This window comes from Fusarium falciforme, chromosome 6 (assembly GCF_026873545.1).
Source record: "Fusarium falciforme chromosome 6, complete sequence".
NCBI classification, from domain to species: domain Eukaryota; kingdom Fungi; phylum Ascomycota; class Sordariomycetes; order Hypocreales; family Nectriaceae; genus Fusarium; species Fusarium falciforme.
The window spans coordinates 59,267-341,176 of NC_070549.1; the positions used below are offsets into that span (position 1 = coordinate 59,267).

A 281,910-nucleotide genomic window follows, 5' to 3' on the forward strand; every position below is an offset into this window, starting at 1 on the left:
TAGAACCATAGGCTTATCACATTAGGTGTATCATGCTCAACCTGAAGGGTGCTACACTCTTTCGCGTGTCTACCGAGACCATCCTGGCAGGGAGAAGCATCTTACAATCGGCTTCAGGATCAAAGCATGGCTATCAATCGATCAGGACGAACTTACAGAGCTAGAATGCCAGAAGTTTCCACTCGAGGATGAAACCCTGAGCAGATCGGGTCGGCGTTCTTAGACACCGATCAGTCGTGGGCATTTCGACATCGACTGTCCGGGGTCAGTGGTTCGGCATAACGGCCTTCCTAGTTTGCCCTTTACGGCAACGAATCTCGGGACTCAGCAACAAAAGTCGGCAATACCGAGAGCTGAGTGGGGCTTTTTGTGCACCCTTGTGAAGAACCTGTCGGTTCTCCCGTCTCGCATCTCCCGGCGAACACGCCGCCCATATTCGGCGTCCCCGCCAACCAAAACAAGCACCACGAGGAAGCTTTGGTTCCTATCTAGACCACGCAAAGTGACTCGACAATGATTTGCGGCCGAGATGAATACGGTGGCCGGTGGAACCCCTCCTCAAAACCCGTTGTACGGTAACGCAGTTCGGCAGACTATGCCGCGGTTCTTGTGCGGTAAGCCCAAGGCGGGCCCGCTTAAGCTGTCTCCTATCATGCCTGTCCACATGGCCTTACGTGTGTGTCCTGCCCTGAAACTTCTTGCTGTTTGCGCAAACTTGACCCTGTCAGTGGCTGAAGCACGAAGTAACTCAACTGGATGGGTGGATGGTTGGATGGTTGGATGGTTGGATGGGGAGCAACGATCAGCTCAGCTATGTGAGGAAATTCCGCTTTGAGTTCTTCCTTCCCTCCACATTGACAACAGCTTGCAAATGGGATAGAGTTTATCTTTATGCCACTCTAGTGTCAACTGGGTGTCAGTTTCAACGCGACGATAGAGTTGCTATCGTGGCGCGTGGGTCCAGTTTCTCGATCCTCGTCCTCGCTCTCCATGAGCGTCACGCAACACTAAGGCCACCAACAAAACGCCGCCACTCCCTCACTGCCTTAGTACATCGCATCTGTGACTACATGTTACTCTATTGCTTGGTTTGGCAAACAAAGCGCGCTACGGTAAGTGCTTTGGCCTTTTTACCACCAAGATTTGAACCAGCATTCATCGTCGCACAATCAGCCCTTCCTCCGTCCCCGGAAACGATACAGCCTCGGCCCGAACTGCCTGACAGAAACAGAAAGGTTATGGTAACCTGAGGGACACTTATATGGCAAAGCACAATCCTAACATGCTCATGATAGTCCCCTACCGAGTCCATCTTCCGTCGCCATGTGCGACTTCGCCAACATCTATTACATCTACTCATCTTGTATGGACCCTGGAACACATTTCTGCAAAGTGTCCACGGATGGGAGGCAACAATATTCATGTCCAGAGAGCCCCCATGAGCGCTATGTCGTGTTGCCTGAAAGCTGCCCGTTGTGTTGCCGCTGAGGATGAACGTATCGAAGCCTAGGTCGCGAAGGAGATGGGTGACAGTCGCCTAAGAAACAAGAGACGAGGTGTAGAAGAGATTTGGAAGAGAGTGGAATGAAAAATATAATTCTATAGACCAATTCATTTCTCGGGCGTGAATGCTGTCGTTAAACTTTCTCATCGACTACTCGAAGACCTGGAGATGCTCACCCCTCTTCAACTTGCATCTCCTCTTGCGTACGCATCTGGCAACAGCACCACTTTGTTGATGGACTTGCCAATTTCGCATGGATCGCTAGAGGAAATAGTTAAACGAATCTGCTTCAGCTCAATCTTGAAAATTTGCACCATCGTTTCTCGAGCGGCCGATGAATTTGGTGGCAAGCTTGGCCAGAAATGCTCGGTCGAATGTGCTTTGTTTCAGCTTCGGTATCGCTCCGACAAGAACCTTGACGGTAGCGACGATCATGGCCGGCCGGGCCGCCGGCTGTTGTCCGCGATGTGAACCGCCCGTGCCAAGACGGCGCTAAGCAAGGGTCGCAAGATGAGGCAGAAAGCCGAGTAATTTACCCATGACGCCAATCATCCCCGCATTTGGCCAGCTGCCTAATAATGAATAACGTTTCTCGTTGGTGGCCAAGGTTAGCTTGGTTAGCGTTAACCGTTCTGTCGGTATTAGTGGAGTATTCAACAAAGAACCAATCACGTTTCCACAAATCAGGCGAACGCATGCACGAGCGGCCGTTTTGGGAATAGCAGGAGACAATATCCCACCCAAGAAGCTCAACGCGATAGCGAACTTCCGAGAACCGGATAACGAGTAATATCCACAAGCAGCAATTACCAGAAACCATTCTTGACAAGGGATTATGGACGTCGCGGAGACGCCGAGTTGCGCCTATGGGGCTCGCCGCTGAGGCTGATTTTCATCCCTGGACATGCCTTGCAGTGGAGAAGATGGGATGCGGCTCCTGTAGCCAGGTTTTGCTCAGCCCCTTCATCTGTCGCAAATTTTCGCATCCATCGTCGGCCGACGCCGCCGCTGCTAGTTGGCTCCATCGGGTCGTCCGGATCGCTTGATTCCTCCTGTGGTGCTTGTGTCGGACCATGACTGGCTTGTGCCGAACTTACATTGTCTATGTCAATGATATTGCCGACCTGTTTGAGATCGGTCAACTAAACCTTGGCATCATCAAATATAACTGGGCAATGAAGCTTGACGCATCATTAAACCTTGATAGAAATACATCCATCCCTCCAACCCGGTGTATCACATCGCCTTTGCCAAGCAGTTCAACACCATGCCTCCTTACGACTCGTACACCTCATCAGCCACAGCTCCTTCCACCTGCCCAAACCGTCATATGCTCCATTGTGGCTGCCCTAGGGCCAACTATCAACAACAGCAACTCCAACAGCTGCCCATCCCTGCTGGCCTATGCAACACTGCACCCACGACCTTCATCGCGGACTCCATTCGCGCTGGCCCTGTCCCATTGCACTATCCACTCACGGAACAGGACCTTCCTTCAGATGACTTCTAAAAGCTGGATACACTCAGCTTCGTGGCTAATCCCGCGCAGCAAAGGCCTCACAGCATCGATATCCCGCCGCATCTACCGAAGGCGTCTCAAGGCCTGATTCGGAAATAAGTAAGAATAGGTCCCTGTTTCATTCGCGCCTGATCTTGCTGCAATATTCTCTGAAGAATCTCGAAAGCGAGGGGCCTCTCCTGACCCTGAAGATAACGAAGAGGAGGAGAATAGAAATCAGAGTGCCAGGAAGATGGACCACAATTTGATCGAGAAGCGGTACCGAGCTAGCCTCAACGATAAGATGGCTGTCTTGAGAGAATGCGTCCCAAGTCTGCGCATTATGTCCAAGTCCGCCAGGGTGGAGGATATACCTGAGGAGCGCAAGCAATTGGGCAGTCTGATCTTGCCTCACAAGTTGAGCAAGGCCACCGTAGGCTCCTCTAGAGGTTGATGGATCTGGGATGATGTGAGGTAACGCCGCGTTTAGGTTCTGAGTAAAGCAACAGAATACATCCAACACCTTGAGAAGCAAAACAATGGGCTGCTCGACGAGATTAGGACTACGGCAGCAAACATTGCCGCCTTGGATCGCATAGTTACGACTGATGCGGTGAATGGCGCCATCGGCCCCATACAACCCCTCTCCGAAGACATTGAATGGGCTCACGACTCACCAGCTGTTTGCCAGTTCTCTCAATCTAGCGATGCAGGACAGCAATGCTTCGTCTATGGCCATCATAAAGGTCCATATGATATGACCCAAGCCAAGGCGACCCAGCCGTACCTCATACCGCAGCAGCCTAATCCGGCTTGCAATTCAACTCGTGTCCAGGAGCAGCAGATTTACTTGTAGTGGCAGGAATAATAGAGTTCCTGGAGCAAATAAAAGGGTTCGTGACTTATCCCAGCTCGGTAGCGACCTTGTCGTATCTCGCATTTCCATGAATAAACCCCGCTCTCTCACCTTCGCCCTCAAGCGCCCAGCGGCCCTCGGTCGGCTACCTACACGATACATTACCGCCGTGTACGAAAATCGGCAGGGTCCTCGAGAGTTTGATCATTGTAGGCTTTTCGAGAGCGGTCGGCTTTCCTTGAATTGTTCCGTGGCGCCAATGGTCACCCCTGCAACCTCTCCGTGCCGTGGCAGCTGATCGGATAACGAGGTCTTGAATGTCGTGCGCGACAACACTCGTTCCGTGCCGAGTAATCAGGGGAGCTAGTTCTGGCCACTCATAGACGCTGTTGACAGTAACGGCTACGACGAGACGATCTGACCATTGTCTCGCGCTTCGTCACCACCATCTACTACAACTTCGATACGACTGAGTATGCAACCAAGGGGCGGGTTGACACTAGTGATGCCGATGGCTTGACCGATCTGCTGGAAAACTGCAAGGCAGAGAAAACTCATTATCTGCCGCGACTGCTGGTAGGTCCTTATGTATTTCATCCGGCCAACGTATGCCAGATCGACATAGAGGTCAATACTATCGGTGAGCAAAGGGGACAGATGCCTTTAATCTTGGCCAGGAGTTGTACCGTCTGACCAGCTGGGACGTCGCGCAGTACTTCCTTGACAGGAAAACAGTTGGCGATTACAAACCCCAGACGGCATACGGCTTCTCTGAAGGCAGCAAGTCGATCGGCAACGTCATCGTCGCCACCGCGTGCCGCTCGTGCGTCGTCCCCGTCCTTGTCGCAATGCCCGGCGGCCCCGCGTCTGCCCCTGGCGACTCGCCGAGTGCTAATGCCCTATGCTCCGATCCTCCGATCGAGTGGGCGATACTGAGTGGCTCGCCTGATACTGTCGGATCCGGTGCAAAGAAAGCCTCGGAAGATTAGCGGGTGATGTATGTACTGGCGAATGTGGATTCGGAACATGGGAATGAGGCCAGAAGTATGGCCTTGTAGCCCTCTTCTCTAGTAGCATGTTTGTTATGATTGCTGGTCTAGCACGGTGCGTCCTCATTGTCAAGATATGCCCTCCCCTCTACCGACTAGCAAACAGGATTTTAAGCGAACTCTCCAGTAGGGAGAGTTAGAGCCAGGTCTTAATGCAATCCCCTTCTTAGCACGAATTTTTATTTATCGACGGTGAAACTCGTTTGTGTGGCAAAGCTCCTGGGAAGCAGTCAGCCATTACTTGACCCGTGTGTTGCGGGAAGGCCGTAATAAGCGTCTGACATGGATATGGCCGAAGTGAAAATACCCCCCCTAAATCCCATCACCCGCTGCAGGTGACAAAGAGGGCCATCAGGGAGTTGCCAGCTGTTTGTCGCATACCAAGGAAGAAAAGCAGGGTTAGTTGTCTACCGGTGGGTAGCCCCAGCATTCCGAGCGTCTCGGAGAATCACAACCAAGATCTGTCTGTTATAAGTCTCGATCGCTGAGAATAAGAATGGGATTCATAATGATCACTAATGATGTGTTGCTGCCTGAGGCATAATAACAATATGCCTTATCGCCTCGGCCCGACAACGTGATCAACCTCGGCCGTAAAGAGTGTGGGGTCCGGTTTAGGATGGCAGGAAGCTATAACTGCTGTCTGGGTCCATAGAGTAGAACCATAAAGGCGCGAACCTTGGACCTCGAAACAGATGGTTGCACGTAAGCGGAATTGGGTGTACTTAACTGTACCAGCGAGTGATGTCTTCGCGATCTCAGAAACCAGCCACGGACACAACTGTTGTGTGTTATCGTAGAGCATCGTGACTGAGCATTGTGGCTTTTTACGAGACAAGATGACGAGGGTGGCAGTTGACACCAGGCACCTCTGCTATTGCACGCACCAGACGATGAAGGGCATCTGGATGCCACCGTTTCAGACTCTGCGAACCTCGGAAAATTGTGAGCATGGGGATACGAGGATGCCAGGGCAACAGCCATCGAACTAACCTCCGAAGGAAACAGGGGAGGGCCTCAAGGCTCTGCGTCGAGTGCAAATGCCGGGTTCCGCGACTCGGCCACGCCCGGGCGTACCGCAGGCCTCGACTTGTTCTCAGGGGCCTCGGTAGTCTGTTCAGAAGAGAGTCTCTACACTTGGCCTAGTATCTAGAGGTAATATCCCGTTTGACTAGCAGTTCCTCACCTGCATGCCACTCTAGATCATTCTCAATGGGTTCAGGGAATCATAAATTGAGAGGTCTGCCCGCTCGCCATGGCCGCCCCTGCGATGGGTCGACACGTCATCCTGCCTTTTCGATCTCTCACTCTCCACTCTAGGGAACCCCACCGCGGTATCTCACTGAGAAGCTTGTCACTGGCGTTCATTAGGAAGATGGCCGTCCATCAATTCTGGGGTTGCGTGAGTTGCCCTGATCCCACGGTTTCTTTCTCTAACGCCATATCCGGTTCGTAGCAGTGCTGCTTATACGGAATTGATCTAATGAATTCGCAATGGCTGACATGCCATGCATGTCATGAACGTCCCCGCGTATGGGTTCAGATAATGGTAACAAGTGGTTGGCTGCTTCGCCAGGAGATGGAAGTGGAAGCATGGGAGCTCTCTGGGTGTGGGCGAGAGGGTTACATATCAGTTCCGAAAAACAACGGCGTCCTCCACTTTCAGACACGCTGGGGTCGGCAGGCGGCAGATCGCCTAAACTTACTGTAAGGGTCCGGCTGCAGTGACATGCTTGACTCAGCTAACAGGGTGAGCATGCGCTTGTGATCCAAGGGGAAAGGGAGCCGGTAAGGTGGAAGATTAGGCTACGCAGGTTATTGTACAGGCTATTGGTGGCAGAAGATCTAGAGCCCATACCGATCGGCATCCAGGACGGAGGCTGCAGTTTTCATAACCCAAGTCCATCTTTGGAAGGCGAGTATTATCTATCGTACGCGGTTATCTCATAAAGGGCCGGGCTTCAACTAACACAAAGAACACAATAATTGGAAGGCAAGTAAATCTATCACTCTTTAAGCCGCCGCAGCTTCCTCTCTAACTTGGCGTGAACCAAGCCGCAGGCATTGCAGAGCGTCCTGGCACCGTCCGGGCCACGCCTCCACTCAGGCGTGTCGGTCCTACCACAGCGGTGGCATCTACCCCAAGCTGCAGCTCGCTAGAAAAATCGTGAGTTTTGCCCTCCTCAGTGTAGCACATCAAACTCACCTTCCTCGACCTCTTAATATAAGCGACCCCGTACTTGTGTTTCACATCGCCTGCGTCCGTTATTGGTGTGTTATGCTCTTCGCTGCATAGGCCTCCTCCTTTAGTCACCCAACCAGATCTGTTGCTCTGGTTCAACGCCAGCGCCAGAACCTTCATGTACTCAATCCAATGCACGATATTGTCGATATTCCCAAGCATGCCGCTAACCTCTTGTTCCGTCGGTAATCTCTGAGAGACGTGGCGTACTCGAGGCTCTTCCCGGGCGACTTTGCGGTAGGTCTCTGCGAAATTGATCGCCGAGCGGGATAAGTCTTGAATCTGGAAACTGTTACCAAAGCTTTTATTCGTAGTTTGAAAGGGGAGGATTTTTACCTGAGCCAGCGAGTCCCTATAGTACTTCCAGTTCCTTTCTGTTTCGTCATGCCGCCTAGTTGGAGCCGAGGAACGTGCCTCTTCGAGAGTTGGCCCTCGCTTTGGACCATGCGATGCACGGGTAGGTGATGGGCCACCATACTGAGGAGATACAGGGTCGATCGGTAGTAATGGCAGATCGTGATGTGATTGACCCGGCTGACAGGCCGCCAGAGAGGGCTGTGACGCTGGAAGGCGCCTATACACCCCATGGAAATGAGGAGGTATGCCCGGCTGAACATATGGCTTCGGGCCGTTTGAGGCTCGTAGCTGAGATGGCCGGCTCTCACAGGCCAGCCTCCCCAAGTTTAAGGGGGACGGGGCCATCGGCGGTGGGAGAAACGGCGGTACAGCGTCGAAAGACGATTGCTTCTGGGCTTCGGGGTACGGAGGAGTATTTGTACAATGCGCAGGCCGACTTGACTGAAGTTGCTGGTTGGCAGACAGCCGGAGACGAATGGGGCCGGGCCTGGCGTCTGGGATGACTTCAGCAATGGGTGGCAGAGACTGGCGAATGGAGGGTTTCACGCCGTCAGCCAGCTTTCGGGGTTCCAGTAAGGGCATCATATTGCGGATCCAAGCACTCGAAACGGGATTCCGGAGGGTCAGTTGGGTAGACAACGAGAGCACATCCATGAGAAGGGTTGCTGCCCCCAAAGCAAGGGCTCCCTAGTATAACTCTCCCAGAGGACTCACGGGGGTGACGAATACTGATATGGCAGATATCGGCGGAGCAAGTGGTGATGGTGATGGTCGATATTCGGGGGCTTCTGCCGTCGGAGAACGTAGGGAGCTCGTAATATGAGAAAAGCAAGAAGGAATTAATTTGCCAGTGACTCTCTGTTGTGGTGACCAACTTGAACCTCAGATATTGCTTTTTTTCTTTCTTTTTCTATCTCTCTCTTCTCTAGCTTACCCCACATGGGCAATTCGTGATGCTGGGGTAGTAGGGGTCCTGGGTCCCGCCGGATCGCATTCGGTGCCTCCGCGTTGGATCCGTGTTTCTCAAGAGACCAAACGTCACCATGCTTTCATCGTCGTTCGGCCTTCTTGTTTGGAGTTAGCGCGCTCATCACGGACCATTATTCACATGAAGACTGCAGTTTGTCGCGTGTAGATCCCAGGACCCGTACTGCTATCCCTACGCGGTCAGCCCTTGCCCGCCTCTGTCACAACACCCTCCTCACAGGAGCTCGGGACAGCCCAAAGCTAAATCCATAAGGTGTTTTCCCCGATATGTGACTGATTTACTTGTATGGAGATGTGGCCTACTGAGCAATAGGCACGAGGTTCCTGGTTGGGAATGGGCGATTGAGCCTTAACAGGGGCGGAGTAACCGACGCGCAAAAGGCAGCCGGGCGACTAGCGTTATCAAGCGCGGGCGCCAGAAGTGCTACTATCTCTCAGCTTGCGGATAGGGCCGCCAAAGATCCGGGAAGAGGAGGCCTCGTCAGGTCAACCTCCGACTTTAGAAGCAAGTCTACAATGCTGTGCCAAGCGGTGGTCGGCTCGGTCAATTATCAGCATTCATGCGGTTGGCGACCGGGAACAGCACGCCAAGCATAACCGGAGCTTTACTCTTTAAGAACACTTGCACCTCTACCAGATGAGTAAAAGTCCGCTCAAAATGGAGAATACTGTGTATTTCGGGTGTCTCGACCCGAAATTCTTGGAGACTAGGGCTGCAGTGGTCGGTCCGATATTACGCCATTACGAAGGGTGGCTGGGTCACAGAGCTCGGCACCTCTTCACACCCCAATAGAAACACGCCTTGTTCTCCGTCCTAGCCACGACGTCGCCGCCTGGCAGTTCAACACCATGCCTCCTTACGACGATGAATACGCCCTCAAACCGCGATTTCAAGCAAAGAAGGCGCCGACGAAACCTAGGCTTCTCCTAGTGGACCACTTTAAGGCTTATGAGAAGCCCGAATTTATCTGGTATTGTAGAACGTTTGATGTCATCCCTTTCCGTCTTCCTAGTTATACAACCCATATGACGTAGCCTCTCGACGTTGACGTCTATCAATACCCAAGAATGTAGCAAAGGGAGGCCCTCAGGGGGAAGAAGAGCGTAAGCAAGAGCCGAAAAGGCTATGCCGTCTCGCAAGCTTCGAAACTACGGCAGGCCGCGCCTTCGGGGAGGGGCAGCTGTGAAGGCTAAAAGAGAAAGGGCAGCTGCAGAAGCGGCCGCGACGGATTTTCAAGAGGCTGACCAGGTCAGGCAGCTAGCTGAGGAGGGAATTGAGGTCTGTGAGCGTCGCCGACGCACTTGAAAGAGGCCAACGAGAAAGAACACGACTTCTACTATCGAATTTAGCCTTACGGCACCCTGGAAGCTATTCCTGAAGTCGCGGCTTTCTTAGCAGCCCGCCGTAAGCCGGCAACTTGCGATGCATATCACGATGATACGCCTGAGGATGTGATCTCAGTATCATCAGGTGGGCTGGCGCCTCTGTTCCCCGGAAACGATGACAATTGAGGCCATCACAAGCACACAGATAAAGTACGTTATGTGATCGAATGGAAAGAAGAGAGATTGAGGGATTTTTGATCCGCTCACTGGTGATGTAGTTACATTAAGATTCCGGCCGGCCACGGGAGCACCTGGACTTAAACTATCACCCCGCCGGCTTCTCATCAGACGTATCAACACCCATTTCGCGTGGCCATCTCCCTAGACTACTAGGCGGGGCAATGGGCCGAGACAGACTTTAAGCGATGCAGCAAGCGCTCCGACGAGGTGAGTGCGTTGATCCTCGAGGTAGGCCTATATCATTGATTAGAGTGAATCGTCATGCGTAGACCATATCCAATGACTAACTTTGACAATCCCCAACGGCCGAGGCGTCTGGCCAGCACGGTCCTCGTCGGCTGATCACATTTTTGTCCCCACCGGCATGCCCGAGGACGACTCCGTTTGGTGCAGTGCTGACCTCGGGCATTGACTTGTTGCGAGCGTAGGGCTCTGTGGGTGGTCGGAAAGAGTTGTAGCACTCAAGGTCGGTGAGTGTGCACTCTCCGGAGCCCCCGCGTGCTGGGTAGTAGAACCGTGTTCGGTGCCAACGGGAGTCAGGGAGCTGCTAGAATCCACAGGATTCACAGTTCCATCATCGTCCTCTAAGTCCTCAGCCGGGGTAGTTTGGACCTTGACCAGCCGGAGGAAGTCGGCAATGGCACCTGCGAGGCGTGATGCCGCAGCATCAAGCAGGGAGAGCGGATATATCCCGGCGCCAGAGGCATAGTTCATGGACGTCGTGATCAGGCTGTTGGTGGCCGATGAGACCTCGCCCCTCAGCTTCGCCCGCTGCCGGGCAGAGTCTTGGCCGTCGCTCCGTTGCACCTTCGCGTCGTGGGTAATACGACGCACACTGACTACGACCAATTTCGCAGCGTCAATCACAGACTCGGAGTCATTGGCGCGTGCCTTACGCAAAAGCTCGTCAATGGCTGTCTGGAACTCGGTGACGTGGATATCTTTAACGAGGCCGTGGCCGTCGACGAAGCTCTTGCCGCGGTCGAGTTTCATCGCATCGCGCTCCGGCCCTAGTTCAATGGAGGATGCGCATGTCCTTCGTCCAGAACGCCGCCGATTTCTTCCTCCCTATTCTTCATGGCATCGTCTATTCTACGAAGCCTGTCGCTGACTTGCCGCAACTGGCCTTTATACTCTTCAACGAGCTTATTGTTGGTCTATGGTCTGTTTGTCATCTAGCGCTCATGGTAAAGGCATCTGGGGCACCTACTTTCGTGGTCACGCCGCTGCCAGCGCTTCGTGTGCCCTCACGGCTGCTCGCAGTTTGCTCAAGGGAAAACGCTTCGCTTTCGCTTCCGCTCTCATCATCCTCTTCTACCATAGAAAGTCTCCTCGGAACGTTGGTGTTATCTCGGTCGGGCTGCTTTGGCGTCGGACTATAATCGCCGTTGGTACCAGGGCTCCTGGGGAAATTGGAGGCACTTGGTGATGCGGAGGGTCCGTGGACGTCTGTCCGTCTAGGATCTATCATAGATGGCGCTTGGGGACATTCCCTCATGCGACCTTGACGCCTTGGGGCAAATCCGTTGAACGGAGTGCTCGATCGAGGGCTGAGTAGGTCACCTTGGGTCGACGTGCGATTTCCCGTATGCTGGAGGTACGGTCTCGCAAAATGAGGGAATCTTCGTTTGATTTCGCAACAAACGTCCGCCACAAGGTCTCGGAATCGGGATTGGTCGACAGCTGACAGCCTCTGCTGAGCCTGGTTTCGCCTACCACTGAAGGCACTGTTGGGGAGTAGAAAGGCGGGAGGGCCATTGGGTCCTGCGGGAGTCTGCCTTCGCATCAACTCGTCGCACAATCGGTGCTAAGTTCATAGATTTGGGCGGGAGTAAGATGTAGCAGCTTATTGTGGAGCTTGTTGAGCTGCTGTTTGTCCTTGGGGTCGCCGGTATCAAGGACGACGCGGAAGGCAAGATAATGCTCATTGAAGGTAATCACATTGAAATCGGCGCGGGCATGTATGTCGGCAGTGATGCTTGAATAGGTGGTTGGGGCCGGAGATGAAGGCCCGCTGTTATTCCTTGGAGTAACGGGAGAGCCGAGGATGCTCATATAGCTGTTTGAGATCGCGGAATTTGGTGAAGAGGCGAGGTTAGAGCCGCCTCTGGGATAGCGGCTATTGTCGACTTGTTGGCCCTTCGAAACTGAGAATTCGGTACCGCATAAAAGAACTGCGGGTACCGGCGTGTTGCGCCTCTCGCTGATGCTGATGCTGATAAAGGGAAGACAAGGGACGACAGGGAGGTGTTGCTTAGCATGTATCTGACTATAGAAGGAGAACAAACAATCCCGGTCGCCTGTTTTATAGTCGAGTGGTGTCATGCGGGACCAAACGAGATGCAGTTGTATTATTCTTCGAATCGGCATCTAAGCTTGCCCCTGAAGTCTGCGGCCTTTCTGGAAGATGCGGGCTGGCGGAAACCCGACACTGCCAAGAGTTCCGGTAACCAAGTGGGGCAAGATAAAAAACGATGGTTGAAGAGAAGGATGATGACGCCGAAGTTGATCTTGAGTGACAGGCACCGTACCGAAGAGAGACGGCCTCTTGGCGTAGGGAGCAGGGCCTTAGCAGCCATGTTGTTATTGGCTTTGGTCAGCTTTGCGCTTTTTGGAGAGGGGATCACAATGCTGCGATAGACAGTCCACTAGGAACCATCCCGTACGGGGACGTCGTCGAGCACGGAGGAGATCGAACAGCATCAAGCACATGACCCGCGACTTCGTCTCGCCTTTTTGGTTCCACATCCCTTTACACCTCTCATTCATCCACCTTCAGCTCACCTCGGCCTACCTCCCAGCTTCAGTTGCACCCCTCTGGCCCGTACCCAATCTCGCTCAGGCCCTCCGCGGTACGTATTATCTAAAACAATCAACCCATCCTCAACCCTGCTGGGACAAAGCGCGCCTTGTTCCTCAAGAAGCCACCGATATAACCCCAATTCCCGTCTGTGTAGTGCTGTTTCTAGCCAAGGCTTTTAACAGCTATCATTTATCTGCTCAACTAGATCAACCTCAACCTTAGAAACGATCAAGCAACCCAGCTTTAACCTCTAAAGTTGATGTGGTTGACATGCAGTGCGTGTTATCGGCAGTAACTTCAGCGGGTATCTCAGGAGATGTTGTCTTGTGCACCCATGTTGCTGGGAGGGTCCAGGTGTGCGCTAAGCATTTTGCTCAACCCCCCTCCAGTATTTGCTATTCATCGTTGCCTTATTCATGGCTTGCTCCCAGTCAAATTTCTCGGGGACATGGCGTGCTAATATTAATATAGCCGTTGCTTCTGCCCTACCTTGCCCGAGTAGGTCGCGCTCCGAATTTCTTCCCTCTATGATATATCAGCCCCCGAACCATCAACTAATGACGCGAATGCACGCACATCTTTCGTGAAGATGGCCCCCGGCACCCTCCCAACCTCGAAGGGTATGCCGGTGCAAAGTATGGCCGTCCTGGCACATACCTACCCCCAGCAGAGTGAAGCGGATGTGATGCCCCCGACTCGATCGACGCCGGCTACAGGTATGCTGTCCACAAGGCGAGGCCAGAATGGCCAGCAGTACGTTAGAGGACAGCCTCTAGCTCCTCGATATCGCGCGGGCACTCCTACTGGATGCCGCGACGACTTAGCCCCCGTCCAGCTATCCGCTTCCGCAGGCACCCTGACGTTGAAACATAGAGAGTCCTGGCAGTCGGAGAGCCTTGTCCGAGCGCATGATCCCGACGCAAGCTATGATGGCCGTCGACCCGGCTCCTTTGTGGGTGGTTTGGCATACAACAATGGCATGGGAACCGTTCAGAAGGATCCGCGCCATGTTACCTCCCCCCGAACTGAGCCCGCTTTTCTCGCTGTCCGAAGTTCATGAAAACTCGAGGATCTACACGCACTTTTTCCGGGAATAGCAAAGAGCACCGCGTGGGAGAAAGGCTGTTACGCAGAGTGTCCCGTTTCCATGATTGACTCTCCCCTTCAGCAGCAATCTATCTCTTGAAATCCTTCCTTTGCTGTGTGCACATGTTTCGCACAATCAAAGAAGTCCATTTACAAGTAATAATTAATTCAACAATTTTGTGTCGACGTTTTGCTTTGTGTTGGTACACGGTGTATGCATTGTCCTTGGCTTTGCCTTTCAGGGCCATTTGAGGTTATCGCCGGATAGACTGTTGTGCTCAGCGTTCAGCTTGGTTGTGTTTTGCCGAGGTTGGCGCTCAGGTGGGGGGCCCCTAATCCCTGCTGGTGGCGGCGAAACGGTGTCTGTCACGTGTGGTGCTTTACCACCGCCCGCCGGGGTGCCGGAGCAACATGTCCGCCAATCCGGCGACCGGCCATTTAATGCGGGGCCGTTTGCACCGGGCATGCCGCAGAGCTTCGGCCACCCTGCTGGAAGGGTCATCAAAATTTAGCTGTTTTAAAGTTATCAATGAACCCCTTCGCCTTGTCTGGTTGTTAAATGAGTGCGTCAGGGAATCTAAAGAAGCCGTACGGCAAGAAAGGTAGTGGCTCATGGTAAGATGGTAAGGAGAATTGACGCCTGTCTCGAGAAAAGTGATGTTCTTGTTATCTGGAGTCCAAGGACATCGGATAGGCATAACCTGCCGTCAAAGGGGCATTCCACCCGTGCGACTTCAATACTAGCCTCAATAAGAAAATATTTCTAATCACAGTTCATCCCGTAATTGTTGATACGGGTGTCATAGACACTGTCGGCCATGAGAGCTCTAAACATGATATCGTCTGAATGCTGCTGGAGTTTGTCGGATGCGAGGCACCCCGGCGTAAATTCCGACCGTGCGATTGGAGTGTTCATGTTACCGCCAGAGATGAGGAAAGAGAGAATGATGCCGACGATAGCGAAGAAGGTGTACACGACGGTCGCAACGAGTCCGTGCGCGTTGGAATCATAGGGGTCATCGTCCACTGTTGGTAAGCTGGTTTGTGGAAAGCTCTCCAAAGTTCCTTGTACACAGCAGGATTGACTGGATCATTACCGAGGCTGCTTCGATGTCCGAGCATGGCGCTGAGTAGGAAAAGAAGATGGGACCGGGGATGAACGGGAACGGCCTTCACGACATTCAAGCAGAATGAACATATCTATACGCCTGAGTAGGTGGTGGTTCATGCTCTACCCCCACGTACTTCAATTTACCGTGGTTCTGGACTGGATTCTCAGGACATAAAAAAGGATATGGCTCGTAGAGCCACGGATATATACATTAGGACAAAGGCAGGTGAACTTTAGCTTGGGAGATTGTACTGAGAAGTCTTTCGCTTGTGCGGCCTAGAATGTGCACCCCAACCGACGAGCCGCAAAACCCGACCTACTGCAAGCCAGGCGTTTCAGCTGTCGAGGACGGACGAGGCGATGGGTACTGGTCTGAGGGAACTCGGATTTGGTCTATACATCTGAAGCACTCGCCACTTACTAAGTCACAAAGCCCATGTTATCTATCGGTGAGACGCTCACTACTACCGAGTCCGCGGTTTCGAGAATTGCTTTTCATGTGTTCATGTGCTTTCGCCAGGTCTCTAAATTGGGCTCACTAAACAACAATCTCATTGCTCAATCTGACCGGTACGGCATAACGCCAATTCGTGGCAAGAATTAGAATGGCTTCGCATAGTCAAGATGCGGTCCTTTTCAATGATTCACTTCTCTGGTTGGCTTTCTCAGTCAGGATTGCCCATTTCCGCTTCCTTATTGCTTGGTGCATGGCCGCTCTGTTTCTCTGCCGATCGTAGAAGAGCGCACAGTCGTTATATAGTTTCGGTCTGATATCCTTGAATGCGTCCAGGATATCACACACCCTACTGCAAATCGCTCTGGTCATGTAAGCGACAAGTCTGCCAACACCTGGAGTTGAGTCTACTATACCTGTTCCAATAACACTCGCAGGTTTCAAAAAGAGGCCCAAACATGATTGGAAGGATAACCTCCGCACTATCGGTGACGAGCTCGCAGAAGCGTGCGCTGTTCCATAAGCACAATGTACGCTCGACAACTTGGTAGTGTTGACTAGTCATGGATTTGGCGAGTTGGCGGAAGAGAGGTACTTGGAATTTGAAGAACTCGGCAGAATCCAGGACTTTGAAGATGTCTTCGACTTCATTCAAGAGGAGGATCTCCTTTGTGCTGCTGACTTTGGGCCAGAAACGTAGCAGTCTGAGGATTACCTGTACTAGTCAGAATGCTGTAGCGAAAAGGTAATCTCCGTTGTCTTACAGACTCAGCAAGTGTTGCATCCTTTTTCAGAAATCCAACGATGCAGAAGGACAGCTGGGGATGGTACCTGCCTAGGATCGTAGGTTTGTGGAGGGGGAGTAAGACACAAGTCAGGAGTGTCTTATGCTCCTCTTTCAGGGGCATGGAGAAGCCAGCAATAATAGAGCCCATGATTTCCAGTAGTTCAGCTATACCGTTGAACCTTTGTGTCTCGTATGTAAATTGGAGGAAAATGTGGTTAATAGACCGCCGAATAAAAGATCGTAGAGTAGAAAATTTGACATAAATGCAGTGAAGGACGTTCTTCACATAGTCTCGCTCGCGGGGATCTTTAGAGTTGAGGAGCTCTAGAAGCTGAAGAATGAAGCCCTGTTGGACAAAATCCTTGGCAACATCTGCCTCGAAATCGTCGCTCCTAATGAAGCACAAGAAGAGCTCGTAGATGATCTGGATGTGGGGCCAGGCAACCTCGAAAAGTGGCGCGTCCAGCTCGAGGTCGAAGACCCCAGGCGGGGTATTCAACATGGGTGGTCGTAAGGGTCGAAAAAGATTTCTCGCCAACATGTCGAATACTTTCGAGTACATGTATGACCTCATAAATTGCGTGTTAGAAGTAATGCTGTCAAGGAGCTCGTGAAGTACAAGTCTCTTAATCTCCTTGGATTCCACATGGCTGCTCGCGTCGTTGAAGTCGAAGATAATATTGCACTGGTCGATCTTCTGCATGACAAGGACGTACCGTTGGCTCGGGGGCACGTCGTAGATGCTCGGAAGACGCTCTAGCTCTTTGCTAGTGGGTATATTAAAGCCGGACGAGTTTCGCCGTTGTTGGGGCATCAGAAACACCGTCGGTATCGCATCCAGGCAGTCTATTGCCTTTTGGGTTGAGGGCAACCCCTGGCTTCTTCCTGGCAGTGTCAGGTGATGAGGTATCGCTTCCGTGGTATCCGGCGGGGAGAAATGCTAAGGTTAGATTTAGTAATATGCCCGTTTATCAAGTTCTCAAGCCGCTTACGACAGGTGCCAGGCTAATACTGACTGTTTCAGGTACTCCCGGATCCGAATTATCGCAGTCAGTATTTTCAGTACCGCCTGTCGAAGCAACTTCATCCCTGATTTCGCTCGGCTGTTCGATGCTTGCCAGGGTCAAAGGCAGAGGGCGAGCAGGACCCGGGGGTGACCGTTTGATGCGGCTATCGTTCAAAACTGGGCTGGGAGATGGAACTTCTAATAGAGATGACTGGCTGGATGAAGCTCCAGTTGGTAGAGACACAGTTTCATCTCTGGATGGCTTGTTCGTCTTGTTGGATCTGGTGAGGGGCTTGCCTCGTGAGATCTGTCGATGCAGACGTCAGTTCTCGAGATCCAGAGCAACCAATGTCAGGCTCGGGGGTTATAACTCTTTTCTGAAATCGCTTCATACTCCTTAGCGACCGCTGTGGGGACACATTCAAGTGAGGGTTTGCCCTTGGTGATGGAGGACTGACGGATGGAACGACACATTCAAGTGGTGCGAGGAGGGGCGAGCGCGACCTTGTGGTAGATAAATGGCTGGAGATAAGGTGTCTATTTGTCTCACCCAAAGTAGACCGAAAACTAGCTACATAAACCTTCCATGCGGGTTTCTAATTCAGCATATAAGGTGATCGGCTGGTAGGTGAGCAACTGCACATTAAAATTTTCTATGTGACACGTAGGTATCAGGCAAAATACGAACTAACAGCAAGATTGCAGACACTGTCGTACGGTGGAATCCGGGTCCTCCCGTGCGGCTCTCCTGGGTTGGAGAAACCGTTCGTTGAGCACTTGGCTCTCCCGGGATGGGATAAAGCTCTTCACCCACACAATTGTAATAAACTCGGCAGGCATCTCGGCGACAGGGACTGTGAGATGGTGCTCTTTGTTTAGTTGGCCGTCCGTTAACCAACCCTATTAGCCAGATCCCGATGTTCAGGTTGTAAACAACAGGCAAGCGTATGCTGCCGGAACAACATTTAGCAATCATCAGACGTTTCGGAAACAACGAACCCTCCCCAAGCGACAGGGGCCACAGCGTTAGGCCATTAGCAGTCACGGCAATTCCGAGTGCCGCAACGCCACATCGGCATCACCGCCGTGGATCCGTGTAGCAAGCCGTGCCAGGCCTCACCATCCTGGGGCTAGTTTGGGATCTAATCCTTGCCATTTTGAGAGTAGACACCCCCTCGCAATCTTCTACGTGGTTTCCCCAGATCAAAATTCTTCTCCCTGCAGTCTGCTTCAGCCATATGGCCGTCCCTCCCAAACGTATCAAGAGTCGGTTGCTGCTTCGCGAGCAGGTCTATCGGATATTCTCGGCTGGTCTGTAAGTCACAATTAAGAATCGAGGCATCTACGAGGAGAGAACCGGACAAACAACTAGCCTCATACATTAAACCAGCAAGGTTTAGCACGGGAGATGACACGGCACAACACCACCAGGCACTAGACCAAGGGTAGAGTATCTAGAAAATACACACAACGCCGCCCGTGGAGGTAGTTCGGCACTCGGGATTTCAGTTGACCGAGGAGAGCCTCATTAAGGGAGTCGACGATGATACAGTTGGGATTGGGATAGGAATAAGGAAGGACGTATCTACCAGGGACACGATCGGCCCGATGGTCAGGGCGAATCAGTTCGAGGGAGGAAAAGAAGAAAAAGAGAGGCCCATGTAAGAGCGACGCTAACCACAATCGGAGGTCAGCTTCAACCTCAGCACCTGTCGACCTACGGGAAAGTAGAATGGCGCGTCTTGTAAATCATCAAGCCAAGGGCTTGGATAATATCGCGCATCGACCTTGCCATGTCGCAGCGAGCAAAGCACTACCCCCCGACCCGCCCAGCAGGCCGTAACTACGTTCAGCCGAAACAAGCCAGGGGACGATGACATTCTTCTGAGCTGAGCTGTGGAAGGATGGAGTCCGGGGGCGGCGATGATAAGGATGGGGAATAAGGATGGGGAAACTTATGATTGCTAAGCTGGCCAGGGTCAAGACCTGCGTGAAGAGGGCCATGGTATTAGGAAGTAGCCAACTCGGGATGGCCGAGGCAAGGTTATCGAAAAGGCCGGACCGCTGTGCGGATCTTTCTCGACCAACTGAAGGGTAGAGGCACCGCCATGCCGTACCAAGAGTGTGTCGACCCCGTTATAATGCAATTTCGGCGCCACGCGGATGGTCGATCTAGGACAAGGGGTGGACTCCGCCGCGATGCAGTACATGCTTCCGGCTCGGCTCCCCGTAACAAAGGCTCAGTCTGGCAGCCGATGCACCCCGCAGTTGAGCGGGGAGACGGAACCATTAGGGTACACGCGGAGAATGAGTTGTCATGGCACTTCTCATTGTAGGATGGGTGTTTGAGATGATCTCACATGTGAATAAGATGGTTATGCTGCTCAATACCGCTCAGCCAGTTGATTTGCTGGCGGGGTTCTAACCTCTCTTTAGTTCCGAGTTTGACATTGACGGAGGCGGTGTAGATATTCCTTGCTGTGTATCATCGGAACGGACCGTTCCCTGTCTCTTTTTCCAGCGGGTTTGCTAGACTACCCGTTGACTAAACCTCAGAAGTTTGAAGCGTGCAACATGAGTGCGGGCAGAAAGGATGATTGAAATGCACCCCTTTCATCTATCGCAGACCAATAGTGTTGGATTTTGAGGTGAATTGTGTGTATTCGTTGCTCTTCTCGCCCTCCTATAGGGTCAAGGCAGGCTATTGATGCCTTTTCGTGGAATCAACTAGAATAGCTGCATCGTCAGCCTGTGACGATGTTCCTGTGGCAAATTCCTTCCTTTCCAGCAGCTTCCAATAGTTTTTTTCTACCACATATTCAACAAGATAATGGATCGGTAGTATTTTCGAAACAGTAGACATAGAACTCTACAAGCCGTTTTATAAGCCAGCAGGGCTAACTGAAAGCCTTAGTCATATGTCGGGGCTAAGCGAGGCACCGAGGGAGGGTTGCCAGATGTCCCCTCCGGCAGTGCTGGCGACAGCAGAGAGGGTATCTTGAGGGGTGCCCGAGATGCCAGGGCCCGAACCTTTGCGGGAGCCGATAAGGGGGACAGATGAGCATTGATCCGGATGCAGTCATCTGAACACAAGGGACCACTGGGCAGGCCTCTCGAATATATTAACCCATCCAGTGAGGCTGGTGTTGGTAGCGGAATATGTCCGCTGGTAGCTCGAGACGGAGCAGTTTGCTCCACGAAACCCGTTGCCTCTGATGATACCCTGAGGGGCTGCATTCTAGGTTCTGTGAGCAAGGCATGCCCTAGCTGTATGCTCAAAGATGTTGTATATTGAGGATTTGTTGCGATGTTGGAGATATTATAACGGGTGCAATCGGCCTTCTTGCCACCTGCTTTCTTCGAGCGAGCATGTCGTCGGATCCTGAGTCGATGTCCCTGGTCTGATATGGTTCTGGTGAGCTCGGTGCTTTCCATCAGACCAGGAAACGACTTGGGCGTATAAACATTGAAGGAAGCGGTCTCGATCCTCATCCGATAATCTGCACCACAGGCAAAATCCCTGTAAGGGGACTCCATGTCTAGATCTCTTTCCTCTTTGCCAATCTCAAACAGGCTGAATCATAGACGATACCAGCCCTTCTCGTCGACAACGAGTGTGGGGAAAATAAAGTAGCCTGCCTTCGTCAGATGATCTAGATACACCATTCCAGAAGTGCGAGCACCAAATAATGGACGAGGGTCGGCGCTGGTGAGAGTCTGAGCACCTTTACAGGCGACGGGAGGCAGAGCATCTTCGATGTTCGCCTGTAGGAAGAAACTCACATTGTAGTCCGATGTGATGTCATTGCCTTGCTCAATAGTAGGGCCGTCAATGACCCGAAGGCTAATAATGGGCGGAGGATCAATGCAACGTTTATGGCCTTTGGCTGGTTGACGTCAGCACCCCAGGGTCTGATGCGGCTCTCACAGGTGAGCCGAGGCTGTTGTTGAGCACTTACCTACCTCTCCAGGAGTACAAGCTCGAGCTTGCACAGGCTCCTGAAGAACCATCAGGTGGTACCACAGACTTCGGTTCTCTCGCGTGGCCCGATGAATGCGGGCGGCGGTGTTCTCTGGGACAACTGCAGGGACTGCAGATGAGTGGGCCATGATAGTGTACTGTGTTTTAATCAACGGCAGGCTGGAGGTCATATAGGAGTGTTTCCAGAGGCCACCAGGGGTGAAGGGCTGGGGGAAGGTGGGGGAATGATTGCGAACAGCAGGCTCACGGGAGCTGCTGTGGATTTTGCAAAGTGAAGGGGCAAGATGAAACCAGTAGGCGCGAAAAGAGCTGGATGAAAAGATTTCATTCTCTAAATGAATTGACGTGCCATGCCAAAGGGTTGGGCCCAGGTCAGTAGTCCCAAGGGATAACCCGATGTACTTAAAACGAGCGCATTGAACTCACGCTTTAAAGGGAATGGAAAGACGATATATATATAACCGACTCAGTGAGTTCGCAGACTGGAGGGCCACAGCTGGTCTACTGATTGCTCCCGGAGCGAAATGGAACGGCAAGGGACAGTCCGCCCCGATATGTCTAGCACTGACGTCCATCCTAAGCGACCGAGAAGAGCATCAGATTCAGTTCCATGCGCATTGGTTTTTCTTTTCTCTTCTTTTTTTTCTTTCTTTTTTTTTTTTTAATCAGATGCAGTCATCGACATATGGGGCGCAATTGCAAAGAAGCAAGAACGAAAAAAGGGGGACGGAGGGGTGAGGGCGATCGAACATCAGGTCACTAATTTCCATATACGCCGTGGATGATCGGAAAGCCCGAAACAATATGGACAAGCTGATCGGAGAGCTCGTCGATTGGTCCCATGGGAACTCGGTACGTCGGAGCTGACAAGACATGTCGTCCGGCCCTGGGGATCCAGAGCCCAAGCACGCGACCTCGCTGATACGAAAAAAGCAAATAACGAAGCCGGGTAGTATGGGAAATACCAGCACAAGCCACCCCCGGATCAACTTAGGTGGCGTTGGCAAGAGCTGAGGGCAAGGGATCGAATATCCCTGTCTCTATGGGGAACAGACACCGAGGGGCCCGGTGGTGTCAACGGGGTCCAGTTGGATACCGTTCCGAGGCTGCCTTCATGCAAGTTCGCGCCGCTCGATTTTCAGCTCCTCGCTGAAGCTTAGAGTAGCTAAAAATGGTACTGTATGTACCTTCGTGCAAGGTTGTATAGCGATATCAACACAGGCCAGCCACAGAGTCATGGGGTTTAATGAAAGGGGAAGCTTGATCCCAGCCGAGGGGCAGAACACACAATCCACGCCAGCCGGCATCGCGAATATGGAATAACAGTTTCACTGATATTTCAGACGGAACCTCCGAAACATAGTTAACCACCAATAAGAAATAAGAGAGTTAGGGTGAGTTAACTTGTTAGGAGTACAGGGAGGAACATGTCAGTTAGAGCTTAAATGCAACATCTCGGCGCATTGCCAAACTTTGGCTAGCACATATCAACTTTAAACACAATGCAGGCGCCAGTATCTCAGTCGCCTTAGTAAGGTCGGCGTGACTTCGGACATACCAAACTGGTAATAGCGGGTGGGAATTGTTAAAGCTTAGTTGGGATAGTGCCTACCCGGCCGGCGGGGGCGAATGGTAATGCTTATCCGGGACCCACATGATTATTCACATTTGAATCGATTCCTCCCGCCACGCAACTCTCGACCGAGGATACTGACATTTCTAGAAGCTGCAATCGATTATCTGCAGTATCAACAGTTCCCATGGATAATCCCAACCCTTGCGAGAAGAGGCCGAGGCAGAGAGTTTCTGTTGCCTGCCTGCCCTGTCGGCAAAAGCGGATACGTGTGAGTCATGACGTAACCAGTCTCTTTGCCGACGGTGTCCAGTCTCACAACTCGATAGTGTGATGGGGCGCTTCCTTTCTGTAGCACTTGCACAGCTAAAGGAATACCATGCGAGTATAACTTCACTGAGAATAAACGCAAGTGAGTCTACTTCTTGAGCTCTTTGGGTAAAGCCCGGGAGACTGACCAAGGCACAGGCCTCCCAGCAAGGCTTATGTTCAAGCTCTAGAAGCACGGATCCGGTCCCTGGAGGGGCAGCTGAGTTCAAGAAATAAAACACCGGTCCCACAATATACAACAGACAGCGAAGACGCCAGCATGGCAATGCGGTTTGACTATACTGACGACTCTGCGGGCCGAAATCTAGTATCTGCGGTGACGGGGTTAATGGGGCGTCTGAACATCGGTGACGATGGACAGCTACACTACTTCGGGTCTCAAAGCAACTATCATCTCATCCATGATAACCTGGGCTATGACTCCATGGAGTCTACCGTCTCTTTGCAACGACAAGGTCTGGATGCTGTGGGGTGCCTGGGAAAGAGTGTGCCACTGTCGATGGAGCTTCAAGAGCACCTGCTTGAGCTCTACTGGACTTGGCAGCACCCTTGGAACTACATCATCCACAGGGACGCCTTTTCCCGTGCCTTTAGGAGCAGGATATATGGCAAATACTGCACACCGTTGCTCCTCTCGGCTATCTTTGCCATTGCTAGCCGCTTTTCGGACCGCACCGAATTGCGCACAGTCGCCGAAGATCCCAACACCGCTGGATGTGCTTTATTTGAACAAGCCAAGATACTATTCCTCTACGAGAGTCAAGCGCCGATTGTTGCGACTGTCCAAGCGGCAGCTTTGATGAGTATGAGAGCCTTATCAGATGGTCAGGAAGCATTGGGTTGGTTATACTGCGGTACGTAGAGGTGACAAGCCCGGCGCTCAAGATTATTGACCTGCTGCAGGAAATGCGGCCCGCATGGCGCTGAACCTGGGTCTCAATATCGATTGCTCCCAATGGGCGGCGTCTGGCCTCATCAGTGCAGATGAGGCTGAAGTGAGAAAGGTGACGTGGTGGGGATGTTTCGTCCTCGACAAGTAAGTTTCGCCCTCGATATGCGGTTTTCACACAACTTACTCTCTAGGCTCTTTTCGATTGCAGTGGGTAGGCCAGGATGTACAAGAAAATCCCAGACTACCTGCCTGAAACCAAGTTTGAGCCATGAAGTTGAATTCGAGCCCTGGACCCCAAACCCTGGTTCCGCTCCAGATGATTCGGCAACAGTAATGTCAAGCCGTGCTGTCTCAACTGGACATCACGCTGCCGAATGCTTGTTACTTGCCTCTGAAGCAATGGATCAAATGTTTGAAATGCCGTCAAGCATTTGTAATTTCGTACCGTGTCACTAACTTATGTTAGATATGCACCAAACAGCGGATTATCAGCCAAAGACATTGAAGATATTGTCGCCAGAACAGATGTTAAGTTACGCGCATTCTATCTGAGCCTGCCGAGCCATCTCCGGCTGCCACCGACCTCGCATCCACCCATACCTGCACACATATATCAACTGCAGTAAGTTCAGACGCCCAGTCACAGGCGTACCAAAACTAACTCCAGCGCTTAGCATGCAATATCATGTTAACCTTATTTTATTACACCGACCTCTCTTAGAAGTATCTCTAGGCATCCATAAAAGCCTCTCGGCCTCATCTTCCTGTGAAAGCCCTCATGTAAAGGCTTGCCGGGATTCAGCGTCGGAGGTGGTAAAGCTTTTGAAGATATATAAGCAGCATTATACGTTGGTAAGTTATTCATATCTATTAAGTCGGCCTTCATGTATATGTCGCTAAGCTGGTCCCACATGCAGCGATTTGCAGCTCTGGCTACTGTCCATATAGCCTTCACAGCCGCTATTGTACATCTGCTGGATATAAAGCTGGAAAATAGCTTGTGTAAACAGCAGGCGATGCGGAGTTTTACAACTTGTGTTGATGCGTTGGAAGAGATGAAACCCACGTGGCCCGCGTGGAGTGCAAAGGCGTTACTGGCAATCCGTCATCTCCAAGAAGAATGGTCCCCGGAGAAGTGTCTGGAGATGTATGGGGAAACCTGACTGTTCTGGGATCGCCCCTATGCTCCTATGCTCCTATGCTGTATAGCACAGCGCTCTTTACTTATCCATATCTTGGGTTCGAGATGTATGAGTGTCAGCCATCGTGGTAAATACTTCATTCGTCGGCTACCTTTTTTTTTTCTTCCTAAAACGAAATTTGTTCCTCAGCTTGAGTGGCTCATCTATGATAATCATCTTTTGCGATACGAATTCTCGCCTCGTGAACGCGGATTAGGCAATAGTTACTAGCAATTGGTTTCTCTTTAATGAGGGACTGTCGCCTTAAGTTCTTCTCCTTCAAACACTTCATCTCCTGATTCGAGATGATGCCGTTATCATAGGTATTTCAGTAGCTTTCATAACTTTCATAGCTATTTTATGAACATGGCCCACTGAGGAAGTGATCAGCACGCCTGATGTGGTAGAAGGATTAGCCCGAAGCCTCAAATTCTCTTTATATTGCTATATAACTCGTAAATTAAAATGTGGTGTGTCAATCGCCTTCCCGTTGATTTTCACGGGAGTTCTGGATATTGTCTGACGCCCTCCTAGTTGCTCATTGTCACCATGTTCTCCGGCATCATTTTCAGACTCATACCAGCCGTGGTGTTTGCTTTCTTGGTGGACTGATGAGTCACCCAGTGTTGCGTAACTAGAGAGCTCTGTTTCAGCGACTTCTTGGTTCAGTGATCATAGTGAATCGACCGTACGATCCAAAAAAACTTAGGATTTGTAGGAATGTATTCCGTATTTCTCCCAGGATGAGATGATCGTTAACTTATTTAACCTTCGATTTTGTGTCTCTTGGAAGTGGAAAAGAAAGTCGGTGTTGATAAAGTCGGTAGCCACCATCACAGATCTCTTGACATAGAATATCTTGTTACCAATGCCTATAGGGCCTTAACACACCCATATCAAGAGGTCGCATAATATGAGCGAGATATAGAGGAAAGGGGAAACGGTCGATGTTATGCTATCGGTAGGGTAGATAAGTCGCGAGTAAAATGACGTTCGCAGCCATCGAGAAGGGTGACTCGTTGTCCGCTTTCAGTTCCGTGACGTCAGCTACTGAAAGTGTCTATTCCATTTCCAAAACAAGGACATCGATAATACAACCCTTCGGGCTGCCACGACCATCGTACTGCTATGGAGGTTGTCGTCAAACCACGTGACGGAAAGTTGAACACCGGCATGAATTAGAACCGCACAATCGTCTCTCCAGTTGCTGATACCGCCTCAATAGCTGTTATGGAGATAAGTTCATGTGCGTCGAGGAGCTCCCTTCGACCGAAAATGTAGTATCTTATATGGTATGTTGAGCTCACGAGCTGCGGCTGTGGCGCCAGAATAAAAGCTGACTAGGAAGAGCTCAAAGCCGGTGACGGTCCGGGCTTCAAAGTTTTTAGTACTGTGCCACAAAGACTTAGGCTTTCTAGTCTCAGGATTAGTCCAAGTTTAACTACATCAACACCCCAGTCAGAACACCCAATTAGGGTATTTATAAGATTCATTAATGCAGAATTGCGGTAATTGTGGTTGAGTTAGATACAATGTAAGAGACGACGTTGTTGAAGTTGGTGATATCACCATATGGCGGTTCTTTACCCGAGATTCAGTAGGCCAGCCTCATCATCCATCATTCGACCAATATCGCCAAGTAAATCCCGTTCCCTAGGGTCCCAACCAAGAAGCGCTTTGGCTCTGTGAGCATACCCTAGGCTCGTAGAGCTAACATTAATTTGACCCCCATACCAGAATTCAGAAACCGCTTCGTTTGACAATTCCTGGGGACTGCAGAATCTAGTAGCCCTCTAGCAAACCAACACGTGCCATTTCGCGAATGGCATCGCCCTAAACAAACTCCCCATTTTTCGCAAAGTAGTACCCTTTGTCATTCCATAGGTTGCCTGGTCGCTGGTCCACTGCTGCTTCCGTTAGGAGAAGATATAGTTGAGAAATGTCTTGCGTGTGAACCATGTTCCATCGATTCTCATTTCCGTTGACAGTAAATGCTCTCCGTCGACGAAGAACAACATTCAACAGGCGAGGGATTTGAATGGACCTTGTGAAACTGGGGAATCGCGAAGAGCCGAAGATAGTGGGAGGACACACAATCGCTGTCTGAACATTGACAGCACTGTCTCGAAACGCCCGAAGGATAGCCTTGTCAACATTGCGGTGAGCCGCCCAATTGGGGAGCACATGCGCGTAACCACTAGGATCAATGTTGTCTGATGAAGGTATAGAGATGAGTTCATCAGCACCATCCCAGTCGTTGTAAGGTTAGGGACGTCTTTTACCCATTTGAGGGGTTGCGCCTCCGTTTCCCAAGCGATGATCTTGGCTCCTGAGGTATGGATCACTGTGCCCATATCTTCTCGTTGGCTCAAACCCTTGACAATTGCCTTAGCAGCCAGCTGATGATCGCAGTCCGCAAAATCTACCTGGTAGGTTAGCGGGAGCGTTTTGCGTGGTACTTAATGTGGCCAGATGTTACGGTTGGTCATATCACGTGAGAAGCTGGATCTGACGTACTGAGGACAACATCTGACCTTCTACTCTCCTGTTCAAGTATTTCAACATCATCCAACGAGCCAGGTATGATCTCTACTCTTGGAAAGACTTTAGCCAGGATTACAGCTTTCTCTGGGTTTCTGACTAGAGCAGTGATGGCCCACGTTGGGTGCTTTTTTTTTTACGAGAATATGAAGATAATCGCCGCCGATCAGCCCAGTGGCACCGGTCCTGGGGGTTTTTAGCTAGGTTTAGTGTAAGGTAGGGCTTACTGACATGAAGATTCTTGGAGCCATTGTGATGATTGGGAAATGCCCATGAGTCCCAGCGAGGAATCACAACGCGACACTCCGCCGTCAATTTGAAATGTTTGTTCGTTCCTTTCACTTTGAAATTTCCATTCATGAAAATGATCCAATTTATTATGCAGTAGCGGCTAAGCCGTGTCAGATCATACCCGTATTCCTTAACAATCTAATCTGCGTGTGAGCCCTCTGATTGGATGTGAATAGAGTAAACTGCACTCTGCATAAAGTCGCCGGCTGGGGCGACCTAATTTAAAATTAGGGTCTAAAAGAATCTAAACGCTGCCCCGCCAACGTATAATCCACTATATTATCCCTCGATACCCTCTCTATCTTTGATTATCTATAATAATAGCAAATAATATCTAATAATAATAGAATTTTCTTAATTATTTATATAAATCGCGCACTAAATTAGGATTTTAATAAGATAGCCTAAGCCCTTATTATTTATAAGGTAAAAATAAAAAGGATTTATTATAATATTGCTGCTAAAGTAAAGTATTTATTAGCTATTATCTTTAATATTTATTAATATTAAAAAACTTAATAAACTTTAAATAAAAAGCTAAAATCTAGGTATTTTAAGAAACTTATAATTTAATAAATTTAATATATATTAGTTTTACTTAAATATAACTATAAGATTATATATAAATTGCCTATTAATTATCTAGGTAATAATATCTCTTAGATAATAATATATTAAGTTATTTATTATTATTATAATTATAAATAAAAAATAATATAAAAGATATTATTATTAAAAGAAATAGCTTATTAGTAATTATTATAATATTAAGCTTAAAAAAAAGATATTAAAGAAATAATTAAGGTATAATAATTTAAAAACTAAGTATTAAATTTACTTAGAAAGGTTTTATTTAATTGATATTATCTTTAGATTATTTTCTTTAATAAATTAATAATTTAATCTTAATTAAATTATAAATATAAATAGATCTTTTAAAAGCCTTATAAGAAGTTTATAAAAGAATTTATTAATATTATAATTTATAAAAAGTCTAAGTTATTAATTATAGTTTAGGGAGTAATTTAAAAAAAAAAAGTTTAATATTATTATTATAATTTATAATTAAATTATAAAAAGGAAAAGATATTTTTTTTTAAGTTATTAAAAAGCTTTATTTAAAGGTTTATTTCTTATATATAATAATATAAGAAGATTCTAATAGGATAATATAAGAATTTATATATCTTAGTTATTAATTAATTAATTACTTTTTTACTTAATTAAATAGATTAACTAGCTAATATATTCCTTAGATCTTAATTTAATTAAGTATATCTAGAAGTAATTAAAGCTTAATATTAAGAAGATATTCCCTTATTTAGATCTCTTAAAAAATAATAAAGTTAATATAATAAAGTTAATTAAATATATTAAGTTAGTATAAGTAGTAATTACTATTAACTAGATTAATATACTAATTGACTTACTCACTCGCTGACTTAATATATATATCTAGGCGTAAGGATAATATACTAAATATTAAAGAGGAAAATTAGGGCTTTATTTTAATATATAAATCATATTTTTAAATATTTATTTAATAGAAATATATATATATAAAGTTAACGCTGTGAAAAAATTCTAATCCTGTAGGGTGGGCTGTTTAGATTCTTTTGGACCCTAATTTTAGCTTCGCCAGCAAAGGGGACTGATTACTGTCATACCCGCCCCTGGGTAAGCACTATCCGGTCGGGAGCACCCGACCCCACGCATACCGCCTCTACAACAACAGATAGCATTGCTTGTGGGCAGCTCCTACGGGGATGGCGATTTTTAGTCCCCCACAAGTACGTTTCTAATGTTCAAGCTATTACCTAGTATTTGTCATCGGTATTTGCAGAGATTGACCGACAAGGCTAAGTTGCCGTCCTGTGCACTGGCAATTCTGTGGACGACTCTGCGGCGGTTGCGGCTTCGAGCCAGATCTCAGGGACTTATCGACTAAGACAGCTAGAATAGAGTACCTTTCGATTTGACGGAGGGTAATAGGCCGAGATGTGTCTCAACTTTGTGTTGGCATAGCTCTTGTACGGATTCGCACAGCCAGATCCATACCGCCGACTTCAAACAGACCCGGCGGCAGACATGATGCACTTCTCTCGAAAAAGTCGATGGACACTTTGCGAATTAAGTACAGCGTCACGGAGAAACGTCCAGGAAGGCCAGGCCATAGCTAGGCAGCTAGCTCGATGGTTCTCTATCTTAAGACGTAGCTAGAGCTACATACGGTGTCTTTGGTATCCCTTCGCGCTAAGGCATTGCCCTTGAGCGAGACGGTCGTTATGTTCTAAAGTCGAAACAAAGTATTTAATCTGGTCATGCACTAAATAAAATGGCGCTAGAAACGAAAGCTTGTTGAATCGAGCACTAGTCCTGGAGCCCAATATAGAGGCTTAGACTACCAAGGTGCAGCGACCTATCTTCTACTCCAGGCTGATGCATACCTTGCCAACGTGCTGGCCACTGGTGAGATACTCAAAGGCAGCCGTGACTTCCTCCTTGGTGAAACCAAAAACCTTTTCCACAGGAATGTCAAGATTTCGGGCCGTAACAAACCTTGTAACATCCTCCAGCTGCTGCTTGGAGCCCACCATGATACCTCGAACGACAGCGCCTTTGGACAGAGCGAGGGCAGCCACATCAGGCATCCTATCTTGCGGGCAGCCAGCAAGGAACCCAATGACAGCAATGGAGCCGCCGTAAGCCACAGCGTTGATACTCTCAGCGATAGTGCCAGCGCCGCCGTTCTCCAGGACATAGTCGGCACCATGATCATCCGTGATCTTCAGGACCTCCTTAGACCACTCGGGGTTCGTCTTATAGTTGATAACGTGGTCCGCTCCGTACTTCTCCTGAACGTACTTCAATTTCGAATCAGATGATGAAGTAATGATGGTTTTGGCGCCCGCAGCCTTGGCTATGATTAATCCGGTGATAGAGACGCCGCCGGTTCCTAGAGTGCAGAGTTTTAGCCCAATGCCGGCCATTTCAAGAACTCAACTACGAGGGCGCTTACCGAGGAATAGCACAGTCTGGCCAGGCTTGAGAGGGTTGTTGCCATAGAGAGAATTCCACACAGTCGTTCCAGTGCATACAATGGCGGATAGCTGGGTGTAGCTGAGTTTTGTGTCGGGAATCTTGACGACAGCGGTGCTAGGCAGAGAGATATACTCTCGAAGAACACCGTCATGACAGCCGCCCAGGCTGCCAAACCAGTTGGGCATCGCTCCGTAGAGAGTCTTGAGGTCGAATGACGCTACCACTTTATCGCCATTGGCGAAGTCATCAACCCGGCTGCCGACACTGACAACGTCTCCAGACATGTCAGAGCAAGGGACAACGTTGTCCTTAACAGGGAAAGGGTATTTCCCAGTAGCCACAGCGTAATCTCGAAAGTTAAGCGCCACGCTTCGAATCCGGATAAGAACTTCCTGCGCAGAAGGTCCAGGAACTGGCTCGGTGCTCACTTGGAGATCCTGAATGGAAGTGCGCTGGGGCAGGCGGAAGACCTGCTGGGTAGCCATGTTGATGGGGCTGGATTGATGCTAAAAATTTTCAAGGTGGAAGGATTGAACAAGGCTAAGTGGTGATGGTCGAAAAATCGGAGGGCCGTGATTATCGTAGGAAAAGTAAATATTTTATAGATGGATGGCTTGAGCCTATCTTCAAGGCCTAGTTGCCTCGCAGCGTCTGGGTTAGCGCGGAGACGCAAAATCTCAGCTTCGCGATATCGCTTAGCTTTGCTATAGAGCTTCCTGATTAGTATCCACGCAGTAATATAGTCTATATTATTAGTGCCTAAAATCGGATAATTATACTCTAAAATCTAGCCTACTTCCTAGGTCTACTTTAAAGTAATAATTTATAGCTTTCTAGAGAGCTTAAGTAATATATATATAATATTATACTATTATTAATAAAATTAAAATAGCTAATATTATTATTAATAATATAAAGAAATTTTAAAAATTAATATATTTATAAATTAATTTTAATTAATTAATTTTAATTTTATTTAATAAATTTTTTTAAGTAAAATATTAAATTTTTATTAATAATATAAAATTATTTAATTATTATTATATTTTAATTATAATTATTTATTTTTTTTTTAATATATAATTAATACTTATGCTAAGTAATGCGCGAAGTTACTAGACTGTTTTTTAACCTACCTATTAAACCTATGCCCTTGCTACTAAACTCTAAAACAATATTAAACCTTTTACTGCGTGATGTAGCTAACATAGCGAACTAAAACTTTAACCGCAAACCGTAGCGGAACTGCATTGCCTCTGTACTATGTAATTACTAACTAATCACTAGAGCTTAAACTACCTTAAACATATAGCGGTTAAGCATTACCTGGCAAACTACTGCAGTCTTAACATATGCCAACCAAGTAGGCCCGATTCCTTAGACAAACCCATCTAGACTGTAAAAATTCAAACCACCTATAAACTCTAACAGATAGGCATTATCTAGCGAATTACCTCAATGTTGAGATTTATTAGCTAAATAGGCCCTGGTTGCTTAGACGTTTCTGTCTAGACTGACAAACAAAGCAGAGCAGAGTTAAAGCAGAATATTAGATTATTAAGCTAGTTATTATAAACTACTAATAGTATAGCTATACCTTAAAAAGTTAAATTAAAAAAAAATTTATTAGCGCTGTTAAAGGTTAATTCTTTTTTAGAAGAGCTTCTTATAATCTCTATCTTTTTAGGCTTTTATTTTACTCTAGGCTTTTACTTAAAGTGCCTAATATCTTAAATTATAGTTTTTATACCTAGTGCTTAGGATTAAGGCAGTTTATATACTTAGCTCTATTATGTTTTAAATAAACAAATAGGAAATCTAATTAGTAATTATTAACTATTCTTTAAATAGGGCTAAACCCTTAAATAAGTTACTTACTAATAATATAAGAAATTTTTAATAATTCCTCTAAGGTTAATTAATTAAAAATAGTAAATTATACTAGCTAGGTATCCCTATAGTAAATTTATAGTTTTTAGTACTATAGCTAGATTATAATAAAAAAGTCTAAAAGGTAAAGTTACTTATATAATATATAGCTATTTTTATTATTAAATATAATTAAATCTTTAAGATATAATTAATAAAAAATTATAATTATAAATATAAATAAAAATAAAATATTAATAATTAAATATAATATATATTTTATTTAAAAAATTATTAATTATATATTATTAATATAAATTATAATAAATTAAAAAATAAAAAATATATAATTTTTAAAAATTATAAAATAAATAATTAAAATAAATAAATAATAAAATTAATTTTAAAAAATAATTAATTAATAAATAAAATATTAAAAAAAATAAAATAAAAAAAAAATATTTTTAATTTATATTTTTATTTTTTAAATAAATTAAAAATTTAAAAAATTATTTTTTAAATAATATTTAAAATTTATATAATAAATAAATTAAAATATATTAATTTAATTTAAATAAAATTTATATTATTAAATAATATTTATTTTAAATTTTAATATTTTATTAATTTTATTATAAATAAATAATTAAAAATTAAATTAAAATATAAAAAAATTAAAATTAAAATATAAAAAAATTAAAAAATATTTAAATTAAAATATATAAAATTTAAAAAAAAAATTTAAAAAAAAAATAATTTTAATAATTTTATTATATTTTTAATAAAATTTTAAATATAAAATTATATAATTTTTTAATTTTTTAATTATTTAAATATATATAATTTAAATAAATATATTATAAAATAATAAAATTTTAAATTTATATTTAATAAATTTATTTTTTTTAAAATTTTATTTATAAAATTTTTTTATATAAATAAAATCTTTATATAAAATACTATAAAAATTATTTTTTTATAATAATTTTTTTAAAAAAAATAAAAATAATTAAAAATAAAATTTATTTTTAAAATTTTATTTTTATATAAATATAATAATTAATAATTTATAATATTTTAAAATATTTTTATTTTAATTTAAAATTTTTTATAAAATTTTAATATTTATTTTTATAATTTTATAAATTTATATTTAAATATATTATATTTTTTTAATATTTTTAATATTTTATTTTAATTTTTTTTAATTATTATAATAAATATATATAAAAAATAAAAATAATTAAAATTTTATTTTATTATATAAATTTTATTATATTATTAAAAATATAAATTATATAATTATTAATTAATAATTATTAATATATATAATAAATAAAATAATTAAATAAATAAAATAATTATTTTTTTTAATTTTTAAATTAAAAATTATAATAAAAATATAATAAGTTAATTAATTAATTAAGTTACTTATTATATTTTTTTTTAAATATTTTAATTATTACTTAATAGGTTTTTATATTATAATTAGGCTTATTATAAATATTATAATATTAAATACTTAATTATATTAACTTTTTTTAATTATTACTTTTTAATAATTTAGCTATTACTTATATATTAATATTTATTTAATTTATTACTTATTTTTTTTTTTTTATTATTATTATTTTTTTTTTTTATAATTAAGTCCTTTTTGCCTTTTAGCGCTAGCTTAATATCTTATTTATTTATTAAAGGTCTTAGTTTTTAAATCTTAATAAGGTATTTTTATATATAATTACTTTTATTCCCTTAGTAAGAGACTTTAAAGCTCTTAAGATTAACTTTAAGGAGCTACTTTTATGCCTTTTAATTTATCTTTTAAGGTATTTAGACTAAGATCTAGCCTTAAGCATAGTCTTTAGGGTCTTTAAGGCCTAAGGGGTTAATAGTTTAGCTACTTCCTTAACTAATATTAGCATATATAGCTATATATTAAGCTTTAAGATTATATTTTCTATATTAAGAAAAATAAGCTTAGCTTTTCTAAAAGCTCTTTTAATATTTTATTTTATTATAATAACTTAAAATATAATATAAAAGGCTATAAAAAACTTAGTTTTTAAAATATAAGTTATAAAGTATTTAATTAGATATTTTATTTCTTAACTATAAGTATTCTTAAGTATATTAAAATACTTAATATTAAGGAGCTAAAATAAATAAAATAAATAAGGTAATATATAAAGCCTAATAATTTTTTTCTTCTTATAATATCTCTTAAATTTAATAAAATAATAACTTTTATAGCTATTAAGGATTAAGAAATAATAAGAATTAATTAATTAATTAATTATATATTAATTAAAGTACTTAAGTTACTTAAAACTAATCTTATTATTAATCTAGCTATTTTAAGTTATTATAATAGCCTAATTGCCTAAGAGGTTACTTTCTTAGTACTAATTAGTAAGGTAATATTAGCCTATACTAATAATAAATAATAAAATTAGCTAGCCTTTTATATTAATTACTTAAATAATTATAATCTATTCTTAGTTTCTAAGTTATATTACTTTTAGCTTTTTATACCTTTCTATACTTATAATAACTATTTTACTTATAATTATACCTATAAGAAAGCTAATCTTATTAATATTATAAATATTATTTAATTAGATATTATATTTTATAATTATATTTACTATAAGCTAAAACTAATTATAAATAATAATTAAATCTCTATACTTAGCTCTTTAATAATTATATTTATAAAAAAAACATATCTTAAGGTCTAAGTATTACTTAATAAAGTTTAAAGCCTAATATATACTAATTAGTAATATATTATAGTTAATAAGTAATTAATTAGTTATTTCTTTTATATTATATAATTAAAAAAAAAATCCTTATAAATCTAAGTTAAGAATAAACTAAATAAGAGTTTATTTTTTTAAATTAAATAATTTATATAAATTAGGTATTATATTATATTAAATAGGAATATTATTATATTAATTAAAGAGATTATTATAATAAACTTTATAGATTTTTATAATATATTAAAGACTTAATTTAAGATTATTTTAATAAGCTTAAAATATAAAAATAATATTTACTTTATTAATTACTTATAATATATTAAGTAATTAAAAAATAATAAATTAAATAAAAAAAAAATTAAAAAAAAATAATTATTTTATATATTTAATTATTTTACTTATTATATATATTATTAAGTTTTTTAATAAATTAATAAATAATATATTTTTTAAAAAAATAAAATATATAAAATAAAATATTAAATTTTTATTAATAATATAAAATTATTTAATTATTATTATATTTTAATTATAATTATTTATTTTTTTTTAATATATAATTAATATTTAAATTTAAAAATAAAATATAAATTATATTTTAATATTTAAAATTTTTAAAAAAAATTAAATTATATATATAATAAAATAAAAAAATATTTATTATTAATTATTTTAAATTTTATATAATTTTAAATTTTTTTATATATAATTTTAATAAAATATTTTTTATAATAAATTAAATATAATAAATTTAAAATAAAAATTATAAATTTTTTAATTATTAAATTTTTTATAAAATAAATAAATAAATTTATTAATATTTTAAATTTTAAATATATTTTTATAATATTTTAATTAAATATTTATTTTATTATTTATTAAATATATTTTTAATATATATAAAAAAAATATTAAAAAATTATAATATAATTTTTTTTTAAAATAATAATATTTTAAAATAATTATTAAAAAATTTATTTTATTAAATTTATATTAAATTTTTTTTAATTTTTATATATTTTTATTAATTTTTTTTTATTAATAAAATTATATAATTTTTTATTTATTTTATTAATTTAAAGTTTTTTAAAAATTTTTTTTTTAAAATTTAATATTTATTATTTATATTATTATTTATATTATTTAATTAATTTTAATTAAAATATATAATTTATTTTTTATTTTATATTTTTTAATATTTTTTATTTTAATTAATATTTTTATAAATAAATATTATTTTTATTATATTTAATATTTAATATTTTATATATAAAAGATTTTATTTAATTATTAATTAAAATATATTTTTAAAAATTATTTAAATTAAATTTTATAAAAAATTACTTAAAAAAATTTATTAAATAAAATTAAAATTAATTAATTAAAATTAATTTATAAATATATTAAAATTTCTTTATATTATTAATAATAATATTAGCTATTTTAATTTTATTAATAATAATATAATATTATATATATATTACTTAAGCTCTCTAAAAAGCTATAAATTATTACTTTAAAGTAGACCTAGGAAGTAAGCTAGATTTTAGAGTATAATTATCCGATTTTAGGCACCAATAATATAGACCACACTGCTGCGTAGATGCTAATTAGGAAGCTCTACAGCAAAGCCAAGCGACATCGCGAAGCTGAGATTTTGCGTCTCCGCGCTAACCCAGACGCTGCGAGGCAACTAGGCCTTGAAGATAGGCTCAAGCCTATACTAGAACGCATCGGTCCGGCGTCGGGGATGGAGACTAGCATGTCAGAGCTGAGGCTGCGGTGGCGAAAGATATTCCGCCTGGGGGACTTTGCTTTCGATTCAAATTATTCAATGAGTATAGTCCCAGATCCAACACAGCCGGTAGCAGTTCAGGCTCCGGCGGGGGATATGCCGCCCCAGCAACCTCACTCGGCGATGGAAAATACGCCCAACCAGACCAACACGAACGACGCGTGGCAAAACATCCACTCTGGCAATCCTGGCATTTCGATATACTACGAAGGAGGGAACATGGATGCTCAAAATCCAGGCGGGCTTTTTCCAGGTGGTGGTAGTTTAGCAAGCATGTTAAGCATCGCGTCGCCTGCTGTTTCGGGCACAGCAACGTCCGTATCAAATCATCCCGAGGGCCAGACATTTGCAGGCGAACACTTATCGCTATGGCCTGGATCAGACGACTTTCACTCTCACAACCCTCATTTGGATGACATAGATGAGTTGTTCCGCAATAATGCATCAAATCCTGGGGGTCAGCCACAAGGGTTGCATGGCCTGGACATGAACATGGATCTTGGCGAGGTAGAGGATATTGATTGGCAGAATTGGGATGCAGCATTGAAGAACCTGAACAAGCCGGCAACGGACGGCGGAATAGGTAGTTCGGGAGGTATGTAGAGTCTTCGGCGTAGTGCTGGGATGAGCCAGCGTGTTGTGTGACTTGAGTTTGTTTGGCGAGGAGTTGTTGGGATAAATGTCACTCGTCAGGACGTTAATGATGTCAAGGGATCTATGCAAATATTGATCTACAGTTAACCATTAAAGTCCTCCGTTTGAATGTAAAGACAGACATTTCTCCCAGTTGACGCCAGTCCGCACCATGCTTCATCACTATCTTCACCAAAATGGTGGGCATTGTAGCTTGTCCCAGGATCAAAACACCGCCGGACTATGCTCCTAGGAGCGTCACAGCATGGCTAATCACATCATCAACACCAGTAAGTGGCGTACTTGGACTTCCCGTTAATAGCCTCGACAAATTTCTCCGCCGCGACCTCAGCTATCAACAAGTCCGTAACCTAAATCCAATAGATCAATAGGCTTTACTCACGAACACGCTCCGAAATATGCAACTCGTCATAAAACGCGAAGCTCGACATGGGTTTATCCGACGGCGTGCAGTCCTCCATCAGAACCTCACACTTGTTATATACGCCCGTAACATTAGCCTGAGTATCCAAATACTTCTCTGGACTAGCAAAGACATCAAGCAGAACATGGTGTGCGTCAAACACTACAAAAGTCGCTCCGGGCCAGCGCTTCTTGACCTTGAGGTTGAAGGGAGCGCCCTGCTTGGTGATGGTGTTGATGCTGGTGATGTATTGGTGCATCTTCTCAGAAAGAGCGGTGGTGTTGTAGGAATTCTTGTCGAGCTAGAGGGCGTTGTCATCGGGGCCGCCGTCTTCGATGGCTCTGTAAAGGGGAAAGATGTAGACTGGCGCTTGGGTGTTGACAACAACGTAGCGACCGCCGGTTTCGTAGATTTGGTCAAGGGCCTCCCAGAAGCGCTCGGTGACATTGGTCAGCGTCGCCCCTGGGGCCCAAGCGTCGTTGAAGAAGCCTCCTGCCCCAAGATCATTGGGTCCGACCCACAGAGTGTAGGCCGTGTTGTCAGGTTGACGATTCGGAAAGACATTCGTAAATTTGAGATCTGCCTTGAAAGCAGGGGGTTCATAGTGCATGATGGAAGGGGAGAGCATGTCCATCAAGTCAAAACGTCTTTGCACAATCTCTGCGTCGCAAGTGGCGCCTTGAACGGCATAGTTGACATAGTTGGCCCCTACGGTATTGGCAGCAATACGGCCCCAGGCGTGACCGCCGCTGGCAGAGGTTTCGACGGGCAAGACAACTCCGGGAGGTGGCAACTGATTATGCTTGAGAAAGTACGGGCCACAGGTGTCGTCTGTGAGACTATCTCCAAAGGTCAACAGGTTTTCAAACTTTCGGAGTCCGCACGATTTGACCGTGGCCAGGGATCCAAACACAGTGAATAAGAGGAACAACATGATGAAGGATTTGCAAGAGAAGTTTTGAGGGTGAAGTGAGTCTGAGGGTAGAGAGCAGTATCTACAGTGTTAGCTACGGTATATATATATATATATATATCTTTTCAATTGTGTTTGTCTTGGTAGTCGTGATACCTGAATCATAACGCCAAGCATAACGAGGTTTCCGAATTGGGCAAAATCTCTACATTGCATCAATTGGTCCATCTAAGGTTATGGAGATGCTTACTGCAGCAGATACTCGTACAAGCTCAGTTGTGCAATCATCCTTGGCGGGTAAACTCGTTGAGCCAGCCATTGGACAAGAAGTTTGAGGGTACTTACTATTTCTCCTTCATTTGGAAAAATTCAATGGCCAAGAGGCCAAACAGAGCTCGCAGAACTACTTCAGCAGGGCTGAACTCCAAACAAGGTTAATTTAAGGACTCAGCCACTGCTTCCACTTGGCAATGGAAAAGATCTACGGAACAATACATGGCCAAGATAATTTCAGCTCTGCACAGAGCGGCAAGAGGAGACACGAGACAAATTGCCAAGATAGATGAGGTCCAATTTACTGACCGTCATCCTTTTTCATTTCTCGAGCAATGAAATTGACGAGGGCGTGTTTTGGTGTTGAGCAGTTCCCCATCGTCTGATTGGACGGAACGTGATCCGACACACGACTCGAGTGTCGGAATACGCTTCCGCGATGACCCCCGCTAGGCAGTTGAAAAGAACGCACATGAAATTATCGCTCTCTTTTGTTTTTTTTTTCTTTTCTAAAAGTTACCTCGTGACAACTGTTGAAAAACATGTGGAGCGCCGGCCCGAGAATAGCCTTTATAGGCTGTGGTAAGTCAGTTCTTGATTCACTTGTGTTCTTGAAGCTAAAGTCCACAGGCAACATGGGAAGTGCCTTGCTACTTGGCCTTCTCGATGTCATACACCCCGGGACAGGCTCCAGCATTGGGATTGAAAAGGTTGAATCAATCACCGCGTGTACCAACAGCGAAGAATCTGCAGAGAGCCTTGAGAAGAAACTGGGACAGCATCGGTCTTTTGTCCGGGTTCTGTATCGGCAAAATCAAGCAGCTATCGAGGAGGCAGACATGATAGTACTGGGGTTTAAGCCAAACATGGCAAAAAAGATTCTCCAAGAGCCAGGAATACGACAGTGCCTTGCTGGCAAGTTAGTCATCAGTCTTCTCGCCGGCCTCTCCATCACAGACATCCAAGATTTGATCTCAGAACCAAACTACCCAGCTCCATACGTCGCCAAAGCGATCCCCAACTTGGCCTCACGATATCAACAATCCATGACTATCATCGAACGACCATCACTTGACTTCCCCCCAGAACATTTGGAATTTCTAAGTTGGATGTTTGGTCTCGTCGGGCGTATCAAGTTCTTGGACGAGTCATTAGTTGACGTCGCCTCAGTTCTCGTCACGACATGTGTAGCAACTCTAACGGTGCCCATTGATGGAATTCTGGATGGCTCAGTCATCGAGGGTTTCAAAAGACAGGATGCCTTGGAGCTGGTTACTCAAGGCGTGGTTGGACTCGGATCACTGCTGTCCAGCGGGAGCCATCCTGCTGTTCTCCGCGAACAAGTTTCGTCTCCCAAGGGGACTACGATTCAGACGTTAGTGACAGTGGAGCGGCAAGGATGTCGAGCTACCTTTACTGATGCTCTGCTTAAAGGGACAGAGCATTTGAAATCCGTCAAAGACAAAAAGCAGTAGAATAGAAGCGTATACTGTTGTCCAATTCTTAGGTCCCAGTTGCATTGGATTATGCACACCATCTCTTGATCATTGCAGGTACAAAGCTTCAGTTCACTGCATCAACGAACGGGTCCAACTCCCTGTCGAAGGCTCAGTCCTCAAGGGGCCATGTTTGGGATCGCCAAGATTCAATTTCGCAGGCTGTCGAGTCCTCTGTCAGGACCATGCAGGACTAGAAACACTTTTCCATACATTGCTGGTTATTGCCTGGCTTAATTGCTTCCAATTCTTCGTCAAATTCGTCGTTAAAATGGGCCTTCTCATTGGTTTTTTGCCCGTGGACTTCATGCCGGCAGCCTCGTCAGGCGCGTCGAGGACATTGGTTGACGGCTTTCCCCCTCGGTAGAACCAGTAGAAGCCGACGGCAGCAACCTGAGCACCACCAGCGAGGTACTTGTTTCTGGAGAATAGAACGTAAGCTTATCAGATGCATCCATCCTCTGCTCGGGCCCAAAACCTACCCGTCGCCGCCCGTTGCCGGATCTTTTGACTTGGGAGCTCCAGGCTCCTTGTCAGACAATTGGCTCCAAAGGGATCATTGACGGCACTAGTCAATTGATGAGAATTATCTAAAGAACAAAAGAAATTGAACAGCCATATGTTCGGGCAGAGCTATTTAAGCTCATGCCGTTAGGATTGGAATCCTTGATGCGACAAGTTGGATGTGAAACCGGATACACAACCCCAAAGTCCGGGCCGCGTTTCATATCCAGTCGCACGAACCTAGTGGTGATATGTAACACCGCCATTTCCCGGCAGCCATCGGCAGCCAGCTCGCTCCAAACTTCCCACTTTTCCTCTTGTGGTTTGCGTCTCCTGTACACAGTGCTTGTTACGACCTTCGCGGTTACCTCACATGAGTCCCACAGAATCCTCCAAACAAGAGGTAAGATATAGAGCCCCCGCTGACGCAGGAGGGCGTACGCCCTGTATGTGCATTGCTGCTAGACTAGTCTCAACCTGGTAATTTAGCCACGTCCTCCACATTGACAATAAGCATCTCCCTAAGACCTTGTTGGGCAAATCAACGCTGCAGTCGTGGGATGGCCTTCCGGGTGCGTAGATTGCATGCGCGGATTGAGATCCCGGAGCAAGGCTCAGGTTAGGCATCAGCTGGGTTTAGGCAGCGGGCACGGATTGGCGTTCCGGACGTGCGACTCAGATGTGATGTCGCGGAGTGCCGTGGAGGGTCAGAATCAGATATCTCTTGACTGACACTGCTCCTTATATGTCATAAGTCAGCCAAGCAATTCCTCTTTTTACTTTGTTGAGGCTTTATATCTACAACTGATTGAAGATACGTGGATAACGATCGCTCCGAATCATCACAATGACCAAGGTCCTCCTCACAGGTAACCGTCATTCCCACCACACACAGGCATGCAGCTGCTAATAGAACACTAGGTGGTGCTGGCTTTGTCGCCAGTAGGTAACTGCGACCCTATTGCTTTTATCTAGAGTTCGCTAAGGCCAGTCACTAACGAACCTTTCCATTCAGCCCACATCATCAGCCAGCTCCTTGAACGAGGCCACAAAGTCGTCACCACGGTTCGGTCAAAGGAAGAAGAGCAGGTTGTTCGCGATGCCCATAAGGACACAGGGAAGGATAACATTGAATTAGTGATTGTGCCCGACATGGTGGTCAAGGGCGCCTTTGACGAGGCGGCCCAGATCGAAGGCCTTGGGGCGGTACTGCACATCGCATCGCCATTCTTTTATGATTTCGGTAAGTTTACTTACTCCCGCATGGAATCTTGAAGAGACTGACGCCCCCTAGTTGATGCCCAGAAGGAACTGGTTGATCCTGCTGTCTATGGTACGACCTGGCTGTTCGAGGCTATCCATCGCTACGCCCCAACTGTCAAGCGCATCATCATGACCTCGTCTTTCGCCTCCGTCTTGGACGAAGATAGGCTTGAGGACCCCTCCACCGTCTTCACTGAAAAGGACTGGAACCCTGTCACAATGGATGAAGTCAACAACAGCAAAGCCACGGCATACCGCGTAAGCAAGAAGTTTGCCGAACGCGCCGCCTGGGACTTTGTCGCTGAGAACAGAACGTCATTTGATCTCGTCACCGTCTGTCCATCACTAGTCCTGGGCCCAATAAATCACCAGCATTCGTCTCTGGACAAAAGTCAATACTTCCAACTCGCGTATGGTTGACCTGGTCCAAGGCAAGTGGAAAGAAGCGATTCCAGATGCCTATCTTGCGGCTGTCTACTGGATCGATGTTCGAGACCTTGCTCTGACACACATTCTCGGCATGGAGAAGCCTGAAGCCGGGGGCAGGAGACTGATGCCTCTTGGCGGGCGGTTTGGTAATAGAATGATTGCGGATATCGTGTGGAAGCATTTTCCTGAGCTGAGGGAGAAGCTCCCTGGTCCGGATGTTCCTGGAGGTAGCCTCGCGCCTGCAGATCAAGTATACAGGGTCGACAATACGGAGACGAAGAGGTTTTTGGGGATTGAGTGGAGGGAGTTTGAGACGGCCATTGTGGATTGTGTGGATAGCCTCAAGCCTTATGGAATCTAAGCCTAGAGCTAGCTAGACTGCCTAGTCACATATCGAGCAATGACGGCCATTATTTGACACCTGGCAGCGATGTCACCTCTTGGACCTGAGCCGTTTCTGACTGCATCTGCTTGCACATTGTCACTATTATATATTTACTGACTCAAACTAGGTGCTAAATCTATAATAAAACTACTCAGCATATAATCCAAGCATATAATAAGGTTTTTAATTTATCTTATATATATATTAATAATCCTAGTAATCTAATTAGGTTATTTATTATATATATATATTATATTTGCTATTATTATACCTAAAGATTTACTTAGATTTAAGATAATATACTTTTTATTAACCCTTTATTTAAGACTTTATCTAATTTATTAAGAAACTTATAAGTTAAGTTTCTTACTTATTAACTTTCTACCTAAACCTACTCTATAAAGTAAAATTGCTTTTATAATTATATTTTTTATTACTATAAAATAACAAAACATATTAATTTTTTATAATATAAAAAATATTTATTTTTAATATACTTAATAAGGTTATTTAAAACCTCCTTTTAATAATTAATAAAGTCTTATTAATTAGGGCTAAGATTAACTTAAAGCCTAAATAAATAATAACTAAAAAAAATTAAATTTATTCTTTAGAGGTTTAATAATAATTATAAGGCTATAAGGAGCTTTTTAGCTTTAATAATTTTAATGCTAATTTACTTTAAGTAACTTAAGGTAACTCTAAGTTTTTACCTTAATAAGATTAATATATTAAGGAAGTAAATAAAGATAATTTTATATTAATATAGTTCTAGCCTTAAGTTATTTAATAAAAGAATATACTTAGTAATATAAATTATTATTTTATATTATATTATTATTATAAATAATAATCAGTTATTATTAAAGTAAAAAAATATATTATTTTTAATATTTTTAATTAATAATAAATTCCTAGTAAAATATAGTTTATTAAGGTAAACTATTAAATATAAAAGTATTTATAAAATATATTTAATATTAAATCTTTTATTAAAAGGCATTAAGTATAAGAGCTTAATTATATATAAAACTATATTTCTCTTATTAGGTTACCTTAATCTGCCTTTAGGTATACTATAAGTTTAAATTACTCTTTAATATATATTAATAAGCTTTTATTCCTTTATATTATTCTATTTATAATAACTATGTGTTTCCCAAGGGATAAGCTAGTCGTGCTGGGTTTATATTAGCAGGAGTGTATTAGCATAGCCTGAGCAATAGGTTGTAGTCACGTCTAGTAATGTGCTCAAAGGTAATATGTATAATAAATAAGTAGATCAAACAAGTGAGTGGATTAGAAATCCTTACCCTCTTAAGTAAAATTTTTATAAAGGCATAAAAAACTATCTTATTACTTAAGATTCATTACTATATTTCTCTTAAAATATTACTATAACTATTTAATATATTTTTATATTATATCTTATCTTTCTATATCTTATATAGCGCCTTTCCCTTAGTTACGCTAACCCTCCTTAATTACTACTTCTTAATAATTTACTCTTTACTTACTAATTTATACTTATCTAATTACTTACTTGTCTTACTTTCCCTACTATTATTATTCCTCCTTTTTATAATTATGTTTTTTTTACCCTCTAGTATTAACCTAAGAAGTTATTTATTTATTAAAAGTTATAATTCTTTATATTTAATAAAGTATTTTTATTTATTTTTACTTTTACTCTCTTAGAAAGATATTTTATAACTTTTTAAATTAATCTTAGAGAGCTATTTTTATATCTTATAATTTATTTATTAAGATAGTATAAGTAAGATTTTACCTTAAGAATAGTTTTTAATATCTTTAAAACTTAAGTAATAAAAGGGCTAGTTTCTTTCTTAACTAATATTAAAATATATAACTATATATTAAGCTTTAAAATTAAGCTTTTTATATAATAAATAGAATAATTTATTAGTATAATTAATAAGTAATTATCTTAGGTAAGTATATAACTTACTTTTACCTTATAGTATAAATCTTATTTAAATATAAAATTACTTTAAAGAATTTTAAAAAGTTTATTTTATATTATTATAAGCTAAGAATTTAAAATAAGGTTTAATAAATATTTAAAATTATAGATTTTATAATAAAAGTTTAAAATTATTAATTTTAAAATAAAAGTTTAAAATTATTTATTTTATATTTTTAATTTTTTTAAAAAAATTATATAATAAGTTATTTAAGAATTTCTTATTTATATTTTTTATTATTATTAATTTCTTAAAAGTTTAAAGAATTTTTTAAAAATTTAAAAAAATATCTTTATTTAAGTTTTTTAATTAAACTTAGAAGAATGCTTTCTTAGACCTTTAGGTATTTTATAAAAGCTATTAGAAATTTAAGATTTATTAGTTTTAAATATATAATTTACTAAGATACTTACTTATTTAAGAGACTTAATATATATAAATATATTAAGTTTAATAAAAATATCTTTATTTATATTCTTTTACTTATTTTTATAATTTTTAATTATTTAATATATCTTAATTAAATACTAAAGATAAATTATTACTTATACTTTAAGCGCTTAAAAATAATTTTATATTATGCATTTAACATATTATAGAGCTATATTATATTATTTAAATATAGCTATAGTATAAATAATAAGGCATTTAGTCTTAATATAATATAATTTATAAATTAAATTACTTATTTAATATAAAGCAGAAAATTATTATTATGTTTTTAATTTAAATCTATAAGGATTTTCTTCTTAGCTTTAAAATATAAAAAAAATAAGTAACTAATAATATATTATATATAATATATAATTAATTAATATATATTAGGCTTTAAACTATATTAGGTAATATATAAAACCTAAGATATTGTATAAATGTAAATATACTTATTAAAAAGCTAAATATATAAACCTAATTTTTATTTATAATTAATTTAATTTTATAATAAATATAATTATAAAATATAATAATTAATTAAATAATTATTATAATTTAAAATAATTAAATTAAAAGAACTTTAATTTTAAATTATTTAAATACTTTAATTAATATATAACTAATTACTTAATTAATTTCTATTACTTATTAAAACCTAATAATTATAAAAGTTATTAATTTATTAAATTTAAGAAATATTATAAAAAAAGGTATATAATTTTATATATTATTTTATTTATTATATTTATTTTATTTATTTTATTTATTTTATTTATTTTATTTATTTTATTTATTTTATTTATTTTATTTATTTTATTTATTTTATTTATTTTATTTATTTTATTTATTTTATTTATTTTATTTATTTTATTTATTTTATTTATTTTATTTATTTTATTTATTTTATTTATTTTATTTATTTTATTTATTTTATTTATTTTATTTATTTTATTTATTTTATTTATTTTATTTATTTTATTTATTTTATTTATTTTATTTATTTTATTTATTTTATTTACTTTATTTATTTTATTTACTTTATTTATTTTATTTACTTTATTTATTTATTATTATAATTAAAAGAAATATTAAAAGGGCTTTTAAAAGAATTAAATTTATTTTTTTTAATTTAAAAATTATAATCTTAAAGCTTAATATATAGCTATAAACTTTAATATTTATTAAAAAATAATTAACTTTTTAATTTCTTAGGTTTTTAAGACCCTAAGGATTATATTTAAAATTAAATCTTAATTTAAATACCTTTAAAAATATATTAAAAGATATTAAAATAATTCCTTAGTATTAGTTCTTAAAACCTTAAGGTCTTTTAAGAAAAAAACAATATAATTATATATTATATTTTTTATTAATTATTAAAAATAAACATCTTATATAAATAAATAAAATCTTTAAGTATTATTAAAAATATAAAATAATTAATTATATAAAAGAAATTATAATAATAAAAAGAAATTATAATATTAAAAAGAAATTATAATAATTATATATATTCCCAAGGGATAAACTAGTTATACTAGGTTTATATTAGTAGAGGGACTAATTGCGCTATACTTAAATAATAGGGATATTATATCTAGTAATATACTTAAAGGTATTAAGTATAACTAAGTTATATTAATAGCTAAGGTAATTACTATATAAGAAAGTATAATAAATATATTTTATATACTTATTATAATTTAATTAAATTAATTATTTTAATATTTAATCTAAGGTAAGACTAATATTTTTATCTTTTAGTCCTAGGACTAATAGGAATAAAGTTTAGTCCCTTTAGTCCCTTGCTTAGTCAGGGTATTCTGCCAGGCTTCCCTGCCTAGCCTATATTATAATTATAATTAAAATAAGAAATTAATTAAAAAAAATATTAATATTTCTTAATAATTAAATTATTAAGAAATAATAAATTAATATAATTAATATAATTAAGATTTAATATTATAGTATTTATAAAAAGATTAAGTATAATATAAAGATTTCTTAATTAATAATTATTATATCTAAAGAAAAATATATTAAATAATATTTATTAATTATATACTTTAAAATAATTTAGTATTATATTAATATAAATAGTAAAGCTTTTTATTATATTTAATTAATTCTTATGCTTATTATATAAATATAATATATATAATAAGCAAGCATCGCAGTTAAGCAAGCATTATACCTAATATATCTATTAAAATCTAAAGATTTTAAGGGTAATAAAAACTATAATAAAATAGCTAATAATATAAAACTATATTTTTATATATTTAACTTATTAATAAACTTTATATAATTTTCTTAGATTTTAAAAAAATTCTATTTATATAGAAATAGCTAATTATATAGTATAGATATACTATTATATTACTTATATAATAAGGAATTTTTTAAAAATATAATAAAATTAATATAGGCTTTTTTTTATAGATAACTAGCTAAATTCTAAAATTAGGACTAATTTAGGCTTTATTTAAATTTCTTAGAGTTTTTTAAACTACTTTTTTATTTTAATAGGATTTATACTATAGGGTAAAAATGCGACGCTTACTTAATTGCAATACTTGCTTATTATATATGTTATTAGTAATTATTATAATTAATAAATAAGTATATTTTATAGAAGATTTTAAATTATAAATATTATTAAAATATATATAATTAAGTATATAAAATTATATATAATTTAAGCTTTTTAAGTTAAGGTATTACTAAAAGAAAAAAAATATCTTATAAGAAATATATTATAACCCCGCAGCTATATTACATAGTCTCTATAAATCTCTAGGCCTTATAAACTAATTAGACATAAGCTAATACTATACTAGAATAATATTAGTCCTAGACTAATATAAGCTAGAAATAATATTATTTTAATTTATAATTAATCTAAATAAAACCATACCTATATATAAGATATGTTTATTATACTCTCTTATATAATAGCTATCTTATATTACGGCCTATATCTAACCAAGGGCGGTATTATAAGGCAGAACCTCAGACGGGTCATAGGGGACCTATATCCCTCTGTCTAACTAGAACTAAGAGTAATATATAAAAGAAGCAAAGCGCTCTTAAAGTAATAATAATCCTAGAGTAAAGTGCTCTAAGGAGCCTTATGCTTTAATAAAATAATATAAAATATATAAAATATATTTATTTATATTTTCTTATATAAAAGCTACTTTAGCTATTAATATAACTTAGTTATATTTAATACCCTTAAATATATTACTAGATATAACTTAAACCTTATTACTTAGACTATACTTAGTATTTTCTATTAATATAAACCTAATATAATTAATTTATTTCTTAGGAAATATATAATTATTATATATTAATAGCTCTTATTTAGTAATATATTATATACTCTAAGTAATACTATTACTATAGCGCCTAATATTAGATCCCCTTTTACCCCTTATAGTAAGCTACTTATTACTCCTTAGTAAAAATAGCCTATAATTAGGCTAGAGGAATTTAATATCTAGATAAATATAAATAATAATAATAAAGAATATATTATCTTAGCCTTATATAAAAATAAAGTTTATAAACTTAGAAATAAATATAATTACTTAATTACTTAGTATAATAACCTCTTAGATAATATATAAAATAATATTAAGATTACTTAAAAATAATTTATAAGTATAAAAATATTTATAAATAATATATAAAAATACTTTTATTAAGCTATAAAATAATAATAATAATAATATTAATAAATAATTAATAAATAATAAAACTAAATTAATTAATTTATTATACTTTAAGCCTAGTAAAATAACTTAATATAATAATAAGTTTATAATCTTAGTAGCCTAATATTTAAATATAATATTATTAATATTACCTATAAAGATATTAATAAGATTATTAAGCCTAAAGACTTAGAGCTATTTAATAAATAAGCTATTTATATTAAGATATTTCTTATATCCCTTAGGGCATATTAATAATATTTTTTTATTAAAATAATTAATATAAAAAGTAAAGTCTTATATACTAATAGATATCTTATAAATAATATATTTACTTAGTTTAAGCCTAAGCTATATAATTTTCTTAGAAATAAACCTACTAAGGAAATATAATTTTTTTTTTATTAAATATAAAAACTTTAAGGATATAATTAAATATAATTTTAAAATTATTAATAAAAAATAATAAGCTATATATAAACTTAAAAACCTATAATAAATAAAGGCTATTTTAACTTATATAACTAAATTTATATAAATTACTTTATTTCTTAATTAAGAAATAAATACCTTTTAGATTATATTTTATAAAAGACTTAAAGATAAAGTTAAAAATAAACTTTATAAGATAAAAAAACCTAATAATCTTTAAGACTATATTAATATAGCTATTAAGATTAATAATTAATAATTTAAATAATATATAAAGAAATCTAATAAAAGATAAATCTAAGGTAATAATAATAATATTAATTAGCCTTAAAAGTAAAAATAAACTAAAAGTAATACTTCTTATAAGACCTACGCGGGACTTATAGAACTTAAAGTAGCCTAAAAAAATAATAAGGATATTAAGTATTATTATTACTATAAGAAGGGCTATAAGGATAATAACTACTAAAAGAAGTAATAAGATATTAAGAAAAGGTATTATTAATTAAAGCTATAATAAAACCTCTTAGAAGGTAAAAAGCACTTAAATATAATTAACTAAAATAGTAACCCCTAGATAACTATTTATATTACTAAGATATTAAGAATAATATAAAAGGAATATAATAAAATAAGACTTTAACCTAGAGAAGTTATTATGCCCTATTAAGCTGCCTACTTAATAAAGAAATAAGCTATTAATAACTATATAATTAATAATATTATAAAAAATAACTCTATAAGCTAATTAAACCCTTAAAGGTTTATTAGTTATATCTTATTAACCTAGATATATAAAACCCTTTATTAAAACTAAATAATAAAAAGAAAAACCTTATTAATAAATAATAAATAATTACTATTATTTAATTAAATAAATATTATAAACCTATTAATTATAGCTAATACTCCGCGGGAGCCTAAGTATAATAAGAATAAAATGCTATATAAATCTACTAATAATAATATGGCTAATATATAATACTCTAAGAAAATAACTATAAAATATTAATCTATAAAGAGATTAATAAATATTATTAGCTTAGCATAGCCGCCTAATATATCTAATTAGCTAGAGAATAATAAAATATAAATAATATAAAGGATATCTATATATAAGTATACTATAAGGAAATAACTATAAACCTAAAATAGCCTAAACCCTATTATAACCTACGGGATAACCTATATATAATATTTATATACCTATAATATAAAAAAATCTCTTAAGTATTATATAAGGATTATTATTATAGTATATATATTATAAATAAATAATAAAATAACTATTTTTTAATCTAATTATCTTAGCCTAATACTAAGCCTTATTTAGCCTATAAAACCTTTTAATATAAAGTAAAGAGATAATATAAAAGACTTAATATTATAATACTATGGTTTTATCTTACTAAGGAGGGAGCTATTAGTTTAAAATAATAGATTATTATCGCGATATAGTAAGCTATAATAAAGTAAGAAGAAATACTTATTAGAAGCTACTTTAATATAAAAGCTATATTATATTATAAAGAAATATACCTATAATATAAATAATAAGTCTTAGCTACTTATAAATAAATAAAATAAATAATAAAAAAAGGATTTAATTTCTTAACTTACTAAGGAAATATTATTAATAAGGAATAATATAAAAGTATTTAGCTATACCTTAGAAGAGATTATAGACCTATAGATAAGGCCTTATAAAAATATACTAATTATATCTAGTATAAGGACCTTAATAAAATCTATCTAGAAACTTAATAGCTAAGATATACTTATAATAATAATAAAACTATAAAATAAGGTTATTAAAAATAGATTAATAGCTAAATAGATAATTATAACTATAAAGCCTATATAAATAGTAAATATAAGTTTAATTATTATAGCTATATAATATTAAAAAACTAGATACCTTATTTAATATAAGGCAATAAATAAATAAATATAGAAATATATTACCCTAGAAGGCCCTATACTCTATAAATAAAGCATATAGGTAATAATACCTAAAACTAAAAATATAAGTTAAGGGAAAATAATTAAATACTTTAGTAGATAATAGAGGTAAGTAAAATTACTTTAATTTAATAATAGCTAATAAGCTTAAGCTATTATAAAGATATAAATAAATACCTTATTTAATTATTAATTTAAAAAGAATCCTTTTTAATTATAATAATAATATTATTAATAGTGAGATTAATTACCTTAAAGTTTTTATTAAAAGAAAAAACTAAGAGATATTATTTAATATTATATTAAATAAGTAATATAATTTTATATTTAAATACTTATAGTTATAATATTATAATTTATATTTTAATTAGAGAATTAGCTAGATATTTTTTTTTAATAATAAAATATTTTTTATAATAAATAATAACTTAAAATATAATATAAGATTTTTAATTTTTATTAAAGATATTAGAGAAGCTAAGAAGAGGTAAATATAAGATACTTCTCTACCTAAAGAAATATAATATAAATACTATAATAAATAAAAATAATAAAATTAGTAAATAATTATATATATTATATAATAATTTTATTAATTAAAAAGAAACCTTAAGTAAATTAAAAAAATATTAAAAAAAAGATAGCTTAAAAATATTTTATTATAATATTATATTTATAAAAAGCTCTTTATAAAAAAACTTAAAATAAGTTTACTTAAATATATATATTATAAGCTTAAAATTAAATTTATTAATAAAAAATAACCTAACTTTAATAAACTTTATTTACTTAATAAAATATAATTATTAATATTAAAAAAATATATTAAAGATATATTATAAAAAAGATATATTAAAGAAAATAAGTTCTTTATTAAATACCTTATTATATTTATCTTAAAGAAAAATAAAAAGTTTTAATTTTATATTAATTTTAAAATACTTAATATTATTATAATTAAGGATTATATATTATTACTTTTTATTAATAAATTAAAGAATTAACTTTTTAAAATATAATATTTTATAATACTTAACCTTAAAAGAGCTTATAACTTTATTTAAATTAAAAAAAATATAAATAAAAAACTACTTTTTATATTAAGTATAAATTATATAAATACCTTATTATATCTTTTAGACTTATTAATATACCTATTATATTTTAATAAATAATTAATAATATATTATAAAAATATCTAGATATATTTATTATATATTACTTAGATAATATTTTTATTTTTTCTAAAATAAAAAAAAAATATATAAAATATATCTATAAGGTATTATAAATACTATAAGATATTAAGTTATTAATAAAACCTAAGAAAAATAAATTCTATGCCTTAGAAATAGAATTTCTTAGATATATTATCTTATATAATAAGATATATATAAACCCTAAGAAGATCTTAGTAATTAGGGATTAAAAAGAATTAATAAATATTAAAAAAGTATAAGCCTTTCTTAGCTTTATTAATTATTATTATAGATTTCTTTAATAATTTAAGAAAATTATTATATTATTAATTAACCTTATAAAAAAAAATAAAATATTTATATTTAGGGATAAAATAAAAATAGCCTTTAATATAATTAAAGAATTTATCTTAAGTAAATTAATACTTAAGATATTTAATTTATTTTAATTAATTAAACTTAAAATAAATACCTTAGACTTTATATTAGGTACTTAAATTAAATAATAAGATAATAAAAGACTTTTATATCTTATTATATTTTATTTTTATAAATTATATAAAATAAAAATTAATTAACTTATTTATAATAAAGAATTCCTTATAATAATTAATACTTTTAAGGAATTTTAATATTATCTCCTTAGAAATAAATATTAAATTAAGATATATATAGATTATAAGAGTATTACTTATTTTATAAAAACTTAAAAACTTAATAAATAATAATTATAATATATTAAATATTTTTTAAAATTTAATTATATTATTATTTATATTAAAAGAATAAAAAATAATAAGATAAATATTATTAATTAATAGCCTAACTTAAATATTAAAAAGATTAAAATAAAAAAATAACTCTTATAATTTATATAAAAAAAAATACCTAAAGTAATAAATAATTACTTATATTAAGTAATAAATATTATTATATTACTTAATAAATAAATAAAAAGATAAAATTATTATTAATAATACCTCTAGAGAACTTAAGAGACTTATAATTAGATAAATAAACTAAATAAAAAGCTAATAAGGGATAATTATATACTAAAAATATATCTTTATATCTTAGAAATATATAAAAGAATTTATTAAATATTATTATTAAATAATAAAATATAATAAAAAACTTAATAATAGAGATTTCTAAGAAATAATATATTAATATTTTTATTAAAAAAACCTTAGTATAAGACCTAAAAGTTACTTTAATTATAAAATATATTATAATAATACATAGCTAGGAAATAAGGATTTACTAAAATTATATAAATATAATTAAGTTATAGAGATGTTTTATATTATTATTAGAAGTACCTATAAAATACAATAAGGAAATTAACTCTTAAAATAGATCTAAGAATATAATATATAATTCTTAGATAATAAGAAAATAAATAAATAATAAGTTTTAAATAAATTATATTATAAACTTATAAATAAAATATATAATTACTTATTATATAAATATTAAGAAATTAATAAAATCCTAGAATAAGTTAAAATAATATTTATTTTCCCTAATATAAAGAAAACTATCTTAATAATTATTAAATAATATAACTTTTATATAAAAACTAAGATATAATATTATAAACCTTATAGAAAACTATAATTACTCTTAATTATAAAATAACTATAAGACTTAATTATTATAGATTTTATTATTAAATTATCCCTATTAAAAGAATTAGTTATTAAGAATTTTTATAATAATATTTTTATTATTATAAATAAACTTATAAAATTTTCTTATTTTATACCTTATAGAGAGTTAATAATAATAAAAGAATTTATTTACTTTTTTTATTTTTATATTATTAAAATATATAATATATTACTTAAAATTATTATAAATTAAAGATTATTATTTACCTTAAAATTTTAATAAAGTCTTATAAGATACTTAAGAATTAACTATAAATTCTTTATAGTATATTATAAAAAAATAAATAAATAAATAAAATATATAAATTAAATACTAAAATAATACCTTTAATATTATATTAATTATAAATAAACTAACTAAGTTAAAAAGCTATTAGCTATATAATTAGCTTATAATATAGCTATAAATAAAAGCATAAAGATTATATTAGCTTATATTAACTTTAGATTTATATTAGATATATATTAATAAATATAAGATATTATTATTAATCTTAAAGTAATCTTTATTAATAATTAATTAAAAAACCTATATAAAGAAATATAAATAAAACTTAAATTTATTAAAAATAATATAATAAAATATATTAATAAAAAAAAATTAAGAGATTAATTTTTTTAAAAGAAAATATAATTTATTTTATAATAAAAAATATTAAAATAAAATAATAAAATAAAAAACTTAATTATAAGTATATTAAACCTTATAAAATTAAATAAAAAATCTTAAAATATAATTATAAATTAAACTTATTACTTAAGGTTAAGTTTTACTTAATTTTTTATATTTTATTACTTAAATTAAGAAAAAAAACTATTTAAGTTAAAATTAGTAATAAATTAGAGATAAAAGTTAATATATTAGAAAAATATACTATAAAAGCTATTCTTAATATAAATAAAATTAATAATAAAATAATATATTTTATTAAATAAAAAAACTACTTAGACTTAGAAAATATATAAGAACCCCTAAAATACCTTACTAATATATAATACCTCTTAAAGGACTTTTACTAATAATACTAGTAAAAGAAATAATATTAGCTAGATTACCTAGAGGGACTAAAAGACTTATATCTAAGAGATTATTACTAAGACCTAATAATAACTAATTAATATTATTAGGGATATACTTAGTCTAAAGATTATATATTACTTAATGCTTATAAGTATCTAAGGTAAGGAAAATATTATCCTTCTTATTTAGACCTTATATCCCTTACCTAATTATCTTAGATTTCTACTCTTTTACCTTATTATAGGTTTTCTATATATAAGATAATTAATTAGTAATAGCGGCTAGATAAGACTATAGCGCTATTAACTCCTTATAAAGTTATAATAAATCTTCGCTTATTAATTCCTTATTTATATCTAATTTTTTTTCTTAATTAATTAATTAAGTTACTATTATAAATTAATATAAGGATTAAAATATACCTAAAACCTTAATACTTATAAAAAGAAATAACTTATATCTTATTATAAGGCTTATATTAATAAATATATTTATTATATTATAATAACTCCTTAGAAATAAGGTATTTCTTATTATTTTTAAAATAATAAATATAAAATATATTAATACCTTTATTAGCATCTAAGATAATTTAAAATAAGCTCTCGCGTTTATTATTCTTTCGCATAGTTATTTTTAAAATATAGCTAGATATTATATTAGTATAATATAATAAAAAGAGGGAGTTTTATTAAACCTATTAATAAGATAATACGGTCTATTTATATAGCCTTAAGGATAAGACTAATAGAGGGGAGACCTTATATTACAGCCTATATCTAACTAAGGGCGATATTATAAGGTAAAACCTTAGATAAGTCACGGGGGACCTATATCCCTCTATCTAACTAGAACTAAGAGTAATATATAAAAGGAGCGAAGCGCTCCTAAAGCAATAATAATCCTAGAGTAAAGTACTCTAAGGAGCCTTATGCTTTAATAAAATAATATAAAATATATAAAATATATTTATTTATACTTTCTTATATAGAAGCTATCTTAGTTATTAATATAACTTAGTTATACTTAATACCCTTAAGTATATTACTAGATATAACTTAAATCCTATTACTTAGACTATGCCTAGTACTCTCTGCTAATATAAACCTAGCATGACTGGTTTATCCCTTGGGAAATATATAATTATTATATCTTAGCTATAAATATAACTTAGTTATACTTAATACCTTTAAGTATATTACTAGATATAACTTATATCTTTATTTAAGATAATACTAATAACCCTCTGCTAATATAAATATAGCATAACTAGTTTATCTCTTAGGAAATATATAATTATTATAAAATAGGTATTATTATAATAAGCTTATTAAATAAAAACTAATAAAACCTAAATATAAAAGTAATATTAGTATTATAGGTCTAGTAGTAATTAATAATATTAATCTATATTTCTATATATAATTAAACAAAATAGCCTAGTAACTAAGGAAGAAGCTATTATAATATTAAACTATAAAATACCTTATTTCTAAGAAGGTCTTTTATAAATAAAATTCTAGAAATATAAGCTTATAAGATATAAGCCTAGGATTTTACTACCCTATACTTTAAGTTATGCGTCTCCCTATGGATTGCTTACCTAAGCAATAGCTGCTTAGGTAAGCAAGATATAAGGAAGTGTTAATACTGCCCTTTTTGGGCTTATTTCCCTTTTAGGAAGGTCACGTGACTTCGGACTTAGGGTCTTATCATAAGCCCGATAACGCTATTAAACCCGTCTCTCTCTATAGGGTATTTCCTATCTGGTTTTAAATATCCTAGTTTAAAACCCTATAGGTTTTAATATCTATTATGCTATAACTCGGCTTCTAGTTATCCGTTATTAGCAAAAATAACAGGGTTTTAAAGCCCGGAGTTAGGGCTATCCGACGGTATAGCCGTTATCCAAATCGGGTTAATAGATTCCGAGCAATTTGCTATATAAGCTGTATACCCTCTCTTAGAAATAGCTCCTTAGATCTTCAACCAATTCAGTCAATAAGAACACCAATCAGAAGCTAGTCTTTTATATTTTAACCTTATTATCTATTTGCCTTACTGTTATTACTCTATGATCCCTTACCTAGCTAATCAGCTTTTTATAAGGACTGATTCCACTGCCTATTTACCTCCTATCTCTATTACCTACCCTATAGTCTTTACAGACTATATTTCCTCTATTTTTCAGTCTTTTACATAAACTGGGATAATAATAATACAATATTAAAATAGATATTTTTATATTTATATTAGGCATACCTATTATAATAAATTATAATACCTATTAAGACTAAAAGCTAATTAATAAGGCTAGCTATATAGTAATAAAAGCTATTATTAATAAGGTATACCTAGGGCATTAAATCTTAGCTAATATAATAATTTACTTCAGGCTACTAGTAAGGATAATCTTAGAATTAGAAATAATAAAATGCTTTTATTAAGATATTACTAAGTATAATCTTTTTAATACCTATAAATATTAAGATTTATTATCCCCACATAATATAACCTATATAGCCTATATATATAGTTATTATATTACTAAATCCTAGATAGTATTATACTTATATTTAAGGTATAAGAGAGAAACTTAGTAGGCAACTAGGTCCCTTAAGATTTAATTACTATATAAGCTAGGCTCGAGGAGCTAAGTAGTAGAACTATTTAGGAGGTGCTATATTAGCTAGGCGATGATTAGTTATAAAGCATAAGATGGATTTATATTAAGAGACGTAATGTTAAATATGATATTTTCCTGGCCCCCCGGTGTTAGTGAGGGCCACCCACCAATCACAGCGGGGTTTCAAAAGGATGACCCACAGACGAGCTTGGTCGAGTCCTAGATCCCGGTTTAGGCCAATGAAGAGCGGGGATTTTGAGGGGGGAAAGTGGCGGGCTGGCGGCGCGTTTAAAAGGCCTTTTGTTCCTCACAAGGCAGATCTTTCGTTCCTCAAGGCATTCCTCAAGGCAAAGGCCTTTCGTTCCTCAAGGCATAGCGCTCTAGTAGCCCAGAGTTCCCTTATCGGCCTTCCACAGCGCCCTGTTCAGTGGATTCACCACAGGCGACGATCAGTTGTTCTTCCGCCTTTTATCTCGGCCCCGCACTCGGCCAGGATTTGGCGCGACATCTTCATCCGAGACACCAGACGGGAGTCATCCTCTATCAAACTCATTCTTTGCTCCGCAAATATCAGCTATGGAAGACGAAATAAACGTCCACTCACCTCGACCCACCACCCGCCAACGCAAGAAGATATCCAATGCGTGAGCCTGCACACGACAGAGGATTCTCTTGGCAAATTGAACTGACTGCTCGGCATAGGTGCATAGGCTGTCGCAACCGCAAGACTCGCTGCTCAGGGCGGCATCCGTGCGAGAGGTGTGTAAGCCGCAAAGAAACGTGTGCTTACGAAGAAAAGGAGAGGAAAGCGGCTGTCCCTGTCGAGTAAGTGGCCGTTCGTGTTGGTTGACACCCAAAGGCTCATCGCGGATGCAGCTATCTGGATCGCCTCCATGCCCGGATCAAATCACTCGAAACACAGCTACAGGAAGCCAGAAACTTACCCGCAGATGGCTCTTCATCACACCGTGACGATCAAGAGAACCGTCACCCTTCAAGGGACTCGTCGGAGGATCTGCAAGGCAACCCCGAACGGCCAACATCGGTACGTCGCATGCCTTAGCTGGCTGTCTACCTGAATAGCCGCAAATTCCTAACTAGACACTAGTACTCAGATTCAGAAGGACTTACCAATACACTGGTAACATCCGAGCCACAAATAAAAGTCCATCGCTACGGCCATGCGGGTATGCCTTGGCCCACGGTCCACCTTACTCGAGGAGCAGTAGACTGACTTACCAAGCTTACCTCGGCCACAGCTCAACCCTCAGCTTCAGCCGAAACGTACGCAACCTGCTACAACGATCATCTCCAATTGCAGACCCGGGCAGCGTGTCTGTAGAGCGCCAAGATGTATCATACACAACTGCCTTGCCATCAATTGCGCTTGATCTCACCAGCATCTCGCTGCCCCGCCTATCATACGCTGAATACTTGACCAACACTGTTGTTTTGCACACCGGCTCGCTCTATTCTCTCTTTGAACCAGCTTCATTCCTCCAGAGATTAAGGGACTTCTATGATGGACGTGCCAAGGGTGTTGTTCCGGACGCAAGCCTCTGGCACATCCAGATGCTTCTGGTATTGGCGTTCGGTAAGTCGATACTCTCAAGGGAACATTCAGAAATTGGGCCATCCGGAATGACCTATTTTACCCGCGCTATACAGGGGATGCCGGATATTCGCAGGCTTTATGAGGACCCTCTGCTGTCAATTGAGATCTTGTGTCTGGCATCCCTGTTCATGCATGCTAGAGACCTATTGCAAGAAGCCTACGTTATTGTGAGTTCATTCGATCGGGAACGTCACTCTTGAGCCTCAAGTTAACTCGGTCTTGCTAGATCGGACAAGCGCTGCGTATTTCTGTCACTAAAGTCATGAACAAGCTCTTCCCCGAGGCGCTGCGACCGCCAAATGTTGAGTATCAGAGGAGACTCTGGTGGACCGTATACTGCATCGACAGGAAGAGCGCTGCCATGCTTGGAAGCCCTTCAATCATGCGAGATGAAGATATTTCTATCCCTTTTCCTGAGATAAGAAAGGGAGACGAAGCGCAGAATACCTATGCGATTCATGCGACTCTGTCGTCCCACCTTGGGAAGATACTTGATGGTATGACACAAAATGCTGGTGAAGTATCACAATCGGCTTTATCCACTGACGGCTTGGCAGTCATTTACGGAGTCCATGACCAACAACAGAAGAACTTCCTCGTTGAAGTGAAGACGATTCTTTCGCGCCTCGCCGAAACATCCGTTGTCCTCCGGGAACATCTACATTTAGACATCCAGCAACCCGGCCAGTCGGTTTCTCGCGACGCTGCCACCTTGCATCTACTACTTCACCAGGTTTGAGCGAACGACCATCGATAGATAATATGAGCTGACGAGAAATCCATCAGTGCGTCATCCTGACCGTCCGACCGGTTCTATTCTCCCTTCTAAAGCCTCTACTGAGTCCGGATGGGGTCGAAGGCAGCAGCCGCCGTTCGTCTGCCCCCCTTGAGTCTATGCTGCGGATGTGCATTGAGTCAGCGGTGCATATCCTCAAAATAATGTCAATTCTGAAACATCAGATGATGTGTGGTGAGCCTCGCCCGAGTGTCGAGCTGAGGAGCTTGCTGATTTCTGGGTAGACGTTTTCCTGCCGTACGACATTGACGCACTATTCTCCGCAGCTTTCGCACTTATCCTGATTGACATTATCAGACCAGCGAATGAACTCCTCTGGGATCTGCCTCAAGTGATGAGCCTGTTGGACGAATACGTCTCGAGGCATGTCGCCCCAGCTCAAGCTTACCGGTCAGATCTTCTGCAGCTCCTTGAGCTACGCGCCAAGATTCGTGGGGTGGAGGGCACACACCAGTTGCATACAGGGGATGCCATTGACGTTAGTCCAATCCCAGATTTGGCTGGGTATGCCATCGCCTATCCAGCCCCAACGGGCATATCGCCGGATCCAGTGTGGTCGCGTATTCGCCACGGCAACGACAATATCGCGCCAGCACACCCAGAGGCGATTCTGTGGGCGATAGATGACCTTGATGTCGAGGGGACTGACATGCTTGATGCTGCTATGCTCGAAGGCGGGTGGATGTGGGAGTTAGACGATCTATCGGCAGGTTTGTAGGATGGATCCCATGCGGCCCACGGCATGAAAGGTTCCCCTAGAGGAGCTCATCTACCCTCTAACTGATTATGCCAAATCGGTCTAATCTTTGCTCGGCTAGCTTTATCGCGTCATGGCACGGATGGCGTGGATGTCTTCGGCTGCTGCATCCGGAGCTCGGGGCCGTGAGCAGCGGTTGACACCCCGCCGATACCCACCTCGGAATCGCTTCCCAGCAGAACAAGATACACTCAATCTTTAAATTACACGGAAGATTCCGGAGTTGATACCCGAAATGCCTCGAGTTGCCTGCCTTTTGTCACTCTTGCTCGTCGCGACTGTACTACATAGCTATTGCGAAGCCCTCCATGGAGGATTCATGTGCTCCATCACTTGAGCAAGCCAATGACGCCACCAACGGAGCCAGCGTCCCCGGCGCGGATTCCAAGCTGGCGAAAATGGATCGTTCTCTTTACCGTCTGTTGGACAGCCCTTCCGGTCATGTTTGCCAGCAACGCCCTTTTCGCGGCAACATCAGCCGTCGCTTCCGACCTCGAAACGACGCCGACGACCATCATGGCACTGAACTCTGGTGTAATAGTGGGAATGAGTCTGTCGCACTTTATCTGGGGCCCGGTGACTATACTGTGTGGGAGAAAAAGAGCTTACATCGCCGCCCTTGTACTCACAGTCGGGTGTAATGCTGGGCAGGCTGTTGCTCCGAACTTGGCCGCATTTGGGGCTTGCTGGGTTCTGGCTGGGACTACGGGGGCGTTCTTCCTGATTACCGGACAAGTCATCATCTCGGATATCTTTGAACCGGTAAGCCACCATTGTCAATGAAAGAGCGAGCGCGGATCCGCTGACCGACGTTTGTCTAGGTCAAACGAGGCACTGCTGTTGGACTTTTCCTAGGAACTTGTGTTTTCTCAAATGGTACCTGTCAGTGTTGATACCCTGGAAACAATTACTCGGTTTCCATGCTGATCTGGGATCCAGCACCTATGGTTGGGGGCGTCATTGTGTCCTACACCAGTTGGCGGACGATATACTGGCTTCAGTTTGGCATGGCGTGCCTTGCGCTAATTCTTGCCGTGTGTTTCATACCCTCGAAGCTCCGAGTTGACGAAAACGGGAACAAAATGGAGGAGGAGCAGGGCTTGTCAGAAAGGCCGAACTTGACCGAGGCTTTCAACCCAATGGAGGTCTTCCGCCAGATGAAGTATCCAACAGTTCTCTTCTCGGTCAGTTCTCTATCACTTGGGCGGCTTCTTGCCTAACTTTGGGGAAAACACAGAATGCCGCATGCGCCCTGCTGGCCTGTAGCCAATACGCTCTGCTCAGTTCCATCCCAGCCGCCATCAACCCTCGGTTCAGCCTGACGACGCCGTTGGCTAGCAGCCTGTTCTATCTTGCCCCCGGAAGTGGGTTTCTCGTCGGTAGCACCATCGGCGGACGATTTTCAGATCGAACGGTAAAGAGGTGGATAAAGAAACGAGATGGGGTTCGACTGCCTTTTGATCGGCTGACGGCCAGTTTCGGTGCTGTGTTTATCATACTCCCGGTAGGAGAACTCGTCTACAGCTGGACGCTGCAGAACAAGGTAGGGGGCCTGGCGGTGCCGGTTATCAGCGCCTTTGTTGCAGGTGTGGGTTTGATGGCATCGTTCAGTGCGTTGAACACGTTTGCGGCAGGTAGGGTGTAAATATCTGGGTGAGAAAAAGGACAGAAGGATCTAACAAACTTGTACAGAAGTGCTACCTGAACACAAGTCCAAGGTGATTGGAAGTAAATACTTTCTCCAGTACTTGTTTGCTGCGGGGGGGACTGCTGGCGCCACGCCTTTGATCGAGAAGATTGGTGTTGGATGGGCATTTACCGTTGGTAAATATATTCCCGTCCTCTTTCAAAGGGTCGTCTCTAACGATGAATTTGGCAGCTGTTGGGTGCACATTTGTTGGTGGATCGTTGGTCTGGGCAATTACGAGATATGGGACCCGGATGCATGGCTGGGTAGAGAAAACTAACGAAAGTGCAGATTCTGGATGATAGGGGTTGGGCTGGCACATACTGGTGCATTCAGAAGGGTTACTATGAAGTTGCAGTACGGAGGGGAAAGTTGGGGTAGTAGACGTAGATACGTTAATTGCTCTCGGCGACACCGGACGTTATCACAGACGAGTCTTTGGAACGGGGTAAGAGTTTTATCAAAGAATAACCAAGATATATCTCTTTAGCCCATGCCTAGCCATTCATTCATTCCTCCTCATAAACCCCAGCATCACTCACTTGATAAGTGGCTCACGAACAGCCGCAACATACTAAAGTAACACACAAAGTCAGAAGGTTCATCCCTCGCGTTGGGGCAGGATCTGAGCGATAATGTAGACGCACTGGAAGGATCTGGACTTTTTCAAGGTCCCAGACGCCGCTAGTGGCGTAGACGTCGTTCTTGATGATCTCGCGGACCTCCTCGGCCGTCTCAGCCGAGTAGACAACGATACTGCCCTTGAACTGGGCGGGCTCTCCGTTAACAGGATGCTTCTCGAAAATAGCACCTAAACAACAGGCGGTTAATTTAACAAGACCTGGGCCCGCTGTCGTGTAGCCTCACCTCCGGCCGGCAGTGTTCCAGACGCGATCAATGGCTTGATGCCTTCGTAGTGGATTCTATCAACAACTCTGGCGTTAATGCGCGAAACCCGTGAAACGGGAGGCAATGACCTACGGCTTCACTTTCTTCCTAATTTCCAAGACATTAGCCTTGTCTGGCATAATGGCGAGCCACTCCTTCTTGGCAGCACCAGTCGCCATCGTGCGCCGTCCGTAGGCAGAGACTCGGCTGGCGAAGGAGGGCCGGAGGATTGAGCGCAGAGCGGAGGTAGACATGATGAGCTGAAGAGACACAATGATAAACTAACTGGGAAACTCGAGTGACGATTATTTCAATTGACCAAGAGGAAGCACAATTCGAATCTTTATGGGCACTTTCCTCCTTCGGTGACGTCCGTTCAAGTCTCCGAGTCTAGGAGATGCCGGAGCCGGGAATTGTAGACATCAGGGCTGTGGCTTACTGCGGAATGTGATCCCGGGCTAATACGTACCTGCCGGAGCGGCATTCCGGGCTCTAGCCTCAATATGCTCCAACATATCGGACATCATGACTTGATAAACTCAAGGACAAGGAACTAAAGGCACACTCTCCCAGGTTCAGCAAACATCCGCAAGCATTCGCAACACAATGTCTCTCTGTCACTCCTCGATCCGCGTTTTGGCTGCCCGGCAGTCCCTTTCTGCCCCGCAGCCAGCTCACGCCTCTCGATTGCTCGTCAGCATCAGTGTTCGAAGCCGTCGTCCAGGCTTCAAGGCAAGCACTCGTCGTGCATTCTCCAGCTCGGTGCCTTTCCGCGCCGCCATGGAGCCGGTCTTCTCCCCCAAGGCCGTCACTCGTAGGTGTCCACCCCTCACATGACGTGGGTAAGGACTAACACGGCATCTTCAGCAATCGGGCCCTACTCTCAGGCTATCAAAGCCAACGGCCTGGTTTTCGTCTCTGGGCAGATCCCGGCCGAGACGACGGGCAAGTTGATCGAAGGTACCATCGCTGAGAAGACACACAAGATGTGCCAGAACGCTCGAGCAGTCCTCGAGGCCGGGGGCTCCAGCCTTGACAAGGTCGTCAAGGTTACGGTATGTCGAGTATATCCATGGTTGATATCCACACTGATCGATAACGAGGTCTTCTTCCAAAACATGGATGACTTCAAGGAGATGAATGACGTGTATGCCGAGTATTTACCCCACAAGCCGGCTCGCAGCTCTTGCGAGGCCAAGAGGCTTCCGGCTGGGGCGAGTATTGAGATGGACATTATTGCCTTGCAGTAGATGCGGTGTAATTAGATATAATAAACACCAACAAATCTTTTTGCACGGCTGGATTGATCAGTTGCTGGTAGTTGCCCTGGAGTCGGAAGGAATTCGTGATTGGTCATCAACATGGTAGAGGCTGTGGCATGTCTCTGGCAGATGAAGAATACAGAAAGAGTCTAATGAAGTTAGACAACATCTTGGGGAGACATCCTTGGAAGAGGTTTGTGGAACGCTTATAGGACAACTAGAAAATTGTGAACGACAGTTAAAGCCCCTCTCAAATTATTGCTTCGCTAATACATCCGCAATGGGCAAGAGCTGAAAGGCATGTATGCCCAATTATATATATTCCTTTGGCGTCAACATTTTTCTAGCCAAAAACACGTCGCCAGAGCTCCTTCTTCAGTGCATCCACCATGTGCTGCGTCCTCTCAACAGCTCCCCGATTCTCAACTGCCCGACGATAAAGGTACCCCATGCATTCCGAGACAGATCCCCAAGCCACGTATTTAAACACCCCCGGCGCCGAGTCCCTCTTTGTCGAAGGATCGGAAACGCACTGCTCGCAGCTCTCCACCAGAGCACAACTCAGCTCATCAGCCATGCCGTTGATTTGGCCACACTCCAACTTGGTCGTAGGCAGCCCGTCGGCGATCCTTTGTCGGTGGGTTGCCATGGCCTTCTCTGCGCTGGCAGCATTGTGGGTGGCCAGCATGAGAGCCGCAGACGGGAACTCTAGGTCGCCGGCACCTTTGGTCTGAGGAAGCTCTCGGGAAATCATCATGTGGGCAATGTCGTTGTACGACCGATCAGTATCCTCCTTGGTATCATGAATCAAGGACCGGACCTCATTCTCAATGTACGCGCCACGAACGAGCTTGACGCCTAGTGTCCAGCCCTCCCGCGCAGCTTGAACGACATGCCGCTCAGCGTTTTGTCTAGACCCCTTTAGGTACCCCTGGATGGTGTTGTAAACAAGAGCCTCTCCGTTGCGATTGTACTTCTTCATCAACTCGATGACCCACTCATCGAGGCCGATCTGGAGGATTTGTTGCTCAGCGTCGATCCACAGGCGGGCTCCGCGCTTCTTCGTCTCGATGCAGATGTCGTCAAGGGCGTCTGAGACGGCGGCGGGCAGGGGTCGTCGGGCCTGCATGGCGTCGAGACAGACGGGTCCAGCGCCTGTAAGTCTTGGGAAGAGAGTTAGCCTCTAGGGGGTTCGGAACAAGAAATTGATAGGGTGACGGCTGGTTCTGGAAACCGAAGTTGGTGTTTCTTTGAATATCGACTTACTTGACGGAGAGAAAATCGTTAGGAGAGAGCATGCGTATTGTCTCGAGGTTTGCCTCTTTCCACTCATGAATCATCCGGTAGCAAGCCGGGCCATACTTTGCATCGCCCGAGTGAACCGCTCCCTCAGCAGGGTCAAGGACAACCTCCTTGGCAAACCCCAGTATGACTCCCTGGTAGCCCAGCCGTCTCAGTTCAGCCATGGACCGGGCAACCTGCGCCTTGGTTGAGCCAGCACAGAAGTGGTTGTAGATGGTCCACCTGAGCACCCGGTTCAAGACTGGGTTACGGTCCGGGTTCAACAAGGCTGACTTGGACTTTGTCATGGCATCGATCACAGCAAGGGAGGGCCGCATGAGCCAGTTCTTTGACATGAGAGACGTCAGAACCAGCGACCGTAGCAGCGTCTTGTTCGACAATCGAGAGAGGGCAGTTTTGCGGGGCTGTATGGCGCCCTGCGCCTTTGCTGCAACTCCAATTGCGAGTCGCTTCTGCAGCTCGGGAGCGGACCGCGAAAGCGGTGGAGCCTTGCAACTGGAGAACCTTGTAGGAGACATGATAATCTGGGTATACGGATTTGGGGAAACGAGCGCGAGACGAAAGTAGTTGGTGGTAGTCCTCCAGCATCGGGACGGCAGAGCCGGTAGTCTTACATACACAGTCGACCATCGGCCTACCACGGCTTATCCTCTCGTGCCTTGATACAAGTCATGGTCGAAGAGGGCAGCGGGATTTCCATCCGCATGTACATTCACACATGATCTTGGAGAATCCTATCCAACAATCAGGATATATGGCTCGTATCTGGAATCCGTCCCGGAAAGAATCTCCGGCTGGGAGATCTGAAGCCACCAGGTAGAAGCGGCAAATTGCGCTACCCCTCAAGCTGGAAGCAACACCGGGATTGACGTTGTCACGCGACGACTTGGGGAATAGCCGAATAGGCAGCTTTCAAGTAGGCTCGGGAGTCCGCTCCGGCGCGGACCCCCTCCCCGCGTTGAGACGTGATATCTTAAAGACCCTCATTCACATCTCTAGCCACCTGACATCTGGGAATAAGTGGACTTTGAAGTCTGGAGTTGGCCCTCTACTATCCAATCAGTCAAGATGATGCGCTCACTGAACGTGTCGCGGAGCGCCCGTGTGGCTATCAGCCAGAAGGGGACGGTTGCTCGCACCGGACGCAGGAACTTGACCCTCTTGCATCCGCCCAAGTTCGAAAATGAGAAGTTTGTAAGTGCCACTCTGCACCTCATGCATTTTCCAGGTGATCTAACCCCATCATAGCTCGACTATGCCAAGGGCTCCCCTGAAAGAGCATCGCTCCAGGAGGCTCTGAAGCGCCTGAAGAGCCAGATGCCTGTCCAGATTCCCATCACAGTCGATGGATCCGCGGTAAGTTCGTCCGACTTGGACAATTTTCGTACAAGTGTACTAATTCAGAGACTAGCTGCCTACCAAGGAGTTCCGACAGCAGGAGAATCCTTCCAAACACAGCGAGTCTGTGGCGAAATATGCCTGCGCGACTCCCGACCAGGTCAACGCAGCTATTGACGCCGCGTTAAAGGCCAAGCCCGCCTGGGAGGCGCTCGCATTCGAAGACCGTGCTGCAATCTTCCTCAGGGCCTCTGAGCTGATCGCTGGCAAATATCGATCTGACATTGTTGCGTCGACTATGCTCGGCCAAGGAAAGAATATTTGGCAAGCGGAGATCGAGGCGCCGAGCGAGACCGTCGACTTCTTCCGTTACTACGTCCAGGAAGCGTGGAGGCTCTACTCCCAGCAGCCGACGGAGCATCCCGACGGAAACTGGAACAAGATGGAGTACCGTCCGCTCGAAGGCTTTGTGTATTCCATTGCCCCCTTCAATTTTACCGCGCTTGGTGCTACCTTAGTCGGCCCAGCTGCCCTTCTCGGAAACGTTGTTCTTTGGAAACCTTCGGATTTTGCTCTTCACTCGGCGTATTTGATCCACCAGATCCTCCTCGAGGCTGGTCTCCCCAAGGATGTCGTCCAGTTCCTCCCTGGAGATGCTGAAGAGGTCACCAACACGGTCCTGAAGAGGCCGGAATTCGCAGCCATCAGCTTCATCGGCTCCACCCAGGTTTTCAAAGGCATCCAGAAGAAGATTGGGGACGGTATCGGCAAGGGCATCTACAACTCGTACCCGCGAGTAATCGGCGAGACAGGCGGCAAGAACTGGGGCGTCGTTCACCCTTCGGCCGATGTCAAGAGCGCGGCTTTCCACACGATCCGCGGTGCTTTCGAGTATCAGGGCCAGAAGTGCTCGGCCTGCTCTCGGGTCTACGTGGCCGAGTCGGTCTGGCCAGAATTCAAGAAGCACCTCCAGGAGGAGCTTCCCAAGCTAAAGGTCGGCGACGTGGAGGAGTTTGACAACTTCATCACCCCGGTCATCCACGAGCGGTCCTTTGATAAGCTGAACAAGGTCATTGAAGACGCCAAGATGGATCCTGAGCTTGAGCTCATTGCGGGAGGCAAGGCCTCCAAGGAGCACGGCTACTTTGTTCACCCAACTGTCTATAAGACGACCAACCCGCGACATGACATCATGTCTCGGGAACTATTCGGCCCTATCCTGGGCGTTTATGTCTACCCTGATGCTGAGTGGGAGAAGACGCTCGAGCTGGTCGATTCTACGTCGCGGTACGGCCTGACTGGTAGCATCTTTGCCCTTGACCCCTATGCCTCCCGGCAGGCGCAGACGAAACTCAAGCACGCTGCGGGCATGCTGTATCTCAACACCAAGTGCACGGGATCGGTTGTTGCGCAGCAGCCCTTTGGTGGGAGCCGGGATTCAGGCACCAACGACAAGACGGGGACGATGGCTCATCTGCAGCGATTCACTAGTGTAAGATCGATCAAGGAGGAGTACAACCCCCTGGATACTATCCAGTACCCGTCCAACGAGGTTTGAGGCCTGTAAATAGCTTACATTGAGAATAAATACGGGTAGATGTTCAAAATTGACAGCACAGATTGAATCTGTCATGTATTTGGTGTCGTTCATCCCGGCATTCTGAAGCCACCTTTACATAGCTAGTTTAATAGTTCATTGATAGGATCGACCTGCCGTCAACTGAAATTCTCTTAAAGGGAGACTTGTAAACTATTGACATCTGAGTTGGGGGACTGTGTTCAAGAAATCACAGAGAGTGTTGGGAGATCTCGGAGTTATGAGGTTTGCTTCAATCAACGCACACGCTTTCAAAATTCGACCAACAGAACAAAGTGAAAGGAGGCGCCTGAAAGATCTGAGTTAGAATCGCCGTAGTAATGTGCAAAGTGTAAGCTCCTTGCCAGTCATTGATGCCGGTGAGTGGTCTGAGCTCGGGCGTCCCTTCACCAGGGCCCCAGATTCATCATTTATGGTCTCACGTCATAGACGGTACGGCCTTCCAACTCAAAGCAAGTTGACCAAATCGCCGGATGGAAACACCAAGGGCCTCATCCAATTCTCCATGCACCTCTAGTACTTCACCAGATCCCGGATTCAATGATCCTCCAGCTCAGAACAAGGACAGACGTACAGCTCCCTCCCGGCTTGCTCTTCCGTCATCGACAGATGCAGAGCCTTGCCCCGGACTTCAAGATGCGCCCCCTTGTATTCCCCATACTCCCCACAGGTGCCAACCCCGGTGATGGAGGGCTCGGGAGTCGCATCCGGCGGGTTGTCTCGTTGATGAGGGTCCACAGTGGACAGGGTCGGCGCCATTTCTATCAGTGAGGAATTAGGACCATTCCCAGACCAAAGTAGGCTATCAGTCATCTAGCTTTCTCATGGCATGACAATTGGGGCCAAGTTCCAGCCAGGGGAGCATTTGACTCGATTACCAATCAAATACACAAGCCAGATACTGTCTTTCTTCCTTTTCCAAAAACACCTGTCTGAGGCACTAAAAGTGTTTGGCGGTGTTTGGAGGAACTAATTTTATATCCCAAAGAAGCTATCAACTCCAGCAAGTTATTGTAGGACGTGGAGACATTGAACGTCGCCCTTCACTTCAGCTAGGGGTGCCTCGAAAGAGCTGATCCACGGCATTTTCCGCACACCCATCATGCTATCGCTCCATTCCTTGTTGTTTAGTTGTTGCATATTATATACGATCAAACTGACAGCCGCTTTCCGTTCGCGCGATCCGCGACAAGATGCCACCCCGCAAATAACACTAAGCCACAGGTTCACCGACAGAATATCATCCGACGTATTCGAGGCGGTGCTGGACTGTGTGCTGAGAGAGTCTAGCAACTCAGGCACATACGCCATGGGAGAGCCGGGCCATGATCGACACATGCGTTTCACACAGATGATCCAAACAATGACACCTAGCCGTATTGACGCCAGGGTCTGATCCAAGGGCGATGAGAACCTAGTAGATCGTATTGGGTGGTCGAACAAAAGATGTGCGAGGGGATTGATTCGTAGCCCCAGAAAGATTTCATCTTTCCATAGGGCATCCCCTCTCATAGTCAGCTGTGATTCGATCATGGTAGCTACTGCGTTTAATCCGGTCACGCAAGCTGGAATGTGAGTCAGCTGCGAGTCTCTCGTGTCAGCAACCGCCGCCATGATTCTCAAGAGTGATATCGGGAGACCGTTTGATGGGTCAGCCTGTGACATTGCAGGGATGAGATCCTGGGGCAGCGGATAGCGTGGTCTGGTATCGAACAGCAAGCACGTCATGACGTCGACCCTAGGGCGTGGCAATTAGCAACAGTCGAGGGCCAAGACATTTTTCGGTTAGCCGTACCATAGTATCATCAATCTCAGCTCATTATTGCCCTTTAGAGATTGCATGCCGCCTCGAGCAGCAATCAGCAAGCTGAGGCCCTCTAAATGAACGCGTGCTTGATCCAAGTCCATATCCAAGAGCTGGCGGCACGATCATTAGCATACCTAAATCGGCAGCATATGACCTGCGTTCCACTTACATTATAGCAGATGATGGACAGTATGGCATAGACGACGCGGTCCCCCATCGCTGGATCAAAGCTGGGATTGGCCATGGTCGTTTCGATGCATGTGATCGTCTCCAAGGCGCGTTCTAATGCCACGACTTTGATCCTCGCAGATGATTGGTGATAGATTGCTTTGAGTATAGACTGGTCGGAAAAGATGGTCTTGAAATGTCGGAGGAATGCGGACGAGGTAAAGGCAAAAGGGAAGGAGAATCCCTCAGGAGTCAATGCATCTGCATTGCCGAAAAACCTTTTGCCTTCAGAACCCAACAAAGTGATTCCGTAGGCCGAGAACGCGTCCATTCCCCACTGTTGGTCGAGCACGCTGAGCGGATCCTGGCTCCAGAAGGGCAGCCTGAGAGAGTCCAGGCCCATATTATTCGTAAATTCAGAAGGCTGCATTTCGATCATGAACTGCGGATTTCGCTGGGGCTTGCGTCGTGATTTTCCAATGTCTTCCATGACATGACGACGGATCTTGGCCCTGCTGGTCTTATCACGGCCGTGAACATGTGTCGGTCCGGTGGAATGCACAAAAAGGAGACGTTTCTTCTTGGAGGGATCCATGGTCGTTAGATAGAGAGGCCGGACTCTCGGAAATGCGAGGCGGACGAAGCGGAGGGGGGAGGGAGGCTTTGGGAAGCGAATGCCAAAGAGAAAGACAGAGATCCATCATATTGCTCTTGACGTTGTGGTTGCCTAGGTAAACTGAGTCCTACACCATATCAGGTGATCTACCACTCTGAGAAAGCGTCGCACCAGCTGACAGCGGTGGAGCTTTCCCTGATTGAGTATCTGGTCCCCGGCATCTTGCAGTGAGTAGAGATCGGTTTATTAATCAACGCCGCTGTGGGTGGAGGTTTGCTGGTCTAGCCAATGAACTCGCAGGTAACGGCTCAAATGATTCAGAAGTCCGACTCGCTGATTAATTGCTTCGTCGTAATACCGAGACTATCACCCCACATCAAGCTCTGATGTTGGGCCTCTCCTGAGCTTGCGCAACACGCTTTTCTTAATCCGGTAGCAGGTCCTCGACAATTTGCAGCAACCAGAGCTCAGTGATTGTTTATACAGACGAGATGAGAAAGTTACCCAGATATTCAGCTTGGGATTGGTCTCGCTCTTGGATCAGCTGCCAAAGGTGTCTGGCCCTTTCGTTAATAATTCTCAACTTGGGTGTGCCGTCCATCCGACATAACAAGATAACAATCATGGAAGTTTCGGATCAGTTCTCCGTATCGGAATATAATTGAGATGGAAATATGATACTTCTGGTATATATATATTCATGGTCCTGCCACCAGCTAATTCTTACTTCGTCCTACGACAACATTCTCGCCAACCAGATCTCGACATACCGAGTTAATATTTAACAAAATGCCCACCAATACCAACATCACTGCGTACAGCGAGGGCACGCCTAATGGGCTGAAAGTTCACATTGCCCTGGAAGAGCTCGGGCTCGAGTACAAGGTACTGCCGTCGCCCTTATTATTGCCGGCCGAGCGATGGACCTGACACACGATACAGCTGGTGAAGATTGATATGTTCAATAACGAGCAGAAGGAGCCGTGGTTTACTGAGATCAACCCCAATGGACGTATCCCAGCCATTACAGACAAGGCGGATGACGGCTTGGACCTCAAGATCTTCGAGTCGGGAGCCATACTTGAATACCTAGTGGCGAAGTACGACACGAACCACTCGATGTCCTACCCCTACGGAACTAAGGAGCACTGGGAGACCATTAGTTGGGTAAGGGATTACATATTCAATTGAGCCTATGGCCTCCGGCGCGGATCACGGCGAATCACTTGCTAACTCTGCCCTAGTTGATGTGGCAGATGGGTGGCCTTGGGCCTATGCTCGGCCAGTCCAACTTCTTCACTCGTACGTAGAATTCATGCTGAAGGCCGCGAACCCCACCTAATGTTTCATTCAGGCTCTGCACAAGGCACCCACCCATACTCAATCGACCGTTTTGTCAATGAAAGCCGCCGCTTGCTTCGAGTTCTGGATGGCCATCTGAAGAAGAGCCAGACTGGCTTTGTGGTCGGCAACCGTCTTACAATCGCAGATATTGCCATTTGGCCGTGGGTTTCTGCAATTCGTAAGTATATTCACACCCACAGGGACTGTAATTGAATCTGTTTCTGACTGTATCCAGGGTACTCTGGATTGCGCTCCATTGAGGAGTTTCCGAATGTCTCCAAGTGGTTCTGGGGGCTACTTGAGCGTCCAGGCTTCCAGAAGGGTGCTAACATCCCTGGGCCCAACAAGTACCTCGCTACCAACAAGATGACTGATGAGGAGATGAACAAGCTCTCTGAGCCCACTGTCAAGTGGATTGCGGAAACTATGAAGAGGGATGCCGAGGCCTGACTTGATTTGGAAGGAATGCTCTAAGGTAGACTAAGGTTCCGAGTTAGAAAAATAGGAAACCCGTGGGTGATTCTGCTCCTCGTCTGGTGTGTGTCAAAAGGCGGCTATTGCTAACATCAATGGTGGACGATGTACGCATTTGTGAAGACCGGCCATTCAATGTACTTATTAGTGTCCGCATTGCGGGCTCTAGGGTCATCAATTTGCTTTTCTAAAGCATGAACACGAAAAACAATTTTAGACATGCAAAGATCGTGACTTTCAAACCTCTTCATCATCCGGGGGCCCCAAGATTGGACAGCCTCATGAATGTTATCGTGGTTCATTTAGCATCCATCCCCCTATAATTTCAAAACTTTGAGTCATCTATAACGGTGCGGGATACTTAGGGTCGAGGAAGTCCCTAGAGTCGGTGTCCAAGTAGATGAAGTGTGAAATCTAATGTGGGGTGACTGATGTATTCTCCCACGATGTTGCTTCGCTTATTCCCCAGTTAACCATTGCTATGAGGCTGTTAGTGCGGTTTGTTGAGACTTGATCGACTAGAGTGGTCTGAAAATCGCTGACGGGATAGTATCTAACGACGTAACCGTTGCGGTCGACCGTGACGTCAAACATAGCGGTTTGAAGAAATGGTTGACACATATCGTAGCTTGTGCTGACGTTGACATCCTTCCTGAGCCCGTCGGGAGCCTTGACCCATACAAAAGAAAGTGAAGGAGAGCATAACCCCGATCGTACTGATGTAATTTTTGGGCTGTACATGAATACCATCGATGCTGACCCTTCCACGAGCGAAAACTTGGATTGCCTGCCTAGGTCCTCTAGCATGTATGCAACAGGGTCGATACAATTGTCCTTGTCTTGCTTTTCATCACCGGGTGAAGGAGGCAAACGATGAGTCAAGACCGGGATCGTTGTACAGGACGAACCAGGCCAGCCAGCTCAGGCCGTCCGGTCGAAATCTCCTCACGGTCTGAAGAACCGGGTCAGCATCTCTACTGTGAGCTGTCCGATATAACATCCGGCGTGAAACGATCTCAAAGCAGCTTCGGGACTGCTAGCGACAAGGGCTTCCAAAGAGATCTAAGTGACTGAAGGCCATAGGTACTGTTTTCTTAATTCATGTCGCCCTGTCCCTGGTAACAGGTCAATGTTGTTTTCTCAATCGACGCCGCCTTGTTCCCAGGAGCAAGGCAATACTATTTTCATTACTAGTCTAGCAACCAGAGAGCAGTGTTGAACATCACCACTGTTGTGGACCCTGTAGTTGCCTCAGGCCGTCAGGTGACAGCAAAACACTTGTCGCTCACCTTCGCACAAACCTTGTTTTATTCCTGTAACTTCCTGATACAAGCATATGCACGGGCGATCGCCATCTCGTATTATGTCTGTACTATGCTCCCAATCTGAGCACCAACAGGACTGAAGCGTAGTCATTTTGTGGGATAGATGAAGAGCCTCAAGATTCCCAGCTTCCTTTGGCTGGGGGGTGTCCGGGCGTGGACTGTGCTGTTCTATGGTATTTTGAGTCATGTTGATATGGTGGTTCTGAACTGAACTGCCCTACATGCAATCAGGGCACAGCCAAGTAGAAGGCTCTGAGTGACCGAATTCTCCTCGATTTTATAGCCAATCATAGACAGGTGATCCGAGACTTCAAGCAAAGTAGGGTCTACCTGTGCACTATGGCGCTTCGAAAAGCCCCATAGGTCTTCACCAGCTTCCTTGTGCACATCCCGCGCTTTGTTCCCCCCTGCGCTACGGCAAGTCAGTAGGCAACCTGCCTGAGCCCAATGAGAAGCCGGCGCGGAACACCGCCAACCCAATCCTTCACTATCTGCGCAGATGTCCTGGCCTGATGCGACAGCCGCGTGCAACCACACATTGAGTCACGTGGTACAATAGGAGGGTAATCGATGTCTGGTTGCAACAAAGAGTGACCCTGATGTGGTGTACTAGCTTGTCATTCCATTGGTTGCTCTCCTTCCAACCGAGGGGATGGAACAGGGCGCGGCGGGCCAGGGCAGTTCAGTTGACGCCGAGTAGACTACTGGAGCATTGGTGGCGGTTTTCTGGGACCGAAAGTGGCCTCCCAGGCACTCATGAACTTCAATATTTTGGCCTCTTGGTTCTTGGCAGCCAGCACCGCCAGGCCAAATGGTCTTCCGTTGAAGTCCAGGTATCCCAAGGGCACCGATCCGACAGGATAGCCTGCAGGAATCATCCCCGTTAGCATTATTCTGCGATCGATGTTTCTCTAATGGGTGGGATACACCTACCGCTTCCACTCGCAAAAGCCGTGATGGGTGTGTCACTGGATCCGATGATGACATCGACTTCGTACTTCTGGAAAATGCAATCCAGTCCCTCTTGCCGCGCGACCTTTCTCAGGTGAGAGAGATGTTTGTCATAGTCTTCGGATGATAGCTTGAGGTCCTCTGTTTCGAGCAGAAGTTGCTGGTCGTAATAGCCTGGGTGCGCGAATGGAAGATTAGAGCGGCCTTGGGAAGCCTGGAGGAGAAGCTTACCAGCCGGCATCTCGGCGTCGGCATGCTCAATGTTGAAAGTTATGAGCTCCCGAAGACTACGAACCTTGGAATGCTCTACCGACTTCAAGAACTTGTCAATGTCCTGTTTGAAGTCGGCCACTGTGTGTGTGGTCTTGTTAATATCAAGCGATTTCGCCCAAGAAATAGTGCGCTAAATGAAAAATGGGCGAGTGACTTACTCATAATGATGTCCTCGCTGTCGCGCCCGTCAAGCATGAATGCCGTGGGCAGCGGAAGTGGTGCGTCGCCGATGTATCTCTTTGCCAAGCCTTCCATCTTGTCGTAGGCTGCCTGAATCTCCGTGTGCTACGTTGCTATGTTTAGCAAGAAGATACTACAGCCAGGGCGACAGGGATAGGGGTTAAACAAGCAAAGAGGAAGCAACTTAAAGAGCCCGGGACAGGATAAAGAGACATGAAAAACCCCACTTACCATTTGTTTGGTTGCACTCTCCACAGGCTTGAGATAGTCCTCTCCTGGCCACCATTTTTTGAAGTCGATAGTGGCGATGGACAGCTCGCCCCAAGAACCATTGAGAGCTGAGATGAACGAGTCGCCCGAGCCCTCAGCAGCAGGCCCTGCAATCACGTCGAGCAAGGTGGCAAGGTCATATGGTGTCTTCGCCATGGGTCCGGCGGAATCCATGGTATGGCTAATAGGTATGACGCCGTCCTGGGACACGAGCCCAATAGTGGGCTTGATAGTGTACAGAGCTGCCCTTGCCGCTGGAGACACGAGGGATCCATCCGTCTCCGTCCCAATAGAGAGCGGTGCATATCCGGCAGAGACTGCGACAGCCGACCCCGTTGACGATCCGCAGGGGTTCTGAAGAGAGGTAATTTTAGCACGAAGTCTCGAACACGGGTACAACATGAATGATACATACACTGTGACCATTGTTGGTGTCGCTTGGGTCAACACCCCCCCCGGACGTACGCGGACTGACATTGGCCACCTCTTCCTGACCAACCACTCGGGATCGTGTAACTTCTGCAGAGAATGAGCCTTCTTCTCGCCCACTAACATCTACCAGTGGCAGGCATCTGGTTCAAGGGAAACCCTACCGGTAGTATGCCCATTCCTACCCCCCCAAGTCAACATCGATTCGCATCGAGGATTGTGTTGGATGAACCCACGCTCAAGTTGGTCTTCCCAATGATGATGAGCCCTGCTTGAATGAGCTAAGCATCCGTCCGTTAGCCCAGTTACTATGTGTTGTACTCGATGGAGATATCCGAGACCGACGTTGTCAACAAGGGGGGCATTTGCGTGGGGCCTCATGTCTTGCAAAGCCCAAGATCCGCACGTCGTTTGCATGCCGAGATCGGGATGAGTCGTAATATTGTCCTAGCACAGTGAGAAGATTGAAATGCACAACCGAGCCGTGGAGAGTCTGTCCAACCTTGACAACAATGGGGATCCCGTGCAATGGCCCACGCAGCTTCCCCTGTTGCCGCTCGCGATCCAGTGCTTCGGCCGTCTGCTTCAGCTTCTTCCTTGGCACGATGCTCAGCATGGCGTGGAGATAGCCATCGTATTTCTGGATCATGTCCAGGCTCCTCTCTACCAAGTCCACGCTGCTCAGGTGTCCTTGACCAAGTTCGGTCGCGAGGGTTTTGGCGTCAACGGTGAGGGGGTCAAACGCGATATCATGGGTCTGGGAAGGGAGGAATGGGTTCTTTCGGAGCAGGTTGGTGGAGGAAAACATGATTACGAGGATGCAGAGGAACGAGAAGAATACGGCGGAGAGAAAGCCAAAAGAAAGGCGAAGCCGAGAAAACGAAGATGTGCCTGCCTTCCATTGTTCTGAGGCGGGGTGGGAAGAGCTTATATAAGATCTACTCAAATCGGGGTAGTCCGCTGTCCTTCTCGTATGGAGGTACCTGCTTACCTAACTTCGTCGCTTCTAAATATGCCGCGTTGAAGGCTTTGATAGTGTGTTGGGCTGCGGCCTGTCTAGTTGGCTACTTTACTGAGACGTAGAGCTTGTTTAGGGCTCCTGCAACCTTGTGATAAAGATTTGCCCTCATTCATAAAAGAAAAAAAAAGAAAAAAAAAACTCTGCAAAATAAGGACAAGGTCTTCCAGGGATAGGTTTATTATCAGTCACCCATCATCCAGTATGCATGCAGTCGTCCGTAAAATGATTACCACGCCGGATGACTCACACGTGTAATACTTAGCTTTTCAACTAGCCACAGACCATTCCTCATTATGTTACCCACAAGAAAATTCCAACTTTCGAAGCACCTCAACCCCGAATTAGCCATAACTATACCATGGATCAACGTCTGTATCTCACCGACAATGCCGCTATCGAGCTCCTCGAGAGTCTTCCGATGGTGCCCAAACCGGTCCACGTGCAACGCAGCACCGAGGGCGGTGACCACATCGTCTGGACTGTCAACGAAAACTTCATTCTACGCGTGCCCGCGGATCAGCAAACGAACATCGAGTCGCTGAGACGAGAAAAGGCCGTGTTGGAATTGATACAACAAAGCATACCCTATGAGTTGAGAAAGGTAGTCCCTATCGCTCTTTACCTGGGCACTGCCAACGGAGGATGGAGATATGGGCTGTACAAGAAAGTAGAGGGAATATCAGTCGAGCATATGTCGCAAAGGGTAACTGTAGAAACCGAGAAGGGTCTGGCCAAACTTTTGCAGGCATTGGGACACTTGGATATCTGGGCAGCACAAGAGATCGGAGTACCGCACAGCGAGGATGTGAATCAACAGGATCTTTCAAGAAGAGCTTTGAAGGCGTGGAATCGTATCAAGGGTAACAGACAGCTTGGAGACTTGGCAAAGCTGGATATACAGAAGTACATGGCTTCTCCTCTACCAGCAGACGGAAGCGAGGCTGTCCTGTCTCATGCCGACCCCAAAGGCGAGCACATCTTCATCGACCCCACGGCAGGGAAACTCACCGGCATTATTGACTGGGGTGATACTCAAGTGGCACAACCGGGCATTGATATCGGGGGATTGGCAATTTCAATCGGTGCACTAGCAGCAGTCCGTGTTGGGGCCATGGCGGGTATTTCTGATGCTGCGGTGCAGAGGGGGTTGAGGGGGGCCAGGTGTGAGAGTATAGTGTTGCTGGATAAAGTGATGAATGAGGGGGATAATTCGCCGGACTGGCTGGTGAGGAGGCAGTTGGAAAGGGCTTTGGAGTGTCTCTGAGCGAAGGCTGTACTTCAACCCCAAGGTCGATCTGCATGGTCTGTCTGACCAGAGAACTATATAAAAAACATAATAGGACGGTACAATTTGGATGCAAGTCGAAGCCCTCCATCAGCGAGGCCGGCGCCGGACTGGTTGAGCCCAGTCCAGTTTCGAGATTTCGTGTTGATTGTTTCGAAGTCAAGTACCATAAAGTGTTTTTTTTTCTTAATTTCCCCTTGACTCATGGGGCCCGAGGGTCAGCGGGTATAGGTGGCAGGGAGTCAGTCGGTGGCTACTGAGTCAGACGGCGACCACGCTTATTATGCCACATAGTTAGGCTAATTAGTTACATTTAATAAATGCCTAAATAGTTAACAGCTTTATATTCTTAACGGTGGTCTACCTCCCTTATATATAAAGAAAATATAGACTAGACTTTAGAAATACCTAATTAGGCCTAGTTTTACTTATATAAATAAACTCTAGTAGTACCTAATTAGGCTAAGCTTACTTATATAAGCTAACTACTAATAAACTCTAGTAATAATTAATTAGGCTTAGTAATAAAATATATATTATATTTAATTTTTATTTTATTTTAATTTTTATTTTACAAAGTATTTTTAATAATCTTTTTAAAACCTTATAAAAATATATTATTAATTAATTTATTATTAATATATATTTTTATAAATATTTTTAAATAAATAACTTATTTTATTATTTATTAAAGTCTTAGCTTTCTTATTAATTTTATAATTATATTTTTACCTCTATATTATAAGTTAAAATAAAACCTTTTTTTTTTATTTCTTAATATTATTTTATATTATAAGTACTAAAAGAATATTTAATATTTTCTTTAAATTAATTATTATTAAGATTAAAAGAGATATAAGCCCTAAATTCTTAATTATATTATTTTTTCCTTAAGTTTTTAGTTATCTTAAATTAAGAAATATTTTAATTATACCTTATAATACTTTACTTATATTAAATAGTATCCTTAGGTTAATAACTAAGGGATAATACTTTAGGCTTATATTTTTTTATTAAATAGAGGTTTTTATTATTACTTTTATTTAGAGATTACTTAGGGAGCTTTAAACTTTTAATTTAAGACTGTATTAAGCTAATATTATTAGCTAAGTTATTATTATAGACTTAGGTTATTAATATTAAGAAAAGACTTTTTTATATACTTAATAATATTTCCTTAATAAGAATTATTTTAAATTTAATTATTAACCCTTAGATTTAGTAAGTAATAAGATTTAAATTATATATTAATAATCTTTTTAGGTTTTTTAATAAATTTATTATTAATTAAATTTACTAAATAATTAATATATTTAATATTAATATATTATTTATATATTATTAATATATTATTTATATATTATTAATATATTATTTATATATTATTAATATATTATTTATATATTATTAATATATAATATATTATTAATATATAATATCTTATTAAAGAGTAATTTAACCTTATAGTATAACGTACATAATAAGCATGCGTCGCAGGCAAGTATGCGTCGCAGGCAAGTATGCGTCGTACTATACTATATAGGCAAAAATAGCAAAACCTTCAAGTTCTAAAACTAGGTATAAAATAATTAAAAACCTAAATAAAGTATTTCTAGCTATTTTACTAAAAATAAAACTATATAGTATTTTTTTTAGATTTTTAAAAATTACCCTTTATATATAAATAGCAATTTATATAATATAAATAGGTTCTTTCTATACTAGCTTAGTAATCATTTTTTAAAAATCTAAGAAAAATATTATAGCTTTTATATTTAATAAGAAGTCTAACTCTCTAGTTTTAGTCTATAAAAGCTTAAATTGAATTTTAAAGAATTCTTTTAATACTTTCTTTTAAGGTAAAAATACAATTGCGACGCATACTTGCCTGCGACGCATGCTTATCATATACGTTACCTAAAGGTAAATTAAGGTAACTAAGTAAGAGAAATATAATTTTATATATAATTAAGCTATTATACTTAATGCCTTTTAATATAAGAATTAATATTAAATATACTCTATAGATATTTCTATACTTAATACTTTACCTTAATAAATATTATCTTACTAAGAATATATTAACATATATACATAGCAAATAAACCAGTGAAGCAAGTAAACTAAAATTCCCTTAACCTATATTATCTCTATTTAATGAATTAATTCTTAACTACCTAATATATTATAATCTAATTATTACGACCATAATATAGGCCAGGCAGGGAAGCATAGTAGAAATACTTTAACTAAGCAAGGGACTAAAGGGACTAAACATCGCTTATATTAGTCCTAGGACTAAATATTAAATATATTAGTCTTACCTTAGACTAAACCTAGAGAATAATAGTCTAAAAAATTAACTATATATATCTAAAATACGCTTATTATACTTTCTTATATAATAACTACCTTAGCTATTAATATAACTTAGTTATACTTAATACCTTTAAGTATATTACTAGATATAACTTACCCCCTATTACTTAGACTATACTTAGCACTCTTTATTAATATAAACCCAATATAACCGATTTATCCCTTAGGAAATACATAATCGTTATACTAATTATAAGGCTAGAATGCTTCTTGCCCTTTAGGCCCTTTAAAATAACCTAAGATTAAGCCTCTAATGCGCTATAAATATATATAAAGTTAATTAAATAATATTATATTACTAATAATAAGGTATTTAATCTTAATATAATATTATCTAGAAATTATATTAGTTATTTAATCTAAAGAAATAAATCCTTATTTACTTTATTCTTAACTTAGATTTATAAGGATTTTTCTCTTAGCTTATTAATATAAAAGAATTAGCTAATTAATTACTTATTAACTATAATATATTACTAATTAATATATATTAGGCTTTAAACTTTATTAAATAATATTTAGAGCTTAAAATATATTTTTTTTATATATATAATTACTAAAAAGCTAGGTATAAAGATCTAATTATTATTTATAATTAATTTAAGCTTATAATAAATATAATTATAAAATATAATATTTAATTAAATAATATTTAAAATTTTAATAAAATAAACTTTTTTATAAATATAATTATAAGTAAAATAATTATTATAGGCTTAGAAAGGTATTTAAAGCTAAAATTAATATAGCCTAGAAACTAAAAATAAATTATAATTTATTAATAAATTAATATAAAAAGCTAAGTAATTTAGCTATTTATTATTAATATAAGCTAATATTATCTTATTAATTAATATTAAGAAAATAACTTCTTAGGTAATTAAGTAATTATAATAACCTAAAATAATTAAATTAGTAATAAGATTAATCTTAAATAACTTAAATATTTTAATTAATATATAATTAATTAATTAATTAATTTTTATTATCTCTTAATTCTTAATAATTATAAAAGTTATTAATTTACTAAATTTAAGAGATATTATAAGAAAAAAAAAATTATTTACTTTTATATATTACTTTATTTATTTTCTTTATTTTAGCCTTTTAATAGTAAGTATTTTAATATATTAAAATAAGCTTATAATTAAGAAATAAAATAATTAATTAAATATTTTATAATATATATTTTAAAAACTAAGTTTACTTTAGCTTTTTATATTATATATAAGGTTATTATAATACAAATAAATATTAAAAGGGCTTTTAAAAGAGCTAACCTTATTTTCCTTAACCTAGAAAGTATAATCTTAAAGCTTAATATATAGCTATAGACTTTAATACCTACTAAGGAGGGAATTAGGCCTTAGATCTATTAGGTCTTAAGGACCCTAAGGATTATACTTAAGGCTAGATCTTAGTCTAAGTACCTTAAAAGATAAATTAAAAGGTATTAAAATAGTTCCTTAGAGTTAATCCTTAAAGCCCTAAGGTCTCTTAAGAAAGGAATAAAAGTAATTATATATTAAGTTACCTTATTAGCTATTAAGAATAAAGACCTTTAAGAGGTAAATAAAATAAAAGTAAAAAAGACCTAATTATAAAAAAAAAGAGTTATAATAATAAAAAAAAATTAAGTAATTAATTAAATAAATACTAATATATAAGTAATAACTAAATTATCACAAAGTAATAATTAAGGGAGGTTAATATAACTAGGTATTTAGTATTATAATATTTATAATAAGCCTAGTTATAATATAATAATTTATTAGGTAATAATTAAAATATCTAAAAAAGAATATAATAAGTACTTTTAATTAATTAAATAATTTATAGTATTTTTATTATAATTTTTCTTTATAGGGGTAAAAAAAAATAATTTACTTACTTAACTAGTTTACTTACTATATATATATTATTAATTAATAATAATAAAAATAACTAATTTACTTTCTTTTTTAATAATAGCTAGTTATTATTACTGATAATAGTATAATATAAGATAGTAACTTAAATTACTAGGTATATTTTCTTATTAAATTACTTAAGCCTAAATGTAAATTAATATAAGATTATATTAGTTTTACCCCTTAATATATTAACCTTATTATCGTAAAACTTAAAGCTACCTTAAATTACCTAAAGTAGACTAGCCTTATAAGATTATTAGAGGTAAAAAAGCTCCTTATACCCTTATAGCTATTATTAGACCTTTAATAAATTAATTTAATCTTTTTTAATTCTTATTTACTTAGGCTTTAAGTTATTTTTATATCTAATAAGTAAGACTTTATTACTTATTAGAAATAACTTTTAAATAACCTTATTAAGCATAGTAAAAATAATTACCTTTTATATAATAAAGAATTAATATTTTTTATTACCTTATAGTAATAAGAAATATAATTATAAGAGCTTTTTTATTTTATAAAATAGGTTTAGATAGAATGTTAATAAGTAAGAAGCTTAACTTATAAGTTTCTTAATAAATATGATAGGGCTTTAAATAAAAGTTTAATAAAAGGTTTATTAATTTAATTCTAAGTAAAGTTTTAAGATATAATAATAATATATATAATATATAAATATAATAAGTAACCTAATTAAATTACTAGGAATATAATATATTATATCTTATAATATTATATAATAAATAATTAATATAATTTATTTTAATTTATTTTAATTTATTTTAATTTAAGTATTTTTAATATCTTATAAAAATCCTTAAAGTCTATATTTAAAGTCTTAATTTAAGTAAAATATATTAATTAATAATTAAGTTATAAAAGACTTAATATTAATAAGTCTTTTTTTTTTTATATATTTTTAATTATAAGGTTTTAATAATTAAGTTAAAGCTCTTAATATAATTAATACTAGAGATTTTAGTATTAGAATTATTAATTTTAAGTTATCAATAATAAATTTATTTATAATAAAATTATTAGTGCTAAAGTTATTAATATTAGAGTTATTAATATTAGAAATATTATTACTTAAGTTAAAATAATTAAAGCTATTTAGACTTAAGGCTATAATTTTATTATAACCTAAGTTATTATTATAAGAATTATTATTATTAAAGTTTCTATTATTATACTTTTATAAGTGTAAAAGACTGAAAAATAAAGACTATAAAGTCTGAAAATAGTATAGGGTAGGTAACTAAAATAGGAGGAGAATAGGCAGAGGAATCAGTCCTTATAAAAAGCTGATTAGCTAGATAAGGTATCATAGAGCAATAAAAGTGGGGAAAATAATAGATAAGGTTATAAAGAAGAAGGCCAGCTTCTCATAGGTAGTCTTGTTGCTTGTATTAATTCGAGATCTAAGAAGCTATTTCTAAGAGAGGGTTTATAGCTTATATAGCTAATTGATCGGAATCTATTAGCCCGATTCGGATAAAAGTTATACCGTCGGATAGCTCTAATTCCAGGCTTTAAAACCCTATTAGTTTTGCTAGAAACGGATAGCTTAAAGCCGGGCTATAGTTGGAAGAAGCTGAAACCCTTAAAGGTTTTAAACTAAGAGATTTAAAACCGGATAGGAAATACCCTATAGAAAGGCATGGCTTTATCGGCTTTATCGGGCTCTATAAGAGCCCTAAGTCCGAAGTCACGTGACCCTTCCTAAAAGGGTAATAGGACCTAAAAGGGGAATTATTATAACTCCTTAATATCTTGCTTATCTAAGAATATAAAGCTTAGGTAAGCAAGCTATAAGATAGCGCATAAGCTATACTATAGGGTAGTAGAGTCCTAGGCTTATATCTTATAAGCTTTATTTTTCTAGAATTATATTTATAAAAGACCTTTATAATAAGGACTTTTACAATAAGTAAAAGCCTAAAATAACTTTAATAATATTATAAATTTTTTCTTAGCTCTTAATAAAAATATTTTAAAATAAATTCTATTATTAGTATTAATTATATTATTAAACTTAATATTATATTTAAAATATATTTATATATTATTTATTTATCTTATTTTATATATTTTAAACTCTTATATTCTTTTTTTTATTTTATATAACTTATTACTCTTAATTAATTTTAATAATTTTATTTCTTTCTAACTTTATATTAAGGTATTAAATAAGGAGGTACTTTAATAAGTAATAACTTAGTTCTCTTAGTAATTTTATATGAGTATTATTTTTATTACTAAGAAAAACTATATTTTTCTTAGGTTAATAAAGATATTTTTAAGCTAAACTCAAAATCTTTTTTTATATTAATAATAAATAAGTAATTAATTTAATATTTTTATTAATATTTTTCCTCCCTAATTATAAATACTTATATATGAAAAAAAATATAAATTTTAATTTATTTATATATATATATATATATATATATATATATTTACTTTTTTTTTAACTTAATTATTTAATATTAATAAGAGATATTAAACCTTTTTATAATATTTTATTTCTCTTTATTAAACTTAATAAGTTTAGTCTTAGTTACTTATCCAAGGCTATTAAATAAGACTTTAATAAGATTTTTAATTTATTAATATAAAGTATTATAATCTTAGTAATTTAATTAAGTTACTTATTATATTTATATATTATACTTATTATCTTAATATTATAGCCTTTCCCACTAGCTTTAGTAGCTACTACTATGCCCTACTTAGCGCCCCCGCTACTTTTATATAACTTTATAAAAATACTATACCTCCCCCTAGCCTACTTACTCTTCCTTTTCCTCTACTATGCTCTTTAACCTTATTTATTTTATATCCCTATCTAAGTTTCTATCTTACTTTTAAATTTTCTTCTCTATCTTTATCCCTTACGCCTAATATATTAGGCTTACCCCGCTTAGCTTTCTTTCCTACCCCCCCTTCCCGTTTCTCTTATTACTTATGAGACTATGCCTATAATACCACGCCTACTATTACCGCCTTACTTATTATAGCCCAGCCTTAGTCCTACTTAAGAGAGGGTTTTACTTAGTCTCTTTAATCTCTAGGGCTATCTACTGCAATATAATACTATTACTATTTAACTCTTATTTACCTAAGCTTTTTATATTTATTAAAGCTAATAAACTAATTTAATTTAATATACTAGCTTATATTATTAGCACCTTATATTAATAAAAACTTTAAAGCTAAAAGCTATGCCCTATCTAGGGGTAATTATATAGTTAATAATTAAAGCTATATAGCTATTTATATTTTTAAGAAACTTATGAAATATCTTACTATAGCGCTTTTATTATAAATATTAATAATAATATTAAGAGCTAACTATATATTATACTACCTAAGTCTATTGCTTTATATACCCTAATAGAAATAGATTTACTTAGCTAAGTATTAAATATTATATAATTTTAAGATAGTTACTTAGGGGAATATATTTTACTTTAGGCTAATTACTTTATACTACTAAGTAAAAAAGAAATATAATTTAATTATATAAGGCCCCCTTATTAAGCTTTAGCTTTATTGCCTTAAAGTTACGCCTAATAATATATTATATAAAAGCACTAAGGTATAAAATATCTATACTAGATAAAAGGGGCAATAAGATAAAAAATATAAGATAGCTGCCTAGGGATACTATATTAGATTAATAGGTATTAAGCTAGCTAATCTAATTTAATAAGACTGTATATCTAAGAAAGTAAATACTAAAAGGTATATAAATCCGCTAGGCATAGGTATTAAGTATAATAGAAATAAGAAATACTAAGGTTGTGATATAAAGACTTATTAAGGCTTTATATTAATATATACTTATATAGATTAGCTATAAAGGTCTTAGAAATTAATTACCTAAGGGTAATTTATTTAATTACCTAGGGAAGACTTTATCTTATTTTAGCGATTTAATATACCTACTTACCTTATAAACTATATATATAAACTAAGTGCTACTATACTATAAGAACTATTATTAAAGATTTCCTCTCTTATATAGCTAAGTAAATTAATATAGCTTTTAAAGGCTCTAAGTATATCCCCTGCTTAATAAATAAAATATATTAGCCTTAATAATTAAATATCCTAATAAGTTCTAGAGCTTAAAATATTATAATATAAGTAATATAAATACCTATATCTTATAATATTATAGTTATTATTATTAATACCTTCTCTCTCCTTACTATATTATTCCTACCTAAGTATACTACCCCTTAGACTATCTATATTACTATAGAAACCCCTAATAACCTCCCTAATACTAGCTCTACTACTATCTCTATAAGCTCTTTATTTCTTTCTCCCTATGCCCTCTTTATTACTACTATTATATTAGCTCCCCTAGGTCTCTCTTATACTATTAATATCACGACCATAACATAGGCCAGGCGGGGAAGCCTAGCAGAACGGCCTAACTAAGCAGGGGACCAAAGGGACTAAACTTTATTCCTATTAGTCCTACGACTAAGCAATAAGAATATTAGTCCTACCCTAGACTAAAACCCAGAATAATTAGTATAAATAAGACTACTATAAATATATAAAACATACTTATTATACTTTCTTATATAATAGCTACCTTAGCTATTAATATAACTTAGTTTATACTTAATACCTTTAAGTATATTACTAGATATAACTTATACCGTATTGCTTAGATTATGCCTAGTACTTCCTACTAATATAAACCTAACATAACTAGTTTATCTCTTAGGAAATATATAATTATTATATAATAAAGGATTTTATAAGTTTTAAATAAAAGTAATTTTTTTAATTATAAAATTATAAAGCTTTATAAAAGAATAAATAAAAAATAACCTTAGTATTATTTATTTTAATCTTATATTATTAAACTAAGAATATAAATCTAATAATATTATAATTTCTTTATTATATTTAATATATCTCTTAATAACTCTTTGCTTAGCTTTAAGACTTTTTTTTTTTTTTTCTTAATTTTTATTTCTAGGCTTTTTATTTTATAAAAAGTAATTAAAAAAAATAAAAATATTTAATAATAACTTAAGCTTAAAAAAAGCTTTAAAGAAGCTTAAAAAGCTAGCCTTAGTTATTTTAAACTTATATAATAGCTTATAACTAGGTATATATTTAATAACCTAGCTAAGACTAATATAGCCCTTATATAGTTAATTTTTTAACTATATAGCGATAAAATAACTACTAAGACTAATATAGCCTAGGCTAGTTATATTAGTTAAAAAAAAGATAATTACTTTTATAAAAATAATTTACCTAGCCTTCTTAGCCTATAATATATATTATAAGCTACCTTAAATTAAGCTTAGCCGTTTTGTATTAAGAGCTTTTTATATAAAAATAATATAACTTAGAAAATAATTAATTAGTCTTAATATTTTTTATCCCCTAAGATTTTATTTAAAATAATCTTATTAATAATTTAATAAGTTATTATTTTTAAATAGCCTTTATAAAATAGCTAAGAGAGATATTAAGAGCTAATTGTTTTTTTTTTTTTAAGAAAATCTTATTTTTAAGCCTTATTAATTTAAAAACTCTAATAATTCTTTTATAGCCCTAGAGGCTAAGGTTATATCTTTTTATAGCTAAAGTATTAAAAGGCTATTTAAATTATTAATTTTTTTAATTTACTTAAGTAATAATCTTTTAATTTAACTAATTAAGCTCTTAACCCTAGTATTTATAAAAAACATTAGCTAAGCTATTAATTTTTTTTACTATAAGTAAAATTTTTTATATTAGTAAACTATAAGATAACTAATATCTTTTGTTTTTAACTAGCTAATATTTTTTAAAAAATAAGATTTTAATAATATTAAAGCCCTATAAAAAAGATATATATAACTTTAAGTTATAGAGATTTTAAAAATATAGTTTCTTTTCTTATATTTTATACTTTTATATTTTTTTAAATTACTTAAAAATATAAAAAAGGAATTTAAATTAGGTAGGTAATATAACTAGCGTTATATTAAAAATCCCTAACTACTAGTATAGCCTAGCTATCTAGTAATACCTAATCTATAAAGCAAATATTAACTAGACTCTATTAATATTTAATTAAGCCTAGTTATATATATATAAATATATTTTAATAATACCTAATTAGGCTTAGTTTACTTTTATAAGCTAAATATTAATAAACTCTAGTAATACCTAATTAGGCCTAGTAATAAAATATATATTATACCTAATTTATATTTTATTATTTTTCTCTTAGTTATTTTTATTTTAATTTTATTTTAATTTAAAAAGAAATTATAAAATCTTAGGTAAAGGGAATATTTAATCTTTTAATATTACTCCTTAAATAATTACTTTAAAATATTAATTATATAAGGAAGTAATTATCTAAGAAATAATATACTTAGACTAATAATTAAACTTAAAAAAGCATGCATTTATTAGGTTCTAATAATATTATAGCCTAAGATGTACCTTAGAGAGGGCATTCCGCTATAGAATTATAAAATACCTTATTTCTAAGAAGGTCTTTTATAAATAAAATTCTAGAAAAATAAGCTTATAAGATATAAGCCTAGAACTCTTCTACCCTATGCTTTAGCTTATAAGCTTTCCTATAGAGAGCTTATCTAAGCAATATCTGCTTACATAAGCAAGACATAAGGGAGTATTAATACTGCCCTTTCTGGGCTTATTTCCCTTCTAGGAAGGCTATATGATCTCGGACTTAGGGTTTTATTATAAGCCCGATAACGCCGTTAAACCCATCTCTTTCTATAAGGTATTTCCTATCTGGTTTTAAATATCCTAGTTTAAAACCCTATAGGTTTTTATAACGATTATATATATTCCCAAGGGAGAAACTAGTTATACTAGGTTTATATTCATAGATAGATTAATCGTACTATACTTAAATAATAAGAGGTATTATATCTAGTAATATACTTAAAAGTATTAAATATAACTAAGTTATATTAATAGCTAAAGTAATTAATATATAAAATAATACTAATAAGTATATAAACTATACTTATATAGTATCCTTAGATTAATTATTTTAAGGTTTAATCTAAGGTAAAATTAATATTTTTATCCCTGAGTCCTAGGACTAATATAAATAAAGTTTAGTCCCTTTAGTTCTTAGCTTAATTAAATTATTTTACTAGGCTTTTTTACTTAGCCCTTATTATAGCTATAATATAAGGCCTTTCTTTTATTAGTCTTATCCTTAAGATTAGTTTTAATAACTAAGTATTATTAAGAAGTAATTCTAATTTATAAAAATCTTATTTTTTTATTAATATAATATTAAGCTAAGTTTCTAAGTATATTTCTTTATATAAGCTTTTTAAAATATAAAATCTTTTTATTTATATTAAGGCTTTTAGATTTAAAATTATATCTTATATTTATTATTTATATTAAAGCTTATTTTATAAAATATTTTTTAATTTTTTTAATTATTATTTTAATTATATTAATATAAAAGTTATATATAATAAGGCTAAAATAGTTTTTTTTATAAGTATATATTAGATATTCTTTATAATAAATAATTAATCTTCTTTATAATAATAAAAAATATTTAAAAATATAAGCGCCTAGAGGATAAAAAAGCTAAGGTAAAGGCTACTCTTAAGGTAATAATAGCTAAGCTTATTTATATTTAGAAGTAAAAAAGGCTATTTAAGGCATCAAGTAATAAGGCCTTTAAGTATAGCTTATATACTTTAGATAAATTAGGCGAGCTTTAAGAGAGGTTATTTATTATTATAGAGATATATTCCCTTAGGGCTATTAATTTAATTAATTAAAATACTGTTAGTCTTAATAAACCTATATTTAGTATTATTAATAAAAAATATTTAAAAAGTATTATATATTAATAAGGTATTCTAAGGGTTCCTAGGTATTTTCTAAGTCTAAGTAATCTTTTTATTTAATAAAATATATTATTTTATTATTATTTTTATTTATATTTAAAATAACTTTTATAATATATATTTTAATTTATTAACTTTAGTTTCTAATATATTATTAATTTTAATTTAAATAATATTTTTTATTAATTTAAGTAATAAAATATAAAAGATTAAATAAAGCTTAACCTTAAATAATAACTCTAATTTATAGTTATATTTCAAAAATCTTTATTTACTTTTATAAGGTCTAATATATTTATAATTAAGTTTTTTATTTTATTATTATATTTTAATTTTTTTTTATTATAAAATAAATTATATCTCTCTTTAAGAAAATTAATTTTATAATTTTTTTTTATTAATATAATTTATTATTTTATTTCTAATAAATTTAAGTTTTATTTATATTTCTTTATATAAGTTATATAATTAATTATTAATAAAAATTACTTTAAGGTTAATAATTATATCTCTTATTTATTAATAAGTATTTAAGGTAAATCTAAAATTAATATAAATTAATATAATCTTTATATTTTTATTTATTATTATATTATAAGCTAATTATATAATTAATAGCTTCTTAACTTAGTTAGTTTATTTATAATTAATATAATATTAAAGGTATTACTTTAATATTTAGTTTATTTATTTAATTTATTTATTTATTTCCTTATATTATATAATAAAAAATTTATAATTAATTCTTAAGTATTTTATAAAGCCTTGTTAGAATTTTAAAGTAAATAATAATCCTTAATTTATAGTAATTTTAAGTGATATATTATATATTTTTATAATATAAAAATAAAAGAAATAAATAAATTTTTTAGCTATTATTAATTCCTTATAAGATATAAAATAATACAATTTTATAAGTTTATTTATAATAATAAAAATATTATTATAAAAGTTTTAATAGTTAATTCTTTTAATAAAGGTAATTTTATAATAAAGTTTATAATAATTAAGTCTTATAATTATTTTATAATTAAGAGTAATTATAGCTTCTTATAGGGTTTATAATATTATATCTTAGTTTTTATATAAATATTATATTTATTAATAATTTCTAAGATAATTTTTTTTATATAAAAAAAAGTAAATATTATCTTAATTTTATTTAGGGTTTTATTAATTTCTTAGTATTTATATAATAAGTAATAATATATTATATATATAAGTTTATAATATAGTTTATCTAAGACTTATTATTTATTAGTTTTTTTATTATCTAAAAGTTATTTATTATATTACTAGATTTATTTTAAAAATAAATTATCTTATTTTATTATATAAGTTACTTTAATAATTTAATAAGATATTTTTATAATTTTACTTTATTTATAAATAATAGGTTTAGTATTAAGGTTATAGTTTATATAATTTTATATTTATTACTTAATCTTTTATTTAAATTAGTTATTATTATAGATATAACTTATTTATTTAAATATTAATTACTAATTTTTATTATAAGGAAATACATTATAATAATATTTAAAGATTTCTCTAAATGCTTTATTAGAAATAGTAATTTTTCCTTAAAATATATAAGGTTTATTTTTTTTCTTATTATATCCTTATATATAATCTATAAAATTAATAATTTATTTTTTATAATTTTTAATAAGCTAGAGATACTTTAGGAAGGGTATTAGCCTATTATTTTGCCTAGTATTAGTAATTTTTCTTATTTCTTTAATTACTTTATAATATTTCTTATATTCATATATCTCTTTTTATACCTTACTTTTAAGATTATAATTATTATAGTGCTATTATATAGCTTAGGTAGTTTTTTTTAAATTACTATAGTATATAATTTAGTAATAATAATAGTTAAAGATAATTTAAAATATTATATTAGGGATAAAGATTTTTCCCTTATAGGTTTAAACCCTATTATTTTTTTATTAATATTCTTATATATAATTAATAAAATTTATAATTAGTTATTTATATTTCTTAATAAATATAAGGTATTTTAATAGGGGTATTAATTATTAAGTTTATATAATAAATTTTTATTATAAATATTTTTTTAATATAAGATATAATAATTATTTTTTAATTTTAGTTATTTTAATATATAAGTTAGGTTATTAGCTAATAATATTAGCTTTATTATTATTTAATCTTTTAATATAAATAATAATATAATTAAATTCTAAGAAGTATTTAATATATTATAGTTATTATCTACTAAGTTTTTAAGTTTTCGCGAAGTAAGTAATATTCTTATAATCTATATATATCTTAATTTAGTATTTACTTCTAAGGAGGTAATATTAAAATTCCTTAAAGGTATTAATTATTATAAGGAATTCTTTATTATAAATAAAGTAATTAAGTTTTATTATATATAATTTATAAAAATAAAATATAATAAAATATAAAAGACTTTTATTATTTTATTATTTAATTTAAGTATTTAATATAAAATCTAAGGTATTAATTTCAAGTTTAATTTATTAAAATATATTAAATATTTTGAGTATTAGTTTACTTAAAATAAGCTTTTTAATTACTTTAAAGGCTTTTTTTATTTTATTTTTAAATATTAATAATTTATTTTTTTTATAAGATTAATTAATAATATAATAGTTTTCTTAAACTTTCTTAAGAACTTATAATAATATTTAATAAAACTAAGAAGGAATTATATTTGCTTAATATTTATTAGTTTTTTTTATTTTTTAATTATTATAATTTTCTTAAGGTTTATATATATCATAGTATAAGAGATAATATATCTAAGGAATTTTATTTTTAAGGCATAGAATTTATTTTTCTTAGGTTTTATTAGTAATTTACTATCTTATAATATTTGTAATACCTTATAAATATATTTTATATATTTTCTTTATATTTTGAAGAAAATAAAGATATTATCTAAGTAATATATAATAAATATATCTAGATATTCTTATAGTATATTATGAATTATTTATTAAAATATAATAAGTATATTTATAAGTCTAAAAGGTATAATAAGATACTTAAATAGTTTATACTTAATATAAAAAGTAATTTTTTATTTATATCTTTTCTTAATTTAAATAAAATTATAAGCTTTATTAAGGTTAAAAGCTATAAAATACTTTATTTTAAAAAGTTAATTTTTTAACTTATTAATAAGAGGTAATAATATTTAATCCTTAATTATAATAATATTAAATATTTTAAAATTAATATAAAATTAAAGCTGTTTATTTTATTCTAAGATAAATATAATATAGTATTTAATTAATAATTTACTTTTCTTAATATATCTTTTTTATAATATATTTTTAATATATTTTTTTTAATATTAATAATTATAATTTATTAAATATATAAAGTTTATTAAAGCTAGGTTATTTTTTATTAATAAATTTAATTTCTAAGTTATAATATATATATTTTAATAAACTTATTTTAAGTTTTTTTATAAAGAGTTTCTTATAAATATAATATTATAATAAGATATTTTTAAGTTATTTTTCTTTTAATATTTCTTTTATTTATTTAAGGTTTTTTTTTAACTTATAGAATTATTATATAATATATATTATTATTTATTAATTTTATTATTTTTATTTATTATAATATTTATATTATATCTCTTTAGGTAAAAAGATATCTTATATTTACTTTTATTTTACTTTTCTAATATTTTTAATAAAAGTTTAAGATCTCTTATTATATTTTAAGTTATTATTTATTATAAAAGGTATTTTGTTATTAAAAGAAAATATTTAATTAATTTTTTAATTAAAATATAAGTTATAATATTATAATTATAAGTACCTATGCATAAAGTGATAATATTTATTAAGTATAATATTAAATAATATCCCTTAGTTCTTTCTTTTAATAAAAACCTTAAGGTAATTAATCCTATAATTAATAACTCTATTACTATAATTAAAAAGATTTTTTTTTAAATTAATAATTAAATAAGGTATTTATTTATATCTTTATAATAACTTAAGTTTATTTATTATTATTCAGTTAAAGTAATTTTACTTAGTTTTATTATTTATTAAAGTATTTAATTATTTTCTTTTAACTTATATTATTAATTCTAAGTATTATTACTTATATATTTTATTTATAAAATAGAAGGCCTTTTATAATAATACTAATTTATTTACTTATTGCCTTATATTAAATAAGGTATTTAGTTTTTTATTATTATATAAATAATATAATTAAATTTATATTTATTATTATTATATACTTTATAGTTATAACTATTATCTTTATTATATAATTATTATTAATATTTTTATTTTTATATTTTATTAGCTTTATTTAAATAAATATAATTATCTTTTATTATAATAAGGTAACCCCTATTAAGGTTTCCCTTTTAAATATAGTTTATATACTTTTATAAGTCTTAATCTATAGGTCTATAATCTTTTTAAAGGTATAATTAGATATTTTTATATTATTCTTTATTAGTAATATCCCCTTAGTAAGTTATAAAATTAAATCTCTTCTATATTATATATTATAGGTAATTATAGGTTACTAGGACTTCTTATTTATATTATAAGTATATTTCTTTATAGTATAATATAATTTTAATATTAAGGTAGCTCTTATTAAGTACTTTTTCTTATTTTATTATTATTTACTATATCGCGATAATAATCTATTATTTTATATTAATAGTTTTTTCTTTTATAAAATAAAATTATAAAATAATAATATTATGTTTTTTATATTATTTCTTTACCTTATATTAAAAAGTTTTATAGGTAAGGTATAATTTAGTATTAAGTTATAAGAATTAAACTAAGAAATAATTATTTTATTATTTATTTATAATATATATATTATAATAATAATCTTTATATAATACCTATAAGATTTCTTTATATTATAAATATATAAATATTATATAGGGGTTATCTCTTAGGTTATATTAGAGTTTTAATTATTATAGGTTTATAGCTAGCTCTTTATAATATATATATATATAGATATCTTTTATATTATATATATTTTATTATTTTCTAGCTAGCTAAATATATAAGTAACTATACTTAGCTAATAGTATTTACCTATTTCTTTATAATATATTATAGTAATTATATTATTATTAATATATTTTTATAATATCTTATTTTTACTATATTTAAGCTTTTATAATATATTAATTTTTATTAATAGGTTTATAATATTTATTTTATTAAGTAATAATAATATGTTTTATATTATTTAATTAAACTCTTTTATTAATTAGCTTTAATAAGGGTTTCTAAATAATAAAAATAATAAGATATATTACCTTAGGTTTCTTTAGTTATTCTATATTATATAGCTTATTTATATAATTATATCTAATATTAGTATTATATTTAGCTTATTTCTTAGTTAAGTAGGCCTAAGTATATAATATAATAATTTCTCTTACTTAGAGGCTAGTCTTATTATATTCTTTTCTAGCTATTCTTAGTATCTTAGTAATATAAATAGTAATCTAGATATTATTATCTTAATTAATAAAGTTTAAATACTTTTTACTCTCTAGTAGGTTTAATTAAGGCTTTAGCTAATAATATCTTTTCTTAATATCTTTTTACTTCTTTTAATATTTATTAGCCTTATAGCCTTTCTTATAATAATAATAATATTTAATAAGCTTAGGTCTTTATTAGGCTACTCTAAGCTCTATAGGTTTAGGGTTTATATTATATAAGGTATTATATTACCTCTTTTTTCCTTAGTTAATATTAAAGCAAGGGTTATAGTTTTTATTATTTTTAAACCTTAGGTTTTAGAGCTTTTTTTATAAGAATTATTAATTATTAATCTTAATTGCCTTATTAATATAATTAATAAGGTTATTAAATTAATTCTTTTTATAAAGTTTTATTTATATTTCTTTTTTAAATTTATTAAAGGAAAATAATATTAAGGGTTTTTAATCTTAATTAAGCTTTAAAGTAAATTAAAGGTATTTTATTTTATATTTTAAGGCTAATTAGGTTTATTAAAGTATTTTAATTTCTTTCTTAGCTTATACTTTTTTATTAATTATTTTAAATACTTATTATAATATAGCCTTAAAGGTCTTAAAGCTAAAATAAAGGTTAATAGTCTTAGGTAAGAATTTAATAAATAAGGTAATAAGATATTTTTTTATAATAAGTTTAAACTAAGCTATAATATACTTAATAAGTTATCTTATAATATATTAAGTCTTATTAGATATTAAGTTAAATTATATTAAGTAATAGGTTATAAAGGTATATAATTATATAAGAAATATAAGTAATTTATAAGTAATTTTATTAAACTTTTCTAAGGGGTCTAACTTTAGGATTTCTCTTATATCCTTACTTTTTATAATAGTAATTATTATATTATTAACTTTTTAAATATTATTTATATATTAGGTATTTTATATTTATTATATCTTACTTATTTTTTTAATAAGTTTATAGAGTTTATTTATCTTAGTATTTATAGCTATAATTTAGGCTTAATATATATAATAAGCATATATTATAGGTAAATATATATTATACTTTTCTTATACCTTTAAGATAGAAATTATAATAAAAATATAATAAACTATTTAATTAATTAAAATTACTTACTATATTCTTCCCTAGATATCTTAATTATTACTTAATATATTCTTATATTATAACTAGGCTTACTATAGATACTATAATATTAAACCCTTAGTCACGCTAACCTTCCTTAACTACTACTCCTTAATAATTCCGCTACTACTTATATATTAATATCTATTTAGTTAATTACTTGCCTTCCTTCCTTTACTATTATTACCCCTTTTTTCTATAATTAGATTCTTTTTGCCCTCTAGCGCTAACTTAATATCTTATTTACCTCTTAAAGGTCTTTAATCTTAGTAATTAATAAGGTAACCCTATATATAATAGCCTTTATTCCCTTAAAAAGAGATTATAAATCTTTAAGAATTAATTCTAGTAAGCTACTTTTATATCTTTTAATTTATCTCTTAAGGTATTCTAACTAAGATCTAGCCTTAAGTATAGTCTTTAGAGTCTTTAAAACCCAAGGGGTTAAGGGCTTAGCTTCCTCCCTAGTAGGCATTAAAGTCTATAGCTATATATTAAGCTTTAAGATTATACTTTTTAGGTTAAGAGGAATAAGCTTAGCTCTTTTAAAGGCTAATTTAATATTTCTTTTATTATAATAGCCTAAAATATAATATAAAAGGCTAAAAAAAACTTAGTCTTTAAAATGTAAGTTATAAAATATTTAATTAAATATTTTATTTCTTAACTATAAGTATTCTTAAATATATTAAAGTACTTAATATTAAGAGACTAAAATAAATAAAATAATTAAGATAATATATAAAGCCTAATAATCTTATTTTTTTTATAATATTTCTTAAATTTAATTAAATAATAATTTTTATAGCTATTAAAGATTAAAAAATAATAATAATTATTTAATTATTTAATTATATATTAATTAAAATACTTTAGTTACTTAAAATTAATCTTATTATTAATCTAGCTATTTTATATTATTATAATAGCTTAATTACCTAGGAAGTTATTATTTTAATATTAATTAGTAAAGTAATATTAGCTTATATTAATAATAAATAATAAGATTACTTAGTTATTTATATTAATTACCTAGATAATTATAATCTATTCTTAGTTTTTAAGTTATATTAATTTTAGCTTTTTATACCTATTTATACCTATAATAATTATTTTACTTTAAATTATATTTATTATAAAGCTAATCTTATTAATATTATAAATATTATTTAATTAGATATTATACTTTATAATTATATTTACTATAAATATAAACTAATTATAAATAATAATTAGATCTTTATATTTAGCTCTCTAATAATTATATTTCTAAAAAAAATATATCTTAAGGTCTAAGTATTACTTAATAAAGTTTAAAGCCTAATATATATTAATTAATAATATATTATAATTAATAAATAATTAATTAGCTATTTCTTTTATATTATATAATTAAGGGGGAAATCCTTATAAGTCTAGGTTAAAAATAAACTAAATAATAATCTATTCCTTAAGATTAAAGAATTAATATAATTAGGGGATCTAATTATATCGCGATTAAATGCTATTCTACCGGTGATATAGCCTATGCTTAGAGATCCTATAGAGGTTTATAGCGCATTAGATGCTTAGTTTTAGGTTATTTTAAAGGGCTTAAAGAGTAAGAAGAGTTTTAGCCTTAATATTTAGGTCTAATATATTTAATAATTAAAGAATTAATTAATTAAATAAAAAGTAAGATATAAGAGGGAAAAATATAATATATACTTGCCTATGATGTATACTTATTATATATGTTATAGTTATTTATTTTCTTTATTATTAGAGCTATTTATATTATTTATATCTTTATCTTAATTAACTAAGATAGGTATAATAAGCATAGGTAAATAATTAATAAATAAGACCTATTAATAGTTATTAGTAAGAGTAGCCTAGGTAATTATTATATTTAATATTATTTAAGGTAATATAAGTACTTTATTAAATAAAAGCTATTAATATATAATAATTATATATATTCCTAAGAGAAAAACTAATTATATTAGGTTTATATTAATAAATAAATTAATTATAATATACTTAAATAATAAGAGGTATTATATTTAGTAATATACTTAAAGGTATTAAGTATAATTAAGTTATATTAATAACTAAGGTAGCTAATATATAAGAGAGTATTAATATATATATTTTATATACTTATATAGTATCCTTAGATTAATTATTTTATAGTTTAGTCTAAGATAGTATTAATATTTTTATCCCTTAGTCTTAGGACTAATATAGATAAAGTTTAGTCCCTTTAGTCCCTGGCTTAGTTAGATTGTTCTGCTAGGCTTCCCCGCCTGGCCCTTGTCATGGCCGTAATAGTTTTAATATCTATTATGCCATAACTCGGCTTCTAGTTCTCCCCTACTAGTAAGACTAATAGGGTTTTAAAGCCCGGAATCAGGGCTATCCGACGGTATAAATTTTACTCATATCGGGCTAAGAGAGTCCAAGCAATTTGCTATATAAGCTATATACCTTCTCTTAGAAATAGCTCCTAAGATCTTTAACCAATACAGACAATAAGAACACCAATCAGAAGCTAGTCTTCTCTATTTTAACCCTATTATCTATTTACCCCACATTTATTACTCTATAATTCCATACCTCGCCAATTAGCTTTATATAAAAACTAATTCCTCTAGGTATATACCTCCTATTTCTATTACCTACTTTATTATCTTTAAAGACTATATTTTTTTAACTTTTTAAACTTATATAATAAAAAAGTATAAATAAGTATATTTTATATTAAATAAGTTACTAAGCCCTAAGTAAATAAATTATAATTACTTATTATACTTATAGTAATTAATATATAATTATTTATAATTATTAAAATAAATAGCTTTACTTTTAATATAAATTAATTAGTTATTATAAGGTAATATTTAATATATAAGCTTAGTTATATTTAAGCTATAATAATTAAGATTTAATAATTATTAAAAGTCTTTAATTAATAATATTAAAAATAAATAAAAAATTAAAATTTAAAAAATTTAAAAATTCTTAATATATATTATTAAAATTAAAAAATTATAATTTTTTAATAATTATTATTTTATAATAATTTAATTTTTTAATTAAATAAAAAATTATTAAAATCTTAGATTTTTTATTTAAAATATATTATATAATATTTTTTTTATTATTTTTTACTTTTTATAAATAAAATTTATATTTTATAATTAAAATTATTTTTATTTATAATTTAATTAAGTTTTTTTTAAAATATTAATATATTTATTTTTAATTTTTTTTTAAATATTTAATTTTTATATTATTAAAATTAATTAAATTAATATATATATATATATATATATATTAAATAATATTATATATATTTTAATATAAAATTAGTTTTAATAAATATATTTATTATATTTTAATAAACCTTTAAATATTAGGTATTTTTTTTAATATTTAAAATAATAAAAATAAAATATATTAATAAGTTTATATATTAATTTAATATTTTTTATTAAAACTTAAAATTTATTAATAATTTTTAAAATAAAATACTTAAAAATATAATTAAATAATATATTAATAATATATCCTAGGTATTTAAGAAAGTAAGTTAGATTAATAAATATAAAATTTTTAATATCTTACTTTATAGCCTTAAAGATAAGACTAGCAGAGGGGAGATATTATATTACGGCTTAATCTATATTATTATATATAGAAAGCCCTACCTAAAATTTCTAATTAATTAGGAACTGATCACCGCGATTCGTGATTACTATAATCCCAGGAAACCATAATCCTCATAGATCACCCTTAGTATATAGACACACTCACTTGCACTTCCTTATGTACTAGCTACCTCAGCGATTAATACAACTTAGTTAAACTTAATATCCTTAAGCATATTACCAGACGTGATAAGCACCCTTATTTAAGATACCGCTAATAACTCTCTGCTAATATAAACCCCAGCACGACCGGTTTATCCCTTAGGAAACACACGATCGTCATATTACTAGTAGTTAATAATTAACTCATTAACTAAACAGAGGAGAGATTAAGGGATTTTTGGGGACACTTGCTTATTACTATTGGATTGGGCCCTAAAGAGCTCTGAGGGTGGTCACGTGATGCTCTCTGACCAACCGGGAGAGCTCCGACCCGACGGAAACCCTCAGCCCAATTAGGAGGCCGTGTCGTGGCCCGGCGGGGAAGGAGATAATAGCCTCAAGATAAATAACACAAGCGAAACACACAGATTGAAGTAATCCATAAGAAAGGCCCCACTTTCCGACAATTACATTTATTATATATTAGCACCGAGTATTTAGTCTCAACTATCTACTCTTATTTTTTGGCTCTCTTCTCTTAGGATTCATTCTTGATAAACTTTATAAACGCCACCTTTAACATCATATCCTCATCTAGAATACTTCCCTAGGCCAACCTGAAATCGCAAGACCTAGAGTCTTTTATACGGCCATGGATCACCTCCTTTTCCCATGATACTAGTATATGTTTCAAGCCGCTTTCCAACACGAGTGACAACACTCTTTGGGAAGCTATGTGCCGCTACGCGGATCCGACGGGCGTGCAATATAATAAGGGAACACACTCGTGGGTGTGTTTCGAAGTAGGATCATCTATAGGGTGAAACTATCGCGAGCAAAATCCTCTATATTGGGTTGTCAGGTATGATTAATACGACATGGAAACAATGAGGCTCGCAATTAGGCCGATTATCGCGTCTACATCAGCTCGAGCTCTAATCTAGGAGGTTTTCTGATGTTACTCGTTATGGGATTGGTGGGTTGAATGATTACATTCCCTGGGCAAATAATTACGTTTACAACTGTCCCTCCAGCGTTGCTCAACACTTGAATGTCATTAAAGAGTTCCTTCCACCGAAACAATACTAGCAAGAAACATCACAAGCCAAGCCCCGGTTATGCGTCATTTTCGTCCTCTATGCCCTCGCGGAGGAACTTAACCTGCTTCTTGATTTCGACCCAGAGCTCCAGTTGTTCCAGGTCGCCTTTATCCAAGACTGTGGTAGAGCCAAAATCATCGCCCACCAACACCCAAGCCTCTACGGAGGTTCCGACTGTTGGCTTGGCCTTTGACCGCCGGGCGATGGCTAGCAGCGTGGCCACAAACGCCTCTTGGATGTAGGCAAAGCTGAACTTGTCCGTGATCTCAGCGATGGCCCTGCACAGCTTGTCCGGGAACTCGATGTCCTTATTGGGTTTGAGCTTCTCCTGCCAGAAGCGGCAATATGCCTCTCGCTGGTCAATATTTAGGTCGGGGAAGTAATACTTTCGGTCGAACCGAGATAGGCGTTTCTACACTATCAGCGGTGGGTTATTTCCGCACACAGACGAATACTTACCGAGATTCCGTGGTCTAAGAGTTCCAAATGGTTAGTGCTAGCGATGATGAAAATTCCATCGTTCTCCTTAAGGCCGTCAACCTCGTTCAAGAAGTAGCTCCTCACGGTCGGTATTACGAGTGAATCAATATCTTCAACACCAAGTAGCAAGGCGCAAACTCCCTAGCTTTCTCAAAGATAATATGAAGAGAATACTCGGGGCCCATCCACGACTCTAGGCTGCGAACCTAGACGGTGGGAATAGTAGGGGTTCTATCAGCCAGCATATGCATTATAGCCTTGATACTGATAGTCTTTCCGTTCCCAGGGGGGCCATGGTAGATAATTCCTCGCTTCCCTGGCACACCAAGACCTGCGTACGTCTGCCTCGACTCGAAGAAGGAGATGTGGTCGTTGATGAGCGACTTCTTCATATCCTCGTCTAGGATGACGGCGTCCCATGTTGATTTCTGCGCACTCTCCCACAGCTCGCGATCTTTCTCAAAAAGGCCCTGGTCAAAAACCCACACTTGGTTGTGCAGGTCGCTTCCCCATGACCCGACGGTAAGTACAAGTTGATCAGCTTTGTAGGCATTAGCCGTAAGAATATAATAGTTCTTCACCTCCGGGTAGGGTTCCGACCCATCCCGGCCGTCGACTAGGTAGATGATGAATTCCTCTCCCTCCCACTGGTAGAGGAATTTGCCGAAGATAACCGTCTCGCCTAGGTATCCCTTATTACCATCCATGCGACGAGCGGGCGGCAAGTACAGCGTCCATTCAACCGACGACGGCAGGTCTCCCTTGTCTTAGATAGGAGTGAAGGTGGCGTATCCGGCGCCAGCAAAAGCCAGCAGATTGCACTAGCTGCCCTCGTCGCTGTACTCTGGGACCACAACAAGGTCAAGCTCAGGGCACTACTTCTTAAGAGCCGAGGTGAAGACTAAATCGGTATTGATTCGCTTGCCATTAGCGTGCTTAAAGTAGGAGCTAGTTGCGCCGTCGCCATATTCGTTGGGTTAAATAGATCTAAAGGGTAGTGCTTGCGAAGAAGTAGGCTTCAAGATAGTTAGTCCAGGGTATCTGCGGCACAGAGAAGGATGCCCATGGTTGATAGTCCCATGAAATTTGGGAGTTACGGGGGTCATCGTTGGGGTCTAGGAAAGACATTGCTGGGTTGAGCAGCCTAGAAGCGTTGATATTCGGCGGCTGCCCCTCTCGCTACTGCAGGCCTTCAGTAGGTATACGCAATATTTGTTTGTGAAATTATTGCAACCGTGTTCTTATGGTTGAGCTGACGAGAAAGCTGAAATAGATTCCAGATATGGTTGCCTGGAAGGAACGAGGTCCGAGAGGGGAAGCTCGAACGATGATAATACTTCGCCAACCAGCACTGACAGGGGTTATGATTTGACAGTTAGCCCATGTGCTGCCACTTCATCCCAGCCGTCGAGGATGAAAAGGGTTCGCTTATGCACCAGTAGTGCGTTACATAGTCCTTTCGCGAAGCATATGCCTTCCTTCTGTTTTCCTTATAACATCGGATGCACTCGTGATCGAAGAGCGTCATGAGACTGTACCGAGAGTCCGTTTGTTGCTACAGGTTCTCTCCGATAAGATTATAGTCCATCTTCCTGCGCAAGGTGGGTCATGCCGGCGCCGGCGCGCCTATTAGGTTGTAGCAAGCAGGCGTTGGGCAGAATTGAGGCATGCATGTGACATATCCTGCACTTCCGCAGATCCTGATTCCTCCTCTCCAACTCAGCCTCACTTCCCCTCCTCGCCCTATCTTAGCCATCGCCGGCCCTTAATCCGTTTTTTGTCCATCGGTAATAGAGGGTCTCGGAGTCGCTGCCAATATTCTCGCTGTCGTTGATATCTATATACAAGTTTTACAAGGCTGGTCACAGGACGTGAAGGAAGTCGAGAACGCCAAGGCCGACGTTAAGGAGTTTAAGAAGAGGTGGCAATATTGCGGGCCACTACAGAAAAGGTGCAGAAACCACTAAACAACCCCAAGGCGCGCGATTAGAGGCATCACGGGATCTTGGTGAAAGCATTAAGACTAGCCATAATCTTCTTTCTGACTTGGACGGGAGACTTCGGGCCCCGTCAAAGTATAGCTTGAGGCGGCGTATAGGCCTCAGGTCGCTGAAATGGCCTTTTCAAAGTGGAGAACTTAGGCGTGTAATTCGACGCATCTGGAAATGCTTTAACTTAATTTCTCTAGGCCGATAATACATTGACCACTGCTAATGGCGGTAACTTCCTGGCAAGGCTCAGTGGACCCCAAAACTACCAATTCGTGTACGTCGGCGATATTACAAGCTCCTATGGGTGCTGCTCCAAGTGTATGGAGCAACCCCGCTGCCTTATGACTTATATGCCTCGAGAAGGCAGCGCCTCTTACCTCTACATAGCTAACGAAAATGTCTGCTCCGCCACTCAAACACCCTGGGGTACATACAAGACCAGTCCAAATGGATCTGGTTGGATCTTGAGTAACGGACCTCATTGCCTCCTTATCAACGGGGGCAATATGTAGCCGTTGAGTCTATAGGTGCAATCTAGAGCCTATCTTATTCTCGACAACTCCTTTAGTTACACCCTCTAAAGGAAATTTCTAGAACGTAATATCTCCTGAAATAAAAAGGAATTATTAAAAGGGTCTCTGCTGAATTTCAGCAACTTTCTTTCCTATATATTAGTGTCTGCTTTTAACTGCTGCTTTATGGTGGTAGAGCGCGTATTCTATGTGAAGAATTTGCAGTATGATAATTAATCAAATCAGCAGCTTCGTTGTAACTCAACGTTAAATAAATCATTGAGAGAAAACGCACGATGCCGAAATGTCACTAATTTCAAAGAACTCGTCCACGCTGATGATATTGTAAAATTGGTCTTCTTAGTCCCTAAGCCCTATATAATTGCCGTCTACTTGATGAGCGGCAACATCAAGCTGCTCTTGTACTTCGGTCCTGTATATACAATATGCTTTCCAACATTCAGATTTGTGAGACTTTGGAACAGAGGAGGATACTCAGGCAGAATAGGATCGTGACCTTTGATCTCAAACCGCAACGATTCACCAGCCTCGAAAACAATCCCACCTGGCCAAATGGCGATATCGAGCTCAGCAACCTCCCCTAGAGGTATTTTGTCGGATTTGTAATGAGGGTACCAAAGTTCTGTCGGGTCCTTTCTTGCTCGCATCTCCTCCGTAAGGCCAGGGTCTTCTCCAGTCTCGCGTTTTGATGCTCGAAGTCTTCCGCTAGGTCCCACGTACTTATAAATGTTTTCATCGGGGATGTCACCGAGTTTAGTCCCAGGCTTTTGGTTAATAAAAGGAATGTTGTGGTTAAGCAGGGCTTTTCCGTCTCGGTCAAGTTTCCTGATAATCACATACACATCCATGTCATCTGCATCTAAGCATGACATGAATAACTTTGCTTTCGAGAATCCACAAAGCTCGGTGTATCGGTCAAAGGTGACTGTAAAATGAGCACCATCGTCCTGCCAGGAATCTGACTGATATGAGATTGACCCGTCAATCGCAACAGCTTTCTCCTCTAACCTTCCGTTTGAGGCATTCAGGTAGAACTTCTGGTACTGGGTACGGCTTGGAGGGTAGTTGTCCTCTGCCCGGAACGATATCGGAGGAGCATTGTATCTGAGAAGTGATAGTCTGACCTTTGGCGTATTTTCCCATCCATTTTCGGTACCGAGAAGATAATGATCAAGGAATCTCTGTAGATCATCGTTCGCTTCCGGCGTGTAAATGTCGAACCACTCCTGGGTTGGATGGATCCTCAGCCTTAAATGTTAGCTAAACTTGTATCTATAATCACAATAAACAACCTACCACTTGTCCTTTGAATTAGAGTATTTCCAGCCTCTGATCGAGCCCTCTGTATGCAAGCCAGTAGATTAGCTAGCCAGAACATACATTGGGATGTCGATGTTTTGAAGGTTTGGCTTTTTATCCTCCCAATATTTGTTCATCAGAGGGTACTTCTCAATCATTGCAACGACATCTTCTCGCCGAGTCTTGCCGTTGAACTCCTGCATAAGCAGGTCCCAGAACTTGTAATTGGGAATACCACCTCGACAGATGCTTTCACGATAGAAGTCTCCGATTCCCTCCCATGGAGCAATTGCTTTCAGATGAGGAGGGCGTTCCGCAGCAATAAGCCTAAATAGAGGTACTTAGAAAGAATGTTGTATAAAGGCCAGTTAGGAATGAGGATATTACCATTGGGTCATTGCTAGCCAAGAGTTACCGACAAGCGCAACTGATTCGTTACACCAATCCTGTTTAGCAATCCACTCGACGGTATCATATCCGTCTCGACCTTCCTGTAGGACTTTGTTAGATAATCGCCGTAGAGAATAGACTGTTGAATACACAACGGACCTGTGTTCCAAAGATAGCAATGTCACCTTCTGAGTGATAACAACCACGGGCGTCTGGTTGAACGATCACATATCCCCTAGGGCACCATTCTGCCGGGTCGGGAGCTTCAAACTTTTCCAAACCACTCAAGGAGCTTTTCGGAACTCCTAACCATGTAAACTCTGTTGTCTGATGGTGGCCTGCATAAAGCGTCAGCAATCGCAGCATGGGCTGCTCGTTCAGAAGAGCAAGCATACCAGATCCGGTTTTTCCGTAAGGAGACCAAGGTAGCAGGGCTGGAAGCCTTTGGCCATCAAGCCGAGCTGGTCGGAATACGTCGGCTCGCAGTTTAACCCCATCGCGCATTGGAATCTCGACATCTTTTTCCCAGATCAGGCTTTCTTTCAATGCGAGTCGATCTGGATCGCGTTTCCATCCCTTAGGTAAGACGCGCCTAGAAGGCTCCAGGTCGATCCACCAATGATGGAAGTTGGGGTTGGAGCTCGTGTAGGCTACTTCAATATCACCGACTTTGGGGGCCATGGTAACAGCTGCAGATGATGAGATTTTGCTAAATTGTGTAATTAGGCAGCGCTTTGAGTCATTACAAGATTCCCCAAGGCTATATACTAATCAGAGAGCCCACCTCATCCTCCATGGATACAGCAGGTTACAGACGGCTTGGTGGAGAGCAGCGCCGGAAGATCCGATCCGATATGCGGGGATTTAAGAGTAGCTAGTTTAGCTCAAAGTGTCGGAAGGCATGGCGAAACCGACTCTCCGAGTGGGGGGCAAGGTTTGTGGCCGTCGGAGGATGTAGTGCGGAAGATTGATCTGCTTTTGGAATCACTTCCGAAATTCCGTCTCTGGACTTGATAGTGATCAAGCAAGGTATGTATCTTGTGTTTGTTGGTCGAAACTGGGGCATTTCAGTCTTCTATCTGTCAGTATCAACAGCGTTTAGCTTGGCGGCAGTGACTCTTACTATCGCCCGAGCCGGAAGATTCATTCGAACAATGATGGATATTATCACAATACTCAAGAACTTTCGTGGCGTTGAATCTGGTGTGGATGCAAAACACGCCAGATGGTACATTGTCGCTGTAAGAAATTCCAAGTGCTGACTACTTGCCATCATGAGTGTCTTTCCATAATTTTGTTAACTTTCTACTAACTGCTCACTTCGCAGGCTGCGGCAATGGCTGCGGCCAGCGCAGGACCGGACGTTCCTAAGCTGTACGAACTGGCCATCGAGGGTTTGCCGATTGAAGAAAAGAAGCTAGTTCAGCGGCGCCTAAAAGAAGCAATTCTCAAGACGAGTTGCCTATATGGCGTACCTCGTTCGCTTCAGGCTTTACTACCTCTTTTTGCTAGCATTCCAGATAATGAAATCGATCATTATGGGCCGCGGTTCGTTTTATGAAAGCGTCGTGATTTCGCAATTGCTCATATAGTACCACTAGTTACGATTCCGCGACATCTACAGACGCTCAAAGGGCCCGGGAAGAAAAAGCCACTCAGTATTTCAACACCATCTGGGGAAAAGATGCAGCCTGTTTTCACCGTGAGCGCAATTACAAATATCAACCGGATCTCTGTGAGTGCTTCCAGTCTTTATGTCGCTAAACTACTAACACTGGACGAGATCTTCTTAATCTCGAAATGATCTACCAATGGTATTTTAGTGAGGATACGATCCTTGGTCCTGTTGAGACACAGATGTGCAATGCAGGTGCATTGATATGCTCCAACTGCCCCGTACAAGCTATGTGGCATACGCGTGGCATTATGAGACATTCTGGAACTCCAGACGAGGCCAAGTTTGCGCAGGATATTGCTCTCACTATTGGAAGATTGTATGGCTGCAAGGTTGACGAGGTTACCTGTGTCGATGACATCGACGTAGATTCTAAAAGTACGGGTTAAGCTAAACATCACTGCATTGGCAACTGAGGATCGTAGAATGCAAAGTTTTCAGAAATAAACTCATTGCGAGGGATTTCCTCGTCGTAGACATGATTCAAGATATTTCTGTGCAGAAGGAAGAATGACTTGAGACAAACACAAGATGGCGGTATACCTAGGAACTGGCCGATTCACCAGCGAAATATTGACAACGGCGTCAATTCGGCCCGAGACAGCATTCCGTCAACAGAATTCCGATACCCGGTAGCTTCCGAGAGACCTTGACAGCCGAGCGGTTCAAGCTCCTGAGCACCGATAGGGAAGAGCAGACATCCGTAGAACCTACCTGCTACAAGACCGTCAAGCACCCACTAGCGTAATATAAAGATCAGGTCCACCAACTTCTTCTTGTATCTTCGCGATTAGTTTCATCTATCATATTCTACCTCGTGAGCTGTTGTCCCGAATTACGCATTCCCTCAGAGCATACTTCTCCTACAACACGCGATGTCGCATCCTGACCAGCCACTTCCTTCTACACGTCGCATAGTTACGCAACACAATCAAGACTCGAAAGCCATCGTTGGTCGAGATCATTTAATACACGGAAAACAGACCCCTCACGGACCATGGATACAATTGCTTTGGTCGAGTGACTCATTACCACCAGATGTCAACTCTGTGGATGATCTCGGCCTCGTCGATACGGGAATGTCGAATAACGGCACAATTGTGCGCATTGTTGACTTCCCTCCAAAGTCTGTCGGACTGGTTCATCGTTCAATCACTCTTGATTATATCTTTGTACTGAAAGGATCGGTCATGTTGGTTCTGGATGATGGATCTAGGACCAAGGTCAATGCCGGCGAATCTGTAATTCAGCAGGCGACTATGCACAGTTGGGACAATGAGTCTAACGAATGGGCGAGGTTGTTGTGTGTTCTGGTTGCTTCACAGAAACCGGTAGTCCAGGGCCAGACCCTAGACAAGCACGTCCCATTCAACGTTTGAATCGCGGAAGATCCGTGTCGAGGACCATCGAAAGTCGAACTATATACTTAGATCGATAGAAAAAAAACTGGTACATCATACTTTTACACATAAGCCAGATTTCCCAAGTCCCGTACTAGACCCGATAATTGTTCTAACAGAGGAGGTAGGGGATGAGATTTGGATGGGAAGTTACTCCGGAAAACGTTAGAAAGAAGAGAGGCTATCATCGCAGGGTTATCAAGTTCTTCCGCACGACCTTCGACATGTACAAAAGGCCGCCCATAGCCTGTTTGAAGGAATAATTGCACATCTTCTCCATCCTCACCATCCAGGTAGACTTGTGGCATGCTGTCAGCTTGGGAGTTCGGGTCCTCAGCTGGGTATCTGTGTGTCTCCGGCATAACAGCTGACGTGGAGTTATCGCCAGTCGGGATCGAGTCGTTCATTTGAGAATGAGAGGTAGAAATGTGGCGGTTCAAGGCTGGTGAGTTTTGCTTGAAGATCGTAAACACCCATAAGCAAAGACAGGCATGGTATACAGCGATAGCGTGAAAACCTCCCAGCTGAGTTGGTGGAAATGATCGAGCCGCTTTGATTATCTGTCCAGCATGCCAAAGAGCGAGGTTTTTGTCTTCACTGGACATCCAATTTTTGAGTCGAGGCAAAGCTTGTGATACTTCGTCGTCCCCATATCGGCCTGCAAATCTTTGAATCTCATCCGTAGATGAATGCAATGATAGCAATAGGGTCTCGCTAATAAGCCTCCCTTCAGGTCCGAGGGCCTGTAGCCACTTCAGCTTGACGACAGTTGTCAGTATGTGCTTTAGTAGCTCTTGACGATGTGCCTCAACCCATAGAGCTCCTGAGCCCCCTGAACTGGTCGAGTTACTAAGTCCAGCGAAACACTTGGAGTCCAGATAAGACCATACTCGCGCCCAGAGCGCATACAAAATTGCTAGAGGGCAGAGAGACATGTCTATCATGTCTTTCTCTTCCTTAAGCTTTGATGGGTCGTGAACGGCGTCAAGGAAGGTCAAGGAGACGGATTGTTTTCTCTTACTCAGGTACCTTCTTCTCCATTCATCGGGGTCTTTGGCGTCCCATAAGTCCCGCGCGGCAGGCAGGTAGAATGTAATCTCGTGACTAGAGAGAACCGGGGCTCGGACGAAAGCAATCGAGCTTCGCATCTCGTTGATGAGTAGCCGTAGTACTAGTCTAAAATTGATCAGATGTATTCACAAACATGCGTTGTCTTGGAGATGTATGAAGGATACTAACCTCTTAAAAGATTCCTGTTCGACCCATTTCAACCATTTTTCTCTTAACGTGTCTGCATCATCGTCACCACTGGGGATGACCTTTGGCGAGTAAAAGCTCTGTCTAAAGGATCCAGCCCTGCGTAACATCTATAGTTTCCGATCAGTAAGCAACGTTTACCACTTAGGGGGGGGGCTATGTTCAATACCGTTGGTAGAGTGTGCGCAAACCCTTCACCAATTTCCATCTTGCGACGAAACCCGCTCCAAAGACCCAGTTCTATCCAGAGCAAGAAAGTTTGGTTTGTTTGAAGATTGCGAATCAAGCGGTTATCGCTATCAACTGAATTGCAAACAGAAAGCTTCACAATTTCTTGCAAGGCCAGGCCCATTTTCCAGACGTTTGCAACTGCAAATAATGCCGACCCAGCAGCCACGACACCAGCCAAGTGCTCACTCCTGTCCGTATCTGGGCTGAAGGTACCGACATGGATAAATGAGTCGGGACTATCATTTTGTCGTACAAAAAAGGCTTGCATCAGGCTGTTGAGGAGACTCAGGGAAGGAAAACATCGAATTTTGAAGTTCGAAGTTGAGAATTTCAGCACCATAGATAACATTTCGTCCCGAGCTGCAGCCTGGCTAATGGACGGAGCCTGAAATGATGGCTGTCTTGTATAAGGGACAGTGGAAGACTGTAGGACTTGTGCTTCATCCAATGCAAGTTGCTTACCCTCGGCGTAGGCGTGATCCTGATTAGCAGGGGTCCACAACCAAGGGGATCTCTTGAAAGCTTCATAACCTTCCGCCCTAGCGCTAGATCTGTCGGTGTGGATCGGCACCGTCGGTGATTGCCCTTGAGATCCGTCGTTCATTTCGGTCACTAGATGAGCCCGAAAGGCATGCTCGGAGCCAGATGCCAGATGAGGCTCAGAATGCAGGTTCTGAAAGGTATCGTCGAAATCAAATTCTGTCTCTCTCAGGACCGAAAACAGGTCGAGGGGAATGGCTAAATTTGTAAAATCGAAGGGTGCCATCAAGTTATGTTCGTTCATGTGGCCTGTATCAGCCCCTTCAATTGGGTTGAAGTTGACGAAAGGATTGGTGGCAAGATTTCCAGTGTCGTCCATGGCGAAGTCGCCTTCGTTGGGACCAGTGAATGCAGGTAAACCTGTAGGAGGACCGCATTCACCCCTTTCAAATTCGACGGTCCTTGCATTTTCCCCCGACCTAGCGATGTCGACTACGATAGGTTCGTCGACGGCCTGGGGGGAACCCTGCTCTACCTGGAAGCTGGACTCATAGCCAGGAGAACGGATGGTTTTGGCTCTTCCTCTCCGTCTTGGGCCGTTGTCTGCACAGATCATACCTTTGGAGTGGCAGCGTTGGCAAGGCCGTTGGTTGCTGCATTTGGTTTTTGAAGCTATACAGTTGCCACAAGCTTGCAGAGCGCGTTCTGGACCACGCGCTCTGGACCCATTCTTGTCTAGACCCTCATGGGTGGCCATATGCCGACCCAAAAGATCTCTATTGATGTGTCAGCAAACATTAACTGGCATCGAGTGATAGAAAGCAACTGAATCACCTGCGATTGAAACGCATCGAGCAGTGCGGACAAGCATGATTGCGGGGATTCTGGTCTGTGTCATCATGTTCAGCCAAGCCTCGAGACCGATAAAGAAACTGCACTTACGGGAGAGCTCATGCCTCCTGAGATGGTCCAAGCGTTCGTATCGGCTGGAACACACCGAACACTCGTAGGACGAAGAGTGAACGGCGTCGCTGTGGGCTTGATCCGTTCCGAGACTGCTAATTGGGGACGGAATCGCCTGATTCGCCGAGGCTGATGGGCTTGCCTCCATATTAACGAGCTTACTCACCAGTCGAAACAAAGTAAAGATGAACGGAAAATTGGATTCTGTCAAAGAAGAGAGCTCCGGTGGGCGGCGTGCTGGAGAGGATAAACATGAGTTTTGACCGATGGGGGTGGCTGCGTATTCGGACCGAGAGGCGGGGGTGGCGTGGCTTGTTTCCCCGTAATTGATGCCAGTGGCTTGATGAATTGCCACATCTAGTAAGTGCTGAAGCGCTGGGTAACTTATGAATGGGCGGTAGTCAGAGCCGACTCTACATCGCTTCAGCTTTCAATTTTTCCACTAATTTGCCATAGAATCGCACTGATGAGCATCATGAAGGCCACTCAAACACCTTCTGGCCTGAGTCCTGTACACTTCTTTTCCCATGGCTCCACAGCCATGCTTGGTGAGGAATCACGATCCGCAGACTATTGGAAAACATGCGGCGACGCTGCTCTAGCCAACGGCATTGAGCACGTTGTGATCATGGTAAGCTATTCCGTTCTTCATAGCAGAGTTATAGCCCTTGAATGCTGACAATCAATTGAACTAGGGCGCACACTGGGCCGCTATCAACGACGAGATACACATTGCTACCAACCCGAACCCTTCCAAAGCTCCCATTGGTGGTGTCCATCCTCGAAAATACGTCGACTACAAACTGAACCCCGACCTCCCCATGGCTGAGCGGGTCATCGATATCTTAAAAAGTCAAGGCTTTAACTGCAAGCCAAACCCCAACTTCACCTGGGTTCATGATGTCTACCTGATTCTTATCCGTACTTTTCCTAATGGATGCCCTCCCACGACTGTCATCAGTATGAACGCTCGCTTCGATCCTCACTACCACATGCGCGTGGGTACCGCCCTCCGCCACCTCAGACGTGAGCGCAACGTCTTATTTATAGGTTCTGGCGGTGCAGTCCATAATCTTTACAGGAATGTTTGGACTCCTTTACTTAAGCATGCAGATAATTTTGCAATGGAAACACCCCCTGGGAACTGGGCGCTGGACTTCAGACAAGAGTTTGAAGATGCCATCACGAGAAATACGGGCCCATTACTTCGAAAGGCTATGACTATGTTAATGAAACTGCCCATGTATCGGGACGCTCATGCTACAGATGATCACATCATGCCAGCTATGTTTGTTGCAGGGCTGGTTGGGTCTGTTGAGGATATTGGCACGCCAGTGGAATTGGGCGCTGAGGATTGGGAATTAACCAATATGTGTAATTCTCAGTATACTCTAGGGACTTGGGGCTCGATGAATAAAGTGGCCTAATTAGGTAGTTGGGATTAATTTATGCCATCGCGTCTTATCACCCTTGAATATTGCGTCATATGTTTTGCTTCTCCCTCTTTTCTTGCTCTGCACATACCCTAGAGTAAGTGAATTATGTTTCTACCAGTGACGCTGTTGCAGCAAGCATAGCCTTTCCCGCTCAACACGATCGGAAAATAGAAAAAAAGAGTCACTCGTTCAAGCTGGAGAGTACTATGCAGCAATTTACCAATTGTTGCCCAGGTGGTTTCCACAAAAGACTGAGATGCCATGGGTGAACTGTGCGATATGGTAGGAAGCTGGTTAGCTCAACGACGCAACTGCAGCCCGTGCCATTATTGGATGGAGGCACTGAAGAAAGACCGATTGGACTACTGGTATTTTTGGACCACACAGAAAATATATCATTGGCTGAAAAGATAAATGACCCCACTCTGTCACATGCCAGACCCTCCTCCGGGTGAACTACGGCAAATCACTTTGATGGCCATGCCTAAATAGAGCTAGAATAGTGACTGGCCAAATGCTTATCTTATCAGCTATCAGTCTTTATCTAGAACGATAATCAAGGCCAGGCCAGCCGACAATATTCATAACTAAAGCCGCAAGAATAAGTTTCTCAGGCCGCTGCTAACCGAGAAGCTGCTGTGCATGCTTAAAAGCATCATGATCAAAGTTCTTGGCTGAAAACTCCATCGGATTCATACTGAACCCACCAACCTCGTCTTCATCACTCGTCTGGAATGCCATCTGTCGAGAAAAGTTTTGAACCATAGTAGCTCTCTCGTATCTTGCTTTCATGTAGAGTTTCAAGCACCCAGGGACCTCTGAAGGCGTGGTACCAAGAGGAAACAGAGCACCCAAGGCTGCTCCATCCTCAATAGCTTGAGCACCACCTTGACCTTGGTGAGGCAGGAATGGATGTGCGGCATCGCCAAGCAGAGCTGCAGAGTCACAGACCCAAGTATTCAGAGCTCTTCGGTCCCACAGTCTCCAGAGCTTTATAGTTGAGGGGTCTGCCATGCTCAAAAGTGTCTTCATTGGCTGACAATACTCATCGAATACGTCAAGCACATGTTCGGTTGTAGAGGCGTTGTTCCAGCCTGTAAGCAATCAGCTGAAATTCCGAGATCATTTTAATCACCCATCACTCACCTTCAGTACTGTCTTGGCTTTCGCCGTCTGGGTGGAGACAGACGAAGTTGAGTTCAGTATTATCTCTACCAAGCCGCGATTAGTGGGTTCCACAATCTTGATCTGGAAGCTCCTTTTGGAGTACTCACCGGCAAGGGTATATAACCAGTCTACGATTCTTTCCTTCCCAAATTTGGAAATCGCCGGTTCTGTCCACCAGAGGAGCAGTGACCGGGTTGGCTTTGGCTTTGGCAATTGGCACCAGAAACCGAAAAGCGCATCCACCCGACGGAAAGGTAGGAATGTTTTCACTACTAATGATTGGACGAAGTGTCGACTGTATTTCCCAAGGTTAGCCAACAGGGTTTAGGAACAAAATCACAGAAGGTCAGACTCACATGGACGCCATCAGCTGCTATAATGAGATCACCCTTATGGATATGTCCACCTTCGAGCGTGATTGTTCCCTTGGAAGGATCGCAGGAAACGACTCTGCTTCGCAAGTGGAGCTTTGCGGGATTCCCCGAAAGGTCGGGTGACATTGCAGTTACTTTGAGAGCCTCATGCAGATCAACGCGGTGGCTAAGCTGCCATGGCTATAAGAACAAGTAAGCGAGGCGATCTTATCGATCAAAGGTTGAAGATGAGGTTAGTTACCCAGCGATATTGCTCTTTGATACCTGACACATTCTTCCGACTGATCACATTGCCTTGGGAGTCCAAAACAGTGACCTACTTATATCTTAGCTTTTTTTTGTAGAATGTCGCACAGAATGGGCGGGAGCTCCGGCCAGTAATACTTACCCATTCTGTCTCGTTGGCTCCCCAGGTTTCGGGCTTTAAACCAAAGCGTCGCAACACACCATTGACATTGGGTGGGAGGTGGATTGCAGCCCCAAGCTCAGCCGCAAAGCGACTGGACTCGAAAATCTATGATAGTTAGTGTGAGCAATGGGAATTGGCTAAACTTTGATTACCTCTACGTCATGCCCTGCCGCGCGCAGAGCTATGGCAGCGGAAAGGCCTCCGATTCCAGCACCGGCGATCAAGACCTTGAGCGGCTTGGCCGCTGTTCCATTGGTTGTAGCGGCCTGATGAGCAGACATTGGTCAAAGAGATGACGAGATGCGAGTATAAAGCTGTTTAGGCAAATTTCAACTATAGGAATGCCTAAAGGTATGCACATGAACCGGGCAATAGCTGTCGCATCATATTAATGGTTGTACGAGCACTCTACATTAGAGACAGAAGGTCTACAGTATAATTCAATGGCATCTATCCTAATTTCCGAAATAGGACTTGTCATCGGATGTACATTTTCGAGTTGGTTGGTTAGAAAGAGCTTCGGCCCCTCTGATTCCGAGAGGCAAGCGACGTTCCGGAAATTGTGTGCGTACCTGTCGGAAGTGGTGGGGTTAGAGGAAGAGTCGGCCAATCTCAGGTTCTCAACCTCGAACTCGTTCAATATCGCGGTCCGGTCGGAGTTCATGAAAAACAATTATGTGCTCCAACAATAGACATAAGGAGATTTTCTGCGATCCCGACACTGTTTCTGGGCTATTCCGAACCTAGTACTAATTGACAGCGTGGAGCCCAAACCTTTCTGTACCCAGAGCCGGAAGTTCCATGGACTTAGATATTAGATAGTGAAGCACCGAGATTGGCCCGGAAGGTGTTTAACTGGCACGAAGCAAACTGATAAACTCTTGCTTCAAGTCTTTAATGGGTCTTGCAAAGACAGCCCTCTGTAGTACTTGGCACCGATGATGGATAAGTCCACCATGAGCAGTCCAAGTAAAAAGTCTCTTTCTAGTCTCATCGTTCAAGCGAGGAATCAAGTGGCTTTTGGAAGATCTTTTTGTATCTTATCGCTGTTTTAACCGAATTCTTTGATATACTCAGTTGATTGTTTGCTTGTACATTCAACCTTGGGACCTAAAACTGCCTCTCGTAGATATCATAACCCCAAAGCCTTGGAGAATTCCCCCTCATTTTATGGCTATGAGATATTGAAAAGTGCTTCTGTCATAGTATATTATAGTACCGTAGTAATATGAGGCGAAATGCTTTATATTAAGCGTGGATAAATAATTGCCAGTCCTCCTCCAATCCAAGCAACACATGGTACCACTCAATGCCCGCATAGTGTGCCAATAATACCATCCAAACCACTCAAATCCCTCTTTCAAAAACCCACAATAGTACAGTAGAAGCTTCACCAGCGTATCAAGGGCGAATGCCACCTTTTGGCTTGGCTCCCGTGACCGTGCGGCGACCATTATCAGTTCTTGATCCAAGGAATCGCCATCTACTGACTCTTACCCGTAGCCCACGGCTGAGTGATTTGTCGAACTTTCTTGCCAAAGATATACACCGGAATACCAAGTATCCCAAGCACGCCAAGAATGATGGCGCAAATATTGAAAGCGCCATCGTACCCGACCCTTTCAATGAACTCAAGTGACCCGTAGGAAAGACCAAAAGAGATGACACCGCGAGCGAAACAGAGAACTACGAGAATAGCATCGCTGCGAGCGGGATAGCTGTCAATAGCGAATGTGAAGGAAGCCACTACTATGCCCACAAATCCGAAGAATTCGGAGTTGAATGTGACAACGATGGCCGACCAGTGCCAGTCGTAAGGGTGCTTGCAAGCTTGTCCAAAGATGACGGTGCTGATTATACCAACCACAAATGGCAGGATAAGAGGTATCAGTCGGTACTCAGGCTGAATATCGTACATAATTAGACCAAGGTCAGTCTGGTATGTAGAAGAAGACTCACCTCTGTGACCCCCTTGTTTCTCTTGCTCAAGGTTTTCACGACGTAGTCGCTTAGATACCCCTGGGCAGGGACGACAACCATCGATACGACTACCTGTCCTGCAAAAACAAACCCTAAATACTCGGCTTTGAACTCGTACGGCGGTTGAAGAAGTACGCCAGCAAACACGGCGCCAAAGATGACGAAAATACCCAAGAACGCGCCGCTGCAGAGAACAAGCCATAGGATGTTGGGGAATAGAATCACTTGTATCATTTGCTTCCAGCAGTCGATCGCGTCTTGCCAGCGAGGTTTGTTGTGGAACAGGGCCACATCGTAAGCGAAAGTCCGAGCAGGGTAGTTCTCGTAGTCGATTGGGGGACGCCGACTGGCCGTAACAGTCGCATGCTCGGCAGCATTCTCCCCAGGCTTGGAGCTGCCATTAGTAGGACTGACTATAGACAAGTTAGAGGGATTAGAATTCATGGTGGATTGATACTATTTGTCTGAGTTGAGCTCAACTTACTGATTGAAGCCTTTGATCGAGCGAAGCGAGTCTCGGGAACGATAATGGCAGCTGACACAAGGCACAAACCGTTGATGATGCCAAAAATGCCATACCACCAGCGCCAACCAAGATTGGCGGCAAGATAAGAACTGGCAACAGTAAGGCACGCTGTACCCAGGACCTGAGCCGCGCAAAACCAAGCAATCTTGGAGCCTCTTTCATGTAGGTAATATACCTCCTAATATTGAGGAAGCGCCGTCGTCAGCCTATCTTCATCGACGACAGCCTTCGCAAGTACTCACTTGTACCATGATGGGGCAAAGAGCTTCGGCTTGTCCAGCTGCCAGACTCATGATGTTACGACCGGCAATGTGCGACGTTAAGCTTTTGCTGAAGGCACACCAGATACAGCAAGCGACGAGCAGCACAAGGGAAAACAGGTAGATAGGCCGGCGACCAACAGCGTGCGCTACTGGAACAAAAATGAAGTTACCGATGCCAATAAAAAGGGCAGGGTAAGTGACCAGGTCGTGGGTCCGAGGATCACCACCGTAGCTGGCTTGAACTTGGGGCAGGATTGCGCCGAAGGAAGATGCCATGAGGGTGGCAGTAGCTGCAAAGACAGAGACGTTGACAACGAGTACAATCTTGCGCCACGACGGAAGATTGAGAGGATCGCGAGGGTCCGTAGTAGGTGTCGGGATGAGAATGACGTCTCCATCGTCCTCGAATAACTTGATGGTTCCGGGAGCAGGGCGGTGATCTGCCGACTCAGCAGCTGGAGCTGTATCCTCGACATGACAAGTCGAGATGGACTTATCGGGATCCATGCCAGAGGCCATATTGGAACCAATTGATACCGAAAACAATGTTGTTTCGAAACAGAGATTGAGAATGGTTTCACGAAGACGTTCGTGATGAAAGCGCGCTGATAGAAAACCAGGGAGATGGGAAAGAATAAGCCTTTATACGCACAGTCCCGTAACGAAACCATCGGCCCGCATAATCAAGGCATCGTGATTTCGATCCGAGAGGAGGTAGCTATTCTGGGATGGCCCTTGACAATTGGCAATGCTGCTGTTGGCTCATCCTCGCCACGAACCCCAACCCCAGCCCCACGGGGCCCCGGATTGTGGGACTCTTCCGGAGGAAAAATTAGCCGAGGGAACCTCTAACCTCTCTTGGATTAACGACCAGAAACCTACATAGACCCCTCATTCTGACCCTCGCCCTAGATCGCCACTCCAATTCCGTTTCCCGCAAAATCGCGGACAAATACTTGATAAGGAACTGGGTCTCAGCACATCTTCCTATTTGCAGGCTTCGGCACCATGGACGCCCCGCAACACGGCATTGCCAAGCGTCGAAACCGCGCATGCGATGAGTGCGCCCGGCGTAAAATCCGGTGCGGTTCTGGGCGTCCGTGTAACCCCTGCTTGCAGCGAGGTATAGGTCGCTACTGCGATGTGCCCTCATTCACTGGCACTGGGTGAGTTCCCGTATTACCCAGCTCTCAACTTCCTTGGCGAGGGACTTCTAACATTTCTTCTGAGTGATACTTTAGATGTGCATGGTGAAGCACGCCAGCCGCTTCGTGTGCTCCCTCGCGGGACTGATCAGCCCGCTGATCCAGATGTTGCACTACTCTATGAGAGAATTGCTCATCTAGAGGAGCAGTTAGCTCGCCTACAGAAGCGTCCCTCAACCACACCAGTCGAGCCCACATATCCACCAGTGGTTGGTGTCACGTTCGACATTGAGGAGCTTGATTACTCTATGGAACACCTGAACTTGGGCTTAACAAGTAATGATAACGACCCAGAGGATGAAACTACCCTATTTTCATATTTGGATTGTCATCTACTCCGATTCTCATTGCCTTCTAGGATCACTAGTACTAGAGTTGTTCGCTTCGTTTTAGACCAGCTAGGTTGGCTTCACTGCGCCTTGAATGCGTCTGAATTCGAAGCTGAGCACGAGAAATTCTGGGATTTGCTCGAGTCTCAGTCTCCTTATCAACAAGAGCCAGGGGCTTCATTCAGCTGTGTATACCTGGCCATCCTCTCGGTGAGTATGTCCGCCATCCTTTTAGGGACAAGAGTTTGTGGGCAGTTGCTGACAGAAATGACTCGCTCAAGGTAGGTTTCTACTACATGGATATATCCCATGAAGCTGTGCAGAACTTTGCCTTTTACAATACTAAAGGATCAACCCTTCCTGTACCCAAGACGGATGAAGATCTAGCCATCCTATCGCGCCATTGGTATTGGGCTGTGCTTCAGTCCCTCGAAGACAGTGATTTCCTCGGCAAGCCCAGACTTTCAACAGTTCAAACTATTGCCATCTTAACATTGGTAAACTCGAGCTTTGGACAGAATGATCGGGAGTGGATGTTAATCGGGATTGCTATCAACATTGCCCGCATCTTGAACATGCATCGACTAGCCAATGAACAGACACTGGCCAAGCGGATATCTGCACTCCCCCAGTGGCGCAGTCTTGCGCAGCGGAACCTCGGTCGTAGACTATGGTGGACGTTGGTCATTTGCGACTGGTGAGTGAGCGTCTGTCCCAAGAGCAGTATAACCAGGGTACGGTTCGGTTAACAGCATTCTTCTAGGATGGGTGTCATGAGCAATCGCCCGACTATACCACAAAATAGCTTCGACACAGTTCTCGATGTCGAAAGCGGTGCTGACGATATTATGACCTGCGAAGTTACCAGCATTTCGAACGAGGCCTTCTCCAATCTGCCTTCGAGCCTTTCTTATCACCAATTGATGGCCAATCTAGCTGGAGTAATACGTATATACGTCAAATCTGGTCGCAGTTACGCACCCCAAAACTTGATTACAGCCATGCATGAGGTTGAGAAACTGCAAAGCCAATTTCCTGAATGGCCATTGTCGTCTGGGGAATCCAGTGACAATATTGAGGCTGCATCCCCTTGGATACCTCTTCAGCAATATTTTGCTCTCCACGCCATCCAATTCATGCGGTTGACAATAGCAAGATTCTTCTTCACTCGGTGGATGAAACGACAGCCGGATCCTGAAGGTCTACATATGAAGGCTTGTAAGGCTGCAGAGATTATTGTGGCACAGAAGAGACAATCTGTACCAACTATCTACCGCAGGAATTGGTTAGTTAATATCTTGCTAGCCTTCTGATGAGCGTCCTCTAATCTTTTCTGATCTTTCATAGGATAGTTTGTGCAGCTACTGTAGCTGCTGGCGTATTCCTCTGTCTCGATCTTCTTTTCTTTAGCACTGGCGAAGATATTACACAGATACGACGTCGAAGAGAGTCAGTACAGATATGCATCGATGCGTTACAAGAGATGGGTTCAACGAATGTGGTATCGTCACGGGGTTCGGCGGTTTTGGATGCTCTTTTGAAAATACACCTGTCTTGGTCTAACACGGCTGTTCCGGACCACGAGTCCTTGCGGTATGTCATTGCTCAAGTCCACCAAGCTCAGGCATTGGCACCAGAGGCAATTACCCAGTGGGAACGCCCTAGAAAGTTTCTACATCCACAGCCAAACTTTTACGGTCCAATGGAGACTACGCCTTCATGGAACCCAACTGTCTCGCCTCAATACGGCCAATTGGGATTGAGTACAAGTGCCCCCTTGTCTAAAGTCACTGCTGAAGGAACAGAACTTGGTACGGAATCACAAAAGGGAGCCGACTCTGACATGCAGTATGCTTGGGATTATTTGATGAGCGCCAGTACTCCTCACCCAACCACATCACGAACCGATAACTCGGAGCTGGAGGAGTTGGAAGATTTCGACAATCCATTTCAGTTCGACGAAACGATGCAGGATATGATGTACCTATCAAATAAAAGTTCACGTTAACTGTGTCTGCACTGGGGCTCACTACGGAAGTTTAGGAATAATTAGAAGATTATGCTTGGATTAGTATATAATGGGAATGCAGTAAAGTATAATGATTTTTTATTTTATTTGTTTATTTTTTTTTAAAAAGAAATCCTTCAATAGTTGAACAAGTGGTAAGAACATATTTATGTGTTCAAACTAAGGCAATCTTGACCCAAGAGCTATTGTATGGCCTAAAGCGCACTTAGGTATATAAAAATACCCATAGATGTTGTCCTTATACCAAAATAAAGGACTCGTCACAGTAAAATAATTACCTACATATCGCATTTTGGCCAAGACAATCACTGGAAAGAATCTCTTCGCGAGTAGCTGAGGAGTTCTGAGTCAAGGATCGGTACCTCTTTTTGTTCCTCGTATTGAGAAATAAACTATCTTAAAGAATGTAATGTGGTGAAGGGGCCTTGTCATCAGCCTATAACATCATTAATGAACGTGTCTCCATCTTCCACTTGGTCTTCAACCACAATCAATATTTCTCCACGCCAGCGAGACGAAGTAGCTGAGAAGTCAGCTTAGGCTTCTCCAGCGGCTCATCTCTCTCGTCAGGGTCAATCTTTCCGTCAACCATAGCCTTGCCGTGCGAGTGCAAGTTACAGTGAGGCCAGTGTGTCGTAGTTTCCCACTTCTTGAAGATCTCACTCTTCTTCTTGCGGTCCTCCTCAGACATAAAGGCAGCGGGCGTGTAGCACGCATATATGATGGTGCGGATCTCGTTGCTTTCAGGAAATCTTGCGAAATGCATGCTGCGGCTGTCCCAAAGAATCAGATCACCTGGCTCGGCGCAGACCTTGATGAGCTCACAGCCCTTCTCTTTGAACCAAGGCAGCTGATGATCCTTGAAGGGGTAGAAGTCATAATGTTTGGCTCCAATACCCTGGGTCCGATCAGGAGGGTTGAGTGAAAAGAACTCATCAAACAGTCGAGAGGAGCCCTTCATGAGAACAAGGCCACCATCATCAGGCCCAGCACGTGACAGGTTGATGATACCCTGTACACAGGACAAGCCCTTGCGCTCCGGAGCCTGATCAACATGAGGCCATGGAGACCAGCTCACATCTTTGCGGTTGGGAAAGGTGACGTTGATGGTATCGAAGGAGACGGTGAGTTCGTTGGTTCCCCAAATTTTCTCAAAGGCTTCGAGAACGCCGGGCTCTTGGCGGGCATCCCAGACATACTTTTCGTGAGCAGCACAGTAGTTGAGGTACATGCCTGCCTTGAAGCTTTGAGGCAGGTGACCCTCTGTCCAGGTGAAGGGGTCTTCCAGATCCAAGCCCTTATCGAAGCCTGTGATCCACTCAAGCATCTTTTGTCGATATCCAAGGGCACGATCCTTGGGAATAGCGCCCTTTAAGACAACATAACCATCTCGGAAAAAGTCATCTCGCCAGTCGCCAAAGGTCTGGTCATAATAGTCATCCAAATTGGCCGTGACATGAAGAGGAGGATGAGAAATGGTAGTGGTCATTGCTAAGACGATTCAGTCAATTCTTGCGAAAGGATGATCAAAAAGATTACTGGTTGATTGAGAGGCCAGATTGTGTATGGTATTTTGAATGATCAAAATTGAATCGAAAGTCCATACCTTACCGCGCTTAAGTATAGGTAGGCAGAATGGACGAAGCGTATCAAGTGACATACAAGATTGCAGGCATCGAGATTCATTGTGAGCCTCAACTGACACCAAAGTCGATCAAACCGATGTGTTGCTGCTCCGTCCATGTGCTCTCCCCGTTTCCCCGTTCCCCACGGGGAATCCAGAGCCATTTACGTGGGGTTGGGGAAAACCATCGTGACTCCATAAGCTGGTCCGCTCAAGGATCCACCCCCTCTCGGAACAGAGTGAAGTGGGCTGGCTAATTCCGACGGAAGTGACCCAATTATCGCGTTGTTAGCTTCGTCGTGTGCGATATCCCATGACATGAGTTGGAGGTTCATAAGAGACTCAGAAAATCCTGGCTCGGGTTAAGTGCTGTGTAATCGGTCTACAGTTTATTCCTCAGCTATTTCTTTTACCCATCCCTTATCAATATGCCAACCGTTCAACCATTGCAAGTTGCAAATTTGCAAGTCTCTGAGCCCACGATAGGCCACAATGGATACATGGGCTTTAAACCCCGAACAGAGGTGTTACCTAAAGGATGGAACGGCTTCAATTCCAGAGTTCTTTCGGAAGATATAATTGTCCATCACGATTTTGGCATCAAAGTTCGAGATGGTTGTACCTTGTACTGCGATATCTTCCGGCCAGCCAATTCATCAGAGAAGGTTCCGGCAATCGTCTGCTGGAGCCCTTTTGGAAAGAAACACAACGGTATCGGCATGATGAAAAGACTTCCATGGAATTGTGGTATCGCTCCCGGTGACTTGAGCGGTCTTGAAAGATTCGAGGGACCTGATCCCGCCGAATATTGTCCTCGCGGGTTTGCCATTGTCAATGTCGATGCACGTGGAGCAGGCGACTCTGATGGAAGCATCGTCATCATGGGTACTCAAGAGGGCGAGGATGGACACGATGTGATAGAGGGCCTTGCAGTTCAAGACTGGTGTAACGGCAATATTGGTCTGGCTGGCAATTCTCATCTTGGCATTGTCCAATGGTTCATTGCTGCCACTCGTCCACCTTCACTGAAAGCTATTGCCCCATGGGAAGCTTGCGGGGACCTCTATCGCGAACAATTTGTCCGTGGCGGGGCCTGGGATAATGGCTTGTTCGACCTTATTACGCGCCAAGTCATACGGGGCCGCCATGGTCTTGAAGACTTCCGCGAAATGTATCGACGGTGCCAAACCATGAATCCATATTGGGAGGATAAGCGAGCCAACATCAAGAACATCAACATTCCTACATATGTTGTGGCCTCTTACTCGACCTTCGTCCATACCATGGGGTCAGTGCGAGGTTGGCTCGATGTCCAGACTAGTGAGAAGTGGCTCCGTTGGGACCCATATCAGGAATGGTATGATCTCTGGTGTGTGGACGAGTCTAAGGAAGAACTGGCCAAGTTTTTCGGATACTATCTCAAAGATCAGAAAGATAATGGGTGGGATAAGACCCCTAAGGTTCGCATGAGCAGCCTTCGCTTCGGTAACCAGGAACCCATCTACCCGATTGAAGAAGAAGATTTTCCTATCCCCAGAACCCAGTACAAGGAGTTCTTTTTTTCCAAGGATAATATTCTTCAATCGGAAGCGCCCGGAACAGAAAGCTTTGTTACATACGACAGCGAGATTGGCGACCCGATAGACTGCGTTCGCTTTCGACATACCTTCAGCTGCAAGACTCGTCTGATGGGCCTGCCCAAAGCAGTTGTTTATATGTCCTGTGATGATCTCGACGATATGATTGTCTACGTTTTGATTCGCAAGCTGGATCGCCAAGGAAAGGAGCTACTAAACCTGAACATTCCTTGGAAAGCCGCGCCATACGATAAGATGGACGACATCCCAGTCAAAGAGCTGAGCAACCTGCTTCTGTACTTTGGCCCTCTAGGTGTACTGAGAGCCAGTCATCGTGAAGTGGATTCAACTCGATCTATTCACCCTCAGTATCCATTCCACACGCATTCCAATGTCCAGAAGATTCCTCCTGGCCAGGTTGTCGAACTTGAGATCGGACTTTGGGCCATGGGAATTGACTTTGAAGAAGGCGAAAGTCTTTCTGTTCAGATCTCTGGACAGTATCCTCTCATAGCAGAATACAAGGAGGCAAAGGCAGCACCGATCGAAGAGCGAAACAAAGGAACTCATAAAGTTCATATTGGAGGCGCTTACCCTAGTCGAATTATTTTGCCATTTGTTTAGATAGATGACTATAGTTACATATAGCAATCGTCATCATTTCCCTTCTTAGAGAAACTCTTTCAAAAGGCACTACTGATTATAAAAGAGCATTCTGTTGGAGGGAAAGGCGGCCCGTAAATGTTTGATTAGCATCTTAATCAAGCAGCAGCTGTATAATGATATTAGAAAGGTAAAAGCACTACAAAAACCAGAAGCATAAGAAGACTCTGAGGCAGAGCAACGTGCTGTATATACTATTGCATGTGTTTTTGACACATCATCTTGGGACGTTCCTGCTTTTCACAACGGAGTATGGGCCGGAGAGTGTCAAACAGACTCGTATTTACTTGTATCAACACGTAGTACTTTCTCTTTTTACTGCCTCATGTATCAAATAACGAAGTTTAGTGGTAATGGCATAAGAGTTCACATAAAGTCTTCTGAGCTGAGTAGGCTCCTCGAAATTAATTAATCATGACGCTCTTCACAGACAATGTCTGAAGGTACAATGTTCAATTCAACGGTGCGTATCCTAGACAATTTTCTAACCACAGATCATACTAATGCCGTGGAGGAATGACTGGGAGAGTAATGTAGTTTTCATATTGATCCCCAAAGTGTATAAAGTTGGTGCCTGCAAAAACAGATGCCGACCTGGTGTTGCTGTCAGTTATCTCTCATATTCCAAAAATTACTGAAGATGGTGCCGAACACTTACCGGTCCACCGCATTTGTATGTTGGAAAAGTCCGCAGCCCTGCGTGTCACCAGAGCTGATCTCGAAGATCAACTTGCCTCCCTTTTCAACCACGACATTGGTTGGCCAGAGCTCGATGTCCACCGGATAAATCTCCTTGTTAGTAACAGGTTGCACATCGCTTGAAAGATACTCCCGCAAAGGTAGCCATGGTCGGTTCTTGGGGTGATCTTCGTTAACTTTGCGCAGGCTTACACGAAGCCATCCCTTGCAAACAGGAACATTATCTCCAGATGAGCCTGTGTAGAAAACCTCTTTGCCCTCAGGAGATAAATGTCGGACTGTAACAAAAACATCAATATCGGGATCCTGAACTGCTTCAGCCATCTCGACCGAAATATTCAGGTGGGCAACTATATGGCCGGTGATTTCGATTTCAGTTTCGAACGCCGTTGTGGTGAATTGTACTAGCTGCGGGTCTTTCAATGAGCCGAGAGCTTTGTACGAAACCACTGCATCTTTATTTGTGTCGGAGAAGGATGGCGCCAAACCAAGATCGCTATCCAGATAGTATTTGGTGTACTGAGTTCGTTTGATGGGCCACTCGTTCTCATCACGAATAGGAAATGTCTTCTCTCCTTTGGGGTTGTTGAAGCCAACGTCGCCTTTACGCAAACGTAGACTCACTGGCGGAACCTGTCCGGTAGTCCAGCCTTGATCATCCTGACCCTTCAAGAAAGCGTCAAGGAAACTTCTTTGAACGGCTACCTCCTCGGGATAATAAAACGGGAGATCATGGCGACCAACGATGAAGCGTAAAAACTTGTGCTTGGAGCCAGCCCAAAGGTAGCCTTGCACGTTTCCTCTCAAGTGCAGGAGAATACCTCCCCAGTTCGCGACTGATAGAACAGGAACTTCGATATCTTCCAAGTTGTACTCCTTCGAAGCGTAGTAATCATCATTGCGAAAGCGGTTGCGTTCATTATCGATGTTCTGATCTTGGCAGTTGGCAATGCTGCTTAAGCGGTCAGGCGTTTTCATGTTGACATCACGGGAAGTCAAGCTCACAGTTCATCTTGTGAAAGATCTCCTTCAATGGTATCCTCACCCCATTTATCGCTGGCTCGACCAGGGCGGCCGTATTGATTTGTGATAACCTGACGATTCCACCAAAACCGAATGAACTCGTTGGAGAAGATACCACCATGTCGACAGCGGTCACGATAGTAATCAGACATGCCTTCCCATGGAACAATAGCGGCTAAGCCCTTGGGTCGACGGGCCGCAACCCGCCATTGGCTTCCTGCCAAAGAGTCAGTACATATCCGGAGTCCGATTGACCCGCCATTCAAAATTACTCACCGGCATAATAACTAATTCCCAACAAGCCAACCTTTCCTGATGACCAAGGTTGAGATGCTGCCCACTCAACCACGTCAAAGAAGCACTCGCTCGTTCCTCTAGACATGGTGTCAAGTAGACCAGGCGATTGCCCGAGTCCTCGCTCATCGGCACGAACGACTGCGTAGCCATTCTTGGTCCAGAAAGTAGGCTCAGGAGTCTCCCATGCAGCGTATTTTGACCGATGTTCATCAGGAACATCACTATAGGACTTGGCATGGAAACTGGGAGATTGATCGTGAGGTTAGTGGTTGCCTTTGGATAGCCAACCTGATGGAGAATTACTTACTCTCCGTACCAGATATCCTTTCCGTAAGGACCATAAGTTACAAGGACAGGGTACTTCTGGCCCTTGTCCGAGTCGATTGGACGATATACGTTGCAACGAATGGGAAGCTCTGAGATTTTCAGAGGTATGCTGACATTCTTCTCGAAGATAAGTCCATTCTCGTCGTCGACTGTGACCTCCCGAAGATCTCGAATATCATTAGGCATGCTGACTGTGGATTTAGTTGTTTTCTTTGAAGTGAATAGTGCTTTTCTTTGGTGATTGGCCTGGAAGTAAAGGATGTCTTGCTTGCTCATATAGCCAGCGACCCACACTCTAGTTCATCCTATCGGAATGCCGGTACTATTTGAGGAAGCCTGTTTCGGCTTTCCGAGCGGGGGTGGCACTACATGCAAAGACCGACGGAGAGCCTGACACATTTTTGATGTTTTCATCGGACCGTGCGCGGAGTCTGGAAGGCCTTGGACGGCTAATTCAACGTGAAGCTAGGCCAGAGCCATCTAGCTACAGAGTCTGGCGCAGTGATGCAACTTTCAGTTCCAGCGGGACCTCTCCCATGCACGTTGAGATTCCAGCGCTCATCTTTGATCGCTAAGTACCGCTTCTAATCGCTCTACTAGCTCTGTTCTCTCCGATATATGGCGACTTTCGTAGCTTGCACGCCAATACTTTCTAAGGTATAAGTAACAGCGACTTGATAATAGCTAGAGCCATGTTCCTGTTAACTATTTGAACGCACCACCTCTCAGTGATATAATTTAGTAATCGTAAATAACATAGTTGAGGCTCTAGGAGTAAGATCTTGCGGCCTCATCTTTTCTCGATTCCAATGGTCAACTGCCAACTTTCTGTATTAATGTGGTCATTGGATTACGTGTGATATGCTCCGTTGTACCAGTTTCGAAAACACTTACAACATAGTACTCAAATTGACATCAGCACCATGTGGTAATCCTTTGACCTGTGAGAAGGAACTTGGCGACAAATGATTGTGGCCGATCATTATAGAGTAGTGTATAAGATATGTCAAATATAAAAGCGATAACAACTCTGCAACTGCACAGTTTATTCCATCATCTACCATTCTCCCCCAATCTTGTAGCGGGTCAGTTGCGGATACCAATGACCACCAGTGCACTCCCAAGCCCGGACCAAGCCCTGCAGTAACAGACGTGTTAGTCTTGCACCAAGAGCAAGGGACAGGTGTTCTGTTCTTACCGATTGTAGACGGACCCCATTCAGCATCACTGTCACGAATACTAATTCGGCGCGACTCGAGCCATTCGGGCGTTCGGTAAGGTCGAGGTTTCGGTTGATGGGTCTGTAGGGTGGAATCCGCCGGTACTGAGTCGGCCAATTGGCAGGAGAATCAATTGGCTGCGACACAGTTTCGTTCTCCTGTCTGGTTGACACGCATTCTTGTTCGTCTCGCCCTCCGGTCAAATGCATACGGTAATCGTGGAGGGTGGTTTCCAAAGATTCGGTCCCTTCTCCATTCCATTGAACCGTGGTTGTGATAGACATGATTTGCAAGTCTGTGTACGGATACGGGCTGGGTTCAGTGAAGGCCAAAAGAAATTCAAGCAATGGTAATGAGAGAGATAGGTCAAGTTGAAGGAACTAGATGAGGAGAAAAAACATCAAGGAAAGAACGTGAATCGTGAATCCGGACTCGATTCGTTGCATGAGGTCTTAACTGGACGCTAGACCAACACTGGGCATCATGCCGGTTTCCCCCCACCCCCACTTCTTCCGACCTTCGCAGTCCCGTGAAGTCACCAGAGGCAACGTCGGGGGATCTCCGAACTCCGAGCCCTTTATGCGGAACCGGGTTTATTAAAGCATGGAAAGATGAGATCAAAGTATGAGTGTCTTCAATGAACAACGGCCAAGTCTAATTCATAATTCGGATTTACTCTTTGTTGCCGATAACGTTATTATTCGAGCCTCAAAAGATGGTAGCTCCAGCCCAAGACTCCGTCGGTGAAACCGTACTAGAGAGATTGGTCGCTTGTTCAGTTGATCAAAGGCTTCACAATGTACGTTATCGCCAAAGGCAGTTACATCTCCTCCACCAATTTCTGCGTCAACATTCGACCGAGATCTGCGATTTGATCATCCAAGATTCGGGCCATACACATGAAGAAAGCTGGCTTGAGTTGTCATTGACGCTCATCACGATCAACGAATTGTATGAGCAGCTCGATTTCGATGATGCTCTGAGGCGCGAATACACAGTTAGCCGTAATGAGAGCTATATCAACTGCCGAGCCCCCCATGGCATTGTTCTTATTCGCCCAGGATCATATACCATATTCTACTCAATCCTTTCTGCTACTGCTGCTGCATTGGCCGCGGGGAATTGCGTCGCTGTTCAGGTAAGATATTGCTACCATTCTAAGTAAAATACTAATTCCTAAGCTCTTGAAGACAGCGAATAAGCCAAATGCTCTAATGTCATTTTTGACGGAGCATTTCAAGGTTCTAGACCCCGACGTGTTTGCCATTCTGACAGCTGCACCCGAACCAGCCCGGCTCTCGCAATGCTTCATCGTTGACCAAGCCGACCTAGATGGTCATAAAAGTGGGGTTCTGCACCCTGAGCCGCTGCCGTACGTAATTGCCGTGGTAGACAGAACTGCTGATGTTACCAAAGCAGCCCAAGCACTATGTACGGCAAGCTTCTCATTCAAGGGCAAATCACCATATTCTCCGGACTTGGTTATTGTCAATGAATGGATCATGGAGGCTTTTCTACAAGCTTGCATACGAGAACTAGGTGACGATCCAGGCAACCTGGAGAACGTAGAATCGCTATTAAAAGCTGGAAGCCAATCTTCCGCAAATGGAGACATAATTATCCTCAGGAACAGCGACTCAAAATTTGTCTACGATACATCAGGGTTAGAATTCCCCGAGACTCCCTTATTGCTCTTGTCAATTGTACTGATTGTTTGGCAGACACAAGGTCGCAAAATCACCCGGAAGCTCGCTTCATGTCTTCGCAAGCACGGGTCTAATCGCAAGTGCCACAACAGCTTCACAGTAGTCAGTTTGCCCAGACCCGAAATACCCCCTGTCATATCTCACATCGTCGTCAGTGGTACACTCCTTGCCGGTTATTATTTCGGTGATACCAAGACATGCAAGTTTTTGCATCAATCACTTAACGCCAAGATGGCATGCGTCAACAACATACCTCTAAGCGTTCTTGGTAAGATGGAATCTTCACCGCCCCATTCATTGTCTCACTAGCCTGCTAACACAGAGATCTTAGTCGGACCTGTTAGGCCAGAGACAGCATCAAGTCCCACCCATATTGATCTCTGCTATAACCTTGACTTCATGTCAAAGCCAATCCCAGTCTCTGTTTCAACGCCCAAGGATGCGAATCTTCTTCCAATAAAGGCTAGTGACTTTGGTCCCAAAGGATTGAAGTTGGGCCAGCAACGAGAATCACTTCGACAGCTTAGTATGCAACCCTTGCGCGCCATCCAACAACATTCCGGCAGTGGGTCAGGATTTTTTGATCAGGGTATTTTGACTGGACTCGTCGCATTTGTGTTGCCGTCTGTTGTTGCATTGGGCTGGATTGTATTTCAAGGAGTCAAATATCTTTGGGCATTGTATTAAATCTTTTCATGGTCTTGTTTCTCAACACCATTGCGAGAATACTAGTATCGCTACTAATCCCTTCTTGTGCCTAAGTGATATTGTCTATTACAAATCCCATCATCATATAATGTTTCAAATACCAGCCAATTAGCCACTCATAGACATTCATGTCGTCGAACCAAAGCAAGAAGATGTACGATCCACCACAGACCCAGTGATCCGAAGTCCAGGTTCCTCCAAGCCTACCTTGGCGCGCCACGGCAGAGCCCACTCCGCTGATACCGGCCAGATCGGACAGCAATAGTGAAAACTGTAGAATCCCCCATACTGTGATATCTTTGAAATATCGTGTAATAGCGGCGGAAAGGAAAGCAACTACTGAAGCAAGGCCGCCGCTACGGTGGAAGAGAAAGGCTTGATCTGGATCGTACTTGGAGTTAGGGGCCATTGAGGGCGCCAGTTGGATCAGTGAAGTTGTTACGGTTGTGATCTCTTAGGTCACGGAAAGCTAGGTAGGCAAAATGGTTGTATTGTACTGAAGCTTGCTAGAATCAGAATGATTGCAGCCGTGGCGAAAGACAAAGGATTCCTTTATGATACCCCGCCGAAAGGCCTGGGGCACGTGAGTCCGTTGATACGCGGGTCCGAACAAAGTTGCGTAACAGAAGTTGAGATATGCTCCTCCAACGGCAGTGACTAGATCGATCCATTTGAGAAAGAAGGTGTGGAATTTGAAGGTTTTGCTGTCCATAGCTGACATAATTCTTGTGAGAATATGGGTGAGGTCGTTTAGTTGTTGTTCTTAACGCGTAGATGAAATGCTTAATTGAGTAGTTCTCTCATCATTGTTTCTGGACACTTGGATACCTTATATAAAGAGAGCACAGTCAGTAGTTCATTCATTGGGCTGTAAGCGCTAGGATATTGGTAAATAATTCGTCTGATCAATTTTGGTTGTTTGGACTTCGGTAATCTCCAAAAGTCCGTCAGTCATCGCAAGGTTCAAATATGTCCAACGCAATTGTAAACCGATTCTATTTATGAGTAGCTCAGTGAAAGCTGTCTTCTATAGGAAATATTCTTCGGGGTCTTTGACCTCAATTCCTCGCCTGATCCAGACTCTATCAATACCCATATCATCAAGGCCACTATCCAATATTAGCTGGATATATCATTGAACTGTATCTGGCGAAGCCACATACTCATCTTTCATGGTGATAACCGGTTCCAGGCGACCCTCTGAAGGGTTTGGGTTACGAAAGATGACACTTTGTTTCTAAAAGGGACGTCAGGACTTTCCGTGTTGTGTAACACTTGGCAACATACCAAACCCAATGTCAGATGAATACCAGGAGGTGTGACCGTTATCTTGTCATTAGGCTCGTTACCATCGATGGCTGAAACAATGTTTTTGGCGACACATTCGGCTTGAGCCACGCCTGGTCTGGCTGCCTTTCGAGCACCAGTATCTGCTACGTCTCCCACAGCGTAGATATTCGCATATTGAGCAGCGTCAAGTTGAAGCGTGGGCTTTACTCGGAGGAAACCGTTGGCGGGATTAATAAGAGTCCCAGGTTCCACGGTCAGTCCGTCGAGAAATTCTGTATTCGGCACTTGCCCAACGGCGGGGATTACAAGGTCTGGAACCAAGGTTTTGCCGTGCTCAGTCCTTAACATAGGGGAATTTCCGCTGGTTCCTGTGTTAGTCGAAGTTGTGGCAACCCGACAGCCGAGTATGAGGCTGTCCATATGTCAATACCTTGGCTTATAGTAGAAAGATGCTCTCTCACCTGACTCCGAGCTCCTTGAATCTTTTTTTAATAAGTGCGTCTAAATCTTGGTGGAAACCTGGCATCAGTTGTTGTCGAGAATGCGCCAAGATAACATCCTTTTCCGGATATAATTCCTTGATATCTGCGGCTATTTGCACGCCACTAGCGCCTCCTCCCACAATGAGGATTGATTGAGCTTTTGCAACACGCTTCTGATAGGCCTGCAGGTAGTTAATTGCATTTGGCTTGTCGTCGCTCGGCATATCGAAAGGAGCTGGTCGTTTGGTTCCAGTAGCAATCACTAGGTAGTCGAATGGGATCTCTCTGGAATTCTGCCACTCCCGATCAAGAAACAATTGATTTGCCAAGACGGCCGTAGCTCGTGCCTTGACAACAGCATGGGATCCGGGGTTTTTGGAGCCTGCAAAGATGTTGGAATAAGGAATGAAAGCCTTGTGCTCATGTGATGGTAAAACAGCAAAACGTGGCTATTAATTTATGAGAATCAGTGACAATCGTCTAACAATGATAACAGCGCCACTCACAAATGCAAATAAATGATGGAAATGGCTATGTGGCTCCACGAGGAGGATCTAATACCACGAAGTCAATATGAAACAACGCTTCACAACATCTTCTTATGGTTGCTTACCCGATGTGTAGCTGGCAAAACGCTAGCAAGAGCTTTCGTGGTAGCCTGTCGTAGTAAGCCCACCTGTGAGTGCAAAACAACAAAGCACAAGGATGACCTACTAATCCTACGTAAGAGCCACCTAGGACAACAACTGTTTTCAAATTGGTAGACATGATGGATTTGGATGTGCAAACGATATGGAATCAGGAAGTGAATGTCCCCAAGCCTTTCGAGTGCAGATGTAGGTTTTGACTTGATAACAAGGCTTCTCCATGGCTTCAACTGACTAGACCGGACTTCCGAGTGGGGGACCCACTTCCGGAAACCCCCCGGGTCACCAGTTGCGAATAAAAACTTCTTATATCTGGGTAGATGGATAAGGTAGGAAGCAGATAATGCTTTTGGTATTACCAGGTCTTTTACTGCATTGCATTATTGCGTTTCAGACTCTTACTACTACATCAAACTAAATTCGTTGGTCTTTACCTTACAATCATCATGGTAGAACCGATCAAACGCAACCCCCACCCGGATTTCCAACAAGTCGAGGCTTCTCGGCCGGATTGGGACCCATCTAAAAGTTTCCGATACACCAAGACGGCAGACCCGAACTGGAAAGCAGGAGACGGCTCTAACGGCTTGGACCCTAACATGAATATGGTGCCTCATGTGGCTATCGACCCTTACGAAGCTGACCGGCCAGCTGCTTTCAATTACAAGATACTCACCTCGTCTATAGTGCCTCGGCCTATCGCATTCATCAGCACATGCAGCGCCGATGGTACGTCGACTAATCTTGCACCGTTCAGCTATTTTAACATGATCAACCACGATCCGCCGTTGTTCATCGTGGGATTCGTGGGCAGCATCGAGCATGCCAAAGACACACTACGAAACATTGTGGAGTCCGGTGAATGTGTCATCAATATTATTTCCGAGGGGTTTGCCGAAGCCGCCAATGCAACAAGTGCCAGTGCCCCATATGGCGTTTCGGAATGGGATCTGAGTGGGCTGACGCCGGTCCATGACTGTGAAACGGTCCGTCCAGCACGGGTCGGGGAAGCAGTCGTGAGCATTGAGGCCAAGTTGGATATGTTCAAGGAATACAGCAGCCGGAATACTTCAGGGAAAAAGACAGGGACAATGGTGGTGCTAGAGGGGACACGATTTTGGATACGACAGGACGCCCTAAATCCCGAAAAGAGTCTTGTTGACCCGGCGGTACGTATGCATAGTCATTTGTTGCTGTTCTCGTCGGAATGATTGCTAACACGGCAACTTATTCAGATTCTCCGACCGATCAGCCGGCTAGGCGGCATCACCTACGGACGTGTCGCAGAAGCTTTCGAGGCTTTGAGGCCGACGATATAGCGGAGGTACTACCATTATCATCGTCTCCGAGATCTGTGGAATGCTCCCCGAGAGGAGGACCTTCATCGGACCGAATGGGGGCGGGGAACGGTCCGACCTGTCACTACGCCGAACTAGCGGCGCAAGATTGGAATACTCGACCACTGCTGGAAGGAAGACGGATCACTACCTATGAAGTTAAATTCGATTCTTATAACAATCAAGATCAGTATCAGTCATGGTTCAGCCCTAGTGTCATCTTCAATCACAATGCCTTCTTCAGAATCTCATGCGCATGACGTTTTGAATATGTCAGAGGAAAATATTACAGAAAATGCGATCTTAGCAAATGCCAAGACAACAAATCCACGTCTGAAGTTTCTACTGGAACGTATCGTCACCCATTTGCACGACTTTGCTAAGGAAACAAGTAAGTGGAGCCGTCTTCTTCAGCTCATAATATTCTTGCATTACTTTCCACTATCACGCATACATGAACAGACTATGAGAACAATATATTGAATGGCTAATAAGAACCACTAACTGATTAATTTTGCTTTTAGGGCTAAGCAGCGCAGAATGGGAAGAAGGAATAACATTTCTCACCGCTGTGGGACAAATCTGTAGCGATGCTAGACAGGTATAACTTGCTCAAAGTATCTCACTGACCACTGACGCGAGCTGACATACTTCATCATCAGGAGTTCATACTGCTTTCTGATGTCTTAGGGCTGTCTATTCTGGTAGATTGTATGGATCATCCGAAGCCTCCAAATGCAACTGAAGGGACCGTTCTCGGCCCTTTCCACACTCACGACGCACATCATGTTCGAAACGGGGAACAGATTTCAACCGATATCAACGGAGACAACTTGTTGGTTCTTTGTACCGTCAAGGATACCAAGGGAAACCCCATTCCTGATGTTCTTGTTGATATCTGGGAAACTGATTCCTCTGGTAACTATGATGTTCAATACGCGAGTTACACGAAGCCGGACGGCAGAGGTGTTGTAAAAAGTGACGGAGAGGGCGTGTTTTGGTTCAAAGCAATAGTCCCAGTCAGCTACCCAAGTAAGTTGTAAACACTTCTATGAATGTCTGACGCATCTACTGAGAACAATCCGGCCTAGTTCCGCATGACGGACCTGTGGGACAACTTCTTCAAAAGGTCAATCGACATCCCTATCGACCTGGGCACATGCATTTCATGCTCGAGAAACCAGGGTTTGATCGACTGATAACAGCTTTGTATCTTAAACGAGACCAGTACATCAACAGCGACGCTGTGTTTGGTGTCAAGTCCTCTTTAATCGTTGATCCTACACCAGTCGATGAAATAACAGCTACAAGGTACGGGAATGTGGGGAACGACTATCAGATGATCACATACGACTTTGTGCTCTTATCGGAGGATGAGGCTCGAGATCAGAAGGAGAGACAAAGCTTAGATGCAATGAAGAAGTTAGGGTTTAAAGCGGAGATTGTAAATAGTTTACTGATCCCAGATCTCGACTAACTTAATAATTAAATGTTATTATTTCTTAGGCTAAGTTAATTATAGTAAAGTGAGTTATGCTTCGCTACGCTTAAAACTAGATAACAACTATCCTCATGCGGCCAATCTTCTGGACCTGGGCATAGGGAGTCTTTGCATCTGCCTTGCGGTTAGAAGCAACCCGGGCCGCAGCATAATAAGTGCCCTGCTTCTGGTACTTGCGAGAAACAGTCACATCCATATTACCCTTGGCCTTTCTAAAGCCCTTCTTAACAAAGTCGCTAGAGTAATATTGCTTATAAGGCGAGGGTTAAGGCATTATAAAAGTCTTAGTAAAAATTTAAGTATTAGCTAAAGTATATAAGTAAAACCCATAAAAATTCTATTATTATTAATAAATAAATAAAAACTAAGTAAAATAATATTTAAAAGTATTATTAACCTATTTATATATAAAAATAATATCCTTATTTTTATTTTTTAGGGTTAGGGTTATAGTTGGGGTTAGTATTTACTATCTACGCTAGTCTGCCCGGGGGGTTTCTTCTAGCTAAAGATATAACTTATAAGGTAAAAAAAGGAGATTTTTCTAGGAAAGAAAAGTAAGAGAGATATAAAAGTAAAAGAATATAACTAAGAAAAAAAAATATAACTAAGAAAAAGATATAACTAGGGAAAAAAGATATAGCTAAGAGAAAGAGATATAACTAGAAAAGAGATATAGCTAGAAAAGAGATATAACTAGAAAAGAGATATAAGAGATATAAGAGATATAAAAGATATAAGAAATAAGAAATAAGAAATAAAAAAAGAAAAGAAATTAGCCTTAGGAAGACCTTCTAAGGGTATTTTAATAAGACCTAGCTAAGTCACTAGAGGGATCTCAGGCTATAAAAGCCGCCAAGGTAGCCCTAGTTCTTATAAGGGCAAGGCTGATAAAGGAGTCTAGCTAATTAGCTATAAAAGGGCCAATAAGGTCCTAGAGCTTCTAATAGGTCTTAGCAGTCTCTAGGTCTATAAGGCTACCTATAGAGAAGATAAGAGGCTAAAAAAAGGCCCTAAGAGACTTATATTTCCTATATTTTACTTCTATAGCCTCTCTTAAGGTGCTATAAAGGTCTTCCTTAGTAGAATCCTTTCAAATAGCTATGATTTAGATATTATAATAATAGCAGCTATTTCCTAGGGTAACTATAAAGTTAGCCCTTAGGCTACCTTCTAGGTAGACTAGGAGCTCTTTCTTAACCTCTAGGGTAGGCTAGTTGCTTAGGGCTTTAAAAAAGGCCCTAGTTACAGCGTTATGCCTTATAATCCACCTTTTATTATAATTAAAAAACACTCCGAACAGGTCCCAGTTAGGGTTAAACGTTATATATTTTTAGGCTATTTATACTATAAGCTCCTAATACTTTGATCCCTATTTTAGGTAGCATAAAGTCAAATAATAATAATAACCTATTAAAATATATGTTTATAAAAAACTATTTAAATTTAATTTTTATTAATAAAACATCTAAGTTAAACTATTAGGCTAGATATAATACCTATGCTATTTATATAAAAAAAGCTTATATTATATAAGATAATATCTTATATTTTATTTATAATTAGAAAGGAGCTTATGAATAATATTAAAATAATTTAATAGTATTTAACGTATAACATTATGTTAATTTCTTCTTATATTAAAATTTTCATACCCCTTATATACTTCTAGGGTAACTTAGATAAGTGGGGCGAGTGACATTGCAGAGGTCCGGACGAACTCGGGAGAGCGGGAAGTACTCGACGGACTAATTTAGCGCGTTGGCAACTCCAACCCCGCGAACGTTTTATAACTGGATGGTCGCAAGCGTCACCCACATGGCGCTCCGACCGGGATTAAGACTCGGTAAATCGCCATTATTAGTACCGGTATAAACGCCTGCGTTGGCGAGAAATCATATACCACAGCACTGCCGCCTACTGAAGGGGATTGTTCTGGATGTACCAATTACGCCGACAATTCAATGGCATATTCACACCGTCAGCCGTCCGCTATGTCTGGAACCACTACCGCCCTTGTCGTGCCAGAACTCAACGGCCAATTCGAACTTCAGGAGATATCGCTAGATGCGCTTCAGCCCGATGAAGCTCTCGTCCAAGTCCATGCCTTTGGCGTGTGTCACACTGACATCTCGTGTGCCAACGGCAAGCTACCATGCGGGCCGAACGCTGTGCTCGGCCACGAAGGTAGGCATTGGCCTCACCCACATACATGGCCCACGACGCAGACTTGTTAACAACTCACTTCTGGGAATAGGTGCCGGTGTAGTTCTTGACGTTGGCTCCGCTATCACTTCGGTCGTGAAAGGAGACAAGGTCTTGATGTCCTTTTCACACTGCGAATCATGCCCATGGTGTGTATCAGGCCAGCCAGCATACTGTTGTAACTTCAATAACCGAAACTTTGGTGGCAAGCGTCCTGATGGGTCATCGGCAATGTTTTCAACCGCAGCAGGTCAGAAAAAAAACCTTTTTAGCTCCTTTTTTGGGCAGAGCTCCTTTGCCAGACACACGGTGGCACACCAGTCTTGCCTAGTCAGGGTTGCGCCCGAGACTCCCCTGAATCTTTTTGCTCCATTGGGCTGCGGCATTCAGACGGGCGTGGGTGCAGTCCTGAACACCCTCCGGGTCAAACCTGGCAGCTCGGTAGCTGTTTTTGGCGTGGGCGCTGTTGGCATGGCGGCAGTAATGGCAGCTAAGTTATGCCAGGCCAAGACTATCATCGCCATTGATCTACAACCTGGTCGACTAGAGCTGGCCACGGAGCTCGGCGCCACACACAGCATTCTTGGCTCAGACCAGCGCGTCGTCGACAAGATTCAAGAAATTTGCCCTCCAGTTGGTGTCGACTATGCCGTTGACTGTACCGGCGTCCCGGCCGTCGTTGAGAAGATGGTGGCGGCCCTGGGAACGAAAGGGAGGGCGGCCACCGTCGGTGCGCCAGGCAGCAACTCTCAGGCCAAGATAGACATTATGAGCCACCTGACTTATGGTAAGGAATACGTGGGCTGTTCTGAGGGGGATAGCAATCCATCTAAGGTAAGTCTAAACATGTCGCTAAAGCCCCTGTGCTCATCTGCGTAATGACGGTGGTCTAACGGATAGGCTACAGTTCATCCCTTACTTGATCGATTTGCATTCTCAGGGACTCTTACCTCTTGAAAGGCTGATCACCTATTACAGCATCCAAGATCATGAGAAAGCCATTGCCGATGTAGTTGGTGGATCGGCCATCAAGGCAGTGATTCTGTGGAATGAAAACCCCATCGAACTATAAGCAAGTGTACGCTTGATCTTAGGTAGAGATATTTGTCTTTTTATGGCAGAGATATGTTCCCCAACTGAAAGAAATTGCGTCCAATTCAAATACTAACCGAGAATCCCCTCTTCTCCATGGTGTTTTACTGAATACACAAATTGCATCCCCGGAACCCTCTGACTGCCACGGCTTCTTCTTGATATTTCAGTCATCACATTATTCTGAGTTATTGTAGGGTAAGCTTCGTCCTTGATCGTATTGTTACGGCTTCTTTGCTAGTGCGGCCCTGAGAAGAGATTCCAAGAAAAGGAGTGATAGTATTGCGACGATCTTACAAAACCAACTATGCATACAAGATATATCAATTTCTCATGCTAACGGGAAGCTTCTCTAGTGGCGTTTCCAACCACTGCATCGTCGTAGGGTCAAGGAAATGACTTCGAGCATCTTCCCAATCCTGCATGACCTTTGCTTTCTTCGCCTCGGATCGCGGTGTAATTTTGGCCGGGAACTCCTCAGGCATACACACGAATCCCTGAGTCAACTTATCCGGGTCAGGCAGGACGGGCTCACCGGCCTCATCCAGAGCTGGTTCGATATTGAAGGCCCAAAGCATGCGCGAGATGCCGAGGAACAAGCTGCGCTCGGCAACATGAATACCAGGGCATATGCGTCGGCCGGCACCGAAGGTGAACTGATCGCGCTTGGCGGGGTCGCCGCTAGAGGCTGAGTCGCCCAGACTGAGGGTGTCAGATCGGTATCGTTCGGGGTTGAATCGACGGGGTTCTGGGTGACGATCCTCATCCATGTGGATAGACCATACATTGTTGAGAACGCCAGCACCCTTGGGAATCAAGAAGCCGTTATAAGTGTCATCCTGCGTCACGGCGTGAGGAACGGCACCGAGGATGGTTGTTGGCATCCAGCGGAGCGTCTCCTTCATGCACATGCGCACATATTGAAGGCGGTCCTGGTCATCAATAGACGGCAGGCGGTCATCGCCAACAACATCATCTATCTCTTGCTGGGCCGCCTTCTGGACATCGGGGTACAAAAGCATCGCCTGCACCCAGGCGTAGAGCGTGTTGGACGTGGTATCAGACCCAGCCTCAAGCAACGTACCAGAGATGTAGGCGGCTTGCTGGTCGGAAAAGCCATCTCTCTTCTGTGCCTCTGTCAGACCTATACAGAAGCATGGCTTGATGGTACCATTTGCACATTTCTCTTTAGCCTCGAGCCAATGGCTCAAGTAGAGAGCCTTCTCTTTCCGGTGTAGGTCCCTAGCTTTCTGCTGCAAGGGCAGAAAGAACTCTGGAAGTTTCCGCAGCATTGGGAAGGAGTCGAGGAGAGCAGCAACACCAGTCTGGTTGAGGTCTGCGAATTCGGAGAAGCCTTCAAACAGCTGGATCAACTTTTTGTCATCGTTCATGGGTGTCCGCCAGCCAAACACCATGGTCGTTGTGAGAGAATTGGAATACCGTCGAATGTTGCCTAGGAACTGTTCTGGTTGGACAACCATGTCATGAAGCATTTGCTTATTCTCCATATCCTGGTACGGCACGTACTCCTTTGATACTTGGGAATTCAAAAGCCCATGTACCATTTTGCGGAACTAGTTTCCACTTGTAAGTAGCCGCACATCGGGGTAGCGGATGCCTCTCGTATAACTTACCGATCTCCAAGTTGGACCATAACCCTAAACACCCAGATTCTATGTTAGCGCCACTCTTCGCAAAGGAAGACGACAGGCATGTGGTAAGAATATGGCAACGAACCATCATGAGCAGTCGAAGATCACCACTGGCCAACTTCTGGCCAATGTACATTTCCTGCCGGTGCGAGTACAGACTGCTCCTGCGATCAAGCAGATCCTTGACTGTCTGATCACTCGACAGCACCACAAGGGTCTGTGTACCTAGTATCAGGCTGTACACCGGTCCGTACTGCTTTGCCCACTTCTGGAGCTGCAGGTGGATGTCCCGTTTTGGCATCTGGGAATCATCAGTGTCCGGTATTTCGCGAAGCGTAAAGGCATTTGCCGATTGTTACTAGATGGATATTTCCGAGGATAGGAAGAGTGGGCGGGCCCGGGGGAAAGTTCTTTGGTCTTCTTCCAACAAACAACAACCGCACGAAGGCGGCGGCAAGGAGCAGCAACAACAACTGGATTGTGTGTGTGTTAAACATGATGGCATTGAATGGGACAAGCAGAAAAAAGGTCAGGGCAGTTGCATGGAGAGATGGCCTGGACCGAGAAGCAAGTCTATTATAGACCAAGCAAGCGCGGGGTCTTTAATCTGAAGCGCTTCATTGCCGATGTACTATGGTACTTGTCGGAGTTGATGTGGGATACCTCCACATTCCCACATCGCTTTCCGGTAGTCACCACTCTAGCTAGCGCCTAGTGTAACTGTACATTTTGGAACTCTGTGATTAGGTCATTGACCTGACGCATGCTTGTCTGGTCGATAACTGCAAGGATCGGCTCGGCTAATGTGCCGCTGCCACTGCCGCTGTCGCCGACCATGGTCGTCCCCATTCCCCACTGCATGTCTGAAGTGCTCGAGATGCGATCTACGACGACCGTTGCTAGGAGCCAAAACTCGGGGGAGTGGCGCATGAACCCAATTCGCTTCCACATATTGATCCCTGGAGAGCAGTTCTCTGTCTTTACCATCGCATGTGGTGGACTGCACGAAAGTTGGTCCGTATACATTTCCCATACCGACTTCCAAATCGCGAGACCGTTGCGGATAGTTGTGCAATCTTCAGTAGCGAAGGCATTTTGCCTTAGGAATAATAGAGAGTGGAAGGCTATTACGAAGGCATTAATGAGGCAAAACATACTAGGTGTGATCAAAGCCCTTACCGGAAACAATTGTGAACAGATTGAGAGGTCCGAGATCCGCAAACTGCAGCCGAGTATCCGGCTCCATGTTGCTGTTGCAAAAGATGTTCACAGCATCGCAGACGGTCATGTTAGTCAAGACAGACCGCCTAAGCCAAACCTGAAGTTGTTGAGCACACTCGTCAGCAGTGGCTGCCTGAAATAGAGCCTCTGGCCAAGCCATGTGCATGGCCATTTCTCGAATGACCATCCTAGGAGGCAAATTGTTGAATATAACAAACGCATTGTCAAGTAGGAAGATCCAGAGGAAGATTCTATAGGCCGCGGTACGTAAGTCAGCGATACAACCCTGAGTTGCTTGGACAAGTTAGGCTCACCGTATGAGTTGTTCCCTCGACACAAAGTCTTTCCAATCAAACTCGTACAGGCTCACCATACTGTAGTCTGCATGTCTGGCAGACATGATGCCAATATCTCGTGCCACCTATAGCACGTGTCAATCCCAACGCGAATTTCAGGAAGGATGCATATTACCGACACAACAGTGCTGAAACGATATCGGCGAATTCGTCGCTTACTAGCATCTGTCCCCTCCCAGTTTTGATAAAGGCATACCATGTATGCCGCCTGCAAAGCCTCGATTTCGCGCATGTTGCGACTTGGGATCCAAGGAGTCGTATGATCAGTCGATCGGCTATCACTGCAGAAATCTTCATCAGTGAAGACCATTTCTTCAATGCAGTTGTACCATTGCTTTGCCTGCTCAATATCAACAACATCCGGTGAGACGGAGGCTCCTATGAGATGTTAGCTAAGAGTCCCACCACGGCAAGACAAGGAGTTGAACAGATAGAATGAATGTTTTCTCACCAATCAGAGTCATGGCCGCAACAAGCGCTGGCTTAGCACTGGCTGAGTCAAAAGATGGTCGGTGAACGAAATTGACATTCGGATGCCATATTTCCCAATATAGGGCCAGGAACTTTCTGATGTTGTTTGGCGAAAAGAACCGCAGGCAGCGCTGCTCTAAACCAGTAGACCACTGCAGCGTGATGGAGCTGTTCCTGGGCTTCTTTGTGATGATATCCTTGATTCGAAGGAGGATTTCGTAGGTTTTCAGGGCCAGGCTGTCTTGGAGCCTTGGGGTGTGGAGCGCAGTTGGACTTGTTGATGCCACATCAGCATCTGTCACAGGCAATCCAATGGTTGGTTTCGTCAAGTCTTGCGAGAATACCGAGACAACTTGGTGGCGCTGCATTTCAGTCCCACAATCAAATGATTCAACCAACCCAGTCCTGCTAGTAAAGTTGTCTAGGAAGTGGAACGAGTAGTCGTTCGGCTCAGGCAAGTCTGGTGGTAACGTATCAGCCGCCAAGTTCAGAAAGTTGACCCAATTTTCGTTGTTGGCATGGTCACCGGCGAAAAGGTCAGAGGCTGAAAGAGAGCTGCCGAGATATGCGAAGGGTATGGTATCGCCCAAGGCGAATGAAGGCACCACAGGAGGCACCACAGGAGGCATCAGAGGATCGGCGTCAGGCGGGGCCATGGTTTGACTGCCCCCAGGGCTGTTGTTCAGGTCCAGCGAGCATCCAGCTTGGCCAGGCATGGTCCCCACCTGCTCGGTCAGGTGGGAGGAGATACACTCGAGGGACTTGCGGCGACAGTTACTGCATGGTATACCGTCAGTGCAGGCCTTCTTCTGCCTGACGCAGGAGTCACAAGCCCGACGCCGGCGCGACGCGACAGTGGCCTTGCCAGTAAGAGTCTCGCGGCCCAGGCAAGTCAGAGCATGGCGGCGGAGCACGTCAGCGCGTTGATACGAGCTGCCGCACCATGAACACGGGAACGGCCTCGCGATGCTGTGGGTGGTGACATGGCGGGCGAGGTGGCCGCTCCGCTTGTACCGCTTGTGGCATATCGGGCACGAATACGCCGGCTTTGCATCGAGCTCTCCGTCGGACATTGATGCGGGGCAGGGGCTTGAATTGCGGGATGCTTGGTGGGTTTGCATCAGCGAAGCTGGAGGAGCAGGTATGGAGGAGAAGTCGGATTGTCGTGGGACCAGCCAGGCGGACTTAGTCTTGCTTTTACGTGGGGCCACATGCACTACTTTCCCCGCATTCACACAATCGATCTTGCGGGGTGCATCGTTGCGACGGCAATGGGTCCCGGTCGGACTTGATGTGGGTGAGCCCACCGCGATCTTCGACCACTAGACTACAGTCTGCCCCGCACAGATTTCATCCACAAACGTTTCCATAGCACCCAGACAACCAGAACCAACCTTAGTTTCACCATGCTCAGGTATAACAGGTCTATTTCGCCTCGGCAGGTTCTCGTGCTCACCTGGTGAAGTCCCCAAGCAACAGAACTTGGCCCCTGAATCTCGTTCACCCACCAGCACCACAACAGCCCATCATGATTGTCGATTTCTTGCTCTCGCATCTTTTCCTGTACGCTCCGGCCTTGACCTGCTGTTCATCTCGGCCACTGTCTTCATCACCACGACAGCCTACTCCTACTTCTTCCATTCTTATGCAGACATCCCAGGTCCCCTCTGGGCCAAGGCGTCTTGACTCTGGCTAGCCCGTGAGGTTTTTCGAGGTGACATTGAGAAGACCCAGAGGGCCCTACTGTAGCAATGTTGATCCAAGTCGCGCAGCATTATCTAATTTTTGTCTGTGCCAACCCGGACCACCATGACCGAATGAAATTCAAGTTAGAGAGGTTATATGACGGCCATGACATGTCATGGGCGGAGAGACATAGCAGAATGCTAACGAAGGAAGGACTAAAGGAAAGTTTATTTACTCCTAATATCTAAGATTAGTAGGACTAAAGTTTAATCCTTATAGTTAGTCTTAAAAAGATATTTTAACATATAAAATATACTTATTAGATAGTTTTATATTAATTATCTTAACTATTAATATAACTTAGTTATATCTAGTACTATTATATATATTATTAATATAATATATATTATTTAAGACTTATATAAATAACCCTTTTATTAATATAAACCTAAGATAATTAAAGTACTTATTAAGAATTATAACAATTGTATATTTCCTAAGGGATAAACTAGTTATATTAGGTTTATATTAGTAGAGAGTACTAGGCATAGTCTAAGTAATAAAATATAAGTTATATCTAGTAATATACTTAAAGGTATTAAATATAACTAAGTTATATTAATAGCTAGATAGCTATTATATAAGAAAGTATAAATAAATATGTTTTATATACTTATAGTTAACCCTTAGACTAATATTCTCTTAGTTTAGTCTAGGGTAAGACTAATATTTTTAATATTTAGTCCCTAGACTAATATAAGCGACCTTTAGTCCCTTTAGTCCCTGCTTAGTTAGAGTATTTCTGCTATGCTTCCCCGCCTAGCCCATGTTATAGCCGTAATAAGAATTTATATAATTATTATATATTAATAAGTTATATCTAAAAAATTACTTATATAATCTTAGATATATTTATATATAATAATTACTTTAATAATTTTTATAAAAAACTATAAATAAGTTTTATTTATTTATTTTTCTTTTATATTTATAATATTATATTATTAAAATTACTATTAAAACTATTATTATATATATACTTATAAATGCTAAGATATATTTAGTATATATTTAATTTAATAGCTTTAATTAATTAAACTTATAGACCTTTACTTATTACTAAGTCTAATATTAAGCCTTAGTGCTAACTCTTTTTATATTTATAAAACTCTACTACTAATTCTAAGAACTTATCCTTCTAAAACCTATTATATTAATAACTCTTTTTCCTAATATTAAATAGCCTAATCTTAGCTTTCTATAAAACTTTTTTAATTTACTAATTTAATATTATAAAGAGTATTTAAACTTATAATAAGAATTATAAGTTATATCTTATATTACTTATAATTTAAATCTATATAGAATTTATATTTTTTATTTATAAGATTTTAATATTTTTAAAATACTCTTTAAGAATTTATAAGAAAAAGTAGTATTTTTTAATAAAGCTAAGTATTTTATTAATATTATAATTTAATAAAAGAAAACTAAGTAAAAAAAAATAGTATAATTAAAGATTATAAGTTTTACTTATATTAAATACTTAAAGTTTATACTTAATATAATACTCTAAAGAGTATTATATAATCTTATATCTTTAGCTTATTATAAGTACTTTTAGTATTTTTATAAAGTTTATTAATAATATTAATAAAATTATTTTAATTCTATTAGTAAGTATATTAATAAGTATTACTTATAATATTATAATTATTTTATTAAAGGTTTTTATAAAAGACTCTTATTATAATCTTATTAATATATTACTAATTAATTATATTACTACTAGTTATAGTTATATCTTTTTTTATAAGGATTATAAATATAAATTTAATTTCTTTAAGGAATTAAAATTTATAAAAGTAATTAAAAGGTTAATATTAAAAGAAAGTATTATTATATAAAGGAGTTAGATTTTAACCTTTTTAGCTAATTAAGATATAAGATATTTATTATAAATAGAGCTAGCTTTAACATATTATTTAAGCTATTAATAATTATTTAAATAAACTTTATTAATTTAACCCTATTAAGACCTAAGGCTTTAACTATAAAGTATTTAATATTAAATTTATTAAAATATTAATTATAATACTTTAATCTTAAGTTTAAGGAAAATAAAATTATAAAATACTAATAATTATAAAAACTAATAATTATAAATTTTATTATTAAAAATATTAAATATTTAAAACTTTTTAAATAATATTCTAAATATCATATATAAATTTATTCTTAGTAATTTAATTAAATTAGTTATTATATATATATATTATATTTAATATTTTTATATCTTAATACTTTATTTAAAATTATATTAATTAATCTTTTATTAAACCTTAATTTTATTTTATTTTTATATAATAGTTTATTTATTAAAGAGCTTATAAGTCTTTTTTATTATTTATTAATTTATTATTTAAATTTATTTTAACTAATAAAAAAGTTTAATATACTTAATAAGTAAGCTATATAGATAAGTAAGCTATATAAAAATCCCTTATCTTATATCTTCTCTATTTAATTAATTAATTCCTTACTACCTAGTATATTATAATCTAATAGAGAGGCTAAGGTCCTTTTTGCCCTTTAAGCCTATTAAAATAACCTAAAACTTAGTCTTTAATATATTATATTAATTTATTAAGTTAATTATAATACCCTCTATACTTAATAAAATAATATCTAAGCCTAAGCTAATATTATCCCTAAATTATATAAGCTATTTAAATTAAAAAAAGAGATTTTTATTTATTTTATTTTTAATTTAGATTTATAAGGATTTTCTTCTTAGCTTTATAATATAAAAAAAATAACTAATTAATTACTTATTAATTATAATATATTATTAATTAATATATATTAGGCTTATAACTTTATTAAATAATACCTAGACCTTAAGATATATTTCTTTTATAAATATAATTATTAAAAAACTAAGTATAAAGATTTAATTATTATTTATAATTAATTTTAGCTTATAATAAATATAATTATAAAATATAATATTTAATTAAATAATATCTATAACTTTAATAAGATTAGCTTTTTTATAAGTATAATTATAAATAAAATAATTATTATAAGTATAAAAAGGTATTTAAAGCTAAAATTAATATAACTTAAAAACTAAAAATAAATTATAATTATTTAAGTAATTAATATAAAAGACTAAGTAATTTAGTTATTTATTATTAATATAAGCTAATATTACCTTATTAATTAATATTAAAAAAGTAATTTCTTAGGTAATTAAGCTATTATAATAACTTAAAATAGCTAGATTAATAATAAGACTAATTTTAAATAACTTAAATACTTTAATTAATATATAATTAATTAATTTATTAATTTTTATTATTTTTTAATTCTTAATAATTATAAAAATTATTATTTTATTAAATTTAAAAAATATTATAAAAAAAAAATTATTTAGCTTTATATATTACTTTATTTATCTTATTTATTTTAGTCTCTTAATATTAAATACTTTAATATATTAAAATAAGCTTATAATTAAGAAATAAAGTAATTAATTAAATACTTTATAATTTATATTTTAAAGACTAAGTTCTTTTTAGCTTTTTATATTATATATAAAGCTATTATAATAAAAAGAAATATTAAAAGGGCTTTTAAAAAAATTAATCTTATTTCTCTTAACTTAGAAACTATAATCTTAAAGCTTAATATTTAATTATAGATATTAATACTAGTTAAGGAAGTAATTAAATTATTAATTCCTTAGGCTTTAAAGACCTTAAAGATTATACTTAAGGCCTAATTTTAGTCTAAATACCTTAAAAGATAGATTAAAAGGTATTAAAATAGCTCTCTAGAGTTAATTCTTAAAGTATTAAAGTCTCTTATAAAGGAAATAAAGGTAATTATATATAAGATAGTACTTATAAGGGCAGAGGTCTAAGGCCTTTAATAAGTAAATAAAATACTAAATTAGCGCTAAAGAGTAAAAAGGATTATATTATAAAAAAAAGAAATAATAATAATAAAAAAAAAATAAGTAATTAATTAATTAAATATAAATATATAAATAATAACTAAATTATTAAGAAATAATAATTAAAAAAGATTAATTAAGCTAAGTATTTAGTAATATAATATTTATAATAAGCCTAGGTATAATATAAGGACCTATTAAGTAATAATTAAGATATCTAAGGAAAAGTATAATAAGTAGATTTAATTAATTAAATAGTTTATAGTCTTTTTATAATAGTTTCTATTTAGGGGGGTAAAGAAAAGTATATAGCTTACTTATCTATATAGCTTACTTATTAAGTATATTATATAAGAATATTATAGTATATTATATTATTATAATACTAATATATTAATATTAATTCTTATATTAAAAGGCATTAAATATAATAGTATAATTATATATAAAATTATATTTCTTTAATTAAGTTATCTTAATTTATTCTTAGGTATTTTATAATATTAAATTACTTTTTAATTTATAGATTTATAAAATATTTTTAGTTTATATAATATTAAGAATTAATAATATTTAAAAAGTAAATTTAGTTTAATTATTCTTATATTATAAAGATATATAAAGATTTTAATAATAATTATTATAAAAAATTTAGTATTTATATTTAAATCTTATTAAAACTTAAAAAATATTTAAGTATTAAATATAAATTTTTTATTATATAGTATTAAGAAATAAATAAATAAATAAATTAAATATATAAATTTTATATAAAAATAATACTTTTAATATTATTAGAAATATAAGTTATTTAATTAAATAAAGAAATTATTTATTTTTTAATTAATTTATAATATATTTATAATTAGAGAAATAATTATAATAATACGTAACTAAAACTTAAAGTATTTTTTAATAATTTCTTAATAATTAAAAATTATAATTATTAATTTAAAAATAATTTTTATAAACTATTAAGTATAAAATATATAAAACTAAAAATAAAACTTATTTTTATTAAAATTAATAACTTATATTATTAAAAGAAATTTAAATTATTAAGTATTTTAAAAAAAACATATAATTTAATTTATAATAAAACTTATAAAAATAAAATAATAATATATAACCTTAATTATAAATATATTTAATTATAAAAAAAATAAAAAAAACTTAATATATAATTATATATAATACTTATTATATAATATTTAATTTAAATATATATTTTATATTTTTTATATAATTTAATATATAATATTATATAAGCTAAATTAATATTAAACCTAAGATAAAAGTTAAAAATTTATATAATAATTTTAATAAATAATATTTAAAAAAGAAAAAATTAATTATAAAATAATAATTCTTATTAAGTAATAAGATTTTATAAATATATAAAATATAAAAACTTTATTTTAATATTTTATTAATATTTAATATCTTTTAAGAAATTCTTTATTAATAATATTAAAATTAATATTTTTTAATTTATATATAAATATATTTAAAACCTTAAAAATATTATATATTTATAATTTATATATCTTATATAAAATAACTAACAACCTTACTTCTATTTATAAAATACCTTATTATTAAAAAAGTCTTTTATAAATAAAATTTTAGGAAAATAACCTTAAAAGATATAAGCCTAGAATTTCTATACCCTATACTATAGCTTATGCGCTTTCCTTTAGAGAGCCTATCTAAGTAATATCTACTTAGATAAGCAAGATATAAGGGAGTATTAATATTGCCTCTTTTGGGCTTATTTCCCTTTTTGGAAGCTCACGTGATCTCGGACTTAGGTCTTTATTGAGTTGGGGGAAATGGGTGCTAAGCCGTTTTGGGCTATTGGGCAATTTCTTGTACGTAGAAAAGGAGTCAGAGGCCTTAGACCTTCGACCATCATCATCTTCTTCACCAATCAAGTCGAGAAAGGGGAGCTTTGGGGCTCTCTTTTCTGGCGTGATTATTATTACTATCAATTGATTAGTTGCCCTTATTATTTTCTATGACATTAAGATCACGGAAAAGTGTGTAAAATCCCTCTTCGAAAAGTCACTGAAAGAAAGACGCATCAGAAGATTTTTTAGCTATGTGGTTGGTGTGTTCTGTTTTCTCCAACAAATTATTATAAGCCCGATAACGCTGTTTCCTTCTAAAGGGTATTTCCTATCCGGTTTTAAATATCTTAGTTTAAAACCCTGTAGGTTTTAACTTTTATTATGCTATAACTCAGCTTCTAGTTATCCGTTATTAGCAAAGCTAATAGGGTTTTAAAGCCCGGAATTAGAGCTATCTGATGATATTACTTTTATCTGAACCGGGCTAATAGATTCTAAGCAATCTACTATATAAGCTATATATCCTCTCGTAGAAATAGCTCGTTACATCTTTAACTAATATAAGTAATAAGAACACCGATCAGCAGCTAGTCTTCTCTATTCTAACCCTATACTATATTTGCCCCACTTTTACTACCCTTTGATTCCTTACCTAGCTAATTTGCTTTCTATAAGGACTAGTTCCACTGCCTATTTACCTCCTATCTCTATTACCTACCCTATAGACTTTGAAGACTATTTTTCCTCTATTTTTTAGTCTTTTATACTATTATACTCTTTTATATAAAAGCTACCTTAGCTATTAATTATAAGTTTAATTAAAGTTATTAACTTATTAAGTCATAGGGGTGACTTAAGAGGAAGAAAAAAGGTTTTAATTATAAAGGTAGAAAGGTTTAGGTTATTGCTAGTGGGATAAGTTCATAGGAGGGTTATAGCGAGATTTGGGTAGATTAGAGCTTAAATATAATATCTCAGCAGATTACTAAACTTTGGCTTATACACCTTAACTTTGAACATAATGCCTGTTTAAGCACAGCGTGACGATTCCCTTTGTTAATATAAACTCAGCATGGCCGGTTTATCTCTTAGACTTAACCCGACTGTTCTACTTCCCATACTTTAAAGGATTTCCATATACCTTTAGTAAGCGCATACTTTATATAAAGTAAATATATCTAATAAAAAATATAATATATTCCTTCTTAATACCCTATAATACCCCTCATACCTCGCGTCCTTGTAAAATTTCTCTCACTCCAGTGTAAGAATTTCTCCCATATGCAAACCAGCTTACTACCGCTGCCAATCCCCCACCTCCCAATACCACGGGTGCATAATTCATATTCACTGGTGTAACTGGATATAGGGTTGGGAAGCAAACAAAAATGGTGATGTAGATAGACCAACACAAGGCGGCGGCCGCGATGGGCCTATGCCAGCGCCCCAGAGTAAATCCTCCCCGTGGCAACTTGCAGTACTTGAATCCCCATACCACGTTGATCAAGATTGGGAAGCCGTAGGAGATGATCAAGGCGACCGTGGTGGCGGAAGAGATGCCGTAGTAGGCCGTTGCGTTGCCGATGTAGATGAGGCTTAAGGCTGATATCAGACCCCAAGTGAGCATAATGGCACGTACGGGCACCTTGGTCTTCTCATCAATGTGTGAAAAATATGCTGGCAGGCCGCCGTCTCGCGCAAAAGACCAGATGATCCTCGAGGTGGCCGAGATGACACTCGTGCCTGTCCCGCAAAAGGATATAATGGGAAGAAACGACGTAAGGCCAATGGTAGCTGCTTGGTTTCCACCGGAAACGTTGTAGTAGAGCTGTACGAACGGGCTGATTCGTCCGACAGGGCCGGAAAGGACGCCTTGCACATCAACGAAACAGAATGCGACTGCAATGACCCAGGGGAAAGTGGCCAAGCCGCTTACTGCAATGTTGGCAATCACTACCGTGTATCAGTAAATGCAAGATTCTTCCGCTTTCTTGGAAGAGCCACTCACTGGTCCTTGGCAGATTTCGCGCTGCACTGGTCATCTCCTCGGCCATGTGCGTAGAGCTATCCCAGCCGACAAAACTGACAGCCGAGGTCAAGAGACCAATTGACCAAGCAATCTGCACTCATCTGATCAATACTGTAGTTCACCTGAGTGGCAGCAATCTGATGCTTACCCCGTCGCTCTCCCACCCGCTCAAGTTTGTAAAGTCTTTGAAGACATATTCAGCCGAATTCTTGGGAGTTACATGTACAAGAAGGTAGATGGAGGTAGCAAAATACCCAACCGTATGTGCAAACATGGCGATGAAGATGACTCGATGAAGGCGCTTGATCTCGAAGATGGCGAATAGCGTAAATACGGTCGTGAGGCCGACGACAAGCTTTCAGCCAGGATTAGCTGGTAGTAAGAGTTCGCCCAGTGACACTTACCAGCGACGTATGCCATCTCTCGTAGACATAGGTGTCACTAAAGAGGATAGCCCAGGCCTGGATCTGCATGGCCGTGGCAAAGATGCCGGCGAGTGAGCAGGTCACCCACCCCAGCATGGTGATCCAGCCCGCAAACCAGGCAAATATCCTCCGGTACTTTGGCGGAGCTAGCTTGGCAACATAGTGGTACTGGCCTGACTGTGTTAGTATCGGGCAACAATACCATGGATGTGAAGAGAAAGGCGCCCTTTCTTCTTGTGGAAGCGACCCTTGAAGGGACAGAAAGCAATTCAGATGGTGGTACTGACCTCCCGCTGTAGGAATCATGCCAGAATATTCGGCAAGGCACATGGCTATGAGCATAGTCCCAACAGCCGAGGCTACAAAGCCCCAGACGAAGCTGGAACTACCGCCACTGGTCAATGCTTGAGCCGATGCAGACGAGATGGCTTCCCATGTGACGCTGGTGCAAAAGGACATGAATAGTAAGGACCAGGTGTTGAAGTTGCGCTCAAGCCCAGAGGACTCGAAACCAACGTCGTGGAGCTTGGCATCGTCGTCGTCAGCTGTAGGCCGCTTGTCCAAGATGCTGCCATCGCTGGGCTCCTTCTTCGTGAATGAGTTAGCCATTGCTTCTGTATCTTACTATGCCGGTGATTTCTTGTGTTTAGAGACTGTAACGGCGGGGATCCGACTCATATTATGCCAGAACGCCCAATGCCAGGTAGCGGATTAATTCTTATCAATCCTGTTCAAGTAATTGGTGACACCTTCCCCGCGCTTTGGTACACAAGCCAATGTCACCCGCCGTTGCAGTGCGTGCATTCCCCACAGAGTTCGAGATCTAGACTAGACCATCTGCCGCCGGCCTCTTCCAGGGTACGTACGCCATGTTCCGAGGTTCCGAAACCCCCCTCCTCTGCCCAAGACCAGACGGATCTAACTCAACAGCCAATCAGCTATAATTCCTTGCACTCATGTCATGGTGCTAAGAGTTGGTGCCGTTGGGTCATGCCACCTCGAGTGCGGAGCGACTTGTGGAGTCTGGCTGAGCGAATAGGAAAATAAACCGGAAAGAGGCCAGGAAGGACTTTCCTTAGTATGATCTCAAACGCTAGATGTAAGTACTCCTTGACTGCAGCGAGCGGGAGTCTAGCTCTACAAGCTTCTCCGCATTCGAAGAGATTTATGGTCCTGCCATTGTCCTCATCGTCTTGCCATGTCCTTGCCAGACTGTTTCTAAACGGTAGTCAAGTTCATCATGGCAGTAACTACTCTACCATCGTCTTGGTTCCGTAGCCCTGACTTCTATCAACTCGAGCGCCGGGCTGTCTTTTCCAAGACGTGGCTGATTGTCTCGCACAAGTCGCAGTTTGCCGAGCCTGGCCAGTACGCCCGCTATGAGGTTGCAGGCTATCCCTTTTTCATCGTCTGCGACCGACAGGGCAACATCAATGCTTTCCTAAACGTTTGCCGCCATAGAGCGTTCCCTATAGTCCACCAAGAGAGCGGAAAAGCAAGCATCCTGGCCTGCAAGTACCACGGTAAGCTCCCGAACCACTGATACATATCAGGAACTGACTGTTTCAGGTTGGAGCTATGGCTTCAAGGGAAACCTCGCCAAAGCGCCGCGGTTTGACAAGGTGCCGGCGGACCAGTTCAACAAGGATGAGTTTTCACTCTTCAAAGTCCATCTTCATATTGACCGGCTCGGGTTTATCTGGGTCAACCTGGATTCATCCGACACGCCCAATATCAGCTGGGAAGAGCAGTTCCAGGGCATCGACACCCAGGAAAGAATAACCAATGTCTACAACATGGACGACTACGTATTCGACCATACTTGGTCGCTCGATGGATGCGACTTTAACTGGAAGACACTGGTTGAGAATTACAACGAGGTGAGTTCTGGTATACGGTATTGGCTTGGAGGTGTGCTGACAGGTGCCGTGCATAGTGTTATCACTGCTCTACAGCCCATCCGGGAATTGCACCTCATATTAAGAAGGATACCAAGTTTGACGTTGATCCAAAGCTGTGCTACATTCGCCACCTCGGTGAAGACATGGAGGCTGGCAATATTGTAGCCAGTCCAACATACATGTTCCCCAACTCATCCGTCACCATGTCTCGGCACTTCTTCTACATGATGTTCATCATACCTACCTCGGCCACGACATCTCGTGTGCGTTACGAAGTCTACCGAAACAAGCACTCATCCGAAGAGGACTTCAAGGCAGAGGTCGAGTTTTTTAAGCAGGTCGAGAATGAGGACAAATGGCTCGGTAACAACGCTCAAGTGGGACTCAACAGCGATACATACACAGCTGGGCCACTTCATCCGTACATGGAGAGGGCTGTTGAGTACTTTGAAGGAGTCCTCAGGTCAATGCTGAAGAAACATTCAGAGGAGGAGAAGAGTCAAAGCAGAGAGTTGTGGCCTGCGAGGCGGACTCTTGCAGGCTCTCAGCTAGAGGAGGACGAGGCATTTTGCCGTGGAGTATGCGAATCGGCCAAGAACGCTGAAACTCTCGCATGGTAGGTTGCGAGATGGCTTTTCATTGTCAGTGAGCAGTTCGCAATGGCTGCGGTTCCTAGGTCCTAGTTAGTGGCACAAGTAAGACTCGAATATTCCTTTTTTTTTCCCCATGTACCTTTGAACGGAGTGCCAATGAAACGAGGGTACTAAGAATAGATGGAGACGGCGGTCTCAGGGAATTAGTCGCAGTACTCGATGTCGGGTGTAGCCTTGGGCGCTGAACGAGCTACGTCCGCCAGATAAGTTGTCAAGACTGTCAAAGGAAATACACTTCATGCCAATATTGATCCGGCCGAGAGGTTACAGCTAACTAATACATGCCCTTATACCCAACTATTTCTACGCACTCCAAGCGTGACAAACGGGCATTTCAAGGACAGTTGTGTTACAAACGTTGTAAAAGTCTCTCGTATCCTCTCTATTGCTGCTGGCACATTTCAATGTAATGTGAAATTCATCACGTTGATGCCACATACTTGATGCACTCACCCCCAACAGCCTTTTCACTTGCGGGGGCGGACATTGACTATCAATCCTTCCTGCTGAGTGAACCAACGGTTCACAAAGGTAAGCGGGCCGACCCCTTCTGCCAGCTCCAAGTCATACTTCAACAAGAGTGTAGCCACCAGTTTGGTCGTCTCCATTATGCTGATGTGCTTACCGCTGCAGGTATGAGTACCATGTCCAAAAGCAAAAAAGGATCGGTTCATGCGTCGAAGTGCGTCTTCATCTGCGTGCCCTTCTCCGATGATCCATCTCTCTGGCTTGAAGCAGTCAGGCTCGGGGAACACGTCTGGATCTCTATGTAGTACCCATGGAGACATTCCAACTTGAACATTCGCCTTCAATTTGTAATCGCCGACCAATGCTCCACCCTCAGGGACCGAGCGAGACAGAATCTGGCCGACTGAAGGATGTAGCCTCATGCCCTCTTGAATCGCAGCGCGCAGGTATGGTAGCTCGTTGGCACTGGAAAACGAAACTGGGAGACTGAGATTCTTGCGCACGTCAGAAGCCAGTCGGTTGTATGCCTTTCGATCGTTTAAAATGTTGTACATGACCGACCGCATCGCGATAGCTGTCGTGTCGGAACCGGCCGAGATGTTGCCAAATGCATGGGTTACGATCTCACGATCGTTGATCTGGTCTGGTTTCGCTGCCTTGTTCAAGCTTAGGCGGCCGAGGAAGGTCATGGCCGAATTCTCTGACATGCTATCCTTGTGGGAGCGCTCAAGTTCGTTCTGCGACAACGATATCATGGCTTGAGTAGAAGTGTCGCCCTTGGTAAAGTAGCCGACGATCCAGGGGTTGCCCAGAAGGTAGGGATGTAGCCACGCCACATGGCCGAACTGCACGAGCATTTAGCAAGTAGAAACATGCAGCGGATATCAAGCTCTCGGAGGGGGACTTACGATGGCCATGTATGGCGTGAACAAATCAAGCAGGCGGAAGAACCCATGTTGGTCACCCTTGTCAAGATAATTCAAGTCACGGCCAAAAGTCAATCGGCAAACGGCGTCCATGGCAAAATTTTTCATCATATTTCCTAGGTCACAGGATGTTTCAATGTCGGCATGGTTATCGAGTTTGACCAAGAGCCGCTCCATGACATCGTCAACCCAAGGCTCGAATTTAAGTAGTCCGTTCATACTGTAGGCATTCGCTGCATTACGTTTCATGCGTGAATGCAGCAATTTGTTGTTCTGGATGACGAAGGGGTCTGGGACGAGGCCTTGTTCATCATAGACTGCCGAGAGTTCATAAAAGGGAGACTTGAAGAAATTGGTGTTGATGCCGTATATCTGATTGATTTGGCCAGGGTCCGAGATGGAAACCAGGTTTGGCGCCAGTCGCACGTATTTGCCATATTTTGCATGCAGTCTCAGGTCATCGAGATGATGTTGGCCCTTGTAGACGGACCACATTCGCGGCAAAGTTGAGACCGAGTTCAGCCACGGTCCTGGGACCTTGGAGAGACCACCCTGGTAGCGGTTTGACACCAGGTACAAGATGAGTATGCTTGGGAGGATCAAGTGCCAGCTGGCAAGGGCGAATTCCAAGAGTTGGGGCGACACCATTTCGAGTTGGGGAGTATTGCCGTTTGTCAAGGCAGATACTGTCAAGACGACGATGGAACAAAGATTCGTTAGTAATCCGGGAGTTTGCCCTGGGGCAATGGGCGGCCAAAGAAAGATACGTCCTAAGCGCAAGCCGTGAAGAGCCAACCACAAGGTTGGCGATTATAAGCTGACCACTCTCTCACCTTGGAACCTTATCTTCTTCGGAATGCTTCCGAGATTGCGGGGTAGGCTAAGATATAGGGATGATGGTTGGTGTGCACCAGGACAAAGCGAATGAGAGAATTTTCCGCACATGTCTCTTTGACGCTATCTTGCGATGGTTGAAGACCCTTCCCGTGTCTTTGTTCTAAAAAAAAAATGCCTTATTGATGAGTGTGTCACTCATCCTTCTAATGTGTTCTTTATTATAGTTGAAGCCCGGCCCTTGATGGGTTAACTGAGCCAGAAGACCGTCACTCATCCTTCGACGCCCATCTCACGGCACCAGCACTTCTCCCAACATCACTCCTCCTACAACACTTTGTTTCTACCCCAAACAATGGCCTCCAAACTTTCCGAATACGGCTTCGAGTTCCATAACTGGGCCGGCGGCCAAGAGGGGGCTGACATGTTTGGTTTGAGCCATGCTATGATCGTACCGAAGGATGTCCGCAGGGTAATCCTTAGCGGTCAAGTTGGTATCAAGGACGACGGGACAGTACCCGCAGATCTCGGCGAAGAGATTAGAGAGGCTTTTGAGCATGTCTTGCTGTCTCTTAAAGCTGCAGGTTTGGGGGACGATGCATTTGAACACGTTTACTCGGTTTGTCACGACAGGTTGATATGCCGTCTGTACAACAAGAACTAATTGTGCATCGCCATCCAGGTACAAACATACGAAGTAAGCAAAGATGGGAAAGGAATTGCCCAAGTTTTGGTGCCCATCGCTAGGGAATCCTTCAAGAACACCAAACCTGCCTGGACTGGAGTTGAAGTGAGCGCCTTGTTTCTGCCCAGCTTACATTTGGAGATTCATGTTGAGGCCTACTTGCCAAATTGAATGAGTCTGAGCAAGGATATCAATGGTTGTCTATCTCTACCTATTCTACGATTTCCTCCGTCAAGGGCAGATTACTTCCACAATAGCAAAGAGCACATTCTTTTTATTCCCGGATTCACTGGTGGCTCACCTCGTTGGACTCTGGACTCTAAAAGCCAAGTAGACTTACTGTAGCTGAGTAGACGCCAGTCCAACCTGTTCAGTTCTTGAGGCTTACAAAGGTTCACGAATATCAGGAAATTTCGACTATATTCATGACAACCTTGGGCCTCGCAACTGTCGACATCGCAGGGCAACTTTCAATAGATAAGCCTCCGTCACAGGAATAGGACTTGAGCCTTGAAGACATACTCTCTTAACCACTATCATTAATTACGATGAGTCTGCTATAATACAATCATGCCGGAACGGGCATGGATGCGCCTGCCAACGAAGCTCCAACGTCTTGAGTTTCCTTGATAAACATGTCTTCATAACTGCCACCAGCATCCAGGGCAAGTTCCTCAATAGTCCCCTTCTTTCCGCTCTTGACGTCGGCGGCCAGATGGTCAAAGTGCTTGTCCACCTCCTCAAAAACATTGTACTCAGTGATCCAATCGTAAAATGGAATAATGAGAGACTTGGGATGTTTCTCGACCAGCTCAGGGGTCCAATCCTGCCCGTGGTAGATGTTCCTGGTGGATATCGAGGCTTGATGTATCGTGTGGGATCTGTTGAAACGGATGCGCTCAAGGACCTGGAGAGCCAAGGGAACATCGCCGTTGGCTTTCTGCAGGCACATGGCCGCCACCACGCCATCCTCGACTGCTTGGCATGCTCCTTGGGCTGACGTAGGCAGATGGCAGTGTGCCGCGTCGCCGAGGACCGCGGCCTTTTTGGAGGGTGAGAGCCAGGTAGTCAGAGGGTCTCTCCATACCAGCTTGTAATCTACGAGGCGGTCATCGGGGGTAGCTTCGAGGAATCGTCGCCAGATATTGGGGAACTTGGCCTGATCGAGGTAGCGGGAGACTTCGGCCTTGCTCGTCTTCTCTGACCAGGTCTCACCGATATCGGCTTCATCTTTGTGCGTCAGGACCCAAGCGCAATCCCTGTGCATGCATGTCTGTGTGAGCGATTCCCGCCGACTTGACAATCTGGGGTGTTCATACCTCTGCTGGTTCCATGTATAGATGAAGCCATGCATGTCACGCCCTACCCAGCATCGCACAGTGTCTTGATCGTCCTGAAGCATCTCCTCCAGAGCAGCATGTTCTTTGCGCAGTTCCGGCGTGATTTCGAAGAAGGCGCGGAAGATGGCGTAGCCGCTGTTCACCTTGGACTCGTGCAAGCCAAGCAGGTCCTGGCGGGCCAGTGATTTTGGACCATCACAAGCCAGGACGACATCGCCTAGGATCTTCTCGCCACCTTGGATGAGAACGCCTCGCTCTGCATCGCTGTCTAGGTACTTCTCGACACGCTTGTTGACCTGGACGTCAACGCCAATCTCGACGGCGTAGTCATAGACGATCTCATGCATGGCTCCGCGGTGGCCGGCATAGACATAGAGGAAGTCTGATCCCTGAGGCCAGGGGTCGGACCGCAAGAATTGGTTGCCAGCGTTGAAGAAGTCCATTCGCTCGGCCCTATTGACACCTGCGGCAGCCAGCTTGCGGGCGACCTTTCCCTTTCCCCAGGATTCAAAGACGCGGCCAGCATTGCGAATAAAATCCAGGAGGTCACCCATGGTGCTTGGCCCAGAGTACGCCTCGACCAGGACTGGGTCCATGCCGCGGAGCTTGCACTCAATGGCAGCTGTCAGGCCGCAGAAACCGGCGCCGACGATGACGACTCGAAGTGGCTTTGGTGACATGGTGAAACGGTATCGATCAGGATAGGTATGGTATTGTAGTGTGTTTCCAGCAACTGAGGTTTTCTGCCGTCGGTCACGATGACTTTTGAACAAAGCACCTGGTCCAACGCGTCTCCCAGTCCCGCCATCGGAATGATCAAGCCGATCCAATCAAGAAATAGTCCTGATCTTGAATGGGGCCCCTGATAGCTTCAGGTTGGGGGAGCTACTGTAACTAAGGAAGAAGAGGGGTTGCGCCGGGCTCCGCATGGCCCGTCTCCGAAGGAACCAATCAACCTTTTGGTCCATCAACCAATTGGAATAATCACTCGGCCATACGTACCGAACGGTGCGGTCTTGGGGTTTTGAGTGACACCAAGAGCTCTGTTGGCGGGATTGGCTATATGATGGCAACTGCTTGAATCTGATGGCAAGACGACCATGCCCTTCAAGCCTGGTCTCCTTCAGCACCAAGTCCCTTCTCCCATCCATCGACAACCATGGTGTTCAGAGCCAAGACCAGGTCGCAGTTTCACCGCGTGCCCAAGTTGCAAGGGGCACCTGATGCGATTTATTACAGTAAGCCCAGTTTGTACAAGACCAAATGCCTTCCCTTCATATGCTTAGCATCTCTTGTTACTTAGGCGATATTTTTACCTCTAAAGCTTCTGAGAATAACCCTCTGACCGGGTCAGTATTCTTACTAGAACACTGTACCCACCCTGAACCTGCTCCCTTCTATGACCATGATGAGACTGGCATAGTGCTGAAAGGTATGCCAAGGCTACACTGTGAACTCGGAGACGGTTCGCAAAAAGTTACGGATAGACTAACTGGCTGATGACTCCAAGGTGAACTGTGGCTAGAAGACGAGGTTGGGGACAAGGCCGTCCTTCTACCTGGGGATACCTTTTTCATACACAGAAATAGCACCGTTACCTTTTCTACTCCTCGATTCGCAGTCGCTTACAAGATTGCCGCCCGTCCGAGCCCTCACCTGTGATGGATGCAGAGAGATAAGAACAGGAATTATGGCTAGTGGAAAAGAGAGTGTGTGTACAGGTGCTTGGGCCGCCTGGAGACCCATGGAAAGTAGTCCGCTATATCAAAATTTGCGTCTCTCCTCGATCCTGCATGACGTCCTGCCAGCGCCGAGCCCCCGTAGCCAACCCCTGCGATCCATCACGATGAGCCCACACTGCCTCCAGCCCTCGTTTGCCGTTGTAGCAGTTGTGTATTCCCAAAATCTCCAGGGCGGCCCATCGTGACCGGATGTAGCTACGTTCCTCGACAAGATCCAGCTCGGAACCGATAATGACAAGGCACCAACCGAGGTTTGCACCGGGGCCCAACGCATCAGGCACAATGGGGAGCAAATCAAGAGCCACCCGGAGCGAATCCTGCATCTCGTCGCTTAGGGGAATACTGGGGCCATGGCTTACACGAAACACGAAGAGATGAAGGCAGTGACGGAAGATCTCGGCTGTGGCTACCATCCGTCGACATAGTTCTGCCTTATCCATCGACAGCAAGGTAGTGAACTGACAGCGACTCTGCTGGCACACAACTCCTAATGATGGTTCGGATCCTTCTGGTATTTGCGTCTGGCGGATCGCGGCTTGCAGAGCCTCGGCGCTGGCCAGCACCTCCTGCTGTGGAAGCTTGCCGGTGGAGCGCGATAATTCGAGCTCAGATGCAGCACGCTGGGATATGGTCAGCACTCATCTCGAAACCGTACGGACGAGGTATGCATACCATTAGGCGTGGTAGTTGGGTGGAGCAACCGAACAGAACGTCGATGGTGTCTTCAGCCTGCCCCGGGTCCGGCTGTGTGTCCAGCCAAGCTTCAAGCCCTGATATGCCAGGTTGACCAGAGTTGAGGCTGTACTGTGTGTCCAGCAAGCAGACCCACGCCTTGAGGAATGGGCTCACATCGCAGTCTTGGCCTCGAGACTTGACCCAACCGCGGATGGCGTTGTAATGGGTCTGCCAGCGATTTGAGCCGGAAAACACCTGGTACGGTTATGCTTGACACGCAAATTGGAAGGGGGGGTTTACGATGACCCTACCTCGAAAGAGACCAAGATTAACATGGTAGCCAAAGTAGTTGGAGTGCCGATGAGGGGTGGCTGTCTGAATCTTTGTGACAGAGCCGCTGTGCTGGCCCTGAGATATGCCCCGGAATCTGTGTCTTGCACGCCCTGCCAACGATTGTGGTGAGAAGAGGCGACTGCTAGGATTCCATTCGCTAGCGCTGGCTCTTCCATAGCTAGCGGTAGTAATTGGCGATATCCGTTTCCATCGTAGTCAACCGCCAGTGCGATCTTGGAGATGTTTTCTGTTCCATCGTTAGACAATCAGCGCCCACATTTGATGAGGAGGGACTTGCGCAAGAAGTGCTGCATGAAGAAGCTGTCCTTTCGGGTCAGGCCAGGCCAGGGCATCCATGCCGAAAGCGACTGCACGTGTGCGTCGATCGGTGGCCGAGGTGACGAGCCCGCGCTGCGCTCGTTCAGTCGCTTCTTGCCTTTCCGTGACCCTGATCTAGATGCAACATCATCTGGCAATCGAATCTGGATTCCGAACCCACGGCACCGGACACGATGCTTGGCGCAAGTATCGCAGCCTGGATTGGATTGTGAGGCCTTGCCTTGGCCATGGGTCCGAAGAGTGAAAGACTTACGTGGCAGGCCCCCATCGCATCTTATTTGACGCTTCACACAAGTCCAACACGACCCATGGTCATTGCGCTTCTCCATCGTCGCTATATCCTGCTGCATTGTACCTTTGTTATGGGTTCGGAACATGACTTGAGGAAGGCGAAGGTGCGGGGAAGCTTTCCAATGTAGATAAGAGAATCGGCTAGCTTTTGGGCAACACGTGACCTCTCTTCAATAGATTCCGAGCCAAGATGCGGAATTATCATGACGATGCCGAGGGGGCTAACTAATAAAGCAGTCTTTGAAATCCTCTGAGCAACCTGTTTCAAATGAGCAAACAGCGAGTGTATTGTATTGCCGGGACTAGCCGTCAACATTATGCTTGGTATGAAAACCTCTACGCTGACGTCGTTCTGGCTCGCAATGACTTCGCAAACTGCTCCCATACAGGCTTTCCTGAGCTTTGGCCTGTCCTGTTGTAGTCGTTATTCTATGAATTACTCAGGCCAAAGGCCATCATTGTCGATTGCCTGAACCGAGACAACTAACCCGTCCTCTAACTCTATGCTGTCTTCCAAATCAAGCCAATCAGTCGGAAATACACTCAAAAGGCTCTGGATACTCTGAAAGTCCATGTTTACATCGACAGGGGGACCAGGCCAAACTCCAGTTGCCGTGGGTGTCCTTGAGAGTCCTGGTGCCTGTGCCCCATTGTTCTCAAAGATCAAATCTAGCATCTCCGAGATATTAACACTGGATCCATCATTCGGCACAGGCTGTACTGAAGCACAGGCTGTCGGTGTTTCGGCGCTTTCAGCAGCATCTTTCGTGTTGGCTGGTTGCGGCTGGTCTAGCTGCTCCGTGTAGACTTCAATCCAAGAAGCTTCCTGACATGTATTTTCATGTTGCATCATAGGGGTCTCCAATCGTGTGGGGCCGCGAGGGGTGGTGCCCTTCTGCCATGGTGATGGGACAGGCGAGGATTTCCAGGATAAAGGGACCCTGATCACATCTTGGATGCCTGGATAGCGGCTGAAATAGGTCAGGAAAGAATTCTTTGCAGGAGAGTCTTCCTGAGCTGGACAAGTAGCAGCATCGTAAATGCGAAAAAGCATGTAAGCCTACACAAATCGCCGTAAGTAAAAAGAAAACCACCCTGGTAGATGCTAAACACAAACATACCCAGTCATTGGCTGGCCTCAGGAACTGCCTTAGCGACACGATGGTGGTGAGAGTGAACTTGAGGTTTTCAACTAATTTGTGTCTCGGGGTAGAACTTGCATGCAAACGATTGATGACGACTAGTGCACATAGGGCACATGAAAAGCCTATCCAGAATGATTGCTTTCAATTCTATTAGTATAGGATAGAGACCCATGTGAGTTCTTGTGAGACTTACTGCAAAAATCTCGCCATTTGCAATCATGTCTTTACAAATAAGGCAGATAGCGGCCACGCTGGCTTCGCATCGACTGATCCGCTCCTTGATGAATAGGTCTGGAGCTGAAGGGAAACTGACCCAGTGGATATCAGTTTCCACTCCCGAACACCCAATCGTCTTCCTAGGTATCGGCAGGAATGTGCGGTTCAGCAAGATGACGCTGCAATGGCTGACCAACAGAGCTACAGACGTTTCCGCGTCATTGGGACAGGCATCTGGCGTGCCGTCGGTCGAGGGCTTAGTCACAAAGGTCCCAGGCCACCTTATCAAGTACCCATCAAGTTCTTCTTGAACGCATCGGAACTCGGAGTTTTCATCCCAAGGTCGGGGTTCATGCTGTGCAAAAGGCTTGCCACATAGTTCTTGGATCTGCAGGAGGATCCAAAGTCTCTTCAAAGCAGGTGTACCAGGCATACGAGTTGGTAGGCTGCTGTGGACAGTTTTTTGCTGCATCGAGTGTAGATCAGGGTTCCCAATGCACATGATTGCTCTCGCGACGGCGAGGTACTGAGAAGCAGCCGTCAGGCCCTGGCGATGCTGTGCATCAGTATCAGGTGCTTGGCCGGCACTTTTTAGTTGGATAAGGCTTTCAGCCAGTGCTTGCAAGGAAAACGGATTAGCGACTGAGTTCCCCAAGGATTTGAGGCCATCTCACCGATGTCCGGCCAGGCTCTGCCCCCGGCCCCCGAATTGATAGCACACTCTACCAGAAAGCAGTACGTATATATGTCGGCTATTCCGAAACCATTCACCAGAGGACTGTCTAGTCCATGTCTTGCTTGCTGTTCGAAATAAGACGCGAGATTGCTGCTGTCACTTGGTCGTGTCAAAATGTGGACCGAAAACCTGACGTTGCAAGCGCAAATGGCCAAAATCAGGTGTCGAGGGCAAACTCCCGAGTTCAATCCTCGCACGAATTCTTCCGTGGACAATACCCTAGCTAGAAACACGCCTGTTCGCCTGCAGTGTAGTTCTAGTAGGTGGCAGACAAGGCCTAGATAAGTCTTATCCGAGCTGTGTCCATGTTATAAGCCAGCTATCTTTGAACAGAGAAACGCTTTACGCACGGATTACTTGCCGACTTGCCTTCAAACAAGACGCGTTCGATGTCGGATTGACACAGCGGTACCGGCGGAGTGTCAGGTTCATCCCCAGACTCGTCGTCGTCGCCGTCTTGGTCTCGGATCGATTCAGCATGGGTTGACGCATCGGCCACCAAAGTGACAGAGCTGGGCCTGATGACCGTGGACCCTAATGGTGGCGGCGTCTTGGCAGCTGATTTATTGCCGCCTGGCGCCTGGGGGCGAGGCCCTCGTCGGCCGCGGCCTGATTTATCGATCCAACATTGTCTCTTGTTAGCAACGCAATATTGGCAGGGCACAACGCCTGAACATTTGATCTTTCGGCGTCGACATTAGCACAAGGATAGATATGGCTGACAGGCGGATGTCATAAAGACTGGCTCAAGTAAGGGATTGTCAACGAACCTACCCTTCGTTTGCGGCATACTTGACAGGCCATGGTGACCTTTCTTCGAATCGATACATGATGTTGAGGCTGCAGCATGATCCGATATCGCTTGCAGTGCTGCCGTCAATTCCTCTCTGTCTGCCCGTCGTACACAATGTTGGATTGATGCTGAACTGAACGGCTCCAGCGTCGAGGTGGGAGCTGGAATGACAGTCTCAAGCGGGGGTAGCGGATTAAATCTACGCGTCCAATCACGTATTCTTCCTTTAACCAAGTTTATCCCCACTGGCCGGAGGCTAGCCCCTAGGTTTATTATATCCGTGAATCGTCCGCCATGCCATCAGATCTAATGACTTGACGCACTAACACGCGTTTATGCGACATCATGATAAAGAACAGCAGCGAAGGCTTCAGTTGGACTCCGTCAACGGGCTTCGTCGAGGGTCTCCCAACGATTGGAGTAGTTGACCCTCCCCAGCGCATCAGGTCGAACCAGGATGATATTTACGACGTTATCATCGTTGGAGCCGGATATGCTGGTCTCATTGCCAGCCGGGATCTCTCGACCCAAGGTAGGCCCTTACTTAGGTTCACTAGCCAGCGAACACAACGTTGACTTTGGCGACAGGCAAGAAGACACTCCTGCTGGAGGGTCGAGACCGGCTCGGAGGTAGAACGTGGAACGCTTCGATCGACGGGTTCAACTACGAAATGGGAGGCACTTGGATGCACTGGCATATGCCTCACATCTACCGCGAAATATCCCTTTACGGCCTCGAAAATGACTGGGTGGTGACCCAAAACCCGGGATCCCGCCTCGATTACTCGACTCTCTGCACCAACAAAGGTCAGCTTAAACTCTCGCATGAGGATGAGGTAGGTGGTGACGGTTCCTTTTGCCTATAGAAAGAAACTGCTTAACTAGAGGCTGCTTCCAGACAACACGTTTCCTTTCACATCTATAGCATCACAAGTTCCTCGCCCGGCCCATGCACTAACTCGAAAAATTAGGCCGCAATGTACTCGCGTGTTTTTGCCTTGTTCTGCAATTCCGATGGCGACTACTTGCGTCATTCCTGGAAATACGCCTTCGGCACCGATCAGTCACCAGAACTGATTGCTAAACTAGACAAGATGTCCTGTCAGGATCGCCTGGATGAAATCAGAGACGAACTTTCAACCAACGAAATGACCATGCTGGTTGCCATCCTCCAGCAGATGGGCGGCGCTGAGGTTGGCCAGATAGGCTACGTTACCGTTCTTCTCTGGTGGGTTCTCGGAGGACATACCGCTCTCGGGCTGAATGACATCGCCCTGCACACTCGCCTGGGTAGTGGCAATAGCACCCTTCATCGACGCATTTTTGACCACGCCGTTTCGACGGGCCAGCTGTCATATAGCTTTTCCACGCCGGTCATGAGTATCCAAGAGGCAAATGACATCATGACCGTTCGGTCACGACAAGGTCAAGCCTGGCGTGCCGCAGCCGTCATCTGCACCGTGCCTCTGAACGTCTTGACGTCGATTCAGTTTGATCCGCCTCTGCCGCCGACCAAAGTTGAGGCAGCTCGCCAGGGCCAAGTGAACAAGTGTAACAAGATCCATTTTGAAGTCAAGGGGTCTGACTTGCTGTCATGGACTTCGCTTGGCTCTCCAGGTAAAGGGTTCGTCTCTGCGTTCGGTGATGGGCTCACTCCCGCCAACAATACCCACGTGGTGGCCTTTGGGCCAGACCCCGATGCGCGCAACGGCATTCACCTTCGGAACATTGACTCAGTTCAAAAGGCTCTGCGGCACTTGGCACCCCAGGAAGGCCGAGAGATTGTTGTGGAGCGTATTGTAAGTCTTGTTCAGCCCTTTCTGACCTTGACCTGGCTGGGCTTGGTTCCAGTTGGCAAGTCCTTGACTGATTGGTTACTTCAGGTCAGCCATGATTGGAACGCGGATGAGTTCGCTCGGGGGGCGTGGTGTATGCCACCGCCAGACTTTGTTACGAAATATCTCAAAGCCTTGCAGTTGCCGCATGGAAACGTCTGGTTTGCTAATGCTGACTGGTCTGACGGCTGGCGTGGCTGGATCGACGGGGCGGTGCAGATTGGTGCACAAACCGCTCATCAAGTTGTCCAGGCTCAGCATAAGTTTAAGAAGAGACCCGAGGCGAATGAGTCTTCTGGTAACCGCCAGCACAGGGGTGGGCTGCAAGCTTCCAAGCTCTAGTTAGAACAGTTTAACAAACGGGTCAATACATCTACACAGTAACTCTACTCTTTCAGAAACAAAGCTCTACCTTTTAAGGGACTCAACTGTCCTTAAATATCCCGCAGATGTCTATGAGATATAGGACCCAACAAGTAGAACGATTTCTAGCCATATAACTCTGGTCTGGGGAGAGGTAGCATAGCTATCAGGGCTAATACAGTGAGTGTATTGCATCGTCAAACTTCGGTTTGGCAATCTCCCATTGAGCCAGCCGTAGGATTCTCCAGAATTTCCGGGTTCCGAAGGCATTCATCTCTAAGAAGCCTGTACCCAGGGGGCATTGTCTTCCGAAGATGCCCTCCCCCGTTTGTTCCTCTGATGAAGAGAGGGGTTGCGTATTAACCCCCTGGGCAAAGCCAATCAGACTTTAATCCAGCAATCGGAAGATCCACTACTTCCCCCTCTTCAGCCTACGGCCCGAGTTCCCCGTGGTCCGGGCACTCCTGGACAAGGGCCGGTGACCATTTCAAGTTAGGTACTAGTATGAGCTTGAAGGGTCAAAATAATGCTACTCTTCATCCCCACTCTCAGTTATTGTAACCCATTGCTGGAACTGAGCGGCTACCGGGCGTCTACCAAACGAATCACCCAAGTTACGGCACCGCTCTTGTTCCTCTTCTTGGCGAGTTAATCCGCCTGAACGACCCTGCCCTCGCATCGAACCACTTCTGCTTCGTGACTGAGTCCCTCAAAGGTTTACTCCTCGAACATGGTGGTTGAAAGCTCGGCATACCTCCTGGTGGGCACGGGCATGGTTTTGGCCATCGTCCACATCTTGAGCAACATCTTTGCGACGGGCGTAAGAGAAATTCGTGGGCCGTTTGCAGCGAGGGTATCCAACCTGTACAGGCTGTGGAATGTATCTCGGGGCAAAAATCACATGGACCTCATCGCACTTCACGAGCGGTTTGGAGACGACGTGCGAATAGGTCCTCGCGTCGTCAGCATTCGAAACCTGAAGGATGTGAACAAGATTTACAACGTCAAGGAACCCTACGCAAAGGTGCTAATCATCCATCTGCCATGGCCAGTTTCCCTTGGCTAACCTGAAACATTTAGAGCGAGTTTTACGTCGTGCAACAGCAACTGGTCAACGGAAGAGCCGCGCCGACCTTGTTCACAACCATCAACGAGAGGTTTCATGCTGCAATCAAACGCCCAATTTCAAACGCTTATTCCATGTCAACACTGACGGATTACGAACCTTTGGTGGACCAGGCAATCTTGTCATTGTTTGAAGAGCTTGATCGACGATACTTGGCCCCTTCCGTCTCATGCCCTCTTTTTGACTGGCTTCAGTACTACGCCTTTGATGTCATTGGAGAATTGACATGCAGTGAGCCATTTGGCTTTCTACAAGCAGGCCGGGACATCGATGGCATAATCGCACGGCTCAATTCATCCATGGATTACAACGCCGTCATCGGTCAGGTGCCCACGCTGGATTATCTTCTCAAGAAGAACCCTATTGTCGCGAGACTTACCAGCCGGACCGGACCGGTAGCAAAATTCGCACACGACAGGCTCGCCAAGCGGCTGATCGACGAGGAGCGAAGACATCAAGCCAACGAGAAGAACGAGAGCCGCCAGAAGCTCGATTTTGTCGATAAATTCTTAGTCAAACAGGGTATAAGGTTCTTTTGTTCCTTAAGGCATAGAACTCCTCCCGACTTAAGAAAATTTCATCTCAGATCATCCTCCACAGCATAGAGATACATCCTTCGGACTCTATTACGCCCTCCTGACCTCCGGTGAGGGCGTCACCATATTTCAACTCCCTTGGCTCTTGAAATATGCTCACAGCATCACAAAGGCACCCCATCCTCATCTTCCGTGTCAAGACCACCCCTCAAGCGCATAAACCGAGACTCGGTCGCCGGCAGCTCCCCATCCTCCCTCCCCCTCCATAGTTTCTGCGCAAAACTGCAGGTCTTAAAGTGCCCCAAGAAGCCACCCCTTGAAAACACCAACCTGCTATGCTGAAACTCGGGTGTGGTGATCATTGGGAGATTGCGCCCAGCTGCCAGGCGTGAGCCGTAGGGTGAATTCTTCTCGAGGTGGAGATGGATCGCTTTGCAGTTGACGCCGCGGTCAGCTTCTACTTTTTCCACGTCGTACCAGGGGTACGCTGTAGCTGCCGCAAATCGGTAACTCCACTTGTCTCTCTGCTCCTCCAAAGCCGGGCCAACGGCTTCGTGAGGTACACCGAGCGAGGCGAGTGCCGAGACAACTTGAGGCATCGAGAGGAGTTCTCGAGGGAGGAAATAAGCCTTTTTGTAATACTCTAGGCAGAACCTCCCGGGCACGGTATGCAGCACAGGTCCCAGTTCCATACCAGGCTGGGGTTTGGATATATCCAGAGTTTGGCAAAGTTTGTCCGTCAAACTATGGTCCGTTCCGCGCAACTCGGGGGCATGAATGAGGCAGGCAAAGCAGCACCGCGTGCAGTCAAAGAGGTGCAGGAAGCCTCCGAAACGAGGGCAGAATTTGCAGCTGTACGTCACAAGGGGTTCATACAGATCCCAGATTGTGAAGTTGGCCGTCAGTCTGGTGCGCATCAGTGCTGTCAGGCCCTCGAGTCCATGCGTGGAAACGAGCTCGTATTCGCGTAGCCGCGTTGCGACGGCTCGAGCGCGCCGGTTGACCTGGCGGAAACAGAGATAGGACGCGATATCGATTTGGAGGAGGATTTCAAACAGGAGCTCCGGGGAGAGGCGATCCAAGAGACCAAGTTCGGAACTAGGTCGTGTGTCGAAGCATGTTCGAAGGCATGGTGCGATTGCTTGGAGTTCATGTGGACGTGTGCGGATCAGACACAGGTCATAGTCGGTTCGATGGTATGAACAGACGTCAAGAATTTCCTGACCGTCTCTGTCAATGTCTATATCAGAGACCATTTTCCAGTCATTGCTGGCGAATCAAGCAACGATAGCGTAGGTAGAAGCACGAGGAGGGGTGTGTTGAAATGAGCCGCTAACCAGGGTAAGCATGGACAAGAAGACATCCACATCTCAACCACCAATGGATCGGAATAGTCATTGATCCGTCAAAACAACGGATCCCAACAGGGAGAGCCAATTAGCTGTGACGATCGTGTGTTTCCTAAGGGATAAACCAACTATATTAGGTTTATATTACCAGAAAGTGCTAAGTATAGTCTAAGTAATTAGAAAACTGCCGCAGCGTTCTGCCCACCATGTTGTGATTCTACGGCATGAATGGCGTCTTGAAACAGGTAACTGGGTCAGTCAGCTGTTCGCAAGAGAGTGGGGGTCAGTAAACCATAACTCACCACTATGCCACCACACTGAATCGCCAGGATATACCTTTGGCATGCATACAATGGTTCGCAATAGTTCCAGGTGAGGGTGTGTCACGTCGTTTAACTCCCTCTTTGCGATGGTGAGGAGAGTCTGGGAAGTTGGTAGTTTCAAAATCCAGCTCCCAGTTATCGGGGGCTAAGAAGGCCTTTCCGCCCTGGAAGTCGGACTTGGGCTTCTTCGGCTTGACCAAAGGACGCATCAGCAGATAGGCACTGTGTTCACGAATGAAAGGGTAAACGAGTAAAGTTCCCTCAGTGGGACCTGTCTCAGACAGGGAGGTCCAGCCTTGCCACGAGCGGAATAGACCTGTCTTTTCTCAGTCCGCAACGACAAGCAATCCGGTAAATATTTAGTAAGAGTGCTCACACTACCAGGCCTAGGATACAGGCCTTGGACCGCATCGGCACGCTTGTCTATCGGAATCAGTTGAGTCATTTTCCCAAAAGGTCCAAACTTACCCATCTCCCAGACGTCAAACTCTTCCCACTTCCCTGCTAGGATCTTCTCGTAAACCTGGCGGTAAGTGGGGTCCTCCCATCGCTCAATACTGCCTCCATCTATGGGAGGACCCAAGGCGAATTTAGCATCTTTTGGATTCTTAACTCGAAGCCGATCCGAATACGCCAGCGGAGTGCTAAGCGAGATGTCTGACTCGGGAGGGGCGGTGAAGATAGATAGAAGCGCCGCTTGCGTCTTCAGCATCCGGGGATGAGAACGTGCCTCCTGCTGGGCTATAGGCCAGCTGCTCCCTTGTTAGTAACACCGAGTTTAACGCAGGGAACAACGCACTAGGTCTCGTAAACCTGCTTGTCGTCCTCGGGGAACCCTTTCACTTGAGGATTCCGCTTGATTGAGGTCACACATATGATCAAGCCTACCTAGGCGGATGTCTATCTTCCGGCTAAAAGGTTCTGCCAATCATGAGGCTTGCTTATAGCATCAGGTGGTAAAGGTCCCTCAACCGGGGTGTAACGCTCCCTGATCATCGTTCCAGCGCATGAACTATCATGGGAAGCTGGTAGCACGACGAAGTGTGAAATGGGAATAAGGCACTCTCAAAGCGCCATGTTCCTGAGAAAAGGCCTTAGATGACTTTAGTCATCACTATATTCGGCTTTATCTAGTTCTGAAGTTGAAAGAGGCCCAAGAATGTCATTTTGAGAGATGTGATTTAGGCGCCGCTTAAGTCTCATCTTGACGTCCACTCCGACCTTATCTTCTCACGCCCACTCCAAGATAATGCTATCCCACAGAAAGCCTCTCCATTTGGTATACCGCGTGACAGTAAACCCAGCCGTATTGACGCCCTCCTTCAACGCGTCTGGCTCAATCTCGTACTGAACGAAGCGCCATTCGCCACTGGTCTTGCCGGACCGGTAGAGGGCAGGGTCACTCGTCAAGACGTTCTTGCTCAACGAGCCGTAGACTTTCCCGTTGACGTCTATGTCGAGTGCTGCGCTTTGTGAGTATCCAGCGAGTGAAACGCTCAGCAGCGCTGCCTTGTTGGCTGCAAGGTCCTCCTTTGAGATCTCGAACTCGATGGTCCACGTTCCGATCGCGGAGGATGCGTAGTACCAGTCTGAGTCTTGAGATTTGCCGATGGTAAATGTCAAGTTGGCAGGGCTATCCTCGGCCACGCCATGTTGGTATGGAACCCCTCCGTTCTTGAATCCTCGCGCCGTTTTGTCAAAGGCCCCGACTTGCCAGATCCGCTTCGCTCTATCCTTCACTTTCCAGTTCAATTGGCCCAAGTTCAGGGTCTTGTCCTTGGTGATAGTGATATCTGACTTGGTGAAGTTGGTGTAGACATCAGCGAGCTTTCCTCCGTTTGACCAGGCATAGAGACCGTAGGACCCGGTTCGGATGTCATCGAACGAGAATCGACCTTTATCGTTGGTGTAAGTAGTATAGTAGTAGTTGCTTCCCTGAACAGATGGCCGAATAGAAGTGTCAGTGTCGCCGAGGAAGACGGCTGCATTGGAAGCTGGGCGACCGTCAGAAAGGCGAAGGGTTCCTTGCACGCCGCCTCTCGCACTATAGGCCTTGTTGTCAAGCCAGTTGTATGGGAAGTGCCGAAGCTCCTTCTGCCGTTTGTGTGCAGCGTCGACTCGACTGCCATTGTTCTGCTTAGGGTTATCTTACTGGTCCATCAGAGCCAGCAGAATGGAGACTCACCAGGTACCATAGCCAAGGACCCCAGATCTTTCCGGGTGGTTGGAAAGTCTTTTGGCCAACTCGGAAGTGAGAAGTGTCTTGCACGACGTTGAGCTGCACTGCATCGCCAGTCTTGCTCTCCCGGTGAACAGTCAAGGTTTGACTGAGGTGATCGCTGTTGTAGTACTCGGTCGAAGGATGAATCCACCAGGAACCGACTTTTGAGCCGTAAACCCCATAAAAGTCGCGGTCCCTGACAGCATTGGACCAGTCATACTTCGTGATGTATGACCCATCGGCGAGTTGCCAGGTCTCATCTTGCACGTTGGTGCCCGTGGAAAAGAGCGAGAAGTCGGGGAGTGGCTCATCCTTGAGATGGGTTCGCCCGTGAGTGAAGTAGTCTGGGGATAGTCTCCAAAGAGTACGGAAGATGCTAATATCGGGCAGGGCGCGGTTGACAAAGTATTGATATGCTCCGGAGAGGTCGTCAAAGATGACCCAGTGGAGGTCTCCAGAGGTAGCTTCGAAGCTGACGTCAATAAAGTGCGTCCCTTTTGCTGCCACTCTGGCGTCAGTGAAGACAAGGTTGCTCTCTCCGTCTACAGAAACAAGATTAGCTTTAGACTCCCGAAGAACAAGACGACGTACCGTATCCGACATAGTGGCCAGAGGCAGACCCGACCAAGTCTGCCCCGGGGATCCCTTGCCAAAAGAGTTTCTTAGCATAAACAGGTCCTTGGGTGACATTCCATAGATCATTGCCAATGACCCAAGAGCCATCACCTGTCTCTTGCAAGAACGGGCCTCTGCTCGCACCCACAAGAGGGCTGAGAAACGTCAAGAGGGAGAGTAGTTGGAGCCGCATCATGAAAGGTAGCATCTAGGGTTTCGACTGTTCCACAATATTGCGACGCAGCTCCTAAGCTTTTATATACTAATGGAGGCAGGCCTAGAGTAGAATCATGCCCCATCACACCAGGCCAAAACGAGATGGTGACAGCCATGCCGCAGATGGGTCAACGATGACGGGATCGATGACACCTAAGTATGATAGCTGGAATAATTGAATGTTGTTCCTTTGTAAATATTTTGCGCTCCAATTGCTATGGTTCATTCCTCGGGTGTACTGCCATAAATGGAGATAGACTTCTTTCTGGAGCGGTCGAAGCTCCGACCCAGGCGGTCGCGTCATCGATACTGGGATCTGGGTTGGCCAGAGAAATTGACCCTAGTTATAATCGCCATAGGTGCATGTCTTGCATCATTGAGCTTTATAATTTACTCGGCCATGTTGCCTATATTGCCCCACGGCCCCGAGATCCGAGCCGACGTTCCGAGTTTTAGAAGACTCTGCCTATGGACTATCCAAGAGGTGTGCAACGGTCGAACCGTCGATGTGTATTGCGGTCCCGCCAAGTTACCCCTGTCTGCGCTCACTCTCACATCTTCGGCTCTCCGGCACCACCGACATCATTTGGATTCCGAATTCTCTCCCCGGACTCATACTACGAAGAGGGGAATCATCATGTCGGTTGCATCGGGCTCCCACGGTCCGCAATTATTCCGACATGGTCACATCAAGCTGGGCATTGGTCTAGGGTATGCCATCTGGTTGACATCACTACACGAATGCCTGGACCCTCGAGATAAGATCTACGAAGTCTTGGGCTTCTTGAAACCTGAAGAGCGAAATCGCATTCCGGTGAGTTACAGCTTTTCCAGACTCAAAGTGTATACCGCGGCCGTGGAGCCTATACTGCAGGCTACCAAGAGCCTGAAAGAAGAGTACCCAGTGTTGGAACAGCTTTGATGCGTCGAGAGGCCTGCCTGCTGCGGTGTCAATCTTTTCAAGACGGCGAAAGCTCAAGATGCTTGCCATCCCCATTGACAAAATCGTCAATCGCTTAGTCTCTCTCTCACCTAACACCTCCTACGACGGAATCTTGACAGATTTCCTTCAGTGGCGCTCAGTAGTTATCACTGAGTACGAATTTTAGGAACCGGCGCACCAGGCATTGTGCAGCTTAATGCTTGCAGACTCTGTGTTTACGCCAGTGGATGTCACAGCAAGAGGGTGGATGAAGGAAGTATATGGTACCGTCAACTATCTGCAGGAAGTCTGGCTCCGTTGGCTGGAAACCGATGGCTGGATCGGTGCCCTGGCCCGGGAGTTGGAGGAGACTGAGCGTACCCCGGACACTAGGGTCATGAAGGCCTTGGATCTGATAGTACCCGGTCGGCGATTCTGTATCACGGAGAGTGGAAAATACGCCATCGTTGCTGGTAGTGCTCACGGGGACGACGAGATCTACGTGCCCTTGGGATGCTTTACCCCAATGCTGTTACGCCGGGAGGGCAAGGAGCACAGATTTGTTGGTGAGGTATATATGAAAAAATACATGCACGACTTGGTTATTAATGAGCTTAACAGACGGGTGAGAAGTTACGAAACTGTCGTCCCGGTTTAGTTTTGCACACAGCTCTGTATTTAATGCCGATACTAAACTCGAAAGTGACGAGGATGGACTCCATTGGATATGAAACGAATAGCCGCCAAGGAAACTGGTAGATATTTAGCACGCGACTCCTCTAAAAGGCGAATGTCCAGGAAAGGAGGAGGAAACCACAGTGTGCAAACAACGTCCAGAGAGCCCAAGAATCCAGACATTGCTGGTGTTGAGAGCCAAGTGTCAAGGCTCTGGAGGACAGAGTTATTGGAAGCCTGTTCCATCAAGAAGTATATAATGAATATAACTGTCTGATCCTACAAGCGCCCTTTCTCTACTCCCCGAGAGCTGTAGGTTGCCTCCCATGGCTTGTATTCCTCTTCAGTCATGAGACGCTGTATTTGTCGCCGACGAAGCCCAATATTACCCCCATCAAACAAAGGGTAGCACATAGCCTCGTTCAGCAATCTGGGGAACGACATGTCCTTTGCATACGACTTCATGCCAACCGCCTTCATGGCATCCACAACACAGTCGACAGCCCAATCTGTCGAATAAATCTCTGCCTGCATCGAGATCTCGAGCTTCACCTTCCAATCAACCGCAGGGTCATCAAGCTTACAAACCGCTTTCCACAACAGAAGACGGCTCGTTTCGATCCGCATCTTACAGTCGATGAGCTTGTCAGCCACACTCTGGTACTGAATGATGGGCTTGGAGCCACCGCGCGTGTCAGACTTGGCGAAGGCAAGGGCTTCATCAAAGGCTGCGCGCATTGTACCAACAGCCATCGCACCAACGAGGGCTGCGGATACGGTGAAAGATGTCTCGACGATAGGTGCACCCTCTCCGTGAGGACAGAGCATATTTTCGTAAGGGAAACGGAACTCGGTGAAGCGAGCGTGCGGGCCAGAGGTGGTGATGTGGCCCGCAAGCTCCGGCTCCCCTAGAACCTGGTATGCTTCTTTCGGATTGTTTGCGATGACCTCCGGCGTAACAAGGAGGATCATAATGAGTGAAGCGGGGTCAATGTTGGGGTCTTGGGTCTTGGAGGCATCATCGGAAAGCCTGCACACGACGCACGCAAGATCTGCTCCCTCTTCACCCCAACCGGCGCTGTTCGAGGTCCAAAGCTGGATATTGATTAGTATATATCCGGTTGGAGTCAAAAGGCCACAAACCTTCTCGCCATTGATAATCCATTCATTTCCAACCTTCCTGGCTGTTGTCTGGCGGCCTGGTCCTCCCTTCTCGAGCCAATTTGCAGTTCCATTCGGCTCTGAATGCATCAAACTGGCAAGGGGCTCACCTTGCCTAGACAGGAAAGGCTTTAAGTACTTTTCCTGTCGAGCAGGGGTGCCGCTCAGAATGAGTGGCATCAGTCCCAGGGCCGTTGCGACGATTGTAATGAAGGCAGCGGGTTCAACCGCGAACAACTCTTCGAGAACGATGGCGGAGTGAGCTAGACTCTCCATGGTGCCCCCCAATGGGACAGGAATTTGGCCTTTGACCAGGCCATGCTGCACTGCTTGCCTGTAAAATGGGCGAGTCGCCTGGAAGCGGGACTTCTGGTCCTGGTGAGGGCTGTATTCAGCAGCAGCCTTCTTAAGGACGGTTGACGCAAATTCCCGAGCGTTCTACTGGGCATCTGTCTGAGATTGGGTAAGAGTAAACTCAATCATGATGAAGTCCAAGATGAGGTTCAAGATATAAATCAATGTCTGCAAGGCAAATTCCACCAGACCAGGCTCGCGATGTCCGTCTTATTATATGTTAAACAGAGTTATCAATGTTGGTTGCGGGGTAGGGATAATTGATATCCGACCATGGCGATCATTAGATAGCCATCTTTCGACGTCGGAAACCACGCCAATTATGATTAAAATCTCAGCGCTATCTTGGGCCGCTTCTCTGTTGTCGTGTAGTAAGCCAATTGAGATAGGATAGAAGAGAAACACATCCGAGACTTGTCGGAAAGTCGGGTCAAGCTGAAAGATCTTGTTTATTATCTCTTCCTCTCGCGCGTACCCCTAACGCGGCAACTGGGCGGACGCGTCCACCTTATCATGCTGGCGTTGGGCAACCTCAGCTTCCGGTCTCTAAGAGCCCAACGTCCCCAAATTTCTTCATCACGTGGCCTCAAATAGTCCATACCGTAGTTTCATTCCCATTGGCCTACTCATGCACCGTTCTGGCTCAGTTTCCCCATCAAGGGCCGGCTTCAACTATAATAAAGAACACATTGTCAACACATCATAGCATTATGTCCCAATGTCGTGTCAAAGCATGCGTCCTTTGTTATGGTGGCTCATGATTTCTTTCAGAAGCGTCACCAAGTCACAGCCAAAACCTTATAGCAACATCTGAGGTAAAGAACATCTAGTCAGTCTACAGGCTCATTGGGACCCGATAATTCAGCCCATCTTCCTCCAGTTTGACCAGCGAGCGTGGAAGCCGTTTCAGGCGAGAAGTCACGAATACATCTAGAGATTCACACAGCCTCCTAACGTGTGACCCGGTCATCCATTTCCACGGCAGAAGTCGCACACCGACACCACCCGAGGCAAACTGGGTTTGACAGCGGTCATATCATTGGCACGGTGCTGAATTAGGCCTCGGCAGAGTCGTGCGGCACGATCACTAGTTACCTCGCCTTGGTATTTCCAAGACGACACCAGTCATGCCTTGAACGTTTAGAGCAGTGAGATGGCGTTCTCCAAGGCATTTTATGGCTGATGACCGACCGAGAAGCCAGTCTGGGCTGGCAGATGAAGCCTCTCTACATCAAGCAACATGTCACAAGCGCGAAATTCACACCCTTTCTGTCCGTCTCTCCCATCAGGATGTCAGACAATAAGATGTATGTCCCTTTATTCCCTGTATTGATTAATTTCATGATGCTTCCTGCATCATATTGCTCACTTTGTTCAGGTATTTTCCCTATGAGAGTGTAACCCAAGGCCACGTGTACTTCTTTAATAGTTTTTTCTTTCGCCTTGACAAAAAGTCACAGGACAAAAAGGGAAGGGGAAAAAACACTCTGACTGACATTAAAGGCATAACCGTCACAAGATTTGTTCAATTGCGAAAGGGGCAGTGCAGAGGTCCAAAAAGCTAAAACCAAAGGCGATATAATTAGTCTAAATGCTTTTCTATTACTGAAATGAGATAAAAAAGGGATGAAACCCTGGGCTTCATTCTCACGCCACCGTCCCCATCCCAGCATGCCTTACATAAAACAAAGGACAGTTCTACCCACTAAAAGCACTGCTCGAATGAAATTCCCATTTGAGCAAATCGAACTATGCTCCGTGTTTCTCTAGGTTAGGTAGGTTGACCCACCCATGATGAGCGGCAGGGTCAGGTAGGTCGGTACATGTCCGAGCCGCTGATTTGCGGATGAACGAGTCCAAGCTTGGCATCATCTGTTGATCTCGAAACCCTCCAATCGCCGTAAAGAGGCACCCGTAAAAGCTCCTGATTCCTCTCCACCATCATGTAGGTGGTGTCTATGCGCGCTCTGACACTCTTCGCAAGGTGTGACAGAACAGGCAAGGCGGCTTTTCTGGGGTTTCATCTCTAAAACCAAAACCACGCTTGTCAAAGTGACAGTTTACAGTCGGATTCGCTGATTGGGCTCTTTCATGTTTGCGGGGAACGTTCCATCCTACCGGTTTAGCGATCGGCGCGGGTTGCAACCAGAAGCGGAAGAGCTTGCGGGGAGGGGCACGGAGGAGGTTTCCTGATGCGAGCAGTTTGCCTGAAACTATCACGACTCATAGCTGCGAGCGCATGGTCCAGTATCAAGAGTTTTTGATATCCTTTGATGAAAACTGCCCCTCTCTCGACGTTAGAAACCGAGGAAATGGATCGCGAGCCGAGGCTCAACTTCAGAGCTCGGACGATGATAGTTTCATCTGTTCAAGCTTAAATATCGTTGTGCCAGACCACTGGGAACGGAACCAGACAACCGCACATACCTTCACTTCGCCAACAATCACTTCTACTCTTCACCACTTACTTTTCGCTCTTTACCAGCCTCACCATGAAGTTCTTCGCTCTCACCACAATTCTCGCCGCCACGGCCTCGGCTCTGCCCACCTCTAACTCTGCCCAGGGGCTTGAGGCACGCCAGCTTGGTACAACAACTCGTAACGATCTGATCAACGGCAACAGCGCTTCCTGCGCCGATGTCATCTTCATTTATGCCCGAGGTTCAACAGAGACGGGCAACTTGGTTCGTAGAATTTGTTTTGATGACAGCATCACTCTTCTTACACATTCAATAGGGAACTCTCGGTCCTAGCATCGCCTCCAATCTTGAGTCCGCCTTCGGCAAGGATGGTGTCTGGATCCAGGGCGTTGGCGGTGCCTACCGAGCCACTCTTGGGGATAATGCCCTCCCCCGCGGAACCTCTAGCGCCGCAATCAGGGAGATGCTCGGCCTCTTCCAGCAGGCCAACACCAAGTGCCCCGACGCGACTCTGATCGCCGGCGGTTACAGCCAGGGTGCTGCACTTGCAGCTGCCTCCATCGAGGACCTCGACTCGGCCATCCGTGACAAGATCGCCGGGACTGTTCTGTTCGGCTACACCAAGAACCTGCAGAACCGTGGCCGAATTCCAAACTATCCTGCGGACAGGACCAAGGTCTTCTGCAACGTAGGCGACCTCGTATGCACAGGTAGCTTGATCGTTGCTGCACCTCACTTGGCTTATGGTCCTGATGCTCGTGGCCCTGCCCCTGAGTTCCTCATCGAGAAGGTTCGGGCTGTCCGTGGTTCTGCTTGAGGAGGACGAAATTTTTAACAGGCGGGCCTGTTAATTGTTGCGAGGTTTCAAATTTTGTTTTTCTGTGGAATAGCGAAGATAGATTGGTTCAACACTCAATCTATTACAATGCCCATGTTTCGAATTAAAGAAGCAATGAAAGGTGGTCTACATATCGCTTTGTCCAAGAAAGCTCAACCAGGCTTCCATACCTTGAGCCAGTCGAGCACAAGTTTCATTGCTCTCGTTTGAATCTTGCCAGGAAAGGCTAACAGACAAATCATGGCCTTTGACAGACAGGGCACTTACCTGCACGAATGGGCCCGCCAGGTGTGCGCTCAAGGCGAAGTTCGCCTGATTTATAGACCACCTCTCATTCCCATCATGCACATCTGTCCCCGACTCGCTTCCCCCATCAATAACACCGAGATTGGTTACAATCCAGGATAACTCGCGATCCCTCTTTGCTTGATCTCCGTGATACTCCTGCCAGTCATGCACCAGCTTCATCAAGCCAACAATGTTGTTTTTCAGGCCGGCGTTCAACCTTTCCTCGATATCCCCACGGGCGATCCTTGATGCTGACCATATCTCCTTCTCAAGATCACGGACAGGCTGGGTTTCCCAATTGTTGGCTCGGGCTTTGGCCCGAATCTCCGACACCAGGTCGCAGTCAAACGTATGGTGGATAGTCGACACACAGTTCTGTACGCTACGCTGGGAATCAGCTGCATTGTCTTGTCTTGGGTACATGAATCTCCGCTGGTCCATTGCAGTGGAGGCAGTGAAAGCGCGGGCCTTGTTTTCAGGGACGTAGCAGGCCAAACATGCCAGTATGATGCCGTGAAGGAGGCCGGTTAAAGTGGTATCATGCTGGCGACAGGCGGCAAGAATACGACAAAGGGCTGCATTTTGGATGTTGAAAGAAGTTGTTTGGGAAGCATATGACCCGAGTTGAAGAGGGGCCCACGTGGCCTTTGCCGACTTGGAGGAGAGCAACGATGGGCCGAAGGTATGCCATACTTGTGAAAAAGCAAACCCGAGAGTTATGGGGTGTTTGGCCAACTTCTCTTGGGGAAGAGGGAGATCTTGCGGGGTCAACGCAGTCGGGATTGCGCTCGAGTCCGGAAGAAAGGAACCCCAGTTGGTGGGTTGATTGAGACTTTGCAAGAGTGAGAGATGAAAAATCTTGCCGCTCATTCCATCGCAGTTTGCGTGATTCCAGATGAACATGACGTCAACGAAGCCGTCTGTTTCAGTGCGCATGAGAAGAAGCCTCCAGCCGGGTTTAGTCTCCAGGTGTTCGAATTTGGCATCAAGCTGAAATAGAAGATTTGCGTTGTACTGCTCGTCGTAGCCCGTTGAGTCGGCGAGAACATGCCACTGGATGTGATCGGCCAGGTCAATCGTCGGAAGCGAGACCCAAGAGGGCCTTCTCGTGCTCTCGCCGACAAGCCCAACTTGCAGCATCGGAAACTGGAGTATTGTCTGTGCGACGGCATTTTCAAACCTTCGCACTACTTCCTTTTGCATGTCGAAACTTGCCAATGATGGAGGGAGGAGATAGCGGCAAGTGACAGTGGTGCCGCAGTAGTGTCGGACATTGTGCAGGGCGGATTGATACAGTTCACTAAAGCTTGTTAACACTTCTCATACAACTGAGCAGGGGAATCAGACAGTACAGGCAACCAAGTCGGCGTAGGCGAGTCTTTGCTACGGGCAATTCGACAGTATAATCCAATCCAGCCATAATGAAATAGATGTAGTGAGGTTGTTTATTGTTAAGGCTCATGCGGTAAAACAGTCAAGACGGCTACTTATATACGGTTCTTTACCCCTGATTGCTATGATACGGCTACGGAGGTTTTGGATAATCTCCGTCGCCGGAAGAGGGTTTTGAGGCTCAAGTCCGGCCCCTGGGTTTGCTGGTACGCGCATGAACCGCGTGGCTGCGTCGCACTTTGACCCTGGCAATACGAGAGTCTAAACTCTAATCCAATGCAAAGACACCAGAGCACTAAAGAGATCGCTGCTGCCTTGAGATCTCACTAGTGACATTAACCGAATTATGGCCAGGGATGGCCCTAACACTGGTGCGTCATCGCGTGGTCGCCCTTCCACGGGCTCCCGCGGGCGCCCGCGGGCTCCGTGATCACTGATTTCCAGCACTCTCCGATCCACAGAGACAAGACAAGTGCAAAGCTTGGTCGTGGATCTAGTTGGAAAAATAAAGAGCCAGCAAAATCTGCCAATTGAACGGAGCCCGAGGCTAGATCCTGGAGGAGCTTCAACCAATGTCATAGAGAGGGATAAGAAACTGGGCGCCGCCACAAGTACCAACGCAGGTCACCGTTGTGAGCCTGATCGCGAGCCGCCTCTGATATTTATCTTGTGGGACCCCTCAATCGCACTTTTCTATAATAACAACGACACGACACTTATGACTGCCCATAGCCTGGCGAGGCTTGCGGGGGCTCTTTCCAGATTTCACGACACTTTCATGCAACTTATAATGATCAAAATGAGTCAAGTCTTCAGTGTAAAAGATGGACATTGGTGCTGATCGGATGCAGAATGTTGTAAGGACCGGATTTAAGGCTGATTTAGGCGCTTATTGATAGGCAAAGTCAACAAAACTCTCGGTCGATAACAAAGTCAGAGTAGCATTTTCTAAGCAGCTCTTACTATGAAGCAAGGACAACAGATGGAAAGCCAGGATAAAAAGCTCATTCTGTATTGCTGTGACTATTCTGTTTGTAAGTGTCTAGACCATGCGGAAATACATCAAGGGATGCGAATGAGTCGGGGTCAGTTGTCGCTATCCTTCTATCATATCTTTCCGCATGGTCGTGCAGTCATTCCAAGAGAGCCCGCTTTGGGTTTTGTATCTGGCTAATAAACCCTGTCTGAGGCCCTCGCGGCAGCCAGGTCCTCTGGTTTGTTTGTCTCCACGCCCATGTATTTGTCGGTCTCACCGATTTTTGCCCAGGGAGCAAAAGCCTGTCATACAAGTTAGCAATAGTACGCATCTTATTAGGCTTGAAACGCAGCTCACATTCTTAACATTATGCAGTGGCCCAGCAAGTTCAGGGAAATGCCTGCAGAGCACATCTTTCATGGTGTTGTTCTGCACCCAGTTGATACCTTCATGGGTGTAAATCTCTGGGCACCAACCATCGCCGGCAAGGAAACGGTCAGACTTGATACGGCGACTGGCCATCAGAATGAACACACGGAAGGCGGTGTCACTGAAACCGAAACCTTCGGGCAGAGGCTCGCTGAGAGTACCGACAAGGAGGTCTACAGCCTCAATGTCACCGTTGTAGACCTCGTCCAGATCAGCAGCCAGCTTCTCATCCCCACCAGTGAGCTCGATAAAGGTGCGGGCGGGGGGCATGTGGAACAGACGACGGAAGGCATTGTAGCGAGGGACGCCGCGTTCACGATCCCGAAGGATGTCGATAGCACCCAAGTCCAAGTGACGGCCCTCGGGGAAATCCTTGTCGTTCGGGATAGTCAAATCGCGGAGGAAGTTGGGCATGTTGTGAGCACGTATGGCACCTGGGTAGTTGACGCCGAAAGAGTAAAAAACGTCTGCAAAGTCCAGTCCTAACCGTCCGTTATCTCCTTCCTTATCTTCAGCCTTTGCCTCTAGAGGTTTGCGGGCGGACTCGAAAGCAACTTCCTTGATTGGGAGAGTGCCCTCGTGTTGGCCATCCTTGACGTTGAAGAAGGCGATGTTGTCAGGGATGAGAGGATGGAGACGGTAGACAGACACAAACTCCTCGGTGAGACAGTATGGAACCTTATCGTGGTTCACATCCGAGCCTGGAATGCCGGAAAGAACCTCTGACTTGTTTCCAAAAGGCCTTCCAAAAACGTGCCAGAGCTAGGATAACTCGGTTAGTTTTCCATCCACTGAATACGACTTATTTGAACAACAAAGACTTATCAGACTCACCTTTTCACCAAGAAGCCCCCACCAGTTCGCATCCATGGCGATCTGTAGGGTGGGATGTTGCAGAATACCAGGCGTCCACTCAACAGTATGGATCTTAGCCATAAGCGCACAGTTGACCAGTCTAGCGGTGTCGAAGATCTGATCGCTTGACCAGGTAGGATTTGAAAGGTGAAGCTGCTTAGCGATAGCGTTATGCTCGAGGGCGAAGAGCGTGTGCAAAAGTTCAAGCCCAAGCCACCAATTCTGACGAAACCCTGTGAGGGGAATGTTGTCCTCTCCACGGGGTAAGAACTGCTCTCCATCGCCAACAGTAACTGCAAGCTGTCCGGGATGAGTCTTGTCACACTTGGCTCGCAGTTCTCTCGTTTCGGCCTCGGTAGACCCATAGATCTGGGAGGCGTCCCACCAGTGTGTGTTCTCGTTGTCGTACGCTGGTGTTTCACCATCCTGCTCAGAGAGATCATCGGCCTTTTTAGTACGCGGAACGGCCATCTTCTTGTCAGACCATCCATCATCTGGGTTCAAGGGAATGTCAATGTGAGTCTCTTTTCTTGTGTCGAACATGTGCTGCGCCCAATCGTGCACCTGGAACTGGATCCAAGCAGCAGCGAGCAAGTTCACAATGACAGCAGGCTTGAACTCGCCATCGGGCCGCGCAAGGATTCTCTCAGAGATGACTCTCGGATTTGGCGTGAGAAGCTCCTTCTGGCTGGGTTGTTTGGTTTGATCTCTCGGCACATTGCGACCGAACCTCATTCCAACACATCCCATCTTGGGTGCACTAAGATCATTGAAATAGCCATTCGAATTTCGCGAAGAAATGAACTTGGAGTCCTTCATGGGGCATGATGCAACCGTACCCTGAGACCCGGCGTCAGGATAAGTGTCGTACAAGTTCTTCTTGCGAAGCTCGTAGCGCAAAGCGAGGAGGTTGAAGATGCCGATCCAGGCGGGGAGTTTATGCCAGTGAATGAAGGTGTTGACGACCTTCCAGAAACCAATAAAAAGAGATTTCAAGACGGGCTCAAGGAAAGAAACCATTGCGAGGAAGAAGGCACTCAATATGGCAAAAAACGACTTGGAGGCGGCAAGGCCACCTTCGATAATTTTAGAAGTCATCGGTTTTATGTGAAAGATTTGTCAAGGCTGTCGATGCCTGTCAGAGAAGTAGTTGGGTGAGGGCCATGAGAGACTTTTTATACATTTTTGAGGCATGCTTCTTACCATTTAGCATGTAAGGTTCTAGTTGGGAAGCCATTTTCACATGCACCCGAGCCATATGCTGAAGATTAGTATTATCCTTGACTTGATAGGCTTTCAAATATCCTTTTGGCCCTCCTGGAGTGTATCCCGTCTTAGACATGGCTGAATCTAGGAACGGCCCAGGCCATTCACATTCACTCATGTCCATACCAAGCCACAGACCATCAGCCAGCCACAGCCTTTCAGCTAGCTAGCCATACTCCACCAGACTTATCTTGTGCAAGCTCGCATCGAAGAAATGCATAAAGGGCTTATGCATCCAACATAGTTGTGCCAGGTAATCCCAAGGCTCTAGCACACAATCTCTGTGACATCGATTCCCCAAAGTGTGGTAAAGGATCATGGAGCCCCTCATTGCTTATTCTTGGCGTTCGTCCAGATGGTAAGCATGCGGTTGATGCAACCGACATGTGGCCGCACTTCGACACATTCGGCCGCGCCTTTTCAAGTGCCCACCCGCACCTCCGCCAGCCCATGACCATTGACGTTTTATCGATTTTATCCCCTTGGACATTGTCTCACCCCGCGCAAGCCATGTCCGGTCTAGAGCAGCCACAGTAGGTTTGCCGTAAACAGAAGCGGAGATGTGACAAGGGGCTTCCACAACTCGGCACCTGTCGCCGAAGCGGCAGGGAGCACGACTACTCGTCCGTTGCTGAGAAAAACGACGAGTTCAACTGGCGACGGACGCGCGTCGCTTCCCTTGAAACGGCCTCTCGGAGCGGCTGTTTAGTTACGAACACACGCAACTCAGCTAGTAACCTTGCCGCGACGAGTTCAAGCAACTCGCGGCCAGTCTCGTCGCCTGTGGAGGAAGAAGACCTGGACATGGGGATCGCCACTTGGTCTCCCCACGAATCGTCTATGCCCCACCCGGGAGCTTCTCTGCCGTGCTCCGCTTTCTTTCTCAACAAATCCCGTGTTTCGGCAGAGGGGTAATTTTCTGACTCTCCCATTCGTGTTCATACCGCAGAGGCTTCTCGATGAACTGGGTTTCAGCCGCGGAAATGGAGGAAATTGCTAACATATATTTCGACAGCATCCACCTTTGGTTACCCATTGTCTCAAAGCGCAGGCTTGGGCGCGAGACCAGGGCACCTGGAATGCAGCCTTGGTGCTTGAAAGGTGAATGAATTATCATTTGGTGTTACCTTAGCTTGAGTGGCAGGTACAGCTACCAGCGAACAGCGGATGTGCTATGGTCTTTATTTTACTTGCTTATTATATATGTTAATTATTAAAACTTATTATCTTATAATAAATAGCTAAGAAGACATAGCTAAAAGAAGTTATTTAAGTTAATACTATAAACTGATATAAATTATAAAGTACTTTATAGGGAGTAGTTTTATTGGGGTTGCCTCACGTGATGACCATACTGCATAATAGACTTCCCGGCTCGGAAGGTTCACTGAGGGGTTTTCTTCCCTCTTGTAACTGCCTCACGGGGAGTCAATTGCTCGCCTCGGCAGGTGTCTCGTTATCTCTCACGCAGTTAAGACTCGACTTTTAGTCTCTAAGTTATTCTCTCGCAACTATAGCACTAATAAGGCTGCATATACCCCCCTTTCCGCCCCCCTCCCCCCGCTATATGATGATGCCCTCTAGCGAGTCTATCACTATCGCGCCTGCCCTATAGGACTCCGCATGGCCTCTACCCTATATCTAGGAGACCATAAGCGCCGCAGACCGCGCCAGCTAGCTAGGTTAAATATAGCGGGATAGGGCCAGGCGTCTAGAATTAGATATAGCCGAGACTGACCTCCGCCGGAGGAGGCCCCAGGGGGACCTATAAATCGACGAGGATAACTAAGAGGAATACCGTGAGCTACCCCCTAAAGTAAAACCACTTATTAATATATTCCCAGGTATCTCCGCCGCCCTCCTTACTCGTATCTTCGAGAGGAAGCTAAAGGCAACTAAACTCATACGCCTTAAAGAAAAATCGGTCACTGATCTAGATTAGGAAGACAGGGTCTTTAAGATGACCAAGTCAAGAGAGGCAGTAGGCTTTAAGAAGATAGCGCCATCGCTCAAGGACTAGGGCCCTAACCCCTAAATATAGACCGGCTATTTCCTTACCTACCTGGCAGCTATAAGATACCTCTTCGGCGATAAGTACCCTAAGGCGGTCCCCAATATGCTTATATTTATGAGGCAGATCTTAGACTTTGCTTAGACCTATCACTAGTTAGAAGTAATACTCCTGCTTGCTCTTAACTTTTATTAATATATACTAGATAAGGGAGAGCTATTAATGGATAGCTACCTAGTTACGGCCCAATTCCGCGAGAAATACCTCCGCCATAACCTCACCCTACTAGCTAAGTCACCACCGCATTCCCTAATAGCCTAACCCCGATAGGCGAGATAGGCCAGATCTTTAAACAATGAGATAGAGGTTTGCGACAAGTTTAATACGATAGGGTGCCTCTGGGAAGGCTATAAGAGACGTCACGAGTACATAGTATGCGGTTTAGGCGACTACGGTGCCTTGTCCTGCCGCAAGAAGAAATAACAAGCTAGCCAAGCGGTAAGGAGAGGCCCTAGCGAAAATAACGGGATAGCCTCCTACCTACTAGCAATAGGCGCGATACTATATAGTTAACCGGCGAGGCCTAACATAGCCACCTAGTACCCCGTCTTTAACCTAGAACTCCTAAAACTAGAGTTCTCTCTTTTATTACTATATATGTAAAGCTGGAGTAACTTCCTCTGCTATTATCCCGGAAACCTTAGGCCCACCCTCGTGGGCATCCTAACGTATGGTATCTAGATAGGCTATAGAGGCAAGAGGTAATCTTACCATTCCACTAACTACTATATATACGAACCTAATATTATTACGGAAAAATTAGCAGAGGATCTTAGGCTCTATCGGGTTAGATTAACCTCTGAGCCTTCCTTCATCTCGCCGCTTAGGTTAGTTCTTAAACAGGATAGGGGATAGCGCCGTATCTACGACCTATCATAGCCCCCTGACCGAGGCGTTAACCAGGGTATACCAGATAGCTAGTTAACTATCAAGTATATAAATATCGACGATATATACGACTAGGTTATACAGGCCGGCCCAGGCTACACAATCATTAAAAGGGATATCAAGGATGCCTTCTAAATAGTCCCTATTGCTAAGGATAACTAGCACCTCCTAGCCTTTCGGTAGAACGATTCTACCTACGTCGAGTACTGCCTCCTATTTGGCCTAGTAATAGCCCTATTTCTATTTAACCTCTTTATGGAGGCTCTCTATTAGATACTCTAGTACTTCCTCCCTGTATTCTATATAAACTATTACCTAGACGACTTCATCGCTATTATAAGATCGCCCTCAGTGTCCGACCCTGTGGGTGCCTTTGACGAGGTCTATAATATCGTAACCGACCGCCTAGGCATCCCTCGCAACACCAAAAAGGATGAGCAAGGGATATATGTCGCGGTCCTAGGTATCTAAATCGACTCTATTGCGATAGAAGCTCGCCTACCACTAGAGAAGTTATGCCGCGCTATATTAGACGCCGCAGCTGCCCTAAATGCAGCGAGTCTCAGCCTTAAGTAAACCAAGAGTCTTATAGGCTTACTAGCCTTCTGCTTAAGAGTCGTCTAGCTAGGAAGAATAAGGCTATAATCCCTATATACCTTCTAAGCCGCCTTCCTACGTGGGAAAAGCGCGCGCTGCTATATTCCCTATGAGGTACGTAATGATTTAGAATAATAGAGGGACTTCTTATCTCTCTTTAATGGCATACTCCTAATCGACCCCTGCCGCTGCTACATCACGCATCTATACATAGATGCCTCCACCATAGGCTAGGGGCTCTTTTTCTTTTCTTCCAAGTCTATATTGGACTACTAGCTAGCCCATTGCTACTAGCTTTATATAAGTAATACTGCCATATTGGCCCTTGCTTAAGACGTATATACGCATATTAATACCAACGAAATAGACGCCATCCTATAAGGCTTCCTACTCTTCAGCTATTATTAGCTTTATTATACCCTCGTGGTCCATATAGATAGCTCTATAGCGTACATAGGACTAAGTAAAGGCTTTCTTTATGGTCTGCCTAATGCACCTCTGAAGAGCCTGCTTATCCTAGCCACGGCGAGGGATATCCAAATCATGCCATATTAGCTACCCTCCGGGGAAAATATATTAGTAGACGCGCTCTCGCGTAATAACCTTCAATAGATTACTAATATTTGCCCTCACTAGTAGGACCTCTCGGTATTAAACCGCCCGCGTGGTTCTCCTCACGAGCTCATTAGCTTAACGCAGGCCACCTAAAGCTGCTCTAGAACGGGCTCAGCGCCAACACGCGCTCCATATACCTCTCTACCCAGCGCAACTACGAGAGGCACTACGCGCTATAAAACTTGCCAGCGTGGCTAGCTTTAAGGCACTTATTGACCTCGTGGCTAACCTTATGACTCCTTAGCAATTCTGGCTAGAAATTAGTCAAGCTAAATATAGCCCTAGCAGACTTAGCTGCCCTCTAGGCCTACTATATTAATAACTTTCTTAATAATAAACTCTTTAATAATAAGCATTTCTGCCGTCTTATTAATAGCGCGAGAAGACTTAGCCTAATGACTAAAGTATGAGTTAGAAAGCTGATTTCGCGTGAGGCTATTATAGCGCTATCCGCGGGCTTAGACACACTTCCGCTACAGCCCTCGCAGATGACTATTAACCTCAGGGATGATCTAAACTTCGTAGTTGCCTGCTAGGTGGCATTTACTGGATTCCTCTGCGTCAGAGAATTTATATATAAGAGAGAAGACCTTGGCACACCTTCTATCTTCTTAGTAACAAAACTAATGCGCTTAGATATCAGATTCTTATCTTTATCTAATTATGCTTAACTTATACTTAAGAGGAGTAAGACAGACCGCTGCCACGAAGGAGTATAGATTATCCTCGCGAGAATAGGAGATAGAGTATACCTAGTCGACGCGCTTTAAAAGCTACTACTTCTTGACCCTAAGGAGCACGACGCCTTATTATTTTTCTTCCACGGAAGACCATTTAGTTATAATAATTTCTTATCTACTTTCTCTATTAAACTAAGAACTCTTAGGTTATAAATAGATGGGTACTTAGGCCATAGCTTTTAGAAAGGTATAGCGTAATATACGCATAATAATGGGATTCTTAACGACCAGATTTAGATGCTTAGGAGATAGACCTTAGAGGCATTTAGAGTTTATTTTACGATAAACGCGTTAGTCTTGTATTAGCTTAACTACCAGTTCTAGATGGGCTCGCCGGCGCCGCTATCTCTAGTTTAACTACTGTCCCCTCTACCATCCTAGTTTGGCCTAGGTCATTTAGGCCCTCTTTGACGCTGTGGTCTAACACGCTTATGCATAAGACCATAGTAATAGGTGACCTATTGCGGCTAAACTATATATACTTTGTCCCTCTTGACTACGTGAGGTTACTAATAAAGGGAGTAATTTTATTGGGGTTGCCTTACGTGATAACTACACTATATAATAGACTTCCCGGCTTAGAAGGTTTACTGAGGGGTTTTTTTCCCTCCTGTAACTGCCTCACGGGGAGTTAATTGCTCGCCTCGGCAGGTGTCTCGTTATCTCTCACGCAGTTAAGACTTGACTTTTACCCGCCCCACCTTCCCTCTGTATATAGCATTACTACAATATATAGATACTTGCCTCCCTACGAGGGAGCGCGGATAGGCCCTCTCTGACGCTGCGGTCTAACACGCTTACGCATAAGACCGCAGTGATAGGTGACCCGTTGCGGCTAAACTATATACACTTTGTCCCTCTTGACTGCGTGAGGTCACTAATAAAAGGTAGCTTATATAGGAAAGCCCCTTTTGCCTTTGCTACTAGGGCCCTTTCTCGCAACGGAGGCTCTGCGCTTTTTCTACTTAGTAATAATCATCTGTCTTAGTATTATGACTCCTCGATTTGAGCTGAAGCCTCTTTGTGGGTAGAGTTATATTACGCATCAGTCCTCGCTGCGAAGATGGCGGCTTACTTGATCACGCGATTGTCATACGTTCCAGCGAGGGAAATCCAAGGCTAGAAGCCGATTGCATGTCGAATCGCAGAGATCTGCCTCCACCCTCTCGCCAATACCTGCGCCAATATATTCGCCAACACCCTCGTGACTCATCAGCCGCAGGGAGGCTTTCTAATACTGGTTCGCTGAGCCGGGTTAGGAAAAACTCCCGTCATCTTTAAATGCGTGCCATGGCTTTCTCATGCGCGCACCGTGTCCTTTCTTCAGGGAATTACATTATTACTTCCAGAATCCACCTGCTATGTCCTCTGGCGAAGAAGGGTCCAGCGTCCCGAGTGCCGAAGACAAGGCCAACCGGCTAGCCTTGGGGCCATCGTCATCGCTTCGGTGGCTTTTATCGTAGCATTCCTGCAATTTCTGCTCGAATATTTCGCGTCTTCCGAAGCCCTCAGCAAATGTACATACGAAGCAATCGGGCCGTCAGCAAAAACACGTCAAGTTCCGTCCCAACTGGCGTTTCTTCAAACTTCGTGTCAAGTATCCCTTGCTTAACCTATCCTTCGCCGAGGTTTTTACGGCCGCTTACACTTCCGAGCTGTTGGCTATTGACTCGCTGAAGTCGCCACCACGACGGGTGTGCGAGGGCAAGCCGCGCCGGGGTTGGCAAGCCATGCGGGAAACGGACAGCCTTTCTTTCAACATGGTGTCGTAAGTGTCTGTTTGCCCAGCGTTGGTCAGATACATTTGCGACGACGTTGACTGATGCGCGGCCAGGGATGGATTCCAAAAGATAACTCGCGATCAGAATATTACAGTCACTAGCAAAGACCTCACATGGAGACTGTACTTTATTCTCGTCTTGTGGAAAATTACCCACACTTAGAAGCCTATGGTCCGTCCTAGAGCCTTGTGGGCCCAGCTCCTAACGGCCTTTGGGATCCGAGACATGAGTAGCCTGATATATCGACATGCTGACGTCGATATGATCCCGAGCTCGATCGGTGCGCGGATACAGAGGGTGGAACTTTTCGATCTGGGCATCATAGCGTTGCAACTCGGGTTCAAGAAGGTGACTATCGATACCCGCAATCGAAGGTTTACCGCTGTAAGTGACTTTGGCACTATCAAGGCATTGAAACTAGACGAGCTTGGCAAAGTAATCCGGTTTGAAGGGGATATCCTTGCCATCCATCACCAAATAAGCTTAGGCTCATTTGTTTGAAACGTGATGGGAGGCACCGGATCGGCCAGCAATGGACAGCTATCTTTTGGCTTAAAATATACTACTAATGGAATGTTCTATCCACTTGTCGTAGAGAGCGCCTGCGGTCACCTTGAAGCATGAAAAACGGTAGTTGAAAGAGCCTTGTTCTTCTGAAAATAGAGGCATCGCCTAATGTGGTAATATAACGGCGCACAGCCCCTTTAGTGGGGGTGCTCTGACCAATCAGAGCGCGCTATCGTTCAACACCACTGAAGCTACTTGACACAGCCTTATCTCAACGATGAGACCAGAACAGATTCGATGAGGAGCAAACGGAATTCATTGTAAGGCGTCTCGAGGAGCAGAAAGGATGTATTATCAAGGGGGAGGTTTCTGCAGAGGCGTCGCTGCTCGAGACCCCTTCCGGCCGATGCTGACTTTGAAGTGGATCAGCCTGCCGGTCCTGGTAACGACCAAGCATCGGACGACTCTTCGGAGGAGAGATCGGAAGATTCGGAAGACTTTGAGCCCAAGGAGCTACAAAAAACGACAAGGGGTCTCAGTGCAAAACACCTCGGGAATCTACTCGAGGTCTGGCCACAGAAAAACCGGGCCAAAGAAAGGGTACGTTCCAACTCTCGCTTGAAAATAGCGATGAACCTGTTCCAATCTTGATCATCTAACGGACGCTTTAGACAGCCTTTTTTTCAATGGCAAAGAGCTACTGGCCTCGATTTACCTACCATCCTGGCGGCTCTGACCACCGCTTCCCTGGGAAGTTGTGAGGTGGGATTTCCATCGGGCATCATCCTTTACTCTCTTGCGGCATTACAAATCAGTCCAGTGGGTACTCCTCATGGTACTCCGGAATGGCAGAAGCTTGCGCGCAGAAAGTACGGCGATTTTTGATTAGTAGGATACCTCTCTGGAGTTCTAATATGGCCCTGGGCTGCACGATATTGGGAGAGTGGTCCTACACGTGTCCTGGATATCTCCTTGAACCAGAACCTTGCCTTCATCGTGATGGTAAGACATATATAACCAGAAAAAAGACATCGGTAAATAACACTTTGCTCGGAGATCAAGGATTGAAACGGAAGCTCCCTAATTTCCAGTCCAAGACGACTTGGAATTCGAAGCCGGAGCCAGGCCAATTTTGCAGTTGCCTTTGGAGCTTAGATCCCCAGGATGACATCATCGACGGTTTAGACATTGATTCGGCGATTGAAGACATCTTTGCTCGTTTTCATAACATTCTTCACCAACCGGAAGCCTCCGGCTTGGATTTTTATCTCGAGGCGTTGACGGGGATAAACTGCACGCCGGGACGACCTTGTACCCAACTAGTCGAGTTTGCGTGCGTCATCTGAGAGCTCGTCGGCGCCGACCTACCTAAACTAGATGCCCGTGCTTGGCCAAGGGGGCTTTTCCGAGCCACCCGAGGACGGTTGATGATGAATCCAAGTCATCTGAGAATTTATCGGTCCCGAACTACCCAAAGTATGGTTAGTCAAATGAAGGTAAGTTAGTACAGCCTCCTTATAAACTGCTGATGTCGCAAGAAACCTTTCATTTCTGCCATCTCCCCTAATTAACGTTTACCTTCCGCGATCCTCCACATGGCCCTACAACGTCTTTCTGTTTTACTCCTTTGTCTCGGCTTAGCAACATACTCAGCGGCCCAAGATGCCTACATTAAAGTCACGCTGGATCCTACCTACCGGACAGTGCCTCCGCCCAACGACGACTTCCCCCAGGACTCAAGCCACATATGGATTATTCAATGCATTCTATTGCCCATATCACTCACTTGTGTGGGCCTTAGTCTCTGGGAAAGCAAGCGATGGAGTTCGACGGTGCCTGCGGCCCTGACAATTGGGTCAGCGTCATTTGTCTTGGTCGAGGCAGTAAATTGCTTCCTTGGCAACGTCTACTGGAGTACATCCCACGACCCAAAGAAGCTCATGTTCACCCTACTCGGGAGTGATTTTGATACACACGTCGGTATTATCTGGTGGTCCTATGGCGCAGTTCTGAGCTGCGGGATTTTGCTGCTTTGAACCGAAACATTCGAACCGGCTGGCTATGGGCACTTCTGGCTTTTGCAGGATTCCTGGACATCGTTCTCGAAGAATGCATGCTCATCTACGGCGGCGTCTACATCTACTACGGTCACCAGCCGCTGGTCTTCAACACATTCCCTTGCTGGTGGGCCTTTTGCAACGTTTCAAGCATCTTTCTCAGCATCTCCATCACCTATCGGTATAGCCACTTGCTTCAAGGATGGAAGAGCCTTCTGGTTCCCCCCATTCTACCAATCTGCTACGCTGGTCCTCAAGTCCTCGCAGGCCTACCTACCATGTATGCCGTCCAGGCAGACTACTCCCCACTTGTCACCGAACTTTGCGGCGTCGCCAGTTGTGGTCTCGCTGTGATTCAAGTGGGTATTATCATGGACACTGTTCTTGCACGCAACCCAACCGACGTGAACCAAGCTGGCCCGAACCGTCAATCGAAGTTGGCTCACCGAAAGGTACTGTGAGAGGGAGTGTATCACTCTACGATTATGGTAAAGGATGCGCGACGGCCGCTCTGAGGGAAGTAGCCAGGGAAGAGAGCAAGATATACTGGTCACATGGCGCTTGTCACGACTGTGACGGGGCTAAGGCTATGAAGCATAGCAGAACACTATATCTTGATAGGATAAGGGATTATAAACGAGTTCAGTGGGAGTCTAAACGAATGCGAGAGATCAGAGCGAGCCAACCACAGTGGACCCTGATCGGACCAGCAGTCTATTTCGCTCAGCGCGATAGACAAGTTCATTGGCAACCATTCACAAGATAGATTACCTGATGGCCGGGCCAGATCCGCATCATGCTGGAGAAAGAGGTATCCCTCATGAGGTCTCGGTGCACCATCATTGGAGCCTTGAACGGCATACCTGAGAATGCTGTAGAAATTAGTCACGCTTTGCTACGTGATTATGCTCATTGGTGAACGACAATCGAGACCGACGTGAAATGAAGTTCATAGATCAACAAACTAGATTTGACTGCGCTAATATACATAGAAAAAGTCGGGGTTATTCCTATCAGTGAGAAGCTCCGGAGCCTGTTCCTGGACAACCTCACCACTGCCTCGCGCCACCATGACCTTCTTGTTTCGTACGCCGTAGAGAATCCTAGTTAAAATACTGACAACGACGGATCCACCACAAACACAGAACACAGTGACTTTGGCTGGAATATAGCCTGGCGCGTCCCTGGCCTGAAATGTTTGAGGGCCAATAATATTAGCAATGGAAAACCCGATTGCAATAATGGCATTAGTAGTGACCTTCTTCGTGTATCCCTGAATATTGGCTCCCACCAGGGCATAGATCAGTGCCAGTGGTGCCACGTCAAAGTTGATCAAATAGATACCAGCGAGGGAGCCAGCTTGGCTGTCCGGATAGAATGACATCAGTCCTGCCCCAATAAGAGTGGGGATCATGAGAAGACAAAGGCCCAGCCAACGTGGAAAGCGGTACAGGATGGCGAATGTGCTGAGCAAAGTGGCAGCTACCGATACCAGGCCAGAGGGCATGTTCAGCAAAGCTGCTTGTTTCGGGTTGTATCCAAAACTACGGATGAGTGTGGCGGAAAATGTTGTGATAATCCCAGATGGGATGACAATGAGGATAGTGTTGAGGAAGAGAAGCCAGACCTGTAGATCCTTGAGGGAATCCCAGATACCAGAAGCTTGAAAGACCTTGGCGCCGTTTCCTCCCTGGTCAGCGCTCAGAGCCTCTTGAAGCACGAACCGCTCGTGTTCGGTGAGGAACTTGGCCTCTTTAATACCCGAGGGCATCCAGAAGACGACAAGAAGGCCGACCAGCATATTGAAGGCCCCAACCGATACAAACATGATGCGCCAGCCCTCAAAGCTGCCGACTCGGCTACCATGCTGAGCGGCAAAGGAGATGAGACCTCCGACGGTTTGCCCAATGCCAAGACCACAGTACCAGATGCCAGTTCTGGGGGTGGCTTGGCTTCTGGTATACCATTGCGATGTTATCATGATAAGAGCAGGAGAGATCACAGCCTCAAACATGCCGAGTAACGTCCTCGCAGCTGTCATCCCAGGGAAGTTCTGAGCCGCGGCAGAGCAACAGATGACAGCGCCCCAGAGAATCACGTTGACGCCAAGGACTTTGCTGACGGGAAACTTCTGAATGAGGAAGCCTTGAGGAAACTCGGCCACTGCGAAACCGATGAAGAAAGCCGTGGCCATCCACGAGAAGTCATTTCCCGTGAAGTTGAGCGTCGTAGAAAGGCCCATGATATTGGCATAGTTGATGAGAACTTTGTCGAGGAACTGGAGGAAGTAACAGACGAGCATCAAAGGTACAAGATGGTAGTCAACTTTGCGAGTGATGTTTTTCAAGGATTCGTTGGTCGTCAAGTCCCGCACCGACCCCATGACGATGGATGGGGGGTCCTTGTTCGTTCGAGTCTTTTCCATTTCGTTGAGAGTCATTCTGACGCTCCTCAGGTGCTGATGACCTCGAATGTTGGACTATTGTGGAGGTGTCAGTATTGTCCGATGAGGATGGTCGAGGAACTATGTCCACTTACCTGTGAGTGCTCACTGGACTTTCGGAGGGAGTAACGGGCCTCGATGAATGAGGCTGGCAACTGGTGGCAAGATAAATGTCTGACAATGAGAAGTGATTGTAGGCCTGATGTGACCAGATGATACCACAAGGAATGAGTCGTTCGTCAACTTAAGTACTTGAGAATCGGGATACGATCCTCAGATCCCGGGATGTCAGGATATCTTCCAGTGATAACACGGCGTGTTGGAATTGCCGAGCTCAACCACGCCTGACCTGGTCAATTCCCAGGCAAAAGGCCTTGACAGAGAAGACGGGAGGCTCTCCCCAAACGGGCTAGACCGAGATAAGCTCTTGTCTCGTGCTTGTGTCTCCAAGCCAGCGCCCAGACCAGAATCAATCCCACCTGTTTGCGGGGTAAAGACCGAGTGGCCGACCGTCGTTCCGCTACTGCAGCCGTCGGATCGAGGTGGAGCCAATGTTTAGTCCGTCGCTCCAAGCGTTGCCGACAGGGGTTTTGAGTTTGTCATGACGATAACGATCCGCGCGGTTGGCGGATGCGGTGTGGCCAACCGACATTCACGCGGAATCAACGAGAGCCACGCCATGAAGGAATCTCAGGCGTCAAGGAGGCCACCATATTCAGCTAATCGCATCGAGAGTGGATGGATAATTGCTAAGACACCAGAAAGTCGACACGGCTAGAAAGCTTAAGAGGGGCCGATGGATGACATGGTCACCAAGTGCCTTGTGGTAAATCACCTTTCGACGTCAAGTTGAAGTCTTTACTCTCGGATTTCTCGACAGACTTTCATTTCACTACAAGAGTTGTTTGACTTCCGTGTCTTGACACACTCTTCGAAAATCTCTGCATCAATCTGGAATATTCCCCTTTCCTTTCATCAACGAAAGATTCACTTTCAGACCAATATGCCTGCACGCATTGAAACATCTCTCTCGATCGGCATCATTGGGTCTGGCCTCGGTGGCCTCTCTGCCGCCATTTCTCTCCGTCGAGCCGGTCACCAGGTCACCCTGTACGAACGTTACGACTTCGGCGGTGAAGTTGGGGCGTCTCTGTCTGTCGCTTCGAATGGCTCTCGCTTCTTAGAAGAATGGGATATCAACATCCCGGCGGCCAAGCCCGTCATTCTGAGAAACCTCATCCGTCACGATTACTCGACTGGGCAAGTCGAAGGCACATATCCCCTAGGGGACTATCGCGAGCGCTTTGGCACCGACTACAACAACTTTCACCGCATCGATTTACACAACCATCTTAAAGAAGTGGCGCTGTCCAACAGTGGGAAAGGGTGCCCTGCTGTTCTGAAGACATGGCACAAGGCGTCCAAGCTGGAACCCGAAACGGGGCGAATCACGTTCGAGAATGGCACAGAGGCAACACACGACGCGATAATCTGCGCTGACGGTATTCGAAGCATGATGCGTCAGCAACTTGGCATCATTCCACAATTTGTACCAAGCACGTCTTGCTGTTATCGCTGTATCATTTACGCTGATAAGCTTCGCGAGCTGGGACTTGAAGAATTTATAAACAACAATGCCATTGAGTTCTGGGGTGGTGACACAAAGACCAAGATCGTCCTCTCAGCATGTAGCGACAATAATGTTGTTTCGTGCTACTGCTTTTACCCTGCCGAGAAGAACGACCTTAAAGAAGACGGATGGAACATCTCGACTACGGGGGAAAACCTTGCGGCTACGTTCCCAGGGTTGGATCCCAAGCTCATTACCCTGTTCCTCAATGCTGAGGATATCAAGATGTGGCGACTGTACAACCATGATCCTTATCCCTACTGGACCAAGGGTCGATGCACTCTGCTAGGAGACGCTGCCCATCCCATGATGCCTGACCAAAGCCAAGGTGCATGCATGGCCATCGAGGATGCCGGTGCTCTGGGCATTCTTTTCTCGGAAAAGTACTCTGATCTGACTGTTGAGGAGCGTTTGAAGCTTTACGAAGCGGAAAGAAAACCACGGGCAACAAGAATTCAAGGGGCTAGCAAGCGTGCCAGAGAAAACCTCAATGAGAGAATTGGATGGTCAAGTAAGAACGCCAAGCCTGGCATGTTGACGATTGATGAGGTATGCGGTTATGACATGCATTCTCACATTGCTGGATTGGTCGCCGATGTGAATGCCTCGGCAACCAAGGTTGAGGCCAGCTCCTAATATGAGATTCATGGTGTAAATTTATCAGGTACGCCTTACTCTAGGATTCTATAGATTGACCGAGTTGCCGTCAGTACAGTCTTGAACCCATGCTCTCTCCTTTGCCGTAGCCTCATGTGCATCTCCGCCGGCTCACTGTTATGGGACTGAACTCAATACAATGAACGCCCCTAGCTTATGCTAGCACTTATAAGAACCCAAACTCTGTAAGTAACCCTCAACCTTTTATTATTTAATCACAAACTATTCGTCCTTGCCAGGCTTGATTGTAAGGTAATACGCAGTGCAACCAACCAAAGATTAGTAAAGAGCCAAGCCGCCCATCTCCTCGTATCGGATCCTCGCCCAGTTGACTATGGGCTCTGTTTCTCTTCTCTTCCATACCTTTTCCACTAGTTCCCGGCTCTGATGAATGTACCCAAAGCCACAAGTCCGCTCCATAACCATCAGCCTATCCTGCACGATCAATCTCTGCCCAAGACAGTCACAAGAACCACCAGCCATAACAAGTGGAAACAACAGACAGCTCTCCACAGAACTACCGTAACGGACTTTTTGAGCTGACTCGATAATGCGTTCTACACATTCGGATACCTTATCGCCAAGCGAGTAACCTTCTGTGATCTGGTGTAGTCGGAGCCGAAGTGCCCATTCGTATGCAGTTGTTGCGTGAAGAACGTCATCGTTGCTTGGGGAAAGGGAGGCAACGGCACCGGGAAGTCCTCCGTAGTCATAGGCCCAGTTGTCTAGTTGCTCTTGAATCTTTCCCGCTTCGTGACGGAACAAAGCCTCTGAACGATCATCGACCCTCGTTCCTCGCTTGCTAGCCAGATCATTGATGCGATCAACTAAATGGAACAACTCCTTTGGTATCCCGTACACTGCTGTGTCCTCGCCGTTGACATCCTCAGTCAGATCAAGTGAGGTTGTCACCGTTTCATTGTCAATCAGAGGAGGTTTGCATGTGCTTGTCGTAGCTGCACTATCCAGAAATCGAGCCAACTTGACAGAGAACTTGAAATGCCCGGTCAACATATCGCCATGCTGAAACTTGAGTGTTGATAAGAGACGCTTCGCTCCTTGGAGATGAAGTTTCCACCCTTGTGAGGTGCCATCAAAAAGCTCTGTCATGCAGAGCAATAGACATGATGCCAGGGCAATGTCGACTGAGTTAGCATCAACATGCGGAAGCAGACGAGCAAGCGATTGTGTTGCTTGACCTTGGTGAAACAATGCCCGGTCCCGCATGCATGGCTGAAGCCTTTGCCAATGTGTGGCACTCAAGGCTAGTACGCAATGAAGGATAAGTTGGTTTGACATGGCCATTGGCAGAATATAACCAACGTAGGGATTGGATGCTGTGTTCGTACGCCTCGACAATACGGAGGCGACAATGGTCGAATAGTGATTGAGTAAGGCCTTGTCATGGGGAGACGTCATGTCTGGAACTAAGCTCGGTGTGTACAAGCTGAGTGATGTATCTTTCATGCTTACTGGCGGGCTCGCGTTGGCAGGGGGTGTTTTCGGAAGTATGTCAAGCCAGGCTGCATCAGGTGATAAGCTCCAGTATGGCTCCTGGGTTGGAGCGGCTTCGTCGATGACCGGTGCATCGAAGGCAGAGGCAGATGACATTTGACAGAGCAAGTCGGCGATGCTTGCGTCAAGATTCGATTCGGCCGAGCCAGTCGAGTGACTTAAACTTCGCGATCTTTCCGTCGATAGGCCAAGGATTTCATCTGCATCTGACCATATTTCATTTTCCCGGTCTCCAACTCTCCTCCGTCCCGGCCTTTCAGCAGGCCACGAGCACTGCAGGCAAAGCCTCCTACAGTCGCCACAATGAGGCTTCCTACAATCATAATCAGTGTGATAGGCCGGAGGAAGACGGCGTGCCAACAAACCTTTCATCGCATTTTTTCTTGCGTGCTTTGCATGTCAAGCAGCCAGTCTGGACTCTTCGTATCTTTGCCTTTGGCTTCTCCAGCAAAATGTTGTTGAAATCGTCCAAGATATGCACACGTGGTTGAGAGGCCACCGGGTTCTTGGGACGGCAGGGAAGACTCAACCGGGTGCATCGGTCGCAAGGGATGCCACCTTTGCAGCCTTGTTTGATCTCAGCACATCGCAGGCATGTGCCACTTGGTCGAGCGCAAAACGCCATGCTCATCACCCATCAACCGTGGGGAAGCGCGTTCAGGTTGGTTGACGTGGCTTGGGCAGTTGGAAGCAGACGACGTGTGAGGAGGCTGGGGATTATCCGAGGTGGGAATGGACCGATCAAGTACCCTCGCTAGCTTACCAAAGCTTAGCTAGACCATTGTTGGGGGGTGGCTTGCTTCTTATCATCGGCTATGATTGAGGGGAAAGGGCGCGGTCCGTTATCAGTGACCAGCAGCTAGGCTAGATAGGGTGCGATCTGGTTACTGACGGGACTTCTAAAGTGGCAAACTTGATTGATGTCTAGACTCGTGCTCTAGTACGTGATGGTTTGACGATCAAGGGCACTTGCGGTATTCAACTTTGAGTGGGAATTTTCTCAGCTTCATCAACATGAAACCCAGAGCGCTGTAAATGGTATGCCTCCTATCCTACTCCGCCCACAAAGATCCAGGTTCTCGGCATTCCTCGCTCCCTCCCAACATCAAGTTATAGCCCATGCAGTGCAACCCGGATAGCAGCAGCCGTTTGCAGTATAAAATCCTTTGCCTGCCAAAGATCCTTATCCATGTGCATGAATGGGTGCGGCACCCCAGGAAACCGCTTGATCGTCACCTCGTTCCCATGCTCTATTAGCCTCATTCCATATGCTTCACCTTCATCTCTCAATGGGTCAGCCCCAGCCGTGTAGATGACTGTTTTCGGAAGATTGGTGAAATCTTTAGCCTTGAAGAGGTTGGCAAACATTTCAGGAACTTGTTGCCGCTTCTCTGCGATTTGTTCTGGGGTCGAGCCAAGGGAGCTCCATTTTAGCTTGTCAAACCAGGTCAGGCGGCCCCAGTTCAGCGTTGGCGCATGTTCGTTCTCCTGCATGGATGGAAAAGGTGAGTCGGACGCAGATGAGTACTGAGACAAATCATCAACCACCGGGGTTCCGACTGCGATGAGTTTGAGAGGAATCCCTGCATCGCGCGACATGTGTCCCAGTGCCAGACTAATGAACCCCCCAGCTGACACTCCGCCAACAGAAATGCTCGTAGGGTCGATATTGAACCTCTCAGCACCTTTCTCGTAGATGTACTTGAGGGCAGCGAAGCTGTCTGTGACGCCACACGGAAACGCATTTTCCGGCACGAGACGATATGCCACGTCTATCACAGCAACTCCGGCCAGCTTGCAAATGTGCTTGCAGATATGACTCTCCGTGTCGAGATCACCAAGACCCCAACCCCCACCATGGTAGTCGATATGGACAGGCCATGGCCCAGTGGTGTTGGGCTCATAGACCCTCACGTCCAAAGCGACACCCTCGTGAGTGGTGATTTGGGTCTCATATTGACGGGCAACATCTGGCGCAGGACCAGTGCCATAAGAATAGAGGACTGAGTATTTTGATCGCAAGACAGAGAGGTCAATGGGCTTGAGCGGCGTGTTGGCAACGTTATCGTTGTAGAGCTTCTCAAAAACAGGGTCGAGCTTGCCCTTCATGGAGGGGTGGATGGGCTGAAGGGCCTCGTGTTTCTGGTCTTGGGTCATAATGGTTGTGATGGTGACAGCGGTGTGTGTGATGCGTTTGTGTCGGGAAGATACGAGCCCACGAGAAGCGGTCAGAAAATGGCGATTATGAGGACTTGGATGTCAGTGAAACGAAGAATGAAGGAAGAAATAGACTGTATATTCAATGGGTTGCTGTGTTGTTCAAAACTTTGCGTGCGGTATTTCCGCAATCACAGTCTCTCAAACAAGTCCCATCCCGCGACTGTCCTAGGGTCTTGAGACCAACTGCGGCGGATCGGATTCCCCGCCACAGCTGGCGGTCCGGCGGTACCCTTCGCGTGGAGCGATTGTCATTTTCCGACGGCTGCATAACGCCGAGGACCCGACGGAAGCGAATGCAGGACACCTCCACGCTTCGCAGTCGGGTCACGTCGGGATGAACCATTGTGCTGGGTTGCCTGGTCCAATCAAGGAAGCGTTTTTCTCAGTCGGATCAGTAGATCCCTGCGTTGATCATAGTGATACAACATACCTCGATTCGTTCAAGAGCTATATGACGCAGTCGTGGCGTCCTCCAGGTACTCTCAGCCCATGCGGGGTTCGTTCCGTTCAGCTATCATTACTCTTCCGATATCGTATCCTGATTAGCTTCCCAAAACCCTCGCCCGAGCACTTCAGCGAACCAGTCGGTCAAGACATTATAACCACCACCTCTTACCTGCACTGTCTCTGGCGGATCTGTCGTATTTCCCAAGAAACAAACCCTTAGCTTGAAGCCCAATAGAACCAGCACAATGTCACACGACCGCAAGCCAATTCTCATCATCGGTGCCGGAGTTGTTGGTCTTGCACTTGCCCATGGCCTCAAAATGGTGAGAGCTCTTCCTCAAGCTACGGGTTGTGTTCCACCTGAACACGCTCCACACGACATCCCTTCACCATGACGCATATCGACCAAATTTGCTGACATTTTGCAAGCTTGGCATACCATACCGAATCTACGAGCGTGATGCTCATATCAGCTCTCGTGGCCAGGGCTGGGCCATAACACTTCATTGGGTCCTCCCATTTCTGAAGGAGCTTTTATCCGACGACACTTTCAAGGACGTCGAATCCGTCCAAGTCGATCCAGAGGCAGACCGTCAAGGACTCGGAAAATTCGTCTTTATCAATCTTGAAACCCTAGAGCCAAAGTTCCTCATTCCACCGGGTGATCGACGACGAGTCAACAGGGAGAAGCTACGGAATGTTCTTCTCAAGAGTGTGAGCGATCAAGTCATGTGGAGCAAGCGCCTCATCTCGATCCGTGACAAAGACGATGGGGTGGTGGCGATGTTCGACGACGGAACCCAAGCCGAAGGGTCTCTGATAGTAGGCGTCGAAGGCAGCAACTCAAGCACACGAAGATTCTTGGCGCCGGAATCCTACCGAAATACTCGACTGCCCATACGATTCACAGGTGCCGCTCTCGATCTCACGCCAGAGCAAGCGAAGCCGTTGAAAGACATCGATCCTTTACTCTTCCAGGGATGCCATCCCGTCACAGGGACCTTTTTCTGGTTCAGCATGCTCGAAACACCAAAAGTCAACGGTACGGCAGGAACAGATGATGAACACTATCGCGTCCAAGTCATGATATCATGGCCTTTGAAGACACCAGACGACGAGGTCGGCGTGACAGACACGGAACGCTTAGCAAACATGAAGCGACGAGCAACAGAATTCAACCCTGTGTTACGGGATGTTGTGCACAGAATCCCCGAAGGGTCCGAGGTGATTGAGATCGTCCTCCAAGATTGGCCATGTCCTCACTGGGATAACCACCATGGCAAAATTACTCTTGCTGGTGACGCCGCTCACGCAATGACCATGTATCGAGGCGAGGCTGCGAACCATGGCATTCTCGATGCGTATCGCTTATGCAAAGCATTAGAAGCGGTGTATCGCCAAGGAAAGGATCTTGAGGAAGCTATTGGGGAGTACGAGACGGAGCTTAGAGAGAGAACGAGTGTTGCCGTCTTGTTGAGTAGACAAGCTTGCTTGGATGCACATGACTGGGCGGGGTTGAATGAAAATTCAGCTGTGCTGAAGAAAAGGGCAGTTACTGGTGTTTAGTTTTACCCCGTTGAAACCCTTTCGATCGTTAGTTGTTCACTCTCTGATCACTTTCTAAACCAATCAGTGTGTAAATATCACCCGATAGAGTCAAGGCCCAGAGTCGCAATTTCTGTCAAAATGAAAGTCGATATCTGTTCCTGCACAGATGCTTAACAGGTCGCGCTGTTCTCAATTTGGCACTTGTCAAAATGACGTCGACTCTGATGTGCCGCGCCCATGCCGGTTTCGGTCGCGCTCAATAAGGCCTAGAAGGCACAGTCAATCCCAGTTTCTCTATCAGGCTCATGCTAGGCTAAAAGTATTGTTTGGTCATGGGGAAGCACGCTCATGGTTCCTATGGATTATCCCCGAGCCAATCGGGGATGTTTGGAAGATGGATGTCGGATGTCGGAGGAACGCGCCACCTTGTGACTGCGCGCCGGACCGCGCTCTTCTCCACTTTGAGATAGAGAGCTGATTGATTATGACCCTGCTGCACCCGTCGCATTGTGGTCTTTCCGACGGACTGCCCAATTTTACCGTACTGGGGCGGAAAAATGACAGCGCTGGGAGGGCCGTGCTTAGACAGGGTTGGAGCTGCCATGGCCAGATGGTTTGTATCTTTTAATCATTGTGGCCATCGAGCTCCGTTATCCTGTCATCTCAGACCCGTTCGTCCGTCCTACAATCATTTGTCGGTATTCTTGTCAAATTTCTACAGTAACTCGTACTTACTCTGAAAATGCCGTCAGCGCTTCCAAACCCCATCTTGCCTCCCTCTGTGGTTGCTGTCACAGGAGCCAATGGCTTCATAGCCCAGCATTGCATTGCTCTACTTCTCTCCGTGGGATACAAAGTTGTTGGTACTGTTCGGTCTCCGTCCAAGATTGAGCAAGTCCACGCTATTCACGAAAGACATCCCAACCTTTGTGTTGTGGTAGTCGAGGATATTACGTCTGTCGAATCCTATGTCTCTGCCCTGGAGTCAGTTCGGCCGAGCGCAATCTTGCATCTCGCCGCCCCTTTTCATTACGACACGACTGATCTGGAAAACGATCTTATGATACCTACCATCAAGGGTGCAACAGCCGTTCTCTGTGCAGCCAAACAACTCGGAGGTGTAAAGCGCATTGTTCATACCAACTCGTTCGCCGGCATCTATGACGCCTCAAAAGGGCCACAACCGGGCAAGATTTACACTGCGAGAGATTGGTCACCACTGACCTATGAGGACGGCGTAAATGCTCCTGCTGCAGCCATGGCATATCGAGCCAGCAAGACTGTCGCCGAAAGGGCTGCATGGAAGTGGATGGACGACAACCCATCGGCAGAGTTCGACCTTGTGAGCCTCAACCCAGCCATGGTATTTGGACCGTTTCTGCCCGGCGCAATCCCAAACAGTCCAGAGAAGCTCAACACCTCTAATCAAATCGTCTACGATGTTGTGTCTGCCGGAGTGCATGGCACGATACCTGATACACGAGGCCCAGTCTGGGTCAGCGTAAAGGACGTCGCGCTCGCGCATCTCAGGGCTCTTCAAGTTCCCGAAGCTGGCGGGGAGCGATATCTTTTAGCTTCAGGAGTATACTGCAATCAAGAGATCGCCGATGTTGCACGAAAGATAGCGAGGGAGCACAAGGCCAAAATTCCGCGAGGGTCTCCCGGGGTGAGGCAGGCTGATACGCATTTTGGTGTTGATGCTAGTGAGACTGAGAGGGTCTTGGGAATTAAGTGGCAGGGTTTGTCTGATGTACTGCCCGAGTTGTTGTCACAGTTGTTTAGCATTCAAGGAGGGGCTAAGTAGAGTTTTGTTCTTATGTTTATCGCAGTGCATCTTCGATTCAGCCGTCAAGCTGATTGAGTTAAGAGAAACGGCCTCGGCCTCGAGGGCAAGTGAAAAGTGGTGTGGAGCCTATGTTGCACTTGAGTGCTTTGCAGTTGGGAGTAGCTTTTGGGTTGTGTTAGGTAGATGGCCACAAGGCTGCAGGCCTCGGCCACGTCACCCCAGACGGCCAGGGTAGATTCTAATTGGACACAAGAATGACCCCTCTTACGAAACTTCAACAGTTGAATTATTTGTTTCAACAGACACTAACGATATGAATCATGGCTCGGTGTGACTTTTGCCGCCTGCTCACTCTCGAAAAGCTACGAGGACGCCTAGCCTTTCATCCCAACCTCGCGTCTCTCAAGAAGAGTGCCGACAATGGTTGTGACTTCTGTTTCCTTTGCTGGGAAGGCTTCAAATGGGAATGGAGCACGTCGGAAATTGACTCTGCACTCAACCATGAAGCCCCAGAGGGAGTTGAAGACTTTGATCCTACCATCTGGATATACGGACATTTTCAAGACTTTTCAGCAAATCTCTCCCAGCCACAGGTAAAGGTGGCATGCGGAGAGATATCTGCCATCACTGGAGGTCAAGAGAGGAACGATGTCCTGAACTGGGTGACCCTTGCCGTTTATGCGTCAGTATATATGTTCTGTTCGCCATTCTTCTGTGATTCAAGCTGACCGACCACAGCGAAAAGGGGAACCGCCATGTCTTAGGCCGGCTCTGTACAGCAGATCATGACCCTCATCTTTACGTTGATATGATCTACACATGGCTCAGTCGATGCGAGAGGTTACACAGATCGTGCGACTTAAATGGCACAATAGAGATGCCTACCAGGCTCATCAATGTCGGCAATCCCCAAAAGGGCCAGGCTCCGCGACTTGTGATTACGACACCGACAATGCAGGAGAAATATCTTGCTTTATCATACTGCTGGGGTCCTGCAACGGATACTTTCACTCTCAACGGCTCAACTATGGAAGGAATGCTCATCGGTATCGATGAATCTCGCGTCGTGGCAGCACATCGCGACACGTTTGTTCTGGCTCGTACACTCGGAATCCAGTTTGTTTGGATCGACGCGTTGTGCATAATTCAAGGCAATACCAAAGACTGGGAACACGAGTCTAAGCTCATGGCAAAAGTATACGGCAACGCGTTCCTGACGGTTATTGCCGCGAGGTCTTCAGATGCCCGCAACTCTTTTATTCTCAACCATCTTCAACAGCGGGCACCTGCTTGCGAAATACCTATTGATGAGTCTGGCTCGGAAAGCGCGTTTATAGGAGTGAAAAGGTCGCGTGACCTTGGTCCAACTGAGACGCGGGGTTGGTGCTTTCAAGAAAAGCTGCTTGGTCGTCGGACCATCATCTTCGCACCGGAGCAACTCGTTTTCTCGTGCCGCAGTCGCAGTTACTACGAGGATGGCTTCGTTGGAGAGGACACAAGCACTACATCTCTCCAGGCCGTTCTTCACAAGGGAGATACGCATCTGTCAGTGAGAAGGGAGAAACTTCTCAAGCTGTGGGACTGGATCGTTTTCACTTACACTAAGCGGCAGCTGTCAAACCCCCATGACATTTTTGCCGCCATTGCCTCGATAGCCTTGCCTATTTCGGAGGTCTTAGGGTCTCGATATCTGGCTGGCCTGTGGGAGTGCGATCTTGTCCGCGGTTTATTGTGGAGACCCGGCCATCTGATGGGATCCCGATTTGGCCCAGGGACAAGGCCCCTGCCAACAAGATTCGCCGCTGCACCTGTGGTTCGGGCACCTTCGTGGTCTTGGGCTGCTATCCAAGGCTCTGTCTTGTACGTGGGCCGTGATGCGTTCAAACGCAAGTTGGTCAAGTATCAGAGCCAAGGCTTCATCAAAGTCAAGCCAAAGTTGCGAAACCCCGATCGATGGTCACCAGACGTTCATTACAGCCCCAATACCCTTCATATGCCATACTGTGAGATCCAACTTTGGGGGCGCATGGCAGAAGCCATTGTTCTGGAAACAACTGACTCTGAATACCTCAAGAACCTCAGCAAGCGGTACTGGTACGTGCCCACAATGACCTGGCACGGATCGCTGCTTGGGCGTAAGGATGCAAAGCAAGGCAGTGCTAAGACGGATCTCTCACTCTTTGTTGCTCTTGGAGCGTTTGATTTCGCTGCTGAGAAGGTTCAGGAAATATGGTGTTTACAGCTCACGGCCGAAGAAGGTCTAATGCTCCGCGAAACACAGGACGGCAAGTTTGCGCGTTTGGGATGGTTTATTTTGGATAACAAGGCGTGGCTTGACAACATTAGAGAAGTTGAAGTGAGTCTAGTTTAGTAGGCGCCCTCTTTCGTATGAAGCATCTTTGAGGACCTTGTTCATCATGTTCCTGGCATGTCGCTCCATTTCCGTACCCCTACACCACCTCCAGCATCAAAGATCAAAAACGATGATCATACAGCAAACCATGCTTTATGAACTCTTCCAATGGAATCCATTATTTACGCTTGAGAAAGAATTGAAGTTATCCAGTTACAGAGCCAAAGCCGTTTCCCCATTTCAAGCACACTACCCTGAGCTAAACGCAGTGAAGACCCCATTCTTAACAGAAAGCTTCTCCAAGTCCTGAGTATCTCTAGTCTTAAAGAGTCGTCCAATATCGAGGAAAACGTCCTTTACATTGGCAATAATGCCAAATGCATACGACACGAGTGTCAACGACTCGTGCCATGCCTTTGAAGAACTTTAGCGTTTCCCTTTCATGGTGGAGAGGTATGGGGAGGAAGGCTATGACGGTTGGCCCGGTATCATCGATGTCCTCCCCAGACTCGTCCAGTTTCCAATACTCCGCAAAGATCTCGGACGACGAAGGCTTGTTCACCCAGTAGTTGTAAGCAGAACTAACTAGAGGTAATGGTGTAGTAGCGGACGCTTTGAGGTACTCATAGGTGAATCTATAGCTGACGTCTTGGTCGAACGAGCCGACCCATGAGTCTCGGAGATCTGTGACAAGGGTTGAGGTGAACTGGGCCACCACTACAAAGAGCATCAGAACACCTATTGTAGCTCGTATCCAGGTTTTGAATATTGTGCCAGACAGAATATGTTTCCAGAAGGACTGTGGTCCGTCATTTGTGAAGCGTGCGATGGACACTTCGATAAGGTCGGATTTCGGTACGCCGTGGCGCTCTGCGGCGATAGAGGCAATCATGGATGTCGTGATGGCACCAGGTGGCCCAATCGCAAATCTGATTAGCACTCCCATCAAGGTGATGGCCTGTGTTGACCTCCCGGAGAGCATCACGCGTCGCCATGACTCGCCTTGGCGGTCTTCGAACCAAAGCCATGTTAAGAATGCAACAGCAGCCGACAGGATGATGAAAGCAACGAATATTGAAAACCATAAGCACCAACCTATCTTTCTAGGGAGTTGCTTAGACGGGCTCGGTGTGACGACGGCACTGGAGCCGACACCTGGGCCTCTCAGCTCCCCAGCCAACAGAACGTGGTGATGATTAGGGCGGCGTCGTATCCCAGGATCATCTGAGGGACCGTTAAGAAATTTAGGATGCTGATGGGGAAGAGGGTATTGCTGATTCATTTTGATGTTCGAGTTGCCTGCCTCTAATAGTGAGGGCAGAGAGTTTGACGTTTCTTGGTTGTGAAGGGTGAGAGAAGTCTACAATTTCTACTCGAACCAGAGGGGAAGGGGATCTTAAGTAGCTGAGATTAAAATCAGTCTCTGATTTTTGGAAAAGAAAATGTACAGCTGGATATGCAAGCCTACTGTTTGGCGAGACCGTGGCGAAAATTGTATTGGCTGGGTTGGTGATTGAGGGTGCAAAGTGCCTTGGGAGCTTGGAAACTATCTAATCAGCGCACCTGAAGACTCTTGGCTGAATGGCTAGGCATATTTATAATTACTAAGCCCCCTGTCGATGCCTGCTAAGTAAATAGGGCTTGTTTCACATTCTCCTAATGCAGCAAGCCATCGTCTTTGACCTGCTGGACATACTTCCAATAACGAGCGACACTGGCCCTGCGAAAATGGCGGCCCCATCTGATGAAGACGAGAAATAAGGACAGCTGAACCAAAGCAGCGAAGGCTGCAACAAGGAAAGCATTCTGATAGCCCATGTTCGTAACCCAAGGCGTAACTCTAAATAGACTGCATCAGCAACGGCTCGTCAAGTTGAGACACAAGACACAACAACCTACCCGTAACCAATGGCAAAACTCATAGTGTTTCTGATCAGAATCACAGTGACAATGGCATCCGATCCAAGATCTCGGTAGCAATCAATACAGTAGCTGATGGGCAGTTGACAGCCGATGGTAATGGCCGCTCCGAGCGCACCCATGGCAAACATCATCCCAACCCAGTGAATCTGATGGGCAGCACCGACGCCCCAGAGAAGCATGCCACCGGGTACCGTGATGACCAGGGCAGTATATAGCCAGAGACGGTACTCAGGTTCCATGATTCCATTATTTCGGCGGGCCTTCCAAAGGACAAACCTGTCGCCCAATGGCCCGGAGTAATATGTCCTGCGACTCTTTCTCAGCAAAAGTTCAGTAGAATAAGCGAGTTTACCCACCCCAAGCACACTCCGATAAGAGTTGATACGTATGAAAGCCCTACAATGCTCGAAGAAAAGTTGTAAGGGGGTCCGGAGAGGATGAGCGACGCTGTGGCATTCAGCACGTTAAAGTAACACACAACTGCGCCATACATAAATCCAGAGAACACAACAACTGGGAATGAGAAGTACGCGAATGTTCGAATGACCATATTCGTCAATGGAACCTTGCTCCGGAGGTCTTCTCGACGGACGATCTTGAGTTTCTCAAGGTACGTCTTCTCGGTAGAAGATATAACGGTGCCATCATCAACGTCAGTATTTGCAGTACTCTGTACCCTCGTGGCCTTCTCTTCATCGGAGCAGTTGTCGGCCAGCTTATTCGGCTGAGGGCGGTCCTGGTCTGAGTCGGCCATCGGCGTAGTAGCAGACCGGTGGTAGTTGGTTTCTTCCATGCAGAAAAAGATGATTACGAATGCGATTCCGTTGAAGATCGAACACCAGTGCTGTTCTCGGTGTTAGATTCAATTATCGAGTAAGCAGTTGAACATACCAAAACCCATTGCCATCCTTGCCCGTCATTGATGAATCCCGAGATGACAGGGGCTAGGAAATTAGACCCAGCAAGGAACAGAGCATAGAGTCCCATGTAGGTTCCACGCTCGTGAGTAAAGTACTATGTAACGTGTTAGACAGAAGAAGTGGGCTAGCGTTGAAGTTCTTATCACTTACGACGTCGGCAACAGAGATTTCGCACAGAGACTCAATGGGTGCGCCAAAAATTCCTTGGATGACCTTGTTGGCGATCCACTGGCCATTAGTTTTGGCATGAGGAGCCCATAGCATCATTCCCTATTAACACCTCAACTGACGCTCACATCTGGAAAGGTGGGCTAGTTAACTTACCAGAGTGCCTAGCAGTGACAAAAGATATACTGGCCGCTTGCCAATCTTCTGAGCTAGCGGCTGCCAGATCAGACATCCCCAGCCAAATGCCAAGAACATGTAGCCGGTTCCGGTATTCAAGTCGCCAACAGTGAGATTGGTAGCAGCGGAGATGGGAACAAGGACCGAATAGATAGCGGCCGACGCGATACCAACCGCAAGACAGTACCTACGAGATTAGCATTGATTCTGCTTAGAAAGAGGGCAATTACAAGGCAACTTACACGCAGATACAGCTTAGAAGGAGAGTCTTCCTTCGGTGGCTCCAGTTCAATGGATCGTCTGGATCATCCGAAGGTGCTGGGACAAGGACAACGTCGCGAGTCGCACCCTGAGCATGACGGGAGTGCATGGTACCATCAAGATCAACAAGGTGGATAGTGCCCGGTATGAAGTCCGGCGAGGGAGTTACCGAAGAGACGGGTGAAGCCATGACAATGCTCTGATATGGAATGTAGAGCAGAGGGATAAATACGTAACAATACTTGAAGAAACAATGGAAGTTGGCTGTAGCTGTGCTGTTCTACAGATGGAGGCACAGATGAGGACCTGGGATTTCCTTCCGCACTCAACGAGTATATATAATGATTCGATGATGACAGGCGGACCGAGACTCATGATCGTTAGACTTTTCCACTAGATGGCGGCGTATCACTGCTGTACGAACAGGTGGGCTTTGCCGAGCATGGCACTATCAGGAGGCTATCCCCTCCAGACGCCTCATTATGCTCTCTCCCTACCGACGCCCGTTATCTTGGACCAAAGTCCAGGTTGGAGATTGTCGGCAACTTGGTGGCGGGTCATTTGCGGAAGAGCAGCCAATGGCTAATGATTGCGAGATTTAGCTCGGACAGGGGCTAAACTCGGAGGAAGATAGCGAAATCCGGGGTATGACCCTAACACGGCTATCCTGGCCAATCCGCAACAATTGCGAGGTCTAGCCAATGACCTGGAATTGCGAGACAGGTCAAGCTAGGGAAAAACAGGTGGCGCTATCTGCAAGAGGTGTTTGGCTAGGGTGGTCATCCAGGGCTGAATGGCCATGCTATAGATCGATTCCAGCTCTCGGATACGACAGCGAAACGGCACATGACACGGTTATTGAGAGTCAACAGCTGCACTTGACGGTCCGGACTCGGTCCGCCAGATAAGATGCAATCCCCCCGAGATAGTAGGATACCGAGATAGCGGTATAAAGATGGCAACTACAGTTCGTTATCTCCCCCAATTCATACTCCCTCTCCGCGCAAAGCGAACCTGGCCAGACGCCTACCTTCTATCTTTCAATTCAAATCAGAATTTTCTTTGAGATCCTCCAGCAATGGGTTCTTTAACCGCAGTCTCCTGGGAGACCCAGGCAGAGAAGTGTCGCAAAATTCTCAGAGACTCGATGAACCCAGCCTGGCTTCTGTCACCCAAGGAGCTAGCACCCGCCAGTCAGCTGAACGTTTCTACCTTCATAGAGACATGCAGCTTTCTCACGGCACGAGAGCTGATGATCACAGCAACCAGCGCTACTGGACTGGTTCAGCAAATGGCTTCCGGCTCACTTACGGCTCTTGAGACTACCACCGCCTTTCTCAAGAGGGCACACATCGCTCACCAGTTGACCAACTTCGCAACCGAGTTCATGGTTGAGGAAGCTCAGAGTGCTTCGGCTGAACTCGATGCCTACTTCAAGAGAACCGGAAAACTCAAAGGACCATTGCACGGCCTTCCTATCTCTGCCAAAGAACACATCGGATTCAAGGGTCGCATTGTTCACTCTGCATATGTTGCATGGATTGACAACATTGCAGAAGAAGATGCACTTATGGTTCAGCTGCTCAAGAAAGCCGGCGCAGTCTTTCACGTACGCACAAACGAGCCTCAAAGTGTCATGGTAAGCCCACTGTTGCTTTATTGATACGCAAGCTAAGTCATCAGCACATCGACTGCAGCAACCCCATCTATGGCACTACTGTCAACCCTTACAATCGCGCACTCACCTGTGGCGGCTCCAGCGGTGGTGAAGGAGCCTCGCTCGGCCTTCGCTGCGCCGCACTCGGCGTCGGTACCGACATTGGCGGCTCAATTAGAGTCCCGGCAGCATTCTGCGGCGCATACGGCCTTCGACCGACGTCATTGCGAAACCCGTACAATGGAATATGTCTGGCCGGAGCTGGACAAGAGAGCGTTCGCTGCGTCATCGGGCCGCTGGCCAATACCGTCGAGGATCTGAACCTCTTTCAAATGGCAGTTCTTGACCAAGAGCCTTGGGAGGTTGAGACATCCTTGGTACCTCTACCTTGGAAGAAGGTTGGACCGCTCCGTCCTGACCAGATTACTGTTGGGGTTATCTGGGATGATGGGTAAGTGTGACAAGAAGAAGCCGGGAATGTATGCTGGGATACAACTAACATTCTCACCAGTTTGGTGCGTCCACATCCTCCCGTTACACGCGCCTTACACCATGCCGTTACCAAGCTCAGGGAAGCTGGCGTAGAGGTGGTCGATTTCGAGCCGTATAAGCATCAAGAAGGATTCGACATCATCACGTCCCTCTATTTCCCAGATGCCGCGCGCACACAGAGGGATATCTTGGCACAAGGTGGAGAGCCGATCGCGGCTTTGACAGAATGGGCTTTTAGCTGCTCCCAGCCAGAGCCCCTCTCCATACCCGGGAACTGGGCACTGAACGTCCGGAGAGATGCTTATCGGGAAGAGTATATACATTTGAGCCAACCGCTGCCTCACGTTGCTAACTAATGTCTCCAGGTATCATCGCGTCATGAAGGAAAGAGGCGTCGACGTCATCCTCTGCCCTGCATATGTCGGGGCTGCTGCGGCGTTGGGTTCTGGACAATATTGGCTGTATACAGCCATTTGGAATATCCTCGACCAGCCTTGCGTGGCGTTCCCTACTGGCCTCAAAGTCGATCCAGCGATTGACGTCGTCGAGGACTTCAAGCCTCGTTCGGAAGAAGACGACAGAGAATACAGAAAGTGTCAGTCAGATTTCCCTTCACAGCACTCAATTCCACCCTGACGCTTTTCTAGATGTGCCGGAAACGTTTGCGGGTGCTCCCATTGCACTGCAACTTGTGGGCAAGCGCTTCCGAGACGAAGAGACAGTGGCAGCAACTGAATTGGTATCCAAGATTGTTCAGTCGTGAGATCGTGGGCTTTAGCAAAGCCGTTTGAGCTGGCCGGATTATGGGCAGAGCAGCCATTTTTGTTCCGGTTAGGTCCGAGTAGTCATTCGAAGAGGCCCTCTGGCGACCCCTCGCGCATCATAGGAAGCCAGACTGAGATCCAGCACTTGAGAAGATATGATGTGACTGTACTGTATATGCCTGAGCCGGTAGTTGAGTAAACTTGGTAATATCTCTTGTAGCTATCAACAACCCGTGTGTAGTGCCTTAAAAGCCCTCCAATAATGTCCATAGTGTATACCAGATCTACCACAGAGGGCCAATTTTCGCCTTGAGCGGCCTAGGTCTCGAAGCGTCAAATAGGCTTCTCCAATCAGATCACCCGATAGTTACTCAGGTTCAATATTCGACTAGATGTAGTCAATAAGAGTGCACCAACAATTCATTACTTCCGCCGCTCCGTTCACGTGCCAGCAGGTAACGTGATAACGTTATCACCAAACACGTCTTAGCCTCTTGCAGACCCCAAAGCATCTCGACCGATGGAACCCCGCTTTTGATAGCCGTCCCTGTCTCCCGGAACAGCCACTGGCAACCTGGAGGAACTCAGCTTCATCACATCAATGCTTTTAGCATTTAGACATAATTAGCAATGACCAAGGCAATGCTGCGTGCCAAGACTGGATGCTTTACTTGTGAGTCCTTTCGCACAGGCTACCCTTGAATACTGACAACCCCGTAGGCAGGAAACGGAAAGTCAAGTGCGGCGAGGAGAAGCCATCTTGTCGGAATTGTTCTGCCTTTGGCCGCCAATGTGCCTGGCCAACTTCAACAGACCTTTGCGATCGGCGGCACCGCTCTCGGGCGAGTCCAGATCTATCCTTTGCTGGGCCATCGCCCTCAAGTTCCAGTTCTGCATCAGAAGAGTCGAAATCCCCTGACTCAAGCCGCACAGCCATCGTCCCCTATCGCGGCAGATCGCCTTCTCCGGGACGCTCTTTCTTTAAATCAGGCATCGAGAGTGAGCTCATCCATCACCTCCTCAACTACTACTTCTCCGTTATTGTGCTCCCCACAAGCAGTCAGGAGCACGTCAGACGAAGCCGATCGGAGCTCGTTGATATGATGCTTCATTACCCAAGCGTCAGAGATGCTGTTTTTGCTTGTTGCGCCTGCAACAAGCACGTCCTACTAAATGACAATCGGCATAAGAATGCTGCTCTTCATTACTACTCTAAAGCAGTCCACGAGCTTAATCAGATGCTGGCCAAATTTCAGCCAATGGGTAAACAACCTGATTCTTCACTGCTAACGACAGTAGTCTTCTTATACGTTCATGACGTATGTACTCCTCGCTCTTATGTGGTTTCACGAGGGCTGAAATTTCTTATAGTTATGGTCACTCGACGGCTCGGCCGATCCTAGAAACCACGTCGCCGGTGCTGTGACGCTGCTTGACCTTGTGTCCAAACACGGGGCCTCGCCTGGGTCTATGACCCAAGGCTTCGACCGCATCATTGCAGAGAGTATTCTCTACCAAGCCTTTCTCCTGTCCACGCGGAGGCCCTTTGCGCCTTACTTCCACATCGATCCACAGTTTGTCACAAATGTGGAGAGATTGCTCGCACCGCCAGATTCTCAAGACGCCTCATATGCGGCTTGCAGTCCCGTCTTGGGTATTCCTACAACACTGTACCGTTTGAAACTGGGAATCATCAATTTCCACAACGCACCCGCACAGCAAAGCCCCGAGGGTCTTGCTCGACTACGATCTGAGATGGATTATTGGGTAGCATTGGTGGTACCCAGAGCTACGCCTCACCTCACATCCGCCTCCGCTGCGCACACGTTCGATCTCGTGATCCTTGCTACATCACTACTGCTCGACCTAGTCACGGAATGTTTTACCTACCAACTACCAATCGACCTTCTAAGTCTCTTGAATACCAACAATTCTCCCCGGTGGCAGGTGGAAAGTTGTTTAGAAATCTTGCGGCAGCCTCAGGAGGTTGAAAAATGGACGCGGATGTTTCTCGGGCTTTGGCCCTTGCTGATTCTTGGATATGCTGTGAATTCAGATGAAGACATGGCGTTAATCCAGGGCATCCTAGGTCAGATGCGGGAACGGCTGGGCTATGGTGAAGTACAGAGAATACAACAGGAACTAGAGGAGGTCCAGGATTCTAGGAACTATCAAGCCCTTGGTATTAATAGTAACATATCAGTCTAGGTTTAGGGAAGCCTAGTGATTGTTTTTTTCGCTAAGAGACAAATATTTATTATCTATCTATAGCTTGTATTTAACAATATATAATATATTTAGTTAAGCTCATTCCGATAGAAGCCGCTACAGTGATGCAACAAGTCCAGACGGATTCCCCAGATGTGTAATGAAATAGACCTCTTGGGATTATAAGCAATATTCAATAAGTCTTGCTATTTAGACCTACAACTAACCGCCATGCAAGGGGTCTCTTGGTTCCTCAGCCAGGCTGAACAGGTCCGAGACCCCTTGCCGAAAACTAATGTCGGAGATGATGGGGTGTCCCTCAGTGAATGTTATAAACGCATGGGAGCACAAATCCTAGGCCTGAGCTAGCCATCGAGCTCCATGCGAGACAAGTTCAGTCAGAATGACCATTGCTCGGCTGGCACGCGCCTGACACGCGCCATGATGCGCGTCTTCGTGTCACCGAAACAGCCTTGAGAAAGACACTAGACCGCCAAAGGTTAGACTGTCTTTTATGCATCATGGTTATGCACGAGCCAGGAGGCCACTAACTCATAAGAGAGGATTGGTTGTCAGACGGACGAAGAAAAAAGCACCCTACAGGGTATGAGGACGTGGTCGAGCTATCAAGACGTAATTTGGACAAAAATAAATACATAAAATATAGAGTAGGTAAATCATGCTTTAATATTTATATATAACCTTGGTTTTATAATTTTAAATCGCATTTACTTTAGCACGAGTATGATCGGAAGTTTCGTTGAGTTTGTCACTGGCGTTCTTCCAGAGTTGTTCTGTCTGTGCAGCCTGTTGTTACTACAACTCGCACAGTTCTATCACGTGCATAATCACGTGCTATCAGATGAGCTCAGAGCGTAATTACATAATCAGTCCAAACTCCGCAATTTTCAACCCGCGGCGCCATTTCCGGCATTAATTCCAGCGCGAATCGTGGCGCAAACGAGGTCTAAGATGCGCCATAAGAGAAGCTATTTTCAGCGCACATAAGCCCAATTATTATGGCATCGATAAGGGCCCTTATTGCGCCGTAATTAATGCCTCAATTGGCGCCGCAATTGGTGCTATGATGAGGCAGAGGAAGTTAATAGCGGGCTCATTTTGCTATCCCATGAGTGCCCACAAAGCTGCAACGCGTACCTCGCCCCACCTTGACCACGTGATAGCCTTAGTACAAGCGGGGTACGAAGCAGACTCGCCGCGGCTGCCGCTTATGCAATGTCGCGATTTGTAACAGCCAAGATTGTTGGGACTTCTATCATTATGTAATTTAGGTGTGGCATTAAGTACCTTTCATTTGATGCATTTTAATTGGCCCCGATCCCTCGTCGCGACTTGGTTGCAGCCTTGTGGGCACTCATGGGATAGTTAAATGGAACGGACCCGCACGTGATCTTCACGTGACGAGCTGCGCGAGAAGTAAAAGAGGGCTGTACAAATAGCAGGACTCTTCTTCTATACTTCTCGTACTGTTTCATTGCTGTCGTCTAAGGCCTACAGTGATAAAGCGCCAACCCTAATTAACAATCTTTGACAAAAACCAAAAAGCCTCTTCTACAACCTTTGTTTTCCCAGCTTCCGTGTCGATGGGAAATACGTCCACTTCTTCCACAGCCGCATCCTCATGCAGGTCAACTTGTCCGTTGACCATAGCTGCGCTCATGTAGTGCCCTGTGCGTGTTTCCAAGCGTTGAGCCAGGACATCTGCACTAGCCTGCAGGTCTATGAACAGCACCTTGACGCCTTGTTTTTGCAACTGCTGGCGCATCGTACTTCTGTAAGCAGTTGTCAAAGCAGAGCAGCTGATGACAACCGAGTCATAGCCAAGATCGAAGAGGGTCTCTTGAGCGCGGACACACAGCCTCTTCAACCATGACGATCTATCCTCATCAACAAGCGCCGTGCCCGACTCCATCTTCTCCACCGCTGATCGGGTATGGAGTGAATCACCCTCGACGAAAGGAACTTTGAGCGAGGATGACAAGTTCAAGCTAAGAGTCGACTTGCCAGAGCCACATGGACCGGCGATGACGATGGCAGTCTTGGTAGTGTTTTTCTTGGCTTCTGTCTTCCAAGATGTGTTGAGGAAATACGAAACAAACTTGTTGACGAAATATTGATCCAATGCACCAGCATTGGCTAAGGCCGGCGACAATTCGCAAGCTTTCTCGGTAGCAAAAGCCTTTGAAGGTGTAAACTCGTCCTTGTCGTACTTGGATGCGAAGAAGTCAACCAACTTGATGGGGGGATTAGCCGTAGGGTCAGGGTTTGACGCCCTAAGACGCTGCACCCATTCCTTTGGCTCCAGCTCATCAAACGTCAGACCAGCGTTTCGTAGGGCAGGAAGAAGGTCTCGTGTCCAGTCAAACGTCTTGGGGTTGGCGATGTTGGTGAACACGCTGCCCGAGTCCGAGAGGGAAATGTCAACAACGGCCTCCGCCACGACATCAACTGGTAGCCATGATGGCGTCTCTTTAAGCTTAGGAAGAGCACCAATAGTCACAGCTGTCTGCATCATCATGGGAACGCCTTCTTGGGCGTTCCAGATTCCGTGCCGAGTATCAGCGACAATTTGACCGACCCTGAGAACGCGAGTGGTGACACCCGCCTCAGCCGCTTTGGCGCAGAGGTTTTCAGAGACCGACTTGGACTGAGCGTATCCCATTCCCTGTGCCCACTCAAATGGCGGAGCTGATTCAGGTACCGGAACAACGGTGGCCCGGGAACATGTGCTGACTGAAGAGCAAAAGTTCATCGATGCTGTAGGTCCCGCGGCTTGGCACAGGTCGATAAGATGCTTGACACCCGCAATATTGCCCTTCTCGAAACTTGAGAGTTGCATGTTGAAGTTCACCGACCACGCGCAGTGAATGACCGACCGAAGGTTTGTTGTTACGGATGCATAAGTCTCGCTTGGGAGACCGAGATGAGGATCCGAAAGGTCCGAGGGGAGTGCGACGATCTTGCGACGAGCTTCGAGAGGGAGGTTGTGGTAAACCTTGCGCTGTAGCATAGACTCCTTGACTCTGTAGAGCGCTTGAGCATCATCAGAAGCTCGAACGAGACAGTAAATCTTGCCAATCGAGGGATCTGTCGCGAGCTTTGCGACGACGTGAGCGCCGAGTGAGCCAGTAGCACCTGTGATGACCTGTCAAATGTTAAAAGCTGTTCTCTAGATAGGAGGGTTCAAACATACCACTGACGAAGGCTCCTGTTCGGTAAACTTTCCATACTTCTCAAGCAGCTGTCCCATCTCCTGCTCAATTGAGCCAGTCTTGATCGAGTCATGGCCAAGGCGAAGTCCAAGCAAGAACTGACCCAATTGCTCGATGGAAGGGTGCTCAAACACGGCATTCTGTCCCAGCTTGTTGTTTCCCAGTTGCACTGTCTTGAGGATCTCGCTTCTCATCTGGATTGCCTGAAGAGAGTCCAAGCCCAGAGTGAAGAAGTCCACATCATCCGCGGGCGCATCCTTGAGAGAGAGAGTCCGAGTAAGAAGTTCTCGAAGGAAATTTTGCCAGCCGGGAAGATCCAACTCTTTCAAGTCACCTCCTTGTACATCCTCGGAGTCGTACGCTTCGTCAATCGTCGTCTTGAAATTCTTGTAGCAAGCCTGACGAATAACGCTGCCCTTATCAGTCCGGGGATACTCGCAGTCCCAGGGGAGCAGTTTGACCATGGACTTTGAGATGCGAGCGAAAGAGTCTGCAGAATGATTGCTGAGTTCAACAATAGGCCAGACAGCTTCAAGAATGTCGGACTCTGGCTTGCCAGCCCAGATCTCTGAGGGGACTATAAGGACTCCGAGGTAAGGTCGGCCAGCTCCAAACACGACGGCTTCCTTCACGTTTTTGTTGGATCGGATAGAACCCTCCATAGCAACCGGATTGAACTTCTCGCCGTTGACCAAGACGATGGTGTCGTCCATTCTGGCGATGTACTTCCAAGCTCGAGGAATCGTAGGGTGCGGCTCGAAGAGATCTTTGGTTGCGTACGAATTGTCGGGCTGATTGGATTGCACCTTGGCTGGCCAACCATCTGTGACGCAGCACTCATACAGGTTGGTCCCTCGGGGCACCCACTTGAGAAATGGAGAGATCTTGTCGCTTTCTCTGACATAATTCCAAGCCTTGTCTCCCTCAGGCCGGAAGGAGGTCATGAGCTGTCCGACTTCGGTTCTATGGATATGTTAGTCGAGATCTTCAGTCGGGCCTATCATACTCACGCTCCGTAATGTCCGACGAGATTCACTCCATTGTCAACCAGCAGGTTGCCAAGGTCATCGGGGCATGCTGAGCCTCCGTACATGACAACCTTGAGGTTTTGCAAAAGCTTGATGCCTTCTTCTGTCTCACAAAGAAGTTTGAGAGCATATGGCACACCATAAAAGATCTCAAAGTTGTGTTCCCGCATAATGTTGACAAGGTGGTCTTGGGTAAGTGGCAGGTCGGCGTTGTATAGGTGTATAGCTTTGCGCGAGTGGATAGCACGGAACATGTTGCAGATGCCGTGGTTGTGGAACAAGGGCAAGGTAATGAAGGACTTCATGTCCATGTGAATGGCGTAATTTGGCAAACATGACTTTTGCGTCTGGTAGATTGGCTTGGGAAGGCCGGTTGAACCTGAGAGCACAATTAGTTGGAGGCGGCATGGGAACCAGGCTAGCAAGCATACCACTCGAATGGATAATCCATGCAATATTCTCGGTTTCAACCTCTGGATTCAAGTGTCCGTCCAATTGCGTGTCTCCATGAGCTTCGATGGGGTATTCGAACGTCTCTCTGCCAGCAATCCGAAGAGACTGTAGAGTTGGGATAGTCTTGCTGACATTGTCCGCAAGTTCAATGAAGCGCCCATCAGCGATGATGGCTGTAGCTCCTGTCGCGTTGACCAATGACTCAACGGCAATTTGGGGAATCCTTGTTGACAGCAGCAGCGCTGTGTGGCCCAGTTTGTTAAGCGCTAGCATTGTGATGAGGTATTCGAGATTTGAGGGGCCCAGCATAGCAACAACTGTGGGCTTCTGGCTAGACGATGCTCGGATTGGTAGCTCAGGTTCATAGTACTTGGCTACTCTCCAAGCAAAAACGTCCAGTTGCTGAAGGGTATAGTCGACATAGTTGAGGCCTGAGGAAGGGTATGAAACGACATGATCATGAGGGTACAATGAAGCGCGGTGACGAATGAGGCCGTCTATAGTGCGGAGCTGAGAGTCATCATGTTCTCTGATATGAGCTCGCACAACGGGCTTGTCATGGCCGACCACGTCTGTGTCGTTTGGCAGATTCTCGAGCGGACTCGGAACGTAGATTGTGGCGGGCATCTTGATGGTTGAAGGTATGAATGTTTGTGGTGATGCTGACTGAAGGAAATGGGAAGATCCTTCTAGTCTTAAATCAAGAGGTTCGGATTCATCATCATGCCAATCCGTTAACGTAGTAATTTCTCTCTTCGCAAAACATCAACTCCTGTATTGGCTTTTTCCGGTCAAGGACATTGCCCAAGCCGGCCGGACAAGTGTCCGTCAAGATACCCCAAAAGTTCACCGGAAATTTCTGGGGTTGTCAAGCCAAAAACCTGGTCGAGACTCCCCCAAGTGGATGTTTATCCAACCGTGCACTGATGTCAAGCCAATAAATGTGCGGCAGCATGTCTCTGTGATGGGGTCACCCCTGACGAACACGGGGGACGGATTAAGCGGATAATAGTCCGCCAAGCTCTTGTGACTATCCCCCGGATCTAACTCATCTCAATTATGGAGTCATGATGGAGATGGGACCATGCGGGGTACGGGGTAAAGGAGCCGGCCCTCGGTTTCCCCGTGCGTGCCCGACACGAAAAGTCTTTGACATAGGTCCAGTTGCACGACACATGGCACACGGTAAAGAGCGGCCTCGACCCGATCTTGATGCAACCTCCGATTTCTTATAATATGAGCTGGCATCTGCCCTCACTCTTCACTTCTTGTCTCCCCATCCTCATCATCCCTTCAAGATTTCTCTGCTCAGAGCTCAGATTTTTACAAACATCACTCTTACCTTCTATCGCAACATGACTGCGCATAGCATTGCTCATGAGAAACCTGACGTTGTCATGGTTGACGACATGGACATGGACCGCACGGTTCCTGACCATGAGAAGGCTCCCCAGGCCAGGACAATTGACAACATACGCGTCCTGGGTCTCACCGACGAGGATGCCGACTTTTACAACAACACTACCCCTGAACAGCGCAAGAAGATCATCAAGAAGGTACGTCAGAGCATCAACACGATTTGATAGCAAACTTCTAACTTGCCCTACCACAGGTTGACCGCCGATTGGTTCCCCTTCTCGCCGTCCTGTACCTCATCTCACATCTCGACCGAGCAAACATTGGCAATGCCAAGATTGAAGGACTGGTTGAGGACCTGAACCTTGTTGGCAACCAGTACAACATTGTTCTGAGTCTCTTCTTCATCCCTTACATTCTCCTAGAGATCCCCAGCAACATTCTCTTGAAGAAGTTCACGAGGCCATCCGTCTATCTTGGCAGTCTGGTCACGATATGGGGTGTCATCATGACTCTCCATGGCGTCGTCAAGGGGTTTGGCAGTCTTCTTGCTGTCCGCATCCTTCTCGGTGTTTTCGAGGCAGGCTTTTATCCGGGTGCCGTGTACCTATGCACATTTTGGTACATGCCCAAGGATCTGGCTACTCGCATTGCCTACTTTTACTGCACAAGTGCTCTATCTGGTGCTTTCTCCGGCCTTCTTGCTGCTGGCATTGCTCAGATGGACGGAGTTGGTGGTTATGAAGGCTGGCGATGGATCTTTATCCTAGAAGGCCTCGCAACTATTGTCCTCGGAGTCATGTGCTACTTCCTCCTCATTGACTCTCCGGCCTTATCTGGCAAGTGGTTGACTCCCGATGAGATCCGCTTTCTCGAACTCCAGAGCTTCATCAAGCAAGGCGGCCGATTTTCTCAGGAGTCTGATGACAAGAAGTTTGACTGGCACGACATGAAGATGATCCTCTGCAACTGGCGACTCTATCTTCAGGCCTACATCCTCCTGTGCATTTCAGCTTGCTCTTACGGAACCAAGTTTACTCTTCCATCCATCGTCAAGGCCATGGGCTTCACCAACACCAACGCCCAGCTTATGACAGTTCCCGCGTACATTGCTGGCGGTATCTCTTCTGTCTGCTTCGCCAAGGTTTCCGATCATTTCCATTGGAGAATGCCTTTCGTTGCTATTCCTCTGGCCCTCATTGCTATTGGATACTCCGTTGTAATGGGTTTCCAGGGTGACATGACTGGCAGCCATACCGGACCGGGATACTTTGCCCTTGTGCTCACTTGCATCGGTATCTACCCTGTTCAACCTGCCGGCAGCAGTTGGGCTGCCAACAACCTTGCACCTTCGAGCCGAAGAGCCATTGGTGTCGCCTTCAACATCTGCGTCGGTAACATTGGAGGCATCATCGGCTCCTACATGTACCTAGACAAGGAAGCCCCCCGCTACCAGACTGGTTTCGGCCTGTCGCTTGCTTTTGGCGCCTCTGGAATGCTTGTTGCGCTGCTCCTCGAGCTGAGCTACAAGTGGGGAAACAAGACAAAGGCGAAGTTGTCTGAGGAGGATATTCGATCTCGATACACCGAGGAGGAGCTTCTGAAGCTGGGCGATAAGAGTCCTCTCTTCAAGTACACCCTGTAAAGAATTGTGATGAAGTACTTGAGTAACGCTTCAACGTCGGCATGTATATAGTTACTAGCCCAATGAGTAATGCCAAAGCGGTCGCAATATGTTCTTCATCTCTGAAACGGCGATTAGAAACAATTAGGCTAGTGACTTCGGGCTGGGGTCGAATTGTAGTCGCATCATAATAAGTGAGTGACTTCAACTTTCACTCTTCTCCATCAAACTTGACCTTGTCTGTGTCTCCAACGGTTGTCTTCCAAGGTGTCCCACCGAGGAGGGTCTCGTGTTTCACATTCACTTAGGCAACAAGACTCGATGAGGGCCCAGAAGGGGTCTTGAGAGCAGCCCAGCGAAAATGGCAGTAGTAACACAACTAAGGACTATATTCAAGCTTCGATAAAATAGCAACAGATCGGTTCGGGTTACAGATGCCGCAAATAACACCGTCGTAGCTTCGACAGGGTCTTCAGGGATAGGATAGAAAGCCTCAACGAAGCAACATGATGCAAGAAGTGGCGTGCCTAACAACACGATATAATAACGATATTCTGGCTCAGTTAACCCATCAAGGGCCGGGCTTCAACTATAATAAAGAACAGATTGACGACATAATAACACAACGGTGTTTATAACATAACGAGAAGTCTCGCATTCACCAACTGCTTTACGAACTAGTTCATCTTAAAGGTGTTCATTTGTGTGAGGGAAAGCCTCAGAGATTGTTCATTCAAACGTTCAGTATTGAGACATGGCAAACCATCAAGTCTACACTCCACATCATACGTTAAATGTCATGTCTTGCCCGTCTCCCCCCACTGATAGGCATCATTGTGAGAATGAGTATAGTTCTTACCGGATTTCACTAGGGAAAAAAGAGCGCAAATACTTAGATTTCCGCCTTCTTGGGAACTCCCCATGCTCCAAAGTAAATCCGTACCCTATACAGTGAATTACTAGTCGGAATCACTATGATTCCGAGTCGTGTTTGTTGATGACGGATATGATGAGTGACGGTGGCCCGGCCCACAGCGTGAGCGGATTAATATCCGCCAATCGTCACTAATAATCCGCCAACCCGATTCATGCCGCACCTGTGTTAGGACCGAGTCATTATGGATCTACGGATTTCACGCAAGGAAATTGCTATAACACTTGGTTTAAAGAGCATCATGATGTCTCTAAAAGGGCAAATATCCCGACTCTCACTCATCTCAGCATCGAACCATCCTCACAACATCTTCCCTCAACACAATGCCTCTTCAAACTCACTTTACCCTCAATACTGGGGCAAAGATCCCCGCTGTCGGCTTCGGAACATGGCAGGCTCCCCCTGGCCAGGTTGAGAAAGCCGTCGAGATTGCTCTCCGCAGCGGCTATCGCCACATTGATTGCGCTTCGATTTATCGAAACGAAGTTGAAGTTGGCGATGGTATCCGGAAAAGCGGTGTTCCCCGTTCAGACATCTTCATCACTGGCAAACTGTGGAACACCAAGCATGCTCCTGAGGATGTGGAAAAGGGTCTTGACAAGACACTGAAGGATCTTGGTACCGACTACCTAGATCTATTCCTCATGCACTGGCCTGTGCAAGTCCCCCCGCATGTATCCTTCTCTCGTACGGGTACTAATAGTTTGTAGTGCGTTTAAATCCGGAGATGACTGGTTCCCTATCGACTCAGATGGTGTCTTTCAGTTGGCCGATATTGATCCTGCTGTCACCTATGCAGCCATGGAGAAGCTCCTCGAGACTGGCAAGGTCCGCGCCATTGGCGTGTCAAACTTTACAAAGGAACGCCTAGACAAGCTTCTGTCCAAGACTACAACGGTGCCTGCGGTCAATCAAATCGAGGCCCATCCCTACCTTCAGCAACCTGAGCTCTTTGACTACTGCAAGTCCAAGGGTATCCAAATCGCTGCTTACTCCCCCCTTGGAAACAACCAAACCGGTGAGCCTCGAACGGTTGACGACCCTCTTGTCGCTGAGCTCGGTAAGAAGCTGGGATTGGATATCGGCCAAGTCTTGTACTCGTGGGGTGTCCAGCGAGGGTCTGTTGTATTGCCGAAGAGTGTCACTCCTAGCCGCATCGAGTCCAACCTCCAAGTCGCCGAGCTGCCTCAAGATGCCTTCAAGCAACTGAATGATCTTGAGAGGAACAAGCGATACAACTGGCAGACGAGGTGGGGTTATGATATTTTCCAAGAGCTAGGAGAAGAGGAAGTTAAAAAGGTGGCAAGGGAAACAGGCCCTGAGAACTTGGAAAAGTTTGGAAAGAAATAGAGTAGATGTATCATTAGGTTAAATATGTACTTTAACTACTAATCAATCATTCCATGATGCAAACTGAGCACTCTCAGCTTCTTTGCTAGATGCAGTTGGGTAGAACTTCATCGCATAGGTGACTCAGCTTCAGCGACGCGAAGGCGTATTCTATACGCGTATTGTTAAGGCGTTTATTCATTGATCCTTGTTGTCGGTATTAATATAGGAAAACACGCATCTCAGTAAAATGGTGCGAAGAGGTACATAAGCGCAATACCTGCTAGAACGCCTCAAAACCATGGTGTTATGGTCAACCTCGGATATCTTCATTTGAAGCCGGGGTTATGCGGTTATAGGGGTGACCTCGAGTCTGAGCCCATCCATCCCCGCATCTGGCCCCTAACCGAATCAACGGCCTCGACTGCCAAAAGAGGCTTGTTCGCTGCTCCTTCGTCAACATGAAATCATGATGTCTTGTCGCTCGACCTTGACCATCCACGCCCCACACCACATCTATGCCGCTAGGGCGGGATACGACCACAGGGCTTTAATCTGTTGGCAACGATCGACCTCGGGTTCTTGGTTCGGAGGAAGCAGCGAGCTCGAAGCTTAGCAGCTTGGGCTAGTGTTGGTAAGTTGAGTCTCGGCCCCTCGGGCCTCCCTGGAGGGTTGAAGCCAGGCCGGGTGACTTTGACGGGCAGTCGAAGATGTCGTAACTATATAATCCCCCTCTTGGACCTCAGCGGTTTCATCGTATGGGTACTGTGTCTGATCCGCGCTCGAGAACACACACTCGCTTCCACCCATTGACCAACCATCATGAAGTTCGCATCCACCCTTGCGGGACTCTTCCTCCTCGGCAACGTTGGCGCTTCACCTCTCGCTGATAAAGAAAGGCTAGAAGGTCTGTATTCCGTTAACCCGTTCAAGCTTACCTACTAACTTCCGCAGCCCGGGATAAGCCCAAGTGCCAGTATAAGGATAGGCTTTGCTGTAACTACAAGGACAACTATACCCCCGACTATGGAAATGGCGAACATTACGGCCACCGTCACACCATCTACGTCCGCGTTCACCAGAGTATCCAGCGCGCTATCAACAAGGCCTCTCGCGGTGATACAATCGTCGTTGCCGCTGGTACCTACGCCGAGCAGCTCACCATCTCTAAAGACGGCATCCAGCTCATCAGCAAGGGCGCCGTCCTGGTTCCTCCCAAGAAGGCTGTCAAGAATATGTGCTCGGGCCTCAGTGGTCCCCAGACGGAGACTGGCATCTGTGTGCAAGGGAGGGGCATCAAACTGGACAAGTTCGTCATTGAGCACCGCAAGGTTCTGTCCGTGGAGAGGCCCGTCAAAGACGTTTCCATCATCGGCTTTAAGGTCCGCAACTTCTCTGGTATCAACATTGCTATCCTTGGTGCTAAGAATACCCGCGTCAGCAAGAATACGCTCACTGATGGTGCCAAGTATGGTACTCTCACGGCTGGCTCGACCAAGACGCTAGTCGAGGGCAACAAGGTCTCACACACGGGCCTAGGAGTTCAGGGGATTGCTATCTGCATGGATAACTTCTCTGATGTCCATATCAAGAAGAATACGGTCACCAACTATGGCGTCGGTCTCTGTGTCCAGACAAATGGGGCAGATGTGCACCACAATATGGTCTCGCAGTCCTGCTTTGGCATCTTTGTCGATCCTGGTGTTACCGGCGCCAACATCCGTCACAATCACGTCGGCCCGAGTAACCCTGCCTGCCAGATCGCTTGGGGAATCACAATTGACGGCGCGGTCGGCTCCAAAGTTAGTGACAACCTTGTTGAAGGACAGAAGAACAAGGGCACGGGTGTAGGCCTGGTGGTCATTGACGAGGAATGCAACCCAACGGATCCCCTATTCGGCCTGTCTTGCCTGACTCTCAAGCGCAAGTCTGTCGCTTCGGACAACATCTTCCTCCGGAATACTTTCCGGGATAACGACTTAGATGTCTTTGTGAACACGACCAGCAAGACCAACAGCTTCAAGTGCAATTCTTGTAAGACCTCACTCCCGAAGGGTCTATGCGCGAAATGAAGAGCGATCAATGCCATGTTCGGGGACAACTTGATGGGGGGGGTTGGTCGGAAAGAAAATGGGCTGTACGAAAATTGACGATTGACTTCATGGAGCAGCTTTACCTTCTGTATCTTCCCAGATCGCGTTTTTTTAGCGAGCTGCGAAAACTTGTAACTAACTCCGAGTATTTTGAGACAAATCCTACATGTCCGCCTCGTTCGCAACTGGCAGCGTGGCGGTCAGGTAGATCATCTGGATGCCCCGCAGGGCAAGGGAGCCAGCTCTCTCATTTTGGGCCGGAACTTGAGGGTGCCCTCTAGGTTGGAGTGACACTCACCGATGACGATCCGGTCGAGCCGTGCAAGAGACTGCAGCCCGTCCAGGTAGGACTGGAAACGCTTGGTCATGGCGGCTTCAGGGGTGGCAAATACGAGGGATACCTTCTCGGGCAAGTGATCAGCTGCCCAGCGTACGGCAGGAATCTTCAGATCTGCACAACGGTCCAAGAGATTCCCCAGCAGCGATACGAGCGGGACGATGACGACGGTGACACCTGACGTGATGCTGGCCGCTGGCTGCTGGCTGCTGGAAGAGGAGGCTCTTGCCGCCCCTGGTGGGGAGGATGGCGAGGGTAGGGCTCTTATTATGGATGATGGTGTCGAAGATCGGCTTCTGGCCGGGTGAGAATCGCGCATTGGGACCGAGGAGTTGCTGGAGCTCGAGCAGTAGGTCAACCCGGCGGAGCTGCTGGAAGTGCTCAAGGTCGAGGCTGGCAGCCTTCCAGGTCCGGCAGCGACGGTCTGTAGCGTGCCGGCTGATGAGAGGCCTAGCAACCGATGCCACTCGTCACTGAGGATGCGGAAGCTTTCCCGACGCTGCATTGTCTCCCAGTTGCCCTCGCCAACCTGACGGCCGTACACAAGACCGGACGTCCAGACGCTATGGCCGGTCTGCAGGTTGATGATCGTATCCTTTTCGCCATCCTCCTCCTGATCAGACGCTTCCTCATCATCGTCTCTATCCAAGTCCCCGTATAGCCCTCGTGACGTGATGGCGGCATCCCGGATGAAGCGGCGGCCGATAGCGGTTGCGATATGCCCCCAGGTGCTGACGTTGAGCCACTCGGCGCCGACGGTCTTGCCGTGCCGACCAATCACACGACTCAGGCGTGCTGGCGTAAAGGTCGACGATGTGATGCCGATGGCGGGCGTGGTGGCGGGTAGCTCGTCTGCCCATTGCCGGGCCCGGGGATATCTTGGCACACGCGGCTGCGTGGTGAGACCGAGCTACTTCATGAGGCTATAGTAAAAGAATTACTTTCTTAGCTTAATAAAAAAATTAAATTAATTATAAGGTAAATATATAAAGTAATACTATAAAGTTTTAACTTTCTTATTAAGCTATTAGTCCTTTTTAAGCTAATAATAATATTTATATAGTTATTTATTAATTTTTAATATATTTTTAATTAAAAAACTTTTCTTATTAAAGTAATTTATAGGTTTTTAAGCCTTATAGTATCTCTAAGAATATATAATATTACCTTAGAATTAAATATTATATTTTTTCTTAAAAAGTAATACTTAGTAATTAATTAATCTATTTCTTAATTATAAGAATTAATAAAGTATAATTAAGTTATTGTTTTTTAACTTAATTTTCTATATTTAATTAATTAAGTTATTAATTTTAAAAAAGTTTTTTTTAATAAATATTTAGCATATGTTATATATATATATATACTTAAGAAATATATTATTAATTAGCTAAGTGTAAAAGACTGAAAAATAAAGACTATAAAGTCTGAAAATAGTATAGGGTAGGTAACTAAAATAGGAGGAGAATAGGCAGAGGAATCAGTCCTTATAAAAAGCTAATTAGCTAGATAAGGTATCATAGAGCAATAAAAGTGGGGAAAATAATAGATAAGGTTATAAAGAAGAAGGCCAGCTTCTCATAGGTAGTCTTGTTGCTTGTATTAATTAAAGATCTAAGAAGCTATTTCTAAGAGAGGGTTTATAGCTTATATAGCTAATTGATCGGAATCTATTAGCCCGATTCGGATAAAAGTTATACCGTCGGATAGCTCTAGTTCCGGGCTTTAAAACCCTATTAGTTTTGCTAGAAACGGATAGCTTAAAGCCGGGCTATAGTTGGAAGAAGCTGAAACCCTTAAAGGTTTTAAACTAAGAGATTTAAAACCGGATAGGAAATACCCTATAGAAAGGCATGGCTTTATCGGCTTTATCGGGCTCTATAAGAGCCCTAAGTCCGAAGTCACGTGACCCTTCCTAAAAGGGTAATAGGACCTAAAAGGGGAATTATTATAACTCCTTAATATCTTACTTATCTAAGAATATAAAGCTTAGGTAAGCAAGCTATAAGATAGCGCATAAGCTATACTATAGGGTAGTAGAGTTCTAGGCTTATATCTTATAAGCTTTATTTTTCTAGAATTATATTTATAAAAGACCTTTATAATAAGGACTTTTACAGTTATTAAAGCTATTAATAATTACGTAGATAAACCTTATTAATTTAAGCCTATTAAGACCTCTAGCTTTGGGTATAGAGCCTTTATTATTAAAATTACTAAGATATTAATAATAATACTTTAATCCCTATTTTAGGTAGCATAAAGTTAAATAATAATAATATTTATAAGTAAAATATTATATTAATACCTTATTAAGCTTTTAGCTTATAGTTATAAGTTAGTTTTTTATATATTTTTCTTAGAGCTCTAAGTTAATATATTATTTCTATATAAATAACTTAAATTCTATATATATAAGTTATTTTACTAAGCTTATAATATAATTATATTAATTAATTTATACTAAATAAGTAAATTTATTTATTATTTACTTAATTTATTACCTTAGTATTATTTTTATATATAGCTAATTACTTATATTAATTACTTTAAGATAATTATTAATATTAATAATAATAGTCTTTTTAATTAATAACTTATAGTTATACCTAAATAGCCTTTTATAATCCCTTAGTTAATTATTAGCTAATTAATCTATAAGGTATTTTAGAATCTTTAATAAGAAGTTTTTTTATTTTTTTTATTTTTCTTTATTTCTTTAATTTTTATTTTCTTATTAATAAAATATCTCTCTTAATATAAGATCTTATTAATTATAATAATTATAATATTAATTATTAGCTTATATTAAAGAGGTTTATAATATTTATTTTATTTATTAAAAATAAATTATTATAAGGTTAGCTTATAAATAATAATAAATTATAATATCTTTTAATTACTTAGATTAATTTTTTAAAGTCTTTTAAATTAAGATAATTTAATAAGGTATTTCTTAGGTTATTTTTTATAATAGCCCGCAAAGTAAATAACTATCTTAGGAAGTAATAGGGTTTTTTTAACTTTTTTATTTTAATTTTATATTAATTATTTATTAAGAAAAAAATTAAAAAATTTAATAATAATAAGCCTTAATAACTAAGTTAAGATAAAATTAAAAATTAAAAGTAAGTCTTTATTATATATAAGACTTTAATTTACTAAGCCTTTTATAGTAATTTAGCTATAAATATTTTAGGAGGTCTCTTTATATAGAATATTTACCTATAGTTACCCTAATTAGTTAGTAGCTTTAACAGCTATCCTATATTCTTATATAATATTTAAAAATAAATTTAAATTTTTATTAAATTTTATTTATAAATTAAATATAAAAAATATAAAAAAAAGCATTAAAATTAAAATAATAAATATAAAAAAAATCTTATTAATATAAGATTTTAATAATATTTTAAAATAATAAATCTTTTTAATAATAAATAAAAATAACCTAAAAAGAGCTTATAAGCCTAAATAATAAAACAGCTATTTAAGAATTAACTTTTTTAAAAAAGAATTTAAGAAATTAAAAATAAAAATAAATAATTAATAAATTAGGGCTCGGGCGAGCCTGCTGTGAGATCACGTGCCTAGTCACGTGATCAAGAGATCAAAAGAGGCATCTTCCGTCGCAGCTCTTAGCTAGTCATCTTTTCATCCTTACCTTTAAATTTGACTTCCTTTTTTTAGCTGCTTATTAAGCAGCCCTCGCGGCCTGATTAGCTATGGGTAGTTGTGTGTGTTTTTCCCAACTAATTAATATACTTAGTATATAGTTTCTTATATCCCTTAGTGTAAAAGTCCTTATTATAAAGGTCTTTTATAAATATAATTCTAGAAAAATAAAGCTTATAAGATATAAGCCTAGAACTCTACTACCCTATAGTATAGCTTATGCGCTATCTTATAGCTTGCTTACCTAAGCTTTATATTCTTAGATAAGTAAGATATTAAGGAGTTATAATAATTCCCCTTTTAGGTCCTATTACCCTTTTAGGAAGGGTCACGTGACTTCGGACTTAGGGCTCTTATAGAGCCCGATAAAGCCGATAAAGCCATGCCTTTCTATAGGGTATTTCCTATCCGGTTTTAAATCTCTTAGTTTAAAACCTTTAAGGGTTTCAGCTTCTTCCAACTATAGCCCGGCTTTAAGCTATCCGTTTCTAGCAAAACTAATAGGGTTTTAAAGCCCGGAACTAGAGCTATCCGACGGTATAACTTTTATCCGAATCGGGCTAATAGATTCCGATCAATTAGCTATATAAGCTATAAACCCTCTCTTAGAAATAGCTTCTTAGATCTTCAACCAATTCAACCAATAAGACTACCTATAAGAAGCTGGCCTTCTCCTTTATAACCTTATCTATTATTTTTCCCACTCTTATTACTCTATAATACCTTATCTAGCCAATCAGCTATTTATAAGGACTGATTCCACTTCCTATTCTCCTTCTATTTTAGTTACCTACCCTATACTATTTTTAGACTTTATAGTCTCTATTTTTCAGTCTTTTCAAAAGTCTACTACTTATAGGTTCCCTTACTAATATTTATAGCATTTAGTAACTTCTTAGTACTTTATATTATACAGGAGAAAAAACAATTATATAAATAGCGTCTAGAAACTTAGGAGGAACTATCTACTTTGCGGAGATCCTTAGAGGCTTCTTAGGCAGTTATCTAATAGACTTAGTCCTAGATTATAACTGCGTTTACTAAGTTAGATTACCTTAAGAAGATAAAGAATTATTTAGAGGAGAGGGGTATAAAAGCTACGGGGGTGCTAGATAAACTTAAGCGGGAAGAGTTAGGTATTAAAACTAAAGTTCTTCTTTAGTAGCCCGTGGGAGGTCCTTTATAGTTTACTATAGATCTTAATTAGGGTTTAATTAAACTTAGTGACTTCCTTTTGTCTTTCTCTAGGGTTATTAGTAAAATTTTTTTAATAAATATTAGGTATTAATAAGGTATTTAGCTAGCTCTTAGGTATTTTTAATATTAATATATCCCTTTTATTTAACTAGGTATTTTAATTAATTTCTCTTTTCCTTATTTCTTTATATATTAAGGATTTTCTCTAGCTTATATTCTTATTTATTTTTAACTTTTATATTATTATTATAGCCTATATTAACTTTAATTATTTTTTTTATTAATTTAAGTAATAAGATATTAAAGACTAAATAGAGCTTAACCTTTAGTAGTAAATCTAATTTATAGGTATTATCTAAGAACTTTTTAAGAATTTTAAATAATTTAAGGTATTTAAAGTTAAGTTTTTTACTTAGGTATTTTATTTTAATATCTTTTATAAATAAGTAAATTATATCTCTTTTTAAAAAAGTTAATTTTTTTAATCTTTTTTAGTTATAATAGTGCTTTATTTATTCTTATATAAACTTAAGTTTTATTCTTAGTTTTATATATAATTCTCTTAAGTTATTTACTTTAAGGATTACTTTAATATTTTAGATTCTATTATATAAGTCTTTATATAAGTCTAATATATAACTAAATAATATATAAGCTAGTATAATCTTAATGCTTTCTTATAGCGAGGTATTATAAGTAAACTAAGCTATAAGTAGTAATTTCGCCTAGTTATTTTACTTATAGTTAATATAATATTATAAGTATATCTCTATAATTTAATTAACTTATTTTATTTATCTATTTACCTAAGGTTAATAAGTAATTAATATTTATAGGTATAGTCCTAGTTAAGCTATAAGGCCTCTCTAAAACTTAGAATCTAATATTAATCCTCTATTAGAAATAATTTTATTAGGCATTTTATATATATTAATAATATTTTATATAAATATATAAGTAAGTTATTTAGAATCTATTTATTTATTAAATAATAAAAAATAAGAAAACTTTATTAATTAGTTAATAATTATAAGTATATTATTATAATATATTCTTATAGAAAGATCTTTTAAAATTAGTAATTTAGTAATAAAATCTATAGTAATTAATTACTATAGTCGCTCTATAACTTCTAATAGCTTAAGCTTACTATAGGGCTTATATTATTATGCTTTAGTATATATATATAAGTTATATTATTATAATACTATTTTTATTATATTTTTTATTTTTAGGAATTTATAGGTTTATTTAAGTTATTTTATTATTTTAGCTATTTTAGGATATCTATATAATTTATATTTATAAATATATTTAATTAAGGGTTCTTAAAGGTATATTAGTATTTATATTTTCTTTATTTTTTCTCCTTCTAGGATATCCTAGTTATATTTATAAATCTTATAAAATAGTTATTTTTTTATAATTTTATTACTAAAAGTAATTCTTTAAGTTTCTATAAGTTTTACCTACTAGATATAAGTTACTTATTATTATTTATAGTAACCTTTTAGTATTTATTATAAGATTTAATCTTATATAATAACTTATTTTATCTTAAAGTTACTTTATTAGCTAATAGTATTAGCTTATCTATTCTTTAATCCTTTCCTATAAATAATAATATAGTTAAATTTAGAGAGGTATTTAGTATATCTAAGTTATTTTCTACTAAGTTTTTATATTATTATAAAATAAGATATATTCTTATAGTCTATATAGACCTTAACCTTATATTAATTTCCTAGGAGGTAATATTAAAATTCTTTAAAAGTATTAATAATTATAAGAGATTCTTTATTATAAATAAAATAATTAAGTTTAGCTCTATATAGTTTTTATAAATAAAAGGCTATTAGATATAGCTTATTGCTTTTATTTTATTATTTAATTTAGGCCCCTAATATATAATCTAATACATTGGTTTCTAATTTAATTTCTTTAGTAGGGTTAAATATAGCTAGAATAGGTTCTTTTAGGATTACCTCTTTAAGTACTTAGTATATTTCTTTTGCCTTTTAGGTCTAGATAAATCTTATTTCTTTCTTTATAAGTTTAATTAATAATATTATAATTTTCCTAAAGTTATATATAAACCTTTAATAGTAATTTATAAATCTTATAAAGGATTATATTTCCTTAAGGTTTTTTAATTATAGCTAATTTCTAATAGCTACTATTTTCTTAGGGTTTATTTAGATTTTATTTAGGCTAATAATATATCCTAAGAATTCTACTTTATAAGTATAAAATATGCTTTTCTTAGATTTAATAAGTAGGTTTATATCTTAAAGTGCCTTAAATACTTTATAGATATATTTTATATATTTTTTTTTATTTCTAAAAACATTAAGATATTATTTAAGTAATAAACTATAAAGTTATTAAGATATTCCTATAGTATATAATTAATTATTTATTAAAAGGCTATTAATATATTTATTAATCTAAAAGGCATAATAATATACTTAAATAATCTAAATTTCGTTTAAAATATTATTTTTTATTTATTTCTTTCCTTAATATAAATAAAGTTATAATCTCCCTTAAGATCTAGAGCTATAAACTATTTCTTATTATGTAATTTATCTTATAGCTCTATAACTAGGGGTAATAGCATTTAATCCTTAAGGGTAATATTATTAAGTTACTAATAATTAATAATAAGTCTAAGTTTTTTATTTTTCTTTAGTATAAATATAACTAAGTATTTAGCTAAAGACTTAGAGATTTAGATATATTTTTTTCTTAGTATATCTTAGAGGTATTTCTTTAATATTTATAGCTTTACTTTATTAAGGTTATAAATAAGATAGAACTTTAGTTTTATTCTAACTTTTAGTTTTATTTTAAGATCCTATTTATTATATTTTAGTAATTTAATTTCTAGTTTTTCTTTAAATAGCTTTTAATAGATATAGTATTATAAGGGTATATTTTTAAGCCTTTCTTATTTATTAATTAATATATATCTTTTTTTAAAAGCTTTTTTTTAAAGCTTAAGGACTTTATTTATTTACTTAAGTTTATATTTAATAAAAATAATAGTTCTTTTAGTGCGGTTTATTTTTTTTCTTATACTAATATATTATATCCCTTTAAATAATAAGGAGATTCTTTCCTTATATTATCCTTTTCTATTATTATTAGTAGAAGGTTAAGATCTTAATTTATTATTTAAATTATTATTATCGCTAAAGAGTATATTATCCTATTATTATACCTAGCTAATTCTCTAATTAATCTATAAGTTATATTTATATAGCTATTTATAGCCTAAGACTAAATTATAACTTATAGTAATTATATTAAATATAATTCCTTAATTTCTTTTATTAATTTAGACTTTAAGGTAATTAATCTCTTAGTCTATTTATTCTTTATTTAAGGTAAATAATTATCCTTCTAGGTTCTTAGCTCTATATAGTTTCTTTTTATACTTCTATCTAAGTCTAAGTTTATTAATTACTTTAAGGTCTATATAATTCTCTTTTATATTACTATTTACTAAAGTATTATACTCCTTTTTATATATTTATACTAAGAGGTTAAATAATTTCTATTATTATTTAGGTTTTCTTATACTTTTAAGTATTTTTATTAGGAGTTCTTTCTTAATTTTACTTACTTATAGCCTTCTTATAAGTAGTATTTATTATTTAGGTTAGGTTATATTTCCTTATAGTTTTAGTATTATTATTCTTAGCGAGACTTTTATATCTAGGGTTAGAAGATCTCTTCTAAGGTCTTAAGTTTATTAGGGGCTTATTTTTATAGTTAAAGGTATTACTCTTTATCTCTAATTATTATTTCCCTTACTTCTCTAAGGCTAAACCCTCTTAGATATATTTTAATTATATATCTATAAATTTATTTTTTATTCTTATTATAAATTAGATATTATATCTACCTATATTATAGGGTATGCTTTTTTTTATATAGAGTTTCTCTATAGATAATTCCATAGTTATATACCTAGGCTAAGTTATCTAGTTCTAGGTATTCCTAATAAATATGCTTTATTTTTTAATAAAATATTACTAGTTTTTCTATTAAGTATACTTAGTATTATTTATAGGGGTATTCTTTTTATTATTAGTTACTATTAATATATTTAAACTCTTTAAGATATATTTATATAAATATCCTAAATAGATTTTTATCTTATTATTTATATTTCTTAATCTATTATTAATAACTATTATAGTTATAAGATCCTATAATTATTACGCTATTTTCCCCTTATAGGGTTTATTTTATTAAAAGTTAGGATTTTTTATTTATAATTCTATCTATATTTAATAAATATTCTAAGTCTTATTTAGATTATTCCTTAGAGTTATTTTTTTTATTATTAATTTTATAATATTTTTTTACTAAAGTCTTTTATATTATAGCTATTATATATATTTATAAAGACTTAGGTCCCTTAGTAGGTTTTAAAAAAATAATATTAATTACTTTTTTATCTAAGTAATTAAGATATTTATTATTATAATAATATATCTATCTAAGATTCTTATAGTTAGGCTTAGTTATTTTAATTACTTAAGGTACCTCTTTATTATCTTAGTTCTAGATTATATTAACTTATTTCTTACCTTAGCTTCTTAGCTTTTTTAGCTATTTATAGTTAAATAAATAATGCCTATACTTATTATAATTATAATATTTAATCTTACTAATATCTCTTAGTTTTCTTTCTTTCCCTTTCTAAATATTCCCTATATTTATAGGTCTTAGTTTAGTGCTATAAGAGGTATTAAGCTCTTTTTTTTTTTATAATTAAATTAATTCTTAGCCTTATATTAGGGTTAACTATAGTTCCTCTTTTTTTCCTAATATCTCGCAAAGTTTTAATTATTAATCTTAACTATTATTTCTATATAGTTATCTAATATTATTATAGCCTTATTAATCTTATAGAGTTTATTTTTTATATCTTCCTTAAGACCTTAATAAAACCTATCCTTAAAGTATATCTTATCCTAGGAAATCCTAGAGGCTATCTAAAAAAAGTTAGCGATATATTTAGATATAGCCTTTATTTACTTTAGTCTTATTAATTAATTAATAACTACTTATATTTTATTTATTTCCTTAAAGACTTTTTTTATTTTATCTTTAAAAGTATTATAGTCTTAAAAGATTATTATTATTATATTACTTAGGCTTCCTTAAATATAATTACTAAGAAATAATTTAAATTATCTTAATATACTTCTAATAAGGCAACTTCCTATAAACTTCCTATAATTTTTATACTTAAAGAATTATATAGGATAGTAATAAAAATAAATATATAGTTCTATTAGGAATATTTTAAGCTTTTTCTAGTCTTTATTAAACTTAGTTAACTTATAAGGCTTAATAATTTCTCTAAGATTTTTCCCTTTATTAGCCTAATTAGTAAGACTTTTTATAGTATTAATTTATTTATTCTTATATTAGTTCTATTCCTTATAGGTCCTAAGGAGCTTATTAACTTATTACTATAGGTTTTTATTATTATTTTAAAGCCTCTTAGTTTCTTTTGCCTATTATGCCTTGCTAAGCTTAAACTAAGTAAGGTTTCTTTCTTTAACCTCTTTTATTCTTTTAATAGCTCTATATTAACTTTTAACTACTACTATAAGGCTTTTAATATACTTATATAAAACTTAGATTCTCTTATTATTATCTTTATCTAAATTAGATATTTAAATAATATCTTCCTTATAATCCTTTAGTAAGGAGTCCTAAGGCTATATTTCCCTAATAGATTCTCCTATAATACCTTTAGTAGGCATATTATTAAAACTTCCTTATTACTTAGTATAATATAATATATAATTAAATAAGAGCTTTTAATATATAATAATTAAGGTTCTTAATATAATAAACCATAACCTAATTTAGTTTATATTAGTAATTATAATAAGGCATAGTACTAAGCATAGGGTAATAAATTATATCTAATAATATTAAAAAGTATTCTTAAGTAATTAAGTTATATTATAAGCTAAGGAATATAATAGTTTTACCTAGGATGTTATAGGGCCTTATATATTAGTAGTTTATCTAAGGAGCATTAAGAGCGTTAGGAGCATTGCGTATAAGTTATATCGCTCTTATCACTCCTATCGCTTTATTAGAGATATATTGCTCTATGATGAGATTATTCTGCCATATGCTACTGCCTGCCTTTTCTGGTAATTGCCGCATGGGTCGTGACACTACCCTATACTATTTTCAGACTTTATAGTCTTTATTTTTTAGTCTTTTACAAGGTCTTAATAGGCTTAAATTAATAAGGTTTATCTATATAATTATTAATAGCTTTAATAATATACTAAAGCTAGCTTTATTTATAATAAATAGCTTATATCTTAACTAACTAAAGAGATTAAAATCCCCTTTATATAATAGCTCTTCCCTTTAATATTAACCTTTTTATTATAATTCTTAACTACTTAAAGAGATTAAAATTACTTCTATTATCCTTATAAGAGGATATTTAATTATAGTTAATAATAACTATTATAACTAACTAGTTAATTAATTAATAACTAATTAAGTAATTAATAATATACTAAGGAGATTATAATAGCTTTTTATAGAGACCTTTAATTAAATAATTAAAGTAATATAATTAATACTTATTAATATACTTTTTAATATAATTAAGATAACCTTACTAAGGAGGTCTATAAGCTTTATAAGGGCATAAAAAGTATATATAATAGGCTATAAGTAATAATATTAAATAATAGCCTTAAGAGTATTAAGATAAGTATATAATATAATAAATTAATATTAATTAAACTTATAATCTTTAATTATAATATTCTTTTTTTTACTTAGCCTCTTTTTACTTAGTTATAATATTAATAAAAGGTTTAATTTTATTAAATAAGAGCTTTTTTTATTAAAGGATTTTAAAAAAAAGCTAAAAAAAGGGAAAAATCTTATTAATAAAGATATTAAATTCTTTAAGGACTTATAAGATAATAAGTAGCACGGGGCATAGGTTATAATGCTTATAATAACTATAAAAACCTTTTATACTACTAAATAAGAGGATTAAAGAAGTCTTATAGCTAGCTAGGATCTAGCTATATAGCTATAGGTATAATTATATTAGGAAATAAGGGTTATTAGTATTATAGGTTTTAGAGGGATTAGTTCTTAGAGTTAGTATTAGAGTTTAAACCTAAAAAGAGTTAGCGCTAGGGCTTAGCGCTAGACTTAGCAGCAAATCAAAGTTTATAGGTTTAATTAATTAAACCTATTAAGTTAAATATATAATATATATATTATAACTTATATAAATATATAAATAATAGTAATTTTAATAATAGTTTTAATAATAAAAGATTAATAATATAAAAGGTTAAAAAATAAGATATATAAGATTATTAATAAATATAAGAGCTATACTATTAATAAACTTAAATTATTATAATATAAAGATTAATTAGTTATCTTAGAATAAAAAGCCTTAAAGTTAAAGATATTTTATTAATATTATAATAATCTAAGTATAAAATATATAAATACTTAAAAGACCTTAGATTTAATAAAAAAGAAATTCTATTAGCTAAGTATAATAAATAATATCTATAAATATATTAAGAGCTACTTAATATATTAAGGTATTTATATATTAAGATATAAGCTATATAATAAACTTTAATTATTACTACTTTTATTATATTTATTTTAAAAAATTCATCTTAATATTATAATTAATTTATTAAAAATATATATAATAATAATAAGATTTATAATATTATATTAATTATTATATTTTATATAATAACATATATATTATTTATTTTAATTATAAAAACGCTTAAGGCTATAGGCCTAGTAATATTTTTATATAAGTATATAAAAAGCTATTTTAATATACTTAAAGTTATTATAAATAATAAAAATAAGCTTATTATTAATAAATTCTAAGTAAATTTAATAAAAAAAAAGGTAATATTTTATTAATTATTAGTTATATATTATTTATAAATAAATAAATAAATATATAAAATATATTAAATTTTAAAGAAATACCCAAGGGTATATATAAGAAATAAGCCTAATTATTAGGTAATATAACTCTTAGAGGCTACTTTTATATATAATAATAGCTAATATTTAATAATCAGAACTTTCTTTAATAAGATATTATATAGGTATTACTAAAGGTATATTATTAGAAATAAAATATTAAAATATTTATATAGAATTAGAAATTTAAATACCTTAAATTAGCTCTAAGATCTATTAAGGTTAAAATCCTTATAAAGTATAATAAATAAGTCTATATTATAAAATTATTAAAAAATTATTAATATATATATAATATATTTTATAACTGTATTATTTCTTAAATTATAAAATATTAAGTAAATAATATTATTATATTAAAAGCCTTATTAGAGCTTAAAGATAAGCTATATAAATAAAGAATAAAAAATAAAAATAAATTATAAGCTTATTAATAAAGCATTATTGTATTTATTAAATAAAAAAGCTAATTTATAAAATATAATACCTAAGAGCTTAAGTATTACTTAGAAAATATAAAAGTAATAATTAAGAAATATTATAAAATTATAAAAAAGAGTTATAAAAAATAAGATAATATATAATTAATTTTTTAGCTAAGTATTTATAAGAAAATAAAATAATTAATTATTAAAAAGATTTAAATAAAAAAAATAAATAATAAAGATTATAATTTAATAAAACTATAAAAAAATAATTATTATTAAGTTATTATTAAATATAAACTAAAAACTATAAAAAATAAATTATAATTAAAATTAATTACTTAAGAATTAAAAAGATTAATAGTAATATTATTATTTATAATAAATTAAGGCCTTATTATAGCTTTATCTTTGCCTTTCTTAATAATCTTAGCTTTCTTAATAAAAAAAAGAGTTATTAATAAATTATTATTATTATTTTTATTATTAATAATATATTAATTAGCCTAAGGAATAAAAAGAATATAAATATAAGCTATAAAATAAGTAAAAGTAAGATTATTATTATTATACCAAATATCTATTTAGTTAATTAATAGCTAAGAAAAGTTATAATAAAAAATATAAGCTTTTTTCTTTGTAAAGGACTGAAAAATAGAGACTATATAGTCTTTAAAGACTATAGAGTAGGTAATAGAAATAGGAGGTAAATAGGCAGTGGAATTAGTCCTTATAAAAAGCTAATTAGCTAGATAAGGGATCATAGGATAATAAAAGTAGGTCACAAGATAGGTAGAAGTATAGGGTAGAAGGCCAGCTTCTGATTGGTGGTCTTATGGCTTATATTGGTTAAGTATATGAAGAGCTAAGGAAGAAAAACTATTCTAAGGGAAAGCTATTCTTATATAGCTAATTGCTCAGAACCTATTAGTCCGATTCGGATAAAAGTCATACCATCGGATAGCCCTTTTCTGGAGTGACTTAACCGTATAGGGTATGCATGAATCGGATAAGAAGAAGCCGAGTTATGGCATAAGGAAGATCAGACTTATAGGGTTTTATATTTCAAATATTAGAAACCGGATAGGAAATACCCATATAGGAAAGTCGGCTTTAGTGGAGTTATTGGTCTTTAGATAAAGCCCTAAGTCCGGGTCACGTGACTTACCCTATATGGCCGGAATCGCCTAGAAGAGAAGTTTATATAACTCCTTAATATCTCGCTTATCTAAGTAGTTATAGCTTAGGTACGCATACTATTGCAAAGCGCTAACAGTTTACTATAGGGTAGCAAATTATGAGACTTATATCTTATAAGCTGAATTTTTTAGAATTATTTATATAAAAGACCTTTCTTATAAAAGTCTTTAATATTCTTATATATAATAGGTATAATCGTAATAAATATAAGATAAAATAAAGCTTAATAAAAGATATAAGGCTTAATATTATTATAGGTATAAATAAGCTAAATAGTATTTATTAAATTATAAATCTTAATAAAATTAATATAAACTTAGGCTTATATAATAAGTTATTATTATTAAAATTACTATTAAAATTACTATTATTTATATATTTATATAAATTCAGATATATATATTATATATTTAACTAGATAGGTTTAATTAATTAAACCTATAGACTTTTATTTACTGCTAAGTCTAGCGCCAAGCCTTAGCGCTAATTCTTTTTAGGTTTATAGAACTTTAATATTAACTCTGGGAATTAATCTCTCTAAAACTTATAATACGAATAACTCTTATTTCTTAATATAATTATGCCTATAGCTATATAGCTAGATCTTAGCTAACTATAATAAGATTTCTTTAATCTTTTTATTTAATAATATAAAAAGTCTTTACAGTTATTATAAGTATTATAACTTATACCTTATATTACTTATTATCTTATAAGTTCTTAAGGAATTTAATATCTTTATTAATAAGATCTTCCCCTTTTTTTTAGCTTTTTTTTAAAAGCCTTTAATAAAAAAAGCTATTTTTTAATAAAATTAAACCTTTATATTAATATTATAATTAAATAAAAAAAGGCTAAGTAAAAAAAAGATATTATAACTAAAGATTATAAGTTTAATTAGTATTAATTTACTATATTATATATTTATTTTAATACTCTTAAGCCTATTATTTAATATTATTACTTATAGCTTATTATATATACTTTTTATGCCCTTATAAAGCTTATAGACCTCCTTAGTAAAGTTATCTTAGTTATATTAAAAGGTATATTAATAGGTATTAGCTATATTACTTTAATTATTTAATTAAAAGTCTCTGCGGAAAGCTATTATAATCTCTTTAATATATTATTAATTAATTAATTAATTATTAATTAATTAACTAGTTAGTTATAGTAATTATTATTAGTTATAGTTAAATATCTTCTTATAAGGATAATAAATGTATAATTTTTTAAGATTTTAACCTCTTTAAGTCATTAAGAATTGCGATTAAAAGGTTAATATTAGAGGGGGGAGCTATTATATAAAGGGGATTTTAACCTCTTTAATTAATTAAGATATAAGCTATTTATTATAAATAAAGCTAGTTTTAGTGCGTTATTAAAGCTATTAATTATTACGTAGATAAACCTTATTAATTTAAGCTTATTAAGACCTCTAGCTTTAGGTATAGAGCCTTTATTATTAAAACTACTAAAATATTAATTAAGATATTTTAACCCCTATTTTAGGTAGCATAAAGTAATATAATAATATTATAAGTTAATAATAAATTAAAAATAAATAAAAAATAACTTATAAATATAAAAATTTAAATATATTATTATTCTTAAGTAAAAGCTAATTTAATAAGCTAATAATTAGTTATTATTTTAGTATTAGTATTTTTAATAGGATTAATATATTAATTCTTAATATTATTTTATATAATATTATAAGTATTAAGAGTAATAATAATATATTAAAGCTTAATATAAGAAGTAAAAAAGGGATTATATATTAGAAAGATAGCCTGGATTAAGTAATTTTTTTAAAGGGTAATATAAAAGCTTTAATATTACTTAGTAATATTTAATAACTTATTAGGAATCTAAGCTAAAGGTTAATAATATAATATTAATAACTTAACTTAAAGAACTTATAATATTATTTTACTAAGTATAATAATTATAAAAAATATAAATAATAAGGTTAGTCTTAGTAATATAAGTTAAATAATTATTAATATAAATCTTAGAAAAATAAATAAAATAAGAATAATTGCTTAATTATAACTTAGAAAAGCTAATTAAATTATTAAAAATATAATAAGACTTAAGAATATAAATAATAATATTAAGAGTAAATATTATAAAAAAAAGTTAATATAATAATAAAAAAAAATAAAATCTTAACAAAGTCTTAAAAAAAAGAAATATTATTATAATAAAAAATTATAATAAAATATATTAAGTAATTAATATTATTTATTTAATAAATTTTAATAAGCTAAAATAAGAAGAAGCTTATATTAAAGCTAATAATATTAAAAAACTAATAAAGTATTTTTAATTATTTATATTATAATAAAAAAAAAGTAAGATTTAACTATTAAAGGTAATATATTAAAGAGCTTTTATTAAGGCTTTATTTATAAATTAAAAAACTTAAAGGAGGCATTTAAAGCTTTTTTATTTACTTAAAGATCTTAGAAACTAAGATCTCTAGAGGGGAGGTAATTATAAGAATATAGGGTAGTTATTAAAGCTATTAACTAATTGGGATAACCCTAGGTAGATATTATATGCGGAGAGACTTCTTAAAATATTTATAGCTAAGTTATTATAAAAGGCTTAATAAGTTGTTAAAGTCTTATATATAATAGAGATTTACTTTTAATTTATAATTTTACCCTAATCTGCTATTAAGGCCTATTATTTTATATATTAATAATAAAGAAATTTATAAATTTATTTTTTTTTTAATTTTATTTTAAGAATATTAATTTAAATAATATTATTATTATTAAAATTAATTATATATATATATTTATTATTATTATTTAAAAAATATTTAATAAATACTTTTTAATTTAATATTTTAATTAATAATTATTAATTAATATATAAGATTTTTAACTATTATAGATTAAGGCTATTTATATAAACTACCTTAGTTTATACAACTTTTTTATTATTATTTTTAATACTAATATCTTTTTTCCCTTTTAAGCTGCGATATCGCCTTTCTAATTAGGCATAGTCTGCTATAGATCCAGAGATTACCTTGCTGGCCATTAAAGGCATATGACCACCTTCTGAGTTATTTTATAGGTCCCAATCCAATAGATATAATCAAACAAGGGGGTAAGGCTCTATTGCGCGTTTCGCCGAAGTCTAAGGAAGTGGGTCACGTGACCACGGAAGAGCCTTATAGATAGAGGTGTGGCACGGTTCCGGCACGAAGTGCCAGAACTGGTTGATCTTTTGCAAAAGGGGTCTATTGGCTCAATTGGCATGCCACCCAATTATGTTACACGAAGCCATAACCCGAATGGAGCCAATGATTCGATCGTTAGACTTAACCTTCTGTAGGGGGACTCACGGGCCAGAACGAATTTGCCGACCCCGAATCCGAAGCTGAGCTGAAGCAGGGATCTTTAGACAAGGCTAAAATGTCACGTGATATCAACCGGTTAGAGCTGGTGTCGAACGTGTACAATGGAAGTTTTCCATAATAATTATAATCACGATAATAAGAACTACCTATTATCAAGTGAACTCAGTATCCCTGCGTGACACAGCAACAATAATGCCTCGTCTCGACTTCATTCGGAGACGAAACTAGCCGTAGAGTGCCTGGTGCCTCGCACTCCTCACACGCATGTGATCAGTGAAGCTAAGGCATAACCCCCCCCGCACGACTCGTTTTTATCCGAGTCTTGCTCTTCATAAGAGAGGCAAAATTTACCGCAACGCTACGACATGGACAAACTTCCCTACGCACTCATCTCGCTCATTGTCTCATGTCTCTTGGAAGATGATGGACCAAACCGAAAGCCTTGGTCAAAGCCACCACGCATCGCCCAGTATGCATCCATCTCCCGTCCATGGCAAGATGCTGTTGAGAGGCACACCTTCTCTCAGGTGAAGGTACGGAGCGATGAGTTCTCTCGCTTTGAGACAGCCTTTCGGCACCCCTACCGGCGGCAAGTTGTCTCTACCATCAACTACGACATTGTGCTGCCACCGTACAGCCAGGCACGGTGCTGGAAGTTTGAGCGACCACATGAGCATGCAGAAAACATAATCGTGTTCTCACAGGCCGTCCATGCTATCATCGGCAGCCTTCACGCGTGGCAAGTCGAGGACGAAGCCGTCAATGGCGCTGCAGGAAGTGACTGTCGACCGATATATCTGAATATGAGCGTAGAATCCCGGCTTGACAGCAGCCGCCTGCAACGTCAGGGAATAGGCCTCTACCGTATGGGCGGCCACTTCATCGACTTCACTGAGCCCTATTCGGCTCTTCCCAAAGTTAGGAGAGTTTCAGAGCTGAGCATCAGAGGTGTACTTAGACCACTGCATCCCAGCGCAGCGTTCAGAATTGTTTCGGCGCTTCCTAGTCTGGAATACATTTGCATTGACTTGTTAGAGCCAGACGCGACAAGGGAAGATATGCAGAGACAACATCGCTCCGGTGAGTCGATTCTATCATGCAGTCGTATCTCGGCATTGGATCTCAGTGCTGACTCCGAACGTCAGCTCTCACACAGCACCTCTCGTCAATGAACAGCACGAGCTTCTCCTCACTAAGAACGCTTTATCTCAACTGGGACTCATGTGAACCCTGGAATTATAGTTTTATACCAAACGACCTCCGTGACCCTAAACAAGGTTCAAAGGACACTCTCAGTGCGGCTCTGCATACTATTTCACAGTCACTTCCTATCACCGAGCTCTTCTTATATGGACCCTTTATTATCTCCTCGGAACTTTTCTGGCCCGACGACTCGCCAGCTCCGGATTCTCCTCCACACTGGCCAACATTACAATGTCTCACTGTCAACGCTAGCATCGTCGCCCCTGACGGCACTTATTATTACACAGGGACTCCAGGGACTCCAGAGTCAGAAGACGGCGATCCATGGTGGCCCGAAAGCCCTAGAGCGGAAGCCGAAGTCGACGCTGCTGGCTACGCCAGCGATGACTCCCGGGTGCGCGACCCATTTAATCGGCACGACATACGGAGGAGCATCGGCACGTTGCCCCTCAATAACTGGCGCTCGGAGTTAGACCCAGATCGCTTCAACCCGCTGGTACTTGCTCTGTCGCGAGCTGTATGCTGTATGCCGGTGCTGGGCGAGCTGGACTTTTACATGGGTATGTCGGATATTCAAGGATCCTCCGGAATTGTGCTTTATGGCGAGGCAGAGTCGGATGTGGCGTCGGTGTTATCAGGGAATCGAGAGATGGAGCATGCCGAGCGAAGGGTCTGGAGGGCTGAGATTGGACGCAACGCCAAGTGGGAGCCTCCGGAGGAAATGCTCGAACTTTGGCGTCGTTTCGTTGGGCCAGGAGGCGCTGTCATAGTTGACGAGCGAGGCTGACCGGGTGTTATTGTTGAATTGGGCCCTATACACAATAAGCTCATATGGAACCCAAAGAAGGATATTAGGTAAGAAGGACAGAGAGCTATGTATATTATCCCATGAGTGCCCACAAGGCTGCAACTAAGTCACGACGAGGGGTCAGGGCTAATGAAAATGCATCAAATGAAAGGTACTTAATGCCACACCTAAATTACATAGTGATAGAAGTCCCAACAATCTTGGCTGTTACAAATCGCGACATTGCATAAGCGGCAGCCGTAGCGAGTCTGCTTCGTACCAGCTTGTACTAAGGCTATCACGTGGTCAAGGTGGGGCGAAGTATGGCACTCATGGGATAAGTAGCGATAACATATAAAATAAGTAAGTAAAATAAACAAACAAGGAAAATAAAAATCCCTCAATTTATAGCTTTTTTATTTAATTAATTAATTCTTAATTACTTAATATATTATAATTTAATAAAGAAATTAAAAATTTTTATATTTTCTAAGTCTTTTAAAATAACTTAGAATTAAAGCTATAATATATAATAAAAATTAATATAATAAACCTAATAATACTTTAATATTAATAAAAAAGTTATTAATCTTAATATAAAATTATTTAGAAATTATATAAGTTATTTAATAAAATAAAAACTTTTATTTATTTAGAATTTAAATATATAAAAATTTTATTTTTAATTATATAATATTAAAAATATAATTAATATATTAATTATAAATTATAATAGATTTTATAGTAATATATGTTAGGCTTTAAAATTTATTAAGTAATATATAAATCTTAAAATATATATTTTAATTTTTAAAATATAATTATTAAAAAATTAAATATAAAAATTTAATTATTATTTATATTTAATTTAAGCTTATAAAAAATATAATTATAAATAAAATAATGATTATAAGCTTAAAAAGAAATTTTAAATAAATATTAATATATTTTAAAAATTATAAAGAAATTATAATAATTTAAATATATAATAAAATCTTTTTATTTAATATTAAAAATATAGTTTTTAAGTAATTAAGTTATTATTATAATTTAAATTAATAAAATTAATAATAAAAATAATTTTAAATAGTTTTAATATTTTAACGAATATATAATTAATAAATAAATTAATTTAAAATAATTATATTAAATACCTTAATATATATAATATGCTTATGCACTAAGTAAGTATATATACTACAATACTATATAGCGAAAAATAACCTACCCTAGAGAACCTAAATCTAGCTATAGCGTTTTTAGACTTAAAAGGTTATAATAATTAAGTTTACTATATTTATTTTAGATTTATAGATATTTTAATATATTTTTAATTAAATTATTAAGCTAGATATAATAAGATATATAGTACTAATAAGCTTTTTCTTAATAATTTTTAAAGTAAAAATATATTAAACTCTAGAAATTTATATATTAAATATCTCTATATAATTAATATAATTCTAGGCTTTTATTAATTTAAAACTTAATTTAAATTTTTAAGATTTTTCTTAATAGTTGGATTTATTATATAATATCATAACAATAACATAGGCCGGGCGGGGAAGCATGGCAGAAATACTCTGACTAAGCAAGGGACCAAAGGGACTAAATATTACTTATATTAGTCCTAGGACTAAATATTAAATATATTAGACCTACCCTAGACTAAACCTAGAGAATATTAGTCTAAAGAAGTAACTATAAGTATATAAAATATATTTATTGTATTTTCTTATATAATAGCTACCTTAGCTATTAATATAACTTAGTTATATTTAATACCTTTAAGTATATTATTAGATATAACTTATATCCCCCGCCTTAGAGTATACTACTTAATTCTCTACTAATATAAATTTAATATAATTAGTTATCCCTTGGGAAATATATAACTATTATATATTAATAGCTCTTATTTAATAAATTACCTAGTATTACCTTAAGTAATACCGCATTATTATAGATATATCTAATAATAATACTCCTAGCACCCTAAGCACTAACTAAAGCTAGTTACCTATGTATAATATACCCCTAAGCACTATAGAAATAATTACCGAGATCTATTAACTCTACGCTATAATTAACTAACTTAGGAGATAGATATAGTAGTAGGCTATGCTATTATTACTACTTATGGTTAACCTTATGCCTACTAGGGATATTAGAGAAATAATTAAGCCGCCTAAGCTAGTATTATTTAATAGGGACGTAAGAGATATTATTTTATTCTTAACTTATTATAAGAGATACTTTAAACTCTTCCTAATTAAGCTTATAAATGCTAAAGCCTAAGCTTTATTTATAGAATAACTTATAGAAAGAACTATAATAGTATAAATAGAACTTATTACTAGGGACTTTTTATTATATAAGGAAGCTAAATAAGACTAGGATATTATTAATATTTTTATAGATTAGGAAAACTTTAAAGCTATGCTTAAGGATATTTTTAGATTAATAAATAAAGAATATTAGGCTACTATATAATTATTTACCCTTATATAAATTAAGTCTTATGCTATTTATGCTATATAGTTTAGATAATTAGCCTTAAAGATAGAATTTAATAATAAATCCCTTATAGAAATCTTTTATTAAGGACTTAAATTAGAGGTTAAGAATAAGCTTTATAAGGCTAATTAACCTAATAACCTTAATAAGTATATTACTATATCTATTAAAATTAATAAATAATAATATAAAAAATATAAGGAAAAGGCTATAAAAAAGAATAAGCTAAGAGGGGTAAATTTTAACCCTTACTTCCTAAATTAATATTAATAATAAAAGAGGGATATATACCTATAGCGCAAAGGAACCTCTTATAGGATATATACTAGACCTATAGAACTAGGAGTAGCCTAATAAGGACCTAAGGGCATTAAATACTACTATTACTATAAGAAGGGCTATAAGGCTAATAAATATAAAAAAAAGTAATATAATATCTAGGAAGGGCGCTATTAACCTAAGCCGCGATAAAACCTCTTAGAAGGTAAAAAGTACCTAAATATAACTAACTAAGATAATAACCCCTAAATAGCTATCTATATCGCTAAGATATTAAGAATAGCGCAGAAAGGATATAATAAAATAAGACTTTAACTTAGAGAAGTTACTATGCCTTACTAAGCTACTTACTTAATAAAAGAATAAGCTATTAATAACTATATAATTAATAATATTATAAAGAAATAACTCTATAAATTAATTAAACCCTTAAAGGTTTATTAATTATACCTTATTAACCTAGATATATAAAACCTATTATGAGAACTAAATAATAAAAAGGAAAACTTTATTAATAAATAATAAATAATTAATATTCCGCGGGAATATAAATATAGCGGGAATAAGATACTATATAAACCTATAAATAATAATATAATTAATATATAATACTTTAAGAAGATAATTATAAGATATTAGGTCGCAAAGGGACTAATAAATACTATTAGCTTAGTATAGCTACTTAATATATCTAATTAACTAGAGAATAATAAAATATAAATAATATAAAAGATATCTATATATAAGTATACTATAAGGAAATAATAATAAACCTAAGATAGCTTAAACCTTATTATAACCTATAAGATAACCTATATATAATATCTATATACTTATAATATAAAGAAATCTCTTAGGTATTATATAAAGACTATTACTATAGTATATATATTATAGATAAATAATAAAATAATTATTATTTAGTTTAATTAGCTTAACTTAATATTAAACCTTACTTAGCCTATAAAACCTTTTAATATAAAATAAAAAAATAATATAAAAGACTTAATATTACTATGCTATACTTCTATTCCTTAAAGGAAAGAGCTATTAGCCTAGAGTAATAAATTATTATTACTATATAGCGAATTATAATAAAGCAAAAAGAAGCACTAAATAAAAGCTATCTTAATATAAAAATAACCCTTTATTATAAGGAAATATACCTATAATATAAATAATAGGTATTAACTATATATAATTAGTTAGAATATATAGTAAAGAAAGGATTTAATTTCTTAATTTACTAAGGAAATATTATTAATAAGAAATAATATAAAGGTATTTAATTATACCTTAGGAAAGATTATAGACTTATAAATAAGGTCTTATAAAAATATATTAAATATATCTAGTATAGAGACCTTAATAAGGTTTATTTAGAAACCTAATAGCTAGATTATAACTATAGTAATAATAATGCTATAAAATAAAGTTATTAGGAATAAATTAATAGCTAAGTAAATAACTATAACTATAAAGCCTATATAAATAATAAATATAAGTTTAATTATTTTAGCTATATAATATTAAAAAACTAAATAGCCTATTTAATATAGGGTAATAAATAAATAAATAAGGATAAGAATTACCCTAGAAGGCCTTTTATTTTATAAATAAAGTATATAAGTAATATTACCTAGAATTAAAAATATAAGTTAAGGGAGAATAATTAAATACTTTAGTAAATAATAGAGCTAAGTAGAATTACTTTAACTTAATAATAGTAAATAGGCTTAAGCTATTATAAAGGTATAAATAAATACCTTACTTAATTATTAACTTAGAAAGAACCCTTTTTAATTATAATAATAATATTATTAAGAATAAGATTAATTATTTTAAAGTTTTTATAAAAAAAAAAAACTAAGAGATATTATTAAATATTATATTAAATAAGTAATATAATTTTATACTTAAATACTTATAGTTATATTAATTTAACTTATATTTTAATTAGAGAATTAGCTAAGTATTTACTTTTAATAATAAGATACCCTCTATATTAAATAATAACTTAAATATAAGATCTTAAATTTTTATTAAAAATATTAAAAAAGTTAAGTAAAGATAAATATAAGATACCTTTTTATTTAAAAGAATATAATATAAATATTATAATAAATAAATATAATAAAATTAATAAATAATTATATATATTATATAATAATTTTATTAATTAAAAAAAAACCTTAAATAAATTAAAAAGATATTAAAGAATAAATAACTTAAAAATATCTTATTTTAATATTAAATTTATAAAAAACTCTTTATAAAAAAACTTAAAATAAGCTTATTATTATATATATTATAATTTAGAAATTAAGTTTATTAATAAAAAATAACCTAGCTTTAATAAACTTTATTTACTTAATAAGGTATAATTATTAATATTAAAAAAATATATTAATAAAATATTATAAAAAGAATATATTAGGGAAAATAAATTATTTATTAAATACCTTATTATATTTATCTTAAAAAAAATTAAAAAGCTCTAACTTTATATTAACTTTAAGATATTTAATATTATTATAATTAAGAATTATATATTATTACCTCTTATTAGTAAGTTAAAAAATTAATTATTTAAAATAAAATACTTTATAATACTTAACCTTAAAAGAGTTTATAATCTTATTTAGATTAAAAAAAGATATAAATAAAAAACTACTTTTTATATTAAGTATAAATTATTTAAGTACCTTATTATACCTTTTAGACTTATTAATATACCTATTATATTTTAATAAATAATTAATAATATATTATAAGAATACTTAAATATATTTATTATATATTACTTAGATAATATTTTTATTTTCTTTAAAAAAAAAAAAAATATATAAAATATATCGATAAGGTATTATAAATATTATAAGATATTAATTTATTAATAAAACCTAAGAAAAATAAGTTTTATATTATAAAGGTAGAATTTCTTAGATATATTATCTCTTATAATAAAATATATATAAACCTTAAGAAGGTCTTAGTAATTAAGGATTAAAAGAAACTAATAAATATTAAAGAAATATAAGTCTTTCTTAGCTTTATTAATTATTATTATAGATTTTTTTAATAATTTAAAAATATTATTATATTATTAATTAATTTTATAATAAAAGATAAAATATTTATATTTAGAGATAATATAAATAAAGCTTTTAATATAATTAAGGAATTTATCCTAAGTAAACTAATACTTAAGATACTTAACTTATCTTAATAAATTAAACTTAAAATAAATACCTTAGACTTTATATTAAGTGCCTAGATTAGATAATAAAATAATAAAGGACTTTTATACCTTATTATATTTTACTCTTATAAGTTATATAAAGTAGAATTTAATTATTTTATTTATAATAAAGAATTCTTTATAATAATTAATACCTTTAAGGAATTTTAATATTATCTTCTTAGAAATAAATATTAAATTAAGGTATATATAAATTATAAGAATATTACTTATTTTATAAAAGCCTAAGAACTTAGTAAATAATAATTATAATATACTAAATATCTTTTAGAATTTAATTATATTATTATTTATATTAAAGGAATAAAAAATAATAAGGTAAATATTATTAGCTAATAACCTAACCTAGATATTAAAAAGATTAAAGTAAAAAAATAGCTCTTATAGTTTATATAAGAAAGATACCTAAAGTAGCGAATAATTACTTATATTAAATAATAAATACTATTATATTACTTAATAAATAAATAGAAAGATAAGATTATTATTAATAATACCCCTAGAGAACTTAGGAGACTTATAATTAAATAAATAAACTAAATAAAAAGCAAATAAGAAATAATTATATATTAGAAATATATCTTTATATCTTAGAAATATATAAAAAAATTTATTAAATATTATTATTAGTATAATAGTTATATATATTCCCAAGGGATAAACTAGTTATACTAGCTTTATATTAGCAGAGAGTACTAGGCATAGTCTAAGTAATAAGGTATAAGTTATATCTAGTAATATACTTAAAGGTATTAAGTATAACTAAGTTATATTAATAGCTAAGGTAGCTATTATATAAAAAAGTATAATAAGTGTATTTTATATAATTATAATTACTTCTTTAAATTAATATTTTCTAGGTTTAATCTAAGGTAAGACTAATATAGTTAATATTTAATCCTAAGATTAATATAAGTAATATTTAGTCCTTTTAGTCTCTTATTTAATTAAAGTATTTTTATTATACTTTCTTACCTAGCTTATATTATAGTTATAATATAAGGTTTCCCCTTTATTAATCTTATCCTTAAGATTAATTTTTAGTAACTAAGTATTATTAATAAGTAACTCTAACTTATAAAAATCTCTTTTTATTAATATAATATTAAGCTAAGTTTCTAAGTATATTTCTTTATAAAAAATTTTTAAAGTATAAAATCTTTTTACTTATATTAAGACTTTTAGCTCTAAAATTATACCTTATATTTATTATTTCTACTAAAATTTATTTTATAAGGTAATCTCTAATTATTTTAATTATTATTCTAATTATATTAATATAAAGGTTATATATAATAGGGCTAATATAGCTTCTTTTTATAAGTATATATTAGTACTTCCTTATAGCTATTAGTTAATTTTTTATAGTTATAAAAAACATCTAAGAGCGCAAATATCTAAAAAATAAAAAGGCTAAGGTAAAGGCTACCTTAGAGGAGGTAATAATTAAACTTACTTATATTTAAAAATAAAAGAAATTACTTAAGGCAAAAAGTAATAAGGCTTTTAAGCGTGGCCTTTATATCTTAGAGAAGTTAAATAAGCTCTATAAGGAGTTATTTATTATTATAAAGGTATATTCCTTTAAGGCTATTAATTTAATTAATTAGAATACTATTAGTCTTAATAAGCCTATACTTAGTATTATTAATAAAAGTTCTTTAAAAAGTATTATATATTAATAAAGTATTCTAGGGGTTTTTATATATTTTTTAAGTCTAAGTAACCTTTTTATTTAATAAAATATATTATTTTATTATTAATTTTATTTATATTAAAGATAATTTTTATAATATATTCTTTTAGCTTATTAACTTCTATCTTTAGTTTATTATTAGTTTTAACTTAAATAGTTTTTTTTATTAATTTAAGTAATAAAATATAAAAAATTAAATAAAGCTTAACCTTAGGTAATAAGTGTAATTTATAATTATATTTTAAGATTTTTTACTTAATTTTATAAGGTCTAATATACTTATAATTAAGTTTTTTATTTTATTATTTTATTTTAATATTTTTTATTATAAAATAAATTATATTTCTCTCTAAAAAAATTAATCCCTTAATTCTTTTTTTATTAATATATTTTATTATTTTATTTTTAATAAATTTAAGTTTTATTTATATTTCTTTATATAGGTTTTTTAGTTAATTATTAGTAAGGATTACTTTAGGATTAATAATTATATCTCTTATTTATTAATAGGCATTTAATATAAACCTAAAGTTAATATAAACTAATATAATCTTTATATTTTTATTTATTACTATATTATAGGCTAATTATATAATTAATAGCTTCTTAACTTAATTAGTTTATTTATAATTAATATAGTATTAAAAGTATTATTTTAATATTTAGTTTATATATTTACTTTATTTATTTATTTTTTTATAATAAGCTATAAAGAGTTTATAATTAATTCCTAAGTATCTTATAAGGCTTTATTAAAATTTTAAAATAAATAATAATCCTTAATCTATAATAATTTTAAATAATATATTATATATTTTAATAATATAAAAATAAAAAAAATATATAAATTCTTTAGCTCTTATTAATTCTTTATAAAGTATAAAATAAAAAATTTTTATAAATCTATTTATAATAATATAAATATTATTATAAAAGTTTTTAGTAATTAATTTTTTTAATAAGGGTAATTTAATAATAAAATCTATAGTAATTAAGTCTTATAGTTATTATATAACTAAGAGTAATTATAACTTATTATAAGGTTTATAGTATTATATCTTAGTTTTTATATAGAGGTTATATTATTTAATAATTATTATAATTATTTTCTTTATATTAGGAAAGATAAATATTATTTTAATTTATTCTAGAGTTTTATTAATTCCTTAATATTTATATAGTAAGTAATTATATATTTTATATATAAGTTTATAATATAATTTATCTAAGACTTATTAATTATTAGCTTTTTTATTATCTAAGAGTTATATATTATATTCTTAGATTTATTTTAAGAGTTAATTTCCTTATTATATTATATAGATACTTCTAATAATAGTATAAGATATCCCTATAACTTAGTTATATTTATATAATTTTAATAAGTCCTTATTTCTTAGCTATATATTATTATAGTATATTTTATAATTAAGGTAGCTTTTAGGTCTTATACTAAGGTTTTCTTAATAAAAATATTAATATATTATTTCCTAGAAATCTCTATTATTAAGTTTTTTATTATATTTTACTATCTAATTATTACAACCATGACATAGGCTAGGCGGGGAAGCGTGGTAGAAACACTCCAACTAAGCAAGGGACTAAAGGGACTAAATATTACTTATATTAGTCCTAGGACTAAATATTAAATATATTAGTCCTAGGACTAAATATTAAATATATTAGTCTTACCTTAGACTAAACCTAGAAAATATCGGTCTAAAGAAGCAATTATAATTATATAAAACATACTTATTATACTTTCTTATATAATAGCTACCTTAGTTATTAATATAACTTAGTTATACTTAATACCTTTAAGTATATTATTAGATATAACTTATACCTTATTGCTTAGACTATGCTTAGTATTCTCTACTAATATAAACCTAATATAACTAGTTTATCCCTTAGGAATATATATGACTATTATATATTAATAGCTCTTATTTAGTAATATATTATATACTCTAAGTAATATTATTACTATAGCGCCTAATATTAGATCCCTTTTTACCTCTTATAATAAGCTACTTATTACCCCCTAATAGGGATAGCCCGCGATTAAGCTAGAAGAACTTAATATCCTAATAGATATAGATAATAATAATAAGAAATATATTATGCTAGCCTTATATAAGGATAAGGTCTATAAACTTAGAAATAAGTATAACTACCTAATTACTTAGTATAATAATCTCTTAGATAGTATATAAAATAATACTAGAATTACTTAGGAATAACTTATAAGTATAAAAGTATTTATAAAAAATATATAGGAATGCTTCTATTAAGCTATAAAATAATAATAGTAATAATATTAGTAAATAATTAATAAATAATAAAACTAAATTAATTAACTTATTATACTCTAAGCTTAGTAAAATAACCTAGCATAATAGCAGGTTTATAATCTTAGTAGCCTAATATTTAAATATAATATTATTAGTATTATTTATAAAGATATTAGTAAGATTATTAAGCCTAAGGACTTAGAGCTATTTAATAAATAAGCTATTTATATTAGGATATTTCTTAAATCCCTTAGGGCATATTAATAATATTTCTTTATTAGGATAATTAATATAAAAAGTAAGGTCTTATATACTAATAGATACCTTATAGGTAATATACTTACTTAGTTTAAGCCTAAGCTATATAACTTTCTTAGAAATAAACCTATTAAAGAAATATAACTTTTTTTTATTAATTATAAAAACTTTAAAGATATAATTAAATATAACTTTAGAATTATTAATAAAGAATAATAAGCTATATAGAAACTTAAGAACTTATAATAAATAAAGATTACCTTAACCTATATAGCTAAGTTTATATAAATTATTTTATTCCTTAATTAAGAAATAAATACCCTTTAAATTATATTTTATAAAGGACTTAAAGATAAAGTTAAGGATAAACTCTATAAGATAAAAAAACCTAATAATTTCTAGGACTATATTAATTTAGCTATTAAGATTAATAACTAATAGTTTAAATAATATATAGAGAAATCTAATAAGGGATAAATTTAGGGTAATAAAAATAATACTAATTAGTCCTAAAGGCAAGAATAAGCTAAGGGTAATATTTCTTATAAGACCTATATAGGACCTATAAAACTAAGAGTAGCCTAGAAAGATAATAAGAATATTAAATATTATTATTACTATAAAAAGGGCTATAAGGCTAATAAATATTAAAAGAAATAATAAGATATAAAGAAAGAATATTACTAACTAAAGCTATAATAAAACCTCCTAGAAGGAAAAAAGCACTTAAGTATAACTAACTAAGATAGTAACCCCTAGATAGCTATCTATACTACTAAGATATTAGAAATAGTATAAAAAGGATATAATAAAATAAGACTTTAACCTAGAGAAGTTACTATGCCTTATTAAGCTATTTACCTAATAGAGGAATAAGCTATTAATAACTATATAATTAGTAATATTATAAAGAAATAACTCTATAAACTAATTAAACCCCTAAAGGTCTATTAATTATACCTTACTAACCTATATATATAAAACCCGCTATTAAAACTAAATAATAAAACGGAAAACCTTATTAATAAATAATAAATAATTACTATTACTTAGCTAAATAGATATTATAAACCTATTAATTATAATTAATATTCCGCGGGAATATAAGCATAGGGAGAATAAAATATTATATAAATCTATAAATAATAATATAGCTAATATATAATACTTTAGGAAGATAATTATAAAATATTAATTTATAAAGGGACTAATAAATATTATTAGCTTAATATAATAGCCTAATATATCTAATTAGCTAAAAAATAATAAAATATAGATAATATAAAAGATATCTATATATAGGTATACTATAAGGAAATAATAATAAACCCTAAGTAGCCTAAACTCTATTATAACCTATAAGATAACTTATATATAATACCTATATACCTATAATATAAAGAAATCTCTTAGGTATTATATAAAGACTATTACTATAATATATATATTATAAATAAATAATAAAATAATTATTTTCTAATATAATTACCTTAACCTAATATTAAACCTTACTTAGCTTATAAAACCTTTTAATATAAAATAAAAAAATAATATAAAAAACTTAATATTACTATATTATACTTTTACCCCTCGAAGGAAAAAGCTATTAACCTAAAGCAATAAATTACTATTACTATATAATAAACTATAATAAAGTAAAGGGAAGTATTAAATAAAAGCTATCTTAATATAAAAATAACCCTTTATTATAAAGAAATATACCTATAATATAAATAATAAGTATTAGCTATATATAATTAGCTAAAATATATAATAAAAAAGATTTAATTTTTTAAATTATTAAAAAAATATTATTAATAAGAAATAATATAAAGGTATTTAATTATACCTTAGAAAAGACTATAGACCTATAGATAAGGTCTTATAAGAATATATTAATTATATCTAATATAAAGACCTTAATAAGGTTTACCTAGAAACTTAATAGCTAGATTATATGTTATAGTTATAATAATACCTATAATAGTAATAAGGCTATAAAATAAAGTTATTAGGAATAGATTAATAGTTAAGTAGATAATTATAACTATAAAGCCTATATAAATAATAAATATAAGTTTAATTATTTAAGCTATATAATATTAAAAAACTAAATAGCCTATTTAATATAGGGTAATAAATAAATAAATAAGAATAAGAATTACCCTAAAAGGCCTTTTACTTTATAAATAAAGCATATAAGTAATACTACCTAGAACTAAAAGTATAAGTTTAGGGAAAATAATTAAATACTTTAGTAAATAATAGAGCTAAATAGAATTACTTTAACTTAATAATAGTAAATAAGCTTAAGTTATTATAGAGATATAAATAAATACCTTACTTAATTATTAACTTAAAAAGAACCCCTTTTAATTATAATAATAATATTATTTATAATAAGATTAATTACCTTAAAGTTTTTATTAAAAAAAAAACTAAGGGATATTATTTAATATTATATTAAATAAGTAATATAATCTTATACTTAGATACCTATAATTATATTAATTTAACCTATATTTTAACGAGAGAACTAACTAAGTATTTTCTTTTAATAATAAAATACCCTTTATATTAAATAATAACTTAAATATAAGATTATAAATTTCTATTAAAAATACTAAAGAAGTTAAGTAGAGGTATATATAAGATATCTCTTTACCTAAAGGGATATAATATAAATACTATAATAAATAGAAATAATAAAACTAATAAATAATTATATATATTATATAATAATTCTATTAATTAAAAAAAAACCTTAAGTAAATTAAGAAGATATTAAAAAAGAAATAATTTAAAAATATCCTATCTTAATATTAGATCTATAAGAAACTCTTTATAAAAAAACTTAAAATAAGCTTATTATTATATATATATTATAATTTAGAAATTAAGTTTATTAATAAAAAATAACCTAGCTTTAATAAACTTTATTTACTTAATAAAATATAATTATTAATATTAAAAAAATATATTAATAAAATATTATAAAAAGAATATATTAGGGAAAATAAATTATTTATTAAATACCTTATTATATTTATCTTAAAAAAAATTAAAAAGCTCTAACTTTATATTAACTTTAAGATATTTAATATTATTATAATTAAGAATTATATATTATTACCTCTTATTAGTAAGTTAAAAAATTAATTATTTAAAATAAAATACTTTATAATACTTAACCTTAAAAGAGTTTATAATCTTATTTAGATTAAAAAAAGATATAAATAAAAAACTACTTTTTATATTAAGTATAAATTATTTAAGTACCTTATTATACCTTTTAGACTTATTAATATATCTATTATATTTTAATAAATAATTAATAATATATTATAAGAATACCTAGATATATTTATTATATATTACTTAGATAATATTTTTATTTTCTTTAAAATAAAAAAAAAATATATAAAATATATTTATAAGGTATTATAAATATTATAAAATATTAACTTATTAATAAAACCTAAGAAAAATAAGTTTTATATTATAGAGGTAGAATTTCTTAAATATATTATCTCTTATAATAAAATATATATAGACCCTAAGAAGGTCTTAGTAATTAAGAATTAAAAAGAATTAATAAATATTAAAGAAATATAAGCCTTTCTTAGCTTTATTAATTATTATTATAGATTCCTTTAATAATTTAAGAAAATTATTATATTATTAATTAATCTTATAAAGAAAGATAAAATATTTATATTTAGAGATAAGGTAAAAAAAGCCTTTAGTATAATTAAAGAACTTATTTTAAGTAAATTAATACTTAAAATATTTAACTTATCTTAATAAATTAAACTTAAAATAAATACTTTAGATTTTATATTAAGCGTTTAAATTAAATAATAAAATAATAAAAAACTTTTATATCTTATTATATTTTATTTCTATATATTATATAAAGTAAAACTTAATTACTTTACTTATAATAAAAAATTCCTTATAATAATTAATACCTTTAAGAAATTCTAATATCATTTCCTTAGGAATAAATACTAAATTAAGGTATATATAGATTATAAAAATATTATTTATTTTATAAAAACCTAAGAACTTAGTAAATAATAATTATAATATATTAAATATTTTTTAGAATTTAATTATATTATTATTTATATTAAAGAAATAAAAAATACTAAGGTAAATATTATTAATTAATAACTTAACCTAGATACTAGAAAGATTAAATTAAAAAAATAACTCTTATAATTTATATAAAAAGGATACCTAAAGTAATAAATAATTACTTATACTAAGTAATAAATATTATTATATTACTTAATAAATAAATAAAAAAATAAGATTATTATTAATAATACCCCTAGAGAACTTAAGAGACTTATAATTAAATAAGTAAACTAAGTAAAAAGCTAATAAGGAATAATTATATATTAGAAATATATTTTTATACCTTAGAAATATATAAAAGAATTTATTAAATATTATTATTAGATAATAAAATATAATAAAAAACTTAATAATAGAGATTTCTAAGAAATAATATATTAATATTTTTATTAAGAAAACCTTAATATAAGACCTAAAAGCTACCTTAATTATAAAATATACTATAATAATATATAGCTAAGAAATAAGGACTTATTAAAATTATATAAATATAACTAAGTTATAGGGATATCTTATATTATTATTAGAAGTATCTATATAATATAATAAGGAAATTAACTCTTAAAATAAATCTAAGAATATAATATATAACTCTTAGATAATAAAAAAGCTAATAATTAATAAGTCTTAGATAAATTATATTATAAACTTATATATAAAATATATAATTACTTACTATATAAATATTAAGGAATTAATAAAACTCTAAAATAAATTAAAATAATATTTATCTTTCTTAATATAAAGAAAATAATTATAATAATTATTAAATAATATAACCTCTATATAAAAACTAAGATATAATACTATAAACCTTATAATAAGTTATAATTACTCTTAGTTATATAATAACTATAAGACTTAATTACTATAGATTTTATTATTAAATTACCCTTATTAAAAAAATTAATTACTAAAAACTTTTATAATAATATTTATATTATTATAAATAGATTTATAAAAATTTTTTATTTTATATTTTATAAAGAATTAATAAGAGCTAAAGAATTTATATATTTTTTTTATTTTTATATTATTAAAATATATAATATATTATTTAAAATTATTATAGATTAAGGATTATTATTTATTTTAAAATTTTAATAAAGCCTTATAAGATACTTAGGAATTAATTATAAACTCTTTATAGCTTATTATAAAAAAATAAATAAATAAAGTAAATATATAAACTAAATATTAAAATAATACTTTTAATACTATATTAATTATAAATAAACTAATTAAGTTAAGAAGCTATTAATTATATAATTAGCCTATAATATAGTAATAAATAAAAATATAAAGATTATATTAGTTTATATTAACTTTAGGTTTATATTAAATGCCTATTAATAAATAAGAGATATAATTATTAATCCTAAAGTAATCCTTACTAATAATTAACTAAAAAACCTATATAAAGAAATATAAATAAAACTTAAATTTATTAAAAATAAAATAATAAAATATATTAATAAAAAAAGAATTAAGGGATTAATTTTTTTAGAGAGAAATATAATTTATTTTATAATAAAAAATATTAAAATAAAATAATAAAATAAAAAACTTAATTATAAGTATATTAGATATTAGGGAAATCCCTAGGAACTATATAACTAGGAAATCCCTAGGAATTCCCTAGGAATTCCTTAAAGGATCCTTAAGAGAAACCTAAGGGAATTCCTAGGGAAATCTCTTAAAAAAACCCCTAAGTAAATTAGATAATTTATTATTAAATTCTTATCTTATTATTATCCCTTTTAGAAATCTATATTTTCTCTAAGGACTTATAATTTCTAAGAGGCCTAATAAGAGATAAATAAATATTATTATTATTATTTCTTTATAAATAATAATAATTAATAATACTATTACCCGCTATTAAATCCTTATTTTCCCTTATCTATATTTAAAGAAGAATTACTTAAAAGGCACCTCTACTTAATATATAAAACCGGCAAATACCTATAGAGCTTTTTAGATCTTATTATTAAAGAGCTTAAGAAATATAAGGACTTATAGGTAATAAACTCTATTTATCTTAAAAACTAACTTTCTTAAGATATCCCTTTATTTATAATTAAATAATAATGCCTTAGGGCTATAGAGTAAATAATCTTATTTACCTCCTAGGAAAAATAGCCTATAGCTATAGCTAAGAATATAAAATAATAGTAAATATATTATTAATATATATATATTTAAGAGGACTTATAAAAGTAGATAAATAAAGATATAGCCTCTTAGCTAGAGTAATTACTTATACTTCCTAGGTATTTCTTATTATTAAGACTAGTTTCTTTAGAAGTAAGACTTTACCGCGAGTCTTAGGAAACTAATAATTCCCTTACTAATTAATTTATATAATTCTCCTTAAACTAGAATTACTTAGCTCTAATTTAATTTAATTAATTTATTAAACTTTACTTACTTTTATAAGTACTTAGACTTAAAACTTAATTTAAATAGACTAATAAGCATAAGAACTTATTAATATCCTTATTACCCTTATAAGGTATTCCCTAAATTACCTCTTAGCGCTAATTTTAGAATTAATTACTATAAATTAAATTAGAGGAGCTAGACTCCTTAGGCTTATTTATAGCGGCTACTTAAGTTATAACCTTTAAAATAATAAGAGGTCTAAGAATAGGACCTTTTAGTAACTATAATAAGATAATAATTACTTAGTTATAAAGGTAAAGCATAGCTCCCTAGTAAGCCTTAGTTATTAATAGGGGTAATTAAGATAATATAAAAATATAATTATTATTATAACTAGGGAGTATATTAGTAAATAATAATAATAATTAGTTACTTATTAATTTTATTCCCCTAAATTAAATCTATTAAAGCCTAAGCTTAAATAATAATAATAATAATAATAGCTAGCTATAGCCCTTATTAGTGCTATACGCCTTTAGCCTAGATTAGATAAAATAATTAATAAGTATTATATAAGAATCCCACTAACCCTAAGTCTATTTCTATACCGAGGATATAAGAAAATTTTAATTAGCTAGTAATTATAACTAGACTTATAATAGGGTAATTATTTAAGGCACTTATATAATTTTCTAAAGCGTGGTATAGTTTATTAATACCCTTAATTAATATTATACCTAAAGCTAGGAGTATATTAAGGCCCTTATACCTAATATCCTATCCCTGATCCTTAGGATAGCGCTAGAATAGTATGCTAATAATATTAATGCGAACGAAAGATGCGCACTATGGGATATATAGAGCTTCTAGAAATAGAAAGACCTTCTCTGTGATTACCCCGAGTACCTAGAGGTAAAAGAGAATAACCCTATTACCTACAACTAGCCCTTTATACCAATCCTATCCACTCTATATAGATAGAGGACTATTGCATATATTCTAAGTATATAGTTTTTTAGGGATTTCCCCGAGATAGATAATAATAGCGATGAGCTAGAAGTTATCCCTGCCTCTATATTTATAATAGTATAAGGATAGCCCCGTAGCTTAGGTAGATAGTTTAAGAAGAAAGATAATTAGCTCTAGGGTAATTATAAGCCTAAGGAAGGGAATATCGCCGGTAATATACTAGGGTTAGCCGAGATAGCTTATATCCTTTCTAAGGCTATTAACTAGCTTACTTAGCCCTGGGTTTCTAATAACCTTATTATAGCCATAAAGGACTAACTAAAGGAGCTTAGAGGGGCTAAGGGTATTACTAATTTTTATAACTAGGTCTAGAAGTAATATAATATTAATAATACCTAGCTTTTTACTTTTATCTTTAGGTCTTACCTCTAATTAACTAGGTAGACTAATTATACCTCTAGAAACTATAATAATATACTTATTCCCTTTAATATTAGCTATTTATAAATAGAATTATCTAAGAGAGGCTACCTTAATAAGATAGAAGATAATAATAATAATGCCTTAGCGCGATTTATTAAGTATTAGGCTAGGTAGAACTAAGGCGCGGCTATAGGTAGCGAAAGGAAGTTCCCCGCGGGATATATTATTATTAAAGACTAATATAGCATAAATAACTAACTAGTAGCCTACTTTTGGGTTATTTTTACTAATTAGGCTATCCTTTTTTTTAATAATATATATACTAAGGGCTTTAATATTACCCTTAAGATAATATAAGATAAAGCTAAAAAGAACTTTTCTTTTTCTAAGGCTATATACCTCTTTAAGATTAATAATTATTTTATATTAATAATAGACCTCTTATTATATAAGCCATAGCTTACCTACCTAAGCATAGATAAATTAATCCCTAATATCTTAGATTAATTTATCTTTAATAACTCTAATAATAAGCTTACTTATTTCCTCTAGGCTATATAGAATACCTAGATTATTAACTATTATATCTCTGCTATTATAAGTAGTCTAATCCTATGGGAATTAACTAAGGATAATAATATATTTACCCTAGGAAAACTTATATTAATCGCGGCTAGCTATAATAGCTAGTTCTAGTACCCCTATTATACTATAAATAATAATAAGTTTACATAGACCCTAGAGATTAATTACTAGGATTAATATAATTAAGATACTTATAGTATTAAGCCTACTTAGAATAATAATAAGGATAATAATAATAGAAATATAATAGGTAATAAAGGTAATAATACCTAAAGAGGTATATTAATAAGGCGGGATAATACTTAGAAAAGCTATAATATATAATAAGAAGAGAACTATATATATAATACTAATAATTATAAGGAGTATAAGGATAAGAGGAAAATATATTTATAAGATATAATTATTATACTAAGATAATAATTTCTTTTATTTATTTTAGCTTTTATTAATATTCCCTTAGTATTATAATAATAAAACTACTATATAGGATATAGCTAGGTAGAGGGTAAATACTAGGGATAGCGCCTATCTTAGTTAGGGGGACTTATTAGGGAAATCCCTAGGAACTATATAACTAGGAAATCCCTAGGAATTCCCTAGGAATTCCCTAAAGGATCCTTAGGGAAAACCTAAGGGAATTCCTAGGGAAATCTCTTATAAAAACCCCTAAGTAGACTAGATAATTTATTATTAAATTATTATCTTATTATTATCCCTTTTAGAAATCTATACTTTCTTTAAGGACTTATAACTTCTAAGAGGCCTAGTAAGGGATAAATACGTATTAGTATTATTATTTCCTTATATTAGACCTTATAAAATTAAATAAAAAATCTTAAAATATAATTATAAATTAAACTTATTACTTAAGGTTAAGCTTTATTTAATCTTTTATATTTTATTATTTAAATTAATAAAAAAAACTATTTAAGTTAAAATTAGTAATAAATTAAAAATAAAAATTAATAAATTAAAAGAATATATTATAAAAATTATTTTTAATATAAATAAAATTAATACTAAAATAATATATTTTATTAAATAAAAAAATTACTTAGACTTAGAAAATATATAAAAACCCCTAAAATACCTTACTAATATATAATACCTTTTAAAAAACTTTTACTAATAATACTAAGTATAGGCTTATTAAGACTAATAATATTTTAATTAATTAAATTAATAGCCCTAAAGGAATATATAATAATTATATATTTCCTAAGGGATAAACTAGTTATACTAGGTTTATATTAGTAAAGAATATTAGGCATAATCTAAGTAATAATAGGTATAAGTTATATCTAGTAATATATTTAAAGGTATTAAGTATAACTAAGTTATATTAATAGCTAAGGTAATTATTATATAGAGAAATATACTAAGTATATTCTATATACTTAGAGTACTCACCGGGGTAAAACCCATAGTGCTTACTTGCTTATTACCCTTATGCCATCGCGGGTAAGCGCGATATATAAGTACTTACTTATATTATAGTGGGTCCTACTTACTTCTATAGCGTCTTATCACATAGTGGTTTTTCTACCTAGCCAGACCGCCTAGTCTAGTACTAGGCTATAACATAAGGTCTCCCCTCTATTAGTCTTATCCTCAAGGCCGCATAAATAGCTATCATTCCCTAACCCAGTTAATCTTATATTTTATTTCTTTAACCTCCTACTAATATATACTAATATAATATCTAGTTATATTTCTAAAAAAAATAAAAAAAATCTAATAATCCTAAACCCACTAATTCTACTTATTATTACTATATTTCCGCGGAATTTATTAAGTATACTAATTTTATTATAATACTATATACTTACTATTAAGCCCATAGGGCTATCTATAAGATAATTAATAATAAAAAGAAATATAAGTTATATACCCGCTTAGGTTATTCTTATAATATAATAAGGGTTCCTCTATGTTCCTATAAGTACCCTCCTATAGTTATAGCATAGGCACTTATAATTAACTTATTTTCTAATATTAAGAATTATTTCTAAGGCAAAGTAGATTAATACTAAGGAGCTTATAGTAGAGGAGCTTCTATAAACCCGCTGTATATCCCTAGCGTAAGTATAGAAAGAGTTAGTAGTTTATTAGTAAGAGCTAGAGGAGTCTTTGGCTTATTTATCTCAATTATATATATAGTATTATTCTCTAATTTTAAAAGGGATAAAGATAACTCATCGTAACCTCAAGTTAATAAATAATCTAAATAAGCTAGAAGTAATAAAGTCTAAGGCTATCCTAGATATATAGTCTTTAGTATATATAGATCTTATTAACTAGGGTTCCCTAAGTCTTAGGGATTTTTCTTTGCCTTTTTCTAAAGTTACTAGTAAAAGTCCTTTAGGAGGCGCTATACACTAATAAGGTACTCTAGTAGTTCTTATATATTTTTAGAGTTTAGATAGTTCTTTTATTTAATAAAATATATTATCTTATTATTAATTTTATCTATATTAAGAATACTTTTTATAATATATTCCTCTAATCTATTAATTTCTATTTTAGGCTTATTACTAATTTTAACTTAAATAGTATTTTCTATTAATTTAAGTAATAAAATATAAATAATTAGGTAAAGCTTAACTTTTAGTAATAAGTCTAATTTATAATTATTTTCTAAGATTTTTTACTTAATTTTATAAAGTCTAATATATTTATAGTTAAGTTTTTTATTTTATTATTTTATTTTAATATTTTTTATTATAAAATAAACTATATCTCCCTCTAAGAAGATTAATCCCTTAATTTTTTTCTTATTAGTATAATTTATTATCTTATTTCTAATAAACTCTAGTTTTATTTTTATTTCTTTATATAGGTTTTTTAATTAATTACTAATAAGAATTACTTTAGGGTTAATAATAATATCTCGTATTTATTAGTATATATCTAATATAAATCTAAAATTAATATATACTAATATAGTCTTTATGCTTTTATTTATAGCTATATTATAGGCTAGCTATGCAGCTAGTAGCTTCTTAACTTAATTAGTTTATTTATAGTTAATATAATATTAAAGGTATTATTCTAGTATTTAATTTATGCGTTTAATCTATTTATCTATTTCCTTATAGTATATAATAGAGAGCTTATAATTAATCCCTAAGTATCCTATAAGGCTCTATTAAAATTTAGAAGTAAATAATAGTCCTCGATTTATAATATTTTTAAGTAGTATACTATATATTTTAATAATATAAAAATAAAAAAGGTATATAAATTCTTTAGCTATTATTAATTCTTTATAGGGTATAAAATAAGAAAATTTTATAAGTTTATTTATAATAATAAAAATACTATTATAAAAGTTTCTAATAATTAGTTCTTTTAATAGTAGTAATTTAATAATAAAGTCTATAGTAATTAAGTCCTATAGTTACTCTATAACTAGGAGTAATTATAGTTTTCTATAGGGTTTATAGCGTTATGCCTTAGTTTTTACGCAAAGGTTATATTATTTAATAACTATTAAAATAGTTTTCTTTATATTAAGAAAAATAAATATTATCTTAACTTATTCTAGGGTTTTATTAATTCCTTAATATTTATATAATAAGTAATTATATATTTTATATATAAATTTATAGCATAGTTTATCTAGGATTTATTTTTTATTAGTTTTTTTATTATCTAGGAGTTATATATTATATTCTTAGATCTATTTTAAGAGTAAATTACTTTATTCTACTATATAAGTACTTCTAATAATAATATAAAATATCTTTATAACTTAGTTATATTTATATAATTTTAATAAGTCCTTATTTCCTAGCTATGCATTATTATAGTATATTTTATAATTAAGGTAGCTTTTAGGTCCTATACTAAGGTTTTCTTAATAAAAATATTAATATATTATTTCCTAAAAGTCCCTATTATTAAGTTTTTTATTATATTTTACTATCTAATAGTAATATTTAATAAATTCTTTTATATATTTCTAAGGTATAAAAATACATTTCTAATATATAATTATTCCTTATTAGCTTCCTATCTAGTTTATTTATTTAATTATAAGTCTTCTAAGTTCTCTAAGGGTAATATTAGTAATAATCTTATTCTTTTATTTACTTATTAAGTAATATAATATTATTTATTACTTAGTATGAGTAATAGTTTATTATTTTAGGTATTTTTCTTATATAAACTATAAGAATTATTCTTTTGCTTTAATCCTTCTAATATCTAGGTTAGGTTATTAGCTAATAATATCTACCCTATTATTTTTTATTCCCTTAATATAAATAATAATATAATTAAATTCTAAAAGATATTTAATATATTATAGTTATTATCTACTAAGTTCTTAGGTTTTTATAAAATAGGTAATATTCTTATAATTTATATATATATTAATCTAGTATTTACTTCTAAAAAGATAATATTAAAATTCCTTAAAGGCATTAACTATTACGAGGAATTCTTTATTATAAATAAGGTAATTAAATTCTACTCTATATAATTTATAAAAATAAAATATAATAAGGTATAAAAGTCCTTTATTATCTTATTATCTAATCTAAGCGCCTAGTATAAAGTCTAAGGTATTTATTTTAAATTTAATTTATTAAGATAAGTTAAATATCCTAAGTATTAGTTCGCTTAGGATAAGTTCTTTAATTATATTAAAGGCTTTTCTTACCTTATCCCTAAATATAAACATTTTATCTTTCTTTATAAGGTTAATTAATAATATAATAATCTTCCTAAATTATTAAAGGAATCTATAGTAGTAATTAATAAAGCTAAGAAAGGCTTATATTTCCTTAATATTTATTAGTTCTTTTTAATCCCTAACTACTAAGACTTTCTTAATATCTATATATATCTTATTATATAAGATAATATATCTAAGGAATTCTACTTTTAAGGCATAGAATTTACTCTTCTTAGGTTTTACTAATAATCTAGCGTCTTATAGTATTTATAATACCTTATAGATATATTCTATATATTCTTTTTTTATTTTAAAGAAGATAAGGATATTATCTAAGTAGTATATAATAAATATATCTAAATATTCTTATAGTATATTATTAATTATTTATTAAAATATAATAGGTATATTAGTAAGTCTAAAAGGCATAACTAGGTACTTAAATAGTTTATACTTAGTATAAAAAGTAGTTTTTTATTTATATCCTTTTTTAATCTAGATAAAATTATAGGCTCTTTTAAGATTAAATACTATAAAGTATTTTATCCTAAAAAGTTAATCCTTTAACTCGCTAATAAGGGGTAATAATATATAATCTCTAATTATAATAATATTAAGTATTTTAAAGTTAATATAAAGTTAGAGCTTTTTATTTTTTTTTAGGATAAATATAATAAGGTATCTAATAAATAACTTACTTTCCTTAATATATCCTTTTTATAATATATCTTTAATATATTCCTTTAATATTAGTAGTTATACTTTATTAAGTAAGTAAAGTTTATTAAAGCTAGATTACTTTTTATTAATAAACTTAATTTTAAGGTTATAATATATATATTTAGGTAAACCTATTTCAAGTTCTTCTATAAAGAGTTTCTTATAGATATAATATTATAATAAAATATTCTTAAGTTATTTTTCTTCTAATATCTTCTTAGCTTACTTAAGGTTTTCTTTTAATCTATAGAATTATTATATAATATATATAATTATTTATTAGTTTTATTATTTCTATCTATTATAGTATTTATATTATATCCCTTTAGGTAAAGAGGTATCTTATATTTATCTTTTCTTAACTTTTTTAATATCTCTAGTAAAAGTTTAAGATCTTATATCTAAGCTATTATTTAATATAGAGGGCATCTTATTATTAAAAGAGAGCACCTAGCTAGTTCTCTAGTTAAAACATAAGTTAAATTAGCATAACTATAGGTACCTAAGTATAAGATTATATTACTTATTTAATATAATATTAAATAATATCCCTTAGTTTTTTTTTTTAATAAAAACTTTAAGGTAATTAATCTTATTATTAATAATACTATTATTATAATTAAAAGGGGTTTTTTTTAGGTTAATAACTAAGTAAGGTATTTATTTATACCTCTATAGTAGCTTAAGCTTATTTACTATTATTAGGTTAAAGTAGTTCTATTTAGCTCTATTATTTATTAAAGTATTTAATTATTTTCCCTTAACTTATACTTTTAGTTCTAGGTAATATTACTTATATACTTTATTTATAAAGTAAAAGGCCTTCTAAGGCAATTTTTATCCTTATTTATCTATCTATTACCCTATGTTAAATAGGCTATCTAGTTTTTTAATATTATATAACTAAAATAGTTAAACTTGTATTTATTATTTATATAGGCTTTATAGTTATATATATTATCCTAGCTATATAGCTAGTCTTAGTATTATTATTTTTATTTAATTCTTAGGTTTTTTTTATCTTTCTAACTAATTATTTTTTATTAGTTTTTAATTTTATAAGTAATTTATTTCTTTTTTTAAATAATATAATAAAGTTTTAAGAAGTATTATATATTTGCGATATTAATAGATTTATATTAATATATTATCTTATATCCCTCTATTTTATACTATAAGTAAGGTTTATTATTTAGCTAATATAGTAATAAGATAGGAAAGTAGTCTTATTCTTATTTTTCTTCTTAGTAGGTTTCGCACTAATAGTATTAGTATAATATCTAAGAGATATTAGCATACTCCTAGTATATTAAGTATATTCTTATATTATCCTATAGATTAAAAAATACTTCTAGGTATTAAGGGTTCTTAGCTAATTCCCTATAATAGGCTTAAATATAGATTTCTTACTTATCTATTATTTCTATATATTCCTATATAGTCTAGATATACCTTTCCCTTAGGCTATTTTAGTACTTATTATTATTTTTATTATATAGTTAAGGGTAGTTTTTTTCCTTTTATAATTCTTTATTACTCTTTTAGGGCTTCTTAGAGTATTCTTAGTATAATTCCTTTTATAATTTCTAAGTATTATACTTAAACTTAGTTTAATTTATATTATTACTATTTATCTTAGTAACCTAATTATTATATAATAGCCTATTATATTAATCTATTTTTTATTATTTATAGATCTTATTATATTCCTAGGATACTTTAAGTTAATATTAAGGGCATAAGGTATAGTTATATTATATAGGGTTATCTTATTAGTAGTCTCTGCGGTAGATTATAGCGGGCATATGGGTTTATTTATTATATCTTATAATCCATTTCCTATAATTAAAGCCTTCTATAGCGGCTTCCTAAAAGTTAGCTTATTTATTAGCCGCTAGCGGTAATTACTAGGCTAAAGCTAATGCTATAGGTTCTTCTATCTAGGGTTCTATATATCTAATCATAGCGATAGTTTATTATCATAAGAAGCTATTTAGATTTCCTTTCTTATTATTTAGTTCTAATAGAGGGCTCTATATGCCTAGGTTAATAAGGTATAATTAGTTAGTCTTTTAGGGCTTAATTAGTTTATAGAGCTATTCCTTTATAATATTATTAATTATATAGTTACTAATAGCTTCCTTTTTTATTAAATAAGTAGCTTAATAGGGCATAGTAATTTCTCCTTACTATATACTAATATAATTATATCTTATTTATATTATTCTAAGTATCTTAGTAATATAAATAGCTATCTAGGGCTTAATATCTACTTAGGTAAATCTTACTTACTTCTTATCTTCTAAGAGGGGTTATTATAGCTTTAGTTAATAGCATCCTTCCTTTATATCTTACTATTTCTTTTAATATTTATTAGCCTTATAGCCCTTCTTATAGTAATAATAATATTTAATATCTTTATTATCCTTTTAGGCTACTCTAAGTTCTATAAGTTTTATATAAGTCCTATAAGATATATTACCCTTAGCTTATTTCCTTTTTTAAGACTAATTAATATTATTCTTATTGCCCTAGATTTATCCCTTATTAGATTTCTTTATATATTATTTAAACTATTAGTTATTAATCTTAATAGCTATATTAATATAATCTTAAAGGTTATTAAGTTTTTCTATTTTATAGAGTTTATCCTTAACTTTATCCTTAAGTCCTTTATAAAATATAATCTAAAGGGTATTTATTCCCTAGTTAAGAAATAAAGTAATCTATATAAACTTAGCTATATAGGTTAAAGCGGCCTTTATTTATTATAGGTTCTTAAGTTTCTATATAGCTTATTATTCTTTATTAATAATTTTAAAATTATACTTAATTATATCCTTAAAGTTTTTATATTTAATAAAAAAGAGTTATATTTCTTCGGTAGGTTTATTTCCGAGAAAGTCATATAGCTTAGGCTTAAACTAAGTAAATATATTACCTATAAGGCATCTACTAGTATATAAGACCTTGCTTTTTATACTAGCTATCTTAATAAGGAAATATTATTAATATGCCCTAAGGGATATAAGGAATATCCTAATATGGATAGCTTATCTATTAAATAGCTCTAAGTCCTTAGGCTTAATAATCTCGCTAATATCTTTATAGGTAATATTAGTAGTATTATATTTAAATATTAGGCTACTAAGATTATAAACCTATTATTATACTAGGTTATTTTATTAGGCTTAGAGCATAATAAGTTAATTAATCTAGTTT

General features: G+C 39.2%; 55 protein-coding genes and 4 pseudogenes across 59 annotated transcripts, besides 4 other annotated features; 29 read left to right on the forward strand and 30 right to left on the reverse strand.

Moving 5' to 3' along the window:
- Positions 1 to 10,236: 10,236 nt before the first annotated feature.
- Positions 10,237 to 11,052, reverse strand: NCS54_00757200 (annotated as a pseudogene). Its single transcript has 2 exons — positions 10,627 to 11,052; positions 10,237 to 10,293 (listed from the first exon to the last, which is right to left on the reverse strand).
- Positions 10,237 to 11,052: a sequence feature.
- A 4,810-nt stretch (positions 11,053 to 15,862) lies between these two features.
- On the reverse strand, positions 15,863 to 17,114 carry NCS54_00757300 (Serine/threonine-protein phosphatase 2A 56 kDa regulatory subunit; the record flags this gene model as incomplete). Its single annotated transcript, XM_053152992.1, has 3 exons — positions 15,863 to 15,875; positions 15,930 to 16,228; positions 16,278 to 17,114. 3 exons carry the CDS (start codon positions 17,112 to 17,114, stop codon positions 15,863 to 15,865), a joined length of 1,149 nt encoding a protein of 382 aa, XP_053008967.1.
- Positions 17,115 to 23,024: 5,910 nt separating this feature from the next.
- Positions 23,025 to 25,246, forward strand: NCS54_00757400 (Hypothetical protein; the record flags this gene model as incomplete). Its single annotated transcript, XM_053152993.1, has 8 exons — positions 23,025 to 23,132; positions 23,191 to 23,273; positions 23,330 to 24,045; positions 24,095 to 24,227; positions 24,275 to 24,493; positions 24,550 to 24,705; positions 24,758 to 24,935; positions 25,001 to 25,246. Exons 1-8 carry the CDS (start codon positions 23,049 to 23,051, stop codon positions 25,244 to 25,246), a joined length of 1,815 nt encoding a protein of 604 aa, XP_053008968.1. The 5' UTR covers positions 23,025 to 23,048.
- A 2,300-nt stretch (positions 25,247 to 27,546) lies between these two features.
- Positions 27,547 to 28,056, reverse strand: NCS54_00757500 (annotated as a pseudogene). The gene is made up of 3 exons: positions 28,037 to 28,056; positions 27,925 to 27,991; positions 27,547 to 27,690 (listed from the first exon to the last, which is right to left on the reverse strand).
- Positions 27,547 to 28,056: a sequence feature.
- Positions 28,057 to 30,522: 2,466 nt separating this feature from the next.
- Positions 30,523 to 31,623, reverse strand: NCS54_00757600 (uncharacterized protein; the record flags this gene model as incomplete). The annotated part of the gene is made up of 2 exons (XM_053152994.1): positions 30,523 to 31,052; positions 31,116 to 31,623. The coding sequence occupies 2 exons, from the start codon at positions 31,621 to 31,623 to the stop codon at positions 30,523 to 30,525; spliced, it is 1,038 nt and encodes a 345-aa protein (XP_053008969.1).
- Positions 31,624 to 38,481: 6,858 nt separating this feature from the next.
- NCS54_00757700 (Hypothetical protein) lies at positions 38,482 to 38,883 on the reverse strand (the record flags this gene model as incomplete). The annotated part of the gene is made up of 2 exons (XM_053152995.1): positions 38,482 to 38,552; positions 38,604 to 38,883. 2 exons carry the CDS (start codon positions 38,881 to 38,883, stop codon positions 38,482 to 38,484), a joined length of 351 nt encoding a protein of 116 aa, XP_053008970.1.
- A 42-nt stretch (positions 38,884 to 38,925) lies between these two features.
- NCS54_00757800 (Gdsl lipase acylhydrolase family protein) lies at positions 38,926 to 39,558 on the reverse strand (the record flags this gene model as incomplete). Its single annotated transcript, XM_053152996.1, has 1 exon — positions 38,926 to 39,558. One exon carries the CDS (start codon positions 39,556 to 39,558, stop codon positions 38,926 to 38,928), a length of 633 nt encoding a protein of 210 aa, XP_053008971.1.
- Positions 39,559 to 40,352: 794 nt separating this feature from the next.
- Positions 40,353 to 41,285, forward strand: NCS54_00757900 (Hypothetical protein; the record flags this gene model as incomplete). The annotated part of the gene is made up of 2 exons (XM_053152997.1): positions 40,353 to 40,392; positions 40,441 to 41,285. The coding sequence occupies 2 exons, from the start codon at positions 40,353 to 40,355 to the stop codon at positions 41,283 to 41,285; spliced, it is 885 nt and encodes a 294-aa protein (XP_053008972.1).
- Positions 41,286 to 42,657: 1,372 nt separating this feature from the next.
- NCS54_00758000 (Epimerase domain-containing protein) lies at positions 42,658 to 43,863 on the forward strand (the record flags this gene model as incomplete). Its single annotated transcript, XM_053152998.1, has 5 exons — positions 42,658 to 42,679; positions 42,732 to 42,752; positions 42,826 to 43,053; positions 43,105 to 43,387; positions 43,446 to 43,863. 5 exons carry the CDS (start codon positions 42,658 to 42,660, stop codon positions 43,861 to 43,863), a joined length of 972 nt encoding a protein of 323 aa, XP_053008973.1.
- A 15,655-nt stretch (positions 43,864 to 59,518) lies between these two features.
- Positions 59,519 to 62,071, forward strand: NCS54_00758100 (Zn(2)-C6 fungal-type domain-containing protein; the record flags this gene model as incomplete). Its single annotated transcript, XM_053152999.1, has 9 exons — positions 59,519 to 59,586; positions 59,645 to 59,767; positions 59,819 to 59,987; positions 60,051 to 60,129; positions 60,186 to 60,724; positions 60,784 to 61,054; positions 61,115 to 61,290; positions 61,344 to 61,527; positions 61,578 to 62,071. The coding sequence occupies 9 exons, from the start codon at positions 59,519 to 59,521 to the stop codon at positions 62,069 to 62,071; spliced, it is 2,103 nt and encodes a 700-aa protein (XP_053008974.1).
- A 384-nt stretch (positions 62,072 to 62,455) lies between these two features.
- NCS54_00758200 (Putative major facilitator superfamily transporter) lies at positions 62,456 to 64,077 on the forward strand (the record flags this gene model as incomplete). The annotated part of the gene is made up of 5 exons (XM_053153000.1): positions 62,456 to 62,872; positions 62,932 to 62,992; positions 63,050 to 63,294; positions 63,348 to 63,744; positions 63,803 to 64,077. The coding sequence occupies 5 exons, from the start codon at positions 62,456 to 62,458 to the stop codon at positions 64,075 to 64,077; spliced, it is 1,395 nt and encodes a 464-aa protein (XP_053008975.1).
- Positions 64,078 to 64,335: 258 nt separating this feature from the next.
- On the reverse strand, positions 64,336 to 64,939 carry NCS54_00758300 (YCII domain-containing protein; the record flags this gene model as incomplete). The annotated part of the gene is made up of 4 exons (XM_053153001.1): positions 64,336 to 64,371; positions 64,445 to 64,608; positions 64,665 to 64,720; positions 64,779 to 64,939. 4 exons carry the CDS (start codon positions 64,937 to 64,939, stop codon positions 64,336 to 64,338), a joined length of 417 nt encoding a protein of 138 aa, XP_053008976.1.
- Positions 64,940 to 65,291: 352 nt separating this feature from the next.
- Positions 65,292 to 65,935, forward strand: NCS54_00758400 (Hypothetical protein; the record flags this gene model as incomplete). Its single annotated transcript, XM_053153002.1, has 3 exons — positions 65,292 to 65,499; positions 65,553 to 65,740; positions 65,789 to 65,935. 3 exons carry the CDS (start codon positions 65,292 to 65,294, stop codon positions 65,933 to 65,935), a joined length of 543 nt encoding a protein of 180 aa, XP_053008977.1.
- Positions 65,936 to 66,290: 355 nt separating this feature from the next.
- NCS54_00758500 (Hypothetical protein) lies at positions 66,291 to 67,767 on the reverse strand (the record flags this gene model as incomplete). Its single annotated transcript, XM_053153003.1, has 2 exons — positions 66,291 to 67,110; positions 67,214 to 67,767. 2 exons carry the CDS (start codon positions 67,765 to 67,767, stop codon positions 66,291 to 66,293), a joined length of 1,374 nt encoding a protein of 457 aa, XP_053008978.1.
- Positions 67,768 to 68,317: 550 nt separating this feature from the next.
- On the forward strand, positions 68,318 to 70,145 carry NCS54_00758600 (Hypothetical protein; the record flags this gene model as incomplete). The annotated part of the gene is made up of 3 exons (XM_053153004.1): positions 68,318 to 68,443; positions 68,498 to 68,605; positions 68,661 to 70,145. 3 exons carry the CDS (start codon positions 68,318 to 68,320, stop codon positions 70,143 to 70,145), a joined length of 1,719 nt encoding a protein of 572 aa, XP_053008979.1.
- A 1,047-nt stretch (positions 70,146 to 71,192) lies between these two features.
- NCS54_00758700 (Hypothetical protein) lies at positions 71,193 to 72,754 on the reverse strand (the record flags this gene model as incomplete). The annotated part of the gene is made up of 3 exons (XM_053153005.1): positions 71,193 to 71,922; positions 71,980 to 72,101; positions 72,161 to 72,754. The coding sequence occupies 3 exons, from the start codon at positions 72,752 to 72,754 to the stop codon at positions 71,193 to 71,195; spliced, it is 1,446 nt and encodes a 481-aa protein (XP_053008980.1).
- A 756-nt stretch (positions 72,755 to 73,510) lies between these two features.
- Positions 73,511 to 74,569, forward strand: NCS54_00758800 (Hypothetical protein; the record flags this gene model as incomplete). Its single annotated transcript, XM_053153006.1, has 5 exons — positions 73,511 to 73,660; positions 73,718 to 73,942; positions 74,020 to 74,077; positions 74,130 to 74,297; positions 74,355 to 74,569. Exons 1-5 carry the CDS (start codon positions 73,565 to 73,567, stop codon positions 74,567 to 74,569), a joined length of 762 nt encoding a protein of 253 aa, XP_053008981.1. The 5' UTR covers positions 73,511 to 73,564.
- Positions 74,570 to 76,619: 2,050 nt separating this feature from the next.
- Positions 76,620 to 78,829, reverse strand: NCS54_00758900 (Amidase domain-containing protein; the record flags this gene model as incomplete). The annotated part of the gene is made up of 8 exons (XM_053153007.1): positions 76,620 to 76,783; positions 76,852 to 77,220; positions 77,301 to 77,427; positions 77,554 to 77,946; positions 78,008 to 78,111; positions 78,186 to 78,302; positions 78,363 to 78,468; positions 78,524 to 78,829. 8 exons carry the CDS (start codon positions 78,827 to 78,829, stop codon positions 76,620 to 76,622), a joined length of 1,686 nt encoding a protein of 561 aa, XP_053008982.1.
- Positions 78,830 to 104,059: 25,230 nt separating this feature from the next.
- Positions 104,060 to 105,230, reverse strand: NCS54_00759000 (AAA domain-containing protein; the record flags this gene model as incomplete). Its single annotated transcript, XM_053153008.1, has 3 exons — positions 104,060 to 104,455; positions 104,503 to 104,599; positions 104,863 to 105,230. The coding sequence occupies 3 exons, from the start codon at positions 105,228 to 105,230 to the stop codon at positions 104,060 to 104,062; spliced, it is 861 nt and encodes a 286-aa protein (XP_053008983.1).
- A 2,185-nt stretch (positions 105,231 to 107,415) lies between these two features.
- NCS54_00759100 (PepX-C domain-containing protein) lies at positions 107,416 to 109,525 on the reverse strand (the record flags this gene model as incomplete). The annotated part of the gene is made up of 7 exons (XM_053153009.1): positions 107,416 to 108,295; positions 108,344 to 108,376; positions 108,428 to 108,673; positions 108,734 to 108,837; positions 108,896 to 109,074; positions 109,132 to 109,445; positions 109,521 to 109,525. The coding sequence occupies 7 exons, from the start codon at positions 109,523 to 109,525 to the stop codon at positions 107,416 to 107,418; spliced, it is 1,761 nt and encodes a 586-aa protein (XP_053008984.1).
- Positions 109,526 to 109,893: 368 nt separating this feature from the next.
- On the forward strand, positions 109,894 to 110,800 carry NCS54_00759200 (Hypothetical protein; the record flags this gene model as incomplete). Its single annotated transcript, XM_053153010.1, has 4 exons — positions 109,894 to 109,977; positions 110,064 to 110,284; positions 110,338 to 110,471; positions 110,520 to 110,800. The coding sequence occupies 4 exons, from the start codon at positions 109,894 to 109,896 to the stop codon at positions 110,798 to 110,800; spliced, it is 720 nt and encodes a 239-aa protein (XP_053008985.1).
- A 4,399-nt stretch (positions 110,801 to 115,199) lies between these two features.
- Positions 115,200 to 116,169, forward strand: NCS54_00759300 (annotated as a pseudogene). Its single transcript has 2 exons — positions 115,200 to 115,373; positions 115,438 to 116,169.
- Positions 115,200 to 116,169: a sequence feature.
- A 630-nt stretch (positions 116,170 to 116,799) lies between these two features.
- On the reverse strand, positions 116,800 to 118,409 carry NCS54_00759400 (FAD-binding-3 domain-containing protein; the record flags this gene model as incomplete). The annotated part of the gene is made up of 7 exons (XM_053153011.1): positions 116,800 to 117,272; positions 117,325 to 117,389; positions 117,453 to 117,640; positions 117,702 to 117,899; positions 117,961 to 118,000; positions 118,040 to 118,233; positions 118,272 to 118,409. The coding sequence occupies 7 exons, from the start codon at positions 118,407 to 118,409 to the stop codon at positions 116,800 to 116,802; spliced, it is 1,296 nt and encodes a 431-aa protein (XP_053008986.1).
- Positions 118,410 to 119,611: 1,202 nt separating this feature from the next.
- On the reverse strand, positions 119,612 to 121,416 carry NCS54_00759500 (MFS domain-containing protein; the record flags this gene model as incomplete). Its single annotated transcript, XM_053153012.1, has 4 exons — positions 119,612 to 120,031; positions 120,088 to 120,521; positions 120,593 to 120,812; positions 120,877 to 121,416. 4 exons carry the CDS (start codon positions 121,414 to 121,416, stop codon positions 119,612 to 119,614), a joined length of 1,614 nt encoding a protein of 537 aa, XP_053008987.1.
- A 489-nt stretch (positions 121,417 to 121,905) lies between these two features.
- On the forward strand, positions 121,906 to 124,439 carry NCS54_00759600 (Zn(2)-C6 fungal-type domain-containing protein; the record flags this gene model as incomplete). The annotated part of the gene is made up of 5 exons (XM_053153013.1): positions 121,906 to 122,063; positions 122,128 to 122,641; positions 122,713 to 123,128; positions 123,195 to 123,716; positions 123,779 to 124,439. The coding sequence occupies 5 exons, from the start codon at positions 121,906 to 121,908 to the stop codon at positions 124,437 to 124,439; spliced, it is 2,271 nt and encodes a 756-aa protein (XP_053008988.1).
- Positions 124,440 to 124,950: 511 nt separating this feature from the next.
- Positions 124,951 to 125,949, reverse strand: NCS54_00759700 (Hypothetical protein; the record flags this gene model as incomplete). Its single annotated transcript, XM_053153014.1, has 1 exon — positions 124,951 to 125,949. The coding sequence occupies one exon, from the start codon at positions 125,947 to 125,949 to the stop codon at positions 124,951 to 124,953; it is 999 nt and encodes a 332-aa protein (XP_053008989.1).
- Positions 125,950 to 126,512: 563 nt separating this feature from the next.
- NCS54_00759800 (PepX-C domain-containing protein) lies at positions 126,513 to 128,285 on the forward strand (the record flags this gene model as incomplete). Its single annotated transcript, XM_053153015.1, has 1 exon — positions 126,513 to 128,285. The coding sequence occupies one exon, from the start codon at positions 126,513 to 126,515 to the stop codon at positions 128,283 to 128,285; it is 1,773 nt and encodes a 590-aa protein (XP_053008990.1).
- A 539-nt stretch (positions 128,286 to 128,824) lies between these two features.
- On the reverse strand, positions 128,825 to 130,856 carry NCS54_00759900 (PepX-C domain-containing protein; the record flags this gene model as incomplete). The annotated part of the gene is made up of 5 exons (XM_053153016.1): positions 128,825 to 128,918; positions 128,983 to 129,978; positions 130,029 to 130,263; positions 130,323 to 130,585; positions 130,651 to 130,856. The coding sequence occupies 5 exons, from the start codon at positions 130,854 to 130,856 to the stop codon at positions 128,825 to 128,827; spliced, it is 1,794 nt and encodes a 597-aa protein (XP_053008991.1).
- A 4,475-nt stretch (positions 130,857 to 135,331) lies between these two features.
- Positions 135,332 to 136,844, reverse strand: NCS54_00760000 (Oxidoreductase; the record flags this gene model as incomplete). Its single annotated transcript, XM_053153017.1, has 7 exons — positions 135,332 to 135,413; positions 135,468 to 135,541; positions 135,592 to 136,006; positions 136,056 to 136,525; positions 136,583 to 136,630; positions 136,690 to 136,734; positions 136,791 to 136,844. 7 exons carry the CDS (start codon positions 136,842 to 136,844, stop codon positions 135,332 to 135,334), a joined length of 1,188 nt encoding a protein of 395 aa, XP_053008992.1.
- A 325-nt stretch (positions 136,845 to 137,169) lies between these two features.
- Positions 137,170 to 138,042, forward strand: NCS54_00760100 (Flavin-Reduct domain-containing protein; the record flags this gene model as incomplete). Its single annotated transcript, XM_053153018.1, has 2 exons — positions 137,170 to 137,892; positions 137,959 to 138,042. The coding sequence occupies 2 exons, from the start codon at positions 137,170 to 137,172 to the stop codon at positions 138,040 to 138,042; spliced, it is 807 nt and encodes a 268-aa protein (XP_053008993.1).
- Positions 138,043 to 141,555: 3,513 nt separating this feature from the next.
- NCS54_00760200 (Hypothetical protein) lies at positions 141,556 to 142,838 on the forward strand (the record flags this gene model as incomplete). The annotated part of the gene is made up of 3 exons (XM_053153019.1): positions 141,556 to 141,748; positions 142,098 to 142,600; positions 142,674 to 142,838. 3 exons carry the CDS (start codon positions 141,556 to 141,558, stop codon positions 142,836 to 142,838), a joined length of 861 nt encoding a protein of 286 aa, XP_053008994.1.
- A 343-nt stretch (positions 142,839 to 143,181) lies between these two features.
- On the reverse strand, positions 143,182 to 147,631 carry NCS54_00760300 (Hypothetical protein; the record flags this gene model as incomplete). The annotated part of the gene is made up of 8 exons (XM_053153020.1): positions 143,182 to 144,432; positions 144,493 to 144,516; positions 144,596 to 144,811; positions 145,237 to 145,634; positions 145,690 to 145,982; positions 146,046 to 146,152; positions 146,203 to 146,465; positions 146,539 to 147,631. 8 exons carry the CDS (start codon positions 147,629 to 147,631, stop codon positions 143,182 to 143,184), a joined length of 3,645 nt encoding a protein of 1,214 aa, XP_053008995.1.
- Positions 147,632 to 157,740: 10,109 nt separating this feature from the next.
- Positions 157,741 to 159,030, forward strand: NCS54_00760400 (annotated as a pseudogene). Its single transcript has 3 exons — positions 157,741 to 158,032; positions 158,079 to 158,389; positions 158,446 to 159,030.
- Positions 157,741 to 159,030: a sequence feature.
- Positions 159,031 to 159,530: 500 nt separating this feature from the next.
- On the reverse strand, positions 159,531 to 161,105 carry NCS54_00760500 (Cytochrome P450 oxidoreductase; the record flags this gene model as incomplete). Its single annotated transcript, XM_053153021.1, has 2 exons — positions 159,531 to 160,376; positions 160,440 to 161,105. 2 exons carry the CDS (start codon positions 161,103 to 161,105, stop codon positions 159,531 to 159,533), a joined length of 1,512 nt encoding a protein of 503 aa, XP_053008996.1.
- A 541-nt stretch (positions 161,106 to 161,646) lies between these two features.
- Positions 161,647 to 162,147, forward strand: NCS54_00760600 (Endoribonuclease l-psp family protein; the record flags this gene model as incomplete). The annotated part of the gene is made up of 2 exons (XM_053153022.1): positions 161,647 to 161,910; positions 161,974 to 162,147. 2 exons carry the CDS (start codon positions 161,647 to 161,649, stop codon positions 162,145 to 162,147), a joined length of 438 nt encoding a protein of 145 aa, XP_053008997.1.
- A 2,928-nt stretch (positions 162,148 to 165,075) lies between these two features.
- On the reverse strand, positions 165,076 to 169,597 carry NCS54_00760700 (Hypothetical protein; the record flags this gene model as incomplete). The annotated part of the gene is made up of 12 exons (XM_053153023.1): positions 165,076 to 165,678; positions 165,731 to 165,988; positions 166,045 to 166,313; positions 166,365 to 166,601; positions 166,659 to 166,689; positions 166,761 to 166,917; positions 167,185 to 167,756; positions 167,818 to 167,979; positions 168,035 to 168,675; positions 168,732 to 169,090; positions 169,144 to 169,475; positions 169,568 to 169,597. 12 exons carry the CDS (start codon positions 169,595 to 169,597, stop codon positions 165,076 to 165,078), a joined length of 3,651 nt encoding a protein of 1,216 aa, XP_053008998.1.
- A 334-nt stretch (positions 169,598 to 169,931) lies between these two features.
- On the forward strand, positions 169,932 to 171,763 carry NCS54_00760800 (Amino-oxidase domain-containing protein; the record flags this gene model as incomplete). The annotated part of the gene is made up of 3 exons (XM_053153024.1): positions 169,932 to 170,118; positions 170,175 to 170,422; positions 170,558 to 171,763. The coding sequence occupies 3 exons, from the start codon at positions 169,932 to 169,934 to the stop codon at positions 171,761 to 171,763; spliced, it is 1,641 nt and encodes a 546-aa protein (XP_053008999.1).
- A 751-nt stretch (positions 171,764 to 172,514) lies between these two features.
- Positions 172,515 to 173,515, forward strand: NCS54_00760900 (Cytochrome P450 monooxygenase vrtE; the record flags this gene model as incomplete). The annotated part of the gene is made up of 2 exons (XM_053153025.1): positions 172,515 to 172,808; positions 172,865 to 173,515. The coding sequence occupies 2 exons, from the start codon at positions 172,515 to 172,517 to the stop codon at positions 173,513 to 173,515; spliced, it is 945 nt and encodes a 314-aa protein (XP_053009000.1).
- Positions 173,516 to 173,610: 95 nt separating this feature from the next.
- NCS54_00761000 (Rhamnogalacturonan endolyase) lies at positions 173,611 to 178,147 on the reverse strand (the record flags this gene model as incomplete). Its single annotated transcript, XM_053153026.1, has 9 exons — positions 173,611 to 174,686; positions 175,147 to 175,438; positions 175,495 to 175,541; positions 175,587 to 175,870; positions 175,918 to 175,954; positions 176,007 to 176,029; positions 176,353 to 177,254; positions 177,304 to 177,881; positions 177,931 to 178,147. The coding sequence occupies 9 exons, from the start codon at positions 178,145 to 178,147 to the stop codon at positions 173,611 to 173,613; spliced, it is 3,456 nt and encodes a 1,151-aa protein (XP_053009001.1).
- A 1,899-nt stretch (positions 178,148 to 180,046) lies between these two features.
- On the reverse strand, positions 180,047 to 181,204 carry NCS54_00761100 (Nitroalkane oxidase; the record flags this gene model as incomplete). The annotated part of the gene is made up of 2 exons (XM_053153027.1): positions 180,047 to 180,862; positions 180,911 to 181,204. The coding sequence occupies 2 exons, from the start codon at positions 181,202 to 181,204 to the stop codon at positions 180,047 to 180,049; spliced, it is 1,110 nt and encodes a 369-aa protein (XP_053009002.1).
- Positions 181,205 to 183,774: 2,570 nt separating this feature from the next.
- On the forward strand, positions 183,775 to 184,519 carry NCS54_00761200 (Cutinase; the record flags this gene model as incomplete). Its single annotated transcript, XM_053153028.1, has 2 exons — positions 183,775 to 183,966; positions 184,019 to 184,519. The coding sequence occupies 2 exons, from the start codon at positions 183,775 to 183,777 to the stop codon at positions 184,517 to 184,519; spliced, it is 693 nt and encodes a 230-aa protein (XP_053009003.1).
- A 147-nt stretch (positions 184,520 to 184,666) lies between these two features.
- NCS54_00761300 (Hypothetical protein) lies at positions 184,667 to 186,248 on the reverse strand (the record flags this gene model as incomplete). The annotated part of the gene is made up of 2 exons (XM_053153029.1): positions 184,667 to 186,128; positions 186,181 to 186,248. 2 exons carry the CDS (start codon positions 186,246 to 186,248, stop codon positions 184,667 to 184,669), a joined length of 1,530 nt encoding a protein of 509 aa, XP_053009004.1.
- A 1,142-nt stretch (positions 186,249 to 187,390) lies between these two features.
- Positions 187,391 to 189,578, reverse strand: NCS54_00761400 (Hypothetical protein; the record flags this gene model as incomplete). Its single annotated transcript, XM_053153030.1, has 3 exons — positions 187,391 to 187,498; positions 187,554 to 188,387; positions 188,460 to 189,578. The coding sequence occupies 3 exons, from the start codon at positions 189,576 to 189,578 to the stop codon at positions 187,391 to 187,393; spliced, it is 2,061 nt and encodes a 686-aa protein (XP_053009005.1).
- A 10,403-nt stretch (positions 189,579 to 199,981) lies between these two features.
- NCS54_00761500 (MFS domain-containing protein) lies at positions 199,982 to 201,442 on the reverse strand (the record flags this gene model as incomplete). Its single annotated transcript, XM_053153031.1, has 1 exon — positions 199,982 to 201,442. The coding sequence occupies one exon, from the start codon at positions 201,440 to 201,442 to the stop codon at positions 199,982 to 199,984; it is 1,461 nt and encodes a 486-aa protein (XP_053009006.1).
- A 1,006-nt stretch (positions 201,443 to 202,448) lies between these two features.
- On the forward strand, positions 202,449 to 203,711 carry NCS54_00761600 (Hypothetical protein; the record flags this gene model as incomplete). Its single annotated transcript, XM_053153032.1, has 1 exon — positions 202,449 to 203,711. The coding sequence occupies one exon, from the start codon at positions 202,449 to 202,451 to the stop codon at positions 203,709 to 203,711; it is 1,263 nt and encodes a 420-aa protein (XP_053009007.1).
- A 300-nt stretch (positions 203,712 to 204,011) lies between these two features.
- Positions 204,012 to 205,878, reverse strand: NCS54_00761700 (Hypothetical protein; the record flags this gene model as incomplete). Its single annotated transcript, XM_053153033.1, has 2 exons — positions 204,012 to 205,560; positions 205,613 to 205,878. 2 exons carry the CDS (start codon positions 205,876 to 205,878, stop codon positions 204,012 to 204,014), a joined length of 1,815 nt encoding a protein of 604 aa, XP_053009008.1.
- A 479-nt stretch (positions 205,879 to 206,357) lies between these two features.
- On the reverse strand, positions 206,358 to 207,404 carry NCS54_00761800 (Abhydrolase-3 domain-containing protein; the record flags this gene model as incomplete). The annotated part of the gene is made up of 1 exon (XM_053153034.1): positions 206,358 to 207,404. One exon carries the CDS (start codon positions 207,402 to 207,404, stop codon positions 206,358 to 206,360), a length of 1,047 nt encoding a protein of 348 aa, XP_053009009.1.
- A 755-nt stretch (positions 207,405 to 208,159) lies between these two features.
- Positions 208,160 to 209,480, forward strand: NCS54_00761900 (FAD-binding-3 domain-containing protein; the record flags this gene model as incomplete). The annotated part of the gene is made up of 2 exons (XM_053153035.1): positions 208,160 to 208,237; positions 208,344 to 209,480. The coding sequence occupies 2 exons, from the start codon at positions 208,160 to 208,162 to the stop codon at positions 209,478 to 209,480; spliced, it is 1,215 nt and encodes a 404-aa protein (XP_053009010.1).
- A 724-nt stretch (positions 209,481 to 210,204) lies between these two features.
- NCS54_00762000 (Epimerase domain-containing protein) lies at positions 210,205 to 211,266 on the forward strand (the record flags this gene model as incomplete). The annotated part of the gene is made up of 1 exon (XM_053153036.1): positions 210,205 to 211,266. One exon carries the CDS (start codon positions 210,205 to 210,207, stop codon positions 211,264 to 211,266), a length of 1,062 nt encoding a protein of 353 aa, XP_053009011.1.
- A 302-nt stretch (positions 211,267 to 211,568) lies between these two features.
- On the forward strand, positions 211,569 to 213,619 carry NCS54_00762100 (HET domain-containing protein; the record flags this gene model as incomplete). Its single annotated transcript, XM_053153037.1, has 2 exons — positions 211,569 to 211,942; positions 211,987 to 213,619. The coding sequence occupies 2 exons, from the start codon at positions 211,569 to 211,571 to the stop codon at positions 213,617 to 213,619; spliced, it is 2,007 nt and encodes a 668-aa protein (XP_053009012.1).
- Positions 213,620 to 215,257: 1,638 nt separating this feature from the next.
- NCS54_00762200 (Hypothetical protein) lies at positions 215,258 to 217,240 on the reverse strand (the record flags this gene model as incomplete). Its single annotated transcript, XM_053153038.1, has 7 exons — positions 215,258 to 215,441; positions 215,501 to 215,830; positions 215,881 to 216,368; positions 216,416 to 216,538; positions 216,595 to 216,714; positions 216,769 to 216,976; positions 217,032 to 217,240. 7 exons carry the CDS (start codon positions 217,238 to 217,240, stop codon positions 215,258 to 215,260), a joined length of 1,662 nt encoding a protein of 553 aa, XP_053009013.1.
- An 888-nt stretch (positions 217,241 to 218,128) lies between these two features.
- Positions 218,129 to 219,962, forward strand: NCS54_00762300 (Amidase; the record flags this gene model as incomplete). The annotated part of the gene is made up of 5 exons (XM_053153039.1): positions 218,129 to 218,689; positions 218,734 to 219,158; positions 219,219 to 219,512; positions 219,565 to 219,794; positions 219,847 to 219,962. 5 exons carry the CDS (start codon positions 218,129 to 218,131, stop codon positions 219,960 to 219,962), a joined length of 1,626 nt encoding a protein of 541 aa, XP_053009014.1.
- A 631-nt stretch (positions 219,963 to 220,593) lies between these two features.
- NCS54_00762400 (Hypothetical protein) lies at positions 220,594 to 222,171 on the forward strand (the record flags this gene model as incomplete). The annotated part of the gene is made up of 3 exons (XM_053153040.1): positions 220,594 to 220,636; positions 220,684 to 221,282; positions 221,335 to 222,171. The coding sequence occupies 3 exons, from the start codon at positions 220,594 to 220,596 to the stop codon at positions 222,169 to 222,171; spliced, it is 1,479 nt and encodes a 492-aa protein (XP_053009015.1).
- Positions 222,172 to 223,705: 1,534 nt separating this feature from the next.
- On the reverse strand, positions 223,706 to 227,512 carry NCS54_00762500 (Gluconokinase; the record flags this gene model as incomplete). The annotated part of the gene is made up of 4 exons (XM_053153041.1): positions 223,706 to 225,337; positions 225,386 to 226,367; positions 226,415 to 226,811; positions 226,864 to 227,512. 4 exons carry the CDS (start codon positions 227,510 to 227,512, stop codon positions 223,706 to 223,708), a joined length of 3,660 nt encoding a protein of 1,219 aa, XP_053009016.1.
- A 728-nt stretch (positions 227,513 to 228,240) lies between these two features.
- On the forward strand, positions 228,241 to 229,886 carry NCS54_00762600 (MFS domain-containing protein; the record flags this gene model as incomplete). Its single annotated transcript, XM_053153042.1, has 2 exons — positions 228,241 to 228,441; positions 228,498 to 229,886. 2 exons carry the CDS (start codon positions 228,241 to 228,243, stop codon positions 229,884 to 229,886), a joined length of 1,590 nt encoding a protein of 529 aa, XP_053009017.1.
- A 1,236-nt stretch (positions 229,887 to 231,122) lies between these two features.
- On the forward strand, positions 231,123 to 232,149 carry NCS54_00762700 (Aldo-ket-red domain-containing protein; the record flags this gene model as incomplete). The annotated part of the gene is made up of 2 exons (XM_053153043.1): positions 231,123 to 231,457; positions 231,510 to 232,149. 2 exons carry the CDS (start codon positions 231,123 to 231,125, stop codon positions 232,147 to 232,149), a joined length of 975 nt encoding a protein of 324 aa, XP_053009018.1.
- Positions 232,150 to 232,950: 801 nt separating this feature from the next.
- On the forward strand, positions 232,951 to 234,200 carry NCS54_00762800 (Hypothetical protein; the record flags this gene model as incomplete). Its single annotated transcript, XM_053153044.1, has 2 exons — positions 232,951 to 233,035; positions 233,083 to 234,200. 2 exons carry the CDS (start codon positions 232,951 to 232,953, stop codon positions 234,198 to 234,200), a joined length of 1,203 nt encoding a protein of 400 aa, XP_053009019.1.
- Positions 234,201 to 234,430: 230 nt separating this feature from the next.
- NCS54_00762900 (Helicase ATP-binding domain-containing protein) lies at positions 234,431 to 235,477 on the reverse strand (the record flags this gene model as incomplete). Its single annotated transcript, XM_053153045.1, has 2 exons — positions 234,431 to 235,436; positions 235,473 to 235,477. The coding sequence occupies 2 exons, from the start codon at positions 235,475 to 235,477 to the stop codon at positions 234,431 to 234,433; spliced, it is 1,011 nt and encodes a 336-aa protein (XP_053009020.1).
- Positions 235,478 to 252,848: 17,371 nt separating this feature from the next.
- On the forward strand, positions 252,849 to 254,473 carry NCS54_00763000 (Hypothetical protein; the record flags this gene model as incomplete). Its single annotated transcript, XM_053153046.1, has 2 exons — positions 252,849 to 253,563; positions 253,629 to 254,473. 2 exons carry the CDS (start codon positions 252,849 to 252,851, stop codon positions 254,471 to 254,473), a joined length of 1,560 nt encoding a protein of 519 aa, XP_053009021.1.
- Positions 254,474 to 281,910: the final 27,437 nt, after the last annotated feature.